This window comes from Somniosus microcephalus, chromosome 14 (assembly GCF_052327205.1).
Source record: "Somniosus microcephalus isolate GS21.2 chromosome 14, FLI_Smic_1.0, whole genome shotgun sequence".
Taxonomy (NCBI): Eukaryota; Metazoa; Chordata; class Chondrichthyes; order Squaliformes; family Somniosidae; genus Somniosus; species Somniosus microcephalus.
The window spans coordinates 134,785,861-135,066,024 of record NC_141000.1 but is presented as its reverse complement, the minus strand read 5'-3'; the positions used below and the strand labels follow the sequence as shown (position 1 = coordinate 135,066,024).

The 280,164-nt window shown below is 47.8% G+C and overlaps 2 protein-coding genes across 2 annotated transcripts in view; both read left to right on the top strand.

Annotated features, from left to right (window-relative positions):
- The window catches only part of LOC147107934 (ubiquitin-associated and SH3 domain-containing protein A-like), a 310,971-nt gene extending 280,484 nt beyond the window's left edge, over nucleotides 1-30,487 (top strand). Inside the window, exons 13-14 of the mRNA XM_086007359.1 lie at nucleotides 5,879-5,988; nucleotides 30,110-30,487. Coding sequence (XP_085863485.1) covers nucleotides 5,879-5,988; nucleotides 30,110-30,247 — 248 coding nt within the window. The 3' untranslated portion in view covers nucleotides 30,248-30,487. The remainder of the gene's footprint in view (nucleotides 1-5,878; nucleotides 5,989-30,109) is intronic.
- A 24,402-nt stretch (nucleotides 30,488-54,889) lies between these two features.
- Nucleotides 54,890-237,785, top strand: hsf2bp (heat shock transcription factor 2 binding protein). Its single transcript, XM_086007357.1, has 8 exons — nucleotides 54,890-54,969; nucleotides 102,290-102,440; nucleotides 112,134-112,237; nucleotides 148,370-148,519; nucleotides 150,550-150,691; nucleotides 164,168-164,285; nucleotides 189,637-189,740; nucleotides 236,608-237,785. The coding sequence occupies exons 1-8, from the start codon at nucleotides 54,928-54,930 to the stop codon at nucleotides 236,808-236,810; spliced, it is 1,014 nt and encodes a 337-aa protein (XP_085863483.1). The 5' UTR covers nucleotides 54,890-54,927; the 3' UTR covers nucleotides 236,811-237,785.
- The last annotated feature ends 42,379 nt before the right edge of the window (nucleotides 237,786-280,164 follow it).

Genomic DNA, 280,164 nt, shown 5'->3' with positions numbered 1-280,164 from the left:
CCCTCCCTATTTCTCTGTCTCTCTGACGTCTGTTCCCCTCTGTCGCTCTCAGTTTTTCTTCTGCCGTGGTGCCCCGATTTGCTACTCCAGGCCCCGCCGTCCGCCCGCTCTCTCCGGGGCAAGGTAAGAGCCGGGCTCCGGCCCCACACCGCCAGGGATCAGCACCCGAGGAACCCGCCCAACGCCCAACGTGAACAAAGACCCTCCTCACCTGTCACGGAGTTGAAGTCTCCGAAAGCGGCCACGGTGCGCCGGGCCTCTTCCCCCGCGCATTCAGGAGGCGCGGGGAAGAGAGAGAGACAGACTGGGGGGGGGGGGTCGAGTTAGACGCCGCCGCGCACCTGCTCCGCGGAGCTCCGTGCCGCCACCCACCGCCGCACCAGCCTTTACTAAGATGGCGGCGGTAGCGGCGCTCGGCTGAGGCCCGCCCCTCCAGCCTTCACAAAGATGGCGGCGATCGGGGGCCGCTTGTTGGCTCGGGCCGGGAGGTGCCTAGCTCGGGCGTGGGTGCGGAGGAGAGGCCGAGGCTTCGAGGCCGTACCTGGAAAAACGGGGAAAGGTAGAAAAATTAATGAGATTAGATAAAAGATTTAGAAAGTAATTAACTTTTTAAAAAAACGTGAGTTTTAAAAGCAACGTTTTTTTTAAAGACGCAGAAAGCGGGAAAAAGAAAGGAAAAGTTTGGAATCAAGATGGCGGCGACTCACTTCGGTTCAGAACGATAAGGCCCGCCCACACACGCACCGATTGGTCGATCGTCAGGTCACTGAAGCGTAGGATTGGTCAATCGTCCCGTCACTCAACCGTAGGAGGGCCCGGCCGCACGCGCCAGGAACCCGCCGTACGATTGGTCGACCTCGACGTCACTCGATGCTAATGAGCGGATAATGAGCGGAATGTTGAACGTTTTTTGGATACCGTGGGCGCAATTTTTGTCCGGCCGAAACGTAAATACACTTAGGACGGTTCTGGAATCGTCAGCTTTCTTTCGACGTAACGCACGTATAGGTACGCTCTATAACTTTCGAGTTAATTCAAGACAGACAGACAGAAAGACAGACGGTAACGTTAAAAAAAAATACACTCACCAGCTACTCACCAATCAGCTCCTTCACTTGTGCCAATGTCACTTTTTTTACTCTAACGTCACTTTTTCAAAAACTGCCTCTGTTGAGTTGCTGCTGCTCCTTTCAACTGCTCCGCTCTCGCTGTGCTCCCCCCAGTCTCAGCATGTGAGTGCAAAAGACAAGGCTGAAGTGTCTACAAACATCTTCAGCCAGAAGTGCCGAGTGGATGATCCATATCGGCCTCCTCCTGAGGTCCCCACCATCACAGAAGCCAGTCTTCAGCCAATTCGATTCACTCCATGTGATATCAAGAAATGGCTGAGCGCACTGGATACAGCAAAGGCTATGGGCCCCGACAACATCCCGGCTATTGTGCTGAAGACTTGTGCTCCAGAACTAGCCGCACCTCTAGCCAAGCTGTTCCAGTACAGCTGCAACACTGGCATCTATCCGACAATGTGGAAAACTGCACAGGTATGTCCTGTCCATAAAAAAGCAGGACAAATCCAATCCGACCAATTACCACCCCATCAGTCTACTCTCAATCATCAGCAAAGTGATGGAAGGTGCTGCTCACTGATGCCCAGTTTGGGTTCTGCCAAGACCACTTGGCTCCTGCCAAGACCACTTGCCTCCCGACCTCAGTACAGCCTTGGTCCAAACACGGACAAAGGAGCTGAATTCCAGAGGTGAGGTGAGAATGACTGCCCTTAACATCAAGGCAGCATTTGACCGAGTGTGGCATCAAGGAGCCCTAGTAAAACTGAAGTCAATGGAAATCAGGGGGAAAACTCTCCACTGGCTGGAATCATACCTAGCACAAAGGAAGATGGTTGTGGTGGTTGAAGGTCAATCATCACAGTCCCAAGACATCGCAGCAGGAGTTTCTCAGGGAAGCACCCTAGGCCCAAACATCTTTAGCTGCTTCATCAATGACCTTCCCTCCAACATAAGGTCTGAAGTGGGGATGTTCGCAGATGGTTGCACGGTGCTCAGTGCCATTCACAGCTCCTCAGATAATGAAGCAGTCCATGCCCGCATGCAACAAGACCTGGACAACGTTCAGGCTTGGGCTGATAAGTGGCAGGTAACATTCGCACCACAGAAGTGCCAGGCAATGACGATCTCCAACAAGCGAGCGTCTAACCACTGCCCCATGACATTCAACGGCATTACCATCGCTGAATCCCCCACCATCAACATCCTGGGGGTCACCATTGACCAGAAACTTAATTGGACCAGCCACGTAAATACTATGGCAACAAGAGCAGGTCAGAGGCTAGGTAGTCTGCAGCGAGTGTCTCACCTCCTGACTCCCCAAAGCCTTTCTACCATCTACAAGGTACAAGTCAGGAGTGTGATGGAATACTCTCCACTTGCCTGGATGAGTGCAGCTCCAACAACACGAGAATCTCGACACCATCCAGGACAAAGCAGCCCGTCTGATTGGCACCCCATCCACCACCTTAAACATTCACTCCCTCCACCACCGGCGCACCGTGGCTGCAGTGTGTGCCATCTACAAGATGCACTGCAGCAACTCGCCAAGGCTTCTTCGGCAACACCTCCCAAACCCACGACCTCTTCCATCTAGAAGGACAAGGGCAGCAGGCGCATGGGAACACCACCACATCCAAGTCACACACCATCCTGACTTAGAAGTATATCGCCGATCCTTCATCATCACTGGGTCAAAATCCTGCAACTCCCTCCCTAACAGCACTGTGGGAGTACCTTCACCACACGGACTAAAGCGGTTCAAGAAGGCGGCTCACCACCACCTTCTCAAGGGCAATCACGGATGGGCAATAAATGCTGGCCTTGCCAGCAACGCCCACATGCCATAAACGAATTTTAAAAAACCTCATCCTTCGGTTAGCCACTTTATAGCCTTCCAGAATCAACATTGAGTTCAACAATTTCAGATCATCGCCACTGCTCCCATTTTTTCGGACAGCGTTTTTTTTATTCATTGATGTTGACGGTGGAGGAATCAGCGATGGTAATGCCGTTGAATGTTAAGGGGCAGTGGTTAGACTCTCTCTTCTTGGAGATAGTCATTGCCTGGCACTTGTGTGGCACGAATGTTACCTGCCACTTATCAGTCCAAGCCTGAATGTTGTCCAGGTCTTGCTGCATGCAGGCATGGACTGCTTCATTATCTGGGGAGTTGCGAATGGAACTGAACACTATACTTCAAAGTCAGGATGGTGTGTGACTTGGAAGGGGACTTGGAGGTGGTGGTGTTCCCATGCGCCTGCTGCCCTTGCCCTTCTAGGTGGTAGAGGTCGCGGGTTTGGGAGGTGCTGTCAAAGAAGCCTTGGCGAGTTCTGACCTTATGATGGAGGGAAGGTCATTGATGAAGCAGTTGAAGATGGTTGGGCCTAGGACACTGCCCTGAGGAACTCCTGCAGCGATGTCCTGGGGCTGACTTGATTGACCTGCAACAACCACAACCATCTTCCTTTGTGCTAGGTATGACTCCAGCCAGTGGAGCGTTTTCCCTGATTCCCATTGACTTCAGTTTTACTCGGGCTCCTTGATGCCACACTCGGTCAAATGCTGCCTTGATTTCAAGGGCAGTCACACTCACCTCACCACTGGAATCCAGCTCTTTTGTCCATGTTTGGGCCAAGGCTGTAATGAGGTTTGGAGCCAAGGGGCCCTGATGGAACCCAAACTGAGCATCGGTGAGCAGGTTATTGGTAAGTGCCGCTTGATAGCATGTCGACGACACCTTCCATCACTTTGCTGATGATTAAGAGTAGACTGATGGGACTGTAATTGGCTGGATTGGATTTGTCCTATTTTTTGTGGACAGGACATACCTGGGCAGTTTTCCACATTGTCAGGTAGATGCCAGTGTTGTAGCTGTACTGGAACAGCTTGGCTAGTTCTGGAGCGCAAGTCTTCAGCACGGCACTGAGTGAATCGAATTGGTTGAAGACTGGCTTCTGTGATGGTGGGGACGTCAGGAGGAGGCCGAGATGGATCATTCACTTGGCACTTCTGGCTGAAGATGGTTCTAAACACTTCAGCCTTTTCTTTTGCACTCAAGTGCTGGGCTCCGCCATCATTGAGGATGGGGATATCCATGGAGCCTCCTCCTCCCGTTAGTTGTTTAATTGTCCACCATTCACGACTGGATGTGGCAGGACTGCAGAGCTTTGATCTGATCCGTTGATTGTGGGATCGCTTAGCCCTGACTATAGCATGCTGCTTTTGCTGTTTAGCATGCATGTAGTCCCATGTTGCAGCTTCCCCAGTTTGGCACCTCATTTTTAGGTATGACTGGTGCTGCTCCTGGCATACTCTCTACACTCCTCATTGAACCATGGTTGGTCCCCTGGCTACATGGTAATGGTAGAGTGAGGGAAATGCCAGGCCATGAGGTTAAGATTGTGGTGGAATACAATTCTGCTGCTGATGGCCCACAGCGCCTCATGGATGCCCACTTTTGAGCTGCTAGATTGGTTCTGAATCTATCCAATTTAGCACGTTGGTAGTGCCACACAACAAGATGGAGGGTGTCCTCAGTGTGAAGACAAGACTTTGTCTCCACAATGACTGTGCGGTGGTCACTGCTACCAATACTGTCATGGACAGATGCATCTGCGACAGGTAGATTGGTGAGGACGAGGTCAAGTAGGTTTTTCCCCTCATGTTGGTTCTCTCACCACTTGCCGCAGCCTGGCAGTTATGTCCTTCAGGACTCGGCCAGCTCGGTCAGTAGTGGTGCTACCGAGCCACTCTTGGTGATGAACATTGAAGCCCCCCACCCAGAGTACATTCTGTGTCCTTGCTACTCTCAGTGCTTCTTCCAAGTGGTGTTCAACATGGAGGAGTACTGACTCATCAGCTGAGGGAGGATGGTAGGTGGTAATCAGCAGGAGGTTTCCTTGCCCATGCTTGACCTAAAGCCATGAGACTTCATGGGGTCCAGAGTCAACGCTGAGGACTCCCAGGGCCACTCCCTCCCAACAGTATAGCAGTTTACTGCCACCTCTGGTGGATCTGTCCTGCCAGTGAGACGGGACATACCCAGGGATGGTGATGGAGGAGTCTGGGGCAGGTACTGGTAATAGTTCTGCTATTGCCATTTACACCTCCTCTGGTCTCATCTTTTGTTTCTTTACTTGTCCCATTACCATCCCCTTTTGCCTCGCACTATCATACCTTTCTTAATCATTGCTGCCTTCCATCTTATCACAGACCTTCCCTTTTGTACTTTCCTCCTCTCCCTGCCTCTGTACTTGTTTAAAACCTATTACATCTCTAACCTTTCCAGTTCTGATGAAAGGTCATCGACCTGAAATGCTAACTGTTTCTCTCTTCACAAATGCTGCCTGACCTGCTGAGTATTTCCAGCATTTTGTGTTTTTATTAGAGTAGGTAGCCCCAGTTGAAGGGCTAGTATAGGCACGATGGGATAAGTGGCCTCCTTATGCCCCTCTATGAAAAGCTTTGCAATGTTTCTGAGAGATGTGATGCTGAGCTATATAAATGCAACCCTTTCTCTTAACTGATATTCCCCAAAACAAACGTTGCCACCTGTTACAGAACACACAAACATGCAAAACTATTTCCCAGTCTATCCTCTCGTCCTATCCAGCAACTCTCATACAGCCAACAATTACCTTCTTCGCTTGACTAGAATTTATACTAGGTCTTTAGAAGCCAAGACACTTGTTTCTTTGGATACTATGCTCTGCATGGCCCCTCCATCTGTTCAATATTGTGCCTTTCCCTGTTTGATGATCAATGCAAAAACTGAAACTGTTTCTCTAATAGCTATTGATGTTCCTCCTCAGCTGGTAATATTCTGCTGGTAGCTCATGCTTCAACCTTGGATTGCTGCACTCGGCCTTTGCTGGGGTTGCCTCCGAAGGACTCCAAGAAATTTGTACAAATGGTTAGAAAGGTAAGACATTTCAATTGAGATATCAAGGGGAGGCCAAGGATCTGGAGGGTGCCCTGCCCCATTCAGAGCCCCAGCCCTTGTTATCAGGGCGATCGGTAGGGCCCAAATGTGCCACTCACCGAAGGAAGCAGGTTCATGGGGAGGGGGTGAGGTGGAGGGGGAGGGGGGGTAGAGGGAGCCCGGGGCAACAGCCCTCATCACTCCGGCTTCTCCTGGCCCCACAACATAATTTCAACATTTGTTATGATACCAGATCATAACAATTCGCTGTGTAAAAAAATATTCTCCTCATCTACCCTGTTTCTTTTGCCAATGACCTTCAATCTGTGTCCTCTGGTTACCGACCCTCCTGCCACTGGGAGCAGTTTCTCCCAGTGGCTCAGTGGGCAGCACTCTTGCCTCTGTCAGAAAGTTGTGGGTTCAAGTCCCACTCCAGAGACTTAAGCACAAAAATCTAGGCTGACACTCCCAGTGGAGTACTGAGGGAGCGCTGCACTGTCAGAGGTACTGTTTTTCAGATGAGACGGTAAACCGAGGCCCCAGCTGCTCTCTCAGGTGTACGTAAGAGATTCCATGGATCTATTTCGAAGAAGAGCAGGGGAGTTATCCCCGGTGTCCTGGAGCCAATATCTATCCCTCAGTCAGCATCACTAAAACAGATTATCTGGTCATTATCACATTGCTGTTTGTGAGAGTTTGCTGTGCACAAATTACAACAATGACTGCACTTCAAAAATACTTCATTCTCTGCTTTGGGGCATCCTGTCATGAAAGGCGCTGTATAAATGCTAATTTTTTTTTCACCTTCAAATACCTTCATAATTTTGAACACCTCTATTAAATCTTCCCTTAACGTTCTCTGCTGGAAAAATCCAGCTTCTCTGGTCTCTCCATATAACTGATGTCCCTCATTCTGTCTTGACAAAGGGTTTCGACCTGAAACGTTGACTCTATTTCTCTCTCTACGGATGTTGCCTGGCCTGCTGAGTTTTTCCAGCATTTTCTGTTATTTCCCTCATTCTGGTACTATTCTAGTAACTCTCCTCTGCACCCTCTCCAAGGCCTTGACATCCTTCCTAAAGTGTGGTGCCCAGAATTGGTCACAGTACTCCCGCTGGGGCCTAACAAGTGTTTTATAAAGGTTTACCATAACTCCTTGCTTTTGTACTCTGTGCCTCTATTTATAAAGCCAACGATCCCATATGCTTTTTTAACAGCCTTCTCAACTTGTTCTGCCAGCTTCAAAGACTTGTGTACTTACACCCCCAGATCTCTGTTCCTGCACCCACTTAAAAATTATACCATTTAGTTTATATTGCCGCTCCTCATGCTTCCTACCAAAATGCATCACTTCACACTTCTCTGCAATCAATTTCATTTGCCGTGGGGGAGAAATTTGGTATCACTCCATTTGGGACACTAACGTTTAAAAGTTGAAAAAATTAAATCAAGCACTCCACTTCCTTCCTGGAGCGCAACAGGCAGCAGGCGGGGTGGTAGGCGAGCAGCTGTACACTGGGCCGTGCAGCGCTGCCGCGTTGGAAGGCTCCTTCCCTCCCTTAAAGGGAAGGGCCATCGCTGCAAGCTCTGCAAGAGGAAAACTTACCTGGTCCCCAACGGCAGCCGTGACCCGGCCTGATCAGCCCGATGCACTGCAGCAGAGTACCGGGCTGATCGATCGCTGGTGAAGACAAAGGGGAAAAAAAAAGAGAAAGAGCATTTCACAATTTTTTTTACTTACCTCGGCCACCTCGCCTTTAAGTATCGCCCCTGAGGCGCCCAGCCTCCCGATGAACGCCTCCTACAGCTGCCGGTGTTTTCGCCCGGCGATGCTGCAGGAGGCGGAAAGAAAGTTCGGGTCCGGGGCGCGACGGGGGCGATGCGTACGGAGATAACTTCACGATCTCCAGGTGAAGGAAATCAGAGTGCAAGCCATACCGCCGGCGCAAACCTCCCGCCGAATATAGCGGGAGTCGATCTTCTCGTCGCACCCGGTTAGTAAATGCTTAGCGCCCCGTTATCGCCCCCCCCGGAGGCGATAAGGGGAGGCACTAAAGAGGCCAACTTCTGGGCCCATGTGTCTGCCCAATTCACCAGTCTGTCTGTGTCCTCCTGAAGTCTGTTACTATCCTCCTCACTGTTTATTACATTTAGGAGTTTTGTGTCATCTGCAAACTTTGAAATGAAGCCCTGTGCACACAAGTCCAGGTCCTTAATACACATCAAAAAGAGCAATGGGGGAGGAGATAGCGGAAGTGCGGGAGGAGATAGCAAAAGGGCTTGCCATACTTTTCTAATCTTCCCCAGATAGAAACATAGAAGATAGGAGCAGCAGTAGGCCATTCGGCCCCTCGAGCCTGCTCCGCCATTCAATGCGATCATGGCTGATCATCCCAATTCAGTACCCTGTCCCTGCCTTCTCCCCATATCCCTTGATCCCTTTAGCCTTAAGAAATATATCCAACTTCTTCTTGAATATATTTAATGAATTGGCCTCTACTGCCTTGTGTGGTAGAGAATTCCACAGGTTCACCACTCTCTGGGTGAAGAAATTCCTCCTCATTTCTGTCCTAAATGGATTACCCCTTATCCTTAGACTGTGACCCCTGGTTCTGGACTCCCCGACCATCGGGAACATCCTTCCTGCATCTAGTCCTGTCAGAATTTTATAAGTTTCAATGAGATCCCCTCTCATTCTTCTAAACTTCAGCGAGTATAAGCCCAATCGACCCAATCTCTCCTCATAACGTCATTCCTGCCATCCCAGGTATCAGCCTGGTGAATCTTCGCTGAACTCTTTCCATGGCAAGAACATCCTTCCTCAGATAAGGTGACCAAAACTGCACACAATACTCAAGGTGTGGTCTCACCAAGGCCCTGTACAACTGCAGCAAGACATCCTTGCTCCTGTACTCAAACCCTCTCGCTACGAAGGCCAACATACCATTTGCCTTCTTAACCGCCTGCTGCACCTGCATGCTTACCTTCAGCGACTGGTGCACAAGGACACTCAGGTCTCATTGCACTTCCCCTTCTCCCAATCTATTGCCATTCAGATAATAATCTGCCTTCCTGTTTTTGCGACCAAAGTGGATAACCTCACATTTATCCACGTTATACTGCATCTGCCATGTTTCTGCCCAATCACCCAACCAGTCCAAATCATCCTGGAGTTTCTCTGCATCCTCCTCGCAACACACACACCCACCCAGCTTTGTGTCGTCTGCAAACTTGGAGATATTACATCTAGTTCCCTCGTCTAGATCATTAATATATATTGTGAATAACTGGGGTCCAAGGACCGATCCCTGCAGTACCCCACTAGTCACTGCCTACCACTTGGAAAAAGAGCCGTTTATTCCAACTCTTTGCTTTCTGTCTGCCAACCAATTCTCTATCCAAGTCTATACCATACCCCCAATTCCATGTGCCTTAACTTTACACACTAATCTCTTATGCGGGACCTTATCGAAAGCCTTCTGAAAGTCCAAATACACCACATTCACTGGTTCTCCCTTATCTATTTTACCAGTTACATCCTCAAAAAATTCCAGTAGATTAATCAAGCACGATTTACCTTTTGTAAATCCATGTTGACTTTGTCCAATCCTCTCACTGTTTTCCAAGTGCTCTGCTATTTAATCTTTTACAATGGACTCTAGTATTTTCCCCACTACCGATGTCAGGCTTACCGGTCTGTAATTCCCCGTTTTCGTTCTACCACCTTTTTTAAATAGTGGGGTAACATTACCTACCCTCCAATCCATGGGTACTATTCCAGATTCCATCGAATGTTGGAAGATGATCAGCAATGCATCTACTATTTCTAGGGCCACTTCCTTAAGTACCCTAGGATGTAGATTATCAGGCCCTGGGGATTTATCAGCCTTCAATCCCGTCAATTTCCCCAACACCATTTCCCTACAAATACTGATTTCTTTCAGTTCCTCCCTTTCATCAGACCCTATGTTCCCCGACATCTCTGGGAGGTTATTTGTGTCCTCCTTTGTGAAGACAGAACCAAAAAATGTATTTAATTGGTCTGCCATTTCTTTGTTCCCCATTATAAATTCCCCTGATTCTGACTGCAAGGGACCTACGTTTGACTTCACCAATCTTTTTCTCTTCACACATCTATAAAAGCTTTTAGAGTCAGTTTTTATGTTCCCTCCAAGCTTACTCTCATTCTATTTTCCCCTTCTTAATTAATCCCTTTGTCCTCCTTTGTTGAATCCTAAACTGCTCCCAATCCGCAGGTTTACTGCTTTTTCTGGCCAATTTATATGTCCTCTCCTTGGATCTTATGATATCCCTAATTTCCCTTGATAGCTACGGTTGAGTCGCCTTTTTTGTTTTATTTTTATGCCAAACTGGGATGAACAAATTCTGTAGTTCATCCATGCGGTCTTTGAATGTTTGCCATTGCCTATCCACTGTCAACCCTTTGAGTGACATTCCCCAATCAATCCTACCCAACTCGTGCCTCAGACCATCGTAGTTTCCTTTATTTAAATTCAGGGCCCTAGTCTCTGAGTCAACGACTTCATTCTCCATCTTAATGAAGAATCCTATCATATTGTGATCGCTCCAACCCAAGGGGCCTCGTACAACAAGATTGCTAATTAATCCTTTCTCGTTACATAATACCCAGTCTAAGATGGCCTGATCTCTGGTTGGTTCCTCGACATATTGGTCCAGGAAACCATCCCGTAAACACTCCAGGAATTCCTCCTCCACAGTATTGTTACTAACTTGGTTAGCCCAATCTATATGTAGATTAAAGTCACCCATGATGACTGCTGTGCCCTTATTGCACGCTTCTCTAATTTCCCTTTTAATGCCATCCCCAACCTCCGCATTACTGTTTGGAGATCTATATACCACTCCCACTAACGTTTTCTGCCCCTAGGTATTTCTCAGTTCTACCCATACAGATTCCACATCATCAGAGCTAATACCCTTCCTTACAATTGTGTTAATCCCTTCTTTAACCAGCAATGCTACCCCACCTCCCTTTCCTTTTTGCCCATCTTTCCTGAATATTGAATACCCCTGGATGTTGAGTTCCCAGCCTTGGCCACCCTGGAGCCATGTTTCCGTAATCCCAATCAAATCATATTCGTTTACCTCTATTTGCGCAGCTAATTCATCCACCTTATTACGAATGCTCCTCGCATTAAGACACAAAGCCTTCAGGCTTGTCTTTTTAATGCTCTTAGACCTATTAGAATTATTATTTATGTGGTCATGTTTGATTTAAACCGTTGATTTCTCTGACTGCCACTTTTGTTTTTCTCCTTCCTATCTTTTGCTTTTATCCTCGTTTCCCTTTCCTCTGTCTCCCTGCTCAGGTTCCCAACCCCCTGCCATTTTAGTTTAAACCCTCCCCCAGAGCACTAGCAAACACTCCCCCTAGGACATCGGTCCTGGCCCTGCCCAGGTGCAAACCGTCCGGTTTGTACTGGTCCCACCTCCCCCAGAACCGGTTCCAATGTCCCAGGAATTTGAATCCCTCCCCCTTGCACCATTAATCTAGCCACGTATTCATCTGAAATATCCTTCTATTTCTACTCTGACTAGCACGTGGCACTGGTAGCAATCCTCAGATTACTACCTTTGAGGTCCTATTTTTTAATTTACCTCCTAACTCCCTATATTCAGCTTTTAGACCTCATCCCGTTTTTTACCTATATCGTTGGTACCTATATGCACCACGACAACTGGCTGTTCACCCTCCCCTTCCAAAATGTTCTGCAGCCGCTCTGAGACATCCTTGACCCTTGCACCAGGGAGGCAACACACCATCCTGGAGTCTCGTTTGCGGCCACAGACACGCCTATCTATTCCCCTTACAATAGAATCCCCTATTACTATAGCTCTACCCCTCTTTTTCCTCCCGTCCTGTGCAGCAGAGCCACCGCTGGTGCCAGGAAGTTGGCTGCTGCTGCCTTCCTCTGATTAGCCATCCCCCCTCAACAGTATTCAAAGTGGTATATCTGTTTTAGAGGGGGATGTCCACAGGGGACCCCTGCACTACCTGCCTGCGCCTACTGCTCTGTCTGTTGGTCACCCCTTCCCTTCCTGCCTGTCCAACCTTTGCCTGCGGTGTGACCAACTGCTTAAACGTGATATCCACGACGTCCTCAGCATCGCGAATGGTCCAGTATGTATCCAATCACAGCTCCAGCGCCGCAATGCGGTCTGCCAGTAGCTGCAGCTGGACACACTTCCTGCACACATGGTTGTCAGGAACACAGGAAGTGTCCCTGAGTTTCCACATAGTGCAGGAGGAGCATACCACGGGGCCGAGCTCTCCTTTCATGACTTACCCTTTAATTAATTGAAATTAAATTAAATCAAATCAATCCCACCAATTACACTACAGTTAAATGATATATTTAAGGGCCCTGGTTTACCAACAGTCCCCGCTACACCACAGAGAGCTTAGAAACTATAAACCACAGAGTTAAAGTTTAAAAAAGAGAGAAATACTCACCAACCAATCACTTACCTGCTTTCTGGTGACGTCACACTTTGATTACTTTTTACTTCACTCCCTCCCTCTGAGCTTGGAGATTGGAGATTAGTAAACCTACCGGGTGCTCGCCGCTGCTTTTATACCTCGCCGCCGCTCAGCCGCCTCGTCTCCCGCAGGTCCGCTGCTCTGAGGCCTACCTGGTCCTCGCCACCGCTCAGCCGCCTCATCTCCCGCAGGTCTGCTGCCGCCGCTCTGAGATGCAGGGAAGGTGCCTGAGGATTGGAAAGTGGCAAATCTAACACCATTGTTCAAGAAAGGGTGCAAGGACAATCCTAGTAACTAAAGGCCGGTCAGTTTAACAGCAGTGGTGGGTAAAGATTTAGAAACAATAATCAAGGAAAAAATTGACAGGCATTTGGAGAGGTTTAAGCTAATTAAGGAGAGTCAACACGGATTTGTAAAAAGCAGATCGTGTTTGACTAATCTAATTGAATTTTTTGATGAAGTAACAGGGGGGATTGATGAAGGGAATGCAATGGATGTTGTCTACATGGACTTTCGGAACGCGTTTGACAAAGTACCACATAGAAGGCTGGTTAACAAAATTGAGACTCATGGAATAGGTGGGTCAGTAGCAGCTTGGATAAGGAATTGGCTTCAGGACAGAAAACAGCGAGTTGTGGTAAATGGCTGTTTTTCAGACTGGAGGATGATAGACAGTGGTGTTCCCCAAGGGTCAGTGCTGGGGCCACTGCTTTTTTCGATATATATAAATGACCTGGATATTGGAATACAGAGTAGAATTTCTAAATTTGCCAATGACACCAAACTTGGGGGTGTGGCAAACAGTGAGGATGATACCAATCGACTGCAACGGAACATAGAAAGGCTAGCAGAATGGGCAGACGGAATTTAATACAGAGAAGTGTGAGGTGATGCATTTTGGCAGAAGGAACAGGGAGAGGAAATATACACTTAATGGCACAGTTTTAAAGAGTGTGCAGGGACAGAGGGACCTGGGAGTTAATGTACATAGGTCCCTGAAGGTGGCAGGACATATTGAGAGAGTGGTTAGCAAAGCATAGGGGATCTTGGGCTTCATAAATAGAGGTATTGAGTACAAAAGTAGAGAAGTTATGCTGAACCTTTATAAAGCCCTGGTTAGGCCACAACTGGAGTATTGCGTCCAGTTCTGGTCACCACATTTTAGGAAGGATGTGAAGGCTCTTGAGAGAGTGCAGAGGATATTTACCAGAATGGTTCCGGGGATGGGGGATCTTAGCTACAAGGACAGGTTGGAGAAGCTGGATTTGTTTTCATTAGAGCAAAGGAGGTTGAGGAGTGATTTGAGAGAGATGTACAATATTATGACAGGTTTGGATGGGCTAGATGGGGAAAGGCTGTTCCCAATAGTTGATGGTACAAGGACTAGGGGACACAGATTTAAGGTTTTGGGCAAGAGATACAGGAGGGATGTGAGGAAAAACTTTTTTACGCAGCGAGTGGTGAGGACCTGGAACTCGCTGCCGACGGAAGTGGTGGTAGCGGACACACTCAATGTCTTCAAGGGGAGACTGGATAGGCACTTGAGGGAAATAATCTTGCAGGGCTACGGGGATAGAGCGGGGGAATGGAACTGACTAGATTGCTCTACAGAGAACCGGCACAGACTCGATGGGCCGAATGGCCTTCTTTTGTGCCGTATGACTCTATGGGCTGGATTTTACCTGCCGAGACGAGTTGGGGGCGAGACGGCTGCCTTCCGGGTTCTAGTCCTGCCCCCAGCAATGTCCGACGCACAGGCGCTATTTTCCCCTGTTTGGCCTTGTTAAGCCCGCCCTGCGGGTTTTCAGACCAATTAAGGGAAAGCCGGTGTCAGATGACATCAGTTGATGACACTTTATCTGCCAGTTTTCTTAATGGGACATGAGCCATTTATTTTTGAAAGATGATTTGACAGTGCTTGACAGTCACTGTACAAAGATGAGCCCTTGCTCCCAGGCTCTCCAATGACTCTCTCCTTAGGATAAAACAGATAGCAGCTGCAGATGAGGGTACAGAAGCGATCTGTCACTTCTCCCAATAAGGTGAGGCCACACAAACACTTCAAAACTTGCCACAGAAAATTCTAAACACATTACAATTGATTTTCCCAAATGTTCTTACCTCTGATACTCACCGGTGTCCCACTGCATCCTTCACACCACTTCTGCAGCTGTCATCTATACACAAACATTACAACAGACCTACAGCACGCCTCACTTACCCTGGCGGGGTTCCCTGACATCGGGAAGACCGCAGAAGTCTCAAAATGTTAACAGGCAGTTAAGTGGCTATAATCCTTTTCCCACTGCTAGGAGTCGGGCCCCTGCGCAAATCGGGTACCTGACTCCCGGAAAGATTGGTTGCAGGTAGGTTGGGAGCGGGTTTGGGACCCGCTCCCATTCTTTTTGATTTTCCCAGCAGTTCCACCTCCAGACCCGCCTCCTCAGGGCTGGTAAAATCCAGCCCCTATGACCCAATTCTGACCCCTAAGGGACACCAATGTACACTTCCATCCAGTCTGAAAAACAACCATTCACCACTACTCTCTGCTTTCTGTCCCTTAGCCAATTTCATATCCACACAGCCACTGTCCCTCTAATCCCCATGGCTTTTATTTTGCTAACAAGTCTATTATGTGGTACTTTTTATCAAATACCTTTTGAAAGTCCATATACACACCAACCACACCACCCTCATCAACCCTCTCCGTTACTTCATCAAAGAACTCAATCAAGTTAGTCAAACATGATTTGTCTTTAACAAATCCGTGCTGGCGTTCATTTATTAACCCATATTTTTCCAGTGACAATTATTGTCTCTAAAAGTTTCCCCACCACCGGTGTTAGGTTGACTGGCCTGTAGATGCCGGGTTTATCCCTCTCCCGTTTTTTTAAACAGGGGTGTAACATTTGCAATCCTCTGGCACCACTTCCATATCCAAGGAGGATTGGAAGATTGTGACCAAAGCTTTCTATTTTTCCGGCCAAAGTGGATAACTTCACATTTTCTCATATTATACTGCTGCCACATTCTTGCCCACTCACTTAACCTGTCTATATCCCGTTGCAGCCTCTTTGTGTCCTCCTCACAACTTACTTTCCCACCTTGCTTTGTATCGTCAGCAAACTTGGATACATTATCATAAGAACAGAAGAAATAGGAGCAGGAGTCGGCCATTTGGCCCCTTGAGCCTGCTCCGCCATTCAATAAGATCATGGCTGATCTGATCTTGGCCTCAATTCCACTTCCTTGCCCTCTCCCCATAACCCTTCACTCCCTTATCGTTCAAAAATCTGTCTATCGCCACCTTAAATATATTCAATGACCCAGCCTCCACAGCTCTCTGGGGTAGAGAATTCCACAGATTCACGACCCTCTGAGAGAAGAAATTCCTCCTCATTGCCATTTTAAATGGGCGACCCCTTATTCTGAAACTATGCCCCCTAGTTCTAGATTCCCCCATAAGGGGAATCATCCTCTCAGCATCCACCTTGTCAAGCCCCCTTAGCATCTTATATGTTTCAATGAGATCACCTCTCATTCTTCTAAACTCCAATGAGTATAGGCCCAACCCGCTCAACCTTTCTTCATGAGACAACCCCTTAATCACAGGAATCAACCTAGTGAACCTTCTCTGAACTGCCTTCATCGCAAGTATATCCATTCTAAAATAAGGAGACCAAAACTGTACGCAGTTCTCCAGGTGTGGTTTCACCAACGCCCTGTACAGTTGTAGCAGGACTTCCCTACTTTTATACATGGTGTGGAGATGCCGGAGTTGGACTGGGGTGGACAAATGTAAGAAGTCACACAACACCAGGTTATAGTCCAACAGCTTTATTTGGAATCACAAGCTTTCGGAGCGCTGCTCCTTCGTCAAGTGAAGTGGAAAATGAAGTAGTTGACTCAGAGAGTAGGGTCCTGAATTTAAATAAAGGAAACTACGAAGGTATGAGGCACGAGTTGGCTAGGATGGATTGGGGAACGTTACTTAAATGGTTGACGGTGGACAGGCAATGGCAAACATTTAAAGATCGCATGGATGAACTACAGAATTTGTTCATCCCTGTTTGGCATAAAAATAAAAGAAAAAAGGTGACTCAGCCGTGGCTAACAAGGGAAATTAGGGATAGCATAAGATCCAAGGAGAGGACATATAAATTGGCCAGAAAAAGCAGCAAACCTGAGGATTGGGAGCAGTTTATGATTCAGCAAAGGAGGACAAAGGGATTAATTAAGAAGGGGAAAATAGAATATGAGAGTGAGCTTTCAGGGAACATAAAAACTGACTGTAAAAGCTTCTATAGATATGTGAAGAGAAAAAGATTGGTGAAGTCAAGTGTCGGTCCCTTGCAGTCAGAATCTGGGGAATTTATAATGGGGAACAAAGAAATGGCAGACCAATTAAATGCATACTTTGGTTCTGTCTTCACAAAGGAGGACACAAATAACCTTCCAGAGATGTCGGGGAATATAGGGTCTAATGAGAGGGAGGAATTGAATGAAATCAGTATTTGTAGGGAAATGGTGTTAGGGAAATTGACGGCATTGAAGGCCGATAAATCCCCAGGGCCTGATAATCTACATCCTAGGGTACTTAAGGAAGTGGCCCTAGAAATAGTAGATGCATTGCTGGTCATCTTCCAAAATTCTATAGACTCTGGAATAGTTCCCATGGATTGGAGGGTAGGTAATGTAACCCCACTATTTAAAAAAGGTGGTAGAGAGAAAACGGGGAATTATAGACCAGTAAGCCTGACATCGGTAGTGGGGAAAATGCTAGAGGCCATTATAAAAGATGTAATAGCAGAGCTCTTGGAAAATAGTGACAGGATCGGACAAAGTCAAAATAAATTTACAAAAGGTAAATCATGCTTGACTAATCTACTGGAATATTTTGAGGGTGTAACTGGTAGAATACATAAGGGAGAACAGTGGATGTGGTGTATTTGGACTTACAGAAGGTTTTCGATAAGGTCCCGCATAAGAGATTGGCGTGCAAAGTTAAAGCACATGGGATTGGAGGTAAGGTACTGACTTGGATAGAGAACTGGTTGGCAGACAGGAAGCAAAGAGTTGGAATAAACGGGTCTTTTTCCGAGTGGCAGGCAGTGACTAGTGGGGTACCGCTGGGATCGGTGCTAGGACCCCAGCTATTCACAATATATATTAATGATCTAGACGAGGGAACTAGATGTAATATCTCCAAGTTTGCAGGCGACACAAAGCTGGGCGGGCGTGTGTGCTGTGAGGAGGATACACAGAAACTTAAGTATGATTTGGGCAGGTTGGGTGGTTGGGCAGATGCATGGCAGGTGCAGTATAACGTGGATAAATGCGAGGTTATCCACCATGGTGGTAAAAACAGAAAGACAGATTATTATCTTAACGGCAATAGATTGGGAAAAGGGGAAGTGCAACGAGACCTGGGTGTCCTTGTGCACCAGTCGCTGAAGTAAGCATGCAGGTGCAGCAGGCGGTTAAGAAGGCAAATGGTATGTTGGCCTTCATAGCGAGAGGATTCGAGTACAGGAGCAAGGATATCTTGCTGCAGTTGTACAGGGCCTTGGTGAGACCGCACCTTGAGTATTGTGTACAGTTTTGGTCGCCTTATCTGAGGAAGGATGTCTTATGTTCATTAATAAATAGACATTCTTATTATGAACACAGCTAGCTTTTGCTAGACACTTTTATTGAGCACATGTGGACTAGGTACAGTATCTGTAGAGGCCTCCATCTTGACTGCTGCCTTGTGGGTAGCCTAATGCCTCATGGGTAATGTAGTCTTAATATACATACAGCTGGGTAGTGTAGTCTTATGATATACATACAGCTATATACAGCTCTACAGCTCCACCTAGTGTCCACTATAGAATGACATGTTATTGATCATTACATCCTCCTTTCTTTGAGGTTTAACAAAATCAATATCAATCAACTTTCAAGAAAACAATAAAGATAATATCAGTCACACTTTTGTTAGTGCTCTATAAACATAAACATTTTCAAAACAGCCAACACATTTTCAAAGCTTTACATTGTACTCAAAGATTAAGTCTATCAGGCTTTTTTACTTCACGTGTGGATCGTCTCAACACGGGTAAGTCTGATGTGTCTTCATGAGCTTGTTCTGGCAGTGAATGACAAGATGCAGTTGCGGCATTGTCATCAATCTGGTCTTGAATAGTCTCTTGTGTTTTTAGGAGGGAACGGCGGTTCCTCCTGAGAATCTGTCCTTCCTCAGTTCTAACAGTGTATGACCTTGGTCCTACTTCCTCAAGAACTGTAGCTTTCCTGTTCCATGCATCTGAATCCTCAATCCTGACAACATCATCCCTTGTCAATGGTTTTAGAGTTTTGGATGACTTGTCATAGTATGATTTCTGTTTCAGCTTTAACAGTTGAAGTCTCTGTCTCAGTTCCTCACTTTGCTGTTCTTTTGCACAGCAGGGTAGCGTGGTGCACAACTTGTGACCCATTAGTAGTTCAGCAGGTGAAGAACCACAGTCTAAAGGTGAGGCTCAGTAGCTCAGCAGGGCGAGATAAGGATCAGACTTGCTTTCTGTCGCTTTCTTCAGTAGCTGCTTGAGAACTTGAACACCTTTCTCTGCCTTACCATTTGACTGAGCATACAAAGGACTGGATGTGATGTGCTGAAAGTCATAATGTGCTGCAAACTGTTGCCACTCCTTACAGTTGAAGCACGGACCATTGTCGCTAACGGCAATCCTGGGAATTCCATGTCTGGCGAAGATGGATTTCACATGCATTATGACACTGCTTGCTGTGGTGCTTGAGAGCAGCGCCATCTCAGGATAGTTAGAATAGTAGTCAATCACTATTAGATAGTCTTTACCATTTAAATGAAAAAGGTCCATACCAACCTTTTGCCATGGTGCTGTTGGTATGTCAGCTACTATCATTGGTTCCTTTGCTTGTTTGTTTTGGTGTTTCTGACATGTCTCACATTTGCCTATCATGTTCTCAATGTCCTTATTTATGCCAGGCCAATAAACAGTGTCTCTTGCCCTCCTTTTGCATTTTTCAATTCCGAGGTGTCCCTCATGAATCCTTTCGAGCATGTCTTGACGTAGAGCCTGTGGAATGACTATTGTGTTCTGTTTTAGTAATCGTCCACTTGCGACACTCAATTCTGACCTTATGTGAAAATATTTTGGACAGGAACCTTTTGGCCAACCATGATGTTCTCTATTACTGTTTGTAATACTGTATCTTTTACTGTTTCTTCTGCTATTTGCTTTGATTTTGTGTCTGACACGGGCAGCGCAGCAGTGACCATACTCACATGAACATCCACGTCTTCTTCAGTAGAGCTCACATGACTCATTGTGGGTGCTCGGGATAGTGCATCTGCTAACACTATGTATTTGCCTGGTGTGTAGATCAGTTCAAAGTCATATCTTTGCAGCTTCATCATGAGTCGTTGAATCCTTGGAGACATCTCATTCAGGTTCTTTTTTATGATGGCAACCAGAGGGCTGTGGTCTGTCTCAACTGTGAAGGTGGGAAGTCCATATATGTAGCCATGAAACTTTTCTAGTCCAACTACCAAGCCTAGACATTCCTTTTCAATCTGAGCGTATCGACACTCAGTATCAGTCATAGACCTGGAGGCATAGGCAACAGGCTTCCAATCTTCACCCTCTGCTTGTAGCAAGACTGCACCTAGGCCATCTTTTGATGCATCTGTTGACACTTTGATTCTTTTTGTTGGGTCAAAGAAGGTGAGTACAGGTGTGGTTGTCAGCACTGTTTTGAGGTTCATCCACTCTTGTTCATGTCTTTCTGTCCATGCGAACTCATTTGTTTTATGTAGCAGGTCTCGCAGACAGGCTGTCTTGACTGACAAGTTAGGAATGAACTTTCCAATGAAGTTTATCATCTCCATGATGCGTAGCACTCCTTTTTTGTCAGTGGGTCGGGGCATTTTGAGTATGTCGTTTACTTTTTCCATATCTGGCTCTATTCCTTTACCAGATAGATTATCTCCTAGGAAAGTGACTTCCTGGATGCCAAACTGACACTTGGCTTTGTTCAGCTTCAGTCCATTCCGGCGTATGCTCTGTAGCACTTTAGTCAGTCTCTCATTGTGTTCTTTCAGTGTGGAGCCCCAGATGATGATGTCATCAACATAGACCCAAACTCCTACCAGACCTTCAATTATGTGTTCCATCGCTCTATGAAAGATTTCAGATGCAGATATTATCCCGAAAGGCATTCTGAGGAAACAATACCTGCCAAATGGTGTGTTGAAGGTACAGTATTTGGTGCGCTCTTCATCCAGTTTTAGTTGCCAAAATCCTTGTGAGGCATCGAGCTTTGTAAAGTATCTGGCACCTGACATTTTACTGGTGATTTCTTCTCGCTTGGGAATCTGGTAGTGTTCACGTTTTATGTTTGCATTTAAGTCCTTTGGATCCATGCATATTCTTAGATCATTGTTCTTTTTCTTTACACATACCATGGAGTTAACCCAGTCTGTTGGCTCTTCGACTTTCCTGATGACTCCTAGTGTGGTCATTCTGTCCAGTTCATTCTTGAGCCGGTCACGCAGGGGTGCTGGAACTCTTCGTGGAGCATGTACCACTGGCTGAGCATCCTCCTTTAGCTGGATCTTGTAAGTGAATGGTAGAACTCCAAATCCTTTGAACACTTCCTGGAAATTATTTACTACAGAATCCACCAAGTCATCTGGTCTGCTTATGGAACAGTTTATACGGTAGACTCTCTTGACCAGTTCTAAGTCCTCACAAGCTTTGTCACCTAGTAGTGAATCAAGTCTTTCAGCCACAACAGAAAACATGAGATGATGCACTTTGTCTTTGACTGTCACTTTAAGTCTGCATACACCTAAGCTATCTATTTTCTGTCCATTATAGTCCTTCAGTAGTACTTACTTTTTCTGTATTTTGGGCTTTTCTTTCATATTGTTAATGTCACTCATACTGATTAAGTTTGCTTTTGCCCCAGTGTCTAGTTTCAAGGTAACTAATGCTCCATTTACCTGCAGTGGGATCATCCATTTGTCCTCTTTTACTGCATTAACTTTATGTTCAGCATTGTCAATTTCTGAGGGCTGCACATTTTCTGTATCCTTTTTGATATTGTCACATGACACCATTCCTACAAAAAATGTCTCACTTAAATCAGTGTCCTCAATTACATTAACTCGTTGCCCTTTCTTAGTTTTTACTTTTGAAAAGCATTGTTTGGCAAAGTGATTATTTCCATTACACTTTGTGCACATTTTTCCAAACGCTGGGCATTGTCTTAACTGGTGTTTGTAACCACAGCGTTTACAATTAAAAATTTCATCCTCCAATTGCTTTTCATTTCTGTTCTGCCCACGTTTCTTCCCCTTGTAGGACACAGCACCGACAGCAGCATTATCACTCATTACAATCGCATCATTATTGATTTCACTGAAAGTCTTCGCGTGCTTTCGAGCTAGCTCGCTGGCTTGGCATATTTTCACCGCATTTTCCAAATTTAGTTCTATTCTCTCAACAGACGTTCCCTGACTTTTTTATCATGAATATCAAACACAATCTGGTCACGAATCATGGATGCTTTGAGCTCAGAGAAATTACATGTCTGTGCTTTCAGTTTCAGATCAGTTATAAAGCTATCAAAAGTCTCATTTTGCTGCTGTGTCCGAGAACAGAAGATGTATCTTTCATAGGTCTCATTCTTTTTGGGAGAGCAATGTGCATCAAATTTTTTTAGCACATCTTCTAATTTTTCTCTGTTCTCCTCTGGATTAAATACAAATGTATTAAATACCTCTATCGCCTGTGGGCCTGCAACCGTAAGCAGCAACGCTATCTTCCTTGCGTCTGGCTTCGTACCGAATCCGATGGCTGCAATGTAGAGTTCGAATTGTTGTTTAAGAGTCTGCCAATTGTAGTCGATATTTCCTGTGAGTTTCAAACGCTCTGGTGGCTTCGAATTCTCCATGTCGCTTTTCACAATTTTCAGCAGATCTTCACCATCCTGGTACCATCTTATGTTCATTAATAAATAGACACTCTTATTATGAACACAGCTAGCTTTTGCTAGGCACTTTTATTGAGCACATGTGGACTAGGTACAGTATCTGTAGAGGCCTCCATCTTGACTGCTGCCTTGTGGGTAGCCTAGTGCCTCATGGGTAATGTAGTCTTAATATACATACAGCTGGGTAGTGTAGTCTTATTATATGCATACAGCTATATACAGCTCTACGGCTCCACCTAGTGTCCACTATAGAATGACATGTTATTGATCATTACAGGATGTTCTTGCCGTGGAGGGAGTGCAGTGAAGATTCACCAGGCTGTGATACCTGGGATGGCAGGAATGACGTATGAGGAGAGATTGGGTCGATTGGGCTTGTACTCACTGGAGTTTAGAAGAATGAGAGGGGATCTCATTGAAACTTATAAAATTCTGACAGGACTGGATAGACTAGATGCAGGAAGGATGTTCCTGATGGTCGGGGAGTCCAGAACCAGGGGTCACAGTCTAAGGATAAGGGGTAGGCCATTTAGGACAGAACTGAGGAGGGATTTATTCACCCAGAGAGTGGTGAACCTGTGGAATTCTCTACCACAGAAGACAGTTGAGGCCAATTCATTAAATATATTCAAGAAGGAGTTGGATATATTTCTTAAGGCTAAAGGGATCAAGGGATATGGGGAGAAAGCAGGGACAGGGTACTGAATTTGGATGATCAGCCATGATCTCATTAAATGGCGGAACAGGCTCGAAGGGTCGAATGGCCTACTCCTGCTCCTATCTTCTATGTTTCTATAACCTCACATTTTCCCACATTATACTCCATCTCCCAAATTTTTGCCCACTCACCTATTTATATCTCTTTGCAGATTCTTTGTGTTCTCTTCACAACTTGCTTTCCCACCTGTCTTTGTACCATCAGCAAATTTGGCTACATTACACTCGGTCTCTTCATCCAAGTCATTAATATAGATTGTAAATGGTTGAGGCCCCAGCACTGATCCCTGTGGCACCCCACTAGTTACAGTTTGCCAACCGGATAATGACCCATTTATCCCGATTCTCTGTTTTCTGTTAGTTAGCCAATCCTCTAGCCATGCTAATATATTACCCCCAATCCCATGAGCTCTTATCTTGTGCAGTAACCTTTTATGTGGCACCTTATCGAATGCCTTCTGGAAATCCAAATACACGACATCTACTGGTTCCCCTTTATCCACCCTGCTCGTTACATCCTCAACGAACTCCAGCAAATTTGTCAAACATGATTTCCCTTTCATAAAACCACACTGACTCTGCTTGACTGTATTATGATTTTCTAAATGTTCTGCTACTACTTCCTTCATAATGGTCTCCAGCATTTTCCCAATGACAGATGTTAGGCTAACTGGTCTATAGTTTCCTGCTTTCTGTCTCCTTCCTTTCTTAAATAGGGGTGTGAAATAAAGAGTAGATTGCCTTTCAAAAGCTAGGCTTTATTAACCTTAAAAAACCAGCAAGTACATGTTGAGCACCCAGTCTCAACCAAACTGTAGAAAACTGAATTTAAGATGGCCACCACAGGTCACATGGAATCAACTAACCAATAAGTTTACAGCATATATCTCAAGGCAGGAAAACAGGCAACCAATTACAATGCTTCTTATAAAACAAGAATAATCACCACATTCACCCCTCCTTTTAAAATATACTTCAACTTAGGTAGCCTTTACAGTTTACAATTAGTTATTTATGACTAGAGCAATACATGTATAATGCCTTCAACAATTTTAAAATTTTACTATTAAATTATTAATTATTTTAAAAGTCCATTTTTAATCGGTCGACCGGATATCTTGTTCGTGTCGACCTTCTTAGCCTTGGTGGAGTTCCTTGCCCTCCCACACCAGGAGACACAAAAATATCTTCTGCAGGGAGGCTATCAATATCCCGATTATCAATGGTTTCCGGATTGGAAGTCCCATTAGAAGGTAGACTGGAAGGGTCATGAACATCCATCGGAGGCAGACTAAGAGAATTGTAAGTGTCTGCAATAGGATTGGAAATGTTCGTAGTATCTGTGACGACATCAACATTATCTGAATTATGGCTATTGTTAATGTCCTCAGGAGAGGGCTGGCCACCACAAGGAGCTAAGTCTTTAACTGAAACCATACTTTCTTTCCCATCTTGGAATCGAATGTGAGCATATTGGGAATTTGCCTCCAATAGCTCCACCTCCTCCACTAAAGGATCATACTTTGACAGTCTAACATGGCGTCGGAGCAGCACAGGTCCCTGCATAGTAAGCCATGAAGGTACCGAATATCCCGTAGTGGATCTCCGCGGATAGTTGAAGAGCCTTTCATGGGGGGTCACATTAGTAGCCGTTGAAAGCAATGATCTAATGGAATGCAGGGCATCAGGCAATACCATTTCCCACTGTGTATTCTTAAGGTTCCGGGATGTCAAAGCCAACATAACTGCCTTCCAGATCACCCCATTGTATCCTTCGCACTGTCCATTACCCTGGGGATTATACAGGGTAGTTCTGCTAGTAGAAATTCCCCGACTCTGGAGGTATTCCTTCAACTGGGAAGACATAAAAGAACTTCCCTGATCCGAATGGATATACGCAGGCATCCCAAAGATGACAAAAAGTTGAGTCAGACATTTAATAACTGTAGCAGCTGATACATCTGCACAAGGAAAAGCAAAAGGGAACCTTGAAAACTCATCCACAACAGTAAATATATATCGATTCTGAGTCGTTGAAGGAAGAGGCCCCTTAAAATCAACGCTCAGGCGTTCAAAGGGAGAAGTAGCCTTTATAAGATGAGCTCATTGAGGCTTAAAGAAATTCGGTTTACACCGGGCGCAGACAGAGCATGACGAAGTCATCCACTTGACGTCTTCAACTGAAAAGGGCAAATTCTTACTGCGTACGAAGTGTATCATCCTCGTAACACCAGGATGGCACAAAGCATTATGAAGATTAATAAGCATATCTCCGTGAAGCACAGAACAATAAGCCCTCGACAGCGCATCAGCGGCAACATTATCCTTCCCCGGACGATAGACTATATCGAAATGGTAGCATGCCAACTCGATCCTCCACCTCATTATTTTATCATTCTTAATCTTTCCGAAATGTTTGACATCAAACATGAAGGACACAGATTTTTGGTCAGTTACTAACGTAAAATGTCGCCCAGATAAATAATGTCTCCATTTACGCAGTGCTTCTACTATTGCGTATGCCTCTTTCTCTATTGATGAATGTCTCTGCTCACTATTGCTCAGAGTACGTGAGAAAAAGGCCACAGGTCTTCCATTTTGGTTCAGGGTAGCCCCAATTGCAAAATCGGAAGCGTCCGTCTCAATCACAAAGGGAACCTGCTCATCAATAGAATGCACAACTGCTCCAAGGATATCCTTTTTAAGATTATCAAAACACATCCTGGCCTCCCATGATAGAGGATATGTCGTAACCCGAATAAGGGGCCGGATCTTCTGCGAGAAGTTTGCAATCCAATTAGAATAATAAGAAAACAGTCCAAAAACTCGTTGCAAGGCCTTAGAATTAGTAGGGCAAGGTAAATCAATCAGTGGTCGCAGCCGTTCTGGATCTGGTTTAATCGTGTTTCCCGAGATAATATACCCCAGTAAATTTACCTCGGTGGTCGAAAAGATACACTTCTCTTTATTGAAAGTTAAGCCAACTTTTTCCACAACTTGAAGGAATCTTTCTAGATTAAAATCGTGCTCCACCCTTGATTTGCCACACACCGTGATGTCATCTAAATATGAGAAGGTGTCAGAGAGAGAGTTATCACTTATAAAAGCATCCATTGCCCGTTGAAAACAGGTGACACCGTTAGTAACACCGAATGGTACTCGGCAAAACTGGTACAGCTTTCCGCCAGCTTCAAAGGCCGTATATGGTTTGTCCCTCTTAGCGATAGGAATCTGATGATAAGCACTCTTTAGGTCAATAGTGCTAAAAACCTTATATTGAGATACTTTATTGATAAGCTCATCAATCTTAGGCAGGGGGTACGCATCTAATTGAGTATACCTGTTAATAGTTTGAGAGTAGTCTATCACCATTCGCTTCTTATGTCTCTCATTAGTGGTGACAACTACCTGTGCCCGCCAGGGCGAAAAACTAGGTTCAATGATTCCTTCCGATAAAAGACGTTGAACTTCAGAATTAATAAATTCTTTATCCTGACTGCTATACCTTCTTGACTTGGTAGCAATTGGCTTACAGTCCGGCATCAAATTGGAAAAAAGTGATAATGGAGAAATGAATAAAGAAGTTAATCCACAAATAGACAAAGGTGACTTGGTTCCTCCGAAAGAAAGACTGAGGGACTCATGTAATTGAAGCACATCATGACCAACCAAAATGTCTGCACAGAGATTAGGCAGAATGGATAGGCGTATATCAGTATACGTATTACCTAGGAGAATTAATTTCACAAGGCAACAACCAGCTACTTGTGAGGTGAGAGTCGTCTGAGCCATATACACCTGATAGGAAACAGGCGAAATTTTCAAACGCTTCTCCCTCACAAACTGAAGACTTATAAAGCTCTCAGTACTGCCCGTATCTATAAGGGCCTTCACTTCTAACCCATTAACTTGGGCCATAACTATAGCTTTGTTTAGGCCATGGGAAAAGGCGGCAGAAACTGATGCAATAAACGCCCTATCTAAAGGCTGAATGGTCGCAGAGGAGGCAACCGATTTGCAAACACGTGCGTAATGACCTCCCTTGCCGCATTTACTACACACAGCCTCCCGGGCAGGGCACTTCAGACGGGGGTGCCGGGCGTTCCCGCAAAAATAACACTTCTGAATCCTAGAGGCAACAGCTGCCGAAGTAAAAACTGTTTCAGAATCTGGTAAACCACTCCTATTAGATCCACGTAACTCCCTTTCATCCGGAACTGCCGAAACCACGGTCGCAGGCCGATCAAAAAGAGCATAAGAATCCGAACTTCTCTGAGCCAAATCCAATGTAGAGGCTTGCTCAAAAGCACTCTTAAGATACAAGATCTTATTTTCTAATAACCGCTGACGAATTGATCTAGACAGTAATCCATTAATAAATGCATCCCGTACCGACTCTTCCCTATGTTCTTCTGCAGACACGGCCTTATAATTACAGTTAGCACCAAGGCGCCGGAGTGCTTGTAAATAAGCATCCAAGGATTCTCCCGCCTGCTGCCTACGGGCAGATAAAAGGTGACGTGCAAATACCTCATTTTTGGGTTTAACAAAAAAAATTTCCAACGTAGCAATAGCCAATTCATAAGTTTCACAGTCCAAAATATACTTATACACATCCGGAGCAATGTAGTTGATTAGTATATTCAACTTATTTAGAGATTGCTGATCCAACACACCCAAAAAGTTTTTAAATGTACGATACCAATGTTTCCATTGATCATCCACTCCTGCAGAATTAGGGTCAGCATTAAATCGTTCCGGTCGAAGATATCGTTCCATTATAGCAAAAGGTTAATAAATTGAAATAAAGAGTAGATTGCTTTTCAAAAGCTAGGCTTTATTAACCTTAAAAAACCAGCAAGTACATGTTGAGCACCCAGTCTCAACCAAACTGTAGAAAACTGAATTTAAGATGGCCACCACAGGTCACATGGAATCAACTAACCAATAAGTTTACAGCATATATCTCAAGGCAGGAAAACAGGCAACCAATTACAATGCTTCTTATAAAACAAGAATAATCACCACAGGGTGTTACATTTGCGGTTTTCCAATCCGCTGGGACCTCTCCAGAATCCAGAGAATTTTGGTAGATTGCAACCAATGCAACCACTATCTCTGCAGCCACTTCTTTTAAGACCCTAGGATGCAGGCCATCAGGTCCAGGGGACTTGTCCACCTTTAGTCCCATTATTTTACCAAGTACTTTTTCTCTAGTGATAGTAATTGTTTTAAGTTCCCCCCTCCCTATAGCCCTTTGATTATCTATTCTTGGTCTGCTCATTTAAGTCATTGATATAGATTGTAAATAGCTGACGCCCAAGCAGCCTGTCAACCTGAAAATGACTTTGAACACTGCCAACCTTTTAAGTACCTCCTCTTTATCTATTTTTATCCTGTCCAATTTCTCTACCAGCTCCTTCTTACTGATACATTGGCAGCATCCTCTTCTCTAGTGAAGACAGATGCAAAGTATTGCATCTTGACCGAACAGTAATGAATAGAGGAGACGGAATGTACCTTTTACTATTTACTGAGTAAATGGGTGGACATTACAGCACATTGTCTTTCACTTTCGGGTTCTGCCATGCAGACAAAGTAAAACCGAGCCCCCCAGCACCCCCTTCAGGTAACACCCAGGAACTGGGACAAACTTCATTGAAGCAAAACTCAAAACACAACACAAAGTACTCATCCCGTACCTCAGCCATGCCCTCTGCCTCCACAAGAATCTCTCCTTTTTGGTCCCTTTTCGGCCCCACCCTTCCTTTGACTACCCTTTTACTATTATATGTTTATAATAAAAGACTTTTGGGTTCCCTTTTGTGTTACCCGTTAATCTATTTTTATACACTCTCTTTGCCCCTCTTATTCCCTTTCAGTTCTCCTCTGTACTTTTTATATTTAGCTTGGTTGTCTACTGTATTATGAACTTTACATTTATCATAAGCCTCCTTTTTTGGTTTAATTTTAATCTCTATATCTTTAAATCTCTATATATTTCACAACATGATTACATTTATCCATTAAATTATATTTTGTATTTTAATGCCTTCATTAAAGTTTTTACCTGAAGGTCTGAATCTCTCCCGAAAGCCTGGTCTCTGAGCAAGTAGGAGGTCCCTAATAGCCCAGGCTGCACTGGGAGCAGTCAGCTGATGGAAGTTTTTCTTTAGCTTCTCTAAACAGCGAGAAGCTAGAGAATAAATTTCAAAAGTTTACCATCTCACTTGTCTTTTATTGATCAAATTAATGCTCTACCAATGTACAGACAGAGATTATAATTGCTGCTATCTGTGATTTCTGTTACACTTGCTGCAAAGTTAGGATGGGGGAACAGGAGCAGCTTTGAGGAAATTCCCAGCCTAAGGGAAGTGTCCACGTAAAGGAGGGGAGGGGTAGGTGGTTAAAAAGGCCTGGGATAATTAGACCAGCAGATGCATACATAATTAGCTCCCATTATAAAGTCATACATTGTCCTCATTTTTATATAATCTTTTGATTTTATATTATAATTAATTAGTAAAATTATGACAATTTGGGAAGCAGGAAAGTTGAGTTGGTTGAAGTCTCGGTGTTTCCTCCAGGGCATGCTGAGAGGTGGGAGGTGCAAAACTGAGATGGTACAGTGCCACCACTGGCAGGAACACACAATTACAGGGACAAGTTTACATGGGCAATTCCCATTCTAAATGTGGTCACAGGAAGTTGTCATAAAATGCGACAAGAATGTGACATAAAGTAAGATCTTTAATATATTACGGTAGACAGTTAAAGAACATTCAGCAGAAATATTTGATGGCATTTTTAATGTAGGGTTTATATTTTGAGTTCATGTTGTGTAATAATTGCTTTTTGATGCAGATTCCTGCTCTTGGGTTGTGTTGCTGTGAAGAAGTCAAAGAAACAAAGAAGTGGCAAATGATTGAACCCCCAGTCAGGACCCTGACTCATGGACCCAACCCAGCATTTAGCTGGAAAGATACAATACTGCAAATTTAAGGACATTATTTTGGATATATATATTCCACACCATTGAACAAATCTTAACACATACCTGAGTAAAAGCAATGGTTAAATAACTAAGTCTAACTTGGTTATAACACTTAATGAAAGTCGTCACTAACCATGGAATGGCAAGATATTTAGGATAACTGTATGTGCTAGCAAGCTTTTAAATTTGAATCCTAACTTTAACCTGGCATTCATCTGAAACCAGGTTTTTATTAAAACAAACCTCAACATCAATACAACCAGTGTTTTACTGAGTAGCTATGCCCTTGGGTTCTTATGTCACACAACACCAGGTTATAGTCCAACAGCTTTATTTGAAATCACAAGCTTTCGGAGCGCTGCTCCTTCTTCAGGTGAAGTGGAGAAATGCACTCCTGTGACCACATTTCATTTCTCCACTTCACCTGAAGAAGGAGCAGCGCTCCGAAAGCTTGTGATTTCAAATAAAGCTGTTGGACTATAACCTGGTGTTGTGTGACTTCTTACATTTGTCCACCCCAGTCCAACTCCGGCATCTCCACACCTTGGGTTCTTAGACAAAGCATCTTCTAATTTACTGTTTCTTTTATCTGCACTACACGGTTTGATTATTTTTTACAGTGAATTTACTGAAAAGGTAGTACATAACTTCAAAACGTAAAATGCTGTAAATTGAAATTTTGGTACAAAAGTGATTTCAGATCAGGGCCGTGAAACAATGGGAATGATGTTTGCCATGCATTTGCAGCATTACTAAAGTATTTGGAGCCTGATTTTTGGAGCAGTCTCAAAGACAGTGTATGACTGTTTTTGGAAAGATAGAATATGTCAGAAGGGAGGAGGCGTAGCCTTATTCGTCCAGAGATAATCTGCCTGCTGTGGCAAGTGATATTAGCACATCAGCAGTAAAGAAAGAAAGACTGGCATTTATATAGTGCCTTTCATGACCCCAGGACATCCCAACATGCTTTACAGTGAATGAAGTACTTTTGAAGTGTAGTCACTGTTGTAATGTAGGAAACGCAGCAGCTAATTTGTGCACAGCAAGCTCCCACAAACAGCAATGTGATAATGACCAGATAACTTGTTGGTTGAGGGATAAATATTGGCCCAGGACATCAGGGATAACTCCCCTGCTCTTCTTTGAAATAGTGCCACACACCTGGGAGAGCAGATAGAGCCTCGGTTTAACGTCTCATCCAAAAGACAGTACCTCCAACAGTGCAGCACTCTCTCAGTACTGCACTGAGAGTGTCAGCCTAGATTTTTGTGCTGAGGTCTCTGGAGTGGGACTTGAACGCATAACCTTCTGACTCAGAGGCAAGAGTGCTACCCACTGAATCTGTTCAGATTTAATTAGTCCAATATCCCAAAGTTTATGATTGGCACCAATTATAAACTCTGGAGCAAGATTCTCCAGCTGATGAGGAGCTCGAGTCACAAACTGCGAAGGCTGCTAGCCTGAGCCTATTTTGATGGACCAATAAGGGTGACACTGGATGCCAAACAAGCATGTGTCCCCTTTGGGCCCCACTGAAAGAAACAATGGGCTGCCTTTAAAGAGGAAATAGTTCATGTACAGTCAAGATACATACCCACTAGCGGGAAAGATAGGGCAACTAAAGTCAGAGCTCCCTGGATGATGAAAGAGATAGAGAGTAAGATGAAGCAGTAAAAGAGCGCATATGACAGATGTCAGGCCGAAAATACATCTGAGAATCAGGCTAAATATAGAAAGTTCAGAGGAGAAGTGAAAAAGAAAATAAGAGCGGCAAAGGCAGGGTATGAGAATAGAATGGCAGCTAACATAAAAGGTAATCCAAAAGTCTTATAAATATAAATAGTAAATGGGTAGTAAGAGGAGGGGTAGGGCAGATTAGGGACCTAAAAGGAGACCTACGCATGGAGGCAGAGGGTATGGCTGAGGTACTAAATGAGTACTTTGCATCTGTCTTCACCAAGGAAGAAGATGCTGCCAAAGAGGAGGTAGTGGAGATACTGGATGGGATAAAAATTGAAAAAGAGGAGGTACTAGAAAGGTTGGCAGTACTTAAAGTAGATAAGTCACCAGGACCAGATGGGATGCATCCTAGGACGCTGAGGGAAGTGAAGGAAGAAATCGCGGAGGTACTGGCCATAATCTTCCAATCCTCCTTAGAAACGGGGGTGATGCAAGTGGGGAAGCTTTTGGAAACAAAATTAACCAGGGACAAAATTAACAGTCACTTGGACAAGTGTGGAATAATTAAGGAAAGCCAGCATGGATTTGTTAAAGGCAAATTATATTTAACCAACTTGATTGAGTTTTTTGATGAGGTACAGAGGGTTGATGAGGGTAATGCAGTTGACATGGTTACATGGATTTCCAAAAGGTGTTCGACAAAGTGCCACATAATAGGCTTGCCAGCAAGGTTGAAGCCCATGGAATAAAAGGGACAGTGGCAGCATGAATACGGAATTGGCTACGTGACAGGAAACAGAGTGTTTTGGTGAATGGTTGTTTTTCGGACTGGAGTAAGGTATACAGTGGTGTTCCCCAGGGGTCGGTTCTAGGACCACTGCTTTTCTTGATATATATTAATGACTTGGATGTGGGCACAATTTCAAAATTTGCAGATTACACAAAACTTGGAAGTATAGTGAACAGTGAGAAGGATAGTGATAGACTTCAAGAGGACATAAACAGGCTGGTGGAATGGGCGGACATGTGGCAGATGACATTTAATGCAGAAAAGTGTGAAGTGATACATTTTGGTAGAATGAATGGAGAGGGGAAATATAAAGTAAAGCGTACAATCCTAAAGGGGTGCATGAACAGAAACACCTAGGGGTATATGTGCACAAATCATTGAAGGTGGCAGGGCAGGTTGAGAAAGCAGTTAAAAATTCTTACGGGATCCTGGGCTTCATGAATAAAGGTATAGAGTACAAAAGCGTGGAAATTATGATGAACCTGTATAAAACACTGGTTCGGCCTCAACTGGAGGATTGTGTCCAATTCTGGGTACCGCACTTTAGGAAGGATGTGAAGGCCTTAGAGAGGATGCAGAAAAGATTTACGAGAATGATTCCAGGGATGACGGACTTCAGTTACGTGGATAGACTGGAGATAGACAGGATGGTGCGTTGCCTCCCTGGTGCCAGGGTCAAGGATGTCACTGAGTGGCTGCAGGACATTCTGAAGGGGGAGGATGAACAGCCAGAGGTCGTGGTCCATATCGGTACCAATGACATAGGTCGAAAGAGGGACGAGGTCCTGCAAGCAGAATATAGGGAGCTAGGAAATAAATTAAAAAGCAGGACCTCAAAGGTAGTAATCTCAGGATTACTCCCAGAGCCACGTACTAGCGAGAGCAGAAATAGGAGAATAGACCAGATAAATGCATGGCTGGAGAGGTGGTGTAGGAGGGAGGGATTTAAACTCCTGAGGCATTGGGACCGATTCTGGGGAAGGTGGGACCTGTACAAGCTGGATGGATTACACCTTGGCAGAAACGGGACCAACATCCTCGCAGGGGGGTTTGCTAGTGCTGTTGGGAAGGATTTAAACTACTTTGTCAGGGGGCTGGGAACCTAAGTGTGGGCCCAGAACGGAGAGAAACAAAGCTGGAACTGCAAGTTAGAAAAGTAGTCAGCAAAACTAGTAGGGAGCAGAAACAAAGGCCAAGAGTAAAGAGGGTCAAAGTGCAGAAAAATATTAAACAGGCAAAGTTGAAGGCACTTTATCTAAATGCACGTAGCATTCGCAATAAAGTGGATGAATTAATGGCACTAATAGAAGTAAATGGGTATGATGTAATTGCCATTACAGAGACATGGTTGTAGGGTAACCAAAGCTGGGTCCTCAACATTTAGGAAGGACAGATGAAAAGGAGGTGGCGTAGCGCTGTTAATAAGGGATGAGATCGGTATGGTAGAGATAAAAGATCTTGACTCGGCAGATCGTGATGTAGAACTGGAATCAGTTTAGGTGGAGCTAAGAAACAGCAAAGGGCAGAAAACATTGCTGGGAGTTGTGTATAGGCCACCAAACAGTAGTGATAATGTAGGGCACAGTATCAATCAAGAAATTAGAAGTGCATGTAACAAGGGCAATACGGTAATCATGGGGGACTTTAATCAACATATTGACTGGGCAAATCAAATTACCACTAATGGTGTGGAGGACGAATTCTTGGAAAGCATGCGAGATGGTTTCCTGGATCAGTATGTGGAGGAACCAACCAGGGAACAGGCTATTCTGGATCTGGTACTAACATAGAAGATAGGAGCAGGAGTAGGCCATTCGGCCCCTCAAGCCTGCTCCGCCATTTAATCATATCACGGCTGATCATCCAAATTCAGTACCCTGTCCCTGCTTTCTCCCCATATCCCTTGATCCCTTTAGCCTTAAGAAATATATCTAACTCCTTCTTCAATATATTTAATGAATAGGCCTCAACTGCCATCTGTGGTAGAGAATTCCACAGGTTCACCACTCTCTGGGTGAAGTAATTCCTCCTCATCTCTGTTCTAAATGGCTTACCCCTTATCTTTAGACTGTGACCCCTGATTCTGGACTCCCCCGTCATCGGGAACATCCTTCCTGCATCTAGTCTGTCTAGTCCTGTTAGAATTTTATAAGTTTCAATGAGATCCCCTCTCACTCTTCTAAACTTCAGCGAGTATAAGCCGAATCGACCCAATCTCTCCTCACACGTCATTCCTGCCATCCCAGGTATCAGTCTGGTGAATCTTCGCTGCACTCCCTCCATGGCAAGAACATCCTTCCTCAGATAAGGCGACCAAAACCGCATACAATACTCAAGGTGTGGTCTCACCAAGACCCTGTACAACTGCAGCAAGACATCCTTGCTCCGGTACTCGCATCCTCTCGCTACGAAGGCCAACATACCATTTGCCTTCTTAACCACCTGCTGCACCTGCATGCTTACCTTCAGCGACTGGTGCACAAGGACACCCAGGTCTCGTTGCACTTCCCCTTTGTAATGAAATCTGTTTGTCTTGCCTGTATTCGTTTTGCACTCATGTATATTACCCTCCCCCACACTGTGTATAGTTTCACTTCCTCTTTCCTGACTAACCTGGAAGGTTCCAGGTCTTGGCTCTTGGCTCCGCCCCTGACTTCTCTTACATAAAGATCCCAGGATCTGTATGACTCATTCCTGTGAGCCAGTCGGTGTGTTGAGATGTTAGTACGATAGCAAAATACTGCAGATGTTGGAAATCCGAAATAACAACAGAAAATGCTGGAAAAACTCAGCAGGTCAGGCAACATCCGTGGAGAGAAATTTGAGTTGACGTTTCGGGTTGGACCCTTCTTCAAAACTGGAAAGAAAAGAAACTAGATCGGAGGCAGGGCTGCGATCGGACAAAAGAATAAAAGAACCAAAAGAAGTAAAAGAGATTAGAAGCTAGACGAGATGGTAATAGGCTGGGATTAGGTGTAAAGTGTACTGGCAGGGCAAAAGATAGCTACCAGGTGTGAGAGAGAAACAAAAGGAAAGGGGGGGGGGGAAAGGAGTGGAACAATTACAAGAGAAAATTAAATGGGGGCCGAGCTTATGATCTGAAATTGTTGAACTCGATATTGAGTCCGGAAGGCTGCAGACTGCCTAATCGGAAGATGAGGTGCTGTTCCTCGAGTTTACGTTGAGCTTCCGTGGAACAATACAAGAGGCCAAGGACGGTGAGGTCCGAGTGGGAATGGAGCGGTGAATTAAAATGACAGGCGACCGGAAGCTCGGGGTCACTCTTACGGACTGCACGGAGGTGTTCCGCAAAGCGGTCACCCAATCTGCGTTTGGTCTCCCCAATGTAGAGGAGACCGCATCGTGAGCAGCGAATACAGTATACTAGATTGCGAGAAGTACAAGTAAATCGCTGTTTCACCTGGAAGGGGTGTTTGGGGCCCTGGACAGTGGGAAGGGGGGAGGTATAGAGGCAGGTGTTACATCTCCTCCGCTTGCACGGGAAGGTGCCAGGCGAAGGGGAAGGGCTGTTTGGGGTGATAGAGGAGTGGACTAGGGTGTCTCGGAGGGAGCGGTCCCTGCGGGATGCTGAAAGGGGAGGGGAGGGGAAGATACGTTTGGTGGTGGGATCACTTTGGAGGTAGCGGAAATGCCGGAGGATGATCCGTTGAATGTGGAGGCTGGTGGGGTGAAAGGTGAGGACAAGGGGAACCCTATCGTGGTTCCGGGAGGGAGGGGCAGGGGTGAGGGCAGAAGTGCGGGAGATAGAACTGACACGGTCGAGGGCAGTGTCAACCACAGTAGAGGGGAATCCTCGGTTGCGGAAAAAGGAAGACATGTCTGAAGCACTGGTGTGGAAGGTGGCGTCGTCGGAGCAGATACGGCGGAGGCGGAGAAACTGGGAGAATGGAATAGAGTCCTTACAGGAAGCGGGGTGGGAGGAAGTGTAGTCCAGGTAGCTGTGGGAGTCAGTGGGCTTGTAGTAAATATTGGTCGATAACCTATCCCCAGAGATGGAGACGGAGAAGTCGAGGAAGGGAAGGGAAGAGTCCGAGATGGACCATGTGAAGGTGAGGGAAGGGTGGAAATTGGAGGCAAAGTGAATGAAATTGTCAAGTTCGGGGCGAGAGCAGGAAACGGCACCGATACAGTCATCAATGTATCGGAAAAAGAGGTGAGGGAGGGGACCTGAGCAGGACTGGAACAAAGATTGTTCCACATAGCCCACGAAAAGGCAGGCATAGCTAGGACCCATGCGGGTACCCATGGCAACACCTTTGATTTGGAGGAAATGAGTGGAGTTAAAGGAGAAGTTGTTCAATGTGAGAACAAGTTCAGCCAGGCGGAGGAGGGTCGTGGTGGATGGGGACTGGTCGGGCCTCTGTTCAAGGAAGAAGCGGAGCGCCCTCAGGCCATCCGGGTGGGGGATGGAGGTGTAGAGGGATTGTACGTCCATGGTGAAAAGGAAGCGGTTGGGGCCAGGAAACTGGAAACTGTTAAAGTGGCGGAGGGCGTCCGAAGAGTCGCGGATGTAGGTGGGAAGAGACTGGACAAGGGGAGAAAAGATAGAGTCAAGATAGGAAGAGATAAGTTCTGTAGGGCAAGAACAGGCTGAAACGATGGGTCTACCAGGGCAGTCCTGTTTGTGGATCTTGGGAAGGAGGTAGAAGCGGGCTGTGCGGGGTTGGGGAACTATGAGGTTGGTGGCAGCAGGGGGAAGATCTCCAGAGGAGATGAGGTCAGTGACAGTCTTGGAAACGGTGGTTTGATGTTCGGTAGTGGGGTCATGGTCCAGGTGGAGGTAGGAGGAGGTGTCGGAGAGTTGGCGTTCAGCTTCCGCTAGGTAGAGGTCTGTACGCCAAACAACAACAGCACCACCCTTGTCAGCAGGTTTAATGACAATGTCAGGGTTGGATCTAAGAGAATGGAGTGCTGCAAGTTCAGAGGGAGGTAGGTTGGAGTGAGTGAGGGGAGCAGAGAAATGGAGACGGCCGATGTCACGGCGGCAGTTAGCGATGAAAAGATCTAGAGAGGGTAAGAGGCCAGGGGGAGGGGTCCAGGTAGAACGGGAATTCTGCAAGCGGGAGAAAGGGTCAGTTGTGCGGGGGGAAGACTCCTGGCCAGTGAAGTGGGCACGGAGACGAAGGCGGCGGAAAAAGAGCTCAACATCGTGCCAAGCTCGAAATTCATTGAGGTGGGGGCGTAAGGGGATGAAGCTCAGGCCTTTGCTGAGGACTGATCGTTCAGGGTCAGAGAGTGGAAGGTCAGAGGGGATAGTGAAAACGCGGCAGGGGGTGGGATTGGGAGAAGGGGGGTCAGAGGAAAGTGAAGGGGAAGAAGGTTCCGGAGGGGCGTTGGTGTCCAAGAGTTGATGAAGCTTGCGATCCTTGACATCGGAAAGGAAGAAGAAAAGTTTTTTGTTGAAGCGTCGGATGAGTCGAAGGATGAAATGGAACTGTGGACCCGGACAGCTTTGAGATAGAGTGCGCCGGTGTTGCTGAAGAGAGAAGTCGAGTGTGTTCATGTGGCGCCGCATGGCGTTGAGCGTGGATCTCAGGATGCGGCGAGAGCAGTAGTTCGAGGAACGATGAATATCTTGGAGATATTTGTAATCCTGGGTGGATCCGAAGCACGAAGGGTGGAAGTTTAGTTGGAATCCACGTGGAGTAAGTCGGAACCGGAGACAGTTGCTGAGGAAAATGATGTGGCTGTGAAACCGAGTCTTGGCAGATACCTGATCAAACACGAGAAGGGAAACTGAAAGTAATGAAGATGAACAAGGTTGAAGAGCCAAACGGAGATCCCGTCGAAGAGAAGAGCAGAACTTCTTCAAGGTAGGCATTCCTAGAAGAGGTGTGGCAGTGAACCAAACACTAGTTTGTTGAGATGTTAGCTCTGATGTTAGCTCTGATCTTAGTGATTAAAAGCCAACTTGTTAAAGTCTATAACTTCTAGTTTTGTGGTTATTGAAGGCACATCAATTTTAATCACTAAAGAATACTAGGATGGATCGACTCCTAAAACCAGAGCGTCTGGACTTGGATCCACATTCTGCTGAAGCATCAAATCAATTTGGACACTGGCTCAAATGCTTCGAACTCTTCGCGAGGGCCTCATCCGCTAGCAAGGTAGATAAACTGAGTCTGCTGACTACTCGCGTTAGTCATCGGATTTATTCGTTCATCCGGGATGCCACCTCTTACACGGAGGCCATCACTATCCTGAAGGCCCAATACCAGAGGCCAGTAAACGAAGTGTACGCCAGGCATCTGCTGGCTACACGCAGGCAGCGACCTGAGGAATCAATGGACGATTTCTTACAGGGCCTAAAGGACTTGGTCCAGGACTGTAACTGCAAGGCCGTGACGGCCAACGTGTACTCTGACGAATTGGTCCGCGATTCCTTCATCACGGGCCTCAAATCGAATTATATCCGGCAGAGACTGCTGGAGAAGGAGGTCCTGGACTTAAAAAAGGCAGTGGCCACTGCGCGATCACTGGACGTGGCCCAGAAAAACTCTGACTCTTATTCTTCCGGCCATGCGGCCCTCACCGCCTCGTGCGCGCCGAGCGGGCCGCCATCTTGGAATCAGCCATCTTCCCCATCCAGGTCTCAGACCAGCTCTACACCGCCGGAGTCCCCACACAGAAGTTCACCCAGGAGGCCTACTACAGCGGCAATGTCTCGAGGCCCGAAATGCTACTTCTGCGGCCAGGCCAAGCACCCCAGACAACGATGCCCAGCGAAGGACGCTACATGCTTCAAATGTAAGAAAAAGGGGCATTTTAGCAAAGTCTGCAGGGGGAATCCAATTTCCAACTCTGTCACCGCCTCGTGCGTGCCGCCATCTTGGGATCCGCCATCTTTTCCCGACTCAACGGCCGCCCAGGGCCCAACAGTGGCTTCAATCACGGTGGATCAATCCAGGCCACACCCGTTGACAAAATCCATGATGGACATACAGGTAAACGGGAATTTAACGAAATGTTTAATTGACTGTGGGAGTACTGAGAGTTTTATCCACCCTAGCCTGGTACGGCGGCACTCATTAACGGTAACCCCTACACGGAGCAGAATTGCTATGGCTGCTAAGCCCCACACTTCGGACATTTTGGGCTACTGTGTGGTAACACTGACTGTAAAAGGCACAGACTACAAGGATTTTAAACTCCTCGTGATGCCAGAACTCTGTGTTAATGTAATCTTGGGCCTGGACTTCCAGTGCCACCACGAAAGTGTCACGCTAGCATATGGCGGGTCCCAGCCGCCACTCACAGTCTGTGGCCTATCAGCCTTAAAAATCAGCCCGCCCTCTTTATTCGCTAATCTCGCTCCGAACTGTAGGCCCATAGCGACCAAAAGTAGATGGTACAGTCTGGAAGACAGACACTTTATCAAGGCGGAAGTGGACAGACTCCTGCGGGAAGGCATTATTGAATGCAGTACCAGTCCGTAGCGTGCCCAAGTAGTCATAGTTAAAAATAGCGAAAAGAAACGGATGGTAATTGACTACAGCCAGACTGTTAATATTTATACCCACCTGGACGCCTACCCTTTACCCAGCATATCAGAAATGGTCAACCAGATTGCGCAATACCGAGTCTTCTCGACTATCGACCTCAAATCCGCGTATCACCAGCTCCCCATTAGAACGGAGGACCGCCCATACACCGCCTTTGAGGCGAACAGACGCCTCTACCATTTTCTCAGAGTGCCCTTCGGGGTAACAAATGGGGTCTCGGTCTTCCAACGTGAGATGGATCGCATGGTTGATGAGAATAAACTACAAGCTACCTACCCCTATCTGGACAATGTCACTATCTGCGGGCACAACCAGCAAGACCACGATCTAAATCTTGCGAGATTTTTAAAAACTGCCCTAAAGCTGAATCTAACCTACAACGAAGACAAATGTGTCTTCAACACAACCCGTCTCTGTATCCTTGGCTGTGTGGTGGAAGATGGGGTAATTGGACCGGACCCTGACCGATTACGCCCCCTAAAGGAACTGCCCCTGCCACACAATCCCAAAGCTTTAAAAAGGTGCCTGGGATTTTTTTCGTATTATGCCCAATGGGTGCCCAATTACTCTGATAAGGCCCGACCCCTCATTAAATCGACGTCCTTCCCACTATCAGCTGAAGCTCGGGAGGTTTTCACCAGTATCAAACAGGACATTGAAAGGGCTGCACTGTGTGCAGTGGACGAAAGCATTCCCTTTCAAGTCGAAAGCGATGCGTCAGACTTTGCCTTAGCTGCGACCCTCAATCAGGCTGGGAGACCTGTGGCCTTCTTCTCCCGAACCCTTCAGGGACCTGAAATCAGGCACTCTTCTGTCGAGAAGGAGGCACAGGCTATAGTGGAGGCAGTGCGGCACTGGAGACACTACCTAGCCGGCAAACATTTCACCCTGCTCACTGACCAGCGGTCGGTGGCTTTCATGTTTAATAACAAAGGGGGAAAATCAAGAATGACAAAATACTCAGGTGGAGGATCGAACTATCCACGTTCGACTATGATATTATGTACAGGCCGGGAGCCCTTAATGAACCCCCAGACGCCCTATTGCGGGGAATGTGTGCCAGCATTCATACGGACAAATTACAGGGTCTCCACAACGACCTCTGTCACCCAGGGGTCACCCGACTATACCATTTTATAAAGTCCCGCAATCTGCCCCACTCCATCGAGGAGGTCAGGGCAATGACCAGAGCCTGCCGCATCTGTGCGGAATGCAAGCCTCGTTTCTACAGGCCTGACCGTGCACACCTTATCAAAGCCACACGGCCATTCGAGCGCCTAAGTCTGGACTTCAAGGGACCCCTTCCCTCTGCCGACCGTAACGTATACTTCCTCAATATCATCGATGAATATTCCCGCTTCCCCTTCGCCATTCCCTGCCCAGACATGACCAGTGCCACGGTCATCAAGTGTCTCTGTAATCTATTCTGCATGTTTGGCATGCCGAACTACATAAACAGCGATAGGGGGACGTCATTTATGAGTGACGAACTGCGCCAGTTCTTGCTCTCAAAGGGGATAGCCACTAGCAGAACCACTAGCTACAACCCCCGGGGTAATGGGCAAGTGGAAAGGGAGAATGCTACTGTTTGGAAGGCTGTCACGTTAGCCTTAAAGTCAAAAGGCCTTCCGACCTCCCGCTGGCAGGAAGTCCTCCCAGACGTGCTCCACTCCATAAGGTCTCTGTTATGTACAGCCACTAACGCTACCCCTCACGAAAAGATGTTCGTTTTCCCCCGGAAATCCACCTCGGGCATATCTCTACCCGCGTGGCTGACGTCTCCGGGGACAGTACTATTGCGGAAGCACGTGAGAGACCATAAAACGGACCCCCTTGTGGAAAAGGTACAGCTCCTCCATGCAAACCCTCAGTACGCCTATATCGAATACTCTGACGGGTGAGAGAACACTGTTTCCATAAAAGACCTCGCTCCCTCGGGGAGCGGAGAGAACGATGAGAGACTACCCGAGGAAGACCTACACCAAAAAGAGACAGGACGCCCAGAGGTATCAATACCCAACTTTAACCTGGAGGACACTGCAGCTAACCTGGAAGACACTGCGGAGGCCCGGACAGCGGAGGAACCAGAATCCACTCCCCTAGAGGCAACCCAACCGGTTTTGCGCCGATCACTCTGTGGTAAACCACTTTTATCGTTCACTATCGTTACACTGTGGTTATCACTGTTTATATCGTTACACTATGGTTATCACTGTTTACGCTGTTGTATCGCTACACAAGGTCACCTCTTGTCACGCTGTTATACCTGGGCTGACCACAGCTGACTCCGCCCCATGGCTCCGCCTGCTTGCCCAGGTATAAAGGTGGTCGACTGGCTGGTATTCCTCCTTGTTGGATCCGATCACCCACGGGGGTGGGCTCTGTTATTTAGCCAATAAAATCCTATAGTTACTAACTTAACTCGTCGCTTTTCATGAACTGAATTGATAGGTATATCACACTGAGAACCGCAAAACCTCCTGACAGACTCACTTATACCAACTTTTAAGAAACATCACCCCGATGGACTAAATCGAAAGAAGGGGTGAATGTAATGAAATCTGTTTGTCTTGCCTGTATTCGTTTTGCACTCATGTATATTACCCTCCCCCACACGGTGTATAGTTTCACTTCCTCTTTCCTGACTAACCTGGAAGGTTCCAGGTCTTGGCTCTTGGCTCCACCCCTGACTTCTCTTACATAAAGATCCCAGGATCTGTATGACTCATTCCTGTGAGCCAGTCGGTGTGTTGAGATGTTAGCTCTGATCTTAGTGATTAAAAGCCAACTTGTTAAAGTCTATAACTTCTAGTTTTGTGGTTATTGAAGGCACATCACCCTTTTCCCAATCTATTGCCGTTCAGAAAATAATCTGCCTCCCTTTTCTGCCACCAAAGTGGATAACCTCGCATTTATCCACATTATACTGCATCAGCCATGCATCTGCCCAATCACCCAACCTGTCCAAATCATACTGGAGTTTCTTGGCATCCTCCTCACAGCACACACGCCCACCCAGCTTTGTGTCGTCTGCAAACTTGGAGATATTACATCTAGTTCCCTCGTCTAGATCATTAATATATATTGTGAATAGCTGGGGTCCTAGCACCGATCCCTGCGGCACCTCACTAGTCACTGCCTGCCACTCGGAAAAAGACCCGTTTATTCCAACTCTTGGCTTTCTATCTGCTAACCAGTTCTCTATCCAAGTCAATACCTTGCCCCCAATCCCATGTGCCTTAACGTTACACGTTAATCTCTTATGCGGGACCTTATCGAAAGCCTTCTGAAAGTCCAAATGCACCACATCCACTGGTTCTCCCTTATCTATTTTACCAGTTACATCCTCAAAAAATTCCAGTAGATTAGTCAAGCACGATTTACCTTTTGTAAATCCATGTTGACTTTGTCCGATTCTCTCACTGTTTTCCAAGCACTCTGCTATTACATCTTTTATAATGGATCCAGCATTTTCCCCACTACCGATGTCAGGCTTACCGGTCTATAATTCCCCGTTTTCTCTCTACCACCTTTTTTGAATAGTGGGGTAACATTAGCTACCCTCCAATCCATGGGTACTGTTCCAGATTCCATCGAATGTTGGAAGATGATCAGCAATGCATCTACTATTTCTAGGGCCGCTTCCTTAAGTGCCCGAGGATGTAGATTATCAGGCCCTGGGGATTTATCGGCCTTCAATCCCATCAATTTCCCCAACACCATTTCCCTACAAATACTGATTTCTTTCAGTTCCTCCCTCTCATCAGACCCTATGTTCCCCGACATCTCTGGGAGGTTATTTGTGTCCTCCTTTGTGAAGACAGAACCAAAATATGTATTGAATTGGTCTACCATTTCTTTGTTCCCCATTATAAATTCCCCTGATTCTGACCGCAAGGGGCCTACGCTTGACTTAACCAATCTTTTTCTCTTCACATATCTATAAAAGCTTTTACAGTCAGTTTTTATGTTCCCTCCAAGCTTACTCTCATTCTATTTTCTCCTTCTTAATTAATTCCTTTGTCCTCCTTTGTTGAATCCTAAACTGCTCCTAATCCTCAGGTTTACTGCTTTTTCTGGCCAATTTATATGTCCTCTCCTTGGATCTTATGCTATCCCTAATTTCCCTTGTTAGCCACAGTTGAGTCACCTTTTTTGTTTTATTTTTATGCCAAACTGGGATGAACAAATTCTGTAGTTCATCCATGCGGTCTTTGAATGTTTGCCATTGCCTATCCACCGTCAACCCTTTGAGTGACATTCCCCAATCAATCCTACCCAACTCGCGCCTCAGACCATCGTAGTTTCCTTTATTTAAATTCAGGACCCTAGTCTCTGAGTCAACTACTTCATTCTCCATCTTAATGAAGAATTCGATCATATTATGATCGCTCCAACCCAAGGGGCCTCGCACAACAAGATTGCTAATTAATCCTTTCTCGTTACATAATACCCAGTCTAAGATAGCCTGATCTCTGGTTGGTTCCTCGACATATTGGTCCAGGAAACCATCCCGTAAACACTCCAGGAATTCCTCCTCCACAGTATTGTTACTAATTTGGTTAGCCCAATCTATATGTAGATTAAAGTCACCCATGATGACTGCTGTGCCCTTATTGCACGCTTCTCTAATTTCCCTTTTAATGCCATCCCCAACCTCCGCATTACTGTTTGGAGGTCTATATACCACTCCCACTAACGTTTTCTGCCTCTTGGTATTTCTCAGTTCTACCCATACAGATTCCACATCATCAGAGCTAATATCCTTCCTTACAATTGTGTTAATCCCTTCTTTAACCAGCAATGCTACCCCACCTCCCTTTCCTTTTTGCCTATCTTTCCTGAATATTGAATACCCCTGGATGTTGAGTTCCCAGCCTTGGCCACCCTGGAGCCATGTTTCCGTAATCGCAATCAAATCATATTCGTGTACCTCTATTTGTGCAGCTAATTCATCCACCTTATTATGAATGCTCCTCGCATTAAGACACAAAGCCTTCAGGCTTGTTTTTTTAATGCTCTTAGACCTATTAGAATTATTATTTACTGTGGCCATGTTTGATTTAAACCGTTGATTTCTCTGACAGCCACTTTTGTTTTTCTTCTTCCTATCTTTTGCTTTTATCCTTGTTTCCCTTTCCTCTGTCTCCCTGCTCAGGTTCCCAACCCCCTGCCATTTTAGTTTAAACCCTCCCCCAGAGCACTGGCAAACACTCCCCCTCGGACATCGGTCCCAGTCCTGCCCAGGTGCAAACCGTCCGGTTTGAACTGGTCCCACCTCCCCCAGAACCGGTTCCAATGTCCCAGGAATTTGAATCCCTCCCCCTTGCACCATTAATCTAGCCACGTATTCATCTGAAATATCCTTCTATTTCTACTCTGACTAGCACGTGGCACTGGTAGCAATCCTGAGATTACTACCTTTGAGGTCCTATTTTTTAATTTACCCCCTAACTCCCTATATTCAGCTTTTAGGACCTCATCCTGTTTTTTACCTATATTGTTGGTACCTATATGCAGCACGACAACTGGCTGTTCACCCTCCCCTTCCAAAATGTTCTGCAGCCGCTCCGAGACATCCCTGATCCTTGCACCAGGGAGGCAACACACCATCCTGGAGTCTCGTTTGTGGCCGCAGAAACGCCTATCTATTCCCCTTACAATAGAATCCCCTATTACTATAGCTCTACCCCTCTTTTTACTCCCGTCCTGTGCAGCAGAGCCACCGCTGGTGCCAGGAAGTTGGCTGCTGCTGCCTTCCTCTGATAAGCCATCCCCCCCAACAGTACTCAAAGTGGTGTATCTATTTGAGAGGGGGATGTTCACAAGGGACCCCTGCACTACCTGCCTGCGCCTAGTACTCTGTCTGTTGGTCACCCCTTCCCTTTCTGCCTGTCCAACCTTTGCCTGCGGTGTGACCAACTGCTTAAACGTGATATCCACGACGTCCTCAGCATCGCGAATGGTCCAGTATGTATCCAATCGCAACTCCAGCGCCGCAATGCGGTCTGCCAGTAGCTGCAGCTGGACACTTCCTGCACCCATGGTTGTCAGGGACACAGGAAGTGTCCCTGAGTTCCCACATAGCGCAGGAGGAGCATACCATGGGGCCAGCCTCTCCTGTCATGACTTATCCTTTAATTAATTGAAATTAAATGAAATCAATCAAATACACTACAGTTAAATGGTATATTTAAGGGCCCTGGTTTACCAGGAGTCCCCGCTACAGCACAGAGAGCTTAAAAACTATAAACCACAGGGTTAAAGTTTAAAAAGAGAGAAATACTCACCAACCAATCACTTACCTGCTTTCTGGTGACATCACACTTCGATTACTTTTTACTTCTCTTCCTCCCTCTGAGTTCGGAGATTGGTAAGCCTACCTGGTCTCTGGCACTCTTAAAATCACCGCCGCTCAGCCGCCTCGCTCCTCGCAGGTCCGCTCTCGCTGCTCTGAGGCCTACCTGGTCTCTGGCTCTCTTTTAAAACTGCCGCCGCTCAGCCGCCTCGCTCCTCGCAGGTCCGCTCTCGCCGCTCTGAAAAAACAGAAAGGCAGAGTATTTCCTAAATGGTGAAAGATTGGGGAATGCAGATGCTCAAAGGGACCTGGGTGTCCCTGTACATGAGTCACTGAAAGTGAATGTGCAGGTGCAGCAAGCCATTCGGAAGGCAAATGGTATGCTAGCCTTCATTACAAGAGGATTTGAGTACAGGAGTAAAGAAGTCTTACTCCAATTATATAGGGCCCTGGTGAGACCACACCTGGAGTACTATGTACAATTTTGGTCTCCTTATCTAAGGAAGGATATACTTGCCATAGAGGGAGTGCAACAAAGGTTCACGAGATTGATTCCTGGGATGGCGGGACTGTCGTATGAGAAGAAATTGAGTAAACTAGGCCTGTATTCTCTTGAATTCAGAAGAATGAGAGGGGATCTCATTGAAGCATACAAAATTATTACACGGCTTGATAGGGTGGATGCTGGGAGAATGTTTCCCTTGGCTGGGGAGTCTAGAACCAGGGGCCACAGCCTCAGGATAAAGGGTAGGCCATTCAGGACTGAGATGAGAAGACATTTCTTCACACAGAGGGTGGTGAATCTTTGGAATTCTCTACCCCAGAGGGCTGTGGAGGTTCAGTCATTGGGTATATTCAAAACAGAAGTCGATAGATTTCTGACTAGTAAGGGCATCAAGGGATATGGCGATAGTGTAGTGTATGTACCTACAGTAAGAGAGAACTACTTTTACAGCTCCTGTATACTGTAGTACCGGCAGTGACCACACCTGTATATAAGCCTTGAGCATGCCTCTGTACTGTCAGTCTTGAGACTACCCTACTCCAGTAAACACCTGTTGATTGTTAAGTTACAGCCTCCATGTAGTTATTGGAAAACATCATACTTTAAGAATCACGGATTCAACAGTGGCGACGAGGTCGATTCGAATCTGCCTGCAACTCTGCATTTCCCTTCAAGGATTCGCTCCGGGAGGGCAGTGGAAGAAAGTCGAGGCCAGAAGCATGGGCGTCGACCATGAGCAACCGCCCAGTCATCCGGCAGAGAGTGAACATCGCAGGGGAGGCTGTTGAGAGCCGGGCTTGGTTCCCCAGCCACGACGATCCAGCAACAGACTGGCAACAGGTACAGCGCAGACCCTTCCCGGACAGCGGCGGCTGGAGCCGACCGACGGCAGAGAAAAAGCCGAGCAGCGTCGACGGGGTAAGAGAGAGGGTGAAGCGCACAGGGCGCAGCCGGGGGTTGAAAACCGAGCGGCGTCGAGGAAAAACAAAAGAGAGAGAGAGAGGGTAAAGCAGCAGCCGGGTTCAGGACCGAGCGGCGGCAACGGGAAAGGCGCACAGGAGAACGCGCAGAGCACAGCCAGGGCTCAAGGGCTGAACCGCGTCCACGGGGAGAAGAAGGGAGAGCGCGGGAGACGCCATTGAGCCGCGGAGAAGAAGGGAGAGCGCGGGAGACGCCATTTTAGAAGCCGCAGCGGAGATGAAGGGCGAGCGCGGGAAGAAAGGAAAGTGCGGGAGACGCCATTTTGTGCCAGCGGAGAAGAAGGGAGAGCGCGGGAGACGCTATTTTAGACAGTTAAATCATACTCAGGGATGCCGAAGAGTGGCAGTATCACTGCGTTCAACAATGAAGTCGAAGATTGGGCGACATATGTGGAACACATTGAGGTGTACTGCAGGGCGAATGAAGTGCCAGATGCTAAGAAAGCACTGGTTTTGTTAAATTCCATGGGTGCAAAAACTTATGGCTTACTGCGAAACCTAATAACCCCAGAGAAGCCAGTGGATAAGAATTTCAAAAACATAGTGGAAATCCTACAGGACCACTTAAACCCCACACCGCTGCTGATAGCAGAAAGATTTAAGTTCCACAAAAGGAACCAGCATAAAGACGAAAGTAATGCTGAGTACTTAACAGAACTGCGCAAGCTATCGAAACACTGCCAGTTTGGAGTGGGACTAGCAGATACGTTAAGGGACAAGTTTGTGTGTGGGCTTCAAAGTGAAGGAACCCAGAAACGGCTTCTATCAGAAAAGGATCTTACGCTGGACAAGGCTTTCAGCATGACAGTATCACACGAAGCAGCCGCACGGGGCGCTGCAGAGATACAACGGAGACCGCAAGAATATGGCACCAAGGAAATGTCATATGGAGCAGGGAAGTGTTATCGCTGCGGCAGAACAACACATGACCAGAAGGATTGTTGGTTCAAGGACCAAGTGTGCAGACAGTGTGGAAAAGCAGGACACACAGCAAGAGTCTGCAGGTCAGGGAAGAAAACCAACAGCAAGAAATCTCCACAGGAGAAGTACAAAAAGGTACATAAGGTGATGGACAGTAGTTCAGATGAACAGAAAAGTGATACAGACTCCGGAAGCAAGGAGCTGGGTTGTCTGAAACTACATAAGGTAACCAAAATGGAGGATCACCAGACTATCTGGGTCACACTCAAGATAGACGGAGTCCAAGTGAAAATGGAATTGGACACAGGATCAGCCCTAACAGTCATAAACCAAAGGGACTACAAGCGGCTATTTTCACATATACCCTTGAAAGCTACAGAGATTGTCTTGAAGACGTACACGGGGCAAAAAGTTTACCCCAAAGGAAAAATAAGGGTGAAAGTGACATACAAAGGCCAGGAAATACCTAAAATGGACCTATATGTATTGCCAGATGGAGGACCACCACTACTAGGACGTGAATGGATCCGGAAGATACAATTAGATTGGCATTCCATACAGGCACTGAAGGTTGAGGCCAAAAAGGATGACGGCGTCACACCTGGACGACTGTCAAAAATGCTAACTGACGCACAAGAAGTGTTCCAGGAGGGACTTGGAACACTAAAAGGCATAACAGCAACGATTAAAATAGAGGAAAATGCAAGCCCAAAGTTTTTTAAGGCCAGACCGGTGCCTTATGCGATCCGAACAGCCGTCGAAGCAGAGCTGGAAGGGTTGGAACATTCAGGAGTACTGTCCAAAGTAGATTGGAGCGAGTGGGCTACACCCATCGTTCCTGTAATGAAGAGGTCGTTGAGTAATACGCCTGGGGAACTAAAGAAGGTCCGCATCTGTGGGGACTTTAAGGTGACAGTGAACCCAGTCCTTCACACGGTACAATATCCGCTTCCACGGATTGAGGATATTTTCACCTCGCTATCTGGAGGTAAACGCTTCACCAAAATTGATCTGGCCCAGGCATACTTGCAAATGGAGGTAGAAGAAGCCTCGAAACAATACCTTACGATCAACACTCATAAAGGTCTCTACCAATACAACCGGCTGGTGTTCGGGGTAGCATCGGCTCCGGCTATTTGGCAAAGGGCAATGGATCAAGTCCTGCAAGGGATTCCAGGGACCCAGTGTTATTTGGACGACATCCTGGTCACGGGCGAAAATGACAGTGAACACCTCGCCAACCTGGAGAAGGTGCTCACTAGATTAAAGGGATATGGGCTACGAGCTAATCGCCACAAGTGCGAGTTTTTCCAGAAGCAGATCTCATATTGTGGCCACGTTATTGATGAAGAGCGGTTACATAAGTCCCCTGAAAAGATTGAGGCAGTAGTCAAGGCTCCAGCACCGGAAAATGTGTCACAACTGAGGTCGTTCCTCGGGCTGGTAAACTACTACCGTAAGTTCTTACCAAATTTGTCTACAGTATTACACCCACTGAACACCCTACTGCAAACGGGGGTACCATGGAAGTGGAATGACGAATGTAAGCGAGCTTTCCAGAAGTGCAAAGAATTGATCACATCAAAAGAGGTGTTGGCCCATTTCAACCCAGCACTACCAATTCGGTTGGCATGTGATGCATCACCCTATGGTATTGGAGCGGTGCTGTCGCACAAATTCCCAGATGGGTTGGAGAGGCCAGTAGCCTTTGCGTCTCGGTCACTAACCTCAGCCGAGCGCAACTACGCCCAGATTGACAGGGAGGCCCTCAGCCTAGTATGGGAGTAAAAAAATTCAACCACTATCTACATGGGCAGAAGTTCACCTTGCTGACTGACCACCAACCACTTGTCTCCATCTTCAATCCAAAGAAGGGCGTTCCGGTGATGACTGCACAACGGTTACAAAGATGGTCCCTTTTTCTAGGGGCGAACCAATATGAAATAGAATATAAAGGCACGAAACAGCATGGAAACGCTGATGGGCTATCACGCCTGCCACTGCCTACTGTGGAGGAAGCACCAGTAGTGGACCCTATCGAGATATTTTATTCGTCAATAATTGAACGATTGCCAGTAACTAACGCGGATATAGAGGAGACCCGCAATGATCCGACACTGTCTCGGGTTTATGATTTGACGGTGAGGGGATGGCCAACACATGGCGACTCACTGTTGCCAGCATTCTCATCCAGAAGAGAACAGCTGTCAGTATGCCAGGGGACAGTGATGTGTGGATCCCGAGTGGTAATTCCACCCAAGTTAAGAGAGAGAGTGCTCAATGAGCGTCACAAAGGTCATCTGGGAGGGGTGAAAATGAAAATGAAAAGCCTTGCTAGGGCTTATGTGTGGTGGCCGGAGATCGATCAACAAATCGAGGACCTAACCAAGAGCTGCTCAGGATGCCAGAAGGTCCAAAATGCACCACCACATGCCCCTCTACACCCATGGGAGTGGCCCTCCTCTCCATGGCAACGGGTGCATATTGATTTTGCTGCTCCATTCATGGACTCAATGTTCTTAATAGCAGTGGATGCTCACTCGAAATGGCCTGAGGTGATAAAAATGTCCTCAACCACTACAGAGAAAACGATTGCAGTCCTACAGACCATATTTGCCAGGAACGGCTTGCCAGAGCAGATTTGCTGATAATGGACCACAGTTTTGTGTCCGAAGAGTTTCGGAAATTTATGAGAAGGAATGGGGTAAGGCATTACACATCCGCCCCGTATCATCCAGCCACAAATGGATTGGCTGAGAGGTTCGTACAAACCTTTAAAAAGGCGATAAAGGCCATGTGCGATGATGAAATTCCACTGCAGCATAAGGTGGACAATTTCCTGTTAGCCTACAGAAATGCAACACATGCAGTTACCAACCAGACCCCGGCCATGATGTTCTTTAGCCGAAGGTTGAGATCTCGTCTGGATTTGCTCAGACCAAATGTGCGAAGAAATGTTGAGGATAAACAATTCCAGCACATCAATGAGAAGCCGACAAGGAGCTTCAATGTAGGACAACCAGTCTTGGCCCGTGACTACCGAACAGAGAAATGGCAACCCGGAACGATATGCACACGGCAGGGGCCATTAATGTACACAGTGGATGTCGGGGAGAACATTGTGAGACGCCACGTCGACCAGATCTTAGCGTCACAGGAACGAGTCAACCCCATGTCTCGCGTCCCTGGGGATGAACCCGACATACCGGTAGCATCTACCTCAGAAACAGTAGCAGTGGAAACTGATGAAATAACCGACGAAAAGGGGCCAGAATCGCCTTCGCACCAAGAACAAGAACCTCAGGAAAGGCGCTATCCAGAAAGGATCAGGAAGCCACCCCAAAGACTGAATCTATAAATGGACTATTTCAGTTTAATGTGCATGTTAAAGTGTTAATTGTTATTTGAACATTATGGGTACTGCTAATCTAAAAGGGGAGGAATTGTAGTGTATGTACCTTTAAGAGAGAACTACTTTTACAGCTCCTGTATACTGTAGTACCGGCAGTGACCACACCTGTATATAAGCCTTGAGCATGCCTCTGTACTGTCAGTCTTGAGACTACCCTACTCCAGTAAACACCTGTTGATTGTTAAGTTACAGCCTCCGTGTAGTTATTGGAAAACATCATACTTTAAGAATCACGGATTCAACAGATAGGGCTGGTGAATGGAGTTGAGGCAGAGCAGTCGTGATCTCATTGAATGGCAGAGCTGGCTCGAAGGGCCGAATGGCCTACTCCTGCTCCTATTTCTTATGTTCTAAGCTGGGGTTCTTCTCCTTAGCGCAGAGAAGATTTAGAGGAGAATTTGATAGAGGTGTTCAAAATCATGAGGGTTCTGGACAGAGTAGATAGAGAGAAACTGTTCCCATTGGCAGAAGGGTTGAGAACCAAAGAACACAGATTTAAGGTGACTGGCATAAGAACCAAAGGCGGCATGAGGAAAAACTTTTTTACTGAGCGAGTGGTTAGGATCTGGAATGCGCTGCCTGGTGGAGGCAGACTCAATCACAGCTTTCAAAAGGGAGTTGGATAAGAACCTGAAGGAAAAATATTTGTAGGGCTACGGGGAAAGGGCAGGGGAGTGGGACTAGCTGAAGTGCTCTTGCAGAGAGTTGGCACAGGCTCAACGGGCCGAATGGCCTTCTTCCTTCTATGATCCTATGAAACATATGGTCCAATCAAATTAAAAGAAGCTCAACATCAGCAACAAAGTCCCAACAAAAGAATAGGGAATCTTCCCAACTAAACCATAATGTTATCAGTGTCTGTAACACACTCAATTGCAGAATTTGAGGAGCAGCCCCTTCAGATCTGAAATTTGGATCTGAAATTGGCTCAGAAGCAGGAAAAAAAGGGTAATGGTCGAAGGGTGTTTTTGTGACTGGAAGGCTGTTTCCAGTGGGGTTCCGTGGGGCTCGGTACTGGGTCCTTTTCTTTTCGTGGTATATATCAATGATTTGGACTTGAATGCAAGGGGCATGATTAAGAAGTTTGCAGATGATACAAAAATTGGCCGCGTAGTTGATAATGAAGAAGAAAGCTGCAGACTGCAAGAAGATATCAATGGACTGGTCAGGACAGTGACGAATGGAATTCAATCCGGAGAAGTGAGGTAATGCATTTGGGGAGGGCTAACAAGGCAAGGGACTACACTATAAATGGTAGGACACTGAGAAGTGCAGAAGATCAGAGGGACCTTGGTGTGCATGTCCACAGATCCCTGAAGGTAGCAGGACAGGTAGATAAGTTGGTTAAGAAGGCATACGGGATACTTGCCTTTATTAGCAGAGGCACAGAATATAAGAGCAGGGAGGTTATGCTTGAACTGTACAAAACACTACTTAGGCCGCTGCTAGAATACTGCCTGCAGTTCTGGTCACCACAGTACAGGAAGGATGTGATTGCACTAAAGGGGGTGCAGAGGAGATTTACGAGGATGCTGCCTGGGCTGGGGAATTTTAGCTATGAGGAAAGATTGGACAGGCTGGGGTTGTTTTCTTTGGAACAGAGGAGGCCGAGGGGAGACTTGATTGAGTATAAAATTATGAGGGCCTAGATAGAGTGGATAGGAAGGTCTTATTTCCCCTAGCAAAGAGGTCAATAACCAGGGGGCATAGATTTAAAGTAATTGGTAGAAGGATTAGAGGGGAGTTGAGGAGAACTTTTTTCACCCAGAGGGTGGTGGGGGTCTGGAACCCTCATCACATTTAAAAAGTACTTGGATATTCACTTGAAGTGTTGTAACCTACAGGGCTAGGACCAAGAGCTGGACAGTGGGATTGGGCTGGACAACTTTGTCGGCCAGCACAGACATGATGGGCCGAATGGCCTCCTTCTGTGCTGTAAATTTCTATGATTCTATGAGATAGCGGTTCAGGGGCTGCTCTCTCCCGCACTTCACGTACACGCAAAACACCGATTCAACCAGGCCACAAAAATCACCAGTGGCCTGGGAAACCGTCAAAATACAAACATTTAATACATGCAACACTCCTGTCCAGAACCCAATGTTCAGGGAAGGATTCCATATGCAGCTCTAAGCTGGACAAGAGATGGAACGCCAGGACGAATCCGGAATGGCCACGGGTGCCCACCCCTGGCCTACAGGCCCGGCAGAGACTGACCACTGACCCCAAGCCCGCCCTCCCCAGGCCCCGCCCCTGGCCCCGCCTCTCGGTCCCCAGGCCCCGTCCCCCAGGCCCTGGCCCCGCCCCTCGGCCCCAGGCCCCGCCCCCTGGCCCCAGGCTCCGTCCCCTTGGCCCCAGGCTCCGTCCCCCTGGCCCCGCCCCTCGGCCCACCCTCCCCAGGCCCCGCCCCTCGGCCCCAGGCCTCGCCCCCTGGCCCCAGGCTCCGTCCCCCTGGCCCCGCCCCTCGGCCCACCCTCCCCAGGCCCCGCCCCTCGGCCCCAGGCTCCGTCCCTGGCCCCGCCCCTCAGCCCCAGGCTCCGCCCACCGATGTGACGGTTGTTTGGGCGGGAGCGGCAGCCATGAGGCGTTCGGCAGCGCGCGGAACCGGCACCGGCACTCCGGTAATACACTGACCGGGAATAGAGCAAGCGGGAATGGAGAGACCGGGAATACAGAAACCGGGAATAGAGAGAGAAACCGGGAATAGAGAGAGAGAGAGAGTGACTGGGAATACAGAAACCGACCGGGAATAGAGAGAGAGAGAGTGACTGGGAATACAGAAACCGACCGGGAATAGAGAGAGAGAGTGACTGGGAATACAGAAACCGACCGGGAATAGAGAGAGAGAGAGTGTCATAGTCATAGAGTCATAGAGTAATACAGCACGGATAGAGGCCCTTCGGCCCATCGTGTCCGCGCCGGCCATCAAGCCCTGTCTAATCTAATCCCATATTCCAGCATTTGGCCCGTAGCCTTGTATGCTATGGCATTTCAAGTGCACATCCAAATGCTTCTTAAATGTTGTGAGGGTTTCTGCCTCCACAACCCTTTCAGGCAGTGAGTTCCAGACTCCATCCACCCTCTGGGTGAAAAAGTTCTTTCTCAAATCCCCTCTAAACCTCCCGCCCTTTACCTTGAATCTATGCCCCCTAGTTATCGACCCCTCTACTAAGGGAAAAAGCTCCTCAGCATCCATCCTATCTATGCCCCTCATAATTTTGTACACCTCAATCATGTCCCCCCTCAGCCTCCTCAGCTCCAAGGAAAACAAACCCAACCTGCCCAGTCTCTCTTCATAGCTGAAGCGCTCCAGCCCTGGTAACATCCTGGTGAACCTCCTCTGCACCCTCTCTAACGCGATCACATCCTTCCTGTAGTGTGGCGACCAGAACTGCACACAATATTCCAGCTGTGGCCTAACCAGTGACTGGGAATACAGAAACCGGGAAGAGAGAGAGAGACTGGGAATAGAGAGACCGGGAATAGAGAGAGTGAGAGAGACCGGGAATAGAGAAATCGGGAATAGAGAATCGGGAAAATTCAACACAACAAGAAACATATTATTTGACAAGCTCAGCCAAACAACCCCTGATTTCAAAGAATTGGATGACCTGTCAAAATTAAGATTAGTCCTGGGAGAAGGAGACAGACCATACCTTGGTGCCAAATATGTAACAACATGTCACAACCTGAGGACTGTTTAAAATTAATACTGAATGTACCCAACGATGTTCAACGACTGTTTAAATTAATATTGTTTAAACTAATATTGTATGTACCCAACGAAGGTCAAAATTGTTTGACACCTACAGAATGTTGGAAAACTGTACTGTTTGTTATGTAAGCTTTGGCAATATGGTTCCCTGTAAACTTTCATGCCAATAAAGCATTTGAATTGAATTGAGAGAGAGAGACTGGGAATAGAGAGAGTGAGAGAGACCGGGAATAGAGAAACCGGGAATAGAGAGAGAGAGACTGGGAATAGAGAAACTGGGAATAGAGAAACCAGGAATAGAGAGAGTGAGAGAGACCGGGAATAGAGAGAGAGAGAGAGACTGGGAATACAGAAACTGGGAATACAGAAACCAGGAATAGAGAGAGAGAGAGAGCCCGGGAAAACGAAGGTCAAAATTGTTTGACACCTACAGAATGTTGGAAATCTGTACTTTTTGTTATGTAAGCTTTGGCAATATGGTTCCCTGTAAACTTTCATGCCAATAAAGCATTTGAATTGAATTGAATTGAAAGCCTGGGAATAGAGAGAGAGAGAGAGCCCGGGAATAGAGAGAGAGAGAAAGCCTGGGAATAGAGAGAGAGAGAGAGCCTGGGAATAGAGTGAGAGAGAGAGAGAGACTGGGAATAGAGAGCAAGAGAGAGACCGGGAATAGAGAGCGAGAGAGAGAGACCGGGAATAGAGAGAGAGAGAGACCGGGAATAGAGAGAGAGAGACCAGGAATAGAGAGAGAGACCGGGAATAGAGAGAGAGACCGGGAATAGAGAGAGAGAGACCGGGAATAGAGAGAGAGAGAGACCGGGAATAGAGAGAGAGACCGGGAATAGAGAGAGAGAGAGACCGGGAATAGAGAGAGAGAGAGAGACCGGGGATAGAGAGAGAGAGAGACCGGGAATAGAGAGAGAGAGAGACTGGGAATAGAGAGAGAGAGAGACCGGGAATAGAGAGAGAGAGAGACCGGGAATAGAGAGAGAGAGAGACCGGGAATAGAGAGAGAGAGAGACCGGGAATAGAGAGAGAGAGAGACCGGGAATAGAGAGAGAGAGAGACCGGGAATAGAGAGTGAGAGAGACCGGGAATAGAGAGAGAGAGAGAGACCGGGAATAGAGAGAGTGAGAGAGACCGGGAATAGAGAGAGAGAGAGACCGGGAATAGAGAGACCGCCCGGGAATAGCGAGTGAGAGAGAGACCGGGAATAGAGAGAGAGAGCCCGGGAATAGAGAGAGAGAGTGCCCGGGAATAGAGAGAGAGAGAAAGCCTGGGAATAGAGAGAGAGAGAGACCGGGAATAGAGAGAGAGAGAGACTGGGAATAGAGAGAGAGAGAGACCGGGAATAGAGAGAGAGAGAGACCGGGAATAGAGAGAGAGAGACCGGGAATAGAGAGAGAGAGAGACCGGGAATAGAGAGAGAGAGAGACCGGGAATAGAGAGAGAGAGAGACCGGGAATAGAGAGTGAGAGAGACCGGGAATAGAGAGAGAGAGAGAGACCGGGAATAGAGAGAGTGAGAGAGACCGGGAATAGAGAGAGAGAGAGAGACCGGGAATAGAGAGAGCGAGAGAGACCGGGAATAGAAAGAGAGAGAGACCAGGAATAGAGAGAGAGAGAGACCGGGAATAGAGAGAGAGAGACAGAGAGACCGGGAATAGAGAGAGAGAGACCGGGAATAGAGAGAGAGAGAGACCGGGAATAGAGAGAGCGAGAGAGACCGGGAATAGAGAGAGAGAGAGACAGAGAGACCGGGAATAGAGAGAGAGAGACCGGGAATAGAGAGAGAGAGACCGGGAATAGAGAGAGAGAGAGACCGGGAATAGAGAGAGAGAGAGACCGGGAATAGAGAGAGAGAGAGACTGGGAATAGAGAGAGAGAGAGACCGGGAATAGAAAGAGAGAGAGAGACCGGGAATAGAGAGAGAGAGAGAGACCGGGAATAGAGAGAGAGACAGAGACCGGGAATAGACAGAGAGAGAGAGAGCCCGGGAATAGAGAGAGTGAGGGGGACCGGGAATAGAGAGAGAGAGAGACCAGGAATAGAGAGACCGCCCGGGAATAGAGAGAGAGAGAGAGAGAGACCGGGAATAGAGAGAGAGAGAGAGCCCGGGAATAGAGAGAGAGAGAAAGCCTGGGAATAGAGAGAGAGAGAGAGCCAGGGAATAGGGAGAGAGAGAAAGCCTGGGAATAGAGTGAGAGAGAGAGAGCCTGGGAATAGAGTGAGAGGGAGACTGGGAATAGAGAGAGCGAGAGAGAGACCGGGAATAGAGAGAGCGAGAGACTGGGAATAGAGAGAGAGAGACCGGGAATAGAGAGAGAGAGACCGGGAATAGTGAGAGAGAGACCGGGAATAGAGAGAGAGAGAGAGACCGGGACTAGAGAGAGAGAGAGACCGGGAATAGAGAGAGAGAGAGAGAGAAAGACCGGGAATAGAGAGAGAGAGAGAGTCCGGGAATAGAGAGAGCACCCGGGAATAGAGAGAGTGAGAGAGCCCGGGAATAGAGAGAGCGAGAGCCCGGGAATAGAGAGAGAGAGAAAGCCCGGGAATAGAGAGAGAGAGCCTGGGAATAGAGTGAGAGAGAGAGAGACCGGGAATAGAGAGAGAGCGAGAGAGAGACCGGGAATAGAGAGAGAGAGAGACCGGGAATAGAGAGAGAGAGACTGGGAATAGAGAGAGAGAGACTGGGAATAGAGAGAGAGAGCCCGGGAATACAGAGAGCGAGAGAGAGTCCGGGAATAGAGAGAGAGACAGAGACTGGGAATAGAGAGCGAGAGAGAGAGACCGGGAATAGAGAGAGCGATAGAGACCGGTAATAGAGAGAGAAAGAGAGAGAGACCGGGAATAGAGAGAGAGAGAGAGACCGGGAATAGAGAGAGTGAGAGAGAGAGACCGGGAATAGAGAGAGCGATAGAGACCGGTAATAGAGAGAGAAAGAGAGAGAGACCGGGAATAGAGAGAGAGAGAGACCGGGAATAGACAGAGAGAGAGCGAGCCGGGAATAGAGAGAGAGAGAGAGAGCCTGGGAATAGAGAGAGAGACCGGGAATAGAGAGAGAGACCGGGAATAGAGAGAGCGAGAGAGAGAGAGACCGGGAATAGAGAGAGAGAGAGACCGGGAATAGAGACAGAGAGAGAACGGGAATAGAGAGAGAGAGACCAGGAATAGAGAGAGAGAGAGACCGGGAATAGAAAGAGAGAGAGAGAGACCGGGAATAGAGAGGGAGAAAGGCCGGGAATAGAGAGAGAGACTGGGAATAGAGAGAGCGCCCATGAATAGAGAGAGCGCCCATGAATAGAGAGAGTGCGAGAGCCCGGGAATAGAGAGAGAGAGAGAGAGCCCGGGAATAGAGAGAGAGAGAGAGACCGGGAATAGAGAGTGCGAGAGCCCGGGAATAGAGAGAGAGAGAGCCCGGGAATAGAGAGAGAGAGAAAGCCTGGGAATAGAGAGAGAGAAAGCCTGGGAATAGAGAGAGAGAGAGAGCCCGGGAATAGAGAGAGAGAGAAAGCCTGGGAATAGAGTGAGAGAGAGAGAGCCTGGGAATAGAGTGAGAGAGAGAAAGAGACTGGGAATAGAGAGCGAGAGGGAGAGACCGGGAATAGAGAGAGAGAGAGACCGGGTATAGTGAGCGAGAGACCGGGAATAGAGAGAGAGAGACCAGGATAAGAGAGAGAGAGACCGGGAATAGAGAGAGAGAGAGAGAGACCGGGAATAGAGAGAGAGAGAGAGACCGGGAATAGAGAGAGAGAGACCGGGAATAGAGAGAGAGAGAGAGACCGGGAATAGAGAGAGAGAGAGACCGGGAATAGAGAGAGAGAGAGACCGGGAATAGAGAGAGAGAGAGAGACCGGGAATAGAGAGAGAGAGAGAGACCGGGAATAGAGAGAGAGACAGAGAGACCGGGAATAGAGAGAGAGAGACCGGGAATAGAGAGAGAGAGAGACCGGGAATAGAGAGAGAGAGAGAGACCGGGAATAGAGAGAGAGACAGAGAGACCGGGAATAGAGAGAGAGAGAGAGACCGGGAATAGAGAGAGAGACAGAGAGACCGGGAATAGAGAGAGAGAGACCGGGAATAGAGAGAGAGAGAGACCGGGAATAGAGAGAGAGAGAGAGACCGGGAATAGAGAGAGAGACAGAGAGACCGGGAATAGAGAGAGAGAGAGACCGGGAATAGAGAGAGAGAGAGACCGGGAATAGAGAGAGAGAGAGACTGGGAATAGAGAGAGAGAGAGACCGGGAATAGAGAGAGAGAGAGACCGGGAATAGAGAGAGAGAGAGAGACCGGGAATAGAGAGAGAGACAGAGACCGGGAATAGACAGAGAGAGAGAGAGACCGGGAATAGAGAGAGTGAGGAGGACCGGGAATAGAGAGAGAGAGAGACCAGGAATAGAGAGACCGCCGGGATTATTGTTATTTTACCAGTATTATTACTATTATTAGATAGATATATGTGCATGCCTCATGAAATTTATACTAAATCATCACTTAGCATTATAGAAAGTAGTGTTTCCACACTCATCCCACAAAATAGGTCCATTTTATTTCGTTTTATTGAACTATATAAATGCGTTCTTTCCACATAAGCTGCTGGAATATCCAGGGCCTCCGCTCCTCAACTTTTGGGATGAAGAGTACAGACCCTGAATTCCTAAAAGCTATAAAAGACATTGATATAATTGTGTTAACAGAAACATGGTGCCAAAAGGACATGCCGACCCACTGTCCTCCAATGTACCATGAAATAATTGTGCCCTCAGTAAAGAACACTAAAACACGCAAGGGCAGAACCTCCGGGGGAATATTGGTGTGGTATAAGGGAGAACTGGACAAACACATCTCACCGGTAAAACAGGGGAAATCACACGTATGGCTAAAACTAGATAAAAATATAGGAATAGCAAAAAAAGATGTTTACTTATGTGCGATCTACATACCTCCAATAGATTCGCCATATTTCGAAGAGGAGTTATTTGATACTCTCCACATGGAAATCAGCCATTTCCAGGCCCAAGGAAAGGTGATAATATGTGGGGACCTAAATGCAAGGACCGGTTGTGAACCTGACTTCATAGACCCACAGGGAAACAACCATGTGTTTGGCCAGACCCCTTTAGATGTCACACCAGCCATCGCAAATCGGAACAACCTTGATCGTGAAATAAATAAAAGCGGTAGGGAGGTAGTGCAACTCTGCCGAGCCTTAGGCCTGTACATAGTTAATGGTAGGTTCAGAGGGGACTCCCTAGGGAGACTCACATACTCCTCAACTCTTGGGTCTAGTGTGGTGGACTATACAATCACTGACCTGGACCCCTGCGATATCAACGCATTCACTGTCAGGCAGCAATCCCCCCTCTCAGACCATAACCAAATAAATGTGTACCTTAAACTTTCTGCCCAAACTACAGACACAAAAAAGGAACACAGTAAGCTACATAAAATAAACCAGACATACAGATGGGCCCCAGACAGTGGAGATAAATTCATCACAGCACTAAATTCACCTGATCTCACAAGTAAAATTTCAAAATTTAAAGAAAATCTATATGAGATCACCAGAGATGGTGTAAACACGGCCATAGAGGATATAAACATGATCTTCCATGAGGCAGCTGTAAAAGCCGACCTCGTGAAACAGAAGAGGAAGCATCAAAAAAGACAAAATAAAAATATGAAATGGTTTGACCACGAATGCAAAAATGCCAGAAAAGACCTGAGAAAAATATCAAACCAAAAGCATCGGCAACCAAACAATCCGGACCTACGTACTAGATACAATGAAACCCTCAAAAGATATAAACACACCATTAGGAACAAAACACAAAACTATACCCACAAAATACTCGAAGAAATTGAAAACTCCACCAATCCAAAACAATTCTGGGAAATGTGGAATAACCTGAGTACAACACAATTGCAAGCATTACCAATCCAAGATGGCGACATCTGGAGAACACATTTTGAAAACCTCTACAAAGACATCCCAAAAAACAAAACAAACCCAAGTCAACATCAGGTCACAGAAAAACTCCACACATTAGAAGCAACAATTAAAGACAACCAAAACCCTCTAGACTCCCCAATCACATGGAAAGAACTGGCCACAAAAACAAAATCTCTCCACCTAAAGAAAGCCTGTGGCCCAGACAACATCAAAAATGAAATGCTAAAGTTCAGTAATATGGAGATGCAGGGTGCGATACTCAAACTATTCAACATCATATTACGCTCAGGCTGTTTTCCCGATATCTGGTGCCAAGGACTAATCTCCCCCATATATAAAAGTGGAAACAAATCAGACCCAAATAACTACCGCGGCATCTGTGTCAACAGTTGTCTAGGGAAGTTATTCTGCAGTATTCTAAATAGTAGATTACTTGATTTTCTTAACAAACATAATATCCTCAGAAAAAACCAAATAGGCTTTCTTCCAAAACACCGCACCGCCGACCATATCTATACCCTTCACACCCTCATCGAAAAACATAAACACCAAACAAAAAATGGGAAAATATTCGCCTGTTTCATCGACTTCAAGAAAGCCTTTGACTCTATATGGCACGAAGGGCTCTATTATAAACTTCTTCAGTGTGGAATAGGGGGCAAAGTCTATGACCTTATTAAATCAATGTATCTGAAAAACAAATGCGGGGTCAAAATTGGAGACAAACGCACCGATTTCTTCACCCAGAGAAGAGGCGTCCGGCAGGGCTGCAATTTGAGCCCGACCCTGTTCAACATATACATAAATGAATTAGCAGACATGCTGGAGCAAAGCGAGTCACCAGGTCTCCGTCTCCTAGATGGAGAAGTGAAGTCCCTGTTCTATGCGGACGACCTGGTTCTGCTGTCTCCCACAGAACAGGGATTACAGCAACAACTAGACCTACTCGACAAATACTGCCAAAATTGGGCTCTAACAGTAAATCTAAAGAAAACCAACATCATGATTTTTCAGAAAAGACCCAGATGTCAGGAAAACAAATACCAGTTTACCCTCAGTGATACCACTATAGGACACACTATGAGCTACACCTACCTTGGTCTAACTATTACAGCATCAGGGAGCTTCAGCATAGCAGTGAATGCACTAAAAGAAAAAGCCCGAAGAGCCCTATATGCAATAAAAAGAAAATTCTACAACATCCAAATCCCAATCAAAATCTGGCTCAAAATTTTTGACAGCATAATCCTGCCCATTGCACTGTACGGTAGTGAAGTATGGGGCCCGCTAAATCACCAAAGCTACACTAAATGGGAAAAACACACAATAGAAGCCCTACATGCAGAATTCTGCCGAAGCATCCTTCGCACCCAAAGAAAAACGCCAACAAATGCATGCAGAGCCGAACTAGGCAGATACCCACTGATAATAAACATCCAAAAACGAGCACTAAACTTCCTAAATCACCTCAAATCTAGCTCCCCAGACACCCTTCATTTCAAAGCCTTTCAGACCCAAGAGCTAAACCCAGAAAAGAGTCCCCTGAGTCAGCTGCTACTGAAACTAAGTACTCAGCCGGACCCTGACCAGCCCCAGACCAACACAGCCGTCCAAACACCAATCCGAGTGAACCAAATCATTAAAAAATGCAAAGAAACCTACCTGGAACATTGGAACAAAATAACCGAAAGCCAAAGCAGATTAGAATGTTACCGGGCCCTAAAAAGAGAATATAAACTGGCAGACTACCTCACGACCATCAGAGACACAAAACAGAGACAGACCCTCACCAGGTACAGACTAAGCGACCACCAACTGGAAATTGAAAAAGGCAGATACAAGAAATCCTGGCAGCCTAGAGAGAATAGAATATGCGATCAATGTCTGGCTGGCGAGGTTGAAACAGAAATGCATTTCCTCCTAAAATGCGAAAAATTCAACACATCAAGAAACATATTATTCAACAAGCTAAGCCAAACAACCCCAGATTTCAAGGAATTGGATGATCTGTCAAAATTGAGATTAGTCCTAGGAGAAGGAGACAGACCATACCTTGGGGCTAAATATGTAACAAAAAGTCACAACCTGAGGACTGTTTAAAAGTAAGACTGTTTAAAATTAATATTGAACGTACCAAATGAAGTAGAAAGACTGTTTAAAATTAATATTGTTTAAAAGTAATATTGTATATACCCAACAAATGTCAAATCGATTGACACCTACAGAATGTTGGAAAACTGTACCTTTTTGCTATGTAAGCTTTGGCAATATGGTTCTCTGTAAACTTTCATGCCAATAAAGCATTTGAACTGAACTGAACTGAGAGACCGGGAATAGAGAGAGAGAGAGAGCCCGGAAATAGAGAGAGAGAGAAAGCCTGGGAATAGAGAGAGAGAGAGCCAGGGAATAGGGAGAGAGAGAAAGCCTGGGAATAGAGTGAGAGAGAGAGAGCCTGGGAATAGAGTGAGAGAGAGAGGGAGACTGGGAATAGAGAGAGCGAGAGAGAGACCGGGAATAGAGAGAGCGAGAGACTGGGAATAGAGAGAGAGAGACCGGGAATAGAGAGAGAGAGACCGGGAATAGAGAGAGAGAGACCGGGAATAGTGAGAGAGAGACCGGGAATAGAGAGAGAGAGAGAGACCGGGACTAGAGAGAGAGAGAGACCGGGAATAGAGAGAGAGAGAGAAAGACCGGGAATAGAGAGAGAGAGAGAGTATTATTACTATTATTAGATAGATATATGTGCATGCCTCATGAAATTTATACTAAATCATCATTTAGCATTATAGAAAATAGTGTTTCCACACTCATCCCACAAAATAGGTCCATTTTATTTTGTTTTATTGAACTATATAAATGCGTTCTTTCCACATAAGCTGCTGGAATATCCAGGGCCTCCGCTCCTCAACTTTTGGGATGAAGAGTACAGACCCTGAATTCCTAAAAGCTATAAAAGACATTGATATAATTGTGTTAACAGAAACATGGTGCCAAAAGGACGTGCCGACCCACTGTCCTCCAATGTACCATGAAATCATTGTGCCCTCAGTAAAGAACACTAAAACACGCAAGGGCAGAACCTCCGGGGGAATATTGGTGTGGTATAAGGGAGAACTGGACAAACACATCTCACCGGCAAAACAGGGAAAATCACACGTATGGCTAAAACTAGATAAAAATATAGGAATAGCAAAAAAAGATGTTTACTTATGTGCGATCTACATACCTCCAATAGAATCGCCATATTTTGAAGAGGAGTTATTTGATACTCTCCACATGGAAATCAGCCATTTCCAGGCCCAAGGAAAGGTGATAATATGTGGGGACCTAAATGCAAGGACCGGTTGTGAACCTGACTTCATAGACCCACAGGGAAACAACCATGTGTTTGGCCAGACCCCTTTAGATGTCACACCAGCCATCGCAAATCGGAACAACCTTGATCGTGAAATAAATAAAAGCGGTAGGGAGGTAGTGCAACTCTGCCGAGCCTTAGGCCTGTACATAGTTAACGGTAGGTTCAGAGGGGACTCCCTAGGGAGACTCACATACTCCTCAACTCTTGGGTCTAGTGTGGTGGACTATACAATCACTGACCTGGACCCCTGCGATATCAACTCATTCACTGTCAGGCAGCAATCCCCCCTCTCAGACCATAACCAAATAAATATGTACCTTAAACTTTCTGCCCAAACTACAGACACAAAAAAAGAACCCAGTAAGCTCCATAAAATAAACCAGACATACAGATGGGCCCCAGACAGTGGAGAAAAATTCATCACAGCACTAAAGTCACCTGATCTCACAAGTAAAATATCAAAATTTAAAGAAAACCCATACGAGATCACCAGAGATGGTGTAAACATGGCCATAGAGGATATAAATATGATCTTCCATGAGGCAGCTGTAAAAGCCGACCTTGTGAAACAGAAGAGGAAGCGTCACAAAAGACAAAATAAAAATAAGAAATGGTTTGACCACGAATGCAAAAATGCCAGAAAAGACCTGAGAAAAATATCAAACCAAAAGCATCGCCAACCAAACAATCCGGACCTACGTACTAGATACAATGAAACCCTCAAAAGATATAAACACACCATTAGGAACAAAACACAAAACTATACCCACAAAATACTCGAAGAAATTGAAAACTCCACCAATCCAAAACAATTCTGGGAAATGTGGAATAACCTGAGTACAACACAATTGCAAGCATTACCAATCCAAGATGGCGACATCTGGAGAACACATTTTGAAAACCTCTACAAAGACATCCCAATAAACGAAACAAACCCAAGTCAACATCAGGTCACAGAAAAACTCCACACATTAGAAGCAACAATTAAAGACAACCAAAACCCTCTAGACTCCCCAATCACATGGAAAGAACTGGCCACAAAAACAAAATCTCTCCACCTAAAGAAAGCCTGTGGCCCAGACAACATCAAAAATGAAATGCTCAAGTTCAGCAATATGGAGATGCAGGGTGCGGTACTCAAATTATTCAACATCATATTACGTTCAGGCTGTTTTCCCGATATCTGGTGCCAAGGACTAATCTCCCCCATATATAAAAGTGGAAACAAATCAGACCCAAATAACTACCGCGGCATCTGTGTCAACAGTTGTCTAGGGAAGTTATTCTGCAGTATTCTAAATAGTAGATTACTTGATTTTCTTAACAAACATAATATCCTCAGAAAAAACCAAATAGGCTTTCTTCCAAAACACCGCACCGCCGACCATATCTATACCCTTCACACCCTCATTGAAAAACATATACACCAAACAAAAAATGGGAAAATATTCGCCTGTTTCATCGACTTCAAGAAAGCCTTTGACTCTATATGGCACGAAGGGCTCTATTATAAACTTCTTCAGTGTGGAATAGGGGGCAAAGTCTATGACCTTATTAAATCAATGTATCTGAAAAACAAATGCGGGGTCAAAATTGGAGACAAACGCACCGATTTCTTCACCCAGAGAAGAGGCGTCCGGCAGGGCTGCAATTTGAGCCCGACCCTGTTCAACATATACATAAATGAATTAGCAGACATGCTGGAGCAAAGCGAGTCACCAGGTCTCCGTCTCCTGGATGGAGAAGTGAAATCCCTGTTCTATGCGGACGACCTGGTTCTGCTGTCTCCCACAGAACAGGGATTACAGCAACAACTAGACCTACTCGACAAATACTGCCAAAATTGGGCTCTAACAGTAAATCTAAAGAAAACCAACATCATGATTTTTCAAAAAAGGCCCAGATGTCAGGAAAACAAATACCAGTTTACCCTCAGTGATACCACTATAGGACACACTATGAGCTACACCTACCTTGGTCTAACTATTACAGCATCAGGGAGCTTCAGCATAGCAGTGAATGCACTAAAAGAAAAAGCACGAAGAGCCCTATATGCAATAAAAAGAAAATTCTACAACATCCAAATCCCAATCAAAATCTGGCTCAAAATATTTGACAGCATAATCCTGCCCATTGCACTGTACGGTAGTGAAGTATGGGGCCCGCTAAATCACCAAAGCTACACTAAATGGGAAAAACACACAATAGAAGCCCTACATGCAGAATTCTGCCGAAGCATCCTTCGCACCCAAAGAAAAACGCCAACAAATGCATGCAGAGCCGAACTAGGCAGATACCCACTGATAATAAACATCCAAAAACGAGCACTAAACTTCCTAAATCACCTCAAATCTAGCTCCCCAGACACCCTTCATTTCAAAGCCTTTCAGACCCAAGAGCTAAACCCAGAAAAGAGTCCCCTGAGTCAGCTGCTACTGAAACTAAGTACTCAGCCGGACCCTGACCAGCCCCAGACCAACACAGCCGTCCAAACACCAATCCGAGTGAACCAAATCATTAAAAAATGCAAAGAAACCTACCTGGAACATTGGAACAAAATAACCGAAAGCCAAAGCAGATTAGAATGTTACCGGGCCCTAAAAAGAGAATATAAACTGGCAGACTACCTCACGACCATCAGAGACACAAAACAGAGACAGACCCTCACCAGGTACAGACTAAGCGACCACCAACTGGAAATTGAAAAAGGCAGATACAAGAAATCCTGGCAGCCTAGAGAGAATAGAATATGCGATCAATGTCTGGCCGGCGAGGTTGAAACAGAAATGCATTTCCTCCTCAAATGCGAAAAATTCAACACATCAAGAAACATATTATTCAACAAGCTAAGCCAAACAACCCCAGATTTCAAGGAATTGGATGACCTGTCAAAATTGAGATTAGTCCTGGGAGAAGGAGACAGACCATACCTTGGGGCCAAATATGTAACAACATGTCACAACCTGAGGACTGTTTAAAATTAAGACTGTTTAAAATTAATATTGAACGTACCAAATGAAGTACAAAGACTGTTTAAAATTAATATTGTTTAAAAGTAATATTGTATGTACCCAACAAATGTCAAATCGATTGACACCTACAGAATGTTTGAAAATGTACCTTTTTGCTATGTAAGCTTTGGCAATATGGTTCTCTGTAAACTTTCATGCCAATAAAGCATTTGAATTGAATTGGAATTGGAGAGAGACCGGGAATAGTGAGAGAGAGACCGGGCATAGAGAGAGAGAGAGACCGGGAATAGAGAGCGAGAGAGAGACCGGGAATAGAGAGAGAGAGAGAGAGACTGGGAATAGAGAGAGCGAGAGAGAGACCTGGAATAGAGAGAGAGAGAGTGCCCGGGAATAGAGAGACCGGGAATAGAGAGAATGAGAGAGACCGGGAATAGAGAAAGAGAGAGAGAGAAACCGGGAATAGAGAGAGAGAGAGAGAGAGACTGAGAATAGAGAGAGACAGAAAGGCCGGGAATAGAGAGAGAGGGAGAAAGCCCGGCAATAGAGAGAGAGAGAGAGAAAGCCCGGCAATAGAGAGAGAGAGATAGCCCGGGAATAGAGAGAGAGAGAGACCGGGAATCGAGAGAGACCGTCCAGGAATAGCGAGAGTAAGAGAGAGCCCGGGAATTGAGAGAGTCCGGGAATAGAGAGGGAGAGCCCGGGAACAGAGAGAAAGTGAGAGAGAGCCAGGGAATAGAGAGAGTGAGAGAGAACCCGGGAAGAGAGAGAGAGTCCAGGAATAGAGAGAGTCCGGGAATAGGGAGAGAGAGAGAGAGAGCCCGGGAATAGGGAGAGTGAGAGAGAGCCCAGGAATAGGGAGAGAGGGCTTGGGAATAGAGAGAGAGAAAGAGAAAGCCCGGGAATAGAGAGAGCGAGAGAGAAAGCCCGGGAATAGAGAGAGTGAGAGAGAGAAAGCCCGGGGATAGAGAGAGAGCCCAGGAATAGAGAGAGAGAGAGCCTGGGAATAGAAGAGATACCGTGAATACCAGGAATTACCAGCCCTGGGCCTGGGAAATAAGAGAGAGACCAGGAATAACCGGCCACAGGAATAACCAGAGAGACATGGGAAATAGAGAGAGAGAGAATAACCAGCCCCCGGGGACCCAGGAACACCGAGAGAGCCCGGAGCCATGACCTTAGCCTGGGAGTGGGAGTTAATTCAGGCTTTATTAACGGGGCTCAGGGTGAGATTTTGGGGCAAGTGAGCTAAAGCTTGGTCAGAGGTAGGTTTAAGCAGCAGAGGAAAATGACCAACGTTTCGGGATTTCCCAGCTCTTTCAACACCCTGGAGTAGAAACTGTCAGCTCCTGAAACCTGTCTATCCTAAGCTTTACTTTCTCCAGTCTCTCAATTTTTACTTATATTAAGTTCCATAAATTTTGCAGGAATCTTGTGATCTTTCTCCACTGTGAAAATGAGTACAAAATACTCAGTTAACGAGTGTGCCGCTGCCTCATTCCCAAACTAATCCCACTGCCCCGCTCTCTCCCCATAGCCCTGTATCAATCCCAATCTAATCCCACTGCCATAGAGTTATACAGCACAGAAAGAGGCCCTTCGGCCCATTGTGTCCGCGCCGGCCATCAAGTCCTGTCTATTCTAATCCCATTTTCCAGCACTTGGTCAGTAGCCTTGTATGCTATGGCGTTTCAAGTGCTCATCTAAATGCTCCTTGAATGTTGTGAGGGTTCCTGCCTCTACCACCCTTTCAGGCAGTGAGTTCCAGATTCCAGCCACCCTCTGGGTGAAAAAGTTTTTCCTCAAATCCTCTCTAAACCTCCTGCCCCTTACCTTGAAACTATGCCCCCTGGTTATTGACCCCTCTACTAAGGGGAAAAGTTCCTTTCTATCTACCCTATCTATGTCCCTCATAATTTTGTACACCTCAGTCAGGTGCCCCCTTAGCCTTGTCTGCTCTAAGGAAAACAACCACAGCCTGTCCAGTCTCTCTTCATAGCTGAAACGCTCCAGCACAGGTAACATCCTGGTGAATCTCCTCTGCACCCTCTCCAATGCAATCACATCCTTCCTATAATGTGGCGACCAGAACTGCACACAGTATTCCAGCTGTGGCCTAACTAGCGTTTTGTACAGTTCCATCATAATCTCCCTGCTCTTGCCTTCATTACTTCACAGAACTTCACAGAAACCCCACAGTGCAGATAGAGGCCATTTCGGCCCATCAAGCCTGCACCGACACATATCCCACCCGATCCCCGTAACCCCTACACCAACACATATCCCACCCTATCCCCGTAACCCCACATATTTAATCCCCCTAACACTAAGTGTCAATTTATCATAGCCAATCAACCTAACCCGCACATCTTTGGACTGTGGGAGGAAACCGGAGCACCCGGAGGAAACCCACGCAAACACGGGGAGAATGTGCAAACTCCACACAGACAGTCGCCCGAGGCCGGATTCGAACCCGGGTCCCTGGCGCTGTGAGGCAACAGTGCTAACCACTATGCCACCGTGCTGCCAAGGCATAGAATATAAGTATCCCATATGCCTTTTTAACCACCTTATCTACCTGTCCCTCTGCCTTCAGGGATCTATGTATATGCACACCAAGGTCCCTCTGATCCTCTGACCTTCCTAGGGTCCTACCATTCATTGTGCCTTGTTAGTCCTCCCAAAATGTATCACCTCAGGGTTAAATTCCATTTGCCACTGTTCTGCCCATCTAACCAACCCGTCTATATCATCCTGTAGCCTGAGGCTTCCCTCCTCGCTATTTACCACTCCACCAATTTTTGTGTCATCTGCGAACTTACTCATCATACCTCCTACATTCATATCTAAATAATTAATGTACACTACAAACAGCAAAGGACCCAGCACCAATCCCTGCGGTACACCATTGGACACAGGCTTCCAGTCACAAAAACAACCTTCGACCATCACCCTCTGCCTCCTGCCACTAAGCCAATTTTGGATCTAACGTGCCAAATTGCCCTGGATCCCATGGGCTCTTACCTTCTTGACCAGTCTCACATGTGGGACTTTGTCAAAAGCCTTACTGAAGTCCATGTAGACTACATCAACTGCACTACCCTCATCCACACACCGAGTCACCCCCTCGAAAAATACAATCAAATTGGTCAGACATGATCTCCCCCTGACAAAGCCATGCTGACTATCCTTGATTAATCCTTGCCTCTCCAAGTGGAGACTAATTCTGTCCCTCAGAATTTTTTCCAATAATTTCCCTACCACTGATGTTAGGCTCACTGGCATATAATTCCCTGGTTTATCCCTACTACTCTTCTTGAATAATGGTACTACGTTAGCTGTCCTCCAGTCCTCTGGCACCTCCCCTGTGGCCAGAGAGGTTCTGAAAATTTGTGTCAGAGCCCCTGCAATCTCCTCCCTTGCCTCACACAGCAGCCTGGGATACATCTCGTCTGGGCCTGGGGATTTATCCATTTTTAAGCCTGCTAAAACCGCTAGTACCTCCTTCCTCTCAATACTAATTTGTTCAAGTATATCACAATCCCCCCGCCTGATTTCTATGCCTACATTGTCCTTCTGCATAGTGAACGCAGATGCAAAATATTCATTTAAAACCCTCACCTACATCTTCCGGCTCTACACACAGATTGCCACTTTGGTCCCTAATGGGCCCTACTGTTTCCCTGGTTATCCTCTTGCCCTTAATATACTTATAAAACACCTTCGGATTTTCCTTTATTTTGCCCGCCAGTGTTTTTTCATGCCCCCTCTTCGCTCTCCTAATTTCTTTTTTAAGTACTCCCCTGCACTTTCTATACTCCTCTAGGGCTTCCATTGTTTTTAGTCCTTTGTATCTGCCAAAAGCCACCCTTTTTTTCCTAATCCATTCTTGTATATCCCGCGACATCCAGGGTCCCCTGGGCTTGTTGGTCCCACCCTTGACCTTTATGGGAACATGTTGCCGTTGTACTCTCTCTATTTCCTTTCTGAATGACTCCCATTGCTCTGATGTGGATTTTCCTACAAGTAGCTGATCCCAGTCCACTTTGGCCAGATCCTGCCTTATCATATTAAAATCAGCCTTCCCCCAATTTAGAACCTTTATTTCCGGTCCATCCTTGTCCTTTTCCATGACTACCTTAAATCTCACTGAATTATGGTCACTGTCACCAAAATGCTCTCCTACTGACCCTTCTACCACTTGACCGGCTACATTCCCCAGAATTAGGTCCAGTACCGCCCCTTCTCTTGTAGGACTTTCTACATGTTGGCTCAAAAAGCTCTCCTGGATGCACTTTAAGAATTCCACACCCTCTAAGCCTTTCACACTCTGACTATCCCAGTTAATATTGGGGAAGTTGAAATCCCCTACTATTATTACCCTATTATTTCTACACTTCTCTGATATTTGCCTACATATCTGTTCCTCTATCTCTCCCTGACTGTTTGGGGGGCTATAGTACACTCCCAGCAAAGTGATTGCCCCCTTTTTGTTTTTAAGTTCTACCCATATGGTCTCATTAGAGGAACCTGCTAAGATATCATCCCTCCTTACAGCAGTAATTGACTCCTTGATTAATATTGCGACACCCCCTCCTCTTTTACACCCCCCTCTGTCTCGCCTGAAGATTCTGTACCCCGGAACATTGAGCTGCCAGTCCTGCCCCTCCCTCAACCATGTCTCTGTGATAGCAACTATTATGTCGGTGTGTAATTGAGACACGGACTGCAGGAGTTGGTTATAACAGGTCTTTACTGAGTGGAGACAAACGGGAACTAACTATGCAAAGTTACTACACAGGCTTATATACAGGGGTGGTCACTACTGGTACTGCAGTATACAGGGGCTGCAGAATATAGTTCCTTCTGCAAAGCACATACACTACAATTCCTCCCCTTTTAGCTAAACAGTACATAACATTCGATTAATAATTAAATAACATATTTACAATTACAGTTGTCATATACATTAGCTGAAGTTAAGCAATTATAAGTTCAGTCTTTGAGGAGGCTTCCTGATTCTGTATGGATAACGCCTCTTTGGGGTATCAGGTTCTTCTGGCAGAGTTGATTCGGAATCAACGTCGTTGTTGGGTTCGTCTGCTTCCAATATTCCCGATTCTGAGGTAGATGCAATTGGTACTTCGGTTTCATCACCAGGTGTATCGGATCGTGGTGTGGAATTGACGTTTTCCAGTGACTCTAGAATCTGGTCAGCATGGCGTCTTACAATGCTCTCTCCAACGTCCACGGTATACATTAGAGGTCCTTGCCGTGTGCAGATCGTTCCTGGCTGCCATTTCTCTGTCCGGTAGTCCCGGGCCAAAACTGGTTGACCTATCTTAAAACTTCTGGTCGGCCTTTCATTCATATTCTGAAACTGCCTGTTCTCCACATCTCTTCTGATGTTTGGCTTAACCAAATCCAAGCGGCATCGTAGTCTTCGATTGAAGAACATCATGGCTGGAGTTTGGTTGGTAACCGCATGTGTCGCATTCCGGTAGGCAAACAAGAAGTTATCCACCTTGTGTTGTAGGGGTATGTCTTCATTATACAATGCCTTGATAGCCTTCTTGAATGTTTGAACGAACCTCTCAGCCAATCCATTGGTGGCTGGATGATATGGGGCGGATGTGTAATGCTTAACACCATTGTTCTTTAAGAACCTCCGGAACTCTTCCGACACAAACTGTGGTCCATTGTCGGAGCAAATCTGTTCAGGCAGCCCATTTCTGGCGAATATGGTTCGTAAGGCTGTGATAGTTTTTTCTGTGGTGGTTGAGGACATTTTTATTACCTCTGGCCACTTTGAATGTGCATCCACCGCAATTAAAAACATCGAGTCCATAAATGGACCAGCAAAATCAATGTGCACCCTTTGCCATGGAGATGAGGGCCACTCCCATGGATGTAGAGGGGCTTGTGGTGGGGCGTTTTGGACCTTCTGGCATCCTGTACAGCTCTTGGTCATCTCTTCGATTTCTCTATCGATTCCCGGCCACCACACAAACGCTCTGGCTAAGTTCTTCATTTTTACCCCTCCCAGATGACCCTCATGAAGCTCATTGAGCACTCTATCCTTCAATTTGGGTGGAATTACTACTCTGGATCCACACATCAAGGTTCCTCTGCACACCGACAGCTGTTCTCTTCTCAGCGAGAATGCTGGCAACAGTGGTTCGCCATGTGCTGGCCATCCCTTCAGCATTAAATCATAGACCCAGGAGAGTGTCGGGTCATTTCGTGTTTCCTTTTCTATGTTTGCATTCGTCACAGGTAGACATTCGACTATGGTCGAGTGGAATATCTCCACTGGATCCACTGCAGGTGCTTCTTCCACCGTCGGCAACGGTAGGCACGACAATCCATCAGCATTCCCATGCTGTTTAGTTCCTTTGTACTCGATGTCATATTGGTGTGCCCCTAGGAAAAGGGACCACCTCTGTAGCCGTTGTGCTGTCATTATCGGGACGCCCTTCTGAGGGTTGAAAATGGAGACAAGAGGTTGATGATCAGTTAGTAGAGTAAATTTCTGACCGTGCAGGTAGTGATTGAACTTCTTCACCCCCCACACCAGACTGAGGGCCTCTCTGTCAATCTGGGCGTAGTTACGCTCAGCTGAAGTTAACGAGCGACACGGAAAAGCTATCGGCCTCTCTGAACCATCAAGGAATTTATGTGACAGTACTGCTCCAATGCCGTAGAGAGACGCATCACACGCCAGTCTTATCGGTAGTGATGGGTTGTAGTGAGCCAATACTTCTCTTGAAGTGATTAGGTCTTTACTCTTCTGAAAGGCCCGCTTACATTCATCACTCCATTTCCATGCTACTCCAGTTTGTAGTAGGGCGTTCAGTGGGTGCAGAATTGTGGACAAATTCGGCAAAAACTTATGGTAGTAATTCACCAATCCGAGGAATGACCTCAGTTGCGACACATTTTCAGGTGCTGGAGCCTTAACTACCGCTTCAATTTTGTCAGGGGACTTATGTAACCCCTCTTCATCAATCACGTGGCCACAATACGATATCTGTTTCTTAAAAAACTCGCACTTGGGGCGATTGGCTCATAGCCCATGTTCTCTTAGTCTAGTGAGCACCTGCTCTAGGTTGGCAAGGTGTTCAGTGTCATCTTCACCTGTCACTAGGATGTCATCCAAGTAACACTGAGTCCCCGGAATCCCTTGTAGGACTTGCTCCATCGCTCTTTGCCATATCGCCGGAGCTGATGCTACTCCGAATACCAGTCGATTATACTGGTAAAGACCTTTGTGAGTGTTTATCGTGAGATACTTCCTAGAGGATCCTTCAACCTCCATCTGCAAATATGCTTGTGCTAGGTCAATTTTTGTAAAACGCTTCCCTCCAGATAGTGAGGCGAAAATATCTTCTGTCCTCGGGAGAGGATATTGTACTGTGTGAAGGACTGGGTTCACCGTCACCTTGAAGTCCCCACAGATGCGAACCTCCCTTGGCTCCTCAGACTTATTGTTTAATGTTTTCTTCATGACAGGAACGATGGGTGTCACCCACTCGCTCCAGTCTACCTTAGATAACACGCCTGCATTCTCCAGCTCTGCCTCGACGGCTGGGCGAATTGCATATGGTACCGGTCTTGCTTTGAAAAACTTGGGAATTGCATTCTCTTCTATTTTTATCGAGGCGGTTATGCCTTTAAGAGTTCCCAGTTCTTGTTGAAATACCTCTTTGGCGTTAGCTAAGATTTTTGACAATCGTCCAGGTGTGCCGTCGTCATCCTTTTTACCAGCCACCGTCAGTGCCTGAATGGAGTGCCAGTCTAAACTTATCTTTCTGATCCATTCACGTCCCAATAACGGTGGTCCACCATCTTGCAGTATGTACAGATACAATTTCTGTATTTCCTTGCCGTTGTATTCGACAGGCACCCTTATTTTCCCTCTGGGGTATACTTTTTGCCCCGTATACGTCTTCAAGACAATGGATGTCTCTTTCAAGGGTATGTGTGAGAATAGCCGCTCGTAGTCTCGTCGATTCATGACGGTCAGGGCTGATCCTGTATCCAATTCCATTTTGACTTGGGACCCTGCTATCGTGAGGGTGACCCAAATGGTTCGGTGATCCTCTTTTGCGATTACGTTGTGAAGTTTGAGACAGCTTAGTCTCTTGTTCCCGGATTCACTATCGCTCATCTGGTCTTCGGAACTACTGTCCGTCATCTTTTGTACTTTCCTGTATTGTTCCTTAGTAGCCTTTTTGTTGTCGTTAGTCGTCTTCCCAGACCTGCAAACTCGTGCAATGTGTCCCACCTTTCCGCATTGCCTGCATATTTTGTCCTTGGACCAGCAGTCCTTCTGATCATGGGTTGTTCTGCCGCAGCGATAAAATTTTTCAAATCCCCGTGTCATTTCGTGGGTGCCGTATTCCTGTGGTTTTTGCTGTATTTCCGCAGCTCCCCTTGCTGCTGCTTCGTACGATACTGCCACGCTGAAAGCCTTATCTAGCGTCAGCTCTTTCTCTGAGAGTATCCTCTTCTGGGTTCCTTCACTCAGGAGTCCACAGACAAATTTGTCCCGTAGAGTATCTGTCAGTCCTGCTCCGAACTGGCAGTGCTTTGATAGCTTGCGTAGTTCCGTAAGGTAATCAGCATTGCTCTCATCTTTATGCTGATTTCTCCTGTGGAATTTAAATCTTTCTGCTATCAGCAGCGGTGTAGGATTTAGGTGTTCCTGTAGGATATCAACAATTTCGTTAAAATTCTTCGCCATCGGTTTGGCTGGAGTAATCAGATTCCGCAATAGGCCATACGTTCTTGCGCCCATTAAGTTTAGTAGTACCGATGCCTTTTCCTCATCGGCTACTTCGTTTGCCTCGCAATATACTTCGACTCTTTCCACATACGTGGTCCAGTCTTCTATTGCATTATCGAAGGCAGTGATATTGCCTGTCTTCGGCATCTTGGAAATCTAAGATGGCGCCTCCCGCGCTTTGCCTTCTTCCCCGATTTAACAAAATGGTGCCTCCCGCGCTTTCCGTCTTCTCCGCTGCTGCTAGCGCTGTTGCTGGCGTTTTATGCCTTGATGGCGACGCCCTATGGTCTTAGCGCACTTCCCCCCGCGCTGCTGCTAACGCCGCTCTCCGCGGTTCCCATGGCAAACTGCAGCTCCTCGCGCTTTCTGCGCTTCTAATTTCTTTTATCTTCCCCGTCGTCGGAGCAACCCTACGGGACACTTTCCTCCCTCTTCTCGGGTCTGTACGCTACCAGGCTTCGTAGTACCGGCCGCGCCCTGTGTGCTCCACCCTCTCTCTCTCCTCTTCCCGACAACGCTGCTCGGCCCCGTTGAAAAGCCACCCGATCGAGCTCTAGCCCGCCGCAGCCCAGGAAGGATCAGTGTACTACCTGCCACCAGCCCGATTAGCTGTAACACCATCGACAGGATAACCAAGCCCCGCTCTCGACAGCCTCTCCTGCAAACCTTCAACTCCGATGAATCAGAGGCGGTTGCCCACGGTCGACATCCGTTTCTTCTGTTTGTTTTTTTTTCTTTCTTCCTTCTGGCCTCGACCTCTGGCCACTTCGCTTCAGGGATGGATCCCCATGAGGTGGTGCAGACTGTAGGTAAGTTCGGATCTGCTCGTTGCCAGTATTATGTCGGTGTGTAATTGAGACACGGACTGCAGGAGTTGGTTATAACAGGTCTTTACTGAGTGGAGACAAACGGGAACTAACTATGCAAAGTTACTACACAGGCTTATATACAGGGGTGGTCACTACTGGTACTGCAGTATACAGGGGCTGCAGAATATAGTTCCTTCTGCAAAGCACATACACTACAGCAACAATATCATACTCCCATGTGTTCATCAACACCTTCAATTCATCTGCCTTACTCGCAAGACTCCTTGCATTAAAATAAAAGTCATCCAGTCTTGCCATACTCTCTTATGCCGTTACATATTTGCTCTGCCTTCCAGGCTGACTCTTTTCCTCTACATTTGGCTGTGCATCACCCCCTACTATAGCTCCACTCCATATCCCATCCCCCTGCCAAGTTAGTTTAACCCCCCCCCCCCCCTAACAGTAGTAGCAAACCTCCCCGCAAGGATGTTGGTCCGGTTCAGGTGCAACCCCTCCGACTTGTACAGGTCCCACCTTCCCCAGAAGCAGACCCAGTGATCCAGGAAACTAAAGCCCTCCCTCCTGCACCAACTTTTTAGCCACGCATTCATCTGCTCTATCCTCCTATACCTATACTCACTAGCACGTGGCACCGGGAGTAATCCAGAGATTACAACCTTTGAGGTCCTGCTTTTTAATCTGCTACCTAGCTCCCTAAATTCTTCCCATGTCGTTGGTACCAATGTGAACCACGACCTCTGACTGTTCGCCCTCCCCCTTCAGAATGCCCTGCAGCCGTTCAGTGACATCCTTGACCCTGGCACCAGGGAGGCAACATACCATCCTGGAGTCACGTCTGCGGCCACAGAAACGTCTATCTGTTCCCCTTACAATAGAATCCCCTATCACTATTGCTCTCCCACTTTTTTTTCTCCCCTCCTGTGCAGCTGAGCCACTCGTAATGCCACGGACTTGACTCTTGCTGCATTCCTGAGAAACCATCTCCCCCAGCAGTATCCAAAACAGAAAATCTGTTGGAGAGGGAGATGGACCCAGAGGACTCCTGCACCACCTTCCTAGTTCTTTTACTCTGTCTGGCGGTCACCCATTTCCTGTCTGCCTGTGCACTCTTTACCTGCGGTGTGACCACCTCGTTAAACATGCTATCCATGAAGATCTGTGCTTCGCGGATGCTCCACAGTGACTCCAGCCGCAGCTCCAGCTCCGAAACGCGGATTTCGAGTAGCTGCAGCTGGAGACACTTCCTGCACATGTGTTCGCCCTGGACACCGAAAGTGTCCCTGACTTCCCACATACCACAGGAGGAGCACTCCACGCTGCGAGCTGCCCTGCCATGTACTAACCTTAATTTACTCCCTTTACTTCCCTTTATTGCCCTGCTCTCTCCCCTTAAGCCTGTATCAATCTCAAACTAATCCCACTGCCCCGCTCTCTCCCCATAACCCTACATCAATCTCAAACTAAACCCACTGCCCCATAGCCCTACATCAATCTCAAACTAATCCCACTGCCCCGCTCTCTCCCCATAACCCTACATCAATCTCAAACTAAACCCACTGCCCCATAGCCCTACATCAATCTCAAACTAATCCCACTGCCCCGCTCTCTCCCCATAGCTCTGTATCAATCCCAATCTAATCCCACTGCCCTGCTCTCTCCCGATTGCCCTGTATCAATCCCAAATTAATCTCCAACAAGCAAGAGTCTAACCACTGCCCCCTGAGGTTCAACGGGATTAACATCGCCGAATCCACTGCCATCAACATCCTGGGGGTCGCCATTGACCAGAAACTTAACTGGACCAGTCACACAAATACTGTGGCAACAAGAGCAGATCTGAGGCTGGGTATTCTGTGGCGAGTGTCTCACCTTCTGACTCCCCAAAGCCTTTCCACCATCTACAAGGCACAAGTCAGGAGTGTGATGGAATACTCTCCACTTGCCTGGATGAGTGCAGCTCCAACAACACTCAAGAAGCTCGACACCATCCAAGACAAAGCAGCCCGCTTGATTGGCATCCCATCCACCACCTTAAACATTCACTCCCTCCACCACCGGCGTACCGTGGCTGCAGTGTGTGCCATCTACAAGATGCACTACAGCAACTCGCCAAGGCTTCTTCGACAACACCTCCCAAACCCGCGACCTCTACCACCTACAAGGACAAGGGTAGCAGGTGCATCGGAACACCACCACCTCCAAGTTCCCCTCCAAGTCACACCATCCTGACTTGGAAGTATATCACCGTTCCTTCATCGTTGCTGGGTCAAAACCTTCAAACTCCCTAACAGCACTGTGGGAGTACCTTCACCACACGGACTGCAGCGGTTCAAGACAGCGGCTCGCCACCACCTTCTCAAGGGCAATTAGGGATGGGCAATAAATGCTGGCCTCACCAGTGATGCCCACATCCCATGAACGAATAAAAAAAAAATCCCAAACTAATCCCACTGCCCCGCTCTTTACCCATAGCCCTGTATCAAATGAAATCTAATCCCACTGCCCCTCTCTCCCCATTGTCTTGTATCAATCCCAAACTAATCCCACTGCCACTCCCTCGCCATAGCCCTCTCCTGATATAATCTCACTGCAGATAATAAAAGGTTAATGGAATGTTGGACTTTCTCTCAAGGGGGCAGGAATACAAGTGGGACTCAGCAGAATGATATTATAGAAACATAGAAGATAGGAGCAGGAGTAGGCCATTCGGCCCCTTGAGCCTGTTCCGCCATTTAATGAGATCATGGCTAATCATCCAAATTCAGTACCCTGTCCCTGCTTTCTCCCCATATCCCTTGATCCCTTTAGCCTTAATTGAGATTTAGGGGGTTAAAGTATGAGGACAGGTTGCATGAACTGTATTTCCTTGAGTAAAGAATCATAGAATCATAGAAATTTACAGCAGAGAAGGAGGCCATTCGGCCCATTTTGTCCGTGCCGGATGACAATGAGCTATCCACCCTAGTCCCACTTTCCAGCACTTGGTCCGTAGCCTTGTAGGTTATGGCACTTCAAGAGCATATCCAAGTACTTTTTAAATGTGATGAGGGTCTCTGCCTCTACCACTCTTTCAGGCAGTGAGTTCCAGACCCCCACCACCCTCTGGATGAAAACATTTCTCCTCAAATCCCCTCTAAATCTCCAACCAATTACTTTAAATCTATGCCCCCTGCTTATTGACCCTTCTGCTAAGCGAAATAGGTCCTTCCTATCCACTCTATCTAGGCCCCTCTTAATTTTATACACCTCAATTCGGTCTCCCCTCAGCCTCCTGTTCAAAGAAAACAACCCCAACCTATCCAATCTTTCCTCATAGCTAAAATTCCCCAGCCCAGGCAACATCTTTGTAAATCTCCTCTGAACCCCCTTTAGTGCAATCACATCCTTCCTGTACTGTGGTGACCAAAACTGCACGTAGTATGCTAGCTGCGGTCTAACTAGTGTTTTATACAGTTCAAGCATAACCTCCCTGCTCTTATATCCTATGTCTTGTCTACCTATCTTTGTAACTTTAATCTACATATAGATTAGGCTAACTGAATTCGTAACAATACTGTGGAGGAGGAATTCCTAGAGTGTATACAGGATGGTTTCCTGGACCAATATGTCGAGGAACCAACTAGAGATCAGGCCATCTTAGACTCGATATTATGCAATGAGAAAGGATTAATTAGCAATCTTGTTATGCGAGGCCCCTTGGGGAGGAGCGATCATAATATGATAGACTTCTTCATTAAAATGGAGAGTGAAGTAGTTGACTCAGAGACTAGGGTCCTGAATTTAAATAAAGGAAACTACAATGGTATGAGGCGCGAGTTGTCTAGGATGGATTGGGGAATGTTACTTAAAGGGTTGACGGTTGATAGGCAATGGCAAACATTTAAAGATCGCATGGATGAACTGCAGAATTTGTTCATCCCTGTTTGGCATAAAAATAAAACAAAAAAGGTGACTCAACCGTGGCTAACAAGGGAAATTAAGGATAGCATAAGATCCAAGGAGAGGACATATAAATTGGCCAGAAAAAGCTGCAAACCTGAGGATTGGGAGCAGTTTAGGATTCAGCAAAGGAGGACAAAGGGATTAATTAAGAGGGGGAAAATAGAATATGAGAGTAAGCTTTCAGGGAGCATAAAAACTGACTGTAAAAGCTTCCATAGATATGTGAAGAGAAAAAGATTGGTGAAGTCAAGCGTAGGTCCCTTACAGTCAGAGTCAGGGGAATTTATAATGGGGAACAAAGAAATGGCCGACCAATTAAATACATACTTTAGTTCTGTCTTCACAAAGGAGGACACAAATAACCTTCCAGAGATGTCGGGGAACATAGGGTCTAATGAAAGGGAGGAATTGAATCAAATCAGTATTTGTAGGGAAATGGTGTTAGGGAAATTGACGGCATTGAAGGCCGATAAATCCCCAGGGCCCGATAATCTACATCCTAGGGTATTTAAGGAAGTGGTCCTAGAAATAGTAGATGCATTGCCGGTCATCTTCCAAAATTCTATAGACTCTGGAATAGTTCCCATGGATTGGAGGGTAGCTAATGTAACCCCACTATTTAAAAAAGGTAGTAGAGAGAAAACGGCGAATTATAGACCGGTAAGCCTGACATCGGTAGTGGGGAAAATGCTAGAGTCCATTATAAAAGATGTAATAGCAGAGCACTTAGAAAACAGTGACAGGATCGGACAAAGTCAACATGGATTTACAAAAGGTAAATCATGCTTGACTAACCTACTGGAATTTTTTGAGGATGTAACTGGTAGAATAGATAAGGCGAACCAGTGGATGTGGTTTATTTGGACTTTCAGAAGGCTTTCGATAAGGTCCCGCATAAGAGATTAGCGTGCAAAGTTAAAGCACATGGGATTGGGGGTAAGGTACTGACTTGGATAGAGAACTGGTTGGCAGACAGGAAGCAAAGAGTTGGAATAAACGGGTCTTTTTCCGAGTGGTAGGCAGTGACTAGTGGGGTACCGCAGGGATCGGTCCTTGGACCCCAGCTATTCACAATATATATTAATGATCTAGACGAGGGAACTAGATGTAATATCTCCAAGTTTGCAGACGACACAAAGCTGGGTGGGCGTGTGTGCTGTGAGGAGGATGCAGAGAAACTCCAGTATGATTTGGACAGGTTGGGTGATATGGCAGATGCAGTATAATGTGGATCAATGCGAGGTTATCCACTTTGGTGGCAAAAATAGGAAGACAGATTATTATCTGAACGGCAATACATTGGGAAAAGGGTAAGTGCAACGAGACCTGGGTGTCCTTGTGCACCAGTCGCTGAAGGTAAGCATGCAGGTGCAGCAGGCGGTTAAGAAGGCAAATGGTATGTTGGCCTTCACAGTGAGAGGATTCGAGTACAGGAGCAAGGATGTCTTGCTGCAGTTGTACAGGGCCTTGGTAAGACCACACCTTGAGTATTGTTGCAGTTTTGATCGCCTTATCTGAGGAAGGATGTTCTTGCCATGGAGCGAGTGCAGCGAAGATTCACCAGACTGATACCTGGGATGGCAGGAATGACGTATGAAGAGAGATTGGGTCGATTAGTCTTATATTCGCTAGAGTTTAGAAGAATGAGAGGGGATCTCATTGAAACATAAAATTCTAACAGGACTAGACAGACTAGATGCAGGAAGGATGTTCCCAATGGCAGGGGAGTCCAGAACCAGGGGTCACAGTCGAAGGATATGGGGTAAGCCATTTAGGACTGAGACGAGGAGGAATTTCTTCACCCAGAGAGTGGTGAACCTGTGGAATTCTCTACCACAGAAGGCAGTTGAGGCCAACTTATTAAATATATTCAAGAAGGAGTTAGATATATTTCTTAAGGCTAAAGGGATATGGGGAGAAACCAGGGACAGGGTACTGAATTTGGATGATCAGCCATGATCTCATTAACAGGCGGAACAGGCTCGAGGGGCCGAATGGCCTAATCCTGCTCCTATCTTCTATGTTTCTATGTATCATCAACAAATTTGGCTATATTACACTCGGTTCCTTCATCCAAGTCATTAATGTAGATTGTAAATAGTTGAGGCCCCAGCACTGATCCCTGCGGCACCCCACTAGTTACAGTTTGCCTACCTGAGAATGACCCATTTATCCCGACTCTCTGTTTTCTGTCAGTTAGCCAATCCCCTATCCAATCTAATATATTACCCCCAACCCCGTGAGCTCTTACCTTGTGCAGTAACTTTTTATGTGGCACCTTATTGAATGCCTTCTGGAAATCCAAATACACGACATCTACTGGTTCCCCTTTATCCACCCTGCTCGTTACATCCTCAGAGAACTCCAGCAAATTTGCCAAACATGATTTCCCTTTCATAAAACCACGCTGACTCTGCTTGACTATATTATGATTTTCTAAATGTTCTGCCACCACTTCCTTAATGATGGTCTCCAGCATTTCCCCAATGACAGATGTTAGGCTAACTGGTCTATAGTTGCCTGGTTTCAGTTTCCCTCCTTTCTTAAATAGGGGCGCTACATTTGCGGTTTTCCAATCCGCTGGGACCGCTCCAGTATCCAGGGAATTTTGGTAGATTACAACCAATGCATCCACTATCTTTGCAGCCACCTCTTTTATGACCCTAGACTGCAGACCATTGGGTCCAGGGGACTTGTCCACCTTTCGTCCCATTAGTTTACCTAGTACTTACTCTCTAGTGATAGTGATTGTTTTAAGTTCCCCCCCGCCACCCCAATAGCCCCTTGATTATCCATTAGTGGGATGCTTTTAGTGTCTTCTGCTGTGAAGACCGATATAAAATATTTGTTCAAAGTCTCCGCCATTTCCCTGTTTCCCATTATTAATTCCCCAGACTCATCCTCTAGGGGACCAACGCTGATTTTAGCTACTCTCTTTTTATATACCTGAAGAAGCTCTTACTGTCTGTTTTTATATTTCTTGCTAGCTTACTCTCTCATAAGCTATCTTCTCTCTATCATTTTTCTAGTCGTCCTTTGCTGGTTTAAAAAATTTCCTTATCCTCTGGCCATCCACTAATCTTCGCAACATTGTATGCCTTTGTTTTCAATTTGATACCATCCTTTACTTCCTTAGTTAGCCACGGTTGGTTCATCCTTCTCTTAGTCTTTCTATCTCACTGGAATATATCTTTGCTGAGAGTCATGAAATATCTCCTTAAATGTTTGCCACTGCTTTTCTACAGTCTTACCCTGTAATATATTTTCCCAGTCTACTTTAACCAAGTCTGCCTTAATACCTTTGTAATTACATTTATTTAAGTTCAGGACACTAGTTTGAGACCTAGCTTTCTCACCCTCAAGCTGAATTTGAAATTCTACCATGCTATGATCACTCTTCCCAAGAGGATCCTTCACTTCGAGATCATTAATTAATCCAGCCTCGTTACTCATTACCAGATCTAAAATAGTCTTCTCCCTGGTTGGTTCCACAACGTATTGTTCCAAGAAACCATCCCGCATACACTCTAAGAACTCATCCTCAAGTCTACCTTTGCCAGTTTGCTTTGTCCAATCAATATGAAGATTAAAATCTCCCATGAGTATAGCCGTACCTTTCTTACAAGCCTCTATTATTTCTTGATTTATTCTCTGTCCTACAGTGTGGGTACTGTTTGGGGGCCTGTAGACCACTCCCACCAGTGACTTCTTACCCTTATTATTTATCTCCACCCAGACTGATTCTACGTCTTGATCTTCTAAGCCAATATCATTTCTCACTCTTCTTCTTAGGCAGTCCCTCGGAACCGAGGACGACTTGCTTCCACATTAAAAATGAGCTCGCAGGTGACTGATGAGTCCAATGCGGGACCTACAGTCTCTGTCGCAGGTGGGGCAGACGGTGGTTGAAGGGGCGGGTGGGTGGGGTGCTTGGGTTGACGTGTGCTCCTTGCACTGCCTGCGCTTGGCTTCCGCTTGCTCCCGGCGAAGAGACATGAGGTGTTCAGCGCCTTCCCAGATGCTTCTCCTCCACTTTGTGCGGTCTTGGGCCAGGGATTCCCAGGTGTCGGTGGGGATGTTACACTTTTTCAAGGAGGCTTTGAGGGTGTCCTTGAAGCGTTTCCTCTGCCCACCTGGGGCTCTCTTGCCGTACTGGAGCTCCGAGTAGAGCGCTTGTTTTGGGAGTCTCGTATCGGGCATGCGGACAATGTGACCCGTCCATCGGAGCTGATTGAGCGTGGTCAGAGCTTCGATGCTGGGGATGTTGGCCTGAGCAGGAACACTGACGTTGGTGCTTCTATCCTGCCAATGGATTTGCAGGATCTTGCAGAGGCAGCGTTGGTGGTACCTCTCCAGTGCTTTGAGGTGCCTGCTGTACATGATCCATGTCTCTGAGGCATACAGCAGGGCAGGTATCACTGCTGCCCTGTAGACCATGAGTTTAGTGCCGGGTTTGAGGTCCTGGTCTTCAAACTCTCTTCCTCAGGCGACCGAAGGCTGCACTGGCACACTGAAGGCGGTGTTGGACTTCGTCGTCGACGTCTGCCCTTGTTAACAGTAGGCTCCCGAGGTATGGAAAGTGGTCCACGTTGTCCAAGGCCTTGTCGTGGATTTTGATAATCAGGGGCAGTACTGTGTGGCGGGGGCAGGTTGGTAGCCAATATCATTTCTCACTACTGCACTGATCTCATCCCTTATTAACAGAGCTACACCACCTCCTTTTCCTTTCTGCCTATCCTTACGAAATGGCAAATACCCCATAGTATTTAGTTCCCAGCCTTGTTCACCTTGCAACCACGTCTCTGTAATGGCTATCAGATCATACCCATTTATTTCTATTTGTGCTGTCAACTCATCTATCTTGTTACGAATGCTGCGTGAGTTCAGATATAGAGCTTTTAATTTTGTTGTTTTACCATTTTTCCCTACTCTGACCCCTCTTTCTGATGCACTCTTATGTGTATACGCTCTGTCCCTTCCTGTCACACTCTAGTTATCATCACCCCTATCGCTACCCTGCACTTTTGCCTTCTCATTTTTCTTTGACTTTTTATATTTCCGCTCAGCGGATCCCTCCCCACCACTACTTAGATTAAAGCCCTATCTACAGCCCTAGTTATTCGATTCGCCAGGACACTGGTCCCACCCTGGTTCAAATGAAGCCTGTCCCAACGGAACACCTCCCTCTCACTCCAGTACTGGTGCCACTGCCCCAAGAATCAAAACCCATTTCTCCCACACCAATCTTTGAGCCACTCGTTCATCTCTCTGATCTTATTTACCCTATACCAATTTGCACGTGGCTCAGGCAGTAATCCAGAGATTATTACCTTTGTGGTTCTGTTTTTTAATTTAGCTCATACTCCCTCAACAGAACCTCTTTCTTTGTCCTATCTATGTCGTTGGTACCTACATGGACCCCGACAACTGGATCTTTCCCCTCCCACTCTAAGTTCCTCTCCAGCCCAGAGGAGATGTTCTTTACCCTGGCAGGCAACACAGCCTTTGGGACTCACACTCTTGGCTGCAGAGAACAGTATCTATCCCCCTAACTATACTGTCCCCTACCACTACCACATTTCTTTTTGCTCCCCCCACTTGAATGGCTCCCTGTACCATGGTGCTGTGGTCAGTTTGCTTATCCTCACTGCAGTCCCTGCTCTCGCCCACACAGAGAGTAAGAACCTCGTAACTGTTGGACAAGAGCAAGGACTGAGGCTCCTCCACCACTACCTCCTGGGTCCCCATACCTGCCTCGCTCGTCGTCACACCCACCTGTCTCTGACCACGGACCAAATTAATTAATCTAAGGGGTGTGACTGCCTCCTGAAACACAGCATCCAGGTAACTCTCCCCCTCCCTGATGTGTCGCAGTGTTTGAAGCTTGGACTCCAGCGCATCAACACGGATCCGAAATTCCTCAAGCAACCAACACTTACTGCAAATGTGGTCGCCGTGGACCTCAATGGTCATTCTTCTTCATTATCAACCACACGGCCAATTTTTGTATCATCTGCAAACTTCTTAATCATACTTCCTACATTTAAGTCCAAGTCATTGATGAGATTGAGGGTTTATCTGATTGAGGTGTTCAAAATGATAAAGGGATTCAATAGGATAGATAGAGGGAAACTACTTCCTCTGGTGGGGGAATTGAGAACAAGGGGACATATTCTTAAAATTAGAGCTAGTTCAGGAGCGAAATGCTGTGCAATTTTTCCACAGGACGGGTCATGGAAATCTTGAACTCTTCCCCCAAAAGACTGTGGATGCCGGGGGTCAATTGGAGCTTTCAAGACTGGAAAAGGTAAACTTTTGTTTGGTAAAGTTATCAAACGATTATGGAGCTGAGGCAGTTAAATGGAGTTGAGGTCCAGTTCAGCCATGATCTAATTGAATAACAGAGCAGACTCGAGGGGTTGAATGGCCTCCTCCTGTTCCTAATAATTAAACTTTGAATAAGGGGAAAACGTGGAAGAGCAAAGGGATTTGGAGTCCAGATTCACAAGATTTTTATGAGGCTGTGGATACTGTGTCAGTTGAAATTTTTAAGACTGAGATCAATAGATTTTTGTTTGCGAAGGGTATCAAGGCATAGGAATATTTGATATGGAGTTAAGGCACAAATCACCCACCCTCTAATAGAATAGTGGAACAGGCTCGAGGGGCTAAATGGACTACATTTGTTTCTGTGTCATCCCACCCATTCCATTCCTATTTCCAGGGCATCTACACGAATTTGTTAAAGGCATATTGGCCTAGAAATTCGGTTGTTTGCGCCAGCAGTTAGCGCCTAAAGAGACCGAGAATTGGGGCGTTACCTAATGTTGGGGTGGGCGCAATGAAGATAGCGACAACTCCCATATTGACTATACATTTAACGCCTGCGCTAAGTGTTTGCGTGCGCCTGCGATCGCAAGCAGATCATGACGTCATTTCATTGTGCAACGCCTTTTAGGGGCGCCTGAGCAGATATTGGGTGGCGCCCGGAGCCTTTACGCCTAGCGCTATTAGTGACAGTTCGAAGGAGCGTTAGCAGGTCCTTCTCGGAGTCGGGGGGCGCTATTTAAAGGGGATAGCTCTAGTATAGAAGCTTCAGCCACTTGGCCTGTTCATTGCGATTGTTGGTGGAGAGAGTTGGTGAGCTACTGTGGAGCAGAGTTTTTGGAATTTAGCATTAGAGTACTTGGGACCCTCAAACCTGTCCGGAGCAGTTGGAGCACTAGACCTAACAGCCTTTTGACCAACTGGCATCGGAATGGGAGATGCTTTGGAGGGCGACGGCCTCGTGGCCGAACACTATGAAGGGGCAGAGAGACGGCGGGAGAGAGGGCCGGGATTGGCCAGAAGGAGGAGGGGCAATGGAGGTCGGCCAATCCGAGGGTATGCTGCGAGGGTCTTTAGGCAGCAGGTGTCATACCTTGACATGTCGGAGGAGCAGTGTGTGCGAAGGCTCCGAATCGGGAGGGACATTGTTACTGAGCTGTGCCACCTGCTTGCTGAGGATCTGCAGCCGCGTCTACGGTGCATGACCTCTCTGTCGGTGGCCGCTAAACTGACTGTTGCCCTCAATTTTTATGGCAACGGATCCTTTCAGTGAGCCATTGGGGACATTGCGAATATCTCTCAGGTTGCAGTCCACTGCTGCATCCGGCAAGTTACAGCTGCCCTTTATAGGCGAAGGCGTCAATTCATCACCTTCCCTCTGACCCTGGAGAAGCAGGAGGAGGAGGAGCATGAGGAGGAGGAGGAGGAGGAAGATGGAAGGGCTCCTGAAAGTGGAAGGGCCATCCGTCACAGGCTCATGAGGACTCGTATCGAGGCCCCTCTGGCGGAATGATGAGTGTCTTAACTGCTGCGCACTTTGGATGTTTGAAAGCCTCTGAAGGCCAGCATCACTGTAATTAGTCACGTACACCATAGCACATTTAAACTTCTCTTTATTGTCACAAAAGTCTTTCATTACAGCAAAACAACGTCATGTCAACAGAAACCATAACTAACAAAATAACAGTTAACTCTTCGGCAAAGCCGCAAAACTAAACAAACTATTTCCAACAATTCCAACAGGTGAGGGTCTCCTTGATTTTGGCCAAAGAAACGTCTCAGCACCTCCCTCTACTGCTGGCCCCTTGATGGAGAACAACTTCTCTTTCGCGGTCGGCCCCTTCCCTCCCTGCTGCTCCTACGTAATTGAACCCCAGTGGCGGGGTGAAGGCTGGGGGACGCCTGCTGACTGTGTGGAAGCGCAGAAGCCCCTGAGGGACGGCCTGGCCGACCTCTGGGCTTGGAGGGTGCGGACGCAGGATGCTTGATCTGAGCATGGCTGGAAGCAGTGTGCCCTGCAGGTGGTGGCAGCTGCACTGCAGACGTGCCAGCGCTGGCATGTGGAATGGTCACCTGCCGAGAGAGGACACCTGCACCATTGTCGGACGACACACTGGCTCTCTGAGGGGACCGGCTCGGCTCATCCGCCACAATCGCATGCTCCACTGATTCCTGGCCTTGTATGGGACTGGAAGGGCCCGGGGTGATCCTAACTGATGCAGATAGGGTGGCTGCAGTGAGAGTTCGCGTTGCCTCAATCTGGGTGTGGACGAGGCCGGCAAGTGACTGCGTGGCAGCAGTGAGGACCTGTGAGCCAGGTGCCAGTGCTTCGGAGAAGCCCTGGACAGTTCTTTCCATTGCTTCGGACAAGGCCGGTGCCGACCGCTCCACTGCCTCGGACAAGCCCTGGACAGACCTTTTCAGGGATTGTCCGAAGCCCTGAACAGTCCTTTCCATAGCGGCCTCGAAGCCCTGGACAGTCCTCTCCATTGTTGGCCCAAAGCCCTCGACAGACCTCTCCATTGTTGCCCTGGAGAGTCCTGTCCATTGTTGCCCCGAAGCCCTGGAGAGTCCTGTCCATTGTTGCCCTGGAGAGTCCTCTCCATTGTTGCCCCGAAGTCCAACACACTCTTTGCCAGTGTATCTATTGACTGAGGCATCCTCCCCACTGCAGCCATCAGCTCAGTGTGCCTGAGCCGGTCCTGGGTGCTCATTTCAGCCAGGCGACGCACCTCCTCTGCACTCTGTGCAGCAGTCATCACTACCTGCCTTGCCCTCCGGGGAGACGGTGGCCGAACTTGCCTACCCCCCTTGCGTTGCTGCATGCCGCTTGTTCCGGCAACTGCCTGATCCTCAGAGCCCCCCGCCCCCTCCCCTCCAGGGAACTACTATCCCCAGTCTGTAGATGTGTATGCTCCCCTGAGATTGGAACGGATGGTCCGGCTTCCTCCTGATCCTCGCCTCCGGAAGCACTGGCACTGGCAGCTTCAGGGCGTTGAGCCCCAGTTGGTGATGCATCATCTGAAAGCAGGGAGGTGGAAGAGTGGCTTTAGCAAAAGGACAGGTTGGCGGAAAGGCATGCCAGATTGCGGCACACTGAGGAAGCATGCTGGCGGGGGGACCAAGTGGAAGGAGACAGCTGCAAAAGGTGAGAGCCTTACCCTCGCTGTCGAGAATGGGGTCGGCAGCTGCAGTGGTAACAGGACCAGACAGACGTCCTCCAAGAATCTGGTGCACTCTCTCCTCGAGATCCGTGAGAGTGACCACTTGTGGAGGTCCACCACCGGTTCGACGCTGCTCCTTTCGCATCGTCGCCAGCTTGGACTGCAGGGGAAAGAAGGGGAAGTTCTGTAACATGATGCCTTGAGAGAGCATCTCATGCCCCCCATGGTGCAAGAGCCCTTACATGAGGCCTTGAGAGATCATCTGATGCCCCCCATGGTGCAAGGGCCCTTACATGTAGCCTTGAGAGATCTTCTCATGCCCCCCATGGTGCAAGAGCCCTTACATGAGGCCTTGAGAGATCATCTCATGCCCCCCATGGTGCAAGGGCCCTTACATGTGGCCTTGAGAGATCATCTCATGCCCCCCATGGTGCAAGGGCCCTTACGTGTGGCCTTGAGTGAAATGTCCATGTGTGTGCCCAGAAAGGGCCATGGGTGCTTGCTGACAGATGGCCATTGGGGCATCATGGCAACAGGGTCCTCGAAGTTAGGTGCAGATGGAGGGAATCAGAAGTTTGCATAACCAACACTCACCCTAACGACCCGAGTGAGGTCGTTGAATTTCTTCCTGCACTGAACAGGGGTCCTGGCCGCCATGCTATTGGAGTTGACCCTCTGAGAAACCTCCCTCCAAGATCGCCGGTAAGCCTTTTGATTCAGCCTCTTGCCATTGTCAGGATACAGAACATCTCGATGGCGCTCAACTGCAGACACCAACTGGTCCAGAGCCTCAGTGCTGAAGCGCTCTGCTCTCTGTCTCACCTTCTCCATCCTCACCAAGTTTCTTGCGCCAGAGAAGGGCGAGCGCCGATTCTGAAGCCTACAGGGCGTTGAGTGTGGCAGCTCAGGCTGACTGACCCACCCCTTTAAGAGCCGGCCGGCGCCTGGAAGTCTCGTGGTTTCCGGTAATTGAGATCACCTGCGCTGCGTCCGTCCGCGCCGATATTGGGCAGCGCCTGAACTTTTGCGCCTTGGGAGCCCCGTGCAACGTCTGAGTTCGCGCCTCAATCCCCTTTGGGGGCGATGCAACCCAATATCTCGCCAGGCAGCGATAAGTTTCGTCTGGCTATAAACTTTGCGCAGCGCCAGTTCTAACACCTCAAGCGGGGCTATACCCAATTTCTAGGCCATTGTATTTAACCAACTTGATCGAGTTTTTTGATGAGGTAACAGAGAATGTTGATGAGGGCAATACGGTTGACGTGTACATGGATTTCCAAAAGGCGTTCAACAAAGTGCCACATAATAGGCTTGCCAGCAAAGTTGAAGCCCATGGAATAAAAGGGACAGTGGCTGCATGGATACGAAATTGGCTAAGTGACAGGAAACAGAGAGTAGTAGTGAATGGTTGTTTTTCGGAGTGGAGGAAGGTATACAGCGGTGTTCCCCAGGGGTCGGTTCTAGGACCACTGCTTTTCTTGATATAAATGACTAGGATGTGGGTGTACAGGGTGCAATTTCAAAATTTGCAGATGACACAAAACTTGGAAGTATAGTGAACAGTGAGGAAGATAGTGATAGACTTCAAGAGGACATAGACAGGCTGGCGGAATGGGCGGACACGTGGCAGATGAAATTTAACGCAGAAAAATGCGGAGATACATTATGGTAGAAAGAATGAGGAGAGGAAATATAAACTAAAGGGTTCAATCCTAAAGGGGGTGCATGAACAGAGAGACCTAGGGGTATATGTGCACAAATCATTGAAGGTGGCAGGGCAGGTTGAGAAAGTAGTTAAAAAAGCTTACGGGATCCTGGGCTTCATAAATAACATAAAAACAAGAAACAGGAGCAGGAGTAGGCCAATTGGCCCCTCGAGCCTGCTCCGCCATTCAATAAGATCATGGCTGATCCAATCTTGGCCTCAACACCACTTTCCCGCTCTCTCCCCATACCCCTTGACTCCCCTGTAGTTCAAATGTCTCAATCTCTGCCTTGAATATATTCAATGACTCCGCCTCCACAGCTCTGGGGTAAAGAATTCCAAAGATTCATGACCCTCAGAGAAGAAATTCCTTCTCATCTCCGTCTTAAATGGGTGACCCCTTATTCTGAAACTATGCCCCCAAGTTCTAGATACCCCCACTAGGGGAAACATCCTCTCAGCATCCACCCTGTCAATCCCCCTCAGAATCTTATATGTTTCAATAAGATCACCTTGCATTCTTCTAAACTCCAATGAGTATAGGCTCAGCCTGCACAACCTTTCGTCATACGCCAACCCCTTCATCCCAGGAATCAACCTAGTGAACCTTCTCTGCACTGCCTCCAATGCAAGTATATCCCTCCTTAAATATGGAGACCAAAACTGTACGCAGTACTCCAGGTGTGGTCTCACCAGCGCCCTGTAAGGTTGCATCAAAACGTCCCTACTTTTATACTCCATACCCCTTGCAATAAAGGCCAACATTCCATTAGCCTTCCTAATTATTTGCTGTACCTGCATGCTAACTTTTTGTGTTTCGTGTACTAGGACCCCCAGATCCCTTTGTGCCGCAGCATTTTGTAGTCTCACTCCATTTAAATAATAATTTGCTTCTTCATTCTTCCTTCCAAAGTGGATAACCTCACATTTTCCCACATTATACTCCATCTGCCAAATTTTTGCCCACTCACTGAACCTCTCTATATCCCTTTGCAGACTCTTTGGACAGGATTTTCATTGGGCCGTGGAGTCGGAATTGGAGGCGTGTGGGGGTTTAAAATCCCGAAATCGGGGGTCCCGACCCCAACCCGCCTCCATGCCAGTTTCAAAGGAGGCGGGTACCCGCCCCGCACTGGGACCCACCTCCCCGAGGCGGGAAGGGGATTAGTGCCAATTAACTGCCCGTTAACAGGTAGTTAAGAGGCAGTTTTTAGCCTAATCCCTATTTTCATTGTTGAAATGTGGGATTCCCGACAGCTCCAAACCACGGCACGTTAGCGAGGCGGGATGAAGGGCTTGGAGGGGTCGAGATCTCCGGTGCTCAAGTGAGTGATGAGTGCAGAGGTAAGTGCGTTTGGTCTGTGTAAAGTGTTTGAAGAAGTTCTACTAACCTTTACTTACCTTTACAGACTTCCTTCCTTCTGGTCTCGGGAGTCCCTCATCTCACCGGCACAGAAAGCAGAATGGCCGCCAACTGTCAAAATCTGCAGCCTCTGCTTTCTGTTCCGGGGAGATCTCTAAATCATAAATAAGAAGGAATTAACCTGGAGTACAGATTGTCAGTGTTTGACAGCCTCAAACAGCTGTCAAACGCTGATATTTCATCTGTCAACAGATGAAATTTCAATCTGTGATGTCACCTATTGCCGGGTGGCCCTTAATTGGCCTGCTGAGCCTGCTGGGCGGGTTCAACAAGGTCAATCAAGTCAAAATCGCGTGGGTTGGCTAGAACTCGATGGAGGCGGGACTACAACCCCAAAAGTTGTAGTCCCGCCTTCTACCCGACTCCCCAATGAAAATCCAGCCCTTTGTGTCCTCCTCACAACTTGCTAACCCACCTACCTTTGTATCATCAGCAAATTTGGCTACAGTACACTCGGTCCCTTCATCCAAGTCATTAATATAGATTGTAAATAGTGGAGGCCCCAGCACTGATCCCTGTGGCACCCCACTAGTTACTGATTGCCAATCGGAAAATTACCCAAGTATCCCGACTCTGTTTTCTGTTAGTTAGCCAATCCTCTATCCATGCCAATATATTACCCCCAACCCCGTGTGCTCTTACCTTGTGCAGTAACCTTTTATGTGGCACCTTATCGAATGCCTTCTGGAAATTCAAATACACTACATCTACTGGTTCCTCTTTATCCACCCTGTTTGTTACATCCTCAAAGAACTCTAATAAATTTGTCAAACACGATTTCCCTTTCATAAAACCATGTTGACTCTGCTTGATTGTCTTATGATTTTCTAAATGTCCTACTATTACCTCCTTAATAATGGATTCCAGCTTTTTCCCAATGACAGATGTTAGGCTAACTGGCCGATAATTTCCTGCTTTCTGTCTCCCTCCTTTCTTGAATAGTGGTATAGAGTACAAAAGTGTGGAAATTATGATGAACCTGCAGAAAACACTGATTCGGCCTCAACTAGAGTATTGTGTCCAGTTCTGAGCACCGCACTTCAGGAAGGATGTGAAGGCCTGAGAGAAGGTGTTGAAAAGAGTTACGAGAATGATTCCAGGGATGAGGGACTTCAGTTACGTGGATAGACTGGAGAAGCTGGGGTTGTTCTCCTTAGAGCAGAGAAGGTTGACAGGAGATTTGATGGAAATATTCAAAATCACGAGGGGTCTAGACAGTAAATAGAGAGAAACTATTCCCATTGGCAGTGGGGTCGAGTATCAGAGGACACAGATTTAAGGTGATTGGCAAAAGAACCAAAGGCGACACGAGGAAAATCTTTTTTACACAGTAAGTGGTTAAGATCTGGAATGCACTGCCTGAAAGGGTGGTGGAGGCAGATTCAATCGTGGCTTTCAAAAGGGAATTGGATAAGTACCTCAAGGAAAAAAATTTGCAGGGCTACTGGGAAAGGGCGGTGGAGTGGGACTAGCTGAGGTGCTCTTGCAGAGAGCCAGCACAGGCTCGATGGGCAGAATGGCCTCCTTCCGTGCTGTAACCATTCTATGATTCTATACATGGAGTATATGTACTCAGCATTGCTGTTTAAGGATAACTGCTGAACCAAATGGTGTCTTTGCCAGATCCATCCTGGTAGTTGCTGTGGGGGTTGCTATACAGTGGGCTCCTAAATTGAACTATTTCAGTATGTCCCAATGGCATGTAGAGAATGCTTAGTGCAGAAAGCTAGCAATCTGCAGCACCACAAATTGAAAAGGGTCAGAAATGTTCTGATGACAGTAGCTGTTGTTAGGCTTAAGGCACGACTGAGGCCTAAACATGTTGGTAGCTGGAGCCTGTATGGAGGGACAGGAGTAGAGTGACCATATTTTCTAAACTGAATCCGGGGACACAGGGTGGGAGCACAGCAAAGTATGCAGAACGGAAAACATAGGTTGCGCTGTGCAGCGTAGCAAGGCAATTTTTTTTAGCAGCCTATATTTTAAGAGTTGCACATACACACTACAAATGCAAACCAAATGTGCATATAATTACCACAAATGTGATGTCACACTATTGAACCGCATTTAAACTAGCTTGGCAGTGGGATGGGCACCAGCGTATAGAAGTAGAAAAGAGGAATAAGGTGCATAAAAGAGTGAGTGTGTTGGATAGTACTAGAGAAGATAGTACTAGAGGCGATAGTAGTACCATATTAGATAGGAGCAGACTAAGAAAGACTACAAAAATTTCAAAAATGGGTTTAGAATGCATGTATGTAAACACACAAAGTGTAGTTAATAAGGTTGGTGAGCTACAAGCACAATTAGCCATGTGGCAATATGATGATGTGGCAATAACGGAAACGTGGCTTAAAAACGGTGAGGACTAGGCAGTTAATATTCAAGGGTACAAGGTGTTCAGAAAAGATAGGGAAGGAAAAAAGGGAGGTGAGGTGGCAGTGCTGATTAAGGAAGACATTGTAGTGTTGGAAAGGGAGGATGTTCTTGACGGGACAAGGACAGAATCCATTTGGTTAGAGTTGAGGAGCAAAAAGGGTATGATCACGCTATTGGGGGTATTCTATAGGCCTCCAAATAGTGAGAGGGAGGTAGAGGAGCAAATCTGCAGGGAAATCGCAGAGATATGCAAGAGCTATAGAGTGGTGATATTGGGGGACTTTACTTACCAAATATCGATTGGGATAATGCATTAAGGAGGGGGAGGAATTTCTGAAATGTGTTCAGGAGAATTTTTTTAACCAATATGTTCATGGCCCAACTAAGAAGGAGGCATTGCTGGAACTGGTACTGGGGAATGAGGTGGGCCAGGTCGACCAAGTGTCTGTGGGAGAATACTTGGGTACAAGTGATCATTGTATCATAAGATTTAGATTAGCACTGGAGAGGAACAAGGAACAATCTAGAGTGGAACTTCGAAACTGGAATAGGGATGCAAAAGGATCTAGCCAGGGTAAAATGGAACCAAAGACTGACAGGAAAAACTGTAACGGAACAATTGGTGATCTTTAAGGAGGAGATGTTCCAAGTACAGGCTAGGTACATTCCAACAAGAGGGAAGGGTAAGGGAACCAAAGCAAGGGCTCCTTAGATGACGAGGGAGATAGAGACGATGATGAAACAAAAAAAGAGGGTGTATGATGCATGTCAGGTTAATTCTTCAAGGGAGAACCAGACCAAATACAATAAGTTGAGGGATGTGAAGATGAAAATAAGATTGGCAAAGAGAGAATATGAGAGTAGAATGGCGGTTAACATAAAAGGGAATCCAAAAATGTTCTACTGGCATGTAAACAGTAAGTGGATAGTAAGAGGCGGGGTGGAGCCTATTAGAGACAAAGAAGGTGATATATGCTTAGAGGCGCAGGGCAAGGCTAGAGTACTCAATGAGTACTTTGTATCTGTTTACTAAGGAGGTGGATGCTGACAAAATATCGGTAGAAGTGGAAAAGGTAGAAGCAATGGAAGGGGTGAAAATTGTTAGACAGGATGTACTAGAAAGGCTGGGTATGCGTAGAGTGGACAAGTCGCCTGGTCCAGATGGCTTGCATCCCAGGTTGCTAAGGGAATTGGGGGAGGAGATAGCGGAAGGGCTTGCTATAATTTTCCAATCTTCCCTAGATGCGGGGGAGGTGCCTGAGGATTGGAAAGTAGCAAATGCGACACCATTGTTCAAGGAAGGGTGTAAGGACAATCCTAGTAACTACAGTCCAGTCAGTTTAAAATCTGTGGTGGGTAAAGCTTTAGAAACAATAATCAAGGAAAAAATTAACGGGCATTTGGAGCGGTTTAAGCTAATTAAGGAGAGCCAACAGGGGTTTGTAAAAAGCAGATCGTGTTTGACTAATGTAATTGAATTTTTTGAGGAAGTAACAGAGAGGATTGATGAAGGGAATGCAATGGATGTTGTCTATATGGATTTTCAGAAGGCGTTTGACAAAGTACCACACAGAAGGCTGGTTAACAAAATTGAGGCTCATGGAATAGGTGGGTCAATGGCAGCTTGGATGAGGAATTGGCTTAAGGACAGAAAACAGAAAGCTGTGGTAAATGGCTGTTTTTCAGTCTGGAGGATGGTAGATAGTGGTGTTCCCCAAGGGTCAGTGCTGGGGCCACTGCTTTTTTTGATATACAGGAAACTCTCATTTAAACGGCACCTAAATATCCGGAATTCTCTATTAACCGGCAAAATTCATACTCCGAAAACAACACCTCAATAACCGGAAATGTTGCCGAGTCTGAGTCTCCCACGGTGGCCGAATTAGACAGTGGGGGTAGTTCTCCAAACTGCCACTACTCGGTTTCTTGGCGCTGTCGGAAGTCTGAACACCTCAATAACAGGAGTCTGACTCTCCCGCGCTGCCGGTAGTCTTCCGATCCGCCATTTTTCTGTGTGTCTCTCCATTTTTATCGTGAATTATCTCCCCCATCTTGCATTATGAAATTCCCAAATGTTGGTCCAAGCACTGTACTTAATCAAGCATCTTCCACCATCCATTTAACACAACATACTATAGGTGAGTACCCAATTACTGTATACTGCACATTTCTTGATATTTTTATTTTTGTTTGTTAAAAATAGCCTCGGTAGATAACTCTCTCCATCATCTGGAATTTTTAATCAACCGGCACCATCCCGGTCCCGTCGGTGCCGGATACCAAAGAGTTTCCTGTATATATAAATGACCTGGATATTGGAATACAGAGTAGAATTTATAAATATGCCGATGACACCAAACTTGGGGGTGTGGGAAACAGTGACGATAATATCAATCGACTGCAACATGAAATAGAAAGGCTAGCAGAATGGGCAGACAAGTGGCAGATGGAATTTAATATAGAGAAGTGTGAGGTGATGCATTTTGGCAGAAGGAACAGGGAGAGGCAACATACACTTAATGGCACAGTTTTAAAGAGTGTGCAGGGACAGAGGGACCTAGGACTTAATGTGCATAGGTCCCTGAAGGTGGCGGGACATATTGAGAGAGTGATTAACAAAGCATATGGGATCTTGGGCTTCATAAATAGAGGTATTGAGTACAAAAGTAGAAAAGTTATGCTGAACCTTTATAAAGCGCTGGTTAGGCCACAACTGGAGTATTACATCCAGTTCTGGTCACCACACTTTAGGAATGATGTGAAGGCCCTTGAGAGGGTGCAGAGGAGATTTACCAGAATGGTTCCAGGGTTGGGGGATCTTAGCTACAAGGATAGGTTGGAGAAGCTGGATTTGTTTTCTTTCATTAGAGCAAAGGAGATTGAGGGGTGATTTAATAGAGGTGTACAAGATTATGTTGGGTTTAGATAGGCTAGACGGGGAAAGGCTGTTCCCACTAGTTGATGGTACAAGGACTTGGGGACACAGATTTAAGGTTTTGGGCAATAGATACAGGGGGGACGTGAGGAAAAACTTTTTCACGCAGCGAGTGGTGATGACCTGGAATTCGGTGCCGACGGAAGTGGTGGAAGCGGAGACACTTGGGGGAAAAATTTGGTTGCTTTGCACCTCCCATTAGTGCTCTAAGAGGGCGCTAATGGGGCGCAAAGCAACTAGCGCCCGGGCGCGGCGATGTTTGCGCCGCTCGCGAAATTGACCAGACATTTTGCGGTGGCGCTAAACACTACCGCCACGATCTGCGCCCGCAGATCATGGCATCAGTCGAGTGCGCAACGCCCCAGTAGCGCCTCGGACCAGATATTGAGTGGCGCCCTCTGCCTTTCCACCTGCCGCTAGCAACAACAGGTTGAGGGGAGCGTTTTGCAGTCGGGAAGGGACAGGGGGAGCGCTATTTAAAGGCGACCACTTCATGCCTTTTTTTGCTGCCGACATTTTTGCACCACGCATTCTGAGAGAGAGAGACTTCTGGAGAGATTCAACACTGTGTGAAGGAGCTTTGGGTACTGAGCAGCACTTTGCAGGTTCATTTTGATTTGACCTTCCTTGCATCAATTTAGAAGAGACGATGGGTGCTACACTCAGCTCTTTCCCTGGGTCTCTCCACTGTTCTTTCCAGCAGATTTGATGTACAGGTCTCTCCAGGCCGAGATTCAAGGCTGCAATGAGCAGGGTGTGGATGGAGAGCAAGATCGACCTTCACCTTTAAGAACTGGCCGGCGCCAGTGTGCCTGTGTTCCATTGCTGACTGACATCACATGAGCTTAGCCAGCACTCTGAGGTAGCGCCTCGCTCATCGGCGTTAGCGCCTTAAGAGAGATGTGTAGCGCCTGATTTAGCGCTCCAATCACCTCCAGGGGCGATAGAAGCCAAGTTTGCAGTCGGAGGTGATAATGGCAGCAGGCGCTAAACTTTGCGCCCAGCCGATAATTGCGCCCCAAACGGGGCGATACCGAATTTCTCCCCCTCAATGTTTTCAAGAGGAGACTGGATAGGCACTTGAGGGAAATTAACTTGCAGGGCTACGGGGATAGAACGGGGGAATGGGACTGTCTGGATTGCTCTACAGAGAGCCAGCACAGACTCCTTTGGTGCTGATATTCCCCCCCACCCCCAGTGACTATGGTCACACCTAACCCCTACCACCCCACACCCGTGACTGAGGTCACACCTAAACCACCTCCCCACAGTGTCTAGGATTAGCCTGCCCCCCTTCCCCCGGTGACTGGGCCCATCCCTGTGGCCTCTCCTCACCTGCTCTAGTTGCCCTGTTCCCAGGGACTTCCGGTGCCGAAAATCCAGCAGCACGAGCCTGGCCAGAAACAACAACCGGCACATGTGCAGAAAGACCGCCCAGTCACACATGTGTAGTGAGCCACTCTAGCCATTGTACAAGTTGTTGTTTAATTTAGCTTTAGAGCCGCAAACTGACAGCTCAAGGGGGATACACTCACTTCACAGGGGTACACTTCGGGGATGAGTTTTGTGAACCGGGGACTCTTCCGGGGACATTGTTTGCCTGGGGACACAGTACTTCATCCAGGGACTGTTCCCGGAAAACAGGGACATATGGTCACCCTAGACAGGCGGGCACTACTTAACTACTCTCCCCTCATGCACTTACTTGGGGGATTTACAGCCTCTGCCCCGGGGCCTCCCTGCACTCCTCTCCTGGGGTTGGGGGAGACGGTGCTGTTAAGTAGGGAAAAGTGGCTGATCTTCTGGGTCCTACCTTCCTGTTGGTATTTACACATGAAGGTGGGGGATAGTGGAGGAAAATGCAGCCCATGGTGTCACTTGTTTTCCTGTCGTGCTCCAAGCTTCCCTTAATTGTAAATTGTATTCCCACCTCTATTTCCTTATTACATTTGTAGAATTCATTTACGTGTGAATGTAGACAGTACGAAGGTTAGGTTTCTTATTTATAATGTTAACTTCTTCATTCTTTCACTGTTAATCAGTGTTCATCTATTCCTTGAATTTTCGCTAACCATGTGCACTTGGAGTTTCCCATTTTCAGTGTATTACTTTTAACATCAACTCAGTCTTTTTGCTTTGGTTTGCTTTGGTCTCCTTTGAATAAGCTTAAAGAATCAGCCACTTTGTGTGTTAAGTGCAGAGGGGGTTGGAGAAGACAGGACGTAACCAATATTGCTTCGGTATTTTTAAAGCAACAATGGTTCAGTGTCTTTGCCTTTTTCAATGACAATTTATGAACAAGAAGTTGAACATTACTAAAAATGAGGCAGGCTTGTGCTCACAGTTGTTTGTGTTCCTTTAACCTTCGACAGTTTATAATTAAATGCTCTCAGAGCTCCAGCCATAGACTTGACTATCTACCGAGCTATCTATCGCTAATTATTTGTGTTTCAGAAGCCTGTAGGCAAAGATGAGTTTGTTAAAATTCGGAAGAGAGACTTAGAGAGACTAACAACTGAGACTATGCAAATCAAGGACTTTCTACCTAAGATTCTTAATGGAGAATTCCTGGAGAGCTCTCACCAACTGGAAATAGCAGAAACAAGTGAGTGTTTTGCTTTGGTGTTTTCTGTTGGAAGACTGCACTTCAGCTTATGAATAAGCAGCCATGGAGATTTGGTTACCTGTTAACACTGCAAAATTGTTAACCGCAAAGTTTTAAAAATTGCATTTTTCTTTCCTAATTTATGTATTTACTGCAGTTAAGTAGATGCTGTTTTTAAGAAACGGCATTATTAATGTTGGACACCGTGTGTTTAGGATATGGTACCGGGTCCGGGCAGTGTACAGGACATGGTACAGGGTTAGGGCAGTGTATTTAGGACATGGTACAGGGTTAGGGCAGTGTATATAGGATATGGTACAGGGTTAGGGCAGTGTATATAGGATATGGTACAGGGTTAGGGCAGTGTATATAGGATATGGTACAGGGTTAGGGCAGTGTATATAGGACATGGTACAGGGTTAGGGCAGTGTATACAGGATATGGTACAGGGTTCGGGCAGTGTACAGGAAACATAGAAGATAGGAGCAGGAGTAGGCCATTCGGCCCCTCTAGCCTGCTCCGCCATTCAATGCGATCATGGCTGACCATCCAAGTTCAGTACCCGGTCCCTGCTTTCTCCCCATACCGCTTGATCCCTTTAGCCTTAAGAAATATATCCAACTCCTCCTTGAATATATTTAATGAATTGGCCTCTACTGCCGTCTGTGGTAGAGAATTCCACAGGTTCACCACTCTCTGGGTGAAGAAATTCCTCCTCATTTCTGTCCTAAAAGGCCTACCCCTTATCCTTAGACTGTGACCCCTGGTTCTGGATTCCCCGACCATCGGGAACATCCTCCCTACATCTAGTCTGTCCAGTCCTGCCAGAATTTTAAAAGTTTCAATGAGATCCCCTCTCATTCTTCTAAACTCCAGCGAGTACAAGCCCAATCGACCCAATCTCTCCTCATACGTCATTCCTGCCATCCCAGGTATCAACCTGGTGAATCTTCGCTGAACTCCTTCCATGGCGAGAATATCCTTCCTCAGATAAGGCGACCAAAACTGCACACAATACTCAAGATGTGGTCTCACCAAGGCCCTGTACAACTGCAGCAAGACATCCTTGTTCTTGTACTCAAACCCTCTCGCTATGAAGGCCAACATACTATTTGCCTTCTTAACCGCCTGCTGCACCTGCATGCTTACCTTCAGCGACTGGTGCACAAGGACACCCAGGTCTCGTTGCACTTCCCCTTCTCCCAATCTATTGCCATTCAGATAATAATCTGCCTTCCTGTTTTTGACACCAAAGTGGATAACCTCACATTTATCCACGTTATATTGCATCTGCCATGCTTCTGCCCAATCACCCAACCTGTCCAAATCATCCTGGAGTTTCTCGGCATCCTCCTCACAGCACACACGCCCACCCAGCTTTGTGCCGTCTGCAAATTTGGAGATATTACATCTAGTTCCCTCGTCCAGATCATTAATATATATTGTGAATAGCTGGGGTCCAAGGACCGATCCCTGCGGTACCCCACTAGTCACTGCCTGCCACTCGGAAAAAGACCCGTTTATTCCAACTCTTTGCTTTCTATCTGCTAACCAGTTCTCTATCCAAGTCAATACCTTGCCCCCAATCCCATGTGCCTTAATTTTACACGCTAATCTCTTATGTTGGACCTTATCGAAAGCCTTCTAAAAGTCCAAATACACCACATCCACTGGTTCTCCCTTATCTATTGTACTAGTTACATCCTCAAAAAATTCCAGTAGATTAGTCAAGCACAATTTACCTTTTGTAAATCCATGTTGACTTTGTCCGATCCTGTCACTGTTTTCCAAGTGCTCTGCTATTACATCTTTAATAATGGACTCTAGCATTTTCCCCACTACCGATGTCAGGCTTACCGGTCTGTAATTACCCGTTTTCTCTCTACCACCTTTTTTGAATAGTGGGGTAACATTAGCTACCCTCCAATCCATGGGTACTGTTCCAGATTCCATCGAGTGTTGGAAGATGATCAGCAATGCATTTACTATTTCTAGGGCCACTTCCTTAAGTTCCCTAGGATGTAGATTATCAGGCCCTGGGGATTTATCGGCCTTCAATCCCATCAATTTTCCTAACACCATTTCCCTACAAATACTGATTTCTTTCAGTTCCTCCCTTTCATCAGACCCTATGTTCCCCGACATTTCTGGGAGGTTATTTGTGTCCTCCTTTGTGAAGACAGAACCAAAAAATGTATTTAATTGGTCTGCCATTTCTTTGTTCCCCATTATAAATTCCCCTGATTCTGACCGCAAGGGACCTAAGCTTGACTTCACCAATCTTTTTCTCTTCACATATCTATAAAAGCTTTTACAGTCAGTTTTTATGTTCCCTACAAGCTTACTCTCATATTCTATTTTCCCTTTCTTAATTAATCCCTTTGTCCTCCTTTGTTGAATCCTAAACTGCTCCCAATCCTCTGGATTACTGCTTTTTTTGGCCAATTTATATGTCCTCTCCTTGGATCTTATGCTATCCCTAATTTCTCTCGTTAGCCACGGTTGAGTCACCTTTTTTGTTTTATTTTTATGCCAAACTGGGATGAACAAATTCTGTAGTTCATCCATGCGGTCTTTGAATGTTTGCCATTGCCTATCCACCGTTAACCCTTTGAGTGACATTCCCCAATCAATCCTACCCAATTCGCGCCTCAGACCATTGTAGTTTCCTTTATTTAAATTCAGGACCCTAGTCTCTGAGTCAACTACTTCATTCTCCATCTTAATGAAGAATTTGATCATATTATGATCGCTCCGACCCAAGGGGCCTCGTACAACAAGATTGCTAATTAATCCTTTCTCGTTACATAATACCCAGTCGAAGATGGCCTGATCTCTGGTTGGTTCCTCGACATATTGGTCCAGGAAACCATCCCGTATACACTCCAGGAATTCCTCCTCCACAGTATTGTTACTAATGTGGTTAGCCCAATCTATATGTAGATTAAAGTCACCCATGATGACTGCTGTGCCCTTTTTGCACGCTTCTCTAATTTCCCTTTTAATGCCATCCCCAACCTCCGCATTACTGTTTGGAGGTCTATATACCACTCCCACTAACGTTTTCTGCCCCTTGGTATTTCTCAGTTCTACCCATACAGATTCCACATGGTACAGGGTTCGGCAGTGTATATAGGACATGGTACAGGGTTAGGGCAGTGTATATAGGACATGGTACAGGGTTAGGGCAGTGTATATAGGACATGGTACAGGGTTCAGGCAGTGTATATAAGGACATGGTACAGGGTTAGGGCAGTGTATATAGGACATGGTACAGGGTTAGGGCAGTGTATATAGGACATGGTACAGGGTTAGGGCAGTGTATATAGGACATGGTACAGGGTTCGGGCAGTGTATATAAGGACATGGTACAGGGTTAGGGCAGTGTATATAGGACATGGTACAGGGTTAGGGCAGTGTATATAGGACATGGTACAGGGTTAGGGCAGTGTATACAGGATATGGTACAGGGTTAGGGCAGTGTATATAGGATATGGTACAGGGTTAGGGCAGTGTATATAGGATATGGTACAGGGTTAGGGCAGTGTATATAGGACATGGTACAGGGTTAGGGCAGTGTATATAGGACATGGTACAGGGTTAGGGCAGTGTATACAGGATATGGTACAGGGTTAGGGCAGTGTATATAGGACATGGTACAGGGTTAGGGCAGTGTATATAGGATGTGGTACAGGGTTAGGGCAGTGTATACAGGATATGGTACAGGGTTAGGGCAGTGTATACAGGATATGGTACAGGGTTAGGGCAGTGTATATAGGACATGGTACAGGGTTAGGGCAGTGTATATAGGACATGGTACAGGGTTAGGGCAGTGTATATAGGACATGGTACAGGGTTCGGGCAGTGTATATAAGGACATGGTACAGGGTTAGGGCAGTGTATATAGGACATGGTACAGGGTTAGGGCAGTGTATATAGGACATGGTACAGGGTTAGGGCAGTGTATACAGGATATGGTACAGGGTTAGGGCAGTGTATATAGGATATGGTACAGGGTTAGGGCAGTGTATATAGGATATGGTACAGGGTTAGGGCAGTGTATATAGGACATGGTACAGGGTTAGGGCAGTGTATATAGGACATGGTACAGGGTTAGGGCAGTGTATACAGGATATGGTACAGGGTTAGGGCAGTGTATACAGGATGTGGTACAGGGTTAGGGCAGTGTATACAGGATATGGTACAGGGTTAGGGCAGTGTATACAGGATGTGGTACAGGGTTAGGGCAGTGTATATAGGATGTGGTACAGGGTTAGGGCAGTGTATACAGGATATGGTACAGGGTTAGGGCAGTGTATATAGGACATGGTACAGGGTTAGGGCAGTGTATATAGGATATGGTACAGGGTTAGGGCAGTGTATATAGGACATGGTACAGGGTTAGGGCAGTGTATATAGGACATGGTACAGGGTTAGGGCAGTGTATATAGGATATGGTACAGGGTTAGGGCAGTGTATATAGGATGTGGTACAGGGTTAGGGCAGTGTATACAGGATATGGTACAGGGTTAGGGCAGTGTATATAGGACATGGTACAGGGTTAGGGCAGTGTATACAGGATATGGTACAGGGTTAGGGCAGTGTATATAGGACATGGTACAGGGTTAGGGCAGTGTATACAGGATATGGTACAGGGTTAGGGCAGTGTATATAGGACATGGTACAGGGTTAGGGCAGTGTATATAGGACATGGTACAGGGTTAGGGCAGTGTATACAGGATATGGTACAGGGTTAGGGCAGTGTATATAGGACATGGTACAGGGTTAGGGCAGTGTATACAGGATATGGTACAGGGTTAGGGCAGTGTATACAGGATATGGTACAGGGTTAGGGCAGTGTATATAGGACATGGTACAGGGTTAGGGCAGTGTATATAGGATATGGTACAGGGTTAGGGCAGTGTATACAGGATATGGTACAGGGTTAGGGCAGTGTATATAGGATATGGTACAGGGTTAGGGCAGTGTATATAGGATATGGTACAGGGTTAGGGCAGTGTATATAAGACATGGTACAGGGTTAGGGCAGTGTATACAGGATATGGTACAGGGTTAGGGCAGTGTATATAGGACATGGTACAGGGTTAGGGCAGTGTATATAGGATATGGTACAGGGTTAGGGCAGTGTATATAGGACATGGTACAGGGTTAGGGCAGTGTATATAGGACATGGTACAGGGTTAGGGCAGTGTATATAGGACATGGTACAGGGTTCGGGCAGTGTATATAAGGACATGGTACAGGGTTAGGGCAGTGTATATAGGACATGGTACAGGGTTAGGGCAGTGTATATAGGACATGGTACAGGGTTAGGGCAGTGTATACAGGATATGGTACAGGGTTAGGGCAGTGTATATAGGATATGGTACAGGGTTAGGGCTGTGTATATAGGATATGGTACAGGGTTAGGGCAGTGTATATAGGACATGGTACAGGGTTAGGGCAGTGTATATAGGACATGGTACAGGGTTAGGGCAGTGTATACAGGATATGGTACAGGGTTAGGGCAGTGTATACAGGATGTGGTACAGGGTTAGGGCAGTGTATACAGGATATGGTACAGGGTTAGGGCAGTGTATACAGGATGTGGTACAGGGTTAGGGCAGTGTATATAGGATGTGGTACAGGGTTAGGGCAGTGTATACAGGATATGGTACAGGGTTAGGGCAGTGTATATAGGACATGGTACAGGGTTAGGGCAGTGTATATAGGATATGGTACAGGGTTAGGGCAGTGTATATAGGACATGGTACAGGGTTAGGGCAGTGTATATAGGACATGGTACAGGGTTAGGGCAGTGTATATAGGATATGGTACAGGGTTAGGGCAGTGTATATAGGATGTGGTACAGGGTTAGGGCAGTGTATACAGGATATGGTACAGGGTTAGGGCAGTGTATATAGGACATGGTACAGGGTTAGGGCAGTGTATACAGGATATGGTACAGGGTTAGGGCAGTGTATATAGGACATGGTACAGGGTTAGGGCAGTGTATATAGGACATGGTACAGGGTTAGGGCAGTGTATATAGGACATGGTACAGGGTTAGGGCAGTGTATATAGGACATGGTACAGGGTTAGGGCAGTGTATACAGGATATGGTACAGGGTTAGGGCAGTGTATATAGGACATGGTACAGGGTTAGGGCAGTGTATATAGGACATGGTACAGGGTTAGGGCAGTGTATACAGGATATGGTACAGGGTTAGGGCAGTGTATATAGGACATGGTACAGGGTTAGGGCAGTGTATACAGGATATGGTACAGGGTTAGGGCAGTGTATATAGGACATGGTACAGGGTTAGGGCAGTGTATACAGGACATGGTACAGGGTTAGGGCAGTGTATACAGGATATGGTACAGGGTTAGGGCAGTGTATACAGGATATGGTACAGGGTTAGGGCAGTGTATATAGGACATGGTACAGGGTTAGGGCAGTGTATATAGGATATGGTACAGGGTTAGGGCAGTGTATACAGGATATGGTACAGGGTTAGGGCAGTGTATACAGGATATGGTACAGGGTTAGGGCAGTGTATACAGGATATGGTACAGGGTTAGGGCAGTGTATACAGGATATGGTACAGGGTTAGGGCAGTGTATATAGGATATGGTACAGGGTTAGGGCAGTGTATATAGGACATGGTACAGGGTTAGGGCAGTGTATATAGGACATGGTACAGGGTTAGGGCAGTGTATACAGGATATGGTACAGGGTTAGGGCAGTGTATATAGGACATGGTACAGGGTTAGGGCAGTGTATACAGGATATGGTACAGGGTTAGGGCAGTGTATATAGGACATGGTACAGGGTTAGGGCAGTGTATACAGGACATGGTACAGGGTTAGGGCAGTGTATACAGGATATGGTACAGGGTTAGGGCAGTGTATACAGGATATGGTACAGGGTTAGGGCAGTGTATACAGGATATGGTACAGGGTTAGGGCAGTGTATACAGGATATGGTACAGGGTTAGGGCAGTGTATATAGGATATGGTACAGGGTTAGGGCAGTGTATATAAGACATGGTACAGGGTTAGGGCAGTGTATACAGGATATGGTACAGGGTTAGGGCAGTGTATATAGGATATGGTACAGGGTTAGGGCAGTGTATATAAGACATGGTACAGGGTTAGGGCAGTGTATATAGGACATGGTACAGGGTTAGGGCAGTGTATATAGGATATGGTACAGGGTTAGGGCAGTGTATACAGGATATGGTACAGGGTTAGGGCAGTGTATACAGGATATGGTACAGGGTTAGGGCAGTGTATACAGGATATGGTACAGGGTTAGGGCAGTGTATATAGGATATGGTACAGGTTTATATTGCCAACAAATATTGATGAAGGAATTGATTAAAGAATATGAAAACACATGGGCTGAAAAAAGACTGAACATACCAAGCCATCTGGTGTCCAATCGTGGAGTTATCCTGATGAATAATTGTAGAATGTTGATAGATAATGAAGTCTTGGAATTCAATTTAAGGGCCTTTGATTATAAGTTGTCGAAGGAACAGATGCATCTGTCTTCCTCATTTTTTTGAATATTCTTCAACTTCTGCTTAAAAACGATGTATGTGAAGATGGAATTTCATTGGGGAAGTGCTTGAGTAGTCATAGGCAATATAACTTTTTCCAATTCTTATTGAAGATTACCACTTTCCTATCGATTAAGGTGTAGTTGAAACATAATATAGAATGAATATATACTGCATTCACTTACAAATATCACTCAAACCTTTATCACTGGTTAGACCTCAGCTGGAGTATTGTGTTCAGTTCTGGACACCACACTTTAGGAAGGATATCAAGGCCTTAAACAGAGTGCAGAGGAGATTTACTAGTATGGTACCAGGGTTGAGGGACTTCACTTATGTGTAGAGACTGGAGAAGCTTGGGTTGTTCTCCTTGGAGCAAAGAAGATTAAGGGGAGAGTTAATAGAGCTGTTCACAATTGAGGGATTTTGATAAAGTAGATAGGGAGAAACTGTTTCCACTGGCAGGAGGATCAGTAACCAGAGGACACAGATTTAAGATAATTGGCAAAAAAGCCAGAGGGGAGATGAGGAGAATTTATTTTTACTCGGCAAGTTATTATCTGGAATACACTGCCTGAAAAGGCGGTGGAAGCAGATTCAAAAGTAACTTTCAAAAGGGAATTGGATTAATACTTTCAGAGGATAAATGTGCAGGGCTCTGGGGAAAGAGCAGGGGAGAGGGACTAATTTGATAGCTCTTTCAAAGAGCCAGCACAGGCACGATGGGCTGAATGGCCTCATTCTTTCTTGTATAATTCTATGAAGAGCAGGATAAGGAAAGCTAAGAGGAGTGTGAGGGAAACATTGCAAACAAACATCAAAAGGAGCAGTGTAGTAGTTTACAAGTATATCAATAAAAGGGGAATTGTTAAAAGCAAAGTGGGACTCTGAGAAAAGATTGCCAAATTTGTAGATGATGATCAAGAAATGGCAGAGATATTTAATAAGTACTTCTCATCGGTCTTTACTAAAGAGAAGGGTATTGGGGAGGAGGTGAATCCTTCAGTATTTGAGAGCGAGATGAGCAATATTATGATGGATAAAAGGAACATTTTAGATAAGATAGTCAGGCTAAAAGAAGACAAAATGCCAGGGCCCAAAAGGATACATCCCAGGATCCTGAGAGAGGAAATTGCCAAGGCTCGAGAAATTATATTTCAGGGCTCTCTTGAATGTGGATGTGTGCTGGAGAGTGGCTAATGCAGTACTCTGTTTTAAAAGGAAGATATAGCTAATCTGGGTAATTACAGGCCAATTAGCTTGATATCTGTGGTAGGGATGCAATTACCAGGTATCTAGATAAAGAGAAAATACTGTAGTTGGAAGTAGCCAGCATGGATTTCAAAAGGGTTGATCGTGCTTGACAAACTTTGTAAAATTCTTTGAGGTAACGGACATGGTAGATGGGGAAATACAGTGCAGCTATTATACTTGTGAAGCACAATTTGCATTTAACAAATCCTTGATTAACTCATGCATATCTTAACTCTTAGTAATTTGATCTTGATTGGAGCTTTTAAGAGGCTGCGTATGGTAGCCTAGTGGTTATGGTATTGGATTAACTAACCCAGAAGTTAAGAGTTCATAATCCCGCCATGGTAAATTGTGAAATTGAATTTAATAAATTTGGTAATTTGTTGGCTGGGACCAGGAAATCACCATAAACTGCTGGATTGTTGTAAAAATCCAACAGGAAAGGGAAGGCAACCTGTTGTTGGTTGATTAATATTCTTGAGCACCTCGATGCTGCATTTACCATGTTACTCACATCACAACAACAAGTTAAAAACACAAGTAAGATCAAACCGCAATCCTCTCTGGATTGACGGTTTTAATTTAAGAATTCTCTACCCAGCTACCCAGACTTAAAACGTCCCTCCTACGCCCAATGGTGCCTGGAATGGGACCATGTTAAACATCACAGTTACACTTCCAGACCACCTGTCAGCAAAGCCATGGAAAATCAGCTAGTGTGGGTAAATTCATGGAAAGCCCATTGGAGGGTAGGATTGAACCTTGGATGTGAAATACTCCATGTTACTGCTACATCAAGCCTTAGTGTAAAGCAGCCTTTTACACAGTGTCAGAGTTATGGCTTCTCTATACATGTACTATTTCTGTATTGCAGCTTTGGAGAAAAGGGAACAGGAGAATGAACAGTTACGATTGGATTGTGATCATTTTAAAGCTAGGCTGCAAACAGCACAGGCAGACTGCCAAAAGGAGCGAGAGGTAACATTTCATTAAGCAATGTCCCGCTCCTCTCGATTTAGTGCTACTGAGTCTCGTATGTGAATTTTTATAACATAGCCCAGAAATTCGATGGCACCCTGTGTTTTTCAAGTGTAAAGCAGGTGGCTAACAGTCCAATATGGTGGCAGGAGGGGCACGCACGCTCATTGCGCACTGAAGGGACGCTGCCGCCATGTTTGTGAAGGCAGAAAAAGAGGGGCCACGAGCCACACCTGAAATAGGCCAAATAGGGGGCCGAATAAGAAAGACTTGCATTTCTATGGAGCCTTTCACAACCTCAGGACGTCCCAAAGCGCTTTACAGCCAATTAAGTACTTTTGAAGTGTAGTCACTGTTGTAATGTAGGAAATGCAACAGCCAATTTACGCACAGCAAGCTCCCATAAACTTCTTCTTCTTAGGCAGTCCCTCGGAACCGAGGATGACTTGCTTCCACATTAAAAATGAGTTCGCAGGTGACTGATTAGTCCAATGCGGGACCTACAGTCTCTGTCACAGGTGGGGCAGACGGTGGTTGAAGGGGCAGGTGGGTGTGGTGCTTGGGTTGACGTGCGCTCCTTGCGCTGCCTGCGCTTGGCTTCCGCTTGCTCCCAGCGAAGAGACTCGAGGTGTTCGGCGCCTTCCCGGATGCTTCTCCTCCACTTTGTGCGGTCTTGGGCCAGGGATTCCCAGGTGTCGGTGGAGATGTTACACTTTTTCAAGGAGGCTTTGAGGGTGCCCTTGAAGTGTTTCCTCTGCCCACCTGGGGCTCCGAATAGAGCGCTTGTTTTGGGAGTCTCGTATCGGGCATGTGGACAATGTGACCCGTCCATCAGAGCTGATTGAGCGTGGGCGTGGTCAAAGCTTCGATGCTGGGGATGTTGGCCTGAGTAAGAACACTGTTCCCATAAACAGTGATGTGATCAATGACCAGATCATCTGTTTTATTCATGTTGGTTGAGGGATAATTATTGGCCAGGACACTGGGGAGATCTGCTCTGCTCTTCGAAATAGCACCATAGGATCTTTTACATCCACCCGAGAGAGTGGACGGGGCCTCAGTTTAACGTCCCATCCAAAAATACGGCACCTCAGACAGTGCATCGCTCCCTCAGTACTTCCCCTCCGACACTGCAGCGCTCCCTCCGTACTGCCCTTCCGACAGTGCAGCGCTCCCTCAGTACTGCCCTTCCGACAGTGCAGCGCTCCCTCAGTACTGCCCCTCTGACCGTGCAGCACTCCCTCAGTACTGCCCCTCCGACAGTACAATGCTCCCTCAGTACTGCTCCTCTGACCATGCAGCACTCCCTCAGTACTGCCCCTCACTCATGCCTCTCCCTCAGCACTGCACTAAAGTGTCAGCCTAGATTATAGGGGGCGATTTTCCCAGCCCTGAGGAGGCGGGTTTGGAGGTGGGACAGTTGGTAAAATTGCAAAAAGTGAGTGTGGGTTCGGAACCCGCCTCCGCGCAACTTTTCCGGAGGCAGACTTCAGGAGTGCGATTCGGCCCTGCCTCCAAGAAGCGGTATAGGCAGTTAAGACCCTTAACAAGCGCTTAAGGGCCCCTGTAATCCTATTTTGCCAGGCCTTTGTTATTTTGCCACATTTACAGCGTGTTGCACGTCGCTCCTAAACCACGCCAGCTAACCCTGGCGGGTTGACAAGTGGCTGGCTTCCTCACAGCTACAGCTCCACCATAAAAACGGAGCTTTCAACAGGGATGAGTTGCAGGTGGCAGAACTTTTGTTGCGCAGGTCTTTGAGCACTTTTTCCAGGCCTACTGAAGTCGGAGGTGGTGCAGCTGAGATCTGGGACCTCCTGGGGAAACCCTCTCCCCACTTGAACTGAGCACTTTTCCCCAATGGAGGTATCTACCAGCAGCATGGGAAATATTTATTTCCTTTCATCATGGACCTCAGATTCGGACGAGAAGCAGCCACAGCAGCGGCAGAACAGCAGCAGGAGCGTGAACCTGCTGCTCACCCACCTGATTGTGCACAGGGCAGAAGGTGCCAGCGCATGGCAGCACGTCGCTGCAGGAGATACCCTTCACTCAGGGTTTACAGACAGAGGATGAGCTTCCTCAACATGAGTGAGCAGCAGTGCCAAAGGAGGCTGAGACTTTCGCGAGAGGTTGTCGGAGACATCTGCGCAATGCTGCACCAACACCTGGAGCCCAGAGGATCCGATGGACACCTCTTATCAGTAGCTGCCAAAGTCACCACCGCACTCAATTTTTTTGCTTCAGGCTCCTTCCAGGGATCATCAGCGGCATCTCCCAATCGGCCGCCCACAGTTGCATCACGCAGTTTACCGATGCCCTCTTCGCAAAGGCGCACAATTACATCAACTTTTCAACTGATCAAGCAAGTATAACCGCGTGCGTGGTTGGATTCGCAAATATGGCAGGCTTGCCAATGGTGCAGGGTGTCATAGACTGCACACATGTGGCCCTGATGGCACCCCATCACAACCCAGCTATTTTTGTCAACCGCAAGGGCTTCCATTCCCTCAATGTACAACTGGGGTGTAACCACAAGAAGGACGTTTGCGCCAAGTACTGTGGCAGTTGCCATGACTCGCTCATCCTGCGGCAGTCTAGTGTGCCTCTGCTCTTCAAGCCGCCAAACCAAATTAACTGATGGCTACTTGGAGACAAGGGCTACCCCCTGAAGACGTGGCCAATGACACCGATCAGGAGGCCAGAGAACGAAGCTGAGGAGCGCTACAATGCCAGCCGCATTTCGACCAGGTCCATCATCGAACAAACCATCGGCTTGCTGAAGATGCAGTTCAGATGCCTTGACCGATCAGGTGGAGCCCTGCAGTACTCAGCAGCCAGGGTCTCCAGAATGGTCGTGGTCTGCTGTGCGCTGCACAATATCGTACAGCATCGTGGCTTGCAGCTTCCTGAGAAGCAAGTGGCTCAGTACATAGCCTCCTCAGATGAAGAGGAGGAGGAGGAGAATGATGACCGAGCAGAGGCGCAGCAGCAGCACACGAGCACGTTGCTGGCCGGAATGCAAGGGATGCACTCACCTTGTCCAGATTTGCTTAGGCTGCCCATTGTAACACATGTGCTTGGCTCCTTCTTAACACAAGATACACAATGGACATGACTCTCTGGCTTCCTCTCACTCATGACCACCAACCTGACCAAGCAAATCTCGCTGAGGCCGCAATGTGAAACTTCCAAAACCGAAATCACAGAGGCCACAACGTCAACAGTTTGCCATCACCAGAGTTTAATACATTCACAAAGGGATGGCATTTAATTATTAAACACAAAAAACCACCCAAGTGACTGCCCGTGTGACTAATTGTGCTTTATCTTCCTCTTATGCGTGCTCCTACGTGGTGCTTCCCCTGTGGCTTCAGCAGAAGTGGAGGCCCATTGCTCACTTTCATGCTGTTCCTGCTTCGACAGCTTTGGTGGGTGTCCTCTGGGTTTGCGAGCCTGTGAGGGCTCGCCAAAAGCCTGCTCCTCCTGCGGCTGTGCAGGGGTTGAGACGCCCATCTCAATTGGGTGAGGACTCTGGTGGGGCTCTGACCGAGGGCAGCGCAGTGGCATGGAAGTGTGAGCGCTTGGAGAGGAGCCCCCACTTCTTTGTTCTCTGCCACCAACATCCCTCTCATGGGTCAGACCCACCTCAGCGCTAGCAAGTGGCTTGTCAGCAACTTGCTGCACATCAGGGGGCCATGAGGACCCGTGTCCTTGTACACCAGTCACTGAAGGCAAACATGCAGGTGCAGCAAGCAGTTAGGAAGGCAAATGGTATGTAGGCCTTCATTGCAAGAGGATTTGAGTACAGGAGCAAGGATGACTTACTACAGTTGTACAGGTCCTTGGTGAGACCACACCTGGAGTACTGTGTACAGTTTTGGTCTCCTTACCTAAGAAAGGATATACAGGTACTTGCCATAGAGGGAGTGCAGCGAAGGTCCACCAGACTGATTCCTGGGATGGCAGGACTGTCGTATGAGGAGAGATTGGGTCGACTAGGCCTGTATTCACTAGAGTTTAGAAGAATGAGAGGGGATCTCATTGAAACGTATACAATTCTGACAGGGCTAGACAGACTGGATGCAGGGAGGATGTTTCCCCTGGCTGGGGGGTCTAGAACGAGAGATCACAGTCTCAGGATACGGGGTAGGACATTTAGGACTGAGATGAGGAGAAATTACTTCACTCAGAGGGTGGTGAACCTGTGAAATTCTCTACCACAGAAGGCTGTGGAGGCCAAGTCACTGAATATATTTAAGAAGGAGATAGATTTCTAGACACAAAAGGCATCAAGGGGTATGGGGAGAGAGCGGGAATATGGTATTGAGATAGAGGATCAGCCATGATCATATTGAATGGCGGAGCAGGCTCGAAGGGACGAATAGCCTGCACCTACTCCTATTTTTCTATATTTCTATGTCTGCACTGGCAGTCCTACTGCTGAAGACTTCCATGAAGCTCTGGTCTCTCTGATCAATAGCTGTCCATCGCTCCTCCAGAGATGTCAGTCTATTCTGAACATTGACCATATTTTCAACACTCTGGCGACTTATCTCCTCTATGGCCCTGGCCATCATCTGCAGAGAGGCAGCCATTGATACCACGGAGGTAGACATCGCTTCCACGGAGGTAGCCAACCTTTCCGAGGAGATGTGCTCATGCGCCAATGACTCCACAAAGGCTCTGCTCATATTCGAGTTGGACTCCTCCATCCTCTCCACACATGCAGTGACCCTGGAGACAAAACTTGCCAGAGACTCCTGCACCTGTTCCTGGAGTTCCAGCACCGCTCTCCTTCTGGATGGACCCGGAGGCACAGGGTCCACATGCAGCTGAGCAGAGCTAGGAGAGTCCTGCGACCTCCGACGAGGACTCTCCACTGCTGTCTCTGTCTCCACCACGTGCTGATGCTCACTTGTGAGCTGTGATACACCAGGTGACAACACGAATCTCTCCTGAAGGTCCCACCGAGGTGTGTGTATCTTCTCTTCTTAGGCAGTTCCTCGGAACCGAGGATGACTTGCTTCCACACTGAAAATGAGTTCTCAGGTGACTGATGAGTCCAATTAGAGACCTAGTCTCTGTCACAGGTGGGGCAGACGGTGGTTGAACGGGCGGGTGGGTGGAGTGCTTGGGGTGACGTGCGCTCCTTCCGCTGTTAGCGCTTGGCTTCTGCTTGCTCCCGGCGAAGAGACTCGAGTGCCTAGAAATTCAGTTGGGCGCGCCAGCCGTTAGCACCTTAGGAGGAGTAGATCTCGAGCGCTAGGCGCTTAGCGCCCGGGCGCAGCGCGATCTGCGCCTCGCCCCAACTTCAGTACACATTTAGCGCCGGCGCAAAGTCTTAGCGCGCGCCCTGCTGCACGCGCAGATCATGATGTCATTTACTAGTGCAACGCCCTTTGTGCGCCCCGACCTGGAACTTCACTCGCGCCGCCCCATTGTGCGCCGGGCGGCCCGAACGACTGTGAAGTGGAACGGTACACAGCCGAGGCGGGTCGCGGGGAGCGCTAATTAAAGGGCACTTACCCTGCACTATAAAGGGCAGCCATTTTGCAGCATTCACTCTTGTGCAACGGTTTTTTGGAGAGAGACCAAGGAGGAGAGCTTACTGGTTTGGACCAACACTAAGACAGGTATTTTTGGCTCAGGCCAGAGCTTAGCAATTATCTTTGCCTTCATTGAGAGCTCATTGTTTGCCAGCATATAATGGGGGCTGCATTGGGTGCCAATGCTGACTTTCAGCCTTATGCCAGAAGGGCTTACAGACGCCGTGAGAGAGTGGCAGCCCTGGCTAGACGCAGAGGGGGCAACAGGCGTCGCCAACTGAGGCCTTACCCACCCAGGGTATACCGCCAGCAGTCCTCCTATCTGACCATGTCTGCCGCGATGTGTGTAAGGAGGCTGCGATTCAGAAGGGAGGTGGTTGCAGACATCTGCCAGCTGCTTCAGAGAGATCTGCAGCCACAGCTGATGCGCAGGACGTCTCTGTCGGTGGCAGTGAAGGTGACGGTGGCTCTCAACTTCTATGCCACCGGCTCCTTCCAATCCGCTGCTGGGGACATCGCTAACATCTCCCAGTTCGCCGTGCATTGCTGCATCCGCCAGGTGACCGAAGCCCTTTTCAGAAGGAGACATCAATTCATCTCCTTCCCCATGACCCTGGACAAGCAGCAGCAGCGTGCAGTGGGATTTGCAAGAATAGCGGGCTTCCCCATGGTGCAGGGCGCCATTGACTGCACGCATGTGGCTTTGCGGGCACCTCTGGAGCATGCCGAGGATTACCGCAACCGGAAGGGCTACCATTCCCTCAACGTACAGCTGGTGTGTGACCACAGGCAGCGCATCCTAGCTGTCAATGCCCGCTTTCCAGGCAGCAGCCACGATGCCTTTATCCTGCGACAGACAACTGTGGCTGACATGTTCCAGGCACAGCCTCCCCCAAGAGGATGGCTTATCGGGGACAAAGGCTATCCTTTGTGTTCCTGGCTCATGACCCCGCTCCGCGCACCCACGACCCCTGCTGAAGAGGCATACAATGAGAGCCATCAAGCGACTAGGAACATCATAGAACAAACAATCGGCGTCCTCAAGCAACGGTTCCGCTGTCTCGATCGCTCCGGGGGAGCCCTCCAGTATTCGCAGGACCGAGTCTCCCAATTTGTCGTCGTTTGCTGCATGCTGCACAACCTGGCTATCCGCAGGACTCAGGCACTGCCACCTCACGTTGGACCCCCACCTCAGGAGGAGGAGCATGAGGAGGAGGAGGACGAGGAGTACCAGCCCAGGAGGGAGGCACAAGGTCCAAGGGCTGCTCGTCGGTGGCTTATTGAACGTCACTTCTAGGCCCCCTGTCAGGGAATGGCTTGTGCCAATGAAAGAACATGATTGCAGCCGCTCCGCAAGCCCTCAGGCGGTTAAGGCAACAAACACTTCAAAGATCAAACATGGACAATGTTAATAAATAAAATGCTTTATTGTACAAACTCAGGGCCCTTCCCACATGAAAACCAAAAACAGACGAAACCCCCAAAAAACACTCAAACACATTACTCACTCCCACAACCTGGAGAGGATTAATAAAACAGTGCAACTAAAATGGCTGTCATCCTCGGACTTCGTAAAATACAAACATCACATCCTCGGCCTTCAAAAAACAAACATCACATCCTCGGCCTTCAAAAAACAAACATCCAATTCTCGGCCTCAAAAAACAAACATCCAATTCTCGGCCTCAAAAAGCAAACATCCAATTCTCGGCCTCAAAAAACAAACATCCAATTCTCGGCCTCAAAAAACAAACATCCAATTCTCGGCCTCAAAAAACAAACACAACTGGCCACACATTCGACTTTTTGGCCCGCTAGGTCGATGCCTTGGCCATCTTTGTGTGGCCCCTGCCCGCCCTGCTGCTCCTCCTCAAAGTAAGGCCATTGGCTGTTGCAAGGCTGGGGGCAGGCTCCAGAGGGGCACATGTCGTGACGGCAGATGCCCTTGGGGGTCGGCCTAGTCGAGGTCTGGCCGTCGAGCGGGCGGCTGTTGAATGCTGCAGCTGTGGCTGGCCAGCATCAGTCGCTGCAGCAGCTCCTGACAGCTCCACTGGGGGAGTGGCAGTGGCGGCTGGAGGAATGGGGGCAAGCTGGCGGATGGCAGGCGCTCGCTGGTCGCCTGAGACACTGACACTCGCCCGGACCAGCACTGCAGCATGCGCACCAATCTGCCGAGGGACAGACCGCTGTGCTGCTGCAGCGCGCCGGGTGCCCTGGCGATGCCTGGCTGACACAGCGAGTGTGGCAGCAGTGAGTGCCCGTGTTGACCTGTTCAGTGACCTCATCAGAGCACCCAGTGACTGCACGACACCACTGATCAGCTGCCCACTCGCTGCCTGAGCTGCCCCGAATGCCGCACGACTCGCTGCCTGATCTGCCCCGAATGCCGCCCGACTCGCTGCCTGCTCTGCCCCGAATTCCGCCAAACTGATGGCCTGTGAGGCCCCGACGTCGGTGACACTCCAAGAGAGGGACTCGATGGCCTCAGGCAACCGTGCCACTACCCCCATGAGCTCCGTGTGCCGGCGCTCCGAGTCCGCGGACAAGTCCTCGAGGCGTTCCATCTCCTCGGCGAAGACCATCTCCGGACTGGAGGCCGGACTCTCCCTCTGGGGAGAAGGCCGCCGAGCTGGCCGACCCTTCCTGCGTTGCTGGAGGCCGCTGGGCCCAGCAATTGGACTCCCCTCCGACCCTTCCCCCCTCTGGGGAGAAGGCCGCCGAGCTGGCACCCCCCTCCCGCGTTTCTGCAGGCCGCAGGTCCCATGAGCTCCCCTCCCCTCCGACACTTCCGCGACGCTCCCCTCCAGGGAAGACGTGTCCCCTACATTGGCATGGGTTGCCACGGCTGAGGGTTCCCCTGATGGGCCGCCTTCCTCTTGCTCCTCCTCCTCTGAGGGGCTGTCACTGGCAAGTTCAGGGACCTCCTCCTCACCATCTGAAAGCAGGAAGGCACAAGAGTAGCTTTAGAGTGAGGAGAGGGCGTCAGCGAGGGATGCATGAGTGGTGGCATTCAGCGCATTGGTCGGACAGTGGCAAAGGATGTAGATCTGATGCGCAAGTGGGACGAGAGAGGTCCAAACGTTGATGTCCTTACCATTGGTGCCCAGAACAGGGTCGGCATCTCCACATGCAACGGGGCCAATCACCCGGGCACCCATGATGCGCTCCACGCGATGTTGAAGCTCGGTGAGCGGCTGGATCTGGGGTCGGCCTCCCCCGGTCGCAGTCCGGCTCTTCCTATTATTAGCCAGCTTGGCCTGCAAGAGAAAGGACGGCCTCTAAGTACAGTGTGTCGCCCTGATCTTGTGTGCACTGCCTCCCATGGTGGAATAGCCTGGCCAGTGTGTCGCCCTGATCTTATGTGTACCGCCTCCCATGGTGGAATAGCTTGGCCAGTGTGTTAAGTGCAGAATGTGCAATTGATGTTCATGCCTGTTCCATAGCTGCTGGATGAGGGCTGGCCATTAGGGCTTTCAGGTCCCTTTGCCCATAATGTGAGGTGCACATGCAAGGATGAGGAGGTCACTGGAAAGGGTACTCACCCTGACAATCCGCGTGAGGTCATTAAACTTTTTGCGGCATTGGACACCGGTCCTGGGGACCTCGCTGTTGGCTGACACCTTGCTGGCGACATGCCTCCAGGCTCTCCGGTAGGCGCGGACCGGCGCCTTCCTGCCATTGTCCGGGTACAAAATATGGCGCCTCTTCTCCACACCACCAACCAGCACACTCAGATCACGCTCTGAGAAGCGCTGCGCTCGTTCACGGGCCCTCTGCATGGCTTCAGGCGCTATTTGGGTCCAGCAGCAGTGTTCAGGCCTAGCTGGAGGGCTCCACTATCCAGGGCGTGGCAGCAGACAAAGTCGACCCTTCCCCCTTAAGAGCTGGCCGGCGCCAGGGTGTCTGCTGTCAATCACGAGATGGCCGCACCTGCGCTGCGCCCGGCCTGGGCGCTCTCGCTCAGCACCTCCGGCTTAGCGCCTAAAGAGAGGCGTCCAGCACCAGTTTTAGCGCTCGAGCAAACTCTTAGGGCGAAGCTAATGAATATCGCAGAAGTGGCCTCGATTTGGCGGCAGGCGCAAACTTTAGCGGCCGCCCGACTTTAACGCCCCAAAAGTGGCTACAATGAATTTCTAGGCTGAGGTGTTCAGCGCCTTTCCGGATGCTTCTCCTCCACTTTGTGCAGTCTTGGGCCAGGGATTCCCAGGTGTCAGTGGGAATGTTACACTTTTTCAAGGAGGCTGTGAGGGTGTCCTTGAAGCGTTTCCTCTGCCCACCTGGGGCTCTCTTGCCGTGTCGGAGCTCCGAGTAGAGTGCTTGTTTTGGGAGTCTCGTATCGGGCATGCGGACGATGTGGCCAAAGCTTCGATGCTGGGGATGTTGGCCTGAGCGAGAACACTGACGTTGGTGCACCTATCCTGCCAATGGATTTGCAGGATCTTGTGGAGGCAGCGTTGGTGGTACCTCTCCAGTGCTTTGAGGTGCCTGCTGTACATGGTCCATGTCGCTGAGGCATACAGGAGGGTGGCTATCACTACTGCTCTGTAGACCATGAGCTTGGTGCTGGGTTTGAGGTCCTGGTCTTCAAACACTCTCTTCCTCAGGCGACTGAAGGCTGCACTGGCAAACTGAAGACGGTGTTGGACTTCGTCATCGATGTCTGCCCTTGTTGACAGTAGGCTCCCGAGGTATGGAAAGTGGTCCACGTTGTCCAAGGTCTCATCATGGATTTTGCTAATAGGGGAGCAGTACTGTGTGGCGGGGGCAGGTTGGTAGAGGACCTTTGTCTTACAGATGTTTAGTGTTAGGCCCATGCTCTCGTATGCTTCGGTGAAGGTGTTGACGATGGTTTGGAGTCTGACCTCAAAGTGTGCGCAGACGCAAGCGTCGTCTGCATACTGTAATTCGATGACAGAGGATGGGACAACCTTGGATCTGGACTGGAGGCGATGGAGGTTGAACAGTTTCCCGTTTGTTTTGTAGATTAGCTCCACTCCAGCGGGGAGCTTACTGAGGGTGGGATGGAGCATTGCAGCCAGGAAGATCGAGAAGAGCGTTGGTGCGATGACACAGCCTTGCTTGACCCCAGTCCATACGTGAATTGGGTCTGTGGTGGATCCGTTGGTCAGGATCACAGCTTGCATATCGTCGTGAAGTAGGCAGAGGATGGTGACAAAGTTTTGAGGGCAGCCAAATATGAGGAGGACACTCCATAATCCCTCACGGTTGACGGTGTTGAAGGCCTTTGTGAGGTCAAAGAAGGCCATGTACAGTGGTTGGTGCTGTTCCCTGCATTTCTCTTGTAGTTGACGTGCAGTGAAGATCATCTCCATTGTGCCCCTTAGTGGGCGGAATCCGCATTGCGACTCTGAAAGGAGCTCTTCAGCCACTGGGAGAAGGCGATTGAGCAGGATTCTTGCGATGACTTTCCCTTGAATATTCTCAACAACTGAGCCTTCACAGCCCTTTGGGGTAGAGAATTCCAAAGATTCACTTCCCTCTGAGTGAAGAAATTTCTCCTCATCTCAGTCTTAAATGGCCGACCACTTATTCTGAGACTGTGACCCCTGGTTCTGGACTCCCCAGCCAGGGGAAACATCCTCCCTGCATCTACCCTGTCAAGTCCTGTAAGAATTTTGTATGTTTCAACGAGATCACCTCTCATTCTTTTAAACTCTAGAGAATATAGGCTTAGTCTACTCAATCTATCCTCATAGGACAATCTCCCCATCCCAGGCACCAGTCTGGTGAACCTTCGTTGCACTCCCTCTATGGCAAGTATATCCTTCCTTAGGTAAGGAGACCAAAACTGTACACAATTCTCAAGGTGTGGTCTCACCAGGGCCCTATATGTTTGCAGTAAGATATCTTTACTCTTATACTCAAATCCTCTTGTAATAAAGGCCAACATACCATTTGCTTTCTTAATTGCTTGCTGTACCTGCATGTTAACTTTCAATGATTCATGTACAAGGACACCCAGGTCCCTCTGAACACCAATATTTCCCAATCTCTCACTATTTAAAAAATACTCTGATTTCCTATTTTTCCTATCGAAGTGGATAACTTCACATTTCTCCACATTATATTCCATTTGCCATGTTCTTGCCCACTCAGTCTGTCTATATCCCCTTGAAGCCTCTTTTCATCCTCCTCACAACTTACATTCCCACCTAGCTTTGTATCATCAGAAAACTTGGATACACTTGGTCCCCTCATCCCAATCATTGATATAGATTGTGAATAGCTGAGGCCCAAGCACTGATCCTTGCAGTACCCCACTAGTTACAGCCTGCCAACCCGAACATGACCCGTTTATTCCTACTCTCTGATTTCTGTCCATTAACCAATCCACCGGTTCCCCCTTATCTATTCTGCTAGTTACAACCTCAAAAAACTCTTAACAGATTTGTCAAATATGATTTCCCTTTCAAAAATCCGTGTTGACTCTGCCCAATCCTATTATTATTTTCCAAGTGTCCTGTTACCACGTTCTTAATAATAGATTCTAGCATTTTCTCTGCCACTGATGTCAGGCTAACTGGTCTGTAGTTCCCCGTTTTCTCTTTCCCTCCTTTCTTAAATAGTGGGGTTACATTTGCTACTTTCCAATCGCAGGAACCGTTCTAGAATCTGGAATTTTGGAAGATGACAACCAATACATCCACTATCTCTATAGCCACATCTTTCAAAACCCTAGGATGTAAGCTATCAGTCCCATTAATTTCTCCAGAACTATTTTTTTACTAATACTAATTTCTTTCAGTTCCTCATTCTCGCTAGACCCTTGGCTCTCCACTATTTCCGAGAAGTTCTTTGCGTCTTCTTCCGTGAAGACAAACACAAAATATTTGTTTAATTTCACTGCCATTTCCTTATTACCCATTATAATTTCTCCTGTCTCAACCTGTAAGGGACCCACATTTACTTTCGCTAATCCTTTCCTTTTTACATACCTATAGAAACTTTTACAGTCTGTTTTTATGTCTTTTGCTAGTTTACTCTCATATTCTATTTTCCCTTTCTTTATCAATTTCTTAGTCCTCCTTTGTTGAATTCTAAAATCCTCCCAATCCTCAGGCTTACTGCTCTTTTTGACAACATTATAAGCCTCTTCCTTTGATCTAATACTATCTTTAACTTCTCTTGTTAGCCACTCACTACTGTATCTACAGATCTAATGCACTGAAGGGTCTTCAGATGAACAAGTCAAAGTTCAGAGTAAGCGATGTTGATACGCAATTTTACAACCACTAATGTCAGCAGGGAACGATCCCTGCACAGAACAGGTCGGCTCAAGGCACACCCGTTATTGGGCCTTGGCCTCATTTAACATAAGATCGGCGCGCTGTACACAGGCGTTGCCAGGCACTGAAGAGGATTTCAATACTGGGCCTTTGCGTCACAGGCAGCAACCCTCAGCTAGTTCCGAGGGCGGGGGGCATGGGAGGAAAGAATGATTGGGGGGGTGGTGCGGGGGAAGGGAGAGAGCCTTTGGGAGGGGGGCAGGAGCTGTGATCAGGAGGTAGGTTATTGGGAGGGGGGGAGCGATTGGTGGGTGGGACGGTGATCGGGAGGGGCAGGACTGTAGGGTGCAGCGATCAGGGGCGGGGCGTTGATCGGGAGGGGGCAGGATGGTGATCGGGAGGGGCGTTGATGGTGGGCGGGGCGGTGATTAGGAGCGGCGCTGATGGGGTGCGGGGCTGATCCTCTATTTCAATACCATATTCCTGCTCTCTTCCGCTACCCCTTGATGTCTTTTGTATCTAGAAATCTATCTCCTTCTTAAATATATTCAGTGACTTGGCCTCCACTGCCTTCTGTGGTAGAGAATTCCACAGGTTCACCACGCTCTGAGTGAAGAAATTTCTCCTCATCTCAGTCCTACATGTCCTACCCTGTATCCTGAGACTGTGATCCCTCGTTCTAGACCCCCCAGCCAGGGAAAACATCCTCCCTGTACCCAGTCTGTCCAGCCCTGTCAGAATTGTATACGTTTCAATGAGATCCCCTCTCATTCTTCTAAACTTTAGTGAATACAGGCCTAATCGACCCAATCTCTCCTCATACAACAGTCCTGCCATCCCAGGAATCAGTCTGGTGAATCTTCGCTGCACTCCTTCTATGGCAAATATATCCTCTCTTAGGTAAGGAGACCAAAACTTCACACAGTACGCCAGGTGTGGTCTCACCAAGGCCCTGTATAACTGTAGTAAGACATCCTTGCTCCTGTACTCAAATCCTCTTGCAATGAAGGCCAACATACCATTTGCCTTCCTAACTGCTTGCTGCACCTGCATGTTTGCTTTCAGTGACTGGTGTACAAGGACACCCAGGTCCCTTTGTACATCAACATTTCCCAATCTATCACCATTTAAATAATACTCTGCCTTTCTGTTTTTTCTACCGAAGGGCATTCTGAAGGTGGAGGGCGAACAGTCAGAGGTCGTGGTTCACATTGGTATCAACGACATGGGTAGAAAGAGGGATGAGGTCCTGCAACAAGAATTTAGGGAGCTAGGTAGCAGATTAAAAAGCAGGACCTCAAAGGTTGTAATCTCTGGATTACTCCCGGTGCCACGTGCTAGTGAGTATAGAAATACGAGGATAGAGCAGATGAATGCGTGGCTAAAGAGTTGGTGCAGGAGGGAGGGTTTTAGTTTCCTGGATCACTGGGTCTGCTTCTGGGGAAGGTGGGACTTGTACAAGTCGGACGGGTTGCACCTGAACCAGAACGGGACCAACATCCTTGCGGGGAGGTTTGCTAGTGCTGTTCGGGGGGGGGGGGGCGGTTTAGACTAACTTGGCAGGGGGATGGGATACAGAGTGGAGCTATAGTAGGGGGTGATGCACAGCCAAATATAGAGGAAAAAACAAGTCAGTCTGGAAGGCAGAGCAAATACGTAACGACACAAGGGAGTACGGCAAGGCTGGATGGCATTTATTTTAATGCAAGGAGTCTTGCGAGTAAGGCAGATGAATTGAAGGTGTTGATGAACACATGGGAGTATGATATTGTTGCTATCACAGAGACATGGTTGAGGGAGGGGCAGGACTGGCAGCTCAATATTCCGGGGTATAGAATCTTCAGGCGAGACAGAGGGGGGTGTAAAAGAGGAGAGGGTGTCGCAATATTAATCAAGGAGTCAATTACTGCTGTAAGGAGGGATGATATCTTAGCAGGTTCCTCTAATGAGGCCATATGGGTAGAACTTAAAAACAAAAAGGGGGCAATACAGCTGGGAGTGTACTACAGGCCCCCAAACAGTCAGGGAGAGATAGAGGAACAGATATGTAGGCAAATCTCAGAGAAGTGTAGAAATAATAGGGTAATAATAGTAGGGGATTTCAACTTCCCCAATGTTAACTGGGATAGTCAGAGTGTGAAAGGCTTAGAGGGTGTGGAATTCTTAAAGTGCATCCAGGAGAGCTTTTTGAGCCAGCATGTAGAAAGTCCTACAAGAGAAGGGGCGGTACTGGACCTAATTCTCGTGAATGTAGCCAGGCAAGTGGTAGAAGTGTCAGTAGAACATTTTGGTGACAGTGACCATAATTTGGTGAGATTTAAGGTAGTCATGGAAAAGGACAAAGATGGACCTGAAATAAAGGTTCTAAATTGGGGGAAGGCTGATTTTAATATGATAAGGCAGGATCTGGCCAAAGTGGACTGGGATCAGCTACTTGTAGGAAAATCCACATCGGAGCACTGGGAGTCTTTCGGAAAGGAAATAGAGAGAGTACAACGGCAACATGTTCCCGTAAAGGTCAAGGGTGGGACCAACAAGTCCAGGGAACCCTGGATGTTAAGGGATATACAAGAACGGATTAGGAAAAAAAGGGAGGCTATTGGCAGATACAAAGGACTAAAAGCAGTGGAAGCCCTAGAGGAGTATATAAAGTGCAAGGGGTTACTTAAAAAAGAAAGTAGGAGAGCGAAGAAGGGGCATGAAAAAACACTGGCAGGCAAAATAAAGGAAAATCCCAAGGTGTTTTATAAGTATATTAATGACAAGAGGATAACCAGGGAAAGAGTAGAGCCCATTAGGGACCAAAGTGGCAATCTGTGTGTAGAGCCGGAAGATGTAGGTGAGGTTTTAAATGAATATTTTGCATCTCTGTTCACTATAGAGAAGGACGATGTAGGCATAGAAATCAGGCAGGTGATTGTGATATACTTGAACAAATTAGCATTGAGAGGGAAGAGGTACTAGCGGTTTTAGCTGGCTTAAAAGTGGATAAATCCCCAGGCCCAGACGAGATGTATCCCAGGCTGCTGTGTGAGGCAAGGGAGGAGATTGCAGGGGCTCTGACACAAATTTTCAGAACTTCTCTGGCCACAGGGGAGGTACCAGAGGACTGGAGGACAGCTAACGTAGTACCATTATTCAAGTAGGCAGTAGGGATAAACCAGGGAGCCTGACATCAGTGGTAGGAAAATTATTGGAAAAAATTCTGAGGGACAGAATTAGTCTCCACTACGAGAGGCAAGGATTAATCAAGGATAGTCAGCATGGCTTTGTCAGGGGGAGATCATGTCTAACCAATTTGATTGAATTTTTTGAGGGGGTGACTAGGTGTGTGGATGAGGGTAGTGCAGCTGATGTAGTCTACATGGACTTCAGTAAGGCTTTTGACAAAGTCCCGCATGGGAAACTGGTCAAGAAGGTAAGAGCCCATGGGATCCAGGGCAATTTGGCACATTGGATCCAAAATTGGCTTAGTGGCAGGAGGCAGAGGGTGATGGTCGAAGGTTGTTTTTGTGACTGGAAGCCTGTGTCCAGTGGTGTACCGCAAGGATCGGTGCTGGGTCCCTTGCTGTTTGTAGTGTACATTAATGATTTAGATATGAATGTAGGAGGTATGATCAGTAAGTTCGCAGATGACACGAAAATTGGTGGAGTAGTAAATAGCGAGGAGGGAAGCCTCAGGCTACAGGATGATATAGATGGGTTGGTCAGATGGGCAGAAAAATGGCAAATGGAATTTAACCCTGAAAATTGTGTGGTGGTGCATTTTGGGAGGACTAACAAGGCAAGGGAATACACAATGAATGGTAGGATCCCAGGAAGGACAGAGGATCAGAAGGACCTTGATGTGCATGTACATAGATCCCTGAAGGCAGCAGGACAGGTAGATAAGGTGGTTAAGAAGGCATATGGGATACTTGCCTTCATTAGCCGAGGCATAGAATATAAGAGCAGGGAGGTTATGATGGAGCTGTACAAAACACTAGTTAGGCCACAGCTGGAATACTGTGTGCAGTTCTGGTCGCCACATTATAGGAAGGATGTGATTGCATTGGAGAGGGTGCAGAGGAGATTCACCAGGATGTTACCTGGGCTGGAGCGCTTCAGCTATGAAGAGAGACTGGACAGGCTGGGGTTGTTTTCCTTAGAGCAGAGAAGGCTGAGGGGGGACCTGATTGAGGTGTACAAAATTATGAGGGGCATAGATAGGGTAGATAGAAAGGAACTTTTCCCCTTGTAGAGGGGTCAATAACCAGGGGGCAAAGTTTCAAGGTAAGGGGCAGGAGGTTTAGAGGGAATTTGAGGAAAAACTTTTTCACCCAGAGGGTGGTTGGAATCTGGAACTCAAATGGTGGTAGAGGCAGGTACCCTCACAACATTCAAGAAGCATTTAGATGAGCACTTGAAATGCCATAGCATACAAGGCTACGGACCAACTTCTGGAAAATGGGATTAGAATAGATAGGGCTTGATGGCCGGCGCAGACATGATGGGCCGAAGGGCCTCTTTCTGTGCTGTATAACTCTATGGGCTCGATTTTGTCAATGGGGAGCTTTTGGAGGCGGGACTCCCACTTTTTGGGTTGTAGTCCTGCCTCCATCGACTTGTGGCCAACCCACGCTATTTTCCCTTGATTGACCTTGTTAAGCCCGCCCAGCGGACACAGCAGGCCAATTAAGTGACACCTGATTACTGGTGACGTCAGCGATTGACATTTCATCTGTCAAGAGCTTTTGACAGATGAAAAACCAGCGTTTGACAGCTCTGTGAAGCTGTCAAACACTGACAATCTGTCTTCTAACTTGAGTCCTTCTACACAGACTCAGTTAGAGAGCTCTCCAGACCAGAAAGCAGAGGCTGCAGCTTTTGACAGTTCAGCGGCCATTCTGCTTTCTGTGCCGGTGAGCTGAGGGACTCCCATGACCTGAAGGAAGGAAGCCTGCAGGAGAAAATAAAGGTCAGTAAAACTTATTAAAACACTTTACACTTACCTCACACACTTACCTCTGCACACATGCACCCATCACTCACCTACACAACGGGCATCTCGACCCCTCCAAACCCAGCAGACCGACGGTCTGCCTTGCTAACTTGGCGTGGTTCGAAGCCATCGGGAAGCCCACACTTCAGGGCTAAAAATAGGGATTAGGCAAAAAACTGCCTGTTAACTACCTGTTAACAGGCAGTTAATTGGCACTAATCCCCTTCCCGCCTCAGGGAGGCGGCTTCCAACACAGGTCAGGTACCCGCCTCCTGGGACATTGGCATGGGGGCGGGATGGGTTCCTGCCCCCCGATTCTGCAATTTTCCCACTACTCCTGCCTCCAAACCTGCCTCCTCAGGGCTTGGAAAATTGAGCCCTATGACTCTATGGATAACTTCACATTTATCCACGTTATGCTGCATGTATTTGCCCACTCATTCAACTTGTCTAAATCACCTTGAAGCCTCTGCATCCTCCTCACAACTCACAACCCCACCTAGTCTTGTGTCATCGGCAAACTTGGAAATATTACATTTGGTTCCCTCATCCAAATCATTGATATATATATTGTGAATAACTGGGGCCCAAGCACTGATCCATGCGGTACCCCACTAGTCACCATCTGCCACCCCGAAAAAGACCCATTTATTCCTACTCTCTGTTTCCTGTTAACCAATTTTCAATCCATGCCAGTATATTACCCCCAATCCCATGTGCTTTAATTTTGCACACTAACCTCTTATGTGGGACTTTATCAAAGGCCTTCTAAAAATCCAAATACACCACATTCACTGGTACTCCCTTATCTATTCTACCAGTTACATCCTCAAAAATCTCCAGTAGGTTTGTCAAACACGATTTCCCTTTCATAAATCCATGTTGACTTTGTCTAATCCTGTTGATATTTTCTAAGTGTCCTGTTATCCCATCCTTTATCATAGACTCTAACATTTTCCCTACTACTGATCTGTAGTTCCCTGTTTTCTTTCTCCCTCCTTTTTTATATAGTGGGGTAACATTTGCCACCCTCCAATCTGCAGGAACTGTTCCATAATCTATAGAATTTAGGAAGATGTCAACCAATGCATCCACTATTTCCATGGCTACCTCTTTTATTACTCTGGGATGCAGATTATCAGGCCCTGGGGATTTATCGGCTTTCAGTCCCATTCATTTCTTCAGCTCTATTTTTTTACTAATACTAATTTCCTTTAATTCCTCCTTCTCACTGGACCCTTGGTTCCCTAGCATTTCTGGGAAGTTATTTGTGTCCCCTTCCGTGAAGACAGAACCGAAGTATTTGTTTTGTTGCTCTGCCATTTCCTTGTTCCCCATTATAAATTCTCCTGTTTCTGACTGTAAGGGACCTACATTTGTTTTCACTAATCTTTTTCTTTTTACATACTTGTACTAGTTGGGGGTGCCCGGCGGTGCCGAGGCTTTTTTGAGGGCATGTTGTTGTTGGAAGAGAGAGAGCGAGCGACTGGGGGGAAGAGAGAGAGCGAGCGACTGGGGGGGAAGAGAGAGAGCGAGCGACTGGGGGGAAGAGGGAGAGCGAGCGACGGGGGGAAGAGAGAGCGAGCGACTGGGGGGAAGAGAGAGAGCGACTGGGGGGAAGAGAGAGAGCGACTGGGGGAAGAGAGCGACTGGGGGGAAGAGAGAGAGCGACTGGGGGGAAGAGAGAGCGACTGGGGGGGGAAGAGAGATAGCGACTGGGGGGAAGAGAGCGACTGGGGGGAAGAGAGAGCGACGGGGGAAGAGAGAGCGACGGGGGAAGAGAGAGAGCGACTGGGGGGAAGAGAGAGAGCAAGAGACTGGGGGGAAGAGAGAGAGCGCAAGAGACTGGGGGGAAGAGAGAGAGCGAGAGACTGGGGGGAAGAGAGAGAGCGAGAGACTGGGGGGGAAGAGAGAGAGCGAGAGACTGGGGGGGAAGAGAGGAGCGAGAGACTGGGGGGGAAGAGAGAGCGAGAGACTGGGGGGAAGAGAGAGCGAGAGACGGGGGAAGAGAGAGCGAGAGACGGGGGAAGAGAGAGCGAGAGACGGGGGGAAGAGAGAGCGAGAGACTGGGGGGGAAGAGAGAGAGCGAGAGACGGGGGGGGAGAGCGAGAGACTGGGGGGGAAGAGAGAGAGCGAGAGACGGGGGAAAGAGAGAGCGAGAGACGGGGGAAGAGAGAGCGAGAGACGGGGGGAAGTGAGAGCGAGAGACGGGGGGAAGTGAGAGAGCGAGAGACTGGGGGGGGAAGAGAGAGCGAGAGACTGGGGGGAAGAGAGAGCGAGAGACGGGGGAAGAGAGAGCGAGAGACGGGGGAAGAGAGAGCGAGAGACGGGGGGAAGAGAGAGCGAGAGACGGGGGAAGAGAGAGAGCGAGAGACGGGGGGAAGAGAGAGAGCGAGAGACTGGGGGGAAGAGAGAGAGCGAGAGACGGGGGAAGAGAGAGAGCGAGAGACTGGGGGGAAGAGAGAGCGAGAGACTGGGGGGAAGAGAGAGAGCGACTGGGGGGAAAGAGGGGGAGGGAGGGAAGGGGGAGGGGGAGGGAGGGAAGGGGGGAGTGGGAGGGAGGGAAGGGGGGGTAGGGAAGGGAGGGGGAGAGAAGGTGTGGGAGGGGAAGGGGGGGCCTGCTGTGTTTTTTCCCCCTTTTTTTTTCTCCCCCTCCCCCTCTTCCCCTACCCCTCCTCCCTCTCCCTACCCTCCTCCTCCCCCCCACTCCCTCCTCCTCTCCCCTCCTCCTCCTTCTTCACCCCTCCTCGCTCTTCATCCCCTCCCCCTCCTCGCTCTTCAACCCCTCCTCGCTCTTCACCCCCTCCCCCTCCTCGCTCTTCACCCCCTCCCCCTCCTCGCTCTCTCTCTCTCTCCCTCCCTCCCCCTCTCCCTCCCTCCCTCCTTTCCGGTACCAGAATGGAGTCAGTCTGACATTGGGAGGCCGGGTGCCCATCGCTCCGAAGCGAGCCCGGGGTTGCTCATGGTGAACGCGCCGGGCCTTTGGAACCGGTTGGCCGGGTGGCAGACGAATGCCTTTCGCTGCGGTGGGGGGGAAGAGAGAGACGCTGCCGCTCACCTGCTCTCTTCCCCCGGACTTTCGGGCTGCGCGGGGAAGAGAGGGAGAGAGAGAGAGACTGGGGGGTGGAGAGAGAGAGAGAGACGCCGAGGGCCTTCAGCAGGTTCGACAGGTTCCGGGAGAGAGAGAGACGCCGCCGCTCAGCTGCTCGCTTCCCTCTTCCCCCGGGCTTTCGGGCTGCGCGGGGAAGAGAGAGAGACTGGGGGGGAAAGTGAGATGCCGAGGGCCTTCAGCAGGTTCGACAGGTTCCGGGAGAGTGACGCCGCCCACCACTCAGCTGCTCGCTTCCCTCTTCCCCCGGGCTTTCGGGCTGCGCGGGGAAGAGAGAGAGACTGGGGGGGAAAGTGAGACGCCGAGGGCCTTCAGCAGGCTTGACAGGTTCCGGGCGCGCTGGGAATCCGCTGAACTCGAGGTCCAGGCTTCCTGCGCTGCTAGGCCGCGGCTCCGCGCATCCACTACAATAAAGAGAGATTCCTAAATATCAAAGTTCAGGTTTTTAAGCACCCCATAGCTAAGAAGACAGCTGCACAAAAGAACCTAACGGGGTACACACAGAAAGTGGAAAAAATAAACACACAGAAAGTGGGGGAAAAAATCGTTAGGCATCAAGATGGCAGACACTCGCCTCAGTTGAGAATGATTAGGCCCGCCCACACACGCACCGATTGGTCAACCGTCAGGTCACTGAAGTGTAGGATTGGTCAATCATCCTGTCAGTCGACTGTAGGATGGCCCGCCCGCGCACGCAATGAACCCGCCCCCGTGACGCAGCAATTGGTCGACCGTCGGGTTGCTCGACTGTATGATTGGTCAACCTTCACGTCACTCGATGCTAATGAGCGGAATTTTGAACGTTTTTTGGATACCGTCGGAACAATTTTTGTCCAACCAAAAAGTAAATACGCCTACAAGAGTCCCCTAATGATGAGCTTTCTTTTGATATAACATATGTGTAGGTACGCTCTATAACTTTTGATTGTATAGCCGGACAGAAAGACAGGCTGAGAGACATACCGTTTTATATATATAGACTAGCTGGAGTGCCCGGCGGTGCTGAGGCTTTTTCGAGGGCATGTTGTTGTTGGAAGAGAGCGGGAGAGCGACTGGGGGGAAGAGAGAGCGACGGGGGGGGGAAGGGGGAGAGGGGGGGGGAGGGAGGGAGTGAGGGGAGGGGGAAGGAGAGAGGGAAGGAGACAGTGAGGGAAGGAGGAAGAAACCAGGCAGCCCAGACTAAAGATGGCGCTGTTCGGGCCCACATTGAAGTTCCGCCATGATCAAAGATGGCGTCACGAGGAAATTGTTGTGCCGCCAGGTTCAAATATGGCGCTGTTGTTTCGCTACATTGAACTGCTGCCAGGATGAAAGATGGCTGGGCCCAGTTGCCGGGGTAACCCTCCTCCCCTCCCAATCTCCAGAGCCGGTTGCCGGGTTAACCCTTCCCCCCCCCCTTCCGAGCCCACGCCCCGCTCTCCCGAGAACCCCACCCCACCCCCGCCCGAGCCGGCAATGGCTCCGCGGAGCTCCGTGCCGCCCCACGCACTGACATGGCCCCGCCCTCCCGAGTTGGCTTCAAGCGAGCCGGCTTGAAGACCGCCGAGCGGGGAAGAGAGAGAGACGGGCGCAACCGCCCAGGAGACCCCGTGCTCCCGCCTGAGTCAGTGGACGCGGGAGCAACGAGACGGGGGGGACCTAGGAGAGGGGGGGGACCGAGGAGACGGGATAGGGAGACCGAAGGGTGGGGTGGGAGGAGCTTGCCACAAAACAATTGCCTAGGGTCCAGTATGGCTGGCAACAGACGCCCAGGCTTTGAGGCCTACCTGCAAAAACGGGGAAAGGTAGGAAAATTAATGAGATTAGATAGAAGATTTAGAAAGTAATTAACTTTTTTTTAAAACAATTTGTGTTTTAAAAGCAACTTTTTTTTTTAAAGACGCAGAAAGCGGGAAAAAGAAATGAAAAGTTTGGAATCAAGATGGCGGCGACTCACCTCGGTTCAGAACGATAAGGCCCGCCCACACACGCACCGATTGGTCGACCGTCAGGTCACCGAAGCGTAGGATTGGTCAATCGTCCCGTCACTCGACTCTAGGAGGGCCCGCCCGCACGCGCCAGGAACCCACCCCCGCCACGCAGCGATTGGTCGACCGTCGGGTCGCTCGACCGTACGATTGGTCGACCTCGACGTCACTCAATGCTAATGAGCGGAATTTTGAACGTTTTTTGGATACCGCGATGTTTGTCTCGCCGAAACGTAAATATGCTTACGACCGTTCTGGAATCGTAAGCTTTCTTTTGATGTAACACACATGTAGGTACGCTCTATAACTTGAGAGTGTATAGCCGGACAGACAGACAGACGGAATGACAGACAGAAGAACCGCTTTATATATATAGATAGATAGAAGATAGATAAGCTTTTGTAATCCGCTTTTATGTTCCTTGCAAGTTTACTCTCATACTCTATCTTTCCCCTCTTAATCAATCTCTTGGTCCTTTTTTGCTGAACTCTAAACTGCTCCCAATCCTCAGGCTTGTCACTTTTTCTGGCAACTTTATATGACTCCTCTTTCGATCTAAAACTATCCTTAATTTATTTTTTTAGTCATGGTTGGGCTGCTTTTCCTTTTGTGTTTTTGCGCCAGAAAGGAATGTATAACTTGCAATTCATACATTTGTTCCTTAAATGTTAGCCATTGCCTATCCACCGTCATGCCTTTTAATGAAGCTCCCCAATCTATCACAGCCAACTCACTCCTCATACCTTCGTAGTTTCCTTTGTTTAGATTTAGGGCCTTAGTTTCGGATTGGACTTCTTCACTTTCCATCTTAATGAAGAATTCTACCATGTTATGGTCACTCTTGCCTAAAGGACTCCACACAATAAGATTATTAATTGACCCCTTATGATTGCACAATACCCAATCTAGGATAGCCTGTTCCCTAGTTGGCTCCTCAACGTACTGGTCTAAAAAAAATCTCGTACACACTCCAGGAATTCATCCTGCACAGTATTGCTAATTTGGTTTGGCCAGTCTATGGCCTAGAAATTCACTAGCCTTCGCGCCGCTTTTGAGGCGCTAGAGGGACTAGCGCCAGTGTTATGGCCAGTTTAGAAATTCCCTGGGGCCCTAAATCGGCGTTGCACCGGTAGCGCTGCGCCGGCACCGATGACGTCATCGGTGTGCGCAGCGTCCCGGTTGCCGTGGTAACCCGCCCGAACTCCGAAATTGAGTTGCGGCCGCCTCGCCCGTGGCAGCCGCAAGCAACGTTCTGGCAGAGGTGCCTTACTCCAGTTTGCGCCGGCGCATTAAAGGCCCCGCGGCGGCCGGCCACTTTCCCGCCGGCCGCCTGCCCGCAGCTCCCTCCCCGGACTTCTCCCCGCCCCCCCCCCCCCCCGGAACAGATGCAAGCCCGGCACTTGTCCGAGGTGCCGGGCTCATTTTTAAGCTGATTTGCGCGGGCCGCGGCCGGGTGCAGGCAGCTCCTCCTTAACGGGAGGAGGAGGCCTGCACGTCCCCAGCCTGCCGCACCGCATCGGGTGCCGCAGCGCCGGAATTGCGGCGCGAAACGGCAGTTAGCGCCGATGTACCGCCGCAAAGACCCTTCAGTAGCGCCGGCAGCCGTTTGGGCACGGCGCCACTGAATTTTTGGCGCGCGCAGGGGACTTAGCGCCGGCACTAACTTCCGGCGCTAAAGCCCTGGCTAAGCCAAAACCCAATTTCTAGGCCCTAATGTAGATTAGTCACCCATGATTACTATAGTACCCTTGTTACATGCATCTCTAATTTCCTGTTTGATGCCATCCCCTACATTACCACTACTGTTTGGAGGCCTATAGACAACTCCCACCAATGTTTACTGCCCTTTGGTGCTTCTTAGCTCCACCCAGACTGATTCTACATCTTGATTTTCTGAGCCAATATCCTTTCTCACTATTGCACTGATTTCATCCTTTACTAACAACGCCACCCCACCTCCTTTTCCTTTTTGCCTGTCCTTCCTAAATATTGAATATCCTTGGATAATCAGCTCCCAGCCTTGGTCACCCTGCAGCCATGTCTCTGTAATCGCAATTATATTGTATCTGTTTACATCTATTTGTGCTGTTAATTCATTTACCTTTTTAAGAATGCTTTGTTCATTCAGATACAGTGCCTTTAGATTTGTCTTTTTAACATTTTTAGACATCTTAACATTTTTTTTGTACTATGTCCCTATTTGTCTTATTACCATTTTTTCTTACCCGGACCCTATTTGTTAATGCACTTCTTTGTTTGTACGCTCTGTCCCTTCCTGACACAATCTGGTTATCCTTACCCCAGTCACTTTCCTGCACTGCTTCTGTAGTGTATGTACCTTTAAGAGGAACTATGTTTTTGAAGCCCCTGTATACTGTAGTACCAGTAGTGACCACTCGGGTATATAAGCCTGTGTAGCGTCTTGTGTAGTTAGTTCACCTCCAGACTTTGTTCAGTAAACACTTGTTAAATCAACTCCTGCATTCCGTGTCTCCATTAACACACGGATCTAACAGTGGCGACGAGTTAGAAACGAACTTACCTGCAATTCGGCAGCACCTCAAGGGGATCGATTCCTCAGACGAAGGTCAAAGCCAGAAGCAAGAAAGAAAAAATAAATAAATAACTCGAAGAAACTCGAAAACGAGGGCCAGGCTTGGTCTCCAGTCTGTGGTTTCCCCAGCTAAACGGGCTGGTGGCAGGTAGTGCACTGATCCTTCCTGGGCTGCGGCGGGCTAGAGCTCGATCGGGTGGCTGTGCAACGGGGCCGGGCAGCGAGTCAGGAAGCAGAAGCAAAGAGAGAGAGAGGGTGGAGCACTCAGGGCGCGGCCGGTGCTGCGAATCAGGTCGGCGTTCGGACCGAGCAGAGGGAGGGGAAAGTCCCAGAGGGTCCGCTCCACGACGGGAACGGTTCTTCAATTACGGAGAGAATATTGAAATGATTTTTAAAAAAAATAGAAATACCGCGAAAAGCTGCAGGTCGCAACGGTAACCGCGGAGAACAGCGTTGGCAGCAGCGGCGGGAGGCACCATCTTAACTCGGCGGGGAAGAAAGAAAAGCGCGGGAAGCGCCATTTTAGATTTTCAAGATACCGAAGACTGGCAATATTACTGCTTTCAATAGTGATATAGAAGATTGGACCACATATGTGGAAAGAGTGGAGGTATATTGCAAGGCGAATGAAGTAGCAGATGATAAAAAGGCATCGGTACTTCTAAATCTGATGGACGCAAGGACATACGGGCTGTTACAAAACTTGATCACTCCAGCCAAACCAATGGACAAGAATTTTAATGAGATTGTTGATACCTTACAGGAGCACTTAAACCCAACACCGCTGCTGATAGCGGAACGATTCAAATTCTTCAGGAGGAATCAGCACAAGAATGAAAGTAACGCTGATTACCTCACCGAATTAAGAAAGCTGTCAAAGCACTGCCAATTCGGGGCAGGACTGGCAGATTCTCTACGAGACAAATTCGTCTGCGGTCTCCTAAGCGAAGGAACACAGAAAAGACTACTTTCTGAGAAAGATTTGACACTGGACAAGGCTTTCAGTGTGACTGTATCATACGAAGCAGCAGAAAGAGGAGCTGCAGAGATACAGCAAAAGCCACAGGACTTCGGCACCCATGAAATGACACGGGGTTTCGAGAGATGTTATCACTGCTGCAGATCCACCCATGACCAGAAGGACTGCTGGTTCAAGGACAAAGCATGCAGGCAATGCGGAAAGATGGGACACATTGCACGTGTATGCAGATCTGGAAAGAAATCCGCTGACAGTAAAAAGGTCAATAAGGAAAAGTACAGAAAGGTACAAATGATGACGGACAGTAGCTCCGAAGACCAGAAGAGCGATAGCGACTCCGGAAACAAGAGACTAAGTTGTCTCAAATTACATAATGTAATTGCCAAAGAAGATTACCAGACCATTTGGGTTACCCTCACGATAGCGGGGTCCCCAGTCAAAATGGAGCTAGATACAGGATCAGCTCTGACCGTCATGAGTCGACGGGATTACGAGCGGCTATTTCCGCATATACCTTTGAAAGACACATCCATTATCTTGAAGACATATACGGGGCAGAAAGTATACCCCAGAGGGAAAATAAGGGTGCCTGTTGTATACAACGACAAGGAAATACAGAAGTTGTATTTATACGTTCTGCAAGATGGTGGTCCACCGTTGTTGGGACGTGAATGGATCAGAAAGATACGTTTAGACTGGCACTCCATTCAGGCACTGACGGTGACCAGTAAGAAAAAAACCGATGATGACGTCATACCTGGACGATTAAAAGACATCTTGGCTAACGCCAAAGAAGTGTTTCAACAGGAACTAGGAACCCTGAAAGGCACCACCGCCTCAATAAAAGTGGAAGATGCGGCAATTCCCAAGTTTTTTAAGGCAAGGCCGGTGCCATACGCAATTCATCCAGCCGTCGAGGCAGAGCTGGAGAATTTGGAAAAAGCAGGCGTGTTATCCAAGGTAGATTGGAGCGAGTGGGCAACAGCCATCGTCCCGGTCATGAAGAAAACGTTGAATAATGATAAATCTGAAGAACAGAGAAAAGTTCGCATCTGTGGGGACTTCAAGGTGACTGTAAACCCGGTTCTTCACACGGTACAGTATCCTCTTCCGAGGATAGAAGATATTTTCGCCTCACTATCTGGAGGGAAATGTTTCACCAAAATTGACTTAGCACAGGCATATCTACAGGTGGAGGTTGAGGAGGCCTCTAAAAAGTATCTCACGATAAACACACACAAAGGCCTGTACCAGTACAATCGACTGGTTTTCGAAGTGGCATCAGCTCCGGCTATCTGGCAAAGAGCTATGGAGCAAGTCCTGCAAGGGATTCCGGGGACTCAATGCTACCTAGACGACATCCTTGTAACAGGAGAAAATGACAACAAGCACCTTGCCAACTTGGAGCAGGTGCTCACGAGGCTGAGAGAACGGGGCCTACGAGCAAATCGCCCCAAGTGCGAATTTTTCTAGAAACAAATATCATATTGTGGCCATATCATTAACGAAGAAGGGTTGCATAAGTCACCTGAAAAAATTGAAGCGGTCGTAAAGGCCCCAGCGCCTGAAAATGTCTCACAATTAAGGTCGTTCCTGGGATTAGTAAATTACTATCATAAATTTTTACCAAACTTGTCGACGGTTCTGCACCCGCTTAACGCACTGCTACAAACGGGAGTAGTTTGGAAATGGAGCAAAGACTGTAAACGTGCCTTCCATAAATGCAAAGGCTTGATCACGTCCAGGGAAGTGTTGGCTCATTACAACCCATCACTGCCAATCAGACTGGCGTGTGATGCATCCCCTTACGGCGTGGGAGCGGTATTATCGCATAGATTCTGTGATGGCTCGGAGCGGCCGATAGCTTTTGCGTCACGCTCATTGAACTCAGCTGAGCGCAACTATGCCCAGATCGACAGGGAGGCACTCAGCCTGGTGTGGGGGGTGAAGAAATTCAACCATTACCTACACAGACAAAAATTTACCTTGTTGACTGACCATCAACCCCTCGTCTCCATATTCAACCCTAAAAAGGGCGTTCCCATTATGATAGTGCAAAGGCTACAGAGGTGGTCCCTTTTCCTAGGGGCACACCAATATGACATAGAGTACAAAGGAACAAAACAGCATGGGAATGCTGACGGGTTATCGCGCCTACCGTTGCCAACGGTGGAAGAGGTGCCTACAGTGGACCCAGTGGAGATATTCCACTCGACCATAGTGGAATGTCTACCGGTGACAAATTCTACCATTGAAAAGGAAACGCGAAATGACCCGACTCTCACGAGTCTACGATTTAACGGTGAAGGGATGGCCAGCACATGGCGAACCACTGTTGCCAGCATTCTCGCAAAGAAGAGAACAGCTGTCAGTGTGCCGAGGAACCTTGATGTGCGGATCCAGAGTGGTGATTCCACCCAAACTCAAGGATAGACTGCTAAAGGGGCTTCACGAGGGGCATCTGGGTGGAGTGAAAATGAAGAACTTAGCCAGAGCGTTTGTGTGGTGGCCAGGTATCGATGGAGACATCGAAGAAATGACCAAGAGCTGTCTAGGATGCCAGAAGGTCCAAAACGCCCCACCACAAGCCCCTCTACATCCATGGGAGTGGCCCTCATCTCCATGGCAAAGGGTACATATCGACTTTGCTGGTCCATTTATGGACTCAATGTTCTTAATCGCGGTGGATGCACACTCCAAGTGGCCGGAGGTAATAAAGATGTCCTCCACCACCACGGAAAAAACCATCACAGTATTAAGGACCATATTTGCCAGGAATGGGCTGCCTGAACAGATCTGTTCTGATAATGGACCGCAATTTGTATCCGAAGAATTCAGGAAGTTCTTAAAAAACAATGGGGTTAAGCACTACACGTCCGCCCCATACCATCCCGCCACCAATGGATTGGCTGAAAGGTTTGTCCAGACCTTCAAGAAGGCCATAAAGGCCATGGGTAATGAAGACATAAATCTACAACATAAGGTAGATAACTTCTTGTTTGCGTATAGGAATGCAACACATGTGGTTACAAACCAAACCCCCGCCATGATGTTTTTCAATAGAAGACTTAGATGCCGGCTGGATTTGGTCAAGCCAAACGTCAGAAGGGACGTAGAGAACCGGCAATTTCAAAGCATGAATGAAAGGCCAACTAGAACCTTCCAGATAGGTCAACCAGTTTTGGCCCGGGACTACCGTACCGAGAAATGGCAGCCTGGAACTATTTGCACACGACTAGGACCGCTGATGTATACTGTGGACATTGGAGAAAGCATAATAAGGCGCCATGCTGACCAGATCATAGAGTCATCCGAAAAAGGACAACCTACACCACAACTCTATACGCCTAGTGATGAAGTAGAGATACCCATAGTATCTACCTCCGATCCGGTGATACTGGAACCAGATGAACCTGACACTGGCATTGAAGCCGAATCGACCTTGCCAAAAGAACCTACTACACCACCAAGGCGTTATCCGGACCGAGTCAGGAAGCTTCCAGAGAGTCTGAATTTGTAATTGATTAACTTCAGCAAATGTGTATATTATTGTTCTTGTAAAAATGTTATTTAATGATTACTTAAAATGTTATGTACTATTTATCTAAAAGGGGAGGAATTGTAGTGTATGTACCTTTAAGAGGAACTATGTTTTTGAAGCCCCTGTATACTGTAGTACCAGTAGTGACCACTCGGGTATATAAGCCTGTGTAGCGTTTTGTGTAGTTAGTTCACCTCCAGACTTTGTTCAGTAAACACTTGTTAAATCAACTCCTGCATTCCGTGTCTCCATTAACACACGGATCTAACAGCTTCCTTGTCTTTTCTCTTTAGCATTCTAGATTTCTCTCCACCGGGACCCTCCCCGCCCCCGCTTATTTAGTTTAAAGCCCTATCTACCTCCCTAGTTATTCAATTCGCTAGAACTCTGGTCCCAGCATGGTTCAGGTGTAGTCCGTCCCAACGGAACAGCTCTCTCTTTCCCCAGTACTGGTGCCAGTGCCCCACGAATAGAAACCCACTTCTCCAACACCAATCTTTGAGCCACGCATTCATCTCCCTGATCCTATTGACCCTATGCCAATTTGCTCGTGGCTCCGGTAATAACCAGAGATTATGACCTTTGTGGTTCTGCTTTTTAATTTAGTCCCTAGCTGCTCAAACTCTCTCAGCAGAACCTTTTTCTAAGTCCTACCTATGTCATTGGTACCTACGTGGACCACGGCAACTAGATCCTCCCCCTCCCACTCCAAGTTCTCCAGCCCGGAGGAGATGTCCTTTACCCCGGCACCGGGTAGGCAACATAGCCTTCGAGACTCACGCTCCTGGCTGCAGAGAAGAGTGTCTATCCCCCTAACTATACTGTCACCTACTACAACCACCTTCCTTTTTACTCCCCCTACTTGAACGGCTTCCTGTACCATGGTGCCATGGTCAGTTTGCTCGTCCGCCCCGCAGTCCCCGCACTTGTCCACAAGGGTTGCAAGAACCTTGAATCTATTGGACAAGTGCAGGGACTGAGGCTCCTGCAATACTACCTCCTGGATCCCAGTACCTGCCTCAGTCGCAGTCACACCCTCCTGTCCCTGACCACATGTCAATTCTAAAGCATTTAATCTAAGGGGTGTGGCTGCCTCCTGGAGCAAAAGGTCCAGGTAACTTTCTCCCTCCCTGATGTCTCACAATGTCTGCAGCTTGGACTCCAGCTCTTCAACTCGGAGCCGAAGTTCCTCGAGCCACAGACACTTACCACAGATGTCGTCGCCCACAATGTCTACAAGCTCCCACATATTGCAGCAGCAACACATCTCCTGTTCTCCCATTATTTTAGTTATTTAATTAATTAGTTTAGTGTTAATCAAATTATTTACCTCATTTAGTTCATTGAATTAAATTTAGTTATGTTATATGTTAATTTAAAATTTAGCCAACAGTCACTACCAATCACTTACCTGCTTTACCTGTGACGTCGCACTGCCGTTTTGTCTTGTTGATGCAGGTCTGCTGCTACTTTTATCCCCGTTCTCAGGCCTCGGTCTGCTCCCGCTCAGGTCCACCGCCGCTCTGCGGGAGAAGTTAGGAAAAGCAAGCACCTCCTTCCGCCACTTCACTGAACTCCCATACTTACCAAACTCCCAGTTGTTCACTCTGTGCTGGCTGCACTCACAGGCCCCTGTGTTTATACTGTTTGTAACTCAGATGAGTCAGCACTGCTCTGCTACTGTTTCAGGAACCAATTTAATCTAGTTAGCTAATTAACTAACTACAGCAGTTCTCCAGTAGGAGAGCTTCCTTGTTTGTCTCTGCTTAAGTTGTTTTTCTCTGCTTAAGCCTGAAGAAACTTAAACATTTAAAGTTTAAATTTTAACTTAAACAGTTGATCTTACTTAAGAGGTACTAGCAATTAACACTAGATTTTAAAAGAGATTAACCCTTAAAACTCCCACACTTATCAAACTCCCACTCGGACCTCACCGTCTTTGGCCTCTTGTATTGTTCCACGGAAGCTCAACGTAAACTCGAGGAACAGCACCTCATCTTCCGATTAGGCACTCTGCAGCCTTCCGGACTCAATATTGAGTTCAACAATTTCAGATCATAACCTCGGCCCCTATTACACATTTTTTCTTGTAATTTTTCCACTCTTTTCCCCCCCCCCCCCCCTTTTCTTTTGTTTCTCTTTCACACCTGGCAGCTATCTCTTGCCCTGCCAGTACACTTTACACCTAATCTCAGCCTATTACCATCTCGTCTAGCTCTTTTGTTTCTTTCACTTCTTTTGTCCGATCGCAGCCCTGCCTTCGACCTATTTTCTTTTCTTTCCAGTTTTGAAGAAGGGTTCGACCCGAAACATCAACTCAAATTTCTCTCCATGGATGTTGCCTGACCTGCTGAGTTTTTCCAGCATTTTCTGTTGTTATTTCCCAGTTGTTCACTCTGTGCTCACTGCACTCAGTGCTGGCTGCATTCACTCTTGTTACATGCGCCTCTAATTTCCTGATTTATACTCTGCCCTACTTTACAACTACTGTTTGGGGGCCTATAAACAACTCCTACCAATGTTTTCTGCCCCTTGTTGTTTCTTAGCTGCACTCAAACTGATTTTGGGAGCTAAGATCCTTTCTCGCTACTGTCTTTATCCCATCCTTTATTATCAGGGCTCCCCTCCTCCTTTTCCATTTTGCCTATCCCTTCTAAAAGTTATGTATCCTGGAATATTTAGTTCCCAACCTTGGCCAATTTGGAACCACGTCTCTGTTATGGCTATTAGATCGAACCTGTTAATTTCTATTAATCTAATTTTGTTGCGAATGCTTCGTGTATTCAGATATAGTGCCTTTAGCTTTGACTTATTTCTCTTTTTCCCTGATGTCACCTTAGTCACTGATGCCTTATTACCTTTGTTACTCTCTCTCCCTTCCTGACCCACTCTGCTTATTTTTACCCAAAACTCTACTCTGCTCTAGAGCCTTGACATTTCTATTGCTGCTTTTAAATTTACTCTTTCCTGAATCCTCTCGCATCCCCGCCCTTCATTAGTTTAAAGCCCTGTCTACTGCCCTAGTTATTCGGTTTGCCAGGACACTGGTCCCAGCCCGGTTTAAGTAGAGTCCATCCCAACAGAACAGCGCCCTCTTTCCCCAGTACTGGTGCCAGTGCCCCATGAACCAAAACCCCTTCCTCCCACACCACTCTTTGAGCCACGCATTTAAACCTCTAATCTGTTTGTCCCTATGCCAATTTGCACGTGGCTCAGGTAACAATCCAGAGATTATTACCTTTGGCCTAGTCTACTCAATCTGTCCTCAGTCTGGAATCAGTCTGGTGAACCTTCGTTGCACTCCCTCTATGGCAAGTATATCCTTCCTTAGGTAAGGAGACCAAAACTGTACACAATACTCCAGGAATAGTCTCACCAGGGCCCTATATGACGTCATCAGACCCACCCCATTTAATCGGGCCAGGAAATGGGCATGACTCTCAATTGGGTTCATTAAGCGAAAGTCGCTCTGAGCAGTGCGCTGCTCAGAACATCGTGTTTCGGACCCGCTATGCTGCCCGCACGCACCCAACCCGACGCAAAGGTGAAAATTCTGGCCCAAATTTGCGAACTGTCTGGTTCAGCCTCAGACAGTGGTCATGCTTCTGATCTGAAATTATTTAGCATTTTGACTAAGTTTTTTTTAAATCATAGAATGATACAACACAGAAGGTGGCCATTGTGCCTGTGCCGGCTCTTTGACAGACCTATCCAATTAGTTCCACTCCCCAGATCGTTCCCCATAGCCCTGAAAATTTTTCCCCTTCAAGTATTTTACCAGTTTATTTTTGAAAGTTACTATTGAATCTGCTTCCTCCACTTTTTCAGGCAGTGCATGCCAGATCACAACAACTCGCTGCATAAAAAGAAACACCTCATCGCGCCTCTGGTTCTTTTGCCAATTATCTTAAATTGGTGTCCTCTGGTTACTAACCCTTCTACCACTGGAAACAGTTTCTCCTTATTTACTATATCAAATTGCCCCTCCTCATTCTTCCTACTAAAATTTATCACTTCAAACTTCTTTGCAATGAATTTCATCTGCCCACTTCAGCAGTCATAGAGTTATACAGCACAGAATGAGGCCCTTCAGCCCATCGTGTCCGTGCCGGCCATCAAGCCCTGTCTATTCTAATCCCATTTTCCAGCACTTGGTCCGTAGCCTTGTATGCTATGGCATTTGAAGTGCTCATCTAAATGCTTCTTGAATGTTGTGAGGGTTCCTGCCTCTACCACCCTTTCAGGCAGTGAGTTCCAGATTCCAACCACCCTCTGGGTGAAAAAGTTTTCCCTCAAATCCCCTCTAAACCTCCTGCCCCTTACCTTGAAACTATGCCCCCTGGTTATTGACCCCTCTACTAAGGGGAAAAGTTCCTTTCTGTCTACCCTATCTATGCCCCTCATAATTTTGTACACCTCAATCAGGTCCCCCCTCAGCCTTCTCTGCTCTAAGGAAAACAACCCCAGCCTGTCCAGTCTCTCTTCATAGCTGAAGCGCTCCAGCCCAGGTAACATCCTAGTGAATCTCCTCTGCGCCCTCTCCAATGCAATCACATCCCTCCTATAGTGAGGTGACCAAAACTGCACACAGTATTCCAGCTGTGGCCTAACTAGTGTTTTGTACAGCTCCATCATAACCTCCCTGCTCTTATATTCTATGCCTCGGCTAATGAAGGCAAGTATCCCATATGCCTTTTTAACCACCTTATCTACCTGCCCTGCTGCCTTCAGGGATCTATGTACATGCACACCAAGGTCCCTCTGATCCTCTGTCCTTCCTAGGATCCTACCATTCATTGTGTATTCCCTTGCCTTGTTAGTCCTCCCAAAATGCATCACCTCACACTTTTCAGGGTTAAATTTCATTTGCCACTGTTCTGCCCATCTAACCAACCCGCTTATATCGTCCTGTAGCCTGAGGCTTCTCTCCTCGCTATTTACCACTCCACCAATTTTCGTGTCTTCTGCGAACTTACTGATCATACCTCCTACATTCATATCTTAATCATTAATGTACACTACAAACAGCAAAGGACCCAGCACCGATCCCTGCGGTACACAGCTGGACACAGGCTTCCAGTCACAAAAACAACCTTCGACCATCACCCTCTGCCTCCTGCCACTAAGCCAATTTTGGATCCAATGTGCCAAATTGCCCTGGATCCCATGGGCTCTTACCTTCTTGACCAGTCTCCCATGTGGGACTTTGTCAAAAGCCTTACTGAAGTCCATGTAGACTGCATCAACTGCACTACCCTCATCCACACACCTAGTCACCCCCTCGAAAAATTCAATCTACTAATTGGTCAGACATGATCTCCCCCTGACAAAGCCATGCTGACTATCCCTGATTAATCCCTGCCTCTCCAAGTGGAGACTAATTCTGTCCCTCAGAATTTTTTCCAATAATTTCCCTACCACTGATGTTAGGCTCACTGGCCTGTAATTCCCTGGTTTATCCCTACTACCCTTCTTGAACAATGGTACTACGTTAGCTGTCCTCCAGTCCTCTGGCACCTCCCCTGTGGCCAGAGAGGTTCTGAAAATTTGTGTCAGAGCCCCTGCAATTTCCTCCCTTGCATCACACAGCAGCCTGGGATACATCCCGTCAGAGCCTGGGGATTTATCCACTTTTAAGCCCACTAAAACCGCTAGTTCCTTCTCCCTCTCAATACTAATTTGTTCAAGTATATCACAATCCCCCTGCCTGATTTCTATGCCTACATCGTCCTTCTGCATAGTGAACACAGATGCAAAATATTCATTTAAAACCTCACCTACATCTTATATAGACAAAGACTAAAAATGATTATAACGGAATTCTTCATTTGAAATGGTACATTGAAACTTCAATTAAATTAAATATTGAAGTTCTCCCTTACCAAGAATGTACTTGTGATTCTCTAAGGGTGAAATTGGCCTTTAGCGGTTGATGCATAACCGGCAATAGCGTATCATTGACACCCGCACAATTATCTTTTGCATTGCTGATTCACTATTACCTGTTTTACGCTACCACCGAAGCCAGTTTCACTCTCTCTAGCATGCTTACTTTACTTGGGGATTATAAATAAATGTTTAAAGGTCGGTATCCTGTGTGGGTGTAGAAAATAAGCAGTAGCAAATGGAGAAGCCAAAACCTCTTTGTGCTGCGCTGGATTATTACTTCCTGCTGAAATTACTTTCAATATTTTTCTTTATGAAGGAAAAATTGGCATCGAGGCTCCAATTGAATGAAGCAAGACAGCAGCTGCTCCAACAAGCTGAATACTGCACAGAAATGGGTGCTGCAGTCTGCACTCTGCTTTGGGGTGTTTCCAGCAACGAGGAATCTGTTAAATTTATCCTTGGAGGAGTAGGTTGTATTGGAACTTTATACTCGCTTTCTGTGGCCATGCGAGGCCAGGTGGTTGGGCGGCAAACCTCAAACTCATTCAAAGCTTTGTTTATTTTTAATAATGACATGTATTAAATTGGGTCACATTTTTAAATCTCGGGCTGATCTGATTGCAAACATTTGTCCAGGAGGAGGAATCAGTAACCGAGAGCTGTGAGCAGTAGTTGACTACAGGGGCCATAGACAAACACAAGCTGTCCTAAAACTAGTGGGGGTTAAATTCAGGTGTGCCCACTTCTAGGCGCCCCCCCAGCGCAGTATTACTCCCCAGCGCACAAATGGTGAGGTCGGAGAAGCCCTGGATATTGTGCCTCGGGTCTCATTATAATGAGGAGGATGCTGCGGGAGGAGGCAGGTGCTCCAAGTTTGGACCATGGCTAGTGGAGCGGCCACAGGTAGGTGCTTAAGCTCAGAACCAGGGGGACCGGGTGAGTCGGGATCAGGCCCCGTGTGAGTCGGGATTGAGGGGGGCCGAGCGATTCAGGATCCGGGAGGGGGGGTGCGGGCGAGTTGGGGTCAGGTTCGGGCGGGGGGGAGTCAGGATCGGGGGGGGCCTGGGCGAGTAGAGATCGGGCCCCAGGTGAGTCGGAATCGGGGGGGGGGGGTGCGGGCGAATCGGGATCAGGGGGGGCAAGCGAGTCGGGATTGGGAGGGGTGGGGGCAGGGCGAGTCGGGATCAAGGGTGAGCCTGACGAGCCGGGATCGAGGGAGACCGGGCGAGTAGTGGTCAGGGGCTTGAGCTGGGGGTCGGGGGGGACCAGGATGGAGAGGTCGAAGGTTGGAGATCTGTGGACCGGGGTTGGAGGTCGGGTAGCGGATTGTGATGAGTACTTAGCGCTTTTTTATTTAACCCATGTTTTGGGTTGGTTTTCCTGGTGCTGACGGCCTCGGGGCAAAGCAATGTTGCTGGATATCTGAAACAGATTACACAGTCATTCATCTTCTCTTCAGTGCTTGGATGCCTTGGATATGAATTTGCTTACCGTTTATTGCACTGCCTCCCATATCTGGATATCTCTGCCATCAGGCTGGGATGGTGCCCTCAAGGGCTGACCCTGCTCCAATTTGTGGGGTCAGTAGGAGGACACCTAATCATCGTGACCACTATCTAAGGGGGGGGGGCAGAAGCCCAGATCTCCCCCCTCCTTCCCATCCGCCAGAGATCTCATACACCCCCTCCCCACTCTTTCCCCTCCTTCCCACTTCCGCCTGTCCACCTCCATCCCTCCCCTCTCTCTCCCCCACCCGCCAGAGACCTCAAAAACCCCCTTCCCCCATCTCCTCCCCTGCTCCACCTCTCCAACCCCTCTCCCTCCCAGCCGCCAGAGACCTCATACACCCCTCTTCCCCCTATCCCTCTTCCCCCCCCCCCCTGCCCCCTTCCCCTTCCCTCCTTTTGGGTTTTTGAGTTTAACCGTGCACCTGCCCCTTGCCTGAAGTTGCTGTACCATTTGCGCATAAATAACGACGAGCGCCATTAGTCTCACTGTTATTTTGACAGCAATTTCTTGCCCATTTTTTCAAATTGCAGATTGTATGTAGATGATGGAAAGAAAGAATTTGAAGGGCAAGATTGTTTCATATATTCTTTTGTTACTGTGTTTGCACATGGGGCATTTCGCTCCAAAACTGAGCCTGCGTTACTGTAAATCTTTGTTACTGCAGGCGAGAGAGGCAGCAGCGCCCAGGCAGCTTGTGTACATGCCCATGTCTGTTCCCAGCCTCCAAGGGTGAAACCTTTGCTTGAGTCTTGAGATGAAATTGATTTATTAAGCGATTGCTGATAAATTTGTTTCACCACAAGTACCATAATTCAAGTAGTGTCATTCAGAAATTTATATTCTGCATTTATGGCATATGCTTCTTAGAACTAACCATAGAATTTTATTAATAGTTTTAAATCCTTGGGCAATGTCAAAATATGTTTGTGTTGTCTGTATATTAAGTATTTTAGTTATGAACAGGAACTTTTTTAAATTAATCAATAGAGCAAAGCAGAAAAGTTTTTCGGTATTGTGGGACAGACAATAGAAAGTTTTGTGAAATCTCTAGATGGAAGCATCAAGGAACAGCAGAATCTGGATTCAGATGAAAACCAGTTTGTTCTGGCATTGGCAGGAATTGTAACAAGTAAGTCTCGAGTTCCTGGTTAAAATAAATGTTTGTGTTCTATATAGCATTCCTAATTCCTTTGCCAATTTCTCACTTCCTTTTCAGCATATATATTAATGCACACAAGCCCTGAAATTCCTACCTGGTTTGGCACAGAAATTTGCTCCCTAACATTACCCATCTACACCTCTGCTTCCACTTATCTGCTGCTGTAACCCTCATCCATGATTTTATTACCCCCCCCCCCAGACTCGAGCATTCCAATGGCCGGCCTTCCATGTTCCATCCTGAGCTCATCCAAAACTCTGCTGCCTGTATCTAAAACCCATACAGCTGCGACCTAGGCATCAAATTCAGACACGGCGAAGGCACACCCAGCCGAGTTGACCCTGCAAAGTCCTCCTCACTCACAACTGGGCACTGGTGCCAAAGTTAGAGAGCTGTCCTGCAAATGACATACCTATCAGCCAATGTCCCAGACTTCTCTATCACCATCCTTGGGTATATCCTTTCCCACCAGCAAGGCAGACCCATCAGAGCAGGGGACACAGTGGAATATAGTCGGGGGGAGTTGTCCTGGGAGTCCTTAATATTGACTCAAGCCCCCATGAAGTCTCATGGCTTCAGGTCAAAAATGGACAAGGAAACCCCCTACTGCTAACCAATTTCCTCCTTCTCTTGGCCGATGAATCAGTACTCCATGTTGAACACCACTGTGGGTAGCTTCACTCATATATAGGGAACGGTAGCGTAGTGGGAATGTCAGTGGGCTAGTAATCCAGTAGGTGTGAGTTCAAATCTCACCACGGCAGCTGGGAAATTTAAATTCAGTTAATTAAATAAATCTGGATTTATCAGTAATGGTAACCATGAAACTTTCGGATTGTCGTAAAAACGAATGGAAGGAAACCTGCCGTCCTTACCTGGTCTGGCCTATATGTGACTCCAGACCCACAGCAATGTGGTTGACTCTTAACTGCTCTCTGAAATGGCCCAGCAAGTCATTCAGTTGTAACAAACCGCTACGAAACAAAATAATAAGAATGAAACCGGACGGACCACCTGGCGTTGACCACGGCAGTGGCACACCCAGCCCAGTCGACCCTGCAAAGTCCTCCTCACCAACATCTGGGGACTTATGCCAAAATTGGGAGAGCTGTCCCACAGACTAGTCAAGCAACAGCCTCACAGAGTCATAACTTTCAGCCAATATCCCAAACTCCTCCATCATCGTCCAGGGGTGGTGGCACAGTGGTATATAGCCAGGAAGGAGTGGCCCTGAGAGTTCTTAATATTAACTCCAGACCCCATGAAGTCTCATGGCTTCAGGTCAAGCATGGGCAAGGAAACCTCCTGCTGATTGCCACCTACCACCCTCCCTCAGCTGATGAATCAGTACTCAGTCGAGATGGAGAGTAAGGAAATTGAATCAGAGACTAAGGTCCAGAACTTAAATAAAGGGAATTACGAGGGTATGAGACGGGAATTGGGTAAGATTGATTGGGTGGTGTTTCTGGGGGGATTGACAGTGGAGAGACAATGGCAAGCATTCAAAGATAGAATGGAAGAATTCCAGAACATGTTTATACCGGTTTGGCATAAAAATAAACCTAAAAAGGTGACTCAACCGTGGATAACGAGGGAAATTAGGGACAGCATAAAATCAAAAAAAAGGGCATATCAACTGGCAAAAAAAAGCACCAGACCGGAAGATTGGGGGCAGTACAAGATACAGCAAAAGAGGACAAAGGGATTAATCAGGAAGGGGAAAATAGAATACGAAAGTAAACTTGCAGCAAACATAAAGACAGACTGCAAAAGCTTTTATCGGTATATCAGGAGGAAAAGACTGGTAAAATCCCAAGTCGGTCCCTTGCAGTCCGATTCGGGAGAATATATAATGGAGAATAAGGAAATGGCAGACCAATTAAACTCATACTTTGGTTCTGTATTCACAAAGGAGGACACAAATAACCTCCCAGGAATATCGGCAAACATAGGGACTAATGAGAGGGAGGAGCTGACAGAAATTAGTATCTCTAGGGATATGGTGTTGGGTAAGTTGAGGGGACTGAAGGCCGACAAATCCCCGGGGCCTGATAAACTACATCCTAGGGTACTTAAGGAGGTGGCCCTGGAGATAGCAGATGCTCTAAGGATCATCTTCCGGAACTCCATTGACTCGGGAACAGTACCCGTGGATTGGAGGGTAGCTAATGTTACCCCAATATTTAAAAAGGGGGGTAGAGAGAAAGCAGGGAATTATAGACCAGTAAGCCTTACATCGGTTGTGGGCAAAATGCTAGAGTCCATTATTAAGGATAAAATAGCGGAGCACTTGACAAATGGGGAAAGGATCGGACAGAGTCAACATGGATTTACAAAGGGTAAATCGTGTTTGACTAATCTGCTGGAATTTTTTGAGGAAGTAACTGGTAAAATAGATGGGGGAGAGCCAGTGGATGTGGTGTACCTTGACTTCCAGAAAGCCTTCGATAAGGTTCCACACAAAAGATTATCATGCAAAATTAAGGCTCATGGGATTGGGGGCAAAGTATTAACGTGGATAGAGAACTGGCTGGCGGATAGAAAACAGAGAGTTGGAATAAACGGCTCGTTTTCGGAGTGGCAGGCAGTGACCAGCGGGGTGCCGCAAGGATCTGTCCTGGGACCCCAGCTGTTCACAATATATATAAATGATCTGGATCAGGGAATTGGATGCAATATTTCCAAATTCGCTGACGACACTAAACTAGGAGGAGGGGTGGGCTCTGATGAGGATGTCAGGAGGCTACAGTGCGATTTGGACAGGTTGGGGGAATGGGCAGATACGTGGCAGATGCACTATAATGTGGATAAATGCGAGGTTATCCACTTTGGGGGTAAAAACAGGAGGGTAGATTATTATCTAAATGGCAATAGATTGGGAGATGGGGAAGTGCAGAGGGACCTGGGTGTTCTTGTGCACCAGTCACTGAAGGAGAGCATGCAGGTGCAACAGGCGATCAAGAAGGCAAATGGTATGTTGGCCTTCATATCAAGGGGGTTCGAGTATAGGAATAGGGATACCTTACTACAGCTGTACAAGGTGCTGGTGAGACCGCATCTGGAGTATTGTGTACAGTTTTGGTCGCCCCATCTGCGGAAGGATGTTCTTGCCATGGAAAGAGTGCAACGGCGATTCACCAGGCTGATACCTGGAATGGCGGGAATGACCTACGAAGAGAGATTAAATAGTTTGGGCTTGTACTCACTGGAGTTTAGAAGATTGAGAGGGGATCTCATCGAAACATATAAAATTATGGCAGGCCTGGACAGGCTGAATTCAGAGAGAATGTTTCCAATGGCCGGGGAGCACAGAACCAGGGGCCACAGTCTAAAAATAGCGGGCAAATCATTTAAAACAGAGATGAGGAAGAATTTCTTCACTCAAAGAGTGGTGAGCCTGTGGAATTCCCTGCCACAGAGGGCTGTGAAGGCTAATTCAATAAATATTTTCAAGAGAGAATTGGATATATTTCTGAAGGCTAAGGGGATTAAGGGTTACGGAGAAAAGGCGGGGACGGGGTACTGAACTGGTAAGATCAGCTATGATCTCAGACGAAGATCAGCCATGATCTCATTGAATGGCGGAGCAGGCTCGAAGGGCCGAATGGCCTACTCCTGTTCCTATCTCTATGTTTTCTATGTTACTCATAAGAAATAAAGCAGGAATAGGCCACTTGGCCCCTCGAGTCTGCTCTGCCATTCCATAAGATCATGGCTGATCTTGGGCTCAAAGCCACTTCCCCACCCACTCCCCATAACCCTTCACTCCCTTATCTTGCAAAAATCTGTCTATCTCTACCTTAAATGTATTTAATGACCCAGCCTCCACAGATCTCTGGGGCAGAGAATTCCACAGATTTACGACCCTCTGAGAGAAAAAATTCCTCCTCATCTCAGTTCTAAAAGGGTGACCCTTTATTCTAAAACTGTGCCCCCACGTTCTAGATTACCCCACGAGGGGAAACATCCTCTCTGCATCTACCTTGTCATGCCCCCTCAGTATCTTATATGTTTCAATAAGATCACCTCTCATTCTTCTAAATTCCGATGAGTATAGGCCCAGCCTGCTCAACCTTTCCTCATAAGTCAACCCCCTCATCTCTGGAATTAACCTAGTGAATCGTCTCTGAACTGCCTCCAATGCAAGTATATCCTTCCTTAAATAAGGAGACCAAAACTGTACGCAGTACTCAAGGTGTGGTCTCACCAATACCCTGTACAGTTGTAGCAGGACTTCCCTGCTTTTATACTTTAACCCCTTTGAAATAAAGGCCAACATTCCATTTGCCTTTTTGATTATTTGCTGTACCTGCATGCTAACCTTTTGTGTTTCATGCACAAGGACCCCCAGGTCCCTCTGAACTGTAGCATTTTGTAATCTCTTGAACACCACTTGGAAGAAGCACTGAGAGTAGCAAGGGCACAGAATGTACTCTGGGTGGGGGACTTCAATGTCTATCACCAAGCATAGCTCGGTAGCACCACTACTGACCGAGCTGGCCGAGTCCTGAAGGACATAACTGCCAGGCTGGGCCTGCGACAGTTGGTGAGAGAACCAACACGAGGGAAAAACCTACTTGACCTAGTCCTCACCAATCTACCTGTCGCAGATACACCTATCCAACAAGAGAGAGTCTAACCACCTCCCCTTGACATTCAGCGGCATTACCATTGCCGAATCCCCCACCATCAACATCCTGGGGGGTCACCATTGACCAGAAACTTAACTAGACCAGCCACATAAATACTGTGACAACAAGAGCAGGTCAGAGGCTAGGTATTCTGCAGCGAGTGTCTCACCTCCTGACTCCCCAAAGCCTTTCCACCATCTACAAGGCACAAGTATGGAGTGTGATGGAATACTCTCCACTTGCCTGGATGAGTGCAGCTCCAACAACACTCAAGAAGCTCGACAACATCCAGGACAAAGCATCCCACTTGATTGGCACCCCATCCACCACCTTAAACATTCACTCCCTCCACCAACGGTGTACTGTGGCTGCTGTGTGTACCATCTACAAGATGCACTGCAGCAATTCACCAAGGCTTTTTCGACAGCACCTCCCAAACCCTCGGCCTCTACCACCTGGAAGAAAAGGGCAGCAGGCGCATGGGAACACCACCACCTCCAAGTTCCCCTCCAAGTTACACACCATCCTGACTTAGAAGTATCTCGCCGATCCTTCATCGTCGCTGGGTCAAAATCCTGGAACTCCCTCCCTAACAGCACTGTGGGAGTACCTTCACCACATGGACTGCAGTGGTTCAAGAAGGCGGCTCACCACCACCTTCTCAAGGGCAATTAAAGATGGGCAATAAATGCTGGCCTTGCCAGCGATGCCCACATCCCATAAACGAATTTTAAAAATATATATTCTGAGTGCGGGGACTTCAGTGTCCATCACCAAGAGTAGCTCAGTAGCACCTACACTGACAGAGCTGGCCAAGTCCTGAAGGACATAGCTGCCAGACTGGGATTCCAGCATTAGACGAGCGAATCAACATAAGGATAAATTACCTGACATTGTCCTCATCAATTAACCTGTCACAGATGCATCTGTCCATGACAGTATTGGTAGGAGTGACCACCACACAGTTCTTGTGGAGCAAGTCCTGTCTTCACACTGAGGACACACTCCATCGTGTCGTGAAGTACTACCACCGTGTTAAATGGGATATATTCAGAACAGATTCAGCAGTGCAAAAGACAAGGCTGAAGCATTCAGAACCATCTTCATCCAGAAGTGCCAAGTGGATGATCCTTCTCTGCCTCCTCCTGAGGTCCCCACCATCACAGATGCCAGTCATCAGAAAATTAGATTCACTCCACGTCATAAGAACATAAGCAATATGAGCAGGAATAGGCTATTCGGCCCCTCGAGCCTGCTCCGCCATTCAATAAGATCATGGCTGATCTGATCTTGGCCCCAACTCCACTTTTCTGCCTGTTTCCCATACCCCTTGACTCCCCTGTAGTTCAAATATCTGTCTATCTCAGCCTTGAATATATTCACTGACTCCGTCTCCACAGCTCTCTGGGGTAGAGAATTCCAAAGATTCACGACCCTCTGAGAGAAGAAATTCCTCCTCATCTCCGTCTTAAATGGGCGACCCCTTATTCTGAAACAATGCCCCCTAGTTCTAGATACCCCCACTAGGGGAAACATCCTCTCAGCATCCACCTTGTCAAGCCCCCTCAGAATCTTATATGTTTCAATAAGATCACCTCTCATTCTTCTAAACTCCAATGAGTATCGGCCCAACCTGCTCAACCTTTCCTCATAAGTCAACCCCTTCTTGGGGCTTGGGGCTCTACCATTCAATTTCCAGCACAGGGGTGCTAACTTTTTTGGGACGCTACTTTTAGTGCCCCGGCGAAGTTAGCGCCCCAATTTTTCCCCCTTTGTATCCTTCTCACAACTTGTTTTCCCACCTATCTTGGTATCGTCAGCAAATTTGGCTACAGTACACTCGGTCCCTTCATCCAAGTTATTAATATAGATTGTTAATAGTTGAGGCCCCAGCAGTGATCCCTGTGGCACCCTACTAGTTACAGTTTGCCAACCTGAAAATGACCCATTTATCCTGACTCTGTTTTCTGTCAGTTAGCCAATCTTCTATCCAGGCTAATATATTACTGTTATGTCCGTGTATAATCAGACACAGACTGCGGAGAACGGTACAAACGGTGTTTACTCAACGTGGCTCAGACTGCAACTGAACTGTACAGATTACTACTCAACGTTATATACAGGTGTGGTCACTGCCGGTACTACAGTATACATGAGCTGTAAAAAGTAGTTCTCCCTCTTAAAGGTACATACATTACAATTACCCCCCCAACACCATGAGCTCTTATCTTGTGCAGCAACCTTTTATGTGGCACCTTATCGAATGCCTTTTGGAAATCCAAATACACGACATCTACTGATTCCCCTTTAACCACCCTGCTCATTACGTCCTCAAAGAACTCTAATAAATTTGTCAAACACGATTTCCCTTTCATAAAACCATGTTGACTCTGCTTGATTGTATTATGATTTTCTAAATGTCTTGCTACTACTTCCTCAGTAATGATTCCAGCATTTTCCCAATGTCAGATGTTAGACTAACTGGCCTATAGTTTCCTGCTTTCTGTCTCCCTCCTTTCTTGAATAGGGGCGTTACATTTGCGGTTTACCAATCCGCTGGGACCTTTCCAGAATCTAGGGAATTTTGGAAGATTACAACCAATGCATCCGCTATCTCTGCAGCCACTTCTTTTAAGACCCTATGATATCAAGAAATGGCTGAGTGCACCGGTCCTGACAACATCTCGGCTGTAGTGCTGAAGACATGGCTCCAGAACCAGCCAAGCACTTAGCTAAGCTGTTCCAGTACAAGTACAACACTGGCATCGACCCAACAATGTGGAAGATTGCCCAACTATGTCCTGTCCACTTAAAGCAGGACAAATCCAAACCGGCCAATTGCCAATTACTGTCCAATCAGCCTAATCTCAATCCTCAACAAAGTAATGGAAGGAGTCGTGCTATCAAGCGGCACTTGCTCATCAATAACCTGCTCAGCAATGCTCGGTTTGGGTTCTGCCAGGACCACTCTGCTCCAGACTTCATTACTGAAATGTGGACATAACCTGAATCCCAGAGGTGGGATGATAGCGACTGCCCGTGACATTAAGGTAACATTTGACTGAGTGTGACACCAAGGAACCCTCGTAAAATTGAAGTTAATAAGGATCAGGGGGAAACTCCACTGGCTGGAGTCATACCAACACAAAAAAGATGGTTATAGTTGTTGGAGGCCAATCACCTCAGCCCCAGGACATTGCTTCAGGAGTTCCTCAGGGCAGCATCTTAGGCCCAACAATCTTCAGCTGCTTCTTCAATAACCTTCCCTCCATCATGTGCTTTAACCTTCTCTGCTCTAAGAACAACAATCCCAGCTTCACTACTCTCCACATAACTGATGTGACTCATCCCAATTTTATTCTCTGATTTGGGCATCTTAACCTGCTTTTTGTGATTGTGCTGTCTGAACTTTGTTGAGGCTGTCTGAAAGTTGCAGTCATAAACCCCAAATTTCTGGCCCAGGAAGGGTGGACAGCCTGATTTCTACCTGGTGGAGGGGGCCAGAAATGTGGAGTTGAACTTGGTTCTCCTAGGGTTCTGCCCCATTTGCTGCGGCAAATTCAAATTTCAGTGGGGGAGTCATTGTACAGATCTTCTACTTCCTCCCCTACATCAAGGAGGTGTGTCTCGGGGAGTTCCTGGGCTTCCACAGGAAATTCCGCATGTTAGGTGCAGCAGAATCTACGCCTGCTAACAGCAGGCACAGGTTCTGTTATGGGCCTAGTGAAGGCCCCAACCTTTGCTAGAGTAGGTAAATCTGTAGCTTATCAGAAGAACATTAGAAATAGGAGGAGGAGGAGGCCATACGGCCCCTTGAGCCTGCTCCTCCATTCAATAAGATCATGGCTGATCTTCGACCTAAACTCTACTTTCCTGCCCGATCCCCTTATCCTTTGATTCCCTTAGTATCGCCTATTAAGGGAATCAAGGGATATGGGGATAGTGCAGGAAAGTGGAGATGAGGAAGAAGATCAGCCATGATCTTATTGAATGGCGGAGCAGGCTCAAGGGACCAAATGGCCTACTCCTGTTCCTATTTCTTATGTTCTTAATGGCCGACTTCTTACCCTGAGACTGTGACCCCTTGTTCTAGACTCTACAGCCAGGAGAAACGGCATCTCAGCATCTACGCTGTCAAGCCCTGTAAGAGTTTTATACGTTTGAATGAGTTCACCTCTCATTCTTCTAAACTCCAGAGAGTATAGGCCCTTTCTACTCAATCTCTCCTCATAAGACAGCCCTCTCATCCCAGGAATCAATCTAAGGAACCTTCATTGCACCCCTCTAAGGCAAGTATATCCTTTCTTGGGTAAGGAGACCAAAATTGTACACAGTACTCCAGGTGTGGTCTCACCAAAACCCTATATAATTGCAGTAAGACGTCTTTACTCTTATACTCCAACCGCCTTGTAATAAAGGCCAACATACCATTTGCTTTCCTAATTGCTTGCTGTACCTGCATGTTAACTTTCTGTGATTTGTGTACAAGGACACCCAGATCCCTCAGAATACCAACGTTGACTAGTCTCTCACCTTTTAAAAAATATTGTGCTTTTCTGTTCTTCCTAGCAAAGAGGATAATTTCACATTTCCCCACATTATACTCCATCTGCCACCTTCTTGCTCACTCGCTAACCCTGGCTATATCCCTTTGCAGCCTCTTTGCATCTTCCTCACAGCTTACTTTCCCAACTAGCTTTGTATCGTCAATAAACTTGGATACATTAAATTCAGTCCCCTCCTCTAAGTCATTGATATAGATTGTAAATAGCTGAGGCCCAAGCACTGACCCTTGCGGTACCCCACTAGTTACAGCCAACACGAAAATGACCCGTTTATTCCTACTCTCTGTTATTACCCTCAATCCTATGAGCCCTAACCTTGTATAACAACTTCTTGTGTGGCACCTTATCAAATGCCTTTTGAAAATCCAAATATATCAAATCCACTGGTTCCCCCTGATCTACCCTGCCAATTACACCCTCAAAAAGACTCTAGATTTGTCAAACATGATTTCCCTTTCATAAAACCATGTAGACTCTGCCTAATCATATTATGATTTTTTAAGTACTCTGTTACCAGTCAGGCTCATTTCCCCGCTCTATCCCCGTAGCCCTGCAAGTTTATTTCCCTCAAGTGCCTATCCAGTCTCCCATTGAAAACATTGAGTGTCTCCGCTTCCACCACTTCCGTCGGCAGCGAATTCCAGGTCATCACCACTCGCTGCATAAAAAAGCTTTTCCTCACATCCCTCCTGTATCTATTGCCCAAAACCTTAAATCTGTGTCCCCAAGTCCTTGTACCATCAACTAGTGGGAACAGCCTTTCCCCGTCTAGCCTATCCAAACCCGTCATAATCTTGTACACCTCTATCAAATCACCCCTCAATCTCCTTTGCTCTAATGAAAACAAATCCAGCTTCTCCAACCTGTCCTTGTAGCAAAGATCCCCCATCCCCGGAACCATTCTGGTAAATTTCGTCTGCACCCCCTCAAGGGCCTTCACATCCTTCCTAAAGTGTAGTGACCAGAACTGGACGCAATACTCCAGCCGCCGCTCAAGCCCCGAAACCCGGAGCTCGAGTTGCTGTAGCTGGCGACACTTCCCGCACATGTGGTCGTCCACGCTACGCGAAGCGTCCAGGACTTCCCACATGGCACAGGATGCGCACTCCACGGGACTCTATTTAATACTAAGAACTAATCCAGCAGAAATAAACTTATAAACTTAAAAAAAATACACTCACCAGCTACTCACCAAACAGCTCCTTCCCTTGTGCCGACGTCACTTTTTTTACTCTGACGTCACTTTTTCAAAAACTGCCTCTTGAGTTGCTGCCGCTCCTTTTATCTGCTCCGCTCTCGCTGTGCTCCCTCTAGGTCTGTTCCTTCCGGTCTCAGGCTCCTGCCGCTCGAGACTGCTCCTTTTATCTGCTCCACACTCGCTGTGCTCCCACCAGGTCCGCTCCTTCCGGTCTCAGGCTCCTGCTGCTCGGGTCTGCTCCTTTTAACTGTTGTGCTCTCGCTGTGTACCCTCCAGGTCCGCTCCTTTTTTTAATCTCTTTTATCTTTTAATCCAATTTCCCAATCTATCTGAGCCAATTCGCCCCCCATACCTCCATGATTGGCTTTGTTTAGAATTTAAGACCCTAGTTTCGTACTTAACTACATCACTCTCAAGCTCAGTATAAAGTTTTATTACATTATGATCACTCTTCCTCAGAGCATCCTTTACTATAAGATTACTAATTTGCCTTGTCTCATTAAACAATACTAGATCTAAAATAGCCTGTTCCCTAGTTGGTTCCTCAACATATTGTTCTAGAAACTGTCTCGAATACATTCCATGAACTCGTCCTCTAAACTACTTTGGCCAACTTGGTTTGCCCAGTCAATATTAAGATTAAAGTCCCCTGCGATTATTGCATTACCCTTGTTACGTGCTCCTCTAGTTTGCTGATTTATACTCTGTCCAACATTATAACTACTGTTAGGGGGTCTATAAACTACTCCCACCAGTGTTTTGTTCACATTTGCAGTCTACCACTTTCATTAGCTTTGTATTATCTGCAAATTTAGCCACTGTGCATGTGACTCAGAGCTCCAAACCATTCATGAAGATATAAAACAAAGGAGATCCCAAAACAGAGCCCTGTGTGAGCCCACTGGTAACATTCTCCCAGGTTGATGACAACCCCTGTACCACTACCCTCTGGGTTCCATTGGGTAACCAATTACATATCCATTGTAATGTATTTCCACCTGTTCCCACTTTCTTTATTTTTAGTACCAGCCTTTCCAGGAGACCCGTATCAAAGGCCTTACTGGAATCCAAGTACACCACACCCACTGCCTTGCCCCTTGGTCACACCCTCAAACAACACCAGTCAGTTAGATTGGCAAGACCGCCCCTTCTTGAACCCATGTTGGCAATCTGTTATGGTTTAATTTCTATCCAGATGCTCCATGATCTCTTTAATAAGGGTTTCCATAACTTTACTCACACTGGACATCAAACCCACTGGTCTATAGTTTCTTGGGTCACTTTTGCTACTTTTTTTAAAAACAGGAGTAACATCTGCCTTTCCCCAGGCTCCTCTCCAGTATTCAGTGATTTCTGGAAGATTTGTGCCCGAGTTCCTCCAATTCCCTCCCTTAGTTCCTAAGAATCCTCGGATGTGTCTTATCCGGCCCCTGAGATTTATTTACCTTAAGTTTGCTCAGCTGTTTGGCAAATATGCTAGTAGTAAGTTTTAAGTTTATTTATTATTCATGTGATGTTGGCCACCCCACATTGATTCGCCATCCCGAGTTGCCCTGAAAAGGTGGTGCTGGGCCGCCATGAACCGTTGCAGACCTTGTGCTAATGGTGCTTCCACAATTGTGTTTGGTAGGTAGGAAATTCAAGGATTTTGATCCAGTGGTGATGAAGGAATGGTGATATATGCCCAAGTCAGGATCATGTGTGACCTTAAAGGGAATTTGGAGGTGATGGTGTTCCCACAACATTGTTACTTTTGTCCTTCTCGGTTTCAGGGGAGGGAGGTGCTATTGAAGTAACCTTGGTGAGTTGCTGCAGTGCATCCTGTAGATTGTATGTATTGTTGTTGCAGCTGCATCCATCCAAGTGAGTGGTAAGTATTCCATCACACTCCTAACTTCAGCCTTGTAAATGGTGAGAGGTCAGAAGGTGAGCCACTCATTGCAGAGTACCCAGCCTCTGAACTGCTCTTATTGCCGTGGCTGGTCCAGTTCAGCTTCTTATCATTGGTGACGCTCAAGATGGTGATGGACTCAACAGTGGTGGTACTGTTAAACCGGTACTGTCAAAGATGGGCTTTATGTTGTTGGAGATGGTCATTGTCTGGCTCTTAAGTGACACAAAGGTCAGCCCAAGCTTGGATGTTATCTAGTCCTGCTATAGGCCAGCATGGGCTGCTACATTTCAGAGGAGTTGTGAATGGAGTGGAACACTGAAACCATCAGCGAATAGCCCTACTCCTAAATTTATGCTAAAGCAGCTGAAAATGATTATCCTGTATGATAATCACTAGAAGACTTGACTAGTCTATAGTTACCTAGTTTATCACTTTTTTTCATTTTTTCAAAAATGTAATGTTGGGAATATTCCAGTCCTCTGACTTCCCTCAATATTCTAGGTGCAAGCCTTCAGGGCCAAGTGTTTTTTCCATTTTGATTTTTATCAGCTTTTTCAGGAGCCTCTTCTTACTTTGGTTAACATGGAGATGTTGCTGAACAATTTCTAGATGAAGAACTTGATGCAAGGATTACTAGAGCTGGTACTCACTGCCAAGGTCGGTGCCTTTCATTAAGCCTGCATCTTGCCCTGCGTTAGCCTTCTACCTTCCTTTGCCCGATTTTTGACAATAACACAATAAATAAGAGGAGTCTGTAAATTCGTAGGTTCTGTGCCTTCATGAACCAGCTTCAGCCATCTTCACTTTACTAACACTCTTCTGATTTGGTGCTCACACAAAATGGCTACCCTGCCCCTTTCAGCTGCTGCAGACGATTAAATGTTGTATTATAGCCGGATTTTCTTCTTTCCTCCCCCACCCAATTTAAAAGCCGTACCATTGGAGGATTTCCCTCTCTCCATCCCCCAACAACGCTCCCCGCCCCCACCACCAGTGCTCACCCACAATATTAAAATGGGGTTGACGGAGAAAGTTAGGGTAGGATTACCAGCAGGTGGAAGTGCAGTTTCAATGTACTTCTGACAGTGGAAAATCCAACCCTTTATCTTCTATGTGTTAGTTTATTTCTGCTACATACGACTTTTTTGTTAATTGCAGATGTGGCTGCTGTGGCCTGTGGTCGGGAGTTCTTGGTTAATTCTTCTCAAATTCTGCTAGAAACACTGTTGCAGCTCCTGGCGGAAATGAAGGCCGGTCTATGCACAAAGCTCAAAGTGTGAGTGTTGGAATTGCATCTGTCTTGCTGTTTTCTAGAAGTCCACATTATCAGGAATTGACTTCCAAAGTAACAAAAGTAAGATTATCCATCTTGGAAGGGCTCCTTTATTCTTCAAATGTTAGGCTCCTTCAAACACCACTGGAGCTGAGCTGCGATTCCTGGAAAAGCTACACAATGCCTCCTAGTGATGTTTTTGATGTAATGATAATTGGGTGACACCAAGCCACGTTGTCTCCTCACCGTCTCTGCTTCTGCATTGTATAAAAGGCTCTACTGTTTGTATTTGTACTCCGAGATCCCTTTGTTCCTCTACCCCACCTAGCCTTGCACCCTCCAAGTAATAAGTGACCACCTTATTCTTCCTACCAAAATGTAATACCTCACATTTATCTGTGTTGAACTTCATTTGCCAATTATATGCCCATTCTGCAGGTTTATTAATGTCCTCCTGTAACTTGTTGCAGTCCTCCTCAGTATTGACTGTCTCCCCCAATTTGGTGTCATCCGCAAATTTAGAAATTGTGTTTTTGATTCCAAAGTCTAAATCGTTAATATAAATTGCAAACAACAGTGGTTCAGCACTGATCCTTGTGGAACACCACTACCCACCTTCTGCCACTGTGAATAGCTACCCTTTACCCCTACTCTCTGCTTTCTGTTTTGAAGCCAGCCAGCAATCCACTCTGCTACTTGTCCCCTGACTCCGCATTCTCTGACCTTATTCATTGGTCTATTATGGGGTACCTTATCAAAGGCCTTTTGAAAATCTAGACAAATTACATCTACTGCATTACCCTTGTCTACTCTCTCTGTTACCTCTTCAAAATATTCAGTGAGGTTGGTCAAGGAAGACTTTCCCTTTTGAAATCCATGCTGACTATTCATTATTATATTTTTGGCTTCTAGATGTTCTTCTATTCTCTCCTTTAGTAGGGATTCCATTATTTTTCCTACTACTGATGTTAAGCTGACTGGTCTATAGTTCCCTGGACATGTTCTATCCCCCTTCTTAAATATAGGTATTATTACGTTAGCTATGTGCCAGTCTATCGTTACCTGTGGTATTATCCTGTCTATCTCTTAATGGCCCTATTCCCATCCCAACCATCCTATTTTTATTGATGTGCCTGTAAAATATTTTACTATTTTGTTTATGTTCCTTAACAATTTAATTTCATAGTTCCTCTTTGCCTTCCTAATTATTTTTTTGACTTCTCTTCTAATCTCTTCGTATGCTCCCTTATCATGCACTCCCCTGCTGTCCATGTACTTAATGTATGCCTCTTTCCTTACCCTCAATTGTTCCCTTATGGCTTTATTCATCCATGGAGCCTCATTAGTGTTTAGTTTGTACTTTCCTTTTAGCGGAATATATTATTCCTGCACTCTGTTGAACACCATTTTAAATGTTTCCCATTGCTGTTCTACAGCGTTGTTTGCCAATATTGTTGCCCATTTTATTTTCCCAAGTTCTATTCTCAGCCCCTCAAAATCAGCTTTTCTCCAATCTATTAACCTGTTTTTTATCATACTAATGTCCTTCTCAATTATCATCTTAAAGTGTATTATATTATGGTCACTATTGCCTATATGTTCCCCTACTTTTACTTCTCTTATCTCCTCTGGTTCATTCCCCAATACTAGATCTAATAGCGAATCCTCCCTTGTTGGGCTTTTTACAAGTTGGGTTAGAAAGGAGTCCTGTAGACATTGTAGGAACTCTATTCCCTTATCCCCTTTACCGACCTCTTCTGTCCAATTAATATTGGGGTTGTTGAAATCCCCCATGATTATTATTCTATGATTTTTTCTCATTTCCCTCATTTGTCTGCATATTTCTTCCTCCACCTCCCTTCCACTATTAGGTGGTCTGTAGACTACGTCTATTAATGTGATTGATCCTTGTTGTGTTGGTACCTTTTTACCTAGACACAATTAGAACTCAGAACTCAGAGATTCAAACATGAAGTGCTTTATTCGAAGGGAAAGGGAAGTTCTGGAGAGTTCCGAACAAAGAGAGCTAAACTTAACCAAGAGAACACCCAACCATTTATCTGCTGTGACAGCGCCACCACAGGTGGGAGGAGAACACACAATACATAACATATTCCTCCCCTCTTAAATGAAAGTTCCACATTATTCCTCAACAGGTAAGTTACTTTCAATGCACTCAACTAACCAAGGGTAGAGGTAGACTGCCTCAAACCCTGACTTTACCCTGGGGTTTATTCTGCCCCAGTCTTGTGGATAAGTCGCTAAGCCTACAGATCCAAGTGTCTTGGAGGCCGCCGCTCTCTGACAGGATACCAGCGGCCCTCGCTGGCTTCCACAGCAGTAGGCATTGACACAGGCCTAGATGGAGAAGGTGCCTGTGTCAGTCGAAAGTCAGGAGTTTGCACAGGTGGAACAGTCTCTTTGACTTCCTGTGTTGGAGAAGAGCACTGTGGCAAAGGATGCTGGTTTGCGGTATCATCCGGAAACAGTTCAGGCCAACCAGCCGTTGGAGCCTCTGTGGCTGTCTCTGCTCCTAGCAACAGTTGATCTGTGTGTCTTCTCCAGATGACGTCCTCAGCAGTCTCAACCGTGTAAGACACAGGGCCCGTCTGCGCGATCACCGTAGCAGGAACCCATTTCGGTCCAGTGTTGTAGTTTCGAGCTAGGACGTCCTCTCCCGGATGAAACCGTCTCTCCTTGGCTCTTTTCTCTCTCTTTTCAATTTGAGCTTGTTGTTGACGATGGACAACCTGCTCTGCCCTTGGAGGTTTGAGTAAGTCAAAACTTGTCCGCAACTGCCTCTTCACCATGAGCGAAGCGGGGGAAGTTTTGGTTGTGGCATGCGGCTCGTTCCTGTAGGACAACAGGAAGCTGTTCAGACGTTGGTGGATTGAGCCCTGACCTTGCGATGCCTTCAAGACGTGCTTCAAAGTTTGCATGAACCTTTCTGCCTGGCCGTTAGTAGAGGGATGATAGGGCGCAGACCTGATGTGTTGGACACCATTCACATGCAGGAAGGTTGCAAACTCCTGTGATACAAATTGTGGACCGTTGTCACTTACGAGTTGTTCCGGTGAGCCACAACGGCTGAACATCTCACCAAGTTTCTCAATTGTTTTCTCTGCCGTGGTAGACCTCATCACAGCGACCTCCGGCCACTTGCTATGAGCGTCCACAACCACCATAAACATCTTCTCTTCGAAAGGACCGGCGAAGTCCACATGTACTCACTGCCATACTTCTGCAGGCCAATCCCAGGGGTGTAGGGTTGCCAACTGTGGAACATTCCGGACCCTTTGACATGGGGAACATGTTTTGGCTTTCTCCTCAATATTCCCATCGAGACCTGGCCACCAGAAGTAGCTTCTTGCCATTTCCTTCATCTGAACCATCCCACTGTGGCCTGTATGAAGTTGTTGCAGTATAGGTTCCCTCAGAGGTGGCGGAATGATGACACGGCGTCCCCAAAGAAGACAACCTGCCTGGACGGAGAGCTCATTTCTTTCTGAAACGTAAGGTTTCAAACTAGGAGAATCTCCTATAGCTCTCCCTCAAATGACATCGTCCATTACCTCAGACAGGACTGGATCGTTGCGGGTGTACCTCCGCACCTGAACTGCAGTGACAGGTGCTCCCTCCACTTGTCTAAAGTAGAAGATGTCTATCTGACGAGGCTCTGGGGGAGTAACAGGCAAGGGTAGCCTCGAGAGACCGTCTGCGTTGCCGTGCAAGTCTGATTTGCGATATTTGATGTTGTATGTGTGCCCTGACAACAGTAAAGCCCACCTTTGCATCCTGCTTGCAGCGAGAGACGGAATTCCGGTGTGGGGCCCGAAGATTGAAGTCAATGGACGGTGGTCCGTCAGGAGTGTGAACCCTCTCCCAAACAGGTACTGATGAAATTTTCAAATTCCAAAAACGATTCCCAAGGCCTCGCGCTCGATCTGCGCATAATTACTCTCGGCCTTGTTCAAGGTGCATGATGCGAAGGCGATAGGTTTCTCTTCACCCGAAGGCATGATGTGGGATATGACTGCTCCCACACCATATGGTGATGCATCACATGCTAGCTGCACGGGTAGCTTTGGGTCGAAATGTGTCAGGACCTCCGATTTCAGCAATGCTTTCTTTGCTTGGGCGAAAGCTTCGTTGCACAGTTCAGTCCATTTCTCAATATCGAGTTCAACAATTTCAGATCATAACCTCGGCCCCTATTTCATTTTCACTTATATTTTTCCACTCCTTTCCTTTCCCCCCCCCCCCTTTCCTTTTGTTTCTCTCTCACACCTGGCAGCTATCTTTTGCCCTGCCAGTACACTTTACACCTAATCACAGCCTATTACCATCTCGTCTAGCTTCTAATCTCTTTTACTTCTTTTGGTTCTTTAATTCTTTTGTCCGATCGCAGCCCTGCCTTCGATCTAGTTCCTTTTCTCTCCAGTTTTGAAGAAGGGTCAAACCCGAAACGTCAACTCAAATTTCTCTCCACGGATGTTGCCTGACTTGCTGAGTTTTTCCAGCATTTTCTGTTGTTATTTCAGTCCATTTCCATGTTTTGCCTTGACATAGCAACTGATGTAACGGCTTCAGCAATGTTGCTAAGTCTGGAATAAACTTCCCATAGTAGTTAAGTAGCCCCAGAAATGAACGTAACTGGCTCACATTCTGGGGTGCTGGGGCCTCCACGATCGTCTTGACCTTTGACGGCGCCTTATGCAGGCCAGTAGCGTCAATCACATGCCCCAGGTACTCAACTGAAGACTGAAAGAATTCACATTTGTCTTTACGAACTCTGAGTCCGTACTCTTTCAGTCGTTGTAGTGTCGCATCCAAGTTCAGAAGATGATCCTCCTCATTTGTCCCAGTGACAAGGATGTCGTCCAGGTAGCACTGAACTCCTGGCAGTCCACTCAAAATGTGATCCATTGCCCTTTGGAATAGAGCAGGGGCCGACGTAATTCCAAATGGAAGGTGGCAGTACCTGTATAGCCCCTTGTGTGTCACAATTGTCAGCAGCTCCTTTGATTTGTCATCGACATGCATTTGTAGATAAGCCTGGCATAAGTCTATTTTGCTGAACTTTTGCCCTCCGGCCAGGCCCGTAAAAAGATCATCAATGAGGGGAAGAGGGTACTGTTCCGCAGACAGCACCGGGTTAATAGTCACTTTAAAATCCCCGCAGATTCGAACAGATGCATCCTTTTTCACGACCGGAACAATGGGTGTGGCCCATTTGCTCAGGCTCCAGGACTCCATTCTCGACTAAGGCCTCCAAGTTAGCCTCAACTTTTGGCCTAATTGCATAGGGTACAGGTCGGGCTTTGTGAAACTTCGGCTTGCTGTCAGGTTTAATGTCCAGTCTCACGCTGATCTTTTTCATGCTCCCAAGTTCCCCATTGAAGAGTTCTGCATGTTTGTTTAACACTGCGGTCAGACCTGACTCCCCTTTTGACATCATGCGGACTGCAGGCCAGTCCGGCGTGATTTTCTCTAGGCACGCACGTCCCAGTAGCGATGGGTAATTTCCCTTTACCACATATACTGGCAGTTTTGCAGTCTGTCCGTTCAATTTAACTGTCACCTCAATGGCGCCTCTCATGGCCACAGGTTCACCGGTATACGTCTTTAGCACAATGTTTGTTGGCTGAAGGGTAAGATGCTTCAGCATTTTGTTGTAGACAGTGTCTGAAACAAGGGACACAGCCGCGCCTGTGTCTACCTCCATCCGCACTGATTGTCCCTCCACCAGTGGTGACACCCAGTAGCCATTTGAACCACCTGCAACCGTCAGTATGTGCACCTCTTCCTCCTCAGAGGTGTCGCTCCCCTCTGTTTTGCTTGTTCCATCATACCACACTGAATGAACACTCTTTTTCCTCTCTTGTCCAAATACAGATATTTTGCTTCCATGCTTCCCAGCTCTGTCTGTTCTTTTTTTACCTCTACAGGCGCTTTCAATGTGACCCTTTTTGCCACAATTTCGGCATTCCAGCTCCGTACACCAGCAGTCATTAGCGTGATGGCCCGTTTTCCCACAATGGTAACATGTGCCGTTCCGCGCACCTTTAGGCTCAGACGACACCTTGTGAACTCTCCCTGTTGAACTCAACTGGTGAGCCTCCTTTTCCGCCATCTCCATGGAGACACTAACTTCAATGGCCTTTTCAAGAGTAAGGTTGTCCTCAGTAAGACGGCGCTTCTGTGTGGTTGCACTTTGCAGCCCACACACAAGTCTGTCTCTAATGGTGTCATTCAGCACCTCCTTGAACTGGCAGTGTTCCGACAACCTTTTTAAAGCAGCAATAAACATCGTCACTGATTCCCCCTCCTCTTGATTCCATTTGTGAAATCTAAATCTCTCAGCAATAACCAGAGGTTTTGGTGAAAAATGTGCTCCAAGAATTTCCACTAGTTGCTTATATGTTTTAGTTCCTGGCTTATCTGGCTACACAAGGCTGCGAAGTAAATTGAATGTCTTCGGCCCCATTACACTCAAAAAGGGGCACGACCTTTTCGTTTGCCACCGCATTCGCCAAAACAAAATAGTCAAAACGTTCCGTATAAGCGCTCCATTGCTCCACATTTTGACCAAAATCACCAATGTTTACTAATATAGTAGCCATCTCACGTTTCAAATTTAAATTTCTGTTTACTCACTGCACCCGTAACGTACGCAGATTCATCCGCTCCTCGTCGCCACTTTGTTGTGTCGGTACCTTTTTACCTAGACACAATTAGAACTCAGAACTCAGAGATTCAAACATGAAGTGCTTTATTTGAAGGGAAAGGGAAGTTCTGGAGAGTTCCGAACAAAGAGAGCTAAACTTAACCAAGAGAACACCCAACCATTTATCTGCTGTGACAGCACCACCACAGGTGGGAGGAGAACACACAATACATAACAATCCTTTATTATCTTTTATCTCTATCCATATGGATTCTATTTTTGTCTTGCTGATAGCTGCATCACTTTTTTCTACTGCCATTATGTTATCCCTAATAAGTATAGCTGCTCCACCTCCCCTTTTTCCCTCTCTATCTTTTCTAAATATGTTAAACCCTGCAATGTTTAATTCCCAGTCCTGATTTTTCTGTAGCCATGTCTCAGTAATCCCTACTATGTCTGGTTCCTCGCAACGCATGATTGCCTCCAGCTTCCCTGTTTTATTACGGACACTGTGTGCATTGCTGTACAGACAGTTTAACTCATTTTTAATAGGATTTCCTCTCACTTTATGTTTAACCATCTTTTTAGACTCCATTTATTCCCTTGCCATCAATGTCCTCCCATACTTTATTCTTTCCAATGCTCTCTTTTCCTGTTTTGTTTATATTTAGGCTGGTTACGTTTCTTGTAGCTCCCTCCCCCCATCTTACATAGGATATACGGCACTGAAACAGGCCTTTTGGCCCAACCAGTCCACGCCGGCGTTTATGCTCAATTCGAGCCTCCTCCCGTCTTTCCTCATCTAAATCTATCAGCATAACCCTCTATTCCCTTCTCCCTCATATACTTGTCTAGCCTCCCCTTAAATGCATCTATAATTTTCACTTCAACCACTCCCTGTGGTAACGAGTCCCACATTCTCACCAGTCTTTGGGTAAAGAAGTTTCTTCTGAATTCCCAGTTAGAATTCTTGGTGACTATCTTACATTGATGTCCTCGAGTTATGCTCTTCCCCACAGGGCATTCTGGAGGGGGAGGGTGAACAGCCAGCTGTCGTTGTGCATATAGGTATCAACGATATAGGTAAAAAACGGGATGAGGCCATAAAAGCTGAATATAAGGAGTTAGGAGGTAAATTAAAAAATAGGACCTCAAAGGTAGCAATCTCAGGACTGCTACCAGTGCTACGTGCTAGTCAGAGTAGAAATAGAAGGATATTTCAGATGAATACGTGGCTAGAGGAATGGTGCAAGGGGGAGGGATTCAAATTCCTGGGACATTGGAACCGGTTCTGGGGGAGGTGGGACCAGTACAAACTGGACGGTTTGCACCTGGGCAGGACCAGGACCGATGTCCTTGGCGGGGGGGGTGTTTGCTAGTGCTGTTGGGGAGGGTTTAAACTAAAATGGCAGGGGGTTGGGAACCTCTGCAGGGAGACAGAGGAAAGGGAAGCAAGGATAGAAGCAAAAGACAGGAAGGAGAAAAGCAGCAGTGGAAGGCAAAGAAATCAAGTGTGTAAATCAAACATGGCCACAGTAAATAATAATTCTAAAAGGACTAAGAGTGTTAACAAAACAAGCCTGAAGGCTTTGTGTCTTAATGCGAGGAGCATTCGTAATAAGGTGGATGAATTAGCTGCGCAAATAGATGTAAACAGATATGATATAATTGGGATTACGGAGACATGGCTCCAGGGTGACCAAGGCTGGGAATTCAACATCCAGGGGTATTAAATATTCAGGAAAGACAGGCAAAAAGGAAAAGGAGGTGGAGTAGTATTGCTGGTTAAAGAGATTAACACAATAGTAAGGAAGGATATTAGCTCTGATGATGTGGAACCTGTATGGGTAGAGCTGAGAAATACCAAGGTGCAGAAAACGTTAGTAGGAGTTGTATACAGACCCCCAAACAGTAATGCTGAGGTTGGGGATGGCATTAAACAGGAAATTAGAGACGCGTGCAATAAGGGCACAGCAGTTATCATGGGTGACTTTAATCTACATATAGATTGGGCTAACCAAATTAGTAACAATACCGTGGAGGAGGAATTCCTAGAGTGTATACGGGATGGTTTCCTGGATCAATATGTCAAGGAACCAACTAGAGATCAGGCCATCTTAGACTGGGTATTATGTAATGAGAAAGGATTGATTAGCAATCTTGTTGTGCGAGGCCCCTTGTGGAGGAGCGATCATAATATGATAGAATTCTTCATTAAGATGGAGAGTGAAGTAGTTGACTCAAAGACTAGAGTCCTGAATTTAAATAAAGGAAACTACGACGGTATGAGGCGCGGGTTGGCTAGGATGAATTGGGGAACGTTGGTTGACGGTGGACAGGCAATGGCAAACATTTAAAGATCGCATGAGTGAACTACAGAATTTGTTCATCCCTGTCTGGCATAAAAATAAAACAAAAAAGGTGGCACAACCGTGGCTAACAAGGGAAATTAGAGATAGCATAAGATCCAAGGAGAGGACATATAAATTGGCTAGAAAAAGCAGCAAACCTGAGGATTGGGAGCAGTTTAGGATTCAGCAAAGGAGGACAAAGGGATTAATTCAGAGGGGGAAAATAGAGTATGAGAGTAAGCTTGCAAGGAACATAAAAACTGACTAAATGCTTCTATAGATATGTGAAGAGGAAAGGATTGGTGCAGTCAAGCGTAGGTCCCTTGCAGTCAGAATCAGGGGAATTTATAATGGGGAACAAAGAAATGGTTGACCAATTAAATACATACTTTGGTTCTGTCTTCACAAAGGAGGACACAAATAACCTCCCAGAGATGTCGGGGAACATAGGGTCTAATGAGAGGGAGGAACTGAATGAAATCAGTATTTGTAGGGAAATGGTGTTAGGGAAATTGATGGGATTGAAGGCCGATAAATCCCCAAGGCCTGATAATCTACATCCTAGGGTACTTAAGGAAGTGGCCTTAGAAATAGTAGATGCATTGCTGGCCATCTTCAAAAATTCAATGGACTCTGGCACAGTTCCCATGGATTGGAGGGTAGCTAATGTAACCCCACTATTTAAAAAAGGTGGTAGAGAGAAAACGGGGAATTATAGACTGGTAAGCCTGACATCGGTAGTGGGGAAAATGCTAGAGTCCATTATAAAAGATGCAATAGCTGAGCACTTGTAAAACAGTGACAGGATCGGACAAAGTCAACATGGATTTACAAAAGGTACGTCTGCTTGACTAATCTACTGGAATTTTTTGAGGATGTAACTGGTAGAATAGATAAGGGAGAACCAGTGGATGTGGTGTATTTGGACTTTCAGAAGGCTTTCGATAAGGTCCCACATAAGAGATTAGTGTGTAAAGTTAAAGCACATGGAATTGGGGGTAAGGTACTGACTTGGATAGAGAACTGGTTGGCAGACAGGAAGCAAAGAGTTGGAATAAACGGGTCTTTTTCCGAGTGGCAGGCAGTGACTATTGGGGTACCGCAGGGATCGGTGCTAGGACCCCAGCTATTCACAATATATATTAATGATCTAGACGAGGGAACTAGATGTAATATCTCCAAGTTTGCAGACGACACAAAGCTGGGTGGGCATGTGTGCTGTGAGGAGGATGCTGAGAAACTCCAGTATGATTTGGACAGGCTGGGTGTTTGGGCAGATGCAGTATAATGTGGATAAATGCGAGGTTTTGGTGGCAAAAACAGAAAGGCAGATTATTATCTGAACGGCAATAGATTGGGAGAAGGGGAAGTGCAACGAGACCTGGGTTTCCTTATGCACAGTCGCTGAAGTGCAGGTGCAGTAGGCGGTTAAGAAGGCAAATGGTATGTTGGCCTTCATAGCGAGAGGATTCGAGTACAGGAGCAAGGATGTCTTGCTGCGGTTGTACAGGGCCTTGGTGAGACCACACCTTGAGTATTGTGTGCAGTTTTGGTTGCCTTATCTGAGGAAGGATGTTCTTGCCATGGAGGGAGTGCAGCACAGATTCACCAGACTGATACCTGGGATGGCAGGAATGACGTATGAGGAGAGATTGGGTCGATTGAGCATATGTTTGCTGGAGTTTAGAACAATGAGAAGGGATCTCATTGAAACGTATAAAATTCTAAAAGGCTAGACAGACTGGATGCAGGAAGGATGTTCCCGATGGCGGGGGAGTCCAGAACCAGGGGTCACAGTCTAAAGATAAGGGGTAAGCCATTTAGGACAGAGATGAGGAGGAATTTCTTCACCCAGAGAGTGGTGAACCTATGGAATTCTCTACCACAAAAGGCAGTTGAGGCCAATTCATTAAATATATTCAAGAAGGAGTTAGATATATTTCTTAAGGCTAAAGGGATCAAGGGATATGGGAAGAAAGCAGGGACAGGGTACTGAATTTAGATGATCAGCCATGATCTCATTAAATGGCGGAGCAGGCTCGAGGGGCCGAATGGCCTACTCCTGCTCCTATCTTCTATGTTTCTATGTAAGTGGAAACATTCAATCTGTACCCACTTTATCAAAATTTTTCATAATTCTTAAGACCTCTGTTAAATCACCCCTCAGCCTTTTTTCAAGAGAAAAGAGATCCAGCCTGTTCATCCTATCCTGATATGTATACCCTCGCATTTCTGGTATCATCCTTGTAAATCTTCTCTGCGCCCTCTCCAGCGCCTCTATATCCTTTTTATAATATGGCGACTAGAGCTGTACGCAGTACTCCAAGTGTGGTCTTACCAAGGTTCAATACAGGTTTAGCATAACTTCCCTACTTTTCAATTCTATCCCTATAGAAATAAACCCTAGTGCTTGGTTTGCTTTTTTTTATGGCCTTGCTAACCTGTGTCGCAACTTTTAGTGATTTGTGTATTTGTACTCCAAGATCCCTTTGTTCCTCTACCCCACCTAGACTCGCACCCTCCAAGTGATAAGTGACCTCCTACCAAAATGTAATACCTCACATTTATCTGTTGAACTTCATTTGCCAATTATATGCCCATTCTGCAAGTTTATTAATGTCCTCCTGTAATTTGTTGCTTACTAGTTTAAAGCCTTTGCCACCTCCCTATTTACCCTTTCCGCTAGGACACGGATTAAGGAATGTGAGACCACTGGAATATTTCTGCCCCCACCCACAGTAAGAGGTTCTGAGTACCAGACATGGCATTCCCAATCGGCATTCCTTTGTTTGCAATTTTAATGGAAGAGTAACAGTACAGGATAATGGAAAGGAGAGTGAGGCTGTGCTCTGCAAGATAGAACCCCCACCAAAAGTGTACTGGCCATGCAGATCTTTTTGAAGATCTCTGAGGAGCTCTGTGTGTGAAGGTTATGCTTCACCAAAGAGGCATTAGTGGTGTTGTTTCAGCTGTTTCATGAAGCCCTGCATCCAAGATCACCTGCCCGGACAGCCCTGTCTGCATCTGTGAAAGTGACAACAGCAATTTTTTTGGGGCCATAGGTTAATTTCAAACAGCCACAGGGGATCTGTGCAATATCGCCGAGGGTGCCATCTGGGCATTGCTTCATCAGGTGACTAATAGGCTCTTTAGGAGAGATGGGTGATTAACCCAGTTTGGGATAGGGTTTTATCTTGTTGCAAAGTGCAGGGTGCAATGGATGGCAGCCATGTAGCATTGCTGTTGTGTATGTACCTTTAAGAGAAGAACTGATTCTATACTGCAGTACCGGCAGTGACCACCCCTGTATATAAAGCCATAGCAGGCTTCTGTACTTCAGTCTTGAGTTCCCCCTCTGTTCAGTAAATACCTGTTTTATTGTTCTCCTGCAGTCCGAGTATTATTGATACCTGGACACTACACTGGCGATGGGCAGGTTTGAACTCACCTGCAGTACTGCATCACCTCACGGGGATCTTTTCCCTGAAGAGAAGCTTCTTGGAGGTCGAAGTCAGAACGGCGGGCGTCGACCGCGGGCAACCGCCCAGGGATCCATCGGAGAGTTGCAGGGGGGGCTGTGGAGAGCTGGGCCTGGCTCCCCAGTCGAGGTGTTCCAGCAAGTCGTGCTGGTAGCAGGTAGTGCGCTGACCCTTCCGGACTGCGGCGGGCTCGGGCTCGATCGAGCGGCTCTGCAAAGGGGCCATGCAGCGTCGTCGGGAGGAAGAGAGAGAGAGAGGGTGGAGCGCACAGGGCGCGGTCGGTGCTCAAGAACCGGGCAGCGTGGAGAGGATAGAACGAGGGGAAGGAAAAGTGATACGCGCCGAAGCCGCAGGTCGCCGCCATTACCCTGTAGAACGCTAGGAGCAGCGTGGCAGCAAGGGGAAGAAGGAAAAGCGCGGGAGGCGCCATTTTATTCCATTGGGGAAGAAGGAAAAGCGCGGGAGGCGCCATTTTATTCCATTGGGGAAGAAGAAAAAGCGCGGCAGGTGCCATTTTAAATCACTCAAGATGCCGAAGAGTGGCAGTATCACTGCTTTCGACAACGAGGTGGAAGACTGAACCACGTATGTGGAAAGAATTGAAGTGTACTGCGAAACAAATGAGGTGGCCGATGGAAAGAAGGCATCGGTATTATTAAATTTGATGGGCGCGAGAACGTACGGCCTATTGCGGAATTTAATTACCCCAGCTAAACCAATGGAGAAAAGTTTTGAAGAGATTGTTAATATCTTACAGGAACACCTAAACCCTACACCGCTGCTGATAGCAGAAAGATTCAAGTTCCATAAAAGAAACCAGCACAAAGATGAGAGCAATGCTGACTATCTTACGGAACTACGCAAGTTATCGAAGCACTGCCAGTTCGGAGCAGGACTGGCAGACACCTTACGGGATAAGTTTCTCTGCGGGCTCCAGAGTGAAGGAACCCAGAAACGACTACTTTCGGAAAAGGACCTGACGCTAGAACAGGCTTTCAGCGTGGCAGTATCCTACGAAGCAGCAGCACGGGAAGCTGCAGAAATACAACAGAAACCACAAGAATACAGCGCTAACGAAATGGCATATGGAGCAGAAAAGTGCAATCGCTGCGGCAGAACAACCCATGATCAGAAGGACTGCTGGTTTAAGGACAAAGTATGCAGGCAATGCGGGAAAATGGGACATATAGGAAGAGTCTGCAGGTCGGGAAAGAAAACCAACACTACAAGTACTACTAAGGAAAAGTACAAGAAAGTAAAAAAAATGACAGACAGTAGTTCGGAAGATCAGGAGAGTGATAATGACTCTGGGAGCAGGAGACTAAGTTGTCTAAAGTTACACAACGTGATCGCAAAGGAGGATCACCGAACCATTTGGGTCACCCTCATGATAGCAGGGTCCCCAGTAAAGATGGAATTGGACACAGGATCAGCCCTAACTGTCATGAATCGACGAGACTATGAGCGGCTATTCTCACACATACCCTTGAAGGACACGTCCATTGTATTGAAGACATACACGGGGCAAAAAGTCTACCCCTGAGGAAAAATAAGGGTGCCAGTTGAATACAACGGCAAGGAAACACAGAAACTGTATCTATATATACTACCAGATGGAGGACCACCATTATTGGGACGTGAATGGATCCGAAAAATACAATTGGATTGGCATTCCATTCAGGCGCTAACTGTGACTGATAAAAAGGATGATGACGTCACACCTGGACGACTGTCAAAAATTCTAACTAACCCGAAAGAGGTGTTCCAACAAGGACTTGGGACTCTAAAAGGAGTAACGGCAATGATAAAAATCGAAGATAACGCAAACCCAAAAATTTTTAAGGCCAGACTGGTACCTTACGCGATCCGCCCAGCCGTTGAAGCAGAGCTGGAGCGTTCGGGTGTGCTGTCCAAGGTGGACTGGAGCGAGTGGGCCACACCCATCGTTCCTGTAATGAAGAAATCATTGAGCAGCATGCCTGGGGAACCGAAGAAGGTTCGCATCTGTGGGGACTTCAAGGTAACTGTGAACCCAGTCCTGCACACAATACAATATCCACTTCCACGGATAGAAGATATTTTCGCCTCACTATCTGGAGGGTAATAAGGGAACATCTATAATTATGGGGGATTTTAACTATCATATTAATTGGACAAATCAAATTGGGCAGGGCTGCCTTCAGGATCAGTTCATTGAGTGTATTAGGGATGGGTTTCTTGAGCAGTATGTAACTGAACCGACCAGGGGGCAGGCAACCTTAGATCTGGTCCTGTGTAACGAGACAGGATTAATTAAAAATGTCCTAGTAAAGGATCCCCTTGGAATGAGTGACCATAACATGGTTGAATTCCATATTCAATTAGAGGGTGAGAAGGTTGGATCTCAAACAAGCATGCTAAGCTTGAATAAAGGAGACTATGAAGGTATGAGAGCAGAATTGAGTAGAGTGGATTGGGAAAATAGATTAAAGGGTAAGACGATACATGATCAGTGGTGTACATTTAAGGAGTTATTTTACAACTTCCAAAAAATATATATTCCACTGAGAAGAAAAGGGTGTAAAAGAAAAGACAGCCATCCGTGGCTAAGTAAAGAAATTAAGGATAGTATTCGACTAAAAACAAGGGCATATAAGGTAGCCAAATCTAGTGGGAGGATAGAGGATTGGGAAAACTTTAAAAGACAGCAAAAAATAACAAAAAGATTGATTAAGGAAGGGAAGATAGATTATGAAAGTAAATTAGCAAAAAATATAAAAACAGATTGTAAAGTCTGTGGGTTGTGCAGTTAATAAATACACAGACTTCAGAAGTAACAAACAAACAGGTCTTTACTATTCGAAGGTCCGGGCGAATCTGCCCCAGCAATCCTGCCACAACACTTATATACTGGTGTGGTCACTATCGGTATTACAGTATACAGAAGCCAAACAAATAGTGCCACACCTAAAGTAGTTCTCTTAAAGGTGAACGGTGACATTCAATAGTTCCCTTAAAGGTAGACGGGTACATACACTACACAGATAGTAAGAGTTTTTATAGTTATATAAAAAGAAAAAGGGTGGCTAAAGTAAATGTTGGTCCCTTAGAGGATGAGACCAGGAAATTAATGGTGGGAAATATGGAGATGGCAAAAACACTGAATGAATATTTTACATCAGTCTTTACAGTAGAAGACACTAAGAATATCCCAACACTGGACAAACAGGGGGCTAAAGGGGGAGAGGAGCTAAACACGATCAAAATCACTAAGGAAGTGGCACTCGGTAAAATAATGGGACTCAAGGTGGATAAATCACCTGGACCTGATGGCTTACATCCTAGGGTCTTGAGGGAAGTGGCGGTAGGGATTGTGGATGCATTGGTAATAATTTTCCAAAACTCCCTGGACTCGGCAATGGTCCCGGCAGACTGGAAAACTGCTAATGTAACACCCTTATTTAAAAAGGGCTGTAGACAGAAGGCTGGAAACTATAGACCGGTTAGCCTAACATCTGTGGTAGGTAAAATTTTGGAGTCCATTATTAAGGAGACAGTAACAGGACATTTGGATAATCATAATTTAATAGGACAAAGTCAGCATGGTTTTATGAAGGGGAAGTCATGTTTGACAAATTTGCTGGAGTTCTTTGAGGAAGTAACATATAGGGTGGATAAAGGGGAACCAGTGGACGTAGTGTATTTAGACTTCCAAAAGGCATTTGACAAGGTGCCACACAAAAGATTATTGCTTAAGATAAAAAATCACGGGATTGGGGGTAATATTCTGGCATGGATAGAGGATTGGCTACCTAACAGAAGGCAGAGAGTTGGGATAAATGGTTCATTCTCAGACTGGCAATCAGTAACTAGTGGTGTTCCGCAGGGGTCAGTGCTGGGTCCCCAACTCTTTACAATCTATATTAACGATTTGGAGGAGGGGACCGAGTGTAACATATCAAAGTTTGCAGATGATACTAAGATGGGGGGGAAAGTAGTGAGTGAGGAGGACATAAAAAACCTGCAAGGGGACATAGACAGGCTAAGTAAGTGGGCAGAGATTTGGCAGATGGAATACAATACTGGAAAGTGTGAGGTTATGCACTTTGGCAGGAAAAATCGTAGAGCAAGTTATTATCTTAATGGCAAGAAACTGGAAAGTACTGAAGTACAAAGGGATCTGGGGGTCCTGGTGCACGAAACTCAAAAGGTTAGTATGCAGGTGCAGCAAGTGATTAAGAAGGCCAATGGAATGTTGGCTTTCATTGCTAGGGGGATAGAATATAAAAATAGGGAGGTATTGCTTCAGTTGTTCAAGGTATTGGTGAGACCGCACCTGGAATACTGCGTACAGTTTTGGTGTCCATACTTAAGAAAGGACATACTTGCTCTTGAGTCAGTACAAAGAAGGTTCACTCGGTTAATCCCGGGGATGAGGGGATGGACATATGAGGAGAGGTTGAGTAGATTGGGACTCTACTCATTGGAGTTCAGAAGAATGAGAGGCGATCTTATTGAAACATATAAGATTGTGAAGGGGTTGGATCGGGTGGATGCAGGGAAGATGTTCCTGATGATGGGTGAAACTAGAACTAGGGGGCATAATCTTAGAATAAGGGGCTGCTCTTTCAAAACTGAGATGAGGAGGAACTACTTCACTCAGAGGGTGGTAGGTCCATGAAATATGCTGCCCCAAAAAACTGTAGAAGCTACATCATTACATAAATTTAAAACAGAAATAGACAGTTTCCTAGAAGTAAAGGGAATTAAGGGTTACGGGGAGCGGGCAGGAATTTGGATATGAGTCTAGGTTCGGATCGGTCATGGCCCTGTGGGTAGCAGAGCGGGCCCAGGGGCTGTGTAGCCTGATCCTGCTCCTATTTCGTGTGTCTAATTCTGTTAGATGCAGGAGATGGTTCTGTGATAGTGGATTGGCAGTTAGGATCAGATCAGCCATGATCTTATTGAATGGCGGAGCAGGCTCGAGGGGCCGATTGGCCTACTCCTGCTCCTATTTCTTATGTTCTTATGAAACGCTTTACAAAGATTGATCTGGCCCAAGCGTATCTACAAATGGAGGTGGAAGAAGCATCTAGGAAATACCTCACGATAAACACACACAAAGGCCTTTACCAGTACAATCGACTGGTATTCGGGGTAGTATCAGCCCCGGCTATTTGGCAGAGGGCGATGGAACAAGTCCTGCAAGGGATCCCGGGACCCAGTGTTATTTGGACGACATCCTGGTTACGGGCGAAAATGACAGTGAACACCTTGCCAACCTGGAGCAGGTGCTCACGAGATTACAGGAATATGGGCTACGAGCCAACCGCCCCAAATGCGAGTTCTTCAGGAGACAAATCTCGTATTGTGGCCACATGATTGATGAGGAAGGGTTGCATAAGTCGCCGGACAAGATTGAGGCTGTAGTCAAGGCTCCAGCACCGGAAAATGTGTCGCAACTGAGGTCGTTCCTCGGGTTGGTGAACTACTACCATAAGTTCTTGCCGAATTTATCTACAATTCTGCACCCACTGAACGCCCTACTGCAAACTGGAGTAACATGGAAATGGAGTGATGAGTGTAAGCGTGCCTTTCAGAAATGTAAATGCCTAATCACTTCAAAAGAAGTATTAGCCCACTACAATCCAACACTACCGATTCGGTTGGCATGTGATGCGTCTCCCTATGGCATCAGAGCGGTGCTGACACACAAATTCCTTGACGGTTCAGAGAGGCCAATAGCCTTTGCGTCGCGCTCGTTAACCTCAGCCGAGCATAACTACGCCCAGATTGACAGGGAGGCCCTCAGCCTGGTGTGGGGGGTGAAGAAGTTCAATCACTATCTGCACGGGCAGAAATTCACCCTACTGACTGATCATCAGCCCCTGGTCTCCATTTTTAACCCAAAGAAGGGCGTTCCGGTGATGACGGCGCAACGGCTGCAAAGATGGTCACTTTTTCTAGGGGCACATCAGTACGACATAGAGTACAAGGGTATGAAACAGCATGGAAACGCTGATGGGCTGTCGCGCCTACCGTTGCCTACGGTAGAGGAAGCACCTGCAGTGGACCCTGTTGAGATATTCCATGCGACCATAGTCGAATGTCTACCTGTTACAAACTCAAGTATAGAGAAGGAAACCCGAAATGACCCGACACTCTCTCGGGTCTATGATTTGACGGTGAAGGGATGGCCAGCACATGGCGACTCACTGTTGCCAGCATTCTCGCCAAGGAGAGAACAGCTGTCAGTGTGCCGGGGGACCTTGATGTGTGGATCCCGAGTGGTAATTCCACCCAAGTTGAGAGATAGAGTGCTCAATGAGCTTCATGAGGGTCATCTGGGAGGGGTAAAAATGAAGAGCCTAGCCAGGGCGTTTGTGTGGTGGCCGGGAATCGATCAAGAAATCGAGGATATGACCAAGAGATGCACAGGATGCCAGAAGGTCCAAAACGCTCCACCACAGGCCCCGCTACATCCATGGGAGTGGCCCTCATCTCCATGGCAACGGGTACACATTGATTTTGCTGGTCCATTTATGGACTCAATGTTCCTAATCGCTGTAGACGCCCATTCAAAATGGCCAGAGGTCATCAAAATGTCCTCCACCACCACGGAGAAAACTATTGCAGTCCTGCGGACCATCTTCGCCAGGAATGGCTTGCCAGAACAGATTTGCTCCGACAATGGACCACAGTTTGTGTCCGAGGATTTCCGGAGGTTTCTGAGGAATAATTGGATGAAACATTACACATCTGCCCCATATCATCCAGCCACAAATGGATTGGCTGAGAGGTTTGTTCAGACCTTTAAAAAGGCAATAAAGGCAATGCATAACGATGACATACCACTACAACACAAGGTGGATAATTTCTTGTTTGCTTACCGGAATGCGACACATGCAGTCACCAACCAAACTCCAGCCGTAATGTTCTTCAACCGAAGGCTAAGATGTCGCCTGGATTTGCTCAAACCAAACATAAGACGAGATGTTGAGGATAAGCAATTCCAGCACATAAATGAGAAGCCAACCAGGAGCTTCAAGATAGGGCAACCAGTCTTGGCCCACGACTACCGAACAGAAAAATGGCAGCCAGGAACGATATGCACACAGCAGGGACCACTAATGTACACAGTGGACGTTGGAGAGAGCATCGTGAGACGCCATGCTGACCAGATTCTAGAGTCACAGGAACAAGCCAAACCCATACCACGAGCAGGTGCACCTGGTAATCAACCCGAAGTACAGATTGCGTCGACCTCAGAAGCAGTGGTATTGGAAGCTGACGAACCAACCAATGACAATGAGCCAGAATCAACTCCGCTGCAAGAACAGGATACTCGAGAAAGGCATTATCCAGTCAGGATCAGGAAGCCTCCTCAAAGACTGAACTTATAAATGATTATTTCAGTTGATGTATATAGTACAGAGAAAATTGTAATTAGTTATTATTTAGTTGTTAAATGAATGTTATGTACTGTTTACCTAAAAGGGGAGGAATTGTTGTGTATGTACCTTTAAGAGAAGAACTGATTCTATACTGCAGTACCGGCAGTGACCACCCCTGTATATAAAGCCATAGCAGGCTTCTGTACTTCAGTCTTGAGTTCTCCCTCTGTTCAGTAAATACCTGTTTTATTGTTCTCCTGCAGTCCGAGTATTATTGATACCCGGACACTACAATTGCAAGCCCCTCAATTTTCTTAAGGTATCAGCCTCAGCACAATGGCTGACACTTTGCAACCTCACACCTCTGAAGCAGAAGATTGTGGGTTCAAGTCCCAATCCAGAGACATGAGCACATAATCTAGGCTGACACCACAGTGACTACACTTCAAAAGTATTTAATAGGCTGTAGAGAAGTTTGGGATGTCCTGAGGTTGTGAAAGGTGGTGTGTACATAAATGCAAATTTTTTCTCTGATAGAAAGGGGTACCACTTACTGTGCAGATTGTGTGTGACCAGATGCATAGACTCCTTCATGGGAAAGCCAGATATGCTGGAAGTTGCCACGCTGCATTCGTCAGGAGATCTACCGCGCCCCCCTCCGAGCTCTTCAAAGAAGAGCATCACGTGAAAGAATGGTTTGTGGGTGACAAGGTCTAGTCCCTGTTTTTAGGGAGTCTAAAGGGTCTAGATAATGTCGACCATGACGAGCTGTTTCACCTTGTCCAGAACAGTATAACCAGAGGATACGGCCTGCACCTGAAGGGGATAAATTCAGAGCTAATCTGCGGAAACGTTAATTTCAGTGAGCAAGTGGTCAATCTATTGAACTGGCTCCCTAGGGAAATAGTGGAAGCAGATAGGGCTGATTCATTCACAAAATAATATTTTAGGATACAGTATATGAGTAGTACGAGACATGACGTGGCAAGTGTAGCGTGCTTGGGAGAAATAGGTGACTTTGGACCTTTAGTTCCCAAAGCTTTCCACCATTGGATGTTTTCTTTGCCTCATGCCTGTTGTAGATTAATTGATAGAGATTAATTGCCATAATTAATCAACAACTCTATTATCGTTGTATCATACAACTTCCAGGATGGTAGAAGGAGAACTAGATGGACAGTGGTCTTTTTTTATCTAGAAATTCCTGATTGCTACAATGAGGCACTTGCTTCTACCAGGGTTTTCAATGAGATTACCATGGGATATAAACTGCAGTTTTTGCTGCCTTGATCGATCAGGAGGGGCTCTACAATATGCTCCAGAGCATGTATCCTGCATAGTTGTAGCCTCTTCTGTGCTGCACAACTTTTCCATCCAAAAAGGTTTGGACATGGAGATTGCTGGGGAGGTGGCCTGCAGTACAACACAGCATGGAGTGGAGCATCAGGAGGACCACTGCTGAGGACACAGCAGCAGCTGCAAGTGAATTTAGAACTCAACTTATCAGTTTAACACAGCCTAACTTTGTCATCACTGCAACTAGTTAAAAGGAGCACTCCCGAGCGGCAGGAGCCTGAGACGGGAAGGAGCGGACCTGAAGGGAGCACAGCGAAAGCTGAGCAGTTCAAAGGAGCGGCAGCAACTCAATAGAGGCAGTTTTTGAAAGAGTGACGTCAGAGTAAAAAAAGTGACATCGGCATAAGGGAAGTAGCTGATTGGTGAGTAGCTGTGAGTGTATTTTTTTTAAGTTTATAAGTTTATTTCTGCTAAGTTAGTTAATAATCTATTAACTGGAGGGAACGAGCTGATTGGTGAATAGCTGGGGAGTGTTTTTTGTAAGTTTAAAGTTTATTTCTGCTGGGTTAGTTCTTATATTAAATAGAGGCATGGCAGGGCAGCTCAGTCCCGTGGAGTGCACATCCTGTGCCATGTGGGACGTCCTGGACGCTTTGTGTAGCCTGGACGACCACATGTGCGGGAAGTGTCGCCAGCTACAGCAACTCGAGCTCCGGGCTTTGGACCATGAGCGGTGACTGGAGTCACTGCAGTGCATCCGCGAGGCTGAGAGTTATGTGGATAGCACGTTTCTAGAAGTGGTCACCCCGCAGTTTAAGAGTGTGCAGGCAGAGAGGGAATGGGTGACCGCCAGACAGAAGAGGAGGACCAGGCAGGTAGTGCAGGAGTCCCTGGAGTGCATCGCGCTCTCCAACCAGTATTCTGTTCTGAGTACTGGTGAGGGCGATGGTTCCTCTGGGGAGTGCAGCCAGAGTCAAGTCCACGGCACCACGGGTGGCTCAGCTGCACGGTGGGGGGGGGAGGAAAAAGAGTGGAAGAGCAATAGTGGTAGGGGATTCGATAGTTAGGGGAGCAGACGGGCGTTTCTGCGGCCGTAGACGTGATTCCAGGATGGTATGTTGCCTCCCTGGTGCCAGGGTCAAGGATGTCACTGAGCGGCTGTAGGACACTCTGAGGGGGGAGGGTGAACAGCCAGAGGTCGTTGTCCACATCGGTACCAACGACATAGGCAGAAAGAGGGATGAGGTCCTGCAGGCAGAGTTTAGGGAGCTAGGATAGAGATTAAAAAGCAGGATCTCAAAGGTAGTAATCTCCGAATTACTCCTGGTGCCACATGCTAGTGAGTACAGGAATAGGAGGCTAGTACAGATGAATGCGTGGCTGGAGAAATGATGCAGGAGGGAGGGCTTTAGATTCCTGAGGCATTGGGACCGTTTCTGGGGAAGGTGGGACCTGTACAAGCCGGACGGGTTACACCTCAACAGAGCTGGGACCAATATTCTCACGGGGAGGTTTGTTAGTGCTGTTGGGGAGGGTTTAAACTAGCTTGGCAAGGGGATGGGCACCAGCATATAGGAGTAGAAAAGAGGAATAAGGTGCATAAAAGAGTGAGTGTGTTGGATAGTACTAGAGAAGATAGTACTAGAGGCGGTAGTAGTACCATATTATATAGGAGTAGACTAAGAAAGACTACGAAAAATTCAAAAATGGGTTTAGAATGCATGTACGTAAACGCACAAAGTGTGTGAATAAGGTTGGTGAGCTACAAGCACAATTAGCCATGTGGCAATATGATGTTGTGGCAATAACGGAAACGTGGCTTAAAAACGGTGAGGACTGGGCACTTAATATTCAAGGGTACAAGGTGTTCAGAAAAGATAGGGAAGGAAAAAAGGCAGGTAGGGTGGCAGTGCTGATTAAGGAAGACATTGTAGTGCTGATTAAGGGAGGATGTTCTTGAGGGGACAAAGACAGAATCCATTTGGTTAGAGTTGAGGCGCAAAAAGGGTATGATCATGCTATTGGGGGTATTCTATAGGCCTCCAACTAGTGAGAGGGAGGTAGAGGAGCAAATCTGCAGGGAAATCGCAGAGATATGCAAGAGCTATAGAGTGGTGATATTGGGGGACTTTAATTACCCAAATATCGATTGGGATAACGCTAGAGTAAACAGAAAGGAGCGGGAGGAATTTCTGAAATGTGTTCAGGAGAATTTCCTTGTCCAATATGTTCTTGGCCCAACTAGGAAGGAGGCATTGCTGGATCTGGTGCTGGGGAATGAGGTGGGCCAGGCCGACCAAGTGTCTGTGGGAGAACACTTGGGTACGAGTGATCATCGTATCATAAGATTTCGATTAGCAATGGAGAGGAGCAAGGAACAATCTAGAGTGGAACTTCTAAACTGGAATAGGGCTAACTTCAATGGGATGTGAAAGGATCTAGCCAGGGTAAAATGGAACCAAAGACTGACAGGAAAAACTGTAACAGGACAATGGGTGATCTTTAAGGAGGAGATGTTCCAAGTACAGGGTAGGTACATTCCAACAAGAGGGAAGGGGAAGGGAACCAAAGCAAGGGCTCCTTGGATGACGAGGGAGATAGAGAAGATGATGAAACAAAAAAAGAGGGTGTATGATGCATGTCAGGTGAATTCTTCAAGGGGGAACCAGACCAAATACAATAAGTTGAGAGGGGAATGTGAAGATGAAAATAAGATTGGCAGAGAGAATATGAGAGTAGAATGGCAGTTAACATAAAAGGAACCCAAAAATCTTCTACCAGTATGTAAACAGTAAGCGGGTAGTAAGAGGCGGTGTGGGGCCTGTTAGAGTCAAAGATGGTGATATATGCTTAGAGGCACAGGGCAAGGCTAAAATACTCAATGAGTACTTTGTATTTGGTGTTTACTAAGGAGGTGGATGCTGACAAAATATCAGTAGAAGTGGAAAAGGTAGAAGCAATGGAAGGGGTGAACACTCAATGTTTTTAAGGGGAGATTGGCTAAGTACTTGAAGGAAATAAACTTGCATGGCTACGGGGATAGAGCGGGTGAATGGAACTGACTGGATTGCTCTACAGAGAGCCGACACGAACTTGATGGGCCGAATGGCCTCCTTCTGTGCCATTATGACTCTGTGTTCTCCCGCCTTCAAATGAATAACATTCTTCAAACCAGTACTTATCCTGCAACTATATGACTATTCAAGTCTAAATCACCTAATTGAATAATTGAACATGAAATAAGTTAACCATTTCCTGTATGTCCATGAATAACAAATGAAATAAGTGCTATTCGTTCCGCAGCCTCTGCTTTCCATGAGAGTTTAAAGCTGCTTTCTTTCTCTTATTCTAGTGTAACCTGAGGACCAGTATCACAAAAGACAACTGACTGCTCCTGTGATACAAAAGGCTCATGCGACTGAGATGGCCATCCTTCCATGGCCTGAGATGACCCTGGCTCATGTACTGATGCTGCTCCTGCTGCATCCCTGGAACTGGTCACTGGGCAGCTTGGTGTCACCTCCTACATGTCACTTGGGTAGTGTTCTGTGGGCGAAGGCTCGTGCTGCTATCCTGAGAAAATTGTAGCCGCAGCCATTGACCCTGGCTTTGGATCTGCATCCCCACTGATCAGCAGAGTGCTGGTCTAATAGCAGCTATCAGATCCTGAAAATTCTAAGAGACAGTAGCCTACATTCTGGTCCCGGGAAGGCTGACTGCAATGCAGCGGCCAGACTATTCATGATTCTTGCAAAAAAGAAGGAAGCTTCCTTGATGTTACAGTAAATGAGGCTATAAACTCAAGCCACTGTCCTGAGAGCCTCTACATATATATGATGTTCCTTGAGTATTCTTCTTTTCAGGCGCGTACCCATGATTTCTGGGACCCATGACTCTAAAGCCATGGGCGGCAGCCTTCTCCGCTGCCTCCACTCTGAACATGGCACATCCTCACCCGCTCTCAGGAATCCTAACCAAAGTCATTCTACTTCAGGTGGGAGGTTGCACCCCCTTCCCCAGAAACCAGGACTATGTAGCTCACCAGCCCTCTTTGAAGAGCTGGCATAGGCTTAGTGGGTCGAATGGTCTCCTCTGCTGTAATTTCTATGACTATGCTTACAAAAAAATTATATTGATTGATTTTGCAGGCAAAGGTTTAATGTTGGGAAAAATGTCTTTCTCTTTCAGACTAATGTTGATGTGTTTGTACAATGTAAGCATTAACCTGAAAGGCCTACAGTACATCAGTGAGAGCCCAGGTTTCATCCCTTTGTTGTTCTGGCTTCTGGAAGGTAAGTCTTGTATGAGTTGGCAGCAACAGTGTCACTTGGCTCATGACTCTTTATTGGCTTTAATCTTGTCCTGATGTTATGGATGAAATGTACTCCAGAGGTTTCTGGTAAGCTGCCTGTGAGCCTTTGTTGGGTCACAGAAAATTTCATACTAGAAATTTTCAGTAGAACTGCACACTAACATAGCACTTACACTTATGTAGGGCTTCTGATGCAGAAAAATCTTCGTACTTTACAAAGAAGCAGACACCAAGCAGGAAGTAAGAAATTCCTGCGGGTGGGGGAACACTGGGGATCGGCTTTTAGGATGTTTTTGAAGATGGAATGAAGTGACAAGGTGAAGTTTTCGAAGGCAGGGCTCATTGTCTGATGGTGGAGCAGGTGACTAATAATCCAAAGTCCGAGGGATGGAAGGTATGTGCTATGGTTCAGATTCCTGGGACATTGGGACCAATTCTGGGGCACGAGAGCCCTGTACAGGATGGATGGGCTTCATTTGAATAAGGCTGAGACCAATGTCACCAGGAGAGTAACTAGTGCTGTGGGGGAGGGTTTTAATTACAATGCAGGGAGAGGGAAAAGCAAGATGAGTAAGTAGGAAGGGGAAAGGGGTATAGGAAAGACAAAAGAGAAAAACAAGAAAGTAACAAAGAATAAATCAGAAGGAGGAGGAATTAAATAGAGTAAGATTTCCAAAAAATTGAAGTTAGGATTGACTGGTATGTACATGAATGCACAAGGCATTTCAAACAAGAGTTATAAGCATTAATAACTATGGAAGGATAGGATATTGTAGCTATAACAAGGATATGGCTTGGGGTTGGACTGATTGGGGACAATTCTGGTGTGCTTCATGCTCTGATTCGGGGAGTGGTAACAGCTGAGAAATTTGGCATGATTCTGGTCCACCCCATTTGTAATCTGCTCAGTTTTGAAGGGGGGGCGGATTTCTCAGCCGCAAACTGTTCCCCTCTGAAAAAGTTGAGAGGGGTGGATAATATCATGGACGCAGGAAGCCCAATTCACAACGTTTGCGCCCCACTAATTCCACTTCGTGCTCCTGCCTACAGACAGTGGGCACTGGAACTTCTCAGATGACAGGTTTAAAGGGGTAGGCAGCTCATGCCTGGTACTAATGCCAGAAACTATTTCTGCTTTCCTCCAAGTCCCTGTCTTAATTGTACATGCTCTTCAGTGCAGGGGGTATAGAGAGAAGATTGAATTCTAGCAGGGAGCCAAACTTTCCTCTTCATGGGGCTTGTTCTTAGAGTGTAGTGGGGAGCAGTCGTCAGCAGGCATGCAGGTCGAACATCAGCATGTAGGAGGAGGCTTGCTCATAGTGTTTCTCACCCAGCAGAATGTACAGGCCAAGAAAAACATTCCTGCTCTAAGATGCCACCAAATATTTCCTCAGCCCTGGCCCCTATCCTTCCATTGAGACAAACCTGTCTGAGTTTACATCTGAGGTTGTGAATAATTATTCAAATGTAATTAGACTGGAGAATGAAGTGCGATTAGCACTTGGGTATTAAAACAGTGTTAACCAAATTAGAACTGACTTACATCCGATGATACAAATTGGCCCCAATATTCCCAGTTATAACATTTTCAAGAGAGATAAAGAGGTGCAAAAAAGGGAGGGCAGCATTATCAATAAAGGAATAAAAACAGAAAATGCTGGAAATATTCAGCAGGTCAGGCAGCATCTGTGGAGAGAGAAACAGAGTTAATGTTTCAGGTCGATGACCCTTCGTCAGAGGTGGTGGTGAGGTAGAGCTGGGTGTCATCAGCGAACACGTGGAACCAAGGGATATGGGGATAGTGCGGCAAGGTGAAGTTGAGGTAGTAGATCAGCCATGATCTTATTGAATGGTGGAGCAGGCATGAAGGGCTGAATGGCCTACTCCTGCTCCTATTTCTTATGTTCTGATGTTGTGTTTTCGGATGATGTCGCCGAGGGGCAGCATGTTGATAAAGAATAGGAGGGGGACTCCAGAGGTAACAGTGCAGGAGTAGGAAGAGAAGCCATTGCAAGTGATTCTCTGGCTATGACTGGATAGAATTGTAGAATCATAGAAAATGACTGCACAGAAGGTGTGCCAGTCGAAAAAGAGCTATTCAGCCTAATCCCACTTTCCAGCTCTTGGTCCGTAGCCCATAGCCTTACAGTTTACGGCACCTTGTGATGATAGTTTCTGGGGGGGATTTTAACTCAGGTGCGGGATGGTGTCGTGTTATCCGAATTTCGTGTTTCCCACACAACTCTAAATGGATGTGGGAGATTGATGCAATTTTAACTGAATTGGCCAATTGATTTCCAACGTGTGGGAAGCCTTTGCAAATGGGTTTTTCATGACTGAAAGTCCCCGCCGATGACGTCATCATTGCTGCTGCATTTAAGGTCCACAGCAAGCCTTGCTTCTTCTGCAGACTGCCAAGCTTCTTGACTGTGCAGTGTGAGGGAGCTGCAGCAAATATGACAAGCGGGAGGGCCAGATCAGCTCCTCGCTTTGACGAGGTGGCACTGTAGGCATTAGTGGATGGGGCTAGGGCCAACAGGGAGGTGCTGTTCCCTTCATCAGGGAGGAAGAGGCCTCCCACTCAGACCAAGGCTGTGTGGATGCAGGTGGCTGAGGAGGTCAACTCCTTGGGAGTCACCCGCAGAACCTGGATACAGTGCAGGAAAAGATTTCATGACCTTCAGCGCACTGGAAAAGTGAGTATGAATTTCCCATCACCCTCAATCTGATCCCCATTGCCTTTCCTCACCAGCACTCAGCTTTAGCAACCTCTTCCTCCATATCCCACTTGACACTGACATCCATGCACCCTTACCCATTCCCTCTCTATGCTCACATTCACATAACTATTCGACCATGCAGCCCTCACACTCCCTATCACTCTGATGCTTTGAACACAACTGACAACACACAGGGAGGGCCCTTGGTCTTGCAACCTCACTCCATCTTTGTCTCCTTCTAAGTATCTATGCTATGCAATCTCTACACTCACTCCTTCATTCTCACTCAACCTCCACTTGTCTCCCTCATTGCAGGAAAAGAGAGCTCACAACAAAAGAGAGCGAGCCAGGACAGGAGGAGGGACAGCTTCAATAGCCCACCTGACCCCCTGGGAGGAGGCCGTCCTGGAAATTATGGGAATAGAGGATGATTTGCGCGTGGGGGACGGACAGACAGGTGTAACACAGCAAGCTGGTGACAGAAAAGTTTCCCATCGCTCTCTTTGACATTGCATGAGTCGATTATAATGATTGTGAAGCTGTAACAGATGCACTTATGAGCATCTGCAAAAAGCTATGTGCATGTAGCCTTTGCATCACATCTCTGACTCTTTCCGTTACTTCCCCACAGGACCATCACAAGCATCCGTCCCCCCTAGCCAGGAAGAAGAGGCTGAGCAGCTAGACTCCTCAGAGGAAGCTGCAACCTCTGAGGGCACAGCGTCAGCAGAATTCAGCGCACCCAGCACCAGCGCAGACACTCACACCTCGGTGGGACTTTCGGGACATAGAGTAGTGTTGTCACCTGGTGTATCACAGCTCACAAGTGAGCATCAGCAGATTGTGGAGACAGGGACAGCAGTGGAGAGTCCTAGTCAGAGGGCGCAGGACTCTGCCAGCTCGGCTCAGCAGCATGTCGACCCTCTGGGTCCATCCATAAGATCAGAGGTGATGGAACTCCAGGTACAGATGCAGGAGTCTCTGGCAGGTTTTGTCTCTAGGGTCGCTGCGAGTGTGGAGCGAATGGAGGAGTCCATAGCGAACATGAGCAGAGCCTTTGTGGAGTCATTGGCGCATGAACACATCACCACGGAAAGGATGGCTACCTCCGTGGAAAGGATTGCTACCTCCGTGGTAAGGCTGGCTACCGTAGAGGAGAGGATGGCTACGGTAGAGGAGAGGATGGCTACGGCCATGGAGGAGCTTAGTCGCCAGGGTATGGAAAACATGGTCATTGTTCAGAATCGAATGACATCTCTTGAGGAGCGATGGACATCTATTGAACAGAGAAACCAGACCTTCATGGAAGTCCTTTTGAGTAGGACTGCCATTGCAGATACGGGTCCCCATGGCCCCCCTGATGTGCAGCAAGGTGCTCTCCAGCCACTTGCAGGCGCTGAGGGGAACCTGACCCATGAGAGGGAGGTTGGTGGCAGACCTCAAGGAAGTGGGGGCTCCTCTCCAAGCGCTCACACTTCCATGCCACTGCAGAGCCCCACCGGAGTCCACACCCAAGTGAGATAGACGTCTCAACCCCTGCACAGCCGCAGGAGCAGCAGACTGGTGACGAGCCCTCACAGGCTCGCAATCCCAGAGGACGCCCGCCAAAGGTGTCGAGACAGGAGCAGCAGGAAAGTGAGCAAGGGGCCTCCACATCTGCTGAAGCCACAGAGGAGGCACCACGTAGGAGCACGTGTAAGAGGAAAATTCTGCACAAATAGTCACAAGGGTAGTCACTTGGGTGCAATTTTGTGTTTATTGTAAAAATGCCATCACGTCATTATTGAACATAAAAATTCTGATGGCAAATGTTGCAGTTGTGGCGTCTGTCATTTCGCTATTGGGACTTCCACATTGAGGCCTTAGGAATACTTGCAACTGTCAGTATGGTGGTCAGAGTGCTAGGAACCCTCTGGTTCTTGGCCATTGTCAAAGCTCTGGTAAGAAGCAGCGAGGTAAAAATGTTTGATTGACTAGGCTAAGCAAATCTGGCCAGGATGAGTGCGTTCCTTGCATCCCAGGCAGCAATGTTCTCGCGTAATGCTGCCGCTGGTTGATGGGCCTCTGCAGGATGTTCGTTTTCACACTCCTCCCCCTCATCTGAGGAGGATATGTGAGGAGCCACTTGGTCCTCAGGAATCTGCAAGCCACGACGCTGTGCCATGTTGTGAAGTGCACAGCAAACCCCGACGATTCTGGAGACCCTGTGATGCACTATCAATTACTCAAAAGACTGAGGTTAAGCGAGTAACTAACAGGCTTTTATTAACAAGAGAATGAAGGTGTGCCTCGAGTGGTCGACCAGTCCAGAATACAGAGGGACTGTGGAGCAATCACCTTTATACCTGGACTCGTGGGAGGAGTCAGCCGAGGCATGTACAGACATGTACACAGTGGAATACAAACACCCACACAGGCAGGTATAACAGTGGTTTACCACATTCACCCCTTGTTTAAAAATGAGTCCGGCGGGGTGAAGTGTATTAAAAGTTTGTGTATTGGAGTCTCTCCGGAGGTCTTGTCTGCCGCTGTGATCGACGTGGCGACGGCAGGGGTAGTGAAGCTTCCGGCGTCGAGTCCCGCGTAGGCTGGGGCACTGGTGTGTAGTCCTCGTGGGTGTCGAGCGGGTCGCGGGGCCCAGGCGTGCCGTCTGCTGGGGTTGGATATTGGATCGTGGGGGGGGGTGGTAGTGGGTTACTGGGGCCCCCGAGGGTGTGAGGTCTCGTATGGAGACTGTGTCCTCCCGCCCGTCCGGGTACGCAATGTAAGCATACTGGGGGTTGGCGTGGAGGAGGTCGACCTTCTCGACCAGGGGGTCCGTTTTATGGGTCCTCACGTGTTTTCTCAGTAGGACCGGCCTTGGGGACGTCAGCCATGGCGGTAGCGATGTCCCCGATGTGGACTTCCTTGGGAAGACAAACATTTTCTCATGAGGGGTGGCGTTAGTGGCAGTGCAGAGCAGTGACCGAATAGAGTGGAGCGCATCGGGGAGCACATCCTGCCAGCGGGAGGTCGGAAGGCCCCTAGACTTTAAGGCTAGCAGGGCGGCCTTCCAAACTGTCGCATTCTCTCTTTCCACCTGTCCGTTCCCCCGGGGGTTGTAACTGGTGGTCCTGCTTGTGGCAATACCCCTAGCGAGCAGGTACTGGCGGAGTTCGTCGCTCATAAACGATGAGCCCCGGTCGCTATGGATATAGCTGGGGAAACCGAACAGGGTGAAGAGGTCGTTCAGACATTTAATGACCGTGGCACTGGTCATGTCCGGGCAGGGGATGGCGAACGGGAAACGGGAGTACTCATCAATAATGTTGAGGAAGTACACATTGCGGTCGGAGGAGGGGAGAGGCCCTTTAAAATCAACGCTCAGGCACTCGAAGGGGCGAGTGGCTTTTATCAGGTGAGCCCTGTCTGGTCTATAAAAGTGCGGTTTGCACTCAGCGCAGACTTGGCAGTTCCTGGTCATGGTCCTGACCTCCTCAATGGAGTAAGGCAGGTTGCGGGCCTTGATGAAGTGGAAGAACCTGGTGACCCCCGGGTGGCAGACGTCATTGTGGAGGGCCCGCAGTCTATCGATCTGCGCGCTGGCGCAGGTGTCACGCGATAGAGCATCCGGGGGTTCATTGAGCATCCCGGGCCGGTACAAGATCTCATAATTGTAGGTGGAAAGTTCGATTCTCCACCTCAAGATCTTGTCGTTTTTGATTTTGCCCCTCTGCTTGTTGTTAAACATAAAAGCAACTGAACGCTGGTCAGTGAGCAGGGTAAATCGTTTTCCGGCCAGGTAGTGCCTCCAATGATGCACAGCCTCCACAATAGCCTGGGCCTCCTTCTCAACAGCGGAGTGTCTGGTCTCCGGGCCCTGGAGGGTTCGTGAAAAGAAGGCCACGGGTCTCCCCGCCTGATTAAGGGTAGTGGCCAGGGCAAAGTTGGACGCGTCGCTTTCCACCTGGAAGGGGATGGATTCGTCCACTGCGTGCATGGTGGCTTTGGCAATGTCTTCCTTGATACAGTGGAAGGCTAAGCGGGCCTCTGCCGTCAAGGGAAAAGAGGTGGACTTGATCAGCGGACGGGCCTTGTCCGCATAGTAGGGGACCCACTGGGCATAATAGGAGAAAAACCCTAGACACCTCTTCAGGGCATTGAGGCATTGGGAGTTCCATAAGGGGACGCATCCGGTCGGGGTCGGGACCGATGACTCCGTGTTCCACAACACAGCCAAGGATGGCGAGGCGGCTTGTGCGGAATATGCACTTCTCCTTGTTATACGTCAGGTTCAGGAGTTGGGCGGTGCAGAGGAACTTTTCGAGGTTTGCGTCATGGTCCTGCAAGTCATGGCCGCAGATGGTCACATTGTCCAGATATGGGAAAGTGGCCTGCAACGCATTTTGATCGACCATCCGGTCCATCTCCCTTTGGAAGACGGAGACCCCGTTGGTGACGCCAAACGGAACCCTAAGGAAGTGATAGAGGCGGCCGTTTGCCTCAAAGGCAGTATACTGGCGGTCCTCAGGGCGGATAGGGAGCTGGTGGTACGCTGATTTCAGGTCAATGGTCGAGAAGACGCGGTACTGCGCGATCTGGTTGACCATATCAGCTATGCTGGGGAGTGGGTAAGCACCCAGCAGGGTGTAGCGATTTATTGTCTGGTTGTAGTCGATGACCAGGCGCTGCTTCTCGCTGGTCTTAACGACCACAACCTGGGCTCGCCAGGGGCTGGTGCTGCCCTCAATAATCCCCTCCTTCAGGAGCCGCTCCACTTCGGTTTTAATGAAAACCCTGTCCCCGGCACTGTATCGCCTGCTCTTTGTGGCGATGGGCTTACAGTCGGGGGTGAGGTTAGCAAACAGTGGGGGGGGGGGTGACTCTGAGTGTGGAGAGGTTGCACCTGGTGCGCGGCGGGCAATTTGGAAGCTGCTGGCTGCGGACTGTGAGTGGGGGGAGGGGTCCACCGTACGCAATCGTAACACTTTTAAGGTGGCACTGAAAATCTAACCCCAGTAGAACGGCAGCGCAGAGGTGGGGCAGGACCAGAAGTTTAAAATTATCGTACACAGTCCCGTCTACTAAGAGTGTCACCACGCAGTAGCCGCCAATGTCCGCTGACTGGGACTCGGAGGCCATAGAAATCCGCTGGTGCGCAGGCAGGACTGGGAGAGAGCAACGCCGCACCGTGTCGGGGTGGATGAAGCTCTCCGTGCTCCCAGAGTCAAAAAGGCAGGTTGTTTCGTGACCATTTACCTTAATGTCCATTGTGGACCGGGCCAGTTGGTGCGGTCTCGCTTGGTCCAGCGTAACGGAGGCCAGCGTAGGGGTCGGTGTGTCGCTGCGGATATCAGATGAGGCGGTGTTGGGGGCCTGCTGCGTCCCGGCTGGCGTCCAAGATGGCGGCGTCCATGATCCCCATGTGGCTGGAGGCGTCCAAAATGGCTGCTGTTCCGGTGGTTCGCACATGGCTGGGGAGGCCCAAGATGACGGCCCACACGCGGCGCTGCTGGGGTTCGGGGTGGCTTTGGCCCTGCAGATGCTGGCGTAGTGTCCCTTCTTCCCGCAGCCCGAGCAGATCGCATTTTTCGCCGGGCAGCGCGCTCTGGGGTGTTTGGCCTGGCCACAGAAGTAGCATTTCTGGCCTTGGGACACTGCTGCGGTAGTTGGGCCGTTGCTGGGATGTGGCTGGGGTGGCACGGCGCTATGAGACGGTCCTACCGTGTCCCAGGCTGTCGTTCCCCGCGGCGTCCACGGTGCAGAGGAGTAGGCATCCATGCCCCGGTAGGCTGCGTCCAATGATAGTGCGAGTTCAGAGGCCTTGTTGAGGTCGAGGTCACCCTGCTCCAACAGTCGCTGTCGGGTGTAATTGGACCTGTGGCCCGCTACAAAAGCGTCCCGGATAAGTTCCTCTGTGTACACGGCGGCCTTTACATCCTTACAACCACAGGCCCGGCCAAGCACAGACAGTGCCTGAAGGTATTCCTCGGTCGATTCCCCAGGTTGTTGTTTACGACTCCCCAGGAGGTGCCTGGCGTACACCTCGTTCACTGGGCGCGTGTACTGGTCCTTGAGGAGCTTGAGAGCAGCCGTGTACGAGGTCGCGTCCTGGATGACCGAGTACGCTCGGTGGTTCACTTTGAAGGTCAGGACATCCAGTTTGTCCTCATCCGATTTGACCGTTGCAGCGGAGGCGATCAGGAATCTTTCAAAGCACCTAAGCCAGTGAGCAAACTTGGTGGATGCGTCCGCCTCCCGATGGTCTAAGTCCAGGCATGCTGGTGTGAGGATCTTCTCCATTATAAAAAAATCTTGTTAATAAAATTGATGCGCTATCAATTACTCAAAAGACTGAGGTTAAGCGAGTAACTAACAGGCTTTTATTAACAAGAGAATGAAGGTGTGCCTCGAGTGGTCGACCAGTCCAGAATACAGAGGGACTGTGGAGCAGTCACCTTTATACCTGGACTTGTGGGAGGAGTCAGCCGAGGCATGTACAGACATGTACACAGTGGAATACAAACACCCACACAGGCAGGTATAACAGTGGTTTACCACACCCTGGCTGCTGAGTACTGCAGGGCTCCACCTGATCTATCCAGGCATCTGAAGCGCATCTTCAGCAAACCGATGGTTTGCTCGATAATGGATCTGGTGGAAACGTGGCTGGAGTTGTAGCGCTCCTCGGCTTCGTTGGCTGGCCTCCTCAACGGCGTCATTAGCCACGTCCTCGGGATAGCCCTTGTCTCCAAGTAGCCATCTGTTAAGTTGGTCTGGCGGACTGAATAGCGGAGGCACACTAGACTGGCGCAGTATGAAGGAGTCATGGCAACTGCCAGGGTACATGGCACAAACATGCAAATTTTCCTTCTTGTGGTCACACACCAGCTGAACGTTGAGGGAGTGGAAGCCCTTGCGGTTGACAAAAATACCTGGATTGCGATGGGGTGCCCTAAGGGCCACATGTGTGCAGTCAACGACGCCCTGCACCCTTGGAAAGCCTGCCAGATTAGCTAATCCAACCGCTCGTGCCGTGACACTTGCTCGATCCTTAGTGAAATGGATGTGATTGTGCGCGAGGGCAAAGAGGGCATCGGTTACCTGCGTGATGCAAGTGTGTGCGGCCGCCTGGGAGATGCCACTGATGTCTGCTGCTGATCCCTGGAATGAGCCTTAGGCAAAAAAGTTGATTGCGGTGGTGACTTTGATGGCCACTGGTAATGCTTGTCCACCTGGTCCTCTGGGCAGCAGGTCTTGCTGTAGCATTGCGTTGATGTCAGTCACTGCCTCTCGCGAAAGTCGGAGCCGCCTTTGGCACTGCTGCTCAGACATGTTGAGCTGACCCTGCGTCTGTAGACCCTGTTTGGGGGGTATCTCCTGCGCTGACGGGCTTCCAGGCGCTGGCCCCTTCTGGCCTGTGCAGCTTCAGGTGGGTGAGCAGCAGCCTGGTGCTCCTGTTGCTGCTGTTGCTGGTGCTGCTGTTGTTCCTGGTTCTGCTGCTGTCGCGGCTGGTGCTCGAGCGCCTCTAATGCCCAGATGGGAAGGAAATAAATAGGATTATAGAGGCCATTTAGTGGTTGTTAAGGGCCTTAACGACCAGTCCCGCCTGTTGAATGCGGGACGGAGTCGGGACCATCAGACATGACTGAGTTAAAATTGCTCGGAGTCGGGAACCAAGCAGGAGGGGTCCCGCCCGCCAGTTTTTGCAATTTTAACCCCCCGCACACCTCCAAGCCCGCCTCCACGGCTCAATGAAAATCGAGGCCACTGCCTCTACCACCCTTTCAGTGAGTTCCAGACCCCCACCACCCACTGGGTGAAAAAAGTTCTCCTCAACTCCCCTCTAATCCTTCTACCAATTACTTTAAATCTATGCCCCCTGGTTATTGATCTCTCTGCTAAGGGAAATAGGCACTTCCTATCCACTCTATCTAGGCCCTCATAATTTTATACAATTAAGTCTCCCCTCAGCCTCTGTTCCAAAGAAAACAACCCCAGCATATCCAATCTTTCCTCATAGCTAAAATTTTCCAGTCCTGGCAACATCCTCGTAAATCTCCTCTGTACCCTCTCTAGTGCAATCACATCTTTAGATAAGATAGATAGGAATGGAACCAGGCAAGGGCAGTCCCACCCAGCTGGACAACGGAGGAGACGTGTTGGAGGAGAATGGTGTGGTCAACCAGTAAACAGGTCAAGAAGAACGAGGTGGGATAGTTTACCACGGTCACAGTCACATTTGTGGCTTTGAGAAGAGCTGTTCCGGTACTGTGGCAGGGACGGAAACCTGATTGGAGCGATTCAAACATGGAGTTCTGGGAAAGATGGGCACGGATTTGGGAGACGACCGTATGTTTAAGGACTTTGGAGAGGAGGTTGGAGATGGGACAGTAGTTTGCAAAGACAGAGGGGTCAAGGGCTGTTTTTTTGAGGAGAGGGGTGATGACGGAAGATTTGAAGGGGAGGGGGACAGTACCTGAGGAGAGAGAACTGTTAACACTATCAGCTAACATGGGGGCCAGGTAAGGAAGTTGTGTGGTCAGCAGCTTAGTGGGTCTTATGGACAAGATGAGTTCAAAAAAGGGGAGAAGGATAAACCTGGCAATTACAGGCCAGTCAGTTTAACGTTGGTGGTGGGAAAGCTTTTAGAAACAATAATCCGGGAGAAAATTAACAGCCACTTGGACAAGCATGGACGAAAGGAGAGCCAGCATGGATTTGTTGAGGGCAAATTGTGTTTGACTAACTTGATTGGGTTTTTTGATGGGGTAGCAGAGAGGGTGAATGAGGGCAGTGCAGCTGATGTTGTGTATATGGACTTTCAAACGGCGTTTGATAACGTACCACATATTAGGCAGTAGCAGCATGGATACAAAATTGGCTAAGGGATAGAAAACTGGAGGGAGGTTTACAATGGTGTTCCCAAGGCTGCAGTGCTAGGACCACTGATGTTTTGATATACATTAATGATTTGGACTTGGGGGTACAGGGCACAGTTTCAAAATTTGCAGATGACACGAAACTTGGAAGTGCAGTAAACAGTGAAGAGGACGGTAATAGATTTCAAGAGGACATGGACAGGCTGGTGGAATGGGCGGACTATTGGCAGATGAAATTCAACGCAGAAAAGTATGCGGTGATATATTTTGGTAGGAAGAATGAGGAGAGACAATACAAGCTAAATGATACAATTTTAAAGGGGGTGCAAGAACAGAGAGACCTTGGGGTGTTTGTGTACAAATCTTTGAAGGTGGCTGGACAGGTTAACAAAGCAGTTAATAAAGCATATGGGATCCTGGGCTTTATAAATTGAAGCATAGAGTACAAAAGTCAGGAAGTTACGCTAAACCTATATAAAACACTAGTTCGGCACCAGCTGGAGTATTGTGTCCAATTCTGGGCACCATACTTTAGGAAGGATGTGAAGGATTTGGAGCGGGTACAGAAGAGATTTACTGGAATAGTTCCACGGATGAGGGAATACAGTTATGTGGATAGACTAGAGAGGCTGGGGTTGTTCTCCTTAGAGAAGAGAAGCCTAAGAGGAGATTTGATAGAAGTGTTTAAAATCATGAAGGATTTATATAGAGTAAATAAAGAGAAACCGTTTCCAATGGCTGAAGGGTCAATAACGAGAGGGCACAGATTTAAGGAGATTGGCAAAAGAACCAGAGACGACATGAGGGAAAACTTTTTTACGCAACGGGTGGTTAGGATTTGGAATGCACTGCCTGATAGGGTGGTGGATACAGATTCAATAGTAGCCTTCAAAGGGGAATTGGATAAATACTTGAGAAGAATAAATTGCAGGGATATGGGGAAAGAGCGGGAGAGTGGTACTAACTCGATTGCTGTTTGAACGAACTTGCGTAGACTTGATCGGCCAAAGGACCTCCTTCTGTGCTGTACTACTCTGATTCTATGAAATTTCATCTGCCATGTGTCTGCCCATTTCACCAGTCTGTCTGTGTCCTCCTGAACTCTGTTACTATTCTCCTTATTGTTGATTACATAGAAGATAGGAGCAGGAGTAGGCCATTCGGCCCCTCGAGCCTGCTCCGCCATTCAATGAGATCATGGCTGATCATCCAAATTCAGTACCCGGTCCCTGCCTTCTCCCCATATCCCTTTAGCCTTAAGAAATATATCCAACTCCTTCTTGAATATATTTAATGAATTGGCCTCAACTGCCTTCTGTGGTAGAGAATTCCACAGGTTCACCACTCTAGGTGAAGAAATTCCTCCTCATCTCAGTCCTAAATGGCTTACCCCTTATCTTTAGACTGTGACCCCTGGTTCTGGACTCCCCCGCCATCAGGAACATCCTTCCTGCATCTAATCTGTCCAGTCCTGTTAGAATTTTATAAGTTTCAATGAGATCCCCTCTCATTCTTCTAAACTCCAGCGAGTATAAGCCCAATCGACCCAATCTCTCCTTATACGTCATTCCTGCCATCCCAGGCATCAGGTTTCGCATAAAACTTTTAAATTATGCCCTGTATACCCAGGTCCAGGTCATTAATACATATCAAAAAGAACAATAGTCCTGATACCAACTTTTGGTATACCTCCCTCCAGTCTGAAAAAACAACTGTTCACCACTACTTTCTGCTTTCTGTCTCTTAGCCAATTTTGTATCCATGCTGCCACTGTCCCTTTAATCCCATGGGCTGTAATTTTGCTAAAAAGTCTATTATGTGATATTTCTTCAAACTCCTTTTGAAAGTCCATATACACATCAATCGCCACCATCACAGAAGCCAGTCTTCAGCCAATTCGATTCACTCCACGTGATATCAAGAAACGGCTGAGCGCACTGGATACAGCAAAGGCTGTGGGTCCCGGCTGTCGTGCTGAAGACTTGTGCTCCAGAACTAGCCGCGCCTCTAGCCAAGCTGTTCCAGTATAGCTACAACACTGGCATCTATCCGACAATGTGGAGAACTGCCCAGTTATGTTAAGCTAATTACCACCCCATCAGTCTACTCTCAATCATCAAGTGATGGAATACTCTCCACTTGCTTGGATGAGCGTAGCTCCAACAACACTCAAGAGGTTCGACACCATCCAGGACAAAGCAGCCTGCTTAATTGGCACCGCATCCACCACCTTAAATTTTCACTCCCTCCACCACCGGCGTACCATGGCTGCAGTGTGTACCATCTACAAGATGCACTACAGCAATTCGCCAAGGCTTCTTCGGCAGCACCTCCCAAACCCGCGACCTCTTCCACCTAGAAGGACAAGGGCAGCTGGCGCATGGGAACACCACCACCTCCAAGTTCCCCTCCAAATCACACACCATCCTGACTTGGAAGTATATCGCCGATCCTTCATCGTCACTGGGTCAAAATCCTGGAACTCCCTCCCTAACAGCACTGTGGGAGTACCTTCACCACACGGACTGCAGCGGTTCAAGAAGGCGGCTCACCACCACCTTTTCAAGGGCAATTAGGGATGGGCAATAAATGCTGGCCTTGCCAGCGATGCCCATATCCCATGAACGAATGTAAGAAAAAGAAAATCGCACTACCCTCATCAAAGACCTCGATCAAGTTAGTCAAACATGATTTACCTTTAACAAATCCGTGGTGGCTTTTGTTTATTAGCCCATACTTTTCCAAATGCCAATTAATTATCTCCCGGATTATTGTCTCTAAAGCTTTCCCACCACCAGCGTTAGGCTGACTGTCCTGCAGTTGCTGTGTTTATCCTTCTCTCCCTTTTTGAACAGGGGTGCAACATTTGTAACCCTCCAGTACTCTGGCACCACCCTCATATCTAAGGAGGATTGGAAGATTGTGGCCAGAACCTCCACTATTTCCACCCTTACTTCCCTCAGTAACATAGGATGCATCCCATCTGCACCAGGTGACTTTTGTAGTTTGATGTCTGCCAACCTTTTAAGTACCTCCTCTTTATCTATTTTTATACTATCCAATATCGCTGCTACCTCCTCCTTCACTGCTACATTGACAGCATCCTCTTCTCTAGTGAAGACAGAAGCAGAGGACTCATTTAGTACCTCAGCCATGCCTGCTGCCTCCAGAAGAATATCTTTTTGGTCCCTAATCGGTCCCACCTTTCCTTTGACAGCCCTTTTTCTATTTATATGCTTATGAAAGACTAGTGTTCCTTGTTATGTTACCCGCTAATCTATTCTCATACTCTCTCTTCGCCCCTGTTTTTCCCTTTTTTTAGAGCTCCTTTGTACTTTCTATATTCAGCTTGATTGTCTACCGAATCTTACAATTATCATCAGCTTCCTTTTTCTTTCTCATTTTAACCGCTATATCTTTAGTCATCCAGGGAGCTCTAGCTTTGGATGCCCTTCCTTTCCCTTCATGGGAATGCATCTACTCTTGTCAGGGTTGGGGTCACGGGGCCGTGTAGACACAGGGCCGTGCTGTCCGGGTGAGGCTGGTTCTGGACCCAAGTGCAGACAGACGAGGCGAGAAGCAGATATGCAGTCTTAAATAACAGTACTTTACTAGAATCACACAGGTAAACAGTTACAAAACATAGGAGCTCAAGACAAGCTACCACATAGGCAAATGGCTAGTCAAGATAGGAACTCAAGACAAGCTACCGTGAGGCAACCGGCTTGTCAAGACTGAGCTCAAGACAAGCTACCCCAGGGCAACCGGCTTGTCAAGATAGGAACTCAAGACAAGCTACCATGAGGCAACCGGCTTGTCCAAAACTGAGCACCTTATCAAGACTGAGCAACTTGTCAGCACCTTGTCAAGACCGAGAACAAAGGGAAAAACCACAGAACTTAAATACAAGCAAAACAGAACACAGATAAACAGTTATAGACATAGGAGCTCAAGACAAGCAACCATTAAGGCAACCGGCTTGTCAAGGCAAGCTACCACAGGGCAACAGGCTTGTTGAGACTCAGCACCTAGTCAAGACAGAGCACCTTGTCAAGACTAACTCCTTTGTCAGGACTGAGCCCAGAGGGAAGAAACCACAGAACTTAAATACAAGCAAAAACAGGTGAAACCAATAAACCAGATGAAAGGCAGTTAAGTAATAAACAGGAGAAACAAGTAACAATTAACAAAGGGAAACAAACAAGTGAAGGTGCCATCTAGGGGTTACTGAAGGAACTGACCGGCACCCTCACAACTCTGTACCCAAACCATCTCCTCTTTGAAGGCCTCCCATAATTCAATTACTGTTTGCCTACCGATTATTGATTCCAATCCACCTGGGCCAGATCCCTTTTCAACTCACTGAAGTTAGCCCTCCTCCAGTTAAGTAGTTTTATGCTTGATTGTTCCTTGTCCTTTTCCATAATTACTCTAAACCAGATGATATTATGATCGCTGTTCCCCAAATGCTCCCACTGAAACACGTTCCACTTACCCCACTTCATGCCTCAGAACTAGATCCAGCACTGCATCCTTCCTCCTTGGGCTGCTAACAGACTGATCAAGAAAGTTCACTTGCACACATTTCAGGAATTCCTCCCCCTCTTTGCCCTTTACACTGTTACTATCCCAGTCCATATTAGGATAATTGAAGTCCTCCATTATCACTACTCTGTAGTTCTTGCATCTTTCTGTAATTTGCCTGCAAATTAGCTTCTCTATCTCCCTCCCACTAGTTGGTGGCCTATAGTATACACGTATTAGCTTCTCTATTCCTTAATTCTAACCAAATAGACTCTGTCTTTGACCCCTCAACTATATCATCCCTCTCCAGTGCTATAATAGTTTCTTGGATCAATACTGCCATCCCTTCCTTTTTTTCCATCCCTATCTTTCCTGAATACTTTGTAGCCAGGAATATTAAGTTCCCAATCCTCCCCTTCTTTGAGCCAGGTCTCTGTTATTGCTACTAACCCATCTTAGTCTGCCTTTCGCATTTGCCCCCTGTCTGATCCCTTCTATTTCTGAACTATTCTTTACTCTAGAGCTTTTTGTCTTTTCCAGTCCACTGTGCATTCTTGTTTCACCTCTCCAGTGTTTCATCCTGGTGCCCCTCCTCCTGCCAAGTTAATTTAAACCCTCCCCCACAGCACTAGCTAGCCTTCCCGTGAGAACATTGGTTCCCAGCTCTGTTAAGTGCAACCCGTCCACCTTGAACAGGTCCCTCCTTCCCCAGAACTGGTCCCAATGCCCCAGGAATCTGAAGCCCTCCCTCCTGCACCATTTCTCCAGCCACACGTTAACCTAGTTTATCCTACTATTACTATACTCACTGCCACGTGGCACTGGGAGTAATCCAGAGATTACTACCTTTTGAAGTCCTGCTGTTGAATTTCCTCCCGAGCTCCTAAAACTCTGGATGTACGACATCAACCCTTTTCCTTCCGATGTCATTGGTTCCCTGATGGACCATGAATTCTAGCTGTGCCCCTTCCCCCCCTCAAAATATTCTGCACCCGTTCAGTGATGTCCTTTATCCTGGCACCAGGGAGGCAACACACCATGCGTGTCGGCGGTTGCAGAAACATCTGTCTATCCCCTGACTATCAAATCCCCTATAACCACTGCATTTCTACACCTTGCTGTACCCCCTGTACAGTCATTTGCCCCACAGTGCTGTGGATGTGTCTATACTAGGGGTTCTCAACCAGGGGTCCGTGCCCTTCCCCCCCCCCCCCCATGGGTCTGTGAGAAGATTTCAGGGAGGCCCGCCAGTTGGTTTGTCCCATCAATATACAGGGGAGACTGCTGATGTTTATGGCATAAACAGCAGTCGTCCCCCCTGTATATTGAGATGAGTAGTATAGTCTCAGCGATACAAAGATTGTGCATACGTACTCAATTCAGGTTCTTACTGTTGGACATCATTTGAACGCTTAGACAAGTCCCTTTGCGTGTCACTGACTTTTACCACAGTATTTATCTTGTTAAGTTTTATTTTGATCCAACCCTATTCGCTTCCACGTTCCACTTGCTACTTTTAACTATTAACTATCATCAAATACTTGTACTTAAGAATTTGGGTTGAGAGCAGGGTATTTGCAGGAGCCAAGAATGCTTGAAAGTTCCCCACTTCGCCTTTCGGAAGCAGCCCAAAGTAACGCAAATGGTCCAAAATGTTCTCTCAGGACCAGTCGTTCAGACACGTGGCCGGATATCATTCTGAAACCCAGATAAGCCTTTCAGCAGAACATGGGTGGATGATTGGTCCTGCCAAGATAAATTCTTTGGGAACCTTTCGCAGTTGTGTATAACCAGCCACATTTTCCACCCATTCATTCTATTTGAGGAAGTCCAGTGACCTAGTCTACAACACACGGACTGCTGCCCTGCTCCTGACTTGACTGGGTCATCGTATATATGAGCGACTCCAGCGGGGATAAAAGGAGCAGCGCCCAAGGCCCGAGACCAGCAATGAGAGCAGGATCTGAGGAGCAACACCAGCGGGGCTAAAAGGAGCTAGCCAGGAGCTGCGCGTACCAACCTGAGGCGGGGGGGGGGGGGAATCAAAGTGTGATATCACAGGAAAGCAGGTAAGTGATTGGTTGGTGAGTATTTCTCTCTTTTTTCTAAACTTGGGCATTGGTTTAAATTAGAGCCAGGATTAAAAACTAAGCATAGATAATTGATACTTCAAAACTTGAAAACTAATTAAATAAAATATAATAGAGATGGCAGGGCAAGCGATGTGTTCCAGCTGTTGCATGTGGGAGCTGGTGGACACCAGTGTGATCCACAGCGACCACATCTTCACCGAAGCGTACGAGAGCACGGGCCTTACACTAAACATCCGTAAGACAAAGGTCCTCTACCAACCTGCCCCCGCCACACAGTACTGCCCCCGGATTATCAAAATCCACGACAAGATCTTGGACAACATGGACCACTTTCCATACCTCGGGAGCCTACTGTTAACAAGGGCAGACGTCGATGACGAAGTCCACCACCGCCTTCAGTGTGCCAGCGCAGCCTTCGGTCGCCTGAGGAAGGGAATGTTTGAAGACCAGGACCTCAAACCCAGCACCAAGCTCATGGTCTACAGAGCAGCAGTGATACCCACCCTGCTGTATGCCTCAGAGACATGGACCATGTACAGCAGGCACCTCAAAGCACTGGAGCGGTACCACCAACACTGGCTCCGCAAGATCCTGCAAATCCATTGGCAGGATAGGCGCACCAACGTCAGTGTTCTCGCTCAGGCCAACATCCCCAGCATTGAAGCTTTGACCACGCTCGATCAGCTCCGATGGACAGGCCACATTGTCCACATGCCCGACACAAAGCTCCCAAAACAAGCCCTCTACTCGGAACTCCGACACGACAGGAGAGCCCCAGGTGGGCAGAGGAAACGCTTCAAGGACACCCTCAAAGCCTCCTTGAAAAAGTGCAACATCCCCACTGACACCTGGGAATCCCTGGCCCAAGACCGCATAAAGTGGAGAAGAAGCATCCGGGAAGGCACCGAACACCTCGAGTCTGTTCACCGGGAGCAAGCGGAAGCCAAGCGCAGGCAGGGCAAGGAGCGCACGTCAAACCAAGCACCCCACCCACCCACCCCTTCAACCACTGTCTGCCCCACCTGTGACAGAGACTGTAGGTCCCACATTGGACTCATCAGTCACCTGAGAACTCATTTTTAATGTGGAAACAAGTCATCCTCGGTTCCGAGTGACTGCCTAAGAAGAAGAGAAGAAGTAAGTGTTGGAGGCTCGAGGAACTTCGGCTCAGAGTTGATGAGCTGGAGTCCGAGCTTCAGACACTGCGATACATCAGGCAGGGAGAGAGTTACCTGGACGCTGTGTTCCAGGAGGCAGTCACACCCCTTAGGGTAAATAATTCAAATTTGATCCATTGTCAGGGACAGGAGGGTGTGACTATGAGTGAGGCAGGTACGGGGATCCAGAAGGTAGCATTAGAGGAGCCTCAGCCCTTGCACTTGTCCAACAGGTACGAGGTTCTCACTACCTGTGTGGACGAGAGCATGGACTGCAGGGAAGATGAGCAAACTGACCACAGCAACGTGGTACAGGGGGCCATTCAAGTTGTGGGAGTAATAAGAAATGTAGTAGTGGTAGGGGACAGTATAGTTAGGGGGATAGATACTGTTCTCTGCAGCCGAGAGCGTGAGTCCCGAAGGCTGTGTTGCCTGCCCGGTGCCAGGGTTAAGGACATCTCCTCTGGGCTGGAGAGGAACTTGGAGTGGGAGGGGAAACATCTAGTTGTCATGGTCCACATAGGTACCAATGACAGGTAGAACAGAGAAAGAGGTTCTGCTAAGGGAGTATGTGCAGCTAGGGGCTAAATTAAAAAGCAGAACCACAAACTCCAGAATCTTTAGAGGAGTACAGAAAGTGCAGGGGTGCAATTAAAAAGGATATTAGGAAAGCACAAAGAGCGAGCATGAAAAATTCTTGGCAAGTAAAATCAAGGGAAACACAAAGATGTTTTATAAATATATTAAGAGTAAGAGGATAACTAAAGAAAGGGTAGGGCCTATTAGAGATCATGAGGGTAATCTGTGTGTGGAGGCGGGAGATGTTGGTAGGGTTCTTAATGAATACTTTGCGTCTGTTTTCACAAACGAGAGGGGCGAAGCAGACATTGCTATCGGCGGAGGAGTGTGAAATATTAGATGAAATAAACATAGTGAGAGAGGAAGTATCAAGGGGTTTAGCAGCTTTAAATGTGGATAAATCCCCAGGCCCGGATGAAATGTATCCCAGGATGTTAAGCGAAGCAAAAGAGGAAATAGCAAAGGACCTGACTATCATTTTTCAATCCTCTCTGGCTTCAGGTGTGGTACTGGAGGACTGCTAATGTGGTACCCTTGTTTAAAAAGGGAGAAAAGGATAGTAATTACAGGCCAGTCAGCCTAACCTCGGTGGTGGGAAAATTATTGGAAAGAATTCTGAAGGACAGGATAAATTTTCATTTAGAAAGACACGGATTAATCAAGGATAGTCAGCACGGATTTGTTACGGGAAGGTCGTGTCTGACAAACTTGATTGAATTTTTTGAGGAGGTAACAAGGAGGGTAGATGAGGGTAGTGCGATTGATGTAGTGTATATGGACTTTAGCAAGGCTTTTGATAAGGTTCCACATGGCAGACTGGTCACGAAGTTAAAAGCCCATGGGATCGAGGGCAAAGTGTCAGGTTGGATTCAAAACTGGCTCGGAGACAGGACGCAGAGGGTAATGGTTGATGGGTGTTTTTGTGACTGGAAGGTTGTTTCCAGTGGGGTTCCGCAGGGCTCAGTACTGGGTCCCTTGCTTTTTGTGGTATATATCAATGATCTAGACTTGAATATAGGGGGTATGATTAAGAAGTTTGCAGATGATACTAAAATCGGCTGTGTGGTTGATACTGAAGAAGGAAGCTGTAGACTGCAGGAAGATATTAATAAATTGGTCAGGTGGGCAGAACAGTGGCAAATGGAATTCAATCCGGAGAAGTGTGAGGTAATGCATTTGGGGAGGGCTAACAAGGAAAGGAAATACACATTAAATGGTAGGACACTGAGTAGTGTAGAGGAACAAAGGGACCTTGGAATGCATGTCCACAGATCCCTGAATGTAGCAGACCAGGTAGATAATGTGGTTAAGAAGGCATATGGAATGCTTGCCTTTATTAGCCGTGGCATAGAATACAAGAGCAGGGGGATTATGCTTCAACTGTATAAAACACTAGTTAGGCCTCAGCTAGAGTACTGCGTGCAGTTCTGGTCACCACATTACAGGAAAGATGTGATTGCACTAGAGAGGGTACAGAGGAGATTTACAAGGATGTTGCCGGGAGTAGAGAATCTTAGCTATGAGGAAAGACTAGATAGACTGGGTCTGTTTTCCTTGGAACAGAGGAGGCTGAGGGGAGACCTTATTGAGGTGTATAAAATTATGAGGGGCATAGATAAAGTGGATAGAAAGGACCTATTTCCCATAGCAGAGGGGTCAAAAGCCAGGGGGCACAGATTTAAAATAATTGGTGGTGTAGGTATTCGGGTTCACCAATTGTAGGTGTTGGACGAATGCCTATCAAATAATCGAGGTCGACTCCAGGAGAACAATCAAATAGTTCTTTAATGCAAGAATAACCGAATTCCAACAGCGGGCTGAGATCGGTACAGGAGAGCCATTAAGTAGGTCTTAACCAGACGGAGACGCCACGAGGACTGAGTAGTCAGTCCCGGGGATTGCGCCATGACGTCATCGCGTTTTCCCGCGCTTGGGGCGGTCACGTGATGTGCGGCGTGACGTCATCGCGTTTGCCCGCGCTTGGGGTGGTCATGTGATGTGCGACGTGACATCATCGCGTTCGCCCGCGCTCCCAAAGGGGGAATGCCCCGCACAGGCAAACCGCATATATACATCGTTACGTTATTACGTTAAAAGGGAATTATGTACGGTAAGTAAGGGACACTCGTTGGTACCGCTACAGTGGAAGGTTTAGAGGGGATTTGAGGGGAAATTTCTTCACCCAGAGGGTTGTGGGGGTCTGGATCTCACTGCCTGAAACGGTGGTAGAGGCAGGAACCCTAACCATATTTAAAAAGTACTTGGATGTACACTTGGGATGCTCTAACCTGCAGGGCTACGGATCAAGAGCTTGGAAGTGGGATTCGGCTGGATAGTTCTTTGTTGGCCGGCGCGGACACGATGGGCCAAAATGGCCTCCTTCCGTGCAGTAACTTTCTATGATCCTATGAAAGGTAATAAACCCTGGATTACTACCTGAGCCACAAGCAAATTTGCATTGGGTAAATAAGATCAGCGAGATAAACGCGTGGCTCAACGACTGGTGTGGGAGAAATGTGTTTCGATTCATGGGGCACTGGCACCAGTACTGGGGTAAGAGGGAGCTGTTCCATTGGGACAAGCTTCACTTGAACCATGCTGGGACTAGTGTCCTGGCGAATCGAATAACTAGGCTGTAGAGAGGGCTTTAAACTAAATAGTGGGGGGGAGGGTTCAGGTGAGCGGGAATTTAAAAAGTCAAAGAGAAAAGAGAAGGCAATAGAACAGGGTAACGATGGGGGTATAGTGCATCAGAAAGTGGGGTCAAAGCACGGAAAAATAGTAAAAAGACAAAATTAAAAGCTCTTTATCTGAATGCACGCAGCATTCGTAACAAGATAGATGAGTTGACGACACAAATAGATATAAATGGATATGATCTGATAGCCATTACAGAGACGTGGTTGCAAGGTGACCAAAGCTGGTACCTGAATATTCAGGGGTATTTGACATTTTGGAGGGATAGACAGAAAGGAAAAGGAGGTGGGGTAACTCTGTTAATAAAGGATGAGATCAGTGCAGTAGTGAGAAATGATATTGGCTCAGAAGAGCAAGATATAGAATCCGTTTGGGTGACAATAAGAAACAATAAGGGAAAAAGGTCACTGGTGGGTGTAGTCTATAGGCCCCCTAACAATAGCTACACTGTTGGACAGAGTATAAATCAAGCAATAATGAAGGCTTGTAAGAAGGGTACAGCAATAATCATGGGCGATTTTAATCTTCTAATTGATTGGACAAATCAAATTGGCCAAGGTAGCCTCGAGGAATCATAGAACCATAGAAAGTTACAGCACGGAAGGAGGCCATTTTGGCCCATCGTGTCCGCGCCGGCCAACAGAGAGCTACCCAGTCTAATCCCACGTCCCAGCTCTTGGTCCGTAGCCCTGCAGGTTAGAGCATTGCAAGTGCACATCCAAGTACTTTTTAAATGTGGTTAGGGTTCCTGCCTCTACTACCCTTTCAGGCGGTGAGTTCCAGACCCCCACAACCCTCTCGGTGAAGAAATTTCCCCTCAAATCCCTTCTAAACCTTCCACTAATTACTTTAAATCTGTGCCCCCTTCTTTTGACCCCTCTGCTAAGGGAAATAGGTCTTTTCTATCCACTTTATCTATGCCCCTCATAATTTTATACACCTCAATAAGGTCTCCCCTCAGCCTCCTCTGTTCCAAGGAAAACAGACCCAGCCTATCCAGTCTTTCCTCATAGCTAAGATTCTCTACTCCCGGCAACATCCTTGTAAATCTCCTCTGTACCCTCTCTAGTGCAATCACATCTTTCCTGTAATGTGGTGACCAGAACTGCATGACGTACTCTAGCTGAGGCCTAACTAGTGTTTTATACAGTTGAAGCATAACCCCCCTGCTCTTGTATTCTATGCCACAGCTAATAAAGGCAAGCATTCCGTATACCTTCTTAACCACCTTATCTACCTGGCCTGCTACCTTCAGGGATCTGTGGACATGCACTCCAAGGTCCCTTTGTTCCTCTACACTACTCAGTGTCCTACCATTTAATGTGTATTTCCTATCCTTGTTAGCATTCCGCAAATGCATTACCTCACACTTCTCCGGATTGAATTCCATTTGCCATTGTTCTGCCTACCTGACCAATTTATTGATATCTTCCTGCAGTCTACAGCTTCCTTCTTCAGTATCAACCACACAGCAGATTTTAGTATCATCTTCTTAATCATACCCCCTATATTCAAGACTATATATTATTGATATAAACCACAAAAAGCAAAGGACCTAGTACTGAGCCCTGCGGAACCCCTGGAAACAGCCTTCTAGTCACAAAAACACCCATCAACCATTACCCTCTGCTTCCTGTCTCCGAGCCAGTTTTGAATCCAACTTTACACTTTGCCCTGGATCCCATGGGCTTTTAACTTTGTGACCAGTCTGCCATGTGGAACCTTATCAAAAGCCTTGCTAAAGTCCATATACACTACATCAAACACACTACCCTCATCTACCCTCCTTGTTACCTCCTCAAAAAATTCAATCAAGTTTGTCAGACACGACCTTCCCTTAACAAATCCGTGCTGACTATCCTTGATTAATCTGTGTCTTTCTAAATGAAGATTTATCCTGTCCTTCAGAATTCTTTCCAATAATTTCCCCACCACCGAGGTTAGGCTGACTGGCTTGTAATTACTCGGTCTATCTTTTTATCCCTTTTTAAACAAGGGTACCACATTAGCAGTGCTCGAGTCCTCCGGCACCACACCTGAAGCCAGGGAGGATTGAAAAATGATGGTCAGGTCCTCTGCTATTTCCTCTTTTGCTTCGCTTAACAACCTGGGATACATTTCATCCAGGCCTGGGGATTTATCCACTTTTAAAGCTGCTAAACCCCTTAATACTTCCTCTCTCACAATGTTTATTTCATCCAATATTTCACACTCCTCCCCCCGATAGCAATGTCTGCTTCACCCCTCTCCTTTGTAAAAACAGACGCAAAGTATTCATTAAGAACCCGACCGAAGAGTTCATAGTGTGTATCCGGGATGGTTTCCTAGAACACTATGTTGTGGAACCAACCAGGGAGCAGGCTACCTTAGATCTGGCACTGTGTAATGAGACAGGATTAATAAATGATCTCATAGTTAAGGATCCTCTAGGAAAGAGTGATCATAGCATGGTTGAATTTCAAATTTAATAGGAGGGTGAGAAAGTGGGGTCTCAAACCAGTGTCCTCATCTTAAATAAAGGCAATTACAAAGGTATGAAGGCAGCGTTGGCTAAAGTGGACTGGGAAAATAGATTAAAGGGTAAAACGGTTGATAAGGAATGGCAGACATTTAAGGAGATATTTCATAACTTTCAACAAAAATATATTCCAGTGAGAAGGAAAGACTTTAAGAGAAGGGAGAACCATCCGTGGCTAAATAAGGAAGTAAAGGATGGTATCAAATTGAAAACAAAGGCATACAATGTTGCCAAGATTAGTGGGAGACCAGAGGATTGGGAAATGTTTTAAGCCAGCAAAGGACGACTAAAAAAATAATAAAGAGAGAGAAGATGGATTATGAGAGTAAACTAGCAAGAAATATAAAAACAGATAGTAAGAGCTTCTACAGGTATATAAAAAGGAAGAGAGCAGCTAAAGTAAACGTTGGTCCCTTAGATGATGAGACTTGGGAATTAATAATGGGGAACAGGGAAATGGCAGAGACTTTGAACAAATATTTTGTATCAGTCTTCACGGTGGAAGACACTAAAACCATCCCAATAATACATAATCAAGGGGCTATAGGGAGGGGGGAGCTTAAAACTATCACTAAAGAAAAAGTACTAGGTAAAATAATGGGACTAAAGGTAGACAAGTCCCCTGGACCTGATGGCCTGCATCCTAGGGTCTTAAAAGAAGTGGCTGCACAGATAGGGAATGCATTGGTTGCAATCTACCAAAATTCCCTGGATTCTAGAGAGGTCCCAGCGGATTGGAAAACCACAAATGTAACGCCCCTATTTAAGAAGGGAGAGAGACAGAAAGCAGGAAACTATAGCCTAACATCTGTCATTGAGAAAATGCTGGAGTCCATTATTAAGGAAGCAGTAGCAGGAGCTGATTGAGCGTGGTCGAAGCTTCGATGCTGGGGATGTTGGCCTGAGCGAGAACACTGACGTTGGTGCGCCTATCCTGCCAATGGATTTGCAGGATCTTGTGGAGGCAGCATTGGTGGTACCTCTCCAGTGCTTTGAGATGCCTGCTATACATGGTCCATGTCTCTGAGGCATACAGGAGGGTGGGTATCACTACTGCTCTGTAGACCATGAGCTTAGTGCCGGGTTTGAGGTCCTGGTCTTCAAACACTCTCTTCCTTAGGTGACCGAAGGCTGCACTGGCACACTGAAGGCGGTGTTGGACTTCGCCATCGATGTCTGCCCTTGTTGACAGTAGGCTCCCGAGATATGGAAAGTGGTCCATGTTGTCCAAGACCTCATAGTGGATTTTGATCATCCGGGGGCAGTACTGTGTGTGGGGGCAGGTTGGTAGAGGACCTTTGTCTTACGGATGTTTAGTGTAAGACCCATGCTCTTGTACGCTTCGGTGAAGGTGTTGATGATGGTTTGGAGTTCGACCTCCGAGTGTGCGCAGACGCTCAATCAGCTCCGATGCACGGGTCACATCATCCGCATGGTCGATATGAGACTCCCAAAACAAGCGCTCTACTCGGAGCTCCAACACGGCAAGCGAGCCCCAGGTGGGCAGAGGAAACGCTTCAAGGACACCCTCAAAGCCTCCTTGAAAAAGTGCAAGTTCCCCACCGACACATGGGAATTCCTGGCCCAAGACCACACAAAGTGGAGGAGAAGCATCCGGGAAGGTGCCGAACACCTTAAGCCTCTTCGCTGGGAGCATGCGAAAGCCAAGCGCAAGGAACACACGTCAACCCAAGCACCCCACTCACCCGCCCCTTCAACCACCGTCTGCCCCACCTGTGACAGAGACTGTAGATCCCGCATTGGACTCATCAGTCACCTGAGAACTTATTTTTAATGTGGAAGCAAGTCATCCTCGGTTCCGAGGGACTGCCTAAGAAGAAGAAGTGTAGCAGGACATTTAGAAAATCATAATACAGTCAAGCAGAGTCAGCATGGTTTTATGAAAGGGAAATCATGTTTGACAAATTTGCTGGAGTTCTTTGAGGATGTAACGAGCAGCGTGGATAAAGGGGAACCAGTGGATGTGGTGTATTTGGATTTCCAGAAGGCATTTGATAAGGTGCCACATAAAAGGTTACTGCACAAGTAAGAGCTCACGGGGTTGGGGGTAATATATTAGCATGGATAGAGGATTGGCTAACTAACAGAAAACAGAGATTCAGGATAAATGGGTCATTTTCCGGTTGGTAAACGGTAAATTTGCCACAGGGATCAGTGCTGGGGTCTCCACTATTTACAATCTATATTAATAACTTGGATGAAGGGACCGAGTGTACTGTAGCCAAATTTGCTGATGATACAAAGATAGGTGGGAAAGCAAGTTGTGAAGATGACACAAAGAATCTGCAAAGGGATATAGACAGGCTAAGTGAGTGGGCAAACATTTGGCAGATGGAATATAATCTGGGAAAGTGTAAGGTTATCCACTTTGGTAAGAAAAAGAAAAAAGCTAATTATTATTTAAATGGAGAGAGATTACAAAATGCTGCAGTACAGAAGGAGCTGGGGTCTTTGTGCATGAAGCACAAAAAGTTAGCATGCAGGTACAGCAAGTAATCAGGAAGGCAAATGGATTGTTGGCCTTTATTGCAAGGGGTTGGAGTATTAAAGCAGGGAATTCCTGCTACAACTGTACAGGGTATTGGTGAGACCACTGCGTACAGTTTTATTCTCCTTATTTACTACTTGCATTGGAGGCAGTTCAGAGAAGGTTCATGAGGTTGATTCCTGAGTTGAAGGGGTTGACTTATGAAGAAAGGTTGAGCAGGCTGGGTCTATGCTCATTGGAGTTTAGAAGAATGAGAGGTGATCTTATTGAAACATATAAGATACTGAGGGGGCTTGACAGGGTAGATGCAGAGAGGATGTTTCCCCTCAAGGGGGAATCTAGAACTAGGGGGCATAGTTTCAGAATAAGGGGTCGCCCATTTAAAACTGAGATGAGGAGGAATTTCTTCTCAGAGGGTCGTAAATCTGTGGAATTCTCTGCCCAGAGAGCTGTGGAGGCTGGGTCATTGAATATATTTAAGGTGGTGATAGACAGATTTTTGAACAATAAGGGAGTGAAGGGTTATGAGGAGCGGGCAGGGAAATGGAGCTGAGCCCAAGATCAGATCAGCCATGATCTCATTGAATGACGGAGCAGGCTCGAGGGGCCGAATGGCCGACTCCTGCTCCTATTTCTTATGTTCTTATGACTGCTTTCAAAGTCATAGTGCACCAGAGGTGCAAACAGCGACTGAGCTGAACAGGGAGAACACAAAAATAAAATAAACAGCTCAAGATTAATGTACAGTGAGTCACTGCCGCTTACGGTTAGGCTGTGTTTAAACCCCTTGAGTAAGTCACTGATAAGAAGCCAAACAGGAACTGAATTGTACAGTGGTGTGTGTGGCTACAGGTGTCAGAAGCTGTCTGCAAGGAAACTTGTACAAGTGCAGACAGTCTATCCAGTCAGTCAACCCTTTTCTTTTCCCTCGTGTGGAGCCGCCCTGTGCCGGTTGGAAGCCGCTCACGCATGTGAAAAGAGACTTTTTTACCTGATTAAACTGGTGTTTGAGATGGGGAGGGGGCACCGTCAATGGAGAGAGTGCACGCAGCCACGTGGCCTTGAAGGGGAGAGGAAAGACTTTCCAGTCTCTGGGACTATGGCAAGGCCGTACTAATCGAGTCTTGGCACTCGTGTCCTTTGAGATGCCGCTGGCTATATGTGAAAGGGTTGGGGAGGAGGAAAGAGGGGGCTGCCTTTGTCACTAAAGGATTTATGGCGATGAGGTCAGGTGGGTAAAGTTGCTCAGGGCCCTGTTTTTTTTCTCCCTTTCTCTCATGTGCCATCCGCCTTCGCCATTACTGGTGCTGTTAATTCAAGTCACTGGCTTTCACTGCCGTGTTGGGGTTTGGTAATTTTTACACAGAAAAATACTTGTCATGTTTTTATAACACGGGAGGGAGGCCTCGGAAGCAAAAAGGTTGAGAACTCCTGCATCAATACTGCACTCCCCCAAGGTGTTGTCACCCTCACTGATATTCAGCGCTGAAAATCGGTTTGAGAGTTCCACACTCCTGGAGGATTCCTGTACTGCCTGCCTCTTCCTACCTTCCAGATGGCCACCCACTTACTATCCTCCTGACCTCTCTGTAGCTGCGGAGTGACCACATTTTTTAAAATTCGTTCCTGAGATGTGGGCGTCGCTGACAAAGCCAGCACTTATTGCCCATCCCTAATTGCCCTTGAGAAGGTGGTTGTGAGCCGCCAACTTGAATTGCTGCAGTCCTTGTGGTGAAGTTACTCCCATAGTGCTGTTAGGGAGGGAGTTCCCGGATTTTGACCCAGTGACGATGTAGGAATGGCAATATTTTTCCAAGTCAGGATGGTGTGTAACTCGCCAGGGAACTTGGAGGTGATGGTGTTCCCATGCACCTGCTGCCCTTGTCCTTCTAGGTGGTAGAGGTCGCGGGTTTTGAAGGTGCTGCCGAAGAAGCCTTGGCAAGTTGCTACAGTGCATCTTGTAGATGGTACACACTGAAGCCATGGTGCGCCGGTGGTGGAGGGAGTAAATGTTCAAGGTGGTGGATGGGGTGCCAATCAAGCGGGCTGCTTTGTCCTGGATGGTGTTGAGCTTCTTGAGTGTTGTTGGAGCTGCACTCATCCAGACAAGTGAAGAGTATTCCATCACACTTCTGACTTGTGCCTTGTAGATGGTGGAAAGGCTTTGGGGAGTCAGGAGGTGAGACATTCACTGCAGAGTACTCAACCTCTGACCTGCTCTTGTAGCCAGAGTATTTATGTGGCTGGTCCAGTTAAGTTTCCTGTCAATGGTGACCCTCCAGGATGTTGATGGTGGGGGATTCGGTGATGGTAATGCCGTTGAATGTCAAGGGGTGCTGGTTAGACTCTCTCTTGTTGGAGATAGTCATTGCCTGGCACTTCTGTGGCGCGAATGTTACTTGCCACTTATCAGCCCAAGTCTGAATGTTGTCCAGGTCTTGATGCAGGCCATGGACTGCTTCATTATCTGAGGAGTTGCGAATGGAACTGAACATTGTGCAATCATCAGTGAACATCCCCACCTCTGACCTTATGATGGAGGGAAGGTCATTGATGAAGCAGCTGAAGATGATTGGGCCTAGGACACTGCCCTGAGGAACCCCTGCAGCGATGTCCCGGGGCTGAGATCCGTTTTTGCACCTTATTACTTTCTTTGTATCCCTTTGTTTTTTTATAACTCTCCCAGTCTTCTAGATTTCCACTTTCCTTTGCATTTGTGTAAGTCTTTTCTTTTAGCTCAATACTGTCTCTTGCCTCATTTGTTGACCATGGTTGATTAACTGCACAAGTGAAGTTTTGGCCTTTTAGGGACATGTACTGGCATTGTATTGTACCAAAAACTTCCTTGAAATCTTCTCACTGTGTGTTTGTAGGTTTCCCCATTAACAGCTCGGCACAGTTTACTGCAGTCAATTTATTTCTCATCCCTTCGAAGTCTGACTTACTTAAATTTAAAACCTTGGTTTGTGACTCTTGCTTCTCTCTCTCTCAAACCTAATATCAAGTTCAATCATAATATGGTCATCTCATTACAGCCTTGGTCCAAACATGGACAAAAGAGCTGAATTCCAGAGGTGAGGTGAGAGTGACTGCCCTTGACATTAAGGCAGCATTTGACCGAGTGTGGCATCAAGGAGCCCTAGTAAAACTGAAGTCAGTGGGAGTCGGGAGAGAAAACTCTCCACTGGCTGGAGTCATACCTAGCACAAAGGAAGATGGTTGTGGTTGTTGGAGGCCAATCATCTCAGTCCCTGGACATTGCTGCAGGAGTTCCTCATGGCAGTGTCCCAGGCCCAACTATCTTCAGCTGCTTCGTCAATGACCTTCCCTCCAACATAAGATCAGAAGTGGTGATGTTCGCTGATGATTGCACAGTGTTCAATTCCATTCGCAACTCCTCAGACAATGAAGCAGTCTGTACCCGCATGCAGCAAGACCTGGACAACATTCAGGCTTGCGCTGATAAGTGGCAAGTAACATTTGTGCCACACAAGTGCCAAGCAATGATTATCTGCAACAAGAGCGAGTCTAACCATCTCCACTTGACATTCAACAGCATTACCATCGTCAAATTCCCTCACCATCAACATCCTGGGGGTCACCATTGAGCAGCCACATAAATACTTTGGCAACAAGAGCAGGTCAGAGGCTAAGTATTCTGTGGCGAGTGTCTCATCTCCTGACTCCACAAAACCTTTCCATCATCTACAAGGCACAAGTCAGGAGTGTGATGGAATACTCTCCACTTGCCTGGATGAGTGCAGCTCCAACAACACTCAAGAAGCTCAACACAAAGTAGCCTGCTTGATTGGCACCCCCTCCACCACCTTAAACATTCACTCCTTCCACTACCAGCGTACCGTGGCTGCAGTGTGTACCATCTACAAGATGCACTGCAACAACTTGCCAAGGCTTCTTTGGCAGTACCTCCCAAACCCGCAATCTCTACCACCTAGAAGGACAAGGACAGCATAATCATGGGAACACCACCACCTCCAAGTTCCCCTCCAAGTCACACACCATCCTGACTTGGAAGTATATTGCCTTCATTGTCGCTGGGTCAAAATCCTGGAACTCCCTCCCTAACAGCACTGTGGAAGTGCCTTCGCCAAACGGACTGCAGCGGTTCAAGAAGGCGGCTCACCACCACCTTCTCAAGGGGAATTAGGGATGGGCAATAAATGCTGGCCTTGCCAGTGACGCCCACATCCCATGAATGAATTTAAAAAACACAATGGGGGGGGTCAGTGTGGGGAAACACAATGGGGAGGGGTCAGTGTGGGGAAATACAGTTTGTAGATCTCCCCTTTATTGGCTAGTTGTGGCCGTTAAGGAGCTGCTTTTTTGCCACATTTTCTCATCCTCCCCCATCGCCAGCTAAGTGTGCCACAGCTGCCCATGGTCACGTAAACACTCCCTCCATGGCAGATTTTGTTGTACCACACACACTGACATGAAAGGTATTTTTTTTAAATCAACAGTCTGTTTAAGGTTTCTAGGACAAAGCTAGGTGGGAAAGTTAGCTGTGAGGAGAACACAAAGGCAGCAATTTTGCCGGTGTTCAGAGAGGCGGGTCAGAGGCTAAAGTCCTTTTGATTGATGGCAGGTTCCGAACCCGCCGTCAACCCGCCTCCAAACAACCTTCCCAAGTGTCAGGTCCCCGATTTGCGAATGGACCCGATACCTAGCGGCGGGACACGGATTTAAGACAATTACCTGCCTACTAACAGGTACTTGTCATCAGTTTTCAGGCTGTTTTTCAATTTTCCCGCTTCTGGGTCGGGTTTCACGACATCCAGACAACATGCCTGGTAAGTGTGGCGTGTTGTGAGTCTGGTCCAATGTTTGTGAAAAGATGACAGCTGCAGAAGTATTGTGAAGGATGCAGTGTTGCACATGGTAAGTTTCAGAGTAAAGAAAATGTTGGTTACTGCATTTGTAAAACATATACAGATTTCTTTAGCTTACAAGTTTTTTAATCCAACTTTATGTCCAGTTCCACCTCATTGGGACAACCTCTCTCACCAGTGACAGATCGCTTCTGTCATCTCACCTGCAGCTGTCTTCTATTCCAGCATATGGAGGGAGTCACTGGAGAGCATGGGTGCAAGAGTTCACCTTTTGTGCAGTGTTTTCAGCACCTCAATGCTGTCAAACACTGAAAAATCAACTGTCAAAATAAAATTGTGCCTGGTCCCTTTAAGGAAACCGGCAGATGACGCGTCAAAAAATGACGTCATCAGACCCGCTTCCTGTTAATTGGCCGGTAAGCCCACAGGGCAGGCTTAACAAGGCCAATCAAGGGAAAATCACTTCCCTGGAGCGGAGGCAGCTGGGGGCAGGACTGGAACCCGGAAACCAGCTGACCCGCACCCATCCCGACACCAAGCAGAAAATCGTGGCAAAGAGTCTGCAAAGGGATATAGTTAGACTAAGCCAATATCCATTAATAATCACTATCCAAAAAACAGCCACCAAATTTTGGAAACACCTAGAAATGAGCAACCCCCAATGCTATCATTACGAAGCCCTGAAATGCCAAGAGAGGACCATAAAGAAGAATACCCTCAGTCAACTAGTCCTGGGACTCAGTGAAGTAACTACTAACACTGCGAACAATAACCAGCCCCAGGACAGTGACAGCGTAACACAAAGAATTCGACCCAACACAATCGTCGCTAAGCAAAAGGAAAAATATCTGTCATATTGGGCAGAAACAACAAAAACCCAAAGCAAACTCAATTGCTACTTGGCCCTAAACAGACAATACAACATGGTTGATTACCTGACCATGGTAAAGGATAGCAAACTGAGAAAAACTTTGACAATGTACAGACTTAGTGAACATAACCCGGCTACCAAGAGAGGACAGGATATGCTCTCACTGCAGTCAGGGAGTGGTGGAGACAGAGATGCACTTCCTCACAGCTTGTAGAAAATATCAGGGCATAAGGGAGAATTTCTACCCAAAATTCACAAAAATATGCCCGGAATTCAGAAATTTGAATGACGACCAAAAACTCCCATACCTACTAGGGGAAGAGAGAAATTGCGTAACACTAGCGGCACACTATGTTACAGCTTGCCATAAACAGAGGGACAACCACTAAATATAAGAAAAAAAGAGTATATACAAATTATATGAAAGTATATTTATACACTCAGGGATATATCTGTTTATACACTGTATGGATAGATCTGTATTTTTGTGAACAAACATGAATGTTTTCTGATGCTTTGGCAACATAAGATGTAACTTGTCATGCCAATAAAGCGATTTGAATTGAATTGAATTGAGTGGGCAGTAATGTGGCAGATGGAGTATAATGTAGGGAAATGTGAGGTTATTCACTTTGGTAGGAAGAATAGAAAAACAATATTTTTTAAATGGTGAGAAACTTTCAAATGTTGGTGTTCAGAGAGATTTGGGTGTCCTCGTGCAAGAAACACAGAAAGCTAGCATGCAGGTACAGCAAGCAATAAGGAAGGCAAATGGCATGTTGGCCTTTATTGCAAGGGGGTTGGAGTATAAGAGTAAGGAAGTCTTGCTACAATTGTACAGGGCCTTGGCGAGACCACACCTGGAGTACTGTACACAGTTTTGGTCCCCTCATCTAAGGAAGGATATACTTGCCTTGGAGGCGGTGCAACGAAGGTTCACTAGATTGACTCCTGGGATGAGAGGGCTGTCCTATGATGAGAGATTGTGTAGAATGGGCCTATACTCTCTGGATTTTAGAAGAATGAGAGATGATCTCATTGAAACATACAAGATTCTGAAGGGGATTGAAAGGTAGATGCTGACAGGTTGTTTCCCCTGGCTGGACTGTCTGGAACTTGGGGGCATAGTCTCAGGATAAGGGGTAGGCCATTTAAGACTGAGATGAGGAGGAATTTCTTCACTCAGAGGGTTGTGAATCTTTGGAATTCTCTGTCCCAGAGGGCTGTGAATCCTGAGTCTTTGAGTATATTCAAGGCTGAGATAGATAGATTTTTGGACTCTAGGGGAATCAACGGATATGGAGATAGGGCGGGAAAGTGAAGTTGAGGTCGATGATCAGCTATGATCTTATTGAATGGCGGAGCAGGCTCGAGGGGCCGTTTGGCCTACTCCTGCTCTTATTTCTTATGTTCTTAGGTTTCTGAGGTATAAGAACATAAGAATTAGGAGCAGGAGTAAGCCATACGGCCCCTCGAGTCTGCCCTGCCATTCATTAAGATCATGGCTGAAATTCAACCTCAACTTCACTTTCATAGAAACATAGAAGATAGGAGCAGGAGTAGGCCATTCGGCCCCTCGAGCCTGTTCCGCCATTTAATGAGATCATGGCTGATCATCCAAATTCAGTACCCTGTCCCTGCTTTCTCCCCATATCCCTTGATCCCTTTAACCTTAAGAAATATATCTAACTCCTTCTTGAATATATTTAATAAGTTGGCCTCAACTGTCTTCTGTGGTAGAGAATTCCACAGGTTCACCACTCTAGGTGAAGAAATTCCTCCTCATCTCAGTCCTAAATGGCTTACCCCTTATCCTTAGACTGTGACCCCTGGTTCTGGACTCCCCCGCCATCGGGAACATCCTTCCTGCATCTAGTCTGCCTAGTCCTGTTAGAATTTTATAAGTTTCAATAAACAGCAGCGAATATAAGCCTAATCGACCCAATCTCTCTTCATACGTCATTCCTGCCATCCTAGGTATCAGTCTGGTGAATCTTCGCTGCACTCCCTCCATGGCAAGAACATCCTTCCTCAGATAAGGCGACCAAAACTGCACACAATACTCAAGGTGTGGTCTCACCAAGGCCCTGTACAACTGCAGCAAGACATCCTTGCTCCTGTACTCGAATCCTCTCGCTATGAAGGCCAACATACCATTTGCCTTCTTAACCGCCTGTTGCATCTGCATGCTTACCTTCAGCGACTGGTGCACAAGGACACCCAGGTCTCCTTGCACTTCCCCTTTTCCCAATCTATTGCCGTTCAGATAATAATCTGTCTTCCTGTTTTTGCCACCAAAGTGGATAACCTCGCATTTATCCACATTATACTGCATCTGCCCAATCACCCAACCTGTCCAAATCATACTGGAGTTTCTCGGCATCCTCCTCACAGCACACACGCCCACCCAGCTCTGTCGTCTTCAAACTTGGAGATATTACATCTAGTTCCCTCGTCTACATCACTAATATATATTGTGAATAGCTGGGGTCCTAGCACCGATCCCTGCGGTACCCCACTAGTCACTGCCTGCCTATCGGAAAAAGACCCGTTTATTCCAACTCTTTGCTTCCTGTCTGCCAACCAGTTCTCTATCCAAGTCAGTACCTTACCCCCAATCCCATGTGCTTTAACTTGGCACGCCAATCTCTTATGCGGGACCTTATCGAAAGCCTTCTGAAAGTCCAAATACACATCCACTGGTTCTCCCTTATCTATTCTACCAGTTACATCCTCAAAAAATTCCAGTAGATTAGTCAAGCACGATTTACCTTTTGTAAATCCATGTTGATTTTGTCCGATCCTGTCACTGTTTTCCAAGTGCTCTGCTATTACATCTTTTATAATGGACTCTAGCATTTTCCCCACTACCGATGTCAGGCTTACTGGTCTATAATTCCCCGTTTTCTCTCTACCACCTTTTTTTAATAGTGGGGTTAAATTAGCTACCCTCCAATCCATGGGAACTATTCCAGAGTCTATAGAATTTTGGAAGATGACCAGCAATGCATTTACTATTTCTAGGGCCACTTCCTTAAGTACCCTAGGATGTAGATTATCAGACCCTGGGGATTTATCGGCCTTCAATGCCGTCAATTTCCCTAACACCGTTTCCCTACAAATACTGATTTCATTCAATTCCTCCCTCTCATTAGACCCTATGTTCCCCGACATCTCTGGAAGGTTATTTGTGTCCTCCTTTGTGAAGACAGAACCAAAGTACAGTATGTATGAAATTGGTCTGCCATTTCTTTGTTCCCCATTTAAAAATTCCCTGATTCTGTTTCTCTTCACATATCTATAGAAGCTTTTACAGTCAGTTTTTATGTTCCCTGCAAGCTTACTCTCATATTCTATTTTCCCCCTCTTAATTAATCCCTTTGTCCTCCTTTGCTGAATCCTAAACTGCTCCCAATCCTCAGGTTTGCTGCTTTTTCTGGCCAATTTATATGTCCTCTCTTTGGATCTTATGCTATCCCTAATTTCCCTTGTTAGCCACGGTTGAGTCACCTTTTTTGTTTTATTTTTATGCCAAACAGGGATGAACAAATTCTGTAGTTCATCCATGCGATCTTTAAATGTTTGCCATTGCCTATCCACCGTCAACCCTTTAAGTAACATTCCCCAATCCATCCGATCCAACCTGCGCCTCATACCATCGTAGTTTCCTTTATTTAAATTCAGGACCCTAGTCTCTGAGTCAACTACTTCACTCTCCATCTTAATGAAGAATTCCAACATATTATGATCGCTCCTCCCCAAGGAGCCTCGCACAACAGGATTGCTAATTAATCCTTTCTCATTACATAATACCCAGTCTAAGATGGCCTGATCTCCAGTTGGTTCCTTGACATATTGGTCCAGGAAACCATCCCGTATACACTCTAGGAATTCCTCCTCCACAGTATTGTCACTAATTTGGTTAGCCCAATCTATATGTAGATTAAAGTCACCCATGATAACTGCTGTGCCCTTATTGCACGCGTCTCTAATTTCCCATTTAATGCCACCCCCAACCTCAGCATTACTGTTTGGGGGTCTGTATACAACTCCCACTAACGTTTTCTACCGCTTGGTATTTCTCAGCTCTACCCTTACAGATTCCACATCATCAGAGCTAATATCCTTCCTTACCATTTTGTTAATCTCCTCTTTAACCAGCAATGCTACCCCACCTCCTTTTCCTTTTTGCCTGTCCTTCCTGAATATTGAATACCCCTGGATGTTGAATTCCCAGCCTTGGTCACCCTGGAGCTATGCCTCTGTAATCTCAATTATATCATATCAGTTTACATCTATTTGCGCAGCTAATTCATCCACCTTATTACGAATGCTCCTCGCATTAAGACACAAAGCCTTCGGGCTTGTTTTTTTAACACTCTTAGTCCTTTTAGAATTATTATTTACTGTAGCCTTGTTTGATTTACACCCTTGATTTCTCTGCCTTCCACTTTTGCTTTTTTCCTTCCTGTCTTTTGTTTCTATCATTGCTTCCCTTTCCTCTGTCTCCCTGCACAGGTTCCCAACCCCCTGCCATTTTAGTTTAAGCCCTCCCCAACAGCACTAGCAAACACTCCCCCATGGACATCGGTCCCGGTCCCGCCCAGGTACAAACCGTCCAGTTTGTACTGGTCCCACCTCCCCCAGAACCGGTTCCAATGTCCCAGGAATTTGAATCCCTCCCCCTTGCACCATTCCTCTAGCCACATATTCATCTGAAATATACTTCTATTTCTACTCTGACTAGCACATGGCACTGGTAGCAATCCTGAGATTATTACCTTTGAGGTCCTATTTTTTAATTTACCTCCTAACTCCCTATATTCAGCTTTTAGGACCTCATCCCATTTTTTACCTATATCGTTGTTACCTATATGCACCACGACAACTGGTTGTTCACCCTCCCCCTCCAGAATGCCCTGCAGCTGCCCCGAGACATCCTTGACCCTTGCACCAGGGAGGCAACATGCCATCCTGGAGTCTCATTTGCGGCCGCAGAAACGCCTATCTATTCCCCTTACAATAGAATCCCCTATCACTATAGCTCTCCCACTCTTTTTCCTCATGTCCAGAACCACCCATAGTGCCAGGAAGTTGGCTGCTGCTGCCTTCCCCCGATAAGCCATCTCCCTCAACAATATCCGGAGTGATATATCTGTTTGAGAGGGGGATGGCCGCAGGGGACCCCTGCACTACCTGCCTGCGCCTACTACTCTGCCTGGTGGTCACCCATTCCCTTCCTGTGCAGCCTTTACCTGTGGTGTGACCAACTCCCTAAACATGCTATCCACGATGTCCTCAGCATCGCGAATGCGCCAGTATGTATCCATTCGCAGCTCCAGCGCCGCAATGCGGTCTGTCAGTAGCTGCAGTTGGATACACTTCCCGCACTCATGGTCGTCAGGGGCACAGGAAATGTTGCTGATTTCCCACATTGCGCAGGAGGAGCATGCCACGGGGCCGAGCTGTCCTGCCATGACTTACCTTTTAATTAATTTAAATTAAATCAAATCAATACCACTAATTACACTACAATTAAATGATATACTCAAGGGCCCTTGGTTACTAGCACTCCCCGATACACAACAGAGACCTTAGAAAGTATAACCACAAAAATTAAGACCTTCTAAATTTTATAAACTATTAATCTTAACTGTCAAACTATAGAGTAGTATAAATACTCACCTGGCCATACTCACCCAATCAGCTGCTTCCTCTTGCACGCTTCACTTTTTGAATCGTGACGTGGCTCCGGAACGCCGCTGCTGGTCTGTGAGATTGGTAAGCCTCTGTAAAAAAGCCCACGAAAGTGAGTTTAAGTACTCACCATACCGCTGCTCTCTGCTCCTCCCGACACTGGCCTCTGTAAAATAGCCCGCGAAAGTGAGTTTATGTACTCACTGTACCGCCACTCTCTGCTCCTCCCGACACTAGCCTCTGTAAAATAGCCCGCGAAAGTGAGTTTATGTACTCACCATACTGCTGCTCTCTGCTCCTCCCGACACTAGCCTCTGTAAAATAGCCCACGAAAGTGAGTTTAAGTACTCACTGTACTGCCGCTCTCTGCTCCTCCCGACACTGGCCTCTGTAAAAAGTCCGCGAAAGTGAGTTTAAGTACTCACTGTACCTCTGCTCCTCCCGACACTAGCCTCTGTAAAAAGCCAGCGAAAGTGAGTTTAAATACTCACTGTACCGCCGCTCTCTGCTCCTCCCGACACTGGCCTCTGTGAAATAGCCCGCGAAAGTGAGTTTAAGTACTCACTGTACCGCCGCTCTCTGCTCCTCCCGACACTAGCCTCTGTAAAATAGCCCGCGAAAGTGAGTTTAAATACTCACTGTACCGCCGCTCTCTGCTCCTCCCAACACTAGCCTCTGTAAAATAGCCCGCGAAAGTGAGTTTAAATACTCACTGTACCTCTGCTCCTCCCAACACTAGCCTCTGTAAAATAGCCCACGAAAGTGAGTTTAAATATTCACTGTACCGCCGCTCTCTGCTCCTCCCGACACTGGCCTCTGTAAAAAGCCAGCGAAAGTGAGTTTAAGTACTCACTGTACCGCCGCTCTCTGCTCCTCCCGACACTGGCCTCTGTGAAATAGCCCGCGAAAGTGAGTTTAAGTACTCACTGTACCACCGCTCTCTGCTCCTCCCGACACTAGCCTCTGTAAAATAGCCCGCGAAAGTGAGTTTAAGTACTCACCATACCGCTGCTCTCTGCTCCTCCCGACACTGGCCTCTGTAAAAAGCCCGTGAAAGTGAGTTTAAATACTCACTGTACCACCGCTCTCTGCTCCTCCCGACACTGGCCTCTGTAAAAAAGCCCGTGAAAGTGAGTTTAAATACTCACTGTACCGCCGCTCTCTGCTCCTCCCAACACTAGCCTCTGTAAAATAGCCCGCGAAAGTGAGTTTAAATACTCACTGTACCGCCGCTCTCTGCTCCTCCCGACACTGGCCTCTGTAAAATAGCCCGCGAAAGTGAGTTTAAATACTCACTGTACCGCCGCTCTCTGCTCCTCCCGACACTGGCCTCTGTGAAATAGCCCGCGAAAGTGAGTTTAAATACTCACTGTACCGCCGCTCTCTGCTCCTCCCGACACTGGCCTCTGTAAAATAGCCCGCGAAAGTGAGTTTAAATACTCACTGTACCGCCGCTCTCTGCTCCTCCCGACACTGGCCTCTGTGAAATAGCCCGTGAAAGTGAGTTTAAGTACTCACCATACCGCTGCTCTCTGCTCCTCCCGACACTGGCCTCTGTGAAATAGCCCGTGAAAGTGAGTTTAAGTACTCATTGTAACGCCGCTCTCTGCTCCTCCCGACACTGGCCTCTGTAAAAAAGCCCGCGAAAGTGAGTTTGAGTACTCACCATACCGCTGCTCTCTGCTCCTCCCGACACTGGCCTCTGTAAAATAGCCCGCGAAAGTGAGTTTAAATACTCACTGTACCGCCGCTCTCTGCTCCTCCCGACACTAGCCTCTGTAAAATAGCCCGTGAAAGTGAGTTTAAGTACTCACCATACTGCCGCTCTCTGCTCCTCCCAACACTAGCCTCTGTGAAATAGCCCGCGAAAGTGAGTTTAAGTACTCACTGTACCACCGCTCTCTGCTCCTCCCGACACTGGCCTCTGTAAAATAGCCCGCGAAAGTGAGTTTAAATACTCACTGTACCGCCGCTCTCTGCTCCTCCCGACACTGGCCTCTGTAAAATAGCCCGCGAAAGTGAGTTTAAATACTCACTGTACCGCCGCTCTCTGCTCCTCCCAACACTGGCCTCTGTAAAATAGCCCGCGAAAGTGAGTTTAAATACTCACTGTACCGCCGCTCTCTGCTCCTCCCAACACTAGCCTCTGTAAAATAGCCCGTGAAAGTGAGTTTAAGTACTCACTGTACCGCCGCTCTCTGCTCCTCCCGACACTGGCCTCTGTGAAATAGCCCGTGAAAGTGAGTTTAAGTACTCATTGTAACGTTGCTCTCTGCTCCTCCCGACACTGGCCTCTGTAAAATAGCCCGCGAAAGTGAGTTTAAATACTCACTGTACCGCCGCTCTCTGCTCCTCCCGACACTGGCCTCTGTAAAATAGCCCGCGAAAGTGAGTTTAAATACTCACTGTACCACCGCTCTCTGCTCCTCCCGACACTGGCCTCTGTAAAATAGCCCGCGAAAGTGAGTTTAAATACTCACTGTACCGCCGCTCTCTGCTCCTCCCGACACTGGCCTCTGTAAAATAGCCCGCGAAAGTGAGTTTAAATACTCACTGTACCGCCGCTCTCTGCTCCTCCCAACACTAGCCTCTGTAAAATAGCCCGCGAAAGTGAGTTTAAATACTCACTGTACCGCCGCTCTCTGCTGCTCCCGACACTAGCCTCTGTAAAATAGCCCGTGAAAGTGAGTTTAAATACTCACTGTACCGCCGCTCTCTGCTCCTCCCGACACTGGCCTCTGTGAAATAGCCCGTGAAAGTGAGTTTAAGTACTCATTGTAACGCCGCTCTCTGCTCCTCCCGACACTGGCCTCTGTAAAAAAGCCCGTGAAAGTGAGTTTGAGTACTCACCATACCGCTGCTCTCTGCTCCTCCCGACACTGGCCTCTGTAAAATAGCCCGCGAAAGTGAGTTTGAGTACTCACCATACCGCTGCTCTCTGCTCCTCCCGACACTGGCCTCTGTAAAATAGCCCGCGAAAGTGAGTTTAAATACTCACTGTACCGCCGCTCTCTGCTCCTCCCGACACTGGCCTCTGTAAAATAGCCCGCGAAAGTGAGTTTAAGTACTCATTGTAACGCCGCTCTCTGCTCCTCCCGACACTGGCCTCTGTAAAAAAGCCCGTGAAAGTGAGTTTAAGTACTCATTGTAACGCCGCTCTCTGCTCCTCCCGAAACTGGCCTTCCCACCATATCCCTTAATTCCTCTGGAGTCCAAAAATCTATTTATCTCAGCCTTGAATATACTCAATGACTGAGCAGCCACAGCACTTTGGGGCAGATAATGTCAAAGATTCACAACCCTCTGAGTGAAGAAATTCCTCCTCATCTCAGTCTTAAAAGGCCGGCCCCTTATCCTGAGACTATGCCCCCTAGTTCTAGACTCTCCAGCCAGGGGGAAACAACCTCTTAGCATCGACCCTGTCAATCCCCCTCAGAATCTTATGTGTTTCAATGAGATCGCATCTCATTCTTCTAAGCTCCAGAGAGTACAGGCCCAATCTACTCAATATAAACAGTGTCAGAGTCTTTCTTAAAGTCTTTTCTGCAGAGTATTATTCAATAATAATCCAAGTCACACACCATCCTGACTTAGAAATACATTGGCATTCCTTCATCGTTGCTTGGCCAAAACCCTGGAACTCCCTCCCTCACAGCACTGTGGGAGCACCTTCACCCCACTGGCTGCAGTGGTTCAAAAAGACAGCTCACCACCACCTTCTCAAGGGCAGCTAGGAATGGGCAATAAATGCTGGCCTTGCTAGCTACGCCCACATCTTGTGAATGAATTTTTAAAAATAGTGATTGCAGGAAAAGAACTACCAGATGGTGTGTGAATATTGTACACATGCGTAAATAGAAATCTGCCACCCTGGAAGTGTATTACAGATAAGCTTTTAAGTGTTAATGTAAGATCACTAATAAGCCTTACTGGGACTAGGAGAGGGCTCAGCCATTCAGGGCACTGCAAATGACGAAGAATCTGTAGCTTATCTAATCTTTACTCCACAGCTCTATTTGAAATGACGTCAAACTGTGCATACTGCAGCACAATCACGCAAGTTCAGCAGATGGCTGAACACATTTCATGTGGTTTCATTGGCTGGTCATATTTTCTTGTATAGAAAATAAGTAGAGATAAAAAGTATTTAGTAACTTTACAATGCAGTTTTAAAAAGTGTGTGTACATTTATCTATATCTATCCAAATCTATCTATAACTATAATTTTAAAGCCATGTCTCCGCTACATACCCTGTTAGATTTTGCTTTGAGTTACAAGTGTAATCTGTCCATAAATGAAAAAGGATATGGCAATTTTCCTCTATTTTATGCCCTGAGTATGCCTATTCCCATTATGCAAGGTCTTCATCCCCTTTGCACGTCACAGACATTTTCAAGATATCTTTGAGTGTGGCTGGAGAGCTCCCACCTGAAACAGGCAGAAGCATTTAAATCCAGTGTGAATGAGGTAGGAGTGACTAGAACACCTCCCACATAATTTTCCAAAAGCGCCAAGCCCCCTCAGATTGGAGGGTTTGAGAATTGGCTCACTGCATTCTGTTTTTGGAGAAAAAATAGCCAAACTTAGCGCAGGCATCAAGGGGTATGGGGAGAGAGCAGGAATATGGTATTGAGATAGAGGATCAGCCATGATCATACTGAATGGCGGAGCAGGCTCGAAGGGCCAAATGGCCTACTCCTGCTCCTATTTTTCTAGGCCTGTCAGCTCAAAGGGCAGGCCACGCAGAATTTTCCAACGGGAGTTCCTCCATCTATTTTAAATAGGTTAAAGGTGCAAGAAAAGCCTTCCCAGAGACCTTTATCTGTGGCACACTTGGCTGGAGATGAAAAGGACTGCAGCTAGCCATTGAAGGATTGATAGTGGAGATATTGATCACTCATTTCACTCTTATCAGTCCTACTAAGAAAATGAGTGATATATGTGTGGGATAAACTTCCAGATAGAGCAATTTACTTGTACTTCCTCCAATTTAATATACTGTATTCACTACTCGTGGTGTGGTCTCCTCTACATTGGAGAAACCAAACACCGATTAGGTGATCGCTTTGCTGAACACCTCCATTCTGTCTGCAAGTACGACCCCAAGCTCCCCGTTTCTTGTCACTTCAATTCCCCACTCCTCTATCCTCTCTGCTTTTGGCCTTCCATAGTATTGCAGTAAAGCGTCATGTAAGCTTGAGGAACAGCACCTCGCCTTTCTACTGGTAACTTTGCCGCACTCGAGCCTTAACATGGACTTTAACAACTTCAGACCTGAACTACAACTCCCATTTTCTCTCTGGTGGTCAACGTTGGCAATGCGTGGGATTGTGTGCCAGTATTTCCGGGGATGATGAGGGGGAGGGGCGTTGGTACTTGTGGTGAGCGCCCCATGTCGGAACACTATTGGTGGGTGACCTTGGTATCGACCTGCTTCCTTTCTTTTTCTTCCACCGGACTGCTGGGCCACTGAAGCTAGCTCTGCCATGCTGGTTTTTCATGCTACTTTTTCTCCCCTCAGCTATTCACACACTGTCTCATATGTTTCTTTGATTTCTCTCATTATGCCACCCTTTGACACTTTGCTCATATCACATCTGACATTTAATCATCTCCTGTCCTCCAGCTAAGCAGGAGATGCTGCCAAAGAAGAGAAAAGAAAAGAAAGACGTGCATTTCTATAGCGCCTTTCACGACCACCAGACGTCCCAAAGTGTTTACAGACAATGAAATACTTTTTTGAAGTGTAGTCAATGTTGTAATGTAGGAAACGCGGCAGCCTATTTGCGCACAGCAAGCTCCCACAAACAGCAATGTGATAATGACCAGATAAATCTGTTTTCGTTACATTGATTGAAGGATAAATATTGGCTAGGACACCGGGGACAACTCCCCTGCTTTTCTTCGAAATAGTGCCATGGGATCTTTTACGTCCACCTGAGAGGGCAGACGGAGCCTCGGTTTAACGTTTCATCTGAAAGACGGCGTCTCCAACAGTGCAGCACTCCCTCAGTACTGCACTGGAGTGTGAGCCTAGATTTTTGTTCTCAAGTCTCTGGAGTGGAACTTGAACCCAGAACTTTATGACTCAGAGGCGAGGGTGCTACCAACTGAGCCACAGCTGACACACAAGCCTTGATGACTTGCTGCAGTGCATCCTGTAGATAGTGCACACTACAGGTACGGTATACTGGTGGTGGAGGGAGTGGATATTTAAGCTGGATGGTGTCGAGCTTCTGGATTGTTGTTGCAGCTGTACTCATCCAGGCAAGTGGAGAGTATTCCATCACACACCTGATGGTAGAGAGGCTTTGGGGAGTCTGGAGGTGAGTCACTCGCCACAGAATACCCAGCCTCTGACCTTCTCAAATTGGTTGGACTTATCTAGTGTTGAATTCCTAGGTTTCTTTCAATTTCAACAATAGGTATTTCAACACCATTCATGGAGCTCATATGTCTCCTATTTTTCCTTCCTATTTGTAGTTCTTTACTTGTAGTACTTTACACCTGTCTGCATTGAGTTTCATCTGCCCAATTACATATTCTAACTGATTTTGTAATTTTTGAGTTGCCTCTTCTGATTCCACTGCCCTGCCTAGTTTGATATCATCTGCAAATCACTTTGCATTGAGTTTCTGAATCCAGGTCATTGATGTCAATTAGAAACAGTAGTGTTCCTAGCAATGAGCCCTGAGGTACCCACTCAGTACTTCCACCCCTCCCCCCACTCTAACATAACTCCTCTAACGAGTACTCATTTCCTACTCTTCAGCCAGTTTATTGTTCATTCCCACGGTTTACCCAAAACCACCACAGCTTTCTTAATACCCTTTCATGTGGAACTTTGTCGAAAGCCTTTTGGAAGTCTAGATACACCACATTGTAGGGCTTACCACAGTGCTTTGGTATGTTAGTTCCTCAAAGAAATTGAGATTGGTCTGATAGGATTTTTCCTTCTGAATCTATGTTGACAGCTGCTTACTAGATTATCATTGTACAGACAACCTCAAGTTTTCTCTTGACAATTGATTCCATTATTTTACATGGAATGGAAGTAAGGAATTGGGTCTGTAGTTAGCTGTGTCTGTTTTATCCCCCTTTTTGAATATGAGCACATTAGCCTGTTTCCAATCTACTAGGACCTCCCATCTCCGGATCATTAGTCCAGGCCTCTGGATTACTTGTCCAGTGTCATAACCACTATGCTACCGTACCCCACTAGTTACAGCCTACCAACCCAAAAATGACTAGTTTATTCCTACTCTCTGTTTTCTGTCCGTTAACCAATCCTCAATCCATGCTAGTATATTACCCCCAATCCTATGACCCCTAATTTTGTTTACTAACCTCTTGTGTGGCACCTTATCGAACACCTTCTGAAAATCCAAATACACCACATGCACTGGTGCCCCCTATTCTGCTAGTTACAACCTCAAAAAACTCTAATAGATTTGTCAAACATGATTTCCCTTTCATAAATCCGTGTTGACTCTGCCCAATCCTATTATTATTTTCTAAGTGCCCTGTTACCATGTCCTTATTAATAGATTCTAGCATTTTCCCTACTACTGATGTCAGGCGAACTGGTCTGTAGTTCCCCATTTTCTCTCACCCTCCTTTCTTAAATAGTGGGATTACATTTGCTACCTTCCAATCTGCGGGAACCGTTCTAGAATCTATGGAATATTGGAAGATGACAACCAATGCATTATGACATTTACAAAATTAGTAAAAGATGCAGCTAACCACTAACACTGTTTTATTCATTAGATCCAGATGCAGAAGTTTGTCTCCATGTTCTGCGGCTCATTCAATCTCTGATCCTTGAGCCGGAGGTTTTCTCCAGAGTGGCAACCCAGATCCGTGAATTGCTGCCGGAGCAGCGTATTCTAGAACTTACCAACAACCGTAACCCAGATCTCCGCAACATAGCAAGTGAGCTGCTGGAGGACATGAAAATGTTTAGTATTTAGCTAGAGCTTGTTTTACTTGTGCCAGTCGTTTTTGTTGCTGAATCTATTCATATTTGAAAACATTGTTTGGTATATGAGTAAAAATGAGTGCAGATCTCAGTTTTATTTTATAGGATGCAAAATGTGAAAAACTGCTGTTGCAAATAGTGGCCAAGCTTGGTATGGTAGGTTTGTGCCTCTGAATGTTCCAAAAGAAGGCAAAACATTGGTTCAACAGGCCTCTTAAGGTGAACCTGTCTTTTTGCGGAAATGTAATTGGTGAATTTAAGATTGCAGAGCTTAAATGACAAGATTTCCCCATTCCCGTACACTGATTGAACAGTCAGGAAAGTGAATGGCTTTTAAATTCCTGCCGGTACCCCTCATGAACCACACACTAAGTGCATAAGAAGGGTTACTTGGCCTCTGAGTTTTCTACCCTCCCTTTAGAGGTATGCCTGTGACACAGAAACCTAAGTGGAATTGGAACAAACCTTCATTGTACCATTGCCTGTCGTTGCACGTTGCAGCATCAGTCACTGCCATGCTAACAGCACAAGAAAAGTGAATAAGCTAAAATGTCACCGTGTATGTGTGTGCCGTGATAATAGAGTAATTTCTACCCCTTAAGCAGAGGAAACTCAAGCCAGTGCTAAGTGTCTGTACAGTAACATTGCTGACTGCAATTTTCAGGCTTTCGCATTATGCTTTTCTGTGATCTGCTTGACTGGATTTGCTGAACTGAAACTTTTTATGATTTCATCTACTTCTATGTAACCAAGGGTGCTTATGAAGCTCATCTAAATGCATTTTTCATTAGAGATGTATGCTAGTGATTTGTAGAGGTTGATTGACTCATTGGCACACATTAGGTTTCTGAACTTGCTCTCGCTCCAGGACTGAATGTGGTTGTGTATGTACTGGTTACACTGAAATAATTACTGATCCTTTCTATCCATTTGTTTAATAAAAGTTTGCAGTTACTGTTACATTTTACCCGAATCTCCAGTTTATTCTCTGGTTTTAGCTGTGGTTGAAAATCTAATGTTTGAGAAAAATGTTGACCCCAAAATTCCACAAATCTTCTGGTGGATTTGAGATGGTGGAGACTTGCAGTAGCAGAAATTGGGGTGAGAACCAACTGTTCCAGATCTCTGCCCCATTCAACCTTGTGCTGAGGGTTCCAGTGGGACCAAGTACTTGTATCTGCCCAATCGTAGTCAGGACTAGTGGAATAACATCCCCTACCAGCTATTGCCCTCAGTGTTATACACCTGCAAGAGTGCTCTTCTACACTCCTTATTGAACCAGGGTTGGTCCCCTGGCTTGATGGTAATGGTAGAGTGAGGGGTATGCTGGGCCATGAGGTTACAGATTGTGGTGGAATACAATTCTGCTGCTGCTGATGGTCCACAGCACCTCATGGATGCCCAGTTTGAGCTGCTAGATCTGTTCTGGTGATAGTGCCACACAACACAATGGAGGGTGTTCTCAGTATGAAGACGGGACTTCGTCTCCACAGTGACTGCACGGTGGTCACTGCTACCAATGCTGCCATGGACAGGTGCATCTGCGACAGGTAGATTGGTGAGGACGAGGTCAAGTAGGTTTTTCCCTCGTGTTGGTTCTCTCAGCACCTGTCGCAGGCCCAGTCCTTACCCCAAGATTATAAATATAGAGACGGTAATAGCGAAAATAACTGATAATTCAAAGGTAAAGATACTCAACTAGAGGAGGGCTAATTTTTGAGAATTGAAAGGGCTCTGGCACAGGTGGAATGGAAACAAAGATTATCGGGTAAAACAGTAAATGAGCAATGGGAGGCCTTCAAGGAGGAGATAGTTCAGGTACAGACTAAACACATTCCTATGCGGGGAAAAAGGGCATCCAAAGCTCGAGTTTCCTGGATGGTTAAAGAAATTGGAATTAAAAAGAAAAAGGAATTTGATGATAAATGTCAGGTTCATAATACAATAGAGAATCAAGCAGAGTGCAGAGGAAAACTGAAAAAGGAAATAAAAGGGGTAAAGAGAATGTATGAGAAGGTTAACGTGTAACAAAAACAAACACTAAAGTATTTTATAAACATAACGAGTAAAAGGATAGTCAAAGGAAGTTTGGGGACTATTCTTGTGGAAGCAGAGGGCATGGCTGAGGAACTAAATGAGTACTTTGCATCATTACAACAGTGACTCCACTTCAAAAAGTACTTCATTGACTGTAAAGCGCTTTGAGACGTCCGGTGGTCGTGAAAGGCGCTATAAAAATGCAAGTCTTTCTGTCTTCACTAGAGAAGAAGATGCTACCAACGTATCAGTAAAGGAGGAGGTAGTAGTGAAATTGGATAGGCTAGAACTAGATAAAGAGGAGATACTTAAAAAGTTGGCAATGTTCAAAAGAGAAAAATCACCCTTATCCGGATGGGATGCACCCTAAGTTGCTGAGGGAAGTAAGGGTGGAAATAGCCTAGGCTGGGTTTGTTTTCCTTGGAATAGAGGAGGCTGATGGGAGATCTTATTGAGGTGTATAAAATTATGAGGGGCCTAGATAAAATGGATAGAAAGGACCTATTTCCCTTAGCTGAGGGGTCAAAAACCAGGGGGCACAGATTTGAAGTAATTGGTGGAAGGTTTAGAGGGGATTTGAGGGGAAATTCCTTCACCCAGAAGGTTGTGGGGGTCTGGAACTCTCTGCTTGAAAGGGTGGTAGAGGCAGGAACCCTAACCACATTTAAAAAGTACTTGGATGTGCACTTGGGATGCTGTAACCTGCAGGGCTACGGACCAAGAGCTGGGAAGTGGGATTAGGCTGGATAGCTCTTTGTTGGCCGGCGCGGACACGGTGGGCCGAAATGGTCTCCTTCCGTGCTGTAACTTTCTATGATTCTGAATAGCAGAGGCTCTGGCCACAATCTTTCAGTCCTCCTTCGATATGGGATTGCTGCCAGTGAACTGCAGGGTTGCAAATGTTACACACCATTAAAAAGGGAGAGGGATAAACCAGGTAACTACAGGCCAGTCAACCTAATTTAAGATTATAATCCGGGACAAAATTAATGTAATTTTTTTTTTTAATTCGCTTATGGGATCTGGGCGTTGCTGGCATTTATTGGCATTTATTGCCCATTCCTAGTTGCCCTTGAAAAGGTGGTGGTGAGCCACCTTCTTGAACCGCTGCAGTCCGTGTGGTGAAGGTACTCCCACAGTGCGGTTAGGTAGGGAGTGCCAAGATTTTGACCCAGTGACAATGAAGGACCGGCAATATACTTCTACGTCAGGATGGTGTGTGACTTGGAGAGGAACTTGGAGGTGGTGGTGTTCCCATGCACCTGCTGCCCTTGTCCTTCTAGGTGGAAGAGGCCGCAGGTTTGGGAGGTGCTGCTGAAGAAGCCTTGGCGAGTTGCTGCAGTGCATCTTGTAGATGGTACACACTGCAGGCATGGTACGCCGGTGGTGGAGGGAGTGAATGTATAAGGTGGTGGATGGGGTGCCAATTAAGCGGGCTGCTTTGTCCTGGATGGTGTCGAGCTTCTTGAGTGTTGTTGGAGCTGCACTCATCCAGGCAAGTGGAGAGTATTCCATCACACTCCTTACTTGTGCCTTGTGGAAAGGCTTTGGGGACTCAGGAGGTGAGACACTCGCTGCAGAATACCTAGCCTCTGACCTGCTCTTGTTGCCACAGTATTTATGTGGCTGGTCCAGTTACGTTTCTAGTTAATGGTGACCCCCAGAATGTGGATAGCGGGGGATTCGGCGATGGTAATGCCATTGAATGTCAAGGGGAGGTGGTTAGACTCTCGCTTATGGAGATAGTCATTGCCTGGCACTTCTGTGGCACGAATGTTACCTGCCACTTATCAGCCCAAGCCTGAATGTCGTCCAGGTCTTGTTGCATATGGGCATGGACTGCTTCATTATCTGAGGAGTTGTGAATGGCGCTGAACAATGTGCAGTCATCAGCGAACATCCCCATTTCTGACCTTATGTTGGAGGGAAGGTCATTAATGAAGCAGCTAAAGATGGTGGGCTGAGGACACTGCTCTGAGGAACTTCTGCAGCGATGTCCTGGGGCTGTGATGATTGACCTTCAACCACCACAACCATCTTCCTTTGTGCTAGGTATGACTCCAGCCAGTGGAGCGTTTTCCCCCTGATTCCCATTGACTTCAGTTTTACTAGGGCTCCTTGATGCCAGACTCGGTCAAATGCTGCCTTGATGTCAAGGGCAGTCACTCTCACCTCACCTCTGGAATTCAGCTCCTTTGTCCATGTTTGGACCAAGGCTGTAATGAGGTTGGGAGCCGAGTGGTTTTGGCGGAACCCAAATTGGGCATCAGTAAGCAGGTTATTGGTGAGTAAGTGCCACTTGATAGCACTGTCGATGACACCGTCCATCACTTTGCTGATGATTGAGAGTAGACTGATGGGGCGGTAATTATCCGGGTTGGATTTGTCCTGGTTTTGTGGACAGGGCATACCACATTGTCGGATAGATGCCAGTATTGTAGCTGTACTGGAACAGCTTGGCTAGAGGCGCGGCTAGTTCTGGAGCACAAGTCTTCAGCACGATAGCCGGGATGTTGTCAGAGCCCATAGCCTTTTCTGTATCCAGTGCGCTCAGCCGTTTCTTGAAATCGCGTGGAGTGAATCGAATTGGCTGAAGACTGGCTTCTGTGATAGTGGAGACCTCAGGAGGAGGCCGATATGGATCATCTACTCGGCACTTCTGGCTGAGGTTGGTTGCAAACGCTTCAGCCTTACCTTTTGCACTCACGTGCTGGGCTCTACCACCATTGAGGATGGGGATATCCTTGGAGCCTCCTCCTCCCATTTGTTGTTTAATGGTCCACCACCATTCACGACTGGATGTGGCAGGACTGCAGAGCTTTGATCTGATCTGTTGATTGTGGGATCGCTTAGCCCTGTCTATAGCATGCTGCTTCCGCTTTTTAGCATGCATGTAGTCCTGTGTTGCAGCTTCCCCAGGTTGGCACCTCATTTTTAGGTACGCCTGGTGCTGCTCCTGGCATGTTCTTCTACACTCCTCATTGAACCAGGGTTGGTCCCCTAGCTTGATGGTAATGGTAGAGTGAGGGATATGCCGGGCCATGAGGTTACAGATTGTGGTGGAATACAATTCTGCTGCTGCTGATGGCCTACAGCACCTCATGGATGCCCAGTTTTGAGCTGCTAGATCTGTTCTGAATCTATCCCATTTAGCACGGTGATAGTGCCACACAACACGATGGAGGGTGTCCTCAGTATGAAGACGGGACTTGGTCTCCACAATGACTGTGCGGTGGTCACTGCTGCCAATGCTGTCATGGACAGATGCATCTGCGACAGGTAGATTGATAAGGACGAGGTCAAGTAGGTTTTTCCCTCGTGTTGGTTCTCTCACCACCTGTCGCAGGCCCAGTCTGGCAGTTATGTCCTTCAGGACTCGGCCAGCTCGGTCAGTAGTGGTGCTACCGAGCCACTCTTGGTGATGGACATTGAAGTCCCCCACCCAGAGTACATTCTGTGCCCTTGCTACTCTCAGTGCTTCTTCCAAGTGGTGTTCAACATGGAGGAGTACTGATTCATCAGCTGAGTGAGGGCAGTAGGTGGTAATCAGCAGGAGGTTTCCTTGCCCATGCTTGACCTGAAGCCATGAGACTTCATGGGGTCCAGAGTCAATGTTGAGGACTCCCAGGGCCACTCCTTCCCCACTGTAGACCACTGTGCCGCCACCCCTGGTGGGTCTGCCCTGCCGGTGTCAATTGTCAATTGCAAGAACATGGATTAATAAATGACAGCCAACACAGATTTGTTAAAGGCAATTGTGTCTCATGAATTTGATTTAAGTTGTTCAATGAAATGACGGAGAGGCTTGATGACGGTTGAGCAGTTGATGTAGAATTGTAGAATGGTTATAGCACAGAAGGAGGCCATTCGGCCCGTCGAGCCCGTGCCGGCTCTCTGCAAGAGCACTTCAGCTAGTCCCACTCCCGTAGGCCTGCAAATTTCTTTCCTTCAGGTACTCATCCAATTCCCTTTTGAAAGCCACAATTGAATCTGCCTCCACCACCCTTTCAGGCAGTGCATTCTGGATCCTAACCACTCGCTGCGTAAAAAAGTTTTTCCTCATAACGCCTTTGGTTCTTCTGTCAATCACCTTAAATCTGTGTCCTCTGGTTCTCGACCCTTCCGCCAATGGGAACAATTTCTATCTACTCTGTCTAGACCCATCATGATTTTGAACACCTCTATCAAATCTCCTCTCAACCTTCTCTGCTCTAAGGAGAACAACCCCAACTTCTCCAGTCTATCCACATAACTGAAGTCCCTCATCCCTGGAGCCATTCTTGTAAATCTTTTCTCTAAGGCACATCCTTCCTGAAGTGAGGTGCCAAGAATTGGACACAATACTCCAGTTGCGGCCAAACTAGTGTTTTATAAAGGTTCATCATAACCTCCTTACTTTTGTACTCAAGGGGCTGGATTTTGTCAGCCCCGAGGAGGCGGGTATGGAGGTGAGACAGCCGGTAAAGTTGCAGAATGTGGGGGTGGATGGCAAACCCGCTCCCATCCCGCCTCCGTACCCTTTTGCCAGGAGGCGGAAAGATGTCCTGCTTTGGATCCCGTCTCCTCGAGGCGGGAAAGGGATTAAATCCTTTTAACTGCCTGTTAACAGGTAGTTAACAGGCAGAAAAAAGGATTAGTGCCATTTTACCTTTTCAGATGAAGGCTTCTCGACCTCGGAGAACCCCGCCGGGTTGGAGGAGTCGAGTAGGTGGAGGGGCCTGAAAGTGAGATATATAGGTGAGTGATGGGTGCAAGTGTGGAGTTGTAAGTATGTGAGGTGAGGGTTAAGTGTTATAAAATGTTCACTTACCTTTGTTTCTGCCTACAGCCTTCAGCCGCGCTGGATCCGGACTCCCAACATCTTCGTTGTAGATTTCACAGACTGGCTGTTGGATCCTCCGAACCAACAGTCATCTGCTTTCTACAAAGTTGAAAGGTTTGATGAGTCCTGAACACAATGACTCATCAAACTACACAGAATGTCAGTGTTTGACAGCTTCACAGAGCTGCCAAACGCTGACATTTCTTCTTTCAAGAAGTCTTGACAGATGGCACGTCAGACGTTGACGTGCTCTGTCAATGACTTCCCCTTAATTGGCCTGCTAAGACCGGAGGGCGGGCTTAACAAGGTCAATCGGGGAAAATCCCTCTGGTTGGCCAGAACATGATGGAGGCGGGACTTAGACCCAAGCAGCAGTCCCGCCTCCAGCATGTCTCTATTCACAAAATCCAGCCCTATGCCTCTATATATGGATCCCGTATGCTTTTTTAACTGCTTTCTCGACCTGCCCTGCTACCTTCAATGATTTGTGTCCATATACCCCCAGATCTCTCTGTTCATACACCCCCCATGTTGTGTATATGGATTTTCAGATTGTGTTCGATAAAGTGCCACATAATAGACTTTAGCAAAATTGAAGCCTATGGAATTAAAGGGGCAATGGCAGCATGCATATGAAATTGGCTAAGGGGCAGAAAGCAGAGAGTAGTGGTGAACGGTTGTTTATCAGACTGGAGGGAAGTATACAGTGATGTCCCCCAGGGGTCAGTATTGGGACCACTGATCTTTTTAATATACATAAATGACCTGAACTTGGGGTATACAGGGCTTAATTTCAAACTTTGCAGATGACACAAAACTCAGAAATGCAGTAAACAATGAGGAGGCTAGTAACAGACTTCAGGAGGACACAGATAGACTGATGAAATTTAATGCACAGAATGTGAAGTCATGCATTTTGGTAGGAAGAATGGGGAGAGGCAATATAAACTAAGTTGTACAATTTTATAGGGGGTGCAGGAACAGAGAGACCTGGGGGTTCACAAACACAAATCTTTGAAGGTGGCAGGAAAATAAGGCTGTTAAAAAAGCAAAAAGGATCATTGGCTTAATAAATATAGGCATAGAGTACACAAGTATGGAAGTTTAGAAGAATGAGAGGTGATCTCATTGAAATTTATAAAATTCTTAAGGGGCTTCACAGGGTAGATGCTGGAAGGATGTTTCCCTGTCTGGGGAGTCTATTATGAATAAAGTGAAATACTATTTCTTCTGGTTGGGGAGTCAGTGAGGAGAGAATATCAATTTAAAATTATCACTAAGGGAGTGAGGAGCGAGGTTAGGAGAACTTCCTTTACAGCGATACGATAGCAAAATACTACGGATGCTGGAAATCCAAAATAACAACAGAAAATGCTGGAAAAACTCAGCAGGCCAGGCAACATCCGTGGAGAGAGAAATAGAGTCAACATTTCGGGTCGAAACCCTTCTACAGAACTGAGCGAAAAGGCAGGAAATGAAACAAAAGGCAGTTTGGGGGCTGGGAAATGGGGGAGGGGATGAAAGAAGAGACATTAAGAGATATTCAAGGTGAGACGAGATAGTAATAGGACAGGTAAAGAAACAGACAATGGCTCTAGATGAAGTGTGAAATGCGCTGGCAGAGTGAAAGACAGTTGCCATGTGGGAGAGAGAGAAAAAAAAGGAAAAGTCACAAAGCAAAAGTGTGGATTAAAAATATAATAGGGGCCGAGGTTATGATCTGAAGTTGTTGAACTCGATATTGAGTCCGGAAGGCTGTAAAGCGCCTAATCGGAAGATGAGGTGCTGTTCCTCGAGTTTACGGTGAGCTTCCATGGAACAATGCAAGAGGCCGCAGACAGTGAGGTCCGAGTGGGAATGGAACGGTGAATTAAAATGACAGGCGACCGGAAGCTCGGGGTCACCCTTACGGACTGAACGGAGGTGTTCTGCAAAGCGGTCACCCAATCTGCGTTTGGTCTCCCCAATGTAGAGGAGACCGCATGGTGAGTCTTTACAGCAGATTGTTTGCGCATAGAATGGTTGGCCAGAGGAAGTGGTTGAAGCAGAGACCATTATATCTTTTAAAGGAAAATGGTATCAGTATTTGAACCAGAGGAAGATACAGGACTATGCAGATGTAACTGGGCTCTACCAAAGAACCAAAACAGACACAATGGCTTCCTTCTGTGCTGCTAACTCGACCATACCTCCCTGGACCTCTAAATTACCTCTGTGCATTAGATTGCTGTCAAACGTCCAATCTAGAATGAGTTACAACTTCCTCCAGCTCAACAGTGGGAGGCATTCAAGGAGGAGATAGTGTGGGTTCAGAGCAAGTATGTTCCCTTAAAGAAAAAGGGTGGGGCGAACAAATCTAGAGCTCCTTGGATGTCAAGGGGCATACAGGGTAGGATAAAGAAAAAAAGGGAAGCTTATGACAGATACAGAGGACTCATATACTGCAGAAAACCTGGAGGAGTATAGAAGTGCAGGGGTGGAATTAAAAAGGAACTTAGGAAAGCAAAGAAAGGGCATGAAAAAATATTGGCAAGTAAAATCAAGGAAAACCCAAAGATGTTTTATAAATACGTTAAGAGCAAGAGGATAACTAAAGTAAGAGTAGGACCTATTAGGGACCTGATGCGCTATCAATTACTGAGAAAGACTGGAAGTTAAGAGAGTAACAAACAGGCTTTTATTAGCTAAAGAACGAAGGCATGCCTCTAGTGGTCGACCGGTCCTGAATGCCTGGGGAACTGCAGAGCAGCCGCCTTTATACCAGGGCATATAGGTGGAGCCAGGGGCGGAGCCAGCTGAGGCATGCACAGACAGGTACAACAACGGGCAAGAGTGAACAACAGTGAAGTGAACAACAGTGGTTTAACCACAGGACCATAAAGGTAACCTGTGTGTGGAGGTGGAAGACATGGTTATGGTTCTTAATTAATATTTTGCGTCTGTTTTCACAAAAGAGAGCAACGATGCAGACATTGCAATCAGGGAGGAGGAGAGTGAAATATTAGATGAAATAAACATAGTGAAAGAGGAAGTATTAAGGGGTTTAGCATCTTTGAAAGTAGATAAATCCCCAGGCCCAGATGAAATGTATCCCAGACTGTTAAGAGAAGTAAGAGAGGAAATAGCAGAGGCTCTGACCATCATTTTCCAATCTTCTCTGGCTACAGGTGTGGTGCCAGAGGACTGGAGGACTGCTAATGTGGAACTGTTTAAAAAGGGAGAAAGGGATAGACTGAGTAATTACAGGCTAGTCAGCCTTACCTCGGTGGTGGGAAAATTATTGGAAAAATTCTGAGGGACAGGATAAATCTTCATTTAGAAAGGCCTTTGATAAAGTCCCACATAAGAGGTTAGTGTGCAAAATTAAAGCACATGGGATTGGGGGTAATATACTGGTATGGATTGAAAATTGGTTTACAGACAGGAAACAGAGAGTAGGAATAAATGGATCTTTTTCGGGGTGGCAGGTGGTGACTAGTGGGGTACCGCAGGGATCAGTGCTTGGGACCCAGCTATTCACAATATATATCAATGATTTGGATGAGGGAACCAAATATAATATTTCCAAGTTTGCTGACGACTCGAAACTAGGTGGGATTGTGAGTTGTGAGGAGGATGCAAAGACGCTTCAAGGCGATTTAGACAAGTTCAGTGAGTGGGCAAATACATGGCAGATGCAGTATAACGTGGATAAATGTGAAGTTATCCACTTCGGTAGGAAAAACAGAAAGGCAGAGTATTATTTAAATGGTGATAGATTGGGAAATGTTGATGTACAAAGGGACCTGGGTGTCCTTGTACACCAGTCACTGAAAGCAACCATGCAGGTGCAGCAAGCAGTTAGGAAGGCAAATGGTATGTTTGCCTTCATTGAAAGAGGATTTGAGTACAGGAGCAAGGATGTCTTACTACAGTTATACAGGGCCTTGGTGAGACCACACCTGGAGTACTATGTGCAGTTTTGGTCTCCTTACCTAAGAAAGGATATACTTGCCATAGAGGGAGTGCAGCGAAGGTTCAGCAGACTTATTCCTGGGATGGCAGGACTGTTGTATGAGGAGAGATTGGGTCCACTAGGCCTGTATTCACTAGAGTTTAGAAGAATGAGAGGGGATCTCATTGAAACGTATAAAATTCTGACAGGGCTAGACAGACTGGGTGCAGGGAGGATGTTTCCCCTGGCTGGAGGGTCGAGAACGAGGGGTCACAGTCTTAGGATATGGGATAGGACATTTAGGACTGAGATGAGGAGAAATTTCTTCACTCAGAGGGTGGTGAACCTGTGGAATTCTCTACCACAAAAGGCTGTGGAGGCCAAGTCACTGAATATATTTAAGAAGGAGATAGATCGATTTCTAGACACAAAAGGAATCAAGGGGTATGGGGAGAGAGCAGGAATATGGTATTGAGATAGAGGATCAACCATGATCATATTAAATGGCGGAGCAGACTCGAATGGCCTACTCCTGCTCCTATTTTTCAATGTATCTATCCCTCTATCCACACTCTCTCTTTCTCCACACTCCTATCCTCTCTACATACTCCCACTCTCCACACTCCTATCCCACTCTCCACACTCCTATCCCACTCTCCACACTCCTATCCCACTCTCCACACTCCTATCCCACTCTCCACACTCCTATCCCACTCTCCACACTCCTATCCCTCTCTCCACACTCCTATCCCACTCTCCACACTCCTATCCCTCTCTCCACACTCCTATCCCACTCTCCACACTCCTATCCCTCTCTCCACACTCCTATCCCACTCTCCACACTCCTGTTCCTCTCTCCACACTCCTATCCCACTCTCCACACTCCTATCCCTCTCTCCACACTCCTATCCCACTCTCCACACTCCTATCCCTCTCTCCACACTCCTATCCCACTCTCCACACTCCTATCCCTCTCTCCACACTCCTATCCCACTCTCCACACTCCTATCCCTCTCTCCACACTCCTATCCCACTCTCCACACTCCTATCCCTCTCTCCACACTCCTATCCCACTCTCCACACTCCTATCCCTCTCTCCACACTCCTATCCCTCTCTCCACACTCCTATCCCACTCTCCACACTCCTATCCCACTCTCCACACTCCTCATAGAGTCATAGAGTAATACAGCACGGATAGAGGCCCTTCGGCCCATCGTGTCCGCGCCGGCCATCAAGCCCTGCCTAATCTAATCCCATATTCCAGCATTTGGCCCGTAGCCTTGTATGCTATGGCATTTCAAGTGCACATCCAAATGCTTCTTAAATGTTGTGAGGGTTTCTGCCTCCACAACCCTTTCAGGCAGTGAGTTCCAGACTCCAACCACCCTCTGGGTGAAAAAGTTCTTTCTCAAATCCCCTCTAAACCTCCCGCCCTTTACCTTGAATCTATGCCCCCTAGTTATTGACCCCTCTACTAAGGGAAAAAGCTCCTCAGCATCCATCCTATCTATGCCCCTCATAATTTTGTACACCTCAATCATGTCCCCCCTCAGCCTCCTCTGCTCCAAGGAAAACAAACCCAATCTGCCCAGTCTCTCTTCATAGCCGAAGCGCTCCAGCCCTGGTAACATCCTGTGAACCTCCTCGGCACCCTCTCTAACGCGATCACATCCTTCCTGTAGTGTGGCGACCAGAACTGCACACAGTATTCCAGCTGTGGCCTAACCAGTGTTTTATACAGCTCCATCATAACCTCCTTGCTCTTATATTCAATGCCTCGGCTAATGAAGGCAAGTATCCCATACGCCTTTTTTACCACCTTATCCACCTGTTCCGCCGCCTTCAGGGATCTGTGTACTTGCACACCCAGATTCCTCTGACCCTCCGTCTTGCCTAGGGTCTTTCCATTCATTGTGTATTCCTTTGCCTTGTAAGTCCCCCCAAAGTGCATCACCTCGCACTTTTCCGGGTTAAATTCCATTTGCCACTGTTCCGCCCATCTGACCAACCCATCTATATCGTCCTGCAGACTGAGGCTACCCTCCTCGCTATTTACCACCCTACCAATTTTTGTATCATCCGCGAACTTACTGATCATACCCTTTACATTCATATCCAAGTCATTAATGTAGACCACAAACAGCAAGGGACCCAGCACCGATCCCTGTGGTACCCCACTGGCCACAGGCTTCCAGTCACAAAAACAACCTTCGACCATCACCCTCTGCCTTCTGCCACTAAGCCAGTTTTGTATCCAATGTGCCAAGGCACCCTGGATTCCATGGGCTCTTACCTTCTTGACCAGTCTCCTGTGCGGGACTTTATCGAAGGCCTTACTGAAATCCATGTATACCACATCCACTGCGTTACCCTCATCCACACACCTAGTCACCCCCTCAAAAAATTCAATCAAATTAGTCAGACATGATCTTCCCTTGACAAAGCCATGTTGACTATCCCTGATTAACCCTTGCCTCTCCAAGTGGAGACAAATTTTGTCCCTCAGGACTTTTTCCAATAATTTTCCTACCACTGATGTTAGGCTCACTGGCCTGTAGTTCCCCGGTTTTTCCCTACTACCCTTCTTGAATAATGGTACTACATTAGCGGTTCTCCAGTCCTCTGGCACATCCCCTGTGGCCAGAGAGGTCCTGAATATATGTGTTAGAGCCCCCGCAATCTCCTCCTTTGCCTCACACAGCAACCTGGGATACATTTCATCCGGGCCTGGGGATTTATCCATTTTTAGGCCAGCTAAAACCGCCAATACCTCCTCCCTCTCGATGTTAATATGTTCGAGCATATCACAGTCCCCCCGCCCTATTTCTATGTCTACATCGTCCTTCTCCATAGTGAAAACAGATGCAAAAAATTCATTTAGAACCCCTCCTACATCTTCCGGCTCCACACACAGATTGCCACTTTTGTCCCTAATGGGCCCTATTTTTTCCCTTAATCTATATATATAAAGCGGCTCTTCTGTCTGTCTGTCTGTCCGCCTGGTCTCGATGCGTTTGGAAGTTACAGAGCGTACCGACGCGCGCGTCGCCTCAAAAGAAAGCTTGCGATTCCGGACCGGTCATCGGCGTATTTACGTTTCGGCCGGACAAAAACCGCGCCCGCGGTATCCGAAAAACGTTCAGCCTTCCGCTCATCAGCATCTCATTAGCGACCGTGTGACGTCGAGGTCGACCAATCGGACGGCGGGTTCCTTCCTACAGTTGAGTGTCGAGTGACTCGACGATTGACCAATCCTGCGCTTCGGTGACCTGACCGGTCGACCAATCGGTGCGTGTGTGGGCGGGCCTTATCCTTCTGAACCGAGGTGAGTGGCCGCCATCTTGATTTTTCACAATTTTTACCCCACACTTTAGGGAAGTAAGGTAAATATTTGAATTATGTGTTAGGGAATTAATTAACAATTTATTTGAGTTTTATATTGTGTTTAGCAACCCCCCCCCCCTCCTCCTCACCCTCGCGCAGGGGGGACTCGGGGCCTGTGGTAAACCACTTTTATCGTTACACTATAGTTATCACTGTTGTATTGTTATCACCGTTATCACTGTTGTATCACGATACGAGGTCGCCTCTTGTCGCGCTGTTATACCTGGGCTGACCACCTCTGACTCCGCCCATGGCTCCACCTACCTGCCCAGGTATAAAGGTAGTCGACTGGCTGGTATTCCTCCTTGTTGGACCCGATCACCCACGAGGGTGGGCTCTGTTATTTAGTCAATAAAAACCTTTAGTTACGTTCCTAACTCGTCGCTTTTTATTGGACGAATTGATAGGTATATCAATTTTATTGACTAAATTTTAAAGATGTCTACTACTGGCCAGCCAGAAGCCCTCCCAGAAGCACAGCCACAGCAGCTTTCAGACACCGGGCTACACCAGCCACACCAGCCGGCTTGGCTGCAAGCCCTCAAACCACCGTACCTGGATCTAAACCCACAGGCAGCAAACTCAGCCCTCAACTTCAAACACTGGCTGGACTGCTTCGAATCCTACCTGGAAGAATCCGGCGCCCCGCAGAGATCCAAACTAAGACTTCTGAACGCCCAAGCGAGCCCGAGAGTATACGCACTCATCCAGGATACGACTACATACGAGGCCGCTATCAACCTACTGAAACAGCAGTACCGCAGCCCGGTAAATTACATGTACACCAGGCACCTCCTAAGATCCCGCCCGCAACAGCCAGGAGAGTCTGTAGCTGAATTTTTACGGGCGCTAAGAGCACTCGGCAGGAACTGTGACTTTAAAGCGGTGACGGCTGTTGAAAATACGGAAGATAATATCCGCGATGCCTTTGTGAAAGGCCTACGGTCCGACTACTCACGGCAAAGACTGCTTGAAGCTAAAGACCTCGACCTGGACAAAGCTGAAGCCCTCGCTCTCTCCCTGGAGGTGGCCCATCAGGACCAGGAGGCGTTTTCCAGGTACTGCTCGCGACCCTGGGACTCGGGCCCGACCCCTACCGCAATACCCTTCGCAACGCCGCCCCTGGGACCTACCTCAGCGTCGGCGTCCCGGGCCCGCCACCCCCGGTACCGGCTCCGACATCGGGCACCCGCGATCGGGCCGCCGGCTGCTTCTTTTGCGGCCAGGAGAAGCACCCGAGGTCGCGCTGCCCAGCCAGGAACTCTACCTGCGCAACCTGCAGGAAGAAAGGCCACTTCTCTAAGGCCTGCAGGAGCGGATCTTCAGAGGCCAGCAGTGCCTCATGCGAACTGTGGGGGCGGCCATCTTCTTTCACGGCAACTGAGGCCAGTATCCCCACACGTGAGTCATGGGGGCGGCCATCTTTGATCAAGGCAACCGACCCCAATAGTGCCTCATGTGAGTTATGGGGGCAGCCATCTTCTCCGCCATTTTGTCCTACCTCGTGGGAGACGTCATTTTACCCACCACGCCCGACTGCCACCGGGCCCCCGGACCCGACGACCGCCTCGCCCGCAGACGACAACGACTCGCTTACCTACACACTAGCCTCCGTCACTCTGGATCAAGCCCGCCCACACCACCTGTCCAAGTCGATGATGGACATCAAAGTAAACGGCCACGCCACGACCTGCCTGTTCGACAGCGGAAGCACGGAGAGCTTCATCCACCCAGACACGGTGAGCCACTACTCCCTCCCTGTCCTGCCAACGCGCAACCGAATCTCGATGGCATCGAGGTCCCACGCCACGGACATTAGCGGCTACTGTGCTGTGACCTTGTCGGTTAAGGGTACAGAGTATAAAAACTTTAAACTCCTCGTCCTCCCCCAGCTCTGCGCTGCTGTCCTACTAGGGCTGGACTTCCAATCCCACCTCCAAAGTGTAACCCTAGCATACGGTGGACCCCTCCCCCCACTCACAGTCGACAACCAGCGAAGGTTAAACCGCCCACCGCGTAACACCTGCAGCCTATCCACCCTCAAGGTGCCGCCACCTTCCCTGTTCGCTAACCTCACCCCCGACTGCAAACCCGTCGCTACCAAGAGCAGGCGGTACAGCGCTGGGGACAGAGCTTTCATTAGCTCTGAGGTGCAGCGTCTCCTGAAGGAGGGCATCATCGAGGGGAGCAACAGCCCCTGGCGTGCCCAGGTCGTGGTCGTTAAGACCGGCGATAAAAATCACCTGGTCATCGACTACAGCCAGACCATAAACAGATACACCCAGCTGGACGCATACCCCCTTCCCCGCATATCTGACATGGTCAATCAGATTGCACAATACCGCGTATTCTCGACCATCGACCTTAAGTCGGCCTACCACCAACTCCCTATCCACCCCGAGGACCGCCAGTACACCGCCTTCGAGGCGAATGGGCGCCTATACCACTTCCTTAGGGTCCCCTTCGGTGTCACCAACGGGGTCTCGGTCTTCCAAAGGGAGATGGACCGGATGGTTGACCAGAACGGACTGCAGGCCACATTCCCCTACCTAGATAACGTCACCATCTGCGGCCGCGACCGGCAGGACCACGACGTGAATCTGGAGAAATTCCTCCGTACAGCCCAACGGCTGAACCTCACCTACAATAAGGAGAAATGTGTGTTTAACACCTCGCGCCTTGCCATCCTTGGCTGTGTAGTAGAGAACGGACTCATCGGCCCCGACCCCGAAAGAATGCGCCCCCTCATGGAGCTACCCCTCCCCCACTGCCCTAAGGCACTTAAGAGAACCCTGGGGCTCTTCGCCTACTATGCCCAATGGGTGCCCAATTATGCGGACAAAGCCAGACCCCTCATGAAGTCCACATCCTTCCCCCTTACGGAGGAAGCGTGCGCAGCCTTCTCCCTCATTAAGGGAGACATTGCCAAGGCCACTATGCACACAGTGGATGAGTCCATCCCCTTCCAAGTCGAGAGCGATGCATCCGACTTCGCCCTAGCCGCCACCCTTAACCAGGAGGGGAGACCGGTGGCCTTCTTCTCAAGGACCCTACAGGGCCCTGAGATCCGACACTCGTCGGTCGAGAAGGAGGCCCAGGCGATTGTGGAGGCGGTACGACGCTGGAGGCACTACCTGGCAGGCAAACGATTTACCCTCCTTACCGACCAACGTTCGGTCGCTTTTATGTTTAATAACAAGCTGAGGGGCAAAATCAAGAATGACAAGATCTTGAGGTGGAGAATCGAGCTCTCCACCTACGATTATGATATCTTGTACCGGCCAGGTAAGCTGAACGAACCCCCCGATGCTCTGTCACGAATTACATGCGCCAGCGCGCAAAGTGATAGACTTCAGACCCTCCACAACGACCTCTGCCACCCCGGGGTCACCAGACTTTACCACTTCATTAAGGCCCGCAACCTGCCCTACTCCATCGAGGAGGTCAGGACCATAACCAGGAACTGCCAGACCTGTGCCGAGTGCAAACCGCACTTCTTTAGGCCGGACAGAGCAAGCCTGATCAAGGCCACCCGCCCCTTCGAGCGCCTGAGCATCGACTTTAAGGGGCCCCTCCCGTCCTCTGACCGTAATGTGTACTTCCTCAACATTGTTGATGAGTACTCCCGTTTCCCCTTTGCCTTCCCCTGCCCAGACATGACCAGTACCACGGTCATTAAATGCCTGAACGACCTCTTCGCCTTGTTCGGGTTCCCAAACTATATACATAGTGACCGGGGCTCCTCTTTCATGAGCGAGGAACTCCGTCAGTTCCTACTAGCGAGAGGTATTGCAGCAAGTAGGACCACCAGCTACAACCCCCGAGGGAACGGCCAGGTGGAAAGAGAGAACGCGACGGTATGGAAGGCCGTCCTCTTAGCCTTAAAGTCTAAGGGCCTCCCAACCTCCCGCTGGCAGGAAGTCCTCCCGACAGCGCTGCACTCCATCCGGTCACTACTTTGCACTGCCGTTAACGCCACCCCCCATGAACGAATGTTTGTTTTCCCCAGGAAGTCGACTACGGGAACCACTCTACCAACCTGGCTGACCTCTCCGGGGCCCGTCTTGCTGCGAAAGCACGTGAGGGCCCATAAAACAGACCCCCTGGTCGAGAGGGTGAACCTCCTGCACGCCAACCCCCAGTACGCCTACGTGGCTTACCCAGACGGGCGGGAGGACACTGTCTCCTTACGAGACCTCGCACCCTCGGGCACTCCGGAGACACCACCTTTACCCCCCCCCACCACCCCCCCAATTCCAGCCCAGGTAGACGGCATGCCGGAACCCCACGAGCCTTCGCCGACCACGCAGACACCAGCACTAACACCGGATAATGCAGCACCGCCGCTGCGATGATCGGAGAGGCTTACGAGGCCTCCGGACAGACTGACATACCAGAACTGGTAGTACACTTCACCCCGCCGGACTCAAATCTAAACAAGGGGTGAATGTGGTAAACCACTTTTATCGTTACACTATAGTTATCACTGTTGTATTGTTATCACCGTTATCACTGTTGTATCACGATACGAGGTCGCCTCTTGTCGCGCTGTTATACCTGGGCTGACCACCTCCGACTCCGCCCATGGCTCCACCTACCTGCCCAGGTATAAAGGTAGTCGACTGGCTGGTATTCCTCCTTGTTGGACCCGATCACCCACGAGGGTGGGCTCTGTTATTTAGTCAATAAAAACCTTTAGTTACGTTCCTAACTCGTCGCTTTTTATTGGACGAATTGATAGGTATATCAGGGCCTGAAGCTCAAAAAATTTCTCTCTCTCTCTCTCTCTCTTTCTTCCCTCTCTCTCTCTCCTTCTCCTCTTCCCTCTCTCTCCTTCTCCTCTTCCCTCTCTCTCCTTCTCCTCTTCCCTGTCTCTCTCTACTTCCCCCTCTCAGGTTTCACGGTGTCGGGGCCGTAGCGCGGGCGGGCCGCCCGAAGTTTCCCGCTCGCTAACGGCCGCCAGGCCGCCTCGCGCCGCCCGCACTGACCGCGCATGCGCCGCCCACACTGACCGCGCATGCGCCGCCCGCACTGACCGCACATGCGCCGCCTGCGAGAGCCCGCTCCCGGCACCGGCCGCCGCTCTGCATTCCCGCTATCGCAACGGCACCGGACCTCAGGCGCTAGGCAGGGGGAGGGGCCGGAGAGAGGGACAGAGGGGAGCGGGGGAGTAGGGGAGGGGTGGGGGTGGGCGAGGGGAGGGGAGGGAGGGAGGGAGACAGGGGAGGGGAGGGAGAGAGACAGGGGAGGGGAGGGAGACAGGGGAGGGGAGGGAGAGGAGGGGAGGGAGGGATAGGACAGGGAGAGGACGTGACAGGGAGAGGGGGGACACACAGGGGCAGGGAGACCAAGCGCCCCAAAATTGCCCTCGCAACGCGGGGCTCCCCAGCTAGTATACTTATAAAACATCTTCGGATTTTCCTTTATTTTGCTCGCCAGTGTTATTTCATGGCCCCTCCTTGATCTCCTAATTTCTTTTTTAAGTATCCCCCTGCACTTTTTGTACTCCTCTAGGGCTTCCTCCGTCTTTAGCCTTTTGTATCTACCAAAAGCCCTCCTTTTTTTCCTAATCCATTCTCGTATATCCCCTGACATCCAAGGTTCCCTGTGGTTTTTGGAACCACCCTTGACCTTTATGGGAACATGTTGCCATTGTATGATCTCAATCTCCCTTCTGAAAGCCTCCCATTGCTCCGATGCGGATTTTCCTACAAGTAGCTGATCCCAGTCCATTTTGGCCAGATCCTGCCTTATCCTATTAAAATCGGCCTTCCCCCAATTTAGAACCTTTATTTCCGGCCCATCCCTGTCCTTTTCCATGACCACCTTAAATCTTACCATATTATGGTCACTATCACCAAAGTGCTCACCTACTAGCACTTTTTCCACTTGGCCGGCCACATTCCCTAGAATTAGGTCCAGTACCGCCCCCTCTCTTGTAGGACTTTCTACATGCTGGCTCAATAAAGCTCTCCTGGATGCACTTTAAGAATTCTACACCCTCTGAGCCTTTCACACTCTGACTATCCCAGTTAATATTGGGGAAGTTGAAATCCCCCATTATTATTACCCTATTATTTGCACATTTCTCTGAGATTTGCCTACATATCTGTTCCTCTATCTCCCCCTGACTGTTTGGAGGCCTATAGTACACTCCCAGCAAAGTGCTTGCCCCCTTTTTGTTTTTAAGCTCCACCCATATGGCCTCATTAGAGGACCCTGCTAATATATCATCCCTCCTTACTGCAGTAATTGACTCCTTAATTAATATTGCGACACCCCCTCCTCTTATACCTCCCCCTCTGTCTCGCCTGAAGATTCTGTACCCCGGAATATTGAGCTGCCAATCTTGCCCTTCCCTCAACCATGTCTCCGTGATAGCAACAATATCATACTCCCATGTGTTTATCAACACCTTCAGTTCATCCACCTTATTTGCAAGACTCCTTGCATTAAAATAGATGCCATCCAGCCTTGCCCTTATATATTTGCCCTGTCTACCAAGCTGACTTGTTTTTTTCTCTATAATTGGCAGCACATCCCCCCCTATTTCAGCTCCCCTCTGTATCCCATCCCCCTGCCAAGTTAGTTTAAACCCCCCCCCAACAGTGCTAGCAAACCTCCCCGCAAGGATATTTGTCCCGCTCTGGTTCAGGTGCAACCCGTCCGACTTGTACAAGTCCCACCTTTCCCAGAAGCAGGCCCAGTGATCCAGGAAAGTAAAACCCTCCCCCCTACACCAACTCTTTAGCCACGCATTCATCTGCTATCCCTCTCTCCACACTCCTATCCCTCTCTCCACACTCCTATCCCACTCTCCACACTCCTATCCCTCTCTCCACACTCCTATCCCTCTCTCCACACTCCTATCCCTCTCTCCACACTCCTATCCCTCTCTCCACACTCCTATCCCTCTCTCCACACTCCTATCCCACTCTCCACACTCCTATCCCACTCTCCACACTCCTATCCCTCTCTCCACACTCCTATCCCTCTCTACACACTCCTATCCCACTCTCCACACTCCTATCCCACTCTCCACACTCCTATCCCACTCTCCACACTCCTATCCCTCTCTCCACACTCCTATCCCTCTCTCCACACTCCTATCCCACTCTCCACACTCCTATCCCACTCTCCACACTCCTATCCCTCTCTCCACACTCCTATCCCTCTCTCCACACTCCTATCCCACTCTCCAGACTCCTATCCCACTCTCCACACTCCTGTTCCTCTCTCCACACTCCTATCCCACTCTCCACACTCCTATCCCTCTCTGTTAAGTCTGTGAATTATTTAGTTAATTAAGACACAGACTAATGAGTAACAATAAAAACAGGTCTTTACTGGTTGGAGGTAGGGACTATACGTAGGTCTTTACTTCATGCCCACAGGCAGGAACTGAGGGGAGATCAATACCCACAGTACTATTTATACCCCTATGGCCAGGAGTGGTACTGCGTATCACTACGCCCTACAAGTAGTGCAGTCCTGTCCATAGGTTTAAAGTAGCACACATATTACATACACAACATTCCTCCCTTCTTAGCTTTACAGTCATCTCCCCATTTAACATAACGTAATAACATATATACATATATAACTTCAGGTTTACATAACAGAATAACATAGATACATAGATAACTTCATGTCAAAACAGATCACAGATTCAGTCTCTGCGGAAAACAGTTCACAGATTCAATCTCTGCGGAAAATAGTACACAGATTCAGTCTCTGTGGTGTAGCCGGTTCACGTTGCTGGAGTGACTCATTCAATAGCCCTTCCATGGATTTAACAGCTTGAACTTCCGAACTGATTTGGCTCCGTTCGGAGGGACCACGTGTGTGATCTGGTAGGGGTGATAATGGTTCAGATGGTTATCATCTTCTGCTTCGTCTTTTCCTTTTCTGCTTCTTAGAGACTCTCTGGGCTCCCCTGTCAGCTGCCAGCTGTAGCGCCACCATCTCCCTATGTTCCTTAGACTTTAAGTGATTCATCCTGATTTCTGCACTTTGGGAGTTTTCATCACAAGCTGGGCAGACCAGGTCACTATAATATTCAGTGTCACTCAATAGGTCATGGTAATATTCGGTGTCGTCCTGATCTAGGCCAGCGAGAGGGTCTTCTATTTCCTCCATACCCAGCTGGGCGTTAGCCAGCTTTTGTTCCAAGTCCAGACATCTTTCCTGAAGAGACTTCTTCATGCGTACCTCTTCATCCAGCTTTTTCTGGGCTTTCAGCAAGTCGTTTACTAATGACCTCATTTGAGATTTTACTACTTCAACTTCTTTTGGAGATTGATTGATCGGACTATTCAATCCCTCTACTGGAGCAGCTGTTTCAGCGGTCTGTTGTTCTACGTTGACGTGAGTCAGCGTACTTTTGGCATCCAAGGGCTGCTCTGTTGCAGTCATCTCAGTCTGTGTTGCCACCTCAGCTCTTCCAATAACCTTTGAGAGCTCCGAACCCCTTTCGTTTGAATATTGAAGTTCGTGTTCAAGTTTTTCCCATTTCAGAGTCCTGTCCTTCAGCATATGCAGGAGTTGGCTGACCGTTAACTCCTCTGACATCAGACGTTTTGTGTGCTCCTGCTCCATTTGCTCCAGCAGCTGCTTCTGTTGTCTTTCCAGATGTTCCCACTCTATATCAAAGAACTCTTTCGTCGCATTCATCTCTTGCTCAAAACGGCGAATCATTTGTTCTAATTGCTGTTGCAGTTTGAAATGGAGTTGAGTTCGAGCCCGGTGTCCCTCAGAAATGTGCATGTCAGTAGACTGGACAGACTCAGAATTCTCTATCTCAGTGGAATTCTGTGCTGAAACTTTGTCTTTTGCGCACGGGTTGGTCTTACCATCATCCGTTCCAGAGTCTGGGTTGATTATGTTCACCGAGTTCTCACTCGTTATTCTTTGTAGGAAATGCCAGTCGATATTCATTTTCCTAATCCACTCCCGTCCTAGTAGTGGAGGACCTCCTTCAGATAGCACATATAAGTCCATTATTTGACTTTCTTCGCCCTTGTGGACCACTGTGACCTCAATTTTCCCGATGGGGTACACTCTTTGCCCCGTGTATGTTTTCAATATGAGCTCTGTATCCTGTAGGGGAATATGTTGGAATAACCTTCCATAATCTTTCTTATTTATGACCGTCAATGCCGATCCAGTGTCCAATTCCAGTTTTACTTGGACTCCTTCTATCTGAAGAGTGACCCAAATTGTCTGGAGGTCTGCACCCTTACCAACGTTGAGTACCCTTAAGCTAGCCAGTTCAATACTGCTTAAGCCAGCCAGTTCATTACTGCTAGCGTCTGAATCGGACTCCTGTTCAGCCACCTTGTGTACTTTTGCGTATTTTCCTTGCAGTGACTTCTTGTTGCTGGTCTTCTTCCCTGACCTGCATACTCTAGCTATGTGTCCAAGCCTACCACAAGTTCTACATTCTTGGTTTTTAAACCAACACTGGTTCTGATCATGCGTTGTCTTTCCACAACGATAACATTTGCCAGAACTTACACCCAATTTGTGTGCACTGAGCTCCGGTGACCGTAGCTGCATTGCTGCCGTGCCTCTCGCTGCGGCTTCTTGTGCTGCTGCCATAGTGACCGCCTTCTCAAGCGTCAGCTCATTCTCCTCGAGCAGTCGCTTTTGTGTATCCTGTTTAAATAAACCACACACAAATTTGTCTCGTAGTGCATCTGTCAGTCCCGTTCCAAACTGGCAATATTTCGCTAATTTACGCAATTCCAGCAAATATTCAGCATTGCTTTCATGCTGTAGCTGCCTTCTGTCGTAAAATTTAAATCGTTCCGCTAGCATCAGCGGCGTGGGGTTTAGATGATCTTTCAGGACAGTAACAATCTCATCGAACGTCTTATCCGCCGGTTCATCTGGTGATAACAGGTGTTTCAATTGCCCGTATGTCTTCGCACCCATTAAATTTAATAATGTTAGAGCTTTATCTTGGTCACGAATTTTATTGGCCTTACAATAATTTTTTACTCTTTCAACATATATGGCCCAATCTTCGAGGTCACTATCAAAGGTGCTAATATTCCCGTGTTTAGGCATTGTAGATTTGCAATTTCTCAGATTTTATTTTCTTTACTTGTTATCAAAGATGGCGGCTTCCCGCTCTTGCCGTCGTCCTCCGCCCACAAAATGGCGGTTTTCCCGCGCTTGGCGGTCTTCACCCGTCCCCCGACGCCGTCTCCCTTCAGCCCCGAGTGCGGCCCTTATCTCTGCCGCGATCGATGGCCCGCGCTTTTCACCGCGGCTCTCGCGTCTTCAGTGTCTGCCGACGCTGCGCCTTTCAGCCCGAGTGCGGCCCTTATCAGGGATTGCGATCGATGGCCCTTATCTCCCGATCGCGATCGCCCTTCTACCTCCGACTCCCCCAGCCCTGTCTTTGCAGCCAACGCTGCTCGGCTTACCCACCACCGAGGTTGAAAAAGAAGCTGCAGGATGTCTTCTGTCCTCCAGTTTTCAGTCGCTGATGGAGGCTTCAGGGTCCTAATGCCTGTCGCTTCCAGTGGGGTGGTGCGGTTTGAAACCTCTCTTCAACGTCCTGTCTGTGGACGAAGCCACCGTGGAATAACTGCCGCAGGGTAAGAACCTGACTCGTCGCCAGTGTTAAGTCTGTGAATTATTTAGTAAATTAAGACACAGTCTAATGAGTAACAATAAAAACAGGCCTTTACTGGTTGGAGGTAGGGACTATACGTAGGTCTTTACTTCATGCCCACAGGCGGGAACTGAGGGGAGATCAGTACCCACAGTACTATTTATACCCCTATGGCCAGGAGTGGTACTGCGTATCACTACGCCCTACAAGTAGTGCAGTCCTGTCCATAGGTTAAAAGTAGCACACATATTACATACACAACACTCTCTCCACACTCCTATCCCACTCTCCACACTCCTATCCCTCTCTCCACACTCCTATCCCTCTCTCCACACTCCTGTTCCTCTCTCCACACTCCGATCCCACTCTCCACACTCCTATCCCTCTCTCCACACTCCTATCCCACTCTCCACACTCCTGTCCCTCTCTCCACACTCCTATCCCACTCTCCACACTCCTATCCCACTCTCCACACTCCTATCCCTCTCTCCACACTCCTATCCCACTCTCCACACTCCTGTCCCTCTCTCCACACTCCTATCCCACTCTCCACACTCCTGTCCCTCTCTCCACACTCCTATCCCACTCTCCACACTCCTATCCCTCTCTCCACACTCCTATCCCACTCTCCACACTCCTATCCCTCTCTCCACACTCCTATCCCTCTCTCCACACTCCTATCCCACTCTCCACACTCCTATCCCTCTCTCCACACTCCTATCCCACTCTCCACACTCCTATCCCTCTCTCCACACTCCTATCCCACTCTCCACACTCCTATCCCTCTCTCCACACTCCTATCCCACTCTCCACACTCCTATCCCACTCTCCACACTCCTATCCGACTCTCCACACTCCTATCCCTCTCTCCACATTCCTGTTCCTCTCTCCACACTCCTATCCCACTCTCCACACTCCTATCCCACTCTCCACACTCCTATCCCTCTCTCCACACTCCTGTTCCTCTCTCCACACTCCTATCCCACTCTCCACACTCCTATCCCTCTCTCCACACTCCTATCCCACTCTCCACACTCCTATCCCTCTCTCCACACTCCTGTTCCTCTCTCCACACTCCTATCCCACTCTCCACACTCCTATCCCACTCTCCACACTCCTATCCCACTCTCCACACTCCTATCCCACTCTCCAGACTCCTATCCCACTCTCCACACTCCTATCCCACTCTCCACACTCCTATCCCTCTCTCCACACTCCTAGCCCACTCTCCACACTCCTATCCCTCTCTCCACACTCCTATCCCACTCTCCACACTCCTATCCCTCTCTCCACACTCCTATCCCACTCTCCACATTCCTGTTCCTCTCTCCACACTCCTATCCCACTCTCCACACTCCTATCCCTCTCTCCACACTCCTATCCCACTCTCCACACTCCTATCCCACTCTCCACACTCCTATCCCACTCTCCACACTCCTGTTCCTCTCTCCACACTCCCACTCTCCAGATTCCCACTCTCCACACTCCTATCCCACTCTCCACACTCCTATCCCACTCTCCACACTACTATCCCACTCTCCACACTCCTGTTCCTCTCTCCACACTCCTGTTCCTCTCTCCACACTCATATCCCACTCTCCACACTCATATCCCACTCTCCACACTCCTATCCCACTCTCCACACTCCTATCCCACTCTCCACACTCCTATCCCACTCTCCACACTCCTATCCCTCTCTCCACACTCCTAGCCCACTCTCCACACTCCTATCCCTCGCTCCACACTCCTATCCCACTCTCCACACTCCTATCCCTCTCTCCACACTCCTATCCCACTCTCCACATTCCTGTTCCTCTCTCCACACTCCTATCCCACTCTCCACACTCCTATCCCTCTCTCCACACTCCTATCCCACTCTCCACACTCCTATCCCACTCTCCACACTCCTATCCCACTCTCCACACTCCTGTTCCTCTCTCCACACTCCCACTCTCCAGATTCCCACTCTCCACACTCCTATCCCACTCTCCACACTCCTATCCCTCTCTCCACACTCCTATCCCACTCTCCACACTCCTATCCCACTCTCCACACTCCTGTTCCTCGCTCCACACTCCTATCCCTCTCTCCACACTCCTATCCCACTTTCCACACTCCTATCCCACTCTCCACACTCCTATCCCTCTCTCCACACTCCTGTTCCTCTCTCCACACTCCTATCCCACTCTCCACACCCCTATCCCACTCTCCACACTCCTATCCCACTCTCCACACTCCTATCCCTCTCTCCACACTCCTGTTCCTCTCTCCACACTCCTATCCCACTCTCCACACTCCTATCCCTCTCTCCACACTCCTATCCCACTCTCCACACACCTATCCCTCTCTCCACACTCCTGTTCCTCTCTCCACACTCCTATCCCACTCTCCACACTCCTATCCCACTCTCCACACTCCTATCCCACTCTCCACACTCCTATCCCACTCTCCACACTCCTATCCCACTCTCCACACTCCTATCCCACTCTCCACACTCCTATCCCTCTCTCCACACTCCTATCCCACTCTCCACACTCCTATCCCTCTCTCCACACTCCTATCCCACTCTCCACATTCCTGTTCCTCTCTCCACACTCCTATCCCACTCTCCACACTCCTATCCCTCTATCCACACTCCTATCCCACTCTCCACACTCCTATCCCACTCTCCACACTCCTATCCCACTCTCCACACTCCTGTTCCTCTCTCCACACTCCCACTCTCCAGATTCCCACTCTCCACACTCCTATCCCACTCTCCACACTCCTATCCCACTCTCCACACTACTATCCCACTCTCCACACTCCTGTTCCTCTCTCCACACTCCTGTTCCTCTCTCCACACTCATATCCCACTCTCCACACTCCTATCCCTCTCTCCACACTCCTATCCCACTCGCCACACTCCTATCCCACTCTCCACACCCCTATTCCTCTCTCCACACTCCTATCCCACTCTCCACATTCCTATCCCACTCTGCACACTCCTATCCCACTCTCCACACTCCAATCCCACTCTCCACACTCCTATCCCAATCTCCACACTCCTATCCCACTCTCCACATTCCTATTCCTCTCTCCACACTCCTATGCCACTCTCCACACTCCTATTCCTCTCTCCACACTCCTATCCCACTCTCCACACTCCTATCCCACTCTCGACACTCCTATCCCTCTCTCCACACTCCTATCCCTCTCTCCACACTCCTATCCCACTCTCCACACTCCTATCCCTCTCTCCACACTCCTATCCCACTCTCCACACTCCTATCCCTCTCTCCACACTCCTATCCCTCTCTCCACACTCCTATCCCACTCTCCACACTCCTATCCCACTCTCCACACTCCTATCCCACTCTCCACACTCCTGTTCCTCTCTCCACACTCCTGTTCCTCTCTCCACACTCATATCCCACTCTCCACACTCCTATCCCTCTCTCCACACTCCTATCCCACTCGCCACACTCCTATCCCACTCTCCACACCCCTATTCCTCTCTCCACACTCCTATCCCACTCTCCACATTCCTATCCCACTCTGCACACTCCTATCCCACTCTCCACACTCCAAACCCACTCTCCACACTCCTATCCCACTCTCGACACTCCTATCCCACTCTCCACACTCCAAACCCACTCTCCACACTCCTATCCCACTCTCCACACTCCTGTTCCTCTCTCCACACTCCTATCCCACTCTCCACACTCCTATCCCTCTCTCCACACTCCTATCCCTCTCTCCACACTCCTATCCCACTCTCCGCACTCCTATCCCACTCTCCACACTCCTGTTCCTCTCTCCACACTCCTATCCCTCTCTCCACACTCCTGTTCCTCTCTCCACACTCCTATCCCACTCTCCACACTCCTATCCCACTCTCCACACTCCTATCCCACTCTCCACACTCCTATCCCACTCTCCACACTCCAATCCCACTCTCCACACTCCTATCCCTCTCTCCACACTCCTATCCCTCTCTCCACACTCCTATCCCACTCTCCGCACTCCTATCCCTCTCTCCACACTCCTATCCCACTCTCCACACTCCTATCCCTCTCTCCACACTCCTGTTCCTCTCTCCACACTCCTATCCCACTCTCCACACTCCTATCCCACTCTCCACACTCCTATCCCACTCTCCACACTCCAATCCCACTCTCCACACTCCTATCCCACTCTCCACACTCCTATCCCTCTCTCCACACTCCTATCCCACTCTCCACACTCCTATCCCTCTCTCCACACTCCTATCCCACTCTCCACACTCCTATCCCTCTCTCCACACTCCTATCCCACTCTCCACATTCCTGTTCCTCTCTCCACACTCCTATCCCACTCTCCACACTCCTATCCCTCGATCCACACTCCTATCCCACTCTCCACACTCCTATCCCACTCTCCACACTCCTGTTCCTCTCTCCACACTCCCACTCTCCAGATTCCCACTCTCCACACTCCTTTCCCACTCTCCACACTCCTATCCCACTCTCCACACTACTATCCCACTCTCCACACTCCTGTTCCTCTCTACACACTCCTGTTCCTCTCTCCACACTCATATCCCACTCTCCACACTCCTATCCCTCTCTCCACACTCCTATCCCACTCGCCACACTCCTATCCCACTCTCCACACCCCTATTCCTCTCTCCACACTCCTATCCCACTCTCCACATTCCTATCCCACTCTGCACACTCCAATCCCACTCTCCACACTCCTATCCCAATCTCCACACTCCTATCCCACTCTCCACATTCCTATTCCTCTCTCCACACTCCTATCCCACTCTCCACACTCCTATCCCACTCTCCACACTCCTATCCCACTCTCCACACTCCTGTTCCTCTCTCCACACTCCTATCCCTCTCTCCACACTCCTATCCCACTCTCCACACTCCTATCCCACTCTCCACACTCCTATCCCTCTCTCCACACTCCTATCCCTCTCTCCACACTCCTATCCCACTCTCCACACTCCTATCCCACTCTCCACACTCCTATCCCTCTCTCCACACTCCTATCCCACTCTCCACACTCCTATCCCTCTCTCCACACTCCTATCCCTCTCTACACACTCCTATCCCACTCTCCACACTCCTATCCCACTCTCCACACTCCTTTCCCTCTCTCCAGACACCGATCCCTCTCTCCACACTCCTATCCCTCTCTCCACACTCCTATCCCTGTCTCCACACTCATATCCCACTCTCCACACCCCATCCCTCTCTCCACACTCCTATCCCACTCTCCACACTCCTATCCCTCTCTCCACACTCCTATCCCTCGATCCACACTCCTATCCCACTCTCCACACTCCTATCCCACTCTCCACACTCCTGTTCCTCTCTCCACACTCCCACTCTCCAGATTCCCACTCTCCACACTCCTTTCCCACTCTCCACACTCCTATCCCACTCTCCACACTACTATCCCACTCTCCACACTCCTGTTCCTCTCTACACACTCCTGTTCCTCTCTCCACACTCATATCCCACTCTCCACACTCCTATCCCTCTCTCCACACTCCTATCCCACTCGCCACACTCCTATCCCACTCTCCACACCCCTATTCCTCTCTCCACACTCCTATCCCACTCTCCACATTCCTATCCCACTCTGCACACTCCAATCCCACTCTCCACACTCCTATCCCAATCTCCACACTCCTATCCCACTCTCCACATTCCTATTCCTCTCTCCACACTCCTATCCCACTCTCCACACTCCTATCCCACTCTCCACACTCCTATCCCACTCTCCACACTCCTGTTCCTCTCTCCACACTCCTATCCCTCTCTCCACACTCCTATCCCACTCTCCACACTCCTATCCCACTCTCCACACTCCTATCCCTCTCTCCACACTCCTATCCCTCTCTCCACACTCCTATCCCACTCTCCACACTCCTATCCCACTCTCCACACTCCTATCCCTCTCTCCACACTCCTATCCCACTCTCCACACTCCTATCCCTCTCTCCACACTCCTATCCCTCTCTCCACACTCCTATCCCACTCTCCACACTCCTATCCCACTCTCCACACTCCTTTCCCTCTCTCCAGACACCGATCCCTCTCTCCACACTCCTATCCCTCTCTCCACACTCCTATCCCTGTCTCCACACTCATATCCCACTCTCCACACTCCTATCCCACTCTCCACACTCCTATCCCACTCTCCACACCCCATCCCTCTCTCCACACTCCTATCCCACTCTCCACACTCCTATCCCTCTCTCCACACTCCTATCCCTCTCTCCACACTCCTATCCCTCTCTCCACACTCCTATCCCACTCTCCACACTCCTATCCCACTCTCCACACTCCTATCCATCTCTCCACACTCCTATCCCACTCTCCACACTCCTATCCCACTCTCCACACTCCTATCCCACTCTCCACACTCCTATCCCACTCTCCACACTCCTGTTCCTCTCTCCACACTCCTATCCCACTCTCCACACTCCTATCCCTCTCTCCACACTCCTATCCCTCTCTCCACACTCCTATCCCACTCTCCGCACTCCTATCCCACTCTCCACACTCCTGTTCCTCTCTCCACACTCCTATCCCTCTCTCCACACTCCTATCCCACTCTCCACACTCCGATCCCACTCTCCACACTCCTATCCCACTCTCCACACTCCTGTTCCTCTCTCCACACTCCTATCCCACTCTCCACACTCCTATCCCTCTCTCCACACTCCTATCCCTCTCTCCACACTCCTATCCCACTCTCCACACTCCTATCCCACTCTCCACACTCCTATCCCTCTCTCCACACTCCTATCCCACTCTCCACACTCCTATCCCACTCTCCACACTCCTGTTCCTCTCTCCACACTCCTATCCCACTCTCCACACTCCTATCCCACTCTCCACACTCCTATCCCTCTCTCCACACTCCTATCCCCCTCTCCACACTCCTATCCCGCTCTCCACACCCCTGTTCCTCTCTCCACACTCCTATCCCACTCTCCACACTCCTATCCCACTCTCCACACTCCTATCCCTCTCTCCACACTCCTATCCCACTCTCCACACTCCTATCCCGCTCTCCACACCCCTGTTCCACTCTCCACACTCCTATCCCACTCTCCACACTCCTATCCCTCTCTCCACACTCCTATCCCACTCTCCACACTCCTATCCCACTCTCCACACTCCTATCCCTCTCTCCACACTCCAATCCCACTCTCCACACTCCTATCCCTCTCTCCACACTCTTATCCCACTCTCCACACTCCTATCCCTCTCTCCACACTCCTATCCCTCTCTCCACACTCCTATCCCACTCTCCACACTCCTATCCCACTCTCCACACTCCTGTTCCTCTCTCCACACTCCTATCCCACTCTCCACACTCCTATCCCACTCTCCACACTCCTATCCCTCTCTCCACACTCCTATCCCACTCTCCACACTCCTATCCCACTCTCCACACTCCCACTCTCCACACTCCTATCCCACTCTCCACACTCCTATCCCACTCTCCACACTCCTATCCCACTCTCCACACTCCTATCCCACTCTCCACACTCCTATCCCTCTCTCCACACTCCTATCCCTCTCTCCACACTCCTATCCCACTCTCCACACTCCTATCCCTCTCTCCACACTCCTAACCCACTCTCCACACTCCTATGCCACTCTCCACACTCCCACTCTCCACACTCCTATCCCTCTCTCCACACTCCTATCCCTCTCTCCACACTCCTATCCCACTCTCCACACTCCTATCCCTCTCTCCACACTCCTATCCCACTCTCCACACTCCTATCCCACTCTCCACACTCCTGTTCCTCTCTCCACACTCCTATCCCTCTCTCCACACTCCTATCCCACCCTCCAAACTCCTATCCCACTCTCCACACTCCCACTCTCCACTCTCCTATCCCTCTCTCCACACTTCTATCCCTCTCTCCACACTCCTATCCCACTCTCCACACTCCTATCCCTCTCTCCACACTCCTATCCCACTCTCCACACTCCTATCCCACTCTCCACACTCCTATCCCAATCTCCACACTCCTATCCCACTCTCCACACTCCTATCCCTCTCTCCACACTCCTATCCCTCTCTCCACACTCCTATCCCACTCTCCACACTCCTATCCCACTCTCCACACTCCTATCCCTCTCTCCACACTACTATCCCACTCTCCACACTCCTATCCCACTCTCCACACTCCTGTTCCTCGCTCCACACTCCTATCCCTCTCTCCACACTCCTATCCCACTTTCCACACTCCTATCCCACTCTCCACACTCCTATCCCACTCTCCACACTCCTATCCCACTCTCCACACTCCTATCCCTCTCTCCAGACTCCTATCCCTCTCTCCACACTCCTATCCCTCTCTCCACACTCCTATCCCTCTCTCCACACTCCTATCCCACTCTCCACACTCCTATCCCACTCTCCACACTCCCACTCTCCACACTCCTATCGCTCTCTCCACACTCCTATCCCTCTCTCCACACTCCTATCCCACTCTCCACACTCCTATTCCACTCTCCACACTCCTATCCCACTCTCCACACTCCTATCCCTCTCTCCACACTCCTATCCCACTATCCACACTCCTATCCCTCTCTCCACACTCCTATCCCTCTCTCCACACTCCTGTTCCTCTCTCCACACTCCTATCCCACTCTCCACACTCCTATCCCACTCTCCACACTCCTCTCCCTCTCTCCACACTCCTATCCCACTCTCCACACTCCTATCCCACTCTCCACACCCCATCCCTCTCTCCACACTCCTATCCCACTCTCCACACTCCTATCCCTCTCTCCACACTCCTATCCCTCTCTCCACACTCCTATCCCTCTCTCCACACTGCTATCCCACTCTCCACACTCCTATCCCACTCTCCACACTCCTATCCCTCTCTCCACACTCCTATCCCACTCTCCACACTCCTATCCCACTCTCCACACTCCTATCCCACTCTCCACACTCCTATCCCACTCTCCACACTCCTGTTCCTCTCTCCACACTCCTATCCCACTCTCCACACTCCTATCCCTCTCTCCACACTCCTATCCCTCTCTCCACACTCCTATCCCACTCTCCGCACTCCTATCCCACTCTCCACACTCCTGTTCCTCTCTCCACACTCCTATTCCTCTCTCCACACTCCTATCCCACTCTCCACACTCCTATCCCACTCTCCACACTCCTATCCCACTCTCCACACTCCTGTTCCTCTCTCCACACAATTTTTTTTTTTTTTTACAATTTTTTTTACAATTTAAATCGCTTTATTGGCATGATAAGTTACATCTTATGTTGCCAAAGCATCAAAATACATTTATGGTTTAGCACATAAACGCAGTTCTATTCATACAGTGTATAAACAGGTATATCCCTGAGTGTATAAATATACATTCGCATTGTTTATATATATTTTTTTCTTAGTTTACTGGTTGTCCCTCTGTTCATGGCAAGCTGTAACATAGTGCGCCGCCAGTGTTATACAGCTTCTCTCCTCTCCCAGTAGGAATGGGAGTTTTTGGTTGTCATTCAGATTTCTGAAATCAGGGCATATTTGTGAGAATTTTTGGTAGAAATTCTCCCTGATGCCCTGATATTTTCCACAAGCTGTGAGGAAGTGCATCTCTGTCTCCACCACTCCCTGACTGCAGTGAGAGCATATCCTGTCCTCTCTTGGCAGCCTGGTCTGCCTGTGTCTGCCTTTTTCGATCGCTAGGCTATGTTCGCTAAGTCTGTACCTTGTCAAGGTTCTTCTCAGTTTGTTATCCTTTACCATGGTCAGGTAATCAGCTATGTTGTATTGTCTGTTTAGGGCCAAGTAGCAATTGAGTTTGCTTTGGGTTTTTGTTGTTTCTGCCCAATATGTCAGATATTTTTCCTTTTGCTTAGCGACGATTGTGTTGGGTCGAATTCTTTGTGTTACCCTGTCACTGTCCTGGGGCTGGTTATTGTTAGTATCCCACTCTCCACACTCCTATCCCTCTCTCCACACTCCTATCCCTCTCTCCACACTCCTATCCCACTCTCCACACTCCTATCCCACTCTCCACACTCCTATCCCTCTCTCCACACTCCTATCCCACTCTCCACACTCCTATCCCACTCTCCACACTCCTGTTCCTCTCTCCACACTCCTATCCCACTCTTCACACTCCTATCCCACTCTCCACACTCCTATCCCTCTCTCCACACTCCTATCCCCCTCTCCACACTCCTATCCCGCTCTCCACACCCCTGTTCCTCTCTCCACACTCCTATCCCACTCTCCACACTCCTATCCCACTCTCCACACTCCTATCCCTCTCTCCACACTCCTATCCCACTCTCCACACTCCTATCCCGCTCTCCACACCCCTGTTCCACTCTCCACACTCCTATCCCACTCTCCACACTCCTATCCCTCTCTCCACACTCCTATCCCACTCTCCACACTCCTATCCCACTCTCCACACTCCTATCCCTCTCTCCACACTCCAATCCCACTCTCCACACTCCTATCCCTCTCTCCACACTCTTATCCCACTCTCCACACTCCTATCCCTCTCTCCACACTCCTATCCCTCTCTCCACACTCCTATCCCACTCTCCACACTCCTATCCCACTCTCCACACTCCTGTTCCTCTCTCCACACTCCTATCCCACTCTCCACACTCCTATCCCTCTCTCCACACTCCTATCCCACTCTCCACACTCCTATCCCACTCTCCACACTCCCACTCTCCACACTCCTATCCCACTCTCCACACTCCTATCCCACTCTCCACACTCCTATCCCACTCTCCACACTCCTATCCCACTCTCCACACTCCTATCCCTCTCTCCACACTCCTATCCCTCTCTCCACACTCCTATCCCACTCTCCACACTCCTATCCCTCTCTCCACACTCCTAACCCACTCTCCACACTCCTATCCCACTCTCCACACTCCCACTCTCCACACTCCTATCCCTCTCTCCACACTCCTATCCCTCTCTCCACACTCCTATCCCACTCTCCACACTCCTATCCCTCTCTCCACACTCCTATCCCACTCTCCACACTCCTATCCCACTCTCCACACTCCTGTTCCTCTCTCCACACTCCTATCCCTCTCTCCACACTCCTATCCCACTCTCCACACTCCTATCCCACTCTCCACACTCCCACTCTCCACACTCCTATCCCTCTCTCCACACTCCTATCCCTCTCTCCACACTCCTATCCCACTCTCCACACTCCTATCCCTCTCTCCACACTCCTATCCCACTCTCCACACTCCTATCCCACTCTCCACACTCCTATCCCAATCTCCACACTCCTTTCCCACTCTCCACACTCCTATCCCTCTCTCCACACTCCTATCCCTCTCTCCACACTCCTATCCCACTCTCCACACTCCTATCCCACTCTCCACACTCCTATCCCTCTCTCCACACTCCTATCCCACTCTCCACACTCCTATCCCACTCTCCACACTCCTGTTCCTCGCTCCACACTCCTATCCCTCTCTCCACACTCCTATCCCACTTTCCACACTCCTATCCCACTCTCCACACTCCTATCCCTCTCTCCACACTCCTGTTCCTCTCTCCACACTCCTATCCCACTCTCCACACCCCTATCCCACTCTCCACACTCCTATCCCACTCTCCACACTCCTATCCCTCTCTCCACACTCCTGTTCCTCTCTCCACACTCCTATCCCACTCTCCACACTCCTATCCCTCTCTCCACACTCCTATCCCACTCTCCACACACCTATCCCTCTCTCCACACTCCTGTTCCTCTCTCCACACTCCTATCCCACTCTCCACACTCCTATCCCACTCTCCACACTCCTATCCCACTCTCCACACTCCTATCCCACTCTCCACACTCCTATCCCACTCTCCACACTCCTATCCCACTCTCCACACTCCTATCCCTCTCTCCACACTCCTATCCCACTCTCCACACTCCTATCCCTCTCTCCACACTCCTATCCCACTCTCCACATTCCTGTTCCTCTCTCCACACTCCTATCCCACTCTCCACACTCCTATCCCTCTATCCACACTCCTATCCCACTCTCCACACTCCTATCCCACTCTCCACACTCCTATCCCACTCTCCACACTCCTGTTCCTCTCTCCACACTCCCACTCTCCAGATTCCCACTCTCCACACTCCTATCCCACTCTCCACACTCCTATCCCACTCTCCACACTACTATCCCACTCTCCACACTCCTGTTCCTCTCTCCACACTCCTGTTCCTCTCTCCACACTCATATCCCACTCTCCACACTCCTATCCCTCTCTCCACACTCCTATCCCACTCGCCACACTCCTATCCCACTCTCCACACCCCTATTCCTCTCTCCACACTCCTATCCCACTCTCCACATTCCTATCCCACTCTGCACACTCCTATCCCACTCTCCACACTCCAATCCCACTCTCCACACTCCTATCCCAATCTCCACACTCCTATCCCACTCTCCACATTCCTATTCCTCTCTCCACACTCCTATGCCACTCTCCACACTCCTATTCCTCTCTCCACACTCCTATCCCACTCTCCACACTCCTATCCCACTCTCGACACTCCTATCCCTCTCTCCACACTCCTATCCCTCTCTCCACACTCCTATCCCACTCTCCACACTCCTATCCCTCTCTCCACACTCCTATCCCACTCTCCACACTCCTATCCCTCTCTCCACACTCCTATCCCTCTCTCCACACTCCTATCCCACTCTCCACACTCCTATCCCACTCTCCACACTCCTATCCCACTCTCCACACTCCTGTTCCTCTCTCCACACTCCTGTTCCTCTCTCCACACTCATATCCCACTCTCCACACTCCTATCCCTCTCTCCACACTCCTATCCCACTCGCCACACTCCTATCCCACTCTCCACACCCCTATTCCTCTCTCCACACTCCTATCCCACTCTCCACATTCCTATCCCACTCTGCACACTCCTATCCCACTCTCCACACTCCAAACCCACTCTCCACACTCCTATCCCACTCTCGACACTCCTATCCCACTCTCCACACTCCAAACCCACTCTCCACACTCCTATCCCACTCTCCACACTCCTGTTCCTCTCTCCACACTCCTATCCCACTCTCCACACTCCTATCCCTCTCTCCACACTCCTATCCCTCTCTCCACACTCCTATCCCACTCTCCGCACTCCTATCCCACTCTCCACACTCCTGTTCCTCTCTCCACACTCCTATTCCTCTCTCCACACTCCTATCCCACTCTCCACACTCCTATCCCACTCTCCACACTCCTATCCCACTCTCCACACTCCTGTTCCTCTCTCCACACAATTTTTTTTTTTTTTTTACAATTTTTTTTACAATTTAAATCGCTTTATTGGCATGATAAGTTACATCTTATGTTGCCAAAGCATCAAAATACATTTATGGTTTAGCACATAAACGCAGTTCTATTCATACAGTGTATAAACAGGTATATCCCTGAGTGTATAAATATACATTCGCATTGTTTATATATATTTTTTTCTTAGTTTACTGGTTGTCCCTCTGTTCATGGCAAGCTGTAACATAGTGCGCCGCCAGTGTTATACAGCTTCTCTCCTCTCCCAGTAGGAATGGGAGTTTTTGGTTGTCATTCAGATTTCTGAAATCAGGGCATATTTGTGAGAATTTTTGGTAGAAATTCTCCCTGATGCCCTGATATTTTCCACAAGCTGTGAGGAAGTGCATCTCTGTCTCCACCACTCCCTGACTGCAGTGAGAGCATATCCTGTCCTCTCTTGGCAGCCTGGTCTGCCTGTGTCTGCCTTTTTCGATCGCTAGGCTATGTTCGCTAAGTCTGTACCTTGTCAAGGTTCTTCTCAGTTTGTTATCCTTTACCATGGTCAGGTAATCAGCTATGTTGTATTGTCTGTTTAGGGCCAAGTAGCAATTGAGTTTGCTTTGGGTTTTTGTTGTTTCTGCCCAATATGTCAGATATTTTTCCTTTTGCTTAGCGACGATTGTGTTGGGTCGAATTCTTTGTGTTACCCTGTCACTGTCCTGGGGCTGGTTATTGTTAGTATCCCACTCTCCACACTCCTATCCCTCTCTCCACACTCCTATCCCTCTCTCCACACTCCTATCCCACTCTCCACACTCCTATCCCACTCTCCACACTCCTATCCCTCTCTCCACACTCCTATCCCACTCTCCACACTCCTATCCCACTCTCCACACTCCTGTTCCTCTCTCCACACTCCTATCCCACTCTTCACACTCCTATCCCACTCTCCACACTCCTATCCCTCTCTCCACACTCCTATCCCCCTCTCCACACTCCTATCCCGCTCTCCACACCCCTGTTCCTCTCTCCACACTCCTATCCCACTCTCCACACTCCTATCCCACTCTCCACACTCCTATCCCTCTCTCCACACTCCTATCCCACTCTCCACACTCCTATCCCGCTCTCCACACCCCTGTTCCACTCTCCACACTCCTATCCCACTCTCCACACTCCTATCCCTCTCTCCACACTCCTATCCCACTCTCCACACTCCTATCCCACTCTCCACACTCCTATCCCTCTCTCCACACTCCAATCCCACTCTCCACACTCCTATCCCTCTCTCCACACTCTTATCCCACTCTCCACACTCCTATCCCTCTCTCCACACTCCTATCCCTCTCTCCACACTCCTATCCCACTCTCCACACTCCTATCCCACTCTCCACACTCCTGTTCCTCTCTCCACACTCCTATCCCACTCTCCACACTCCTATCCCTCTCTCCACACTCCTATCCCACTCTCCACACTCCTATCCCACTCTCCACACTCCCACTCTCCACACTCCTATCCCACTCTCCACACTCCTATCCCACTCTCCACACTCCTATCCCACTCTCCACACTCCTATCCCACTCTCCACACTCCTATCCCTCTCTCCACACTCCTATCCCTCTCTCCACACTCCTATCCCACTCTCCACACTCCTATCCCTCTCTCCACACTCCTAACCCACTCTCCACACTCCTATCCCACTCTCCACACTCCCACTCTCCACACTCCTATCCCTCTCTCCACACTCCTATCCCTCTCTCCACACTCCTATCCCACTCTCCACACTCCTATCCCTCTCTCCACACTCCTATCCCACTCTCCACACTCCTATCCCACTCTCCACACTCCTGTTCCTCTCTCCACACTCCTATCCCTCTCTCCACACTCCTATCCCACTCTCCACACTCCTATCCCACTCTCCACACTCCCACTCTCCACACTCCTATCCCTCTCTCCACACTCCTATCCCTCTCTCCACACTCCTATCCCACTCTCCACACTCCTATCCCTCTCTCCACACTCCTATCCCACTCTCCACACTCCTATCCCACTCTCCACACTCCTATCCCAATCTCCACACTCCTTTCCCACTCTCCACACTCCTATCCCTCTCTCCACACTCCTATCCCTCTCTCCACACTCCTATCCCACTCTCCACACTCCTATCCCACTCTCCACACTCCTATCCCTCTCTCCACACTCCTATCCCACTCTCCACACTCCTATCCCACTCTCCACACTCCTGTTCCTCGCTCCACACTCCTATCCCTCTCTCCACACTCCTATCCCACTTTCCACACTCCTATCCCACTCTCCACACTCCTATCCCTCTCTCCACACTCCTGTTCCTCTCTCCACACTCCTATCCCACTCTCCACACCCCTATCCCACTCTCCACACTCCTATCCCACTCTCCACACTCCTATCCCTCTCTCCACACTCCTGTTCCTCTCTCCACACTCCTATCCCACTCTCCACACTCCTATCCCTCTCTCCACACTCCTATCCCACTCTCCACACACCTATCCCTCTCTCCACACTCCTGTTCCTCTCTCCACACTCCTATCCCACTCTCCACACTCCTATCCCACTCTCCACACTCCTATCCCACTCTCCACACTCCTATCCCACTCTCCACACTCCTATCCCACTCTCCACACTCCTATCCCACTCTCCACACTCCTATCCCTCTCTCCACACTCCTATCCCACTCTCCACACTCCTATCCCTCTCTCCACACTCCTATCCCACTCTCCACATTCCTGTTCCTCTCTCCACACTCCTATCCCACTCTCCACACTCCTATCCCTCTATCCACACTCCTATCCCACTCTCCACACTCCTATCCCACTCTCCACACTCCTATCCCACTCTCCACACTCCTGTTCCTCTCTCCACACTCCCACTCTCCAGATTCCCACTCTCCACACTCCTATCCCACTCTCCACACTCCTATCCCACTCTCCACACTACTATCCCACTCTCCACACTCCTGTTCCTCTCTCCACACTCCTGTTCCTCTCTCCACACTCATATCCCACTCTCCACACTCCTATCCCTCTCTCCACACTCCTATCCCACTCGCCACACTCCTATCCCACTCTCCACACCCCTATTCCTCTCTCCACACTCCTATCCCACTCTCCACATTCCTATCCCACTCTGCACACTCCTATCCCACTCTCCACACTCCAATCCCACTCTCCACACTCCTATCCCAATCTCCACACTCCTATCCCACTCTCCACATTCCTATTCCTCTCTCCACACTCCTATGCCACTCTCCACACTCCTATTCCTCTCTCCACACTCCTATCCCACTCTCCACACTCCTATCCCACTCTCGACACTCCTATCCCTCTCTCCACACTCCTATCCCTCTCTCCACACTCCTATCCCACTCTCCACACTCCTATCCCTCTCTCCACACTCCTATCCCACTCTCCACACTCCTATCCCTCTCTCCACACTCCTATCCCTCTCTCCACACTCCTATCCCACTCTCCACACTCCTATCCCACTCTCCACACTCCTATCCCACTCTCCACACTCCTGTTCCTCTCTCCACACTCCTGTTCCTCTCTCCACACTCATATCCCACTCTCCACACTCCTATCCCTCTCTCCACACTCCTATCCCACTCGCCACACTCCTATCCCACTCTCCACACCCCTATTCCTCTCTCCACACTCCTATCCCACTCTCCACATTCCTATCCCACTCTGCACACTCCTATCCCACTCTCCACACTCCAAACCCACTCTCCACACTCCTATCCCAATCTCCACACTCCTATCCCACTCTCCACATTCCTATTCCTCTCTCCACACTCCTATCCCACTCTCCACACTCCTATCCCACTCTCCACACTCTTATCCCACTCTCCACACTCCTGTTCCTCTCTCCACACTCCTATCCCTCTCTCCACACTCCTATCCCACTCTCCACACTCCTATCCCACTCTCCACACTCCTATCCCTCTCTCCACACTCCTATCCCTCTCTCCACACTCCTATCCCACTCTCCACACTCCTATCCCACTCTCCAAACTCCTATCCCTCTCTCCACACTCCTATCCCACTCTCCACACTCCTATCCCTCTCTCCACACTCCTATCCCTCTCTCCACACTCCTATCCCACACTCCACACTCCTATCCCACTCTCCACACTCCTTTCCCTCTCTCCAGACTCCGATCCCTCTCTCCACACTCCTATCCCTCTCTCCACACTCCTATCCCTCTCTCCACACTCCTATCCCTCTCTCCACACTCCTATCCCACTCTCCACACTCCTATCCCACTCTCCACACTCCTATCCCTCTCTCCACACTCCTATCCCACTCTCCACACTCCTATCCCACTCTCCACACTCCTATCCCACTCTCCACACTCCTATCCCACTCTGCACACTCCTGTTCCTCTCTCCACACTCCTATCCCACTCTCCACACTCCTATCCCTCTCTCCACACTCCTATCCCTCTCTCCACACTCCTATCCCACTCTCCGCACTCCTATCCCACTCTCCACACTCCTGTTCCTCTCTCCACACTCCTATCCCTCTCTCCACACTCCTATCCCACTCTCCACACTCCTATCCCACTCTCCACACTCCTATCCCACTCTCCACACTCCTGTTCCTCTCTCCACACTCCTATCCCACTCTCCACACTCCTATCCCTCTCTCCACACTCCTATCCCTCTCTCCACACTCCTATCCCACTCTCCACACTCCTATCCCACTCTCCACACTCCTATCCCTCTCTCCACACTCCTATCCCACTCTCCACACTCCTATCCCACTCTCCACACTCCTGTTCCTCTCTCCACACTCCTATCCCACTCTCCACACTCCTATCCCACTCTCCACACTCCTATCCCTCTCTCCACACTCCTATCCCACTCTCCACACTCCTATCCCGCTCTCCACACCCCTGTTCCTCTCTCCACACTCCTATCCCACTCTCCACACTCCTATCCCACTCTCCACACTCCTCTCCCTCTCTCCACACTCCTATCCCACTCTCCACACTCCTATCCCGCTCTCCACACCCCTGTTCCACTCTCCACACTCCTATCCCACTCTCCACACTCCTATCCCTCTCTCCACACTCCTATCCCACTCTCCACACTCCTATCCCACTCTCCACACTCCTATCCCTCTCTCCACACTCCTATCCCACTCTCCACACTCCTATCCCTCTCTCCACACTCCTATCCCACTCTCCACTCTCCTATCCCTCTC

What these genes read in the sequence shown, in the direction of transcription:
- hsf2bp (XM_086007357.1), top strand. Translation starts at nt 54,928, where the DNA reads ATGAGGCGTTCGGCAGCGCGCGGAACCGGCACCGGCACTCCG. An exon ending in GAACCGGCACCGGCACTCCG is followed by an intron (nt 54,970 to 102,289) that starts GTAATACACTGA and finishes TTTGTGTTTCAG; the next exon opens with AAGCCTGTAGGCAAAGATGA. An exon ending in GTTGTTCTGGCTTCTGGAAG is followed by an intron (nt 189,741 to 236,607) that starts GTAAGTCTTGTA and finishes TTTATTCATTAG; the next exon opens with ATCCAGATGCAGAAGTTTGT.